The sequence below is a fragment of the Camelus ferus genome, chromosome 4, assembly GCF_009834535.1.
Source record: "Camelus ferus isolate YT-003-E chromosome 4, BCGSAC_Cfer_1.0, whole genome shotgun sequence".
In the NCBI taxonomy this organism is placed as follows: domain Eukaryota; kingdom Metazoa; phylum Chordata; class Mammalia; order Artiodactyla; family Camelidae; genus Camelus; species Camelus ferus.
Window position 1 is genome coordinate 73,481,630 of NC_045699.1, and position 278,294 is coordinate 73,759,923.

A 278,294-nucleotide genomic window follows, 5' to 3' on the forward strand; every position below is an offset into this window, starting at 1 on the left:
CGGGAGGGGTGGGGTGGCCATGGGCTGGCTGTGACGGGGCCGCTTCTGAGCAAGCTGTCTCTCCTTCCAGCAGGAACCCAGGAGGGCCTCTCGGAGGAGGTGACCTGGGCTCTGGCCTGCCTGTGTGCTGCTGCCATTGTCAGTCCCCGTCCTTGGGGTAGAGATTGTCACTCACTCCCCTGGCCCCTCTGGAAGAGGGCTGACTCCCCAGCATGAGGCTTCCTGGGGCGGTGCGGGGGCCCAGGGCAGGAGGACACCAGCCTGGTCGCTCAGCTGACGGCAGGCCTGGCCCGGCAGCCAGGAGCAGGGCTGCCCTCCCCGGAGGGGGTGAAGGACAGGCCGAGAGGTCTAGGAAGGAGCACGCTCACGTCCTCCTTGGAGCCCTGGACGTAGGGTGCATGGGCGAGGGACAGAGCGGTCCCCGCAGCCCCGGGACAGCAGCCGAGGCAGCCTGGAGCTCTCTTGGCCGTGGCTCAGAGACAAGCAGCTGTTGCAAAATCGTCCTAAGCAGGCGGGCAGCACAGTCCACCTGGACTTCGGACAAGGGGTGATGGCTGGAAGGCTAGGCCTGCCTGTGGGTCAGCTTTGCAGGGTTTGTCATCGATCTGGCCCTGCTCGGGTCTGGGAGAGGTGGATGGGCCGCCCCATCTCGGCACAGCTTCAGGGTGGGGGGCGGCACAGCTCGGGAAGTGGCCGGGCTCCAGCCATGGATGCCGAGACAGGGTCCTGCCGCATCCTGCTGTACTGTCTGGGCAGTGTTCCCTCACCAAGCCTGTTTCCCCATTTGGGAAGTAGGGCCTATAACCCCTGCTCTGTCAGTTTCAGGGAAGTTTTCTAAGTTTCTCTGCACGTTATTACCTTTTCGTGCACTTTGTAGAAAACAACAGTGCAAACCAGTCATAGTCGACTCCAGGCCCGCAAATCCAGGCAGGCCCGTGGGGGACTCGCCCCGGCCCGCTTGGCCTGGACACACCCGGGCCAGCCCTGAGATGCCTCCTTCTGGCTCGGGCTGGCCTCCTCCTCAGCCTGGCCAGCCCTCCACCCCCACCTGCTGGCTGGGCTCCCGGGGCAGAGGGAGGTGTCTGCAGGCTGCCCTAGGACTGGGCAGGGGCCCAGGGTGGAGCAGGGGCCGGGCAGGGGGAGGGGCTCCCCTTGGAGCTCTGCCCGTGGCCCGGCAGGACACTGACAGTTCAGCACCACCTGCCGAGCGCTGACCAGCCGCCCGGTACCCAGCCCCAGCCACCCCCCCGCGGCGCAGCCAGCAGCACCTGGGGGCGGGGCCGGCAGCTGCTGAGGGTGTCCTGTCATCTCAAGGGAGGGAGGGACCACCGCTGCTCATCGTAGGGATGAGAAAGCAGGCGGAACACAGCAGGGGCGCCGGACCTGGGCAGCTCATGGTCCAGGGAAGTTTCCAGAACAATTTTTTTAAATTGAAGTATAGTCAGTTTACAACGTTGTGTCTATTTCTGGTGTGCAGCACAGAACAGCTTTTGAGGGTTGCGTTTGCACCGCCAAGATTTTATCTTTCCCAAAAGAACCTTAAAAGATAGAACAACATTGACTTCGTGCAATCACCCCCTTTCATCATCTGGGAGGAAGTGCTGGGCCCTCCGAGGCGGGTGGGCACCCCTCCCCCGGCACCCGCACACCGAGGGCAGGTGGGAACGGCCGGGGCGGGGGTTGGGGGGGCTGCAGCCACCCGGGCATACACACAGCAGGTGTGGACAGCTTCAGGCCGGGGCCCCAGACTCCCACTTTACTCCGTCATTTGTTTCCAATGTTCTGATTGAAACAAATGTGGGGATGGAACTGTCACTCTGGCTACAGAGCCCCTGCAGGCTGGGCCAGCGCCAAGAGCCCAAGGAGGCGGGGCCTTCGCAGGAAACATCGCCCCCTAGTGGCCACAGGTGAGCATGACACCCCAGGAGAGCGGGACCCAGAGAAGGCGACACAGCCAGGGGACTGAGACCGTCCCCCAGGAGGGAACCTGCAGACAGGCGGGGAGGCGGAGCCCCACGGGGACCGACAGCCCGGGCTCCGTCCGGCCTTCCCCTGGCAGGGAGCTCCCTTACTGATTACCGTCGGCTCCGGCTGTTGCTGTGAGCAGTGTCTGGGATGGGTCCGCTTCTCCCCGTAATTCTGTTTTTATGTGTTTTGAGACTATGTTGCCAGGTGTATTAATCTCCAGGATTGTCACAGCTTATCGTTAAACTGTTAGTGAACCTCCTTCTCTAAGGGCTGCTGCTGGACGTGTAACGTGGGCTCTCCAGGTGGGCAGAGTTGGCTGATTTCTGTGGTGTAAATGCTCCCTCCGGGGCCGATTTCAAGGTACCAACAAGGATGTCACCGAACACGGATGTGGGAAGAGGCCCCCCCGTCAGCTCCTGTGAGCTGGCACCAGCCGGCCCCAACGAGGGTCCCAGTGCACCGCTATCTTCACGTGTAAGGACACTTTCTGCCTCCATTGCATCCCGTCTGGTACCGCAGGGTTACACTCGCTTCCTTTGGCGTCTGCCTGGCGCACCTTTTCCCGTCACTTGCCTTCACTCTTCCTGTGACGTGATGTCTCACGTTTGTCCAGAACATTCCTATTTGAATGTGACGAAATCTGTGTTCCCCACGGTTGGCGATGACAGCGTCTCGCTGGAGCTGCAGGGCAGAGCGTGGGGCCTGGCAAACCAAGGCTCTCACCTGGCCAGGTGCGACCCGACCCCGGGAGCACAGCGATCTGTCCCTTTTCTGCTGAACGTACTGGACTCACTAACGAGGGAGGAAAGACAAATGCACCCTCGTGGGTGTGTTGGTGAGAAATCGGTTTAGAGGTGATGTCAGCAAGAGGTTTTTGTCTCCTAAGAAATAAAATTAATTGGACCAGTGCAGGGAACTACATTCAATAGCTTGTAATAACCTGTAATGAAAAGAATATGAAAAAGGATATAGACAGATACACATACACACACACACACACACACACATCTGAATCACCCCTGTGCGTCAGAAACGAACACAACATTGTGAATTCTAAGTTGGACCAAAAAGTCCTCAGGGCAGTGGAAGTAGAAACCTGTTCTCTCCCTGTGTGGGTGTTTTTTCCCGCATATGAACCGAAATCTAATGACTAAGGCATAGCCTGCTTGTGTGAATGGACTGAGGGTCATTGAGAAGCCTTGTTCTTCATGTGAATCAGGTTAACCATCACCAGGACACACCTGTGGGGGACTAACCGCCTCTCTCCGCCAAGCCGACCCCTCATGGCCATGCAGTTTTTGAGGCAAAGGCTGCTACTCCCCTCCCCCGCCATCCACCTGTCTCCCCTTCTCCCTTCTTCCTTCTTCCATGGTGACTGGAACCCGAATGAAGACTACATTTCCCAGCCTCCTTTGCAGCCAGGCGAGGCCATATGACCAAGTTATGGCCAAAGGGAGATGGTGAGTGAAGGTGTCCTTTAAGACAGAGGCCGTGCGGCTTCCCTGCCCCTTCTCCTTTCTATTGGCTGGAATGTGGATTCAGGGGCTGGAGCTGGAGCCACATCTTGGACCATGAGGTGAGCTCAGGAGGCCACCTCAGGGGACCACAAAACCAGAAACACTTGGGTCCCCGACACTGTGAGTCCAGTCCCAGCCCTGGGTCACTACCCAGACTCTCAGTTGAGGAAGAAATAACTGTCCCTCTTCTTATGGGCTGCCCCTCACTCACGGCAGGACTGTGACCCTAAGCAAAGCTTGCACTGGTGTGGAGCTGCAGGGAACGGAGGCCAGGGGTCTGGCACAGCCATCTGTGCTGCGGCCCCGGTAGCGCCCACGTCCAGACGTGGCATTAGTCACCCAGGGACGATCCAGGTGAACAAGGTCCCGCGCAGACCTTGTGTGAATGCACGGGTTCTCTTTTTTTAGGGAAACTAAAGGATTAAAGCTAAACCGCTAAATCAATTCTACTTCGATTTTTTTTAAAAAAAGAACTTTTCTAATAAACATTTTGACGGACACTAGAAATTTAAAATAAATATATCGTTAAGGGAAATAAATACATCAACTTGTAACTAAGGAACAGGGGTCTGAGTTAACCCAAAATGTTGTCAAGTCTCAGCAGGAGAGCGGCCCGCCGCTGCGCCCTCCCCCCGCGGTGGCAGGAGTCACCGTGAGAAGCCACCGGGATCGGAGCTGTAGTTTTAAAACCCTGTAATTTGTGCACATTTAATACATTTGTAATTTTCTACTTGGAAAAAATTACATTTTAAATAGATAATTTGAAAATGCTTAATGGAGACATGAAACTTTTGTTCCAGGAATCAAGGCTTGTCCCAGCCTGGAGGGATGACGACATGTGAGAAGCGAGCCCGCCACCAGCCCTTTGCTGTCACACACGGCGGCGGCAAGGGCGCCGGCTTCGGTTCAAGTTCAGCCTCAGCATGACCCTACAAGTTTTGCTGTGGAGTATTTTTATCAAATTTAAATTTAAAAAATGAATTCGAGGTGCTTTATAATTCCATTATAATCTATTTTTTGATTATTAATTATTTAGATGTTTCTTAATTTGCAAACATACGGAAATTTCCTGTAAATTTTTAATTATGGACTTCTGACGTCACTCATTTTGCTTTGAAAACTGTCCCACGTGAGTTAACACAGCTGTGTCAGTTTCCTTTTGGAATATCATTTTTCAACCTTTTACTCTCAACTTTTTATGCTTTATAGTTTAGAGGTATCTTTTGTAGAACACACACACACACACACGGAGAGACTGATTTTAAGCATCTAGTCTGACGCTCTTCCTGTCAGTTACTTCACACTTTTAGTTGCTGTATTCGGCCCACTTACCTTATTGAAAATCCTGGTGTGTTTACCTCCACCACATTGTTTGTGTTATACATTTGTTCTGTCCCGTCCGTTTCTTTTTTCTTTTCGTTCCTCCTTCCATATTCCGATGCAACTTTTCCCTCTGCAAGTTTCTACGTTGTATTGCTTTTCTGATCTTCTAGTGTTACCCTAGGAATTTTAGCAGGCACACTTCGGTTACTGTGGCGAAACCCCCCAAGGTGACCCCCGTGAGTCACACCCTCCTCTCGAGTGCAGGTGGGAGCTGTGACAACAGCGATGGGTCTACTCCCCTGATCGTGCTTCAGCAGACTGAAGGGAGAGAGTCTCTTGAGCGGCCACACCGCGAGGCAGCCACGTGTCAAGGAACTGCGGGCGGGTGCGCGCCGAGAGCCATCCCCGGCTGACCGCTGGCAGGAAGCCGGCCCTCAGTCACACGACTGCCAGGAAGTGAACGCTGCCAACAGCCTAGGTGAGCGTGGAAGTGAGCTCATCCCCGGCTAAATCTCCGGACGAGAGCGCAGCCCGGCTCACACCTGGGCTGCGACCTTGGGAGACCCTGAGCGGAGGGGCCAGCTGAGCTGACCCAGAGAAACTGCGAGATAATAGATGTGTATTGTTTAAACATGCAGTGATTTGTTACCAGCGACAGAAAACAAATAGTTACCCAAACTAGGAAGTACTAGGTGTTCTCTGGGCCTCACTGCTGCTGTAAAATCATTACAAAGTTGTTTTATTAAAACGAACCTTTCTGTTCTCCACGGATGTTTTAAGATCTTCCCTTTGTCTTCAGCACCCCAGTCTCCCCGAGCCGATTCTAGACTGCGTGTGTGTGTGGTTTTTTTTAACCCTCCTTGGCATTCTTCGGGTCCGTGAATCTCTGGACTGGTGAGCTTCTTCAGTTCTGGAAGATGGCTAGCCAGTGTTCCTCAAATACTGCCCCTCCTCCGCGCTGTATTTCCTCTCCTTCTGAGTCTGTCTGGAGGAGATGCACGTTGCACCTGCTCGGTCTTCATTTGTTTAATCTCTGCGTTACCAGTGACGTCATGAGGACTATTTTCCAGCTCACTAACTCCTTCTCTGACCACGTCTCATCCGACCCACCCACTGTAATTACAATTTTTTTGGTAAAAAGGGCTGTTTGAAAATGGCATCACCAGTGGGCTTCTCTCTTCTTTCAGACAGAGAGCTTGCACCGAGAGTCAGCTTTCCATGGGACCCCCAACTCCATTCTGTCCGGGGCTACAACTTCCCCTGCACCCCAAGACTTCCAGGGCCGGGGCAGCAGGCATTCCCCAGACCACGCCCATGAGCAGCTGGAACCCACGTCGCTTGCTGGTACTTCTCCCTCTGACAAGGCCATTCCTTGCGCTCCTGCTACGGGGACGCAGAGTCAGAGGTGAAGGTGACAGTGTCCCTCTGGAATGCAAACACACTGTGCCCGGCAGCGGCCCGGGCCTCTCTGCTGGCCGCGCGTATGCCCCACGACAACGTTTCTTCCTCGGCCCCCGCCACGCGATGCTGTGTGTGCAGCCTGAGCCCGGCTGCCGAGGGTTCCGGTCCATACCTCGCAGGCCTTCCCAGCTTCCTCGCCCATAGCTTCTCGCTCTTTCCGCACGCTTCCCGTCCCTCCGAGTCTGTCTTTAAGCTCCCTTATTTTGTTCTCCGCTTGTGGGTCTGGTGCAGCAGCCTGTGGGTTTTGTTGGCTCTTATTTCCTTGTGTGATCTGTGCTTTTGGACAAGGAGTGTGTGTTTCTTGGAACTTTCCCTCGGGGAACTCTTTGAGGTTGAAACTTGGAAGCAGATTCTTCCAGAGACATTTGCGCTTCCTTTTCCCCCCCGGCACCCAGGAGCGTCAGCCACCTGGGGTCCCACTTCACACTCAGCGCCTGGCCTTTCAGACCCGCAGGAAGTGCAAATGCAGGCGGCGCCTACTGAGGCCCCAAGTTACAGCCCCTCCTTTCCTAGGGCTGACGTCACAGGGCGCCACACCTCGCAGCTCCGGAGCCCAGGGGCCAAGAGCAGGGCGTCCGAGGGCTGGCCGCCTCCGCGGGCCCTGAGGGGCCGTGCTCCCGCCTCTGCCCCGGCCTCCGGCGCTGCGCTGGCCGGGGGATGCACCCCCCAAATACGCCGCCCTCCTCACCGGCCCTTCTCCCTGCGTGCGTGTCTGCCCCTGGACCCACAGCTCCCTTTTGGTAAAGATACCCGTCACGCTGGTTTGGGGCCCACCCTGATGACCTCACCTTAGCATGGCTACACCTGCGAGGACCCTCTTTTCAAACAGGCACATGCACAGGCGTCAGGGGCTAGGACTTCAACACAGCTTCCTGGGAGGGACACGGTTCGACCCGTAACACAGATTCTCAGGGAAGCTTTTGTTTTTTCTTTCCACCCATCGTCAAGGTCCAAGGAAAAGGCTTCTCCTTGCTGTCTCGTGGTGGCTGTGGTGGCGAGGTCCACTGGCGTCCCAGCTTTTAAACAGGGCACATCTATTAGACTTGGTGCTCTGGGGGCGCAGTGCTGGGCTTCGCCCCGCCTCCCCCACGCCCGGCCAGGCTCCGTACCCGGTAGAGCTCACCCACCTGGGCACGCACCCACGAGCAGAGACCGCTGACCTCTCTGGACTCCCGCCCTCACCTACCTTCTGGCCTCTGTGTGTTGCTTGTTACCAGCTCTGATGAAATCAGAACTATTTCCCCACCGATTCTGTTGTGTTTACAAGGAAGACCGGTTAGAGCATCTAATCTGCTGCTGTAGGCAGGATGATGGCCCCCCAGAGGGACCGTCCACATCCTAACCTCTGGCACCTGTGGCTGCATGACCTCTCGTGGCAAATGTGATGAAAGCTAAGGACCTTGAGATGGGAGGGGTTTCCTGGATGATCTGGGTGGGGCCAGTCTAATCACACGAGAGCCTTTCCCAGCTGTGGTCAGAGGGAGACAGATGTGACGACAGAAGGGTCGGAGATGCCAACTGTGTCTCTTTGAAGATGGAGGAAGGGCCCACGGTCCATGGAAGGACCGGCAGCTTCTGGAAGCTGGAAAGGCAAGGAAGTGGATTCTCCCCCAGAGCCTCCAGAGAGACACACCCGGGCCGCACCTCGGGTTCAGCCCAGGGGGACCCGCTCGGGACTCCTGTAACCGACAGGGCGGGAGGACCAGTGTGTGCTGCTCTCGGCCTCTGTTTATGGAAATTTTGTCCAGCAGCAACAGACCAGCCCACGCACGTCCTGCTGGAGACGGACACCACGCCTCTTCTCTCCGGACACACTCGTCACCTCCGCCCCGGCCGCCGTGCTCAGAGGACGCTGCTTCCTCCTCCCAACGCTTCCGCTCAACTCCACCCGCTTTTCGTTCATTACCTCATCTCTCTGAGCGCTGATCTTTGTGCTCTTCAGCGTCCTCACACCTCCATCCGTTTTCAGGTTCTAAGACATCTCTTGACTTTTACCTGGAAAAGATGAGAAAGGTAGTGCGCCCACATGGCCTCCTACCTTTTGGCTTTTTCTCTTTCCAGCTACCTTTCCTGAAATCGTTTCTACTCTCGTTATTATCTCGTTACCAGGTGCTGTAACCACACCTTCCCCTCGGTCAAGGCTGGTTCCTGCACTCATTCACCCCCAAACCCGCGGTGTGGCTTTCCCACTCACCTGGCTCAAATGCGGCCTCAGGTTTGCTCATTTCTCTGCACAAGCGGCGTCTTCGCGCACAGCGGCCCCTGAGGTCTGAGGGCTGGGAACTGCCTGCCTGCCAACTTACATCTCAGCGACTCTGTGAGCATAAACCCCGGGGCCCCTCTTTCTTTTCAGGAGGACTTTGTGGCACCGAATGTGCCCAAGTGACATCTAAGGCAAACGCAAATGACTCCTTGTAAGGCACTCAATCTTTTGCTTGCTGCCCAGTGGATTTTTCATCTTATCTTCGAAGTCAAGGGTTAACCATTCTGTGTTAATTTGTCCCGGAGTGTGCAGTGCCTTTTCATTCCTTTGTTTCTGGAAAGGTAAAAACACATGAAAACATTTGTCCTGGTCCATGATTTTGGTTTTACCCACGTGTTATCCACGTGTCCGTGATGGGGGAGTTCTCTGAGATCTCGGCTTTATGCAGGGCCCAGTCTGGCTGCTGGCTTCCGGGGACCCGGGCTAATGCCGCGGGTGTTAGAATCCCAGTTCTCACCCCAGACGGCCCAAGAGCCCAGAGGCTGCCCTGGTGGCGGCTCCTGCCTCTACTCTGCTCCGTGTCTCTCCTTCTTCTGAGCCCAGGCTCGCACTCGGCGTTTCCCGCGGCGTTCCTGAGTTGGTGGCGGAGGACTAGGGGTGGAGGGGGATGTCCACGTCACCTCAGAAGATAGGCTGTTTCCATCTTTCATCCAAGAAGTGTTTCTCAAATTCTGGACACAGCAGCCTCCAGGCTGGCCCTGCCCTCCGGGAACTCGCAGGTGTCAGAATTAAGGGGCACGATGCTCGCTGCCCTCTGAGAGCCCAGCTCCGATCTGCTTCCCAGCAGCCGAGGGGCAGCCCCGGGCAGGCAGGCCCCTCCTCCCTGCTGGGCCTCCCCCGGCCACACGCAGGCCTGAGGCTTCCCACCCTTTCCTGTCCGGGCCTCACAGCAGGTGGGGGGCCCTCCCCCGAAGCCCCAGCCCCTGGTGCCCCCAGGTCCGCCTGCAGCTGCCCCTCAGGCCTCCACAGCTCTCTGCTTCCCGGCCTGGGGCTTCCGCCAGAGCTGCCCAAGCTCGCTCAGCCCTTGCTCAGGGCAGCCGAGTGCTGACGCAGGAGCTGGTCAGCAAGGTCCAGGCTTTTCCTTCCCCCCATGCGTGGACGCGAGAACGCAGAACTGGAGGCCGGCTCTCAGGGGAGGTGGTGTTGGGACAACTGGGCCTCTCAGGCCTGAGAAGTTCCCTGGGGTGCGGGGGTCGGGGGTGACCCTCCCATCTGGTTCTCAGGGGCACCAGCTTGAGTCAGGCGCTGGGGCTCCGGGTCCTTGAGACCAGGGCCGGGGGCAAGCTCCAAGGCTCTCCACCTGTGTTGCCTCAAACATCTGCACTCACCTCCCTTGTCTGTAACTAAAACTGACATCTGCCGAGCGCCAGATGTACACCCAGCTCCAAGGCTCCCTTGACCTTCACCACCCCAATGTGGACCTGTGTTCTCAGTAATAGGACCCAACATTCTCCAGGCTGTGCACCCAACCCAGGTCCTGCATCTCTAGCCTCTAGTGCAACCAGGGGTGGTCAGGAGGGGAAGGGGAAATGCTGCACCAAATTCCACTTCTAGCCATGGACTCAATGGCAGGAGCTCCAGCAGCCACCTTGGACCACGAAGCAACTATGAGGGAAGTGCAGGCTGCAGATGAGAGGAGTCTGGAGTGGGGGTGGGCTCCAAGCCACCCTGGACCACTGCCTCTGGACTGCTTCTCCATCGGGGAGCAAGCCGTCTTTACCACACTATTCTGATTTTCTCTATCATAAGCCACAGACCCACCCTCTGGAGAGCCTATTTTTATCTCCAACATGTATATATAAACAAATAGGTTCAGGAGTTCAAGGACTTATCCAAGTGTCAGGGCTGGGGTCTGAGTCCCACCCAAACGTGAAGACAGTGACGCCGCCTCAGCAGCTGCTGGAGGAGTCACAGGACCTGCACGGGGGGGCCCGTGGCACGGGGCCAGCCTGGAGCTGCCTGGTCGGTGGCCTGGCATCATTGTGCTGTCCGGACCCCCAACCTGTGCTGGGGCTGAGCCACCCCAAGCCCCACGTCCGACCCAGGCCACTGTCCCCTGGGCCAACAGCATCCCCACAGGGAAGACCCTGCTGGACACAGGAATCCAGCCACCCTCTCCCCCCCACCACGAAAGACCAGTCACTCTTGCAGAAAAGAATTCGGGTTTATTTGCAGTAAAAACCGTGGTCTGAAAAAACCTATTGGCAAATGTACAGTCTGTATTCCATTTGGGGTCACCACCAGCTGCAGGACCCCCAGATCCCTGACCCGCATGCATCGGGCTCCTAAGTGTTCACAGCTAATCTCAGGCCCCGGGTCCGCAGCCCCCCCAAGGGCATCCCGTCTCCTGCCAAAACCACCCGGACCCCAGCCTCCACCCAGCCCTCCTCCCCGCCCGCACCCTGCAGTGCAAAACCAAAGCAAACCGAATCCAGGTTTCAGAACAAACAAAAACAAAACAAAACATTCACAAGAACCAGGGTTCCAAATCAGGTTTTCTCAGTGTCATTACCATGACGCCTTGTTTCATGATGATCTCAAATATACGTTAATCTCTTGTCTGATAAAATCTCTTCCTTCTTATTCACAGATAGAAAACGGGAGCTTTGGATGAAATAATCACAAGCCTTTTCCCCCCTTAAAAAGCAAACAAGCCAAACCAAAAACGAAACAAAACAAAACCCAACAACAAAAACCAAAGCCAAAACCTTTCTGACAACCGTAAACACAAGAGGCAGGCCGCCTTCCTCCTCTCCCGTCCCGGGCTCACGGCCGGCCCAACCGGGCAAGGTCGGGCGCAAAGTGCTGGCTGCGCCCCAGTGACAGGGGCTCAGGCCTGCTCTCTCCGGGGAAAAGTCTTCCTTCCCCTTCTTCCCCCACGGCCCCCAAACGCAGTCCTGTCACCCTCACTTCCAAGCCGTCACTGGCTGCCTCCCCTCCTCCTTGCTACTCTCGGACCCCTCCCCATCTCCTCCCCACACCAGGATGCTGGCTGGGTGAGCGACTCAGGAGAACCCCCGGCCGCAGAGAGGCCACCAGCGCCCACGCCGGCAAGATCCAGCCCTCACGACACCCAGTCTCGTGCAGCTGATCGAAGGGAGAAGGCGAGCCACAGAGCCCGGGTCTCACTGCAGCTTTGGCGCGGAGCTCAGAGGAGACAGGGTCACTAGGTCTCATGCAACGTCCGGGCAGAGGGAACAGGGTCAGAGGTCAAGGGCCAGGAGGAGTGAGGAGGGGGAGTTCAGGGGGTGGAGCCACCCCCAAGAGCACTTATTTCGGCTGGCCACGGTCCCGTTTTGTGGGCGGCAGGAGCCCTTGGAAGAAAAACTTGCCAAGGCTAGAACCAACATCTGTGCAAAGGCTGGGGAGACCCTCAGGGGCCACCTTGCAGGACACGGGAGGCCCAGAGGGCCCGCCTGCCTGGGAGCAGTGGGGAGCCTCCTCCAGGGGAGGCGGGTGAGCAGCAGAGGCCGAGCGAGGGGGAACCCCGCTTTCTTCCCCGCCCACATCAGGGTTACAAAGGCCGCAGCCACTTGGCAGCAGGACAGGACAGACACACCGAGGACGCGGGGCAAAGGGCAGTACCACTGACTGGGGGCAGGGTCGGCGACGTCCCTCCGGCTCCCCCGAGAGCGCGGCCCGCCCCGGGGGCCTCCGCACGCCCCCGGTGCAGACGTCCGTGGGGGGTCGGGGGCCGCACAGGCCCTCACCACGCTCTCCTCCTCCGTACCACGCACAGCTGGGGCCGGGCAGGGGCCGCAGCCTGGCTGCAGTCCCTTCTGCCTCTCAAGGCCTGAAGCCTCCCCCTGGGAGCAGCAGGAAGCAGGAGGGCTGAGGGTCCAGAGCCTGAGCAGGAGGGGCCAGGGGAAGGTCCCCTCTGCAGTCCCCAGCCCTCCCCCACCAGCATCTGCCATTCAGACCTAGGCTCCCGAGGGCCATCTCAACGGGACAGGAGCAAGGGGTGCTCTGGCCTCAGCGGTCACCCAGCACCTGGCTCGGGTGCCACTGGTGCTCCCTCTCCTCAGCACACTGGTGGTGGCAGGCAAGCAGGGCTGGCCTGGATCCCCTCTATGTACAAGCAGCGTACCCAGGACAGGCCGCCTGGGGCAGGCTGATGGCAGGACCGTCCACGTGCAGGACTTCGAGCACCCCCTCCCCCACGGGCTGTGGAAGGCTGCAAGGTTGGCGGGCAACTCCCCTCCGAGTCACGGGCTAGAGGCAGACTTCAGAGCTGGAGCAACTCCTCCAAGAAAGTCCGCAAGTCCCGGCCGCACACTTGCTGTCACTGGACGCCCTCCTCTTCTACGTACGTTGAAGGAAACCAGCCGATCTGAAAAAGACGGCGGACTCACGTAAGCACGTGCGTGTGCGTGTGCGCGTGCCTGCAGGTGTTCCAAGGTGAGGCCAAGCCGGGGCTTGTGGAGGCTGGGGAGCCTTAAGAGGCCGGTGTTCTAAGGCAGGTCCGCCCCAAGAGAGGCCCCGGCGAAGAGGCCGAGAGCCTGGTGGGGCCGCAGCGCCGGGGCAGGGGTCACTCTGAAATGCGCCAGCCCTGGGCAGTTTAAGATGACCTGCCCCCCTCAATGGCTGCCAACTGGAAAAAGTTAAACCCTCTCTGGAGGCAAGTAAGGTCATCTACGGCTTCTGCGGTGTTTCAGACGCAAGCTCAGCGCCAGCGAGGACCAAGGGCAAGAGCGCAAGAGAGAGTGCGGACCACGGAAGCCAGCCGGCAGGGCGTCCAGACGTCGGAGCCACCCGTCCGGACAGGTAAATAGTGCTAACCCGTGTGCTGCAGAAAGCTGACGGAAAAGCAGAGAATTTCACCTGAGAGCTGAAACCAGAAATCAAATAGAAATCCTAGACCTGGAAGATACAATGACTGAAATTACTGAAAGGATTTAAGAGCCGATGAGACAAAGCAGAAAAGACGAATAAACTGGAGTAAAAAATAGCTAGATGGAAATCCAGAGACAGTAAATGGAAGACACGTAACAGCGTAAACACCACAGAGGCCGTGGTGAAGACGACCCCGCATCCACGCGGACTGAGCCCCAAAGGGAGAAAAGAGGGACAGGAGCAGACGCGGCCTCTGAAGAAATCTCCCAAGCTGATGCAGGACACCAAGCCGCACGCTCCAGAATCTCCACGAACCTCGGACAGAACAGACGCGGAGAAGAGCGCGCCAGGCGCACGGTAACAAAACGATGAGAAACAAAGGCTTGTTTTTTTCAGCACAGAGCCTGGAGGGGAGTCGCGCAGACACTTCCTGCAAAGGGGCCCCAGTAAGAACGTGGACTGACTCTTCCACGGAAGTGACGGGGGCCTGGTGACCACGGAGTGACATCCTCAAGGTGCTGAAATGAAAGGTCTTCCCGCCTGGCATTCTAAAGCCAGTAAAAACGCCCTTCAAAAGTGAACTCGACACAGCTGCTCACAAAAAGGAAGCAGGCCTCGCTGGGGAGACGACTGACTCCTGGGAGGCCGCGGCGAAGGGGGGCAGAGAAAGCGTTTCCCCGCAGCAGGAGGCCCGCTAACACGTCTACGGGGGTAACGGGGAGTCAGCACCGTCAACGCCGACAGGTAACTGGAGAGGCGAAGGCCGTCGACGCACGATGAAGCTGGTGGCCAAAGTGTGATGAGGGAGGCACGCTCGTCTGATTTCAAACTACTACCCTGCCTGCACGTTACTTAAGAATTACCGTCGCTTTACGGTGGAGAAACGTGGCAGACACCGCCCTAACCCGGTGATCAAAGTCACTTTTGTAATAATGGGACAAACTGACACCGTGAGCCTCTCGCCAGGACACTGCAGCACTGACAAAGACACAATGTCCCCACTGTGCTGTGCCCACCAAAAACTACCACCTCAACCCAATCGTGAAGAAATGTCACACCAACCTGAACGGACGCACAGTCCACAAAGATAACTGGCCCACACCCTTCACAGTGGCAAAGGCATGCAAGACAGAGAGAAGCTGAGGACCTTCCCAGATTAAAGAGAGCTGAGGGTCATGGCCAACAAAGGCAGCACCAGACACGACTGGGACAGCTGTGAAGTCTCAGTGGGTTAGACACTCATATCAAAGGGAAACGTCCTTGATCTCAGGAATCGCACACTGAATTTCTTTACGCGTAAAGGGCTATGATTTCTGAGACTGACTCTCAGATGGTTTAGGGAAAAATAAACGCACATACACACAGAGAATGCAAATGAAAAGCCAAATGGGCAAACAATTCTTAACTGGTAAATCTGGGTGTATGGGAGTCCTTCATACAACTGCAACTTTTCTTTCAATTTGAAATTGTATCAAAACAAATTACAAACATTTTATAATGAAAACATTTTAAAAAGAAAGTGAAATAAAGATGTATTCAGATCCAACAAAAATCGAGCAGACCCTCACTAAAAATCATACGAAGGAAAGGAAACTTCAAGCACCACGAATGTGGTTTTGGGTGGAAACACAACAACGCAGGGAGGAAGGCGCAGCCCTGGGCAAGGTACAGAGGTAACTCGAAATGAACGTTAATGGTTTAAAACAACAATAACGTCTTACGGGGTTAAAAAATATGTCAAATAAGGTACATGACAATACCTGCACAAAAATTGGGAAGAAAATTAATGTAGTCAAAGGTTCTAAGGTCCTTGCGTTGTCTGGGAAGCGGTGAAAGCACTAACTTAAGGTGGTCTCTCAGAAGTCAAAGTGCACATTGCAACCTCCAGGGTAACCGCTTAAGGAACAGGAAAAGAATGTGTAACTAGCAAACTATGCAAAGGAGCGAGAAGTGGAATAGAAAAACTGACCAATCCGAAAGTAGGAAAGAAAAGACAAAATAAGGAATAGGTGTCGCAAACAGAAAATGAACAGATGATGCATTAAAATCTAAATATCTCAGTGCTTACATTAAACGTAAATGGGCCACAAACACCAGTTAAAAGGCAAATGCTGTCAGATCAGATTTGCTCGTAGAAGTCCATTCATGAGAAGATTTTATTGCACAGCTATCTTAAATACAAGAATACAGAGAAGTTGAAAGTCATACAAGAAAGAAAAAAGTGTGCCACGTGAAACACTGATCCCTACAAAGAGCTCGTGCCTCTCTTCTGGCAGGTGAAGTGGACGTCACAGCAAGAACTGCCAGAGAAGAGACATTTCACAGCAGCCGGGTTTCAGTCCCAGGGGTACCCAGCAGCACTCTAAGTCAGTGGTTCTAGGACCGAACTCTGCACGGACATCACCTGGGGAACTGGCTGCCTTCACAGCTGGGGCGAGGGCCCAAGTGTGTGCTTATAAATCACAGCTCCAGGTGCCTCCTACTTTTGCGAGCTAGTGGCCCCAGCTCTCTAGGTTGGCTGCCTAGGACCCAGCGGCAGATGGAAAATGGATCCGACCCGAGGGCCTCCAAGAGACAGACACCATGCTAGGTGGAGGCAAGCCAGTTCCTGCCACCTGGTAAAGGAATGGTGAGTGATGGGAGCCAAGTCTGGCCAAGTCTGGTCAAGTCTGCGGGCAGCCGCAGCTCCCAGGAGAGCGCCATGTCTCCTAATGCGTGGTTCATGGAGCTCCGGCCCCCTGCTGCGTGACTGCCAACAGGCAGCTGGAGGTCTGGGGGTCCAGACAGGTGACCAGGATAAGTGGCCACAGGGGCTCAGAGCCGCAGGCTGGGTGGGGACACCGAATGTCCCTTCCCATCTCACTAGGGTGTAAACTGGGCCTTAAGGAATGGCAGGAGGTCAGTGAGGACACCCGGGCTATTCTTGGTCCCATGGCCTTCCTGCCTGCAAAGAGGGTTGGCCACATGCAAGTGACTGGAAGACTGCACCCCACACTGTCCCCCTGCTGTGGCCACAAAGGACCATAGGATAGGACTGGGGCCAGATCTGAGCCAGGAAGTCACCTTCCTCACTGTGCGATCTTGGCTCATGGAGCCTGCGGACACCCAGTCTCCTGGGTGCGGTAAGAGGGAAGGGTCATTTTGTGGTGCCAGCCTGCCTGACCCCCACAGGGGCCGAGCCGGAAGGCCCCCCTCCCAAGCGCCGCAGGGACGCGGGGCCCCGGGGCCGGGCCGGCCCACTCACCCGGCCGTTGGTCTCGCCCTTCCACCAGCCCTGGTCCCCGCCGATGCGGCTGTAGATCTTCACCACGTCGCCTTCCCGCAGCGAGAGCTCCCGCATGTCCCGGGCGGCGAAGTTGTACCTGGCCACGGCCGTGCCGATGACGCGGGGCGTGAACACTGCTGGGGGAGATGGGTGGCGTCACAGGGCTGCAGGGCTGGGGTCCTTCGGGCCAAGCCGGGTCTCTCTCCCAGCGCCCGGCCCTGTGCCCACAGAGGAGGCTGCCAATAGAGAGGCCCTGGGGGGACAGACCAGGCTCTAACCCCAGGGCCCCTGAGAAACATGGCCTATCCGAGCTCCACTGACAAGGGGGTCGGAGCCTGGCCACCACAAGAGGGGCCGTCACAGGCAGCAAGCGTGCTCGTGGGGAGGAGAGCAGATGCCGCCGCTCGGACCTGCTCCTGCGGGGCCTTCCTGTGTGCCCAGTGCATGGGCATCACGTGGCCAGCAGACAGCTGAGTGACCTCTGCCCAGCTCCCAGCCTTCACCCTGACAAAGTGCCTGGAACTGGACCCCATGGCACCAGTGCCCGACTTCCCTCATATCTCCAGTTCCAGAGCCCAAACCAAACTGGAAACCCAGCTGGAGCAGCCTGGCCCAGGGCCCAGGAGTCCTGACAGGCAGATGACCACGACCACGAGGGGAGGGCAAACATGGTAGGAGCTGCGGGAGGGCTGTGACTCTGGCAGCGGAGGGCCGTGCGGTGAGGGCCATTGGAGGTCTGTTCCCCTGCACCCAAGTCCTGTAAGTGCTCCTTACTGCCGCCACGGGGGGCCCGCCCCAGGTCTGCTCCCACCTTCCCCCCAGAGTGGCTGCCGGCTGATTGCTGCTGCCAGAGGCAAAGCCCCAGTGAGCAACGGGGGACAGCGGCTGATAAGCTGAGTGGTCACAGGGGTGAGCGTGTCAGGTGAGGGCAGCGCCAAGCCTGACTGTCCACAGGTGCCGCAGCAGCCCCCCTGCCCCCTCCCGAGCCACTTCCTTTCCTGTCCCGCTCCCCCTCCGCCCCGCAAGAGGCTGCGGGCAGCTGTGGGCCCATCCAGGCAGGGGCTGTGGGCCGGCAGGCAGCCCCGTGCCAGGCCCGCCAAGCAGCTGGCGACAGGCCAGGCCCCCCCACGCCCCGAACGGCAGCGGTACCTGACCAGAAGGGCGCGGAGGAGCCCTGAGAAGCAAGGCTGAGGCCCTGAGGACTGAGAAAAGAAAAGTTGTAGGAAGCGCAGGAAGCTGCAAAGAGGCGAGAGAGAATGTGAAAGAGGGGTCCGGAGGAGCGTCCGCAAGGGGTCCCAGGCGCGGCCTCAGGCCGTGGGGACGGGGACCCAGGGGGGGCGGCGGGACAGCACGGGCCTCGAGGCCCACCCAGGCGCAGGCGCAGGCGCAGCTCGGCCGCTTCGGAGCTGCCCTCACTCCACCTCCTGCACCTGTTTCCTGGACCGCCTCCTCCCAGCGGGCGGGCTCGAGTGAGGACCCAGGAAACTACATGTGCAAATTGCCCAGCCCCTCGTCCAGCTCGCAGCAGATGCCCCCTAAAGGCCTACTGTTCCTCGCCTGGACTGCTCTGCCCGGGTGGGACCCGCGGTCCTGCAGGCCCCTGCAGCAGGAGGAAGCAAGCTGGCTCAAAGTCAGAGCGGGGGGCTGGATGCCAAAGACCCTGGGCCCACCCTGTCCCTTCCTCCCTCTGGCCCCTGGAGCCCCATCTGCAAACAGACGTCCTGACTCTGGCTCCACCACAGTGGCGGCCCCTGGGGAGCTGGGGCACAGCCACACATCTGAGGACAGAAGAGACCTGCCCTGTTCTCTCTGCACGCTGCCTCCAGGCAGAGGCACCAAGACTTGGAGTAAACAACTCAGAGCGGGCACTCCCCACCTGTCACGGGGGGCCACCAGGGCACCCTGGCTCAAGAGGGAGTTGTGAAGAGCTGGGGGGCCTGGGCCACTGCTCCCAGGGGTGGGAAACGGGAAGGGGCTCCTGGCCTAGGTCAGCAAAGCCCATGGGAAGCCTTCCTTACACCCAGCCCCCAGCCTTACCTGGGGACCGGCTGGAGGCTCTGGAGGCTGAGCGTTCCCGTGACTTGTAGGGGTACTTGAGCGTGGTGTCCAGTTGCTTGAAGCTCTCTTTGAGCGAGTGGCACTGGTAGTACTCAACTAACTCCTGCAGGATGCACACACTCACTGACTGCTGCCACCACCTCCAGGCAGTCTTCCCAGATGCCCTGCCCTCCCTCTCCCACCTCCTCAGGTTCACAGCCAAGGGACTAATCTCCTTGACCCCTAAGAACTACCCTTCCTCCTCTCCCTGCCACCAGTACCCAGACCGGGGGTGGGTGGTCAGTATCACAAAGGCCTCTGATCCTGCAATTTCTCTCCCAAACATTTCTAAAAAGAAATCAGAAAAGAATGCTGAGATGGATGGACACAGATGCTCCCTGCAGCACACTTGACAATGGAGGAAAACTGGAAACCCCTACACGTCCAACACCAGGGAAGTGCTTCTAGGAATCCCAGCGTATCCACATGCCCGAACGCCAGGCGGCTGCAGCAGGAGCAAGAAGGGAACCGCCTCACTGATGTCGAGAAGTAGACTGAGCCTTGGGTCCAGCATGCCCGTGGCTTGGTTTGAGAAGGGAACATATAAGCCACACCCAGGCTGCACTCAGAGGTGGCGAGGACTCACCCTGAGATGGGGACACTGGGTCTGGGGGGGACTGTGGGCACTTCCTTTCACTGTGTGCTCTTCTGTGGCCACTGCGGGGCGTCTGAGAGCTTACATGCTCTAGTCCCATGGGCTCACGTGTAATTAAGCAAAGACACACTTTAAGATCATCTTAAGAAGGACAATGCCTTTAAGAGCTTTCTGGCTGGGCTGGGACAGTGGCAGGTGGGCACTGGAAGCCACGGATGTGCGAGGTTGGCTGGCAGCCAGGCCCTGGATGGAGCCTCCTTGGGCCTCAGTTTCTGGTTCTGATAGAAGGTTCGGGTGAATGCGCTGGGGTGCTGGTGGCCCTCACTGTCCTCCATGGGACTTGGGGGATGAAGTCCTGACGTGGGGGGCAGTAAGGAGGCCCTAGCTGTTCCCAGGTGCCTTCCAGACCAGTTTCCCTGGACCCTTCCCACACTGCGCCCCAGCCCAGGGGTGGGGGACTCCCCCCTGCAAGGCCAGCCTGCAGGCACGGCTGCGGTGGGAGGCGTGGGTCCTCCTTTCGCCCTCAGGGCCAGGCCACAGGAGACCCGGGGTCACCTACCAAGAGGCTTTCGAATTTCTTGGCTTCAGTGATGTGGACCCAGCTGTCCTTCTCCACCACCTTAATGTGCTTCACCTCGTCGTTGAACCTGGGCCAAGAGCACGGGCGCGGTTCGGAACGGCACTGGGGGAGGGTCTCCCTGACCATCCCCCCCCCCCCCAGGCCTCCACATACTTGATGCTAATGGCAAAGCGCTCCGCCTCGGCCGGCCGCTCCCTGATTAGGTAGGTCCCGCTGGCGTGGGATTTGAGCAGGTTGTCGGTCTGCTGCCTCTCCATGTTGCCGGCAAACCTGGAGCAGAGGAACGGGGCCTGTTCACAGACACGGCCTGAAGGGCACCCCGCCCTGCAGAAGAGCCTGCTGCGAAACGAAGCCACGCCCCCAGGAGGAGGGGCGAGCGGGGGCGGGGCCAGGAGGAGAGGGGCCGGGGCACCCGCGCGCATGCGCAGAGCCCGCAAGGAGGAAGCCGGCTGGGGAGAGGTAAGGACCCCAGCCAGACCTCAGACCTCACCGGGTTCCCTAGGGCCTCCGCCCTCCAGAACCCTGGGCCTGCGAGAGGCATTCAGCGTAAAAGACGTTACATCAAACCTCTTCTGCAAGTTTTCACTATTAAAAAGCAGTGAATAAAAACGCCTCCTGTGGGGTTTTGTTCTGTGTTGCAACACACCGGAGACCACCACCATCTCCATCAGTGAGTTCCGGGTGGGCTGACGCGACGCTTTTCTTCCAGCTCTATGGGAGTGAAGCCCACCCCCACCCTCACCTCGGGAACAAAGCGTGTCCCCATTTGCTACTCCCTGCCAGGCTGAACTGGGACTTTTGCAAACAGATGCATCCCAGAGTTCTGAGCTGAGCGTTACCCCATCGAGTGAGAGTCCCAGGTCAGCCCTCCACCCGCCGCATTAGACCCAAGTGCAGGGTGAGCGACGCACTGAACACACCTGTGGGTCGCAGACATGGACGGGGCTGAGTCTCAGTGCCAGGGAGTCTGGGGACACCGAGGCTGCAGGCACATTTCACTGCTGGGCACAGGGGTCCCGGAGTGGCTTCAGGGATAAACCCCAAACCGAAAACCATGAGGGGAGACCTTCCTTGGGTAGAGGGGCCCACTGCTGGGGCCGCCGCGGGGCACATTTCTACAGGGAGCCGCGGGCACTGCGGGCAGTCATTTCCAGGCAGCCGGTGAGCCCGCGGCCAACCAGCATCTGAGACTCACACCCAGCACGTCCACCGTCATGTTTTACTAATCAAACAGCCCCCTGCTCTCGTCAACCTCCGTGTGAGTAAATACGCAATTACCATTTTGGCCTTAAATATACCTCCTCGTATATTTTATACGATGAAGCTCAAGTAAGAGCCCGTTAAAAAAGAGTTTCATTCTCCCAGATGTTCGAACCTGATGATCTGTTTATCTACGCGGAAACAGGTGCCTCAAGGTAGAGAAGATTTCCCCCAGGCTCCCAGGGTTTCAGAGCGAGGAGGGGAGAAGGGGGCTGTGCACAGCGGGGCTCAACCTTGGACACAGCCTGCCCAGGGCCTTGGAGGGGCCACATCCCCACAATGAAGGGGCCCCGCTGGTCCACTCACCAGGGGTACGCGGTGTAGTCGATCTCCCGGGAGGGCGGCCGGCTGATGGGTGGCTGGCAGGAGAGAACGCTCAGGTTAATGTCTCCCCAGGGGCTGTCCACAGGGTGGGGACCCGCGGCATCTTGTCATCGGTGGCCCGACCCTGGGGCCCAGCACTGGCTACCAGGATTTCTGTGGACTCAGGCCCAGAGCCACTGGAGTGGGAGGTCCCTGAGGGCAGCAGCTAGGACTCACCATCTCTGTGTAGATGCTCAGTGGGTTTGATTGATTGAATGAAGGAAGGAAGGAATGAGTGAATGAACGAATAGCATCCAACTAACAGTGCATTTCATCCCCAGGGAGGGGAGCGGCCTGAAGCCTGCTGGGACCTCAGCAGTGGACAGGAGCACGTCCCACAGCTCGAGTTCCCTGCTGTCTGCCACCCCGAGGGCCGGCACTGGGCAGCTTGGCCTGCAGGTGGAAGGCCACGTGTGCAGGCAAGCCTTGGAGCCCTCCAGACCCCACGCTGGGCCTCACCGGCCAGCGTCCCCACCGTGGCCTCCCCTCACTGAGCCCCAGGCTGGGTAAAGCCTTGCGGACTACTCCCCACTCCATTCACCATGCAGACGGGGAAGCAAGCCCAGGGCAGAGCACCTGCCAGCCCACCCCGTGAGTTAGTGACACTCTTCCTCCTCTGCTGTTGGTCCCTTGACCTGTCTGCAAAGCCTGTCCAAAACGCTTTCTCCTTCAACTGGGCCGCGGGGCCAGAGGCCGGGCAGGGCCCGGTGGGCGGAGCCGGGCTGCCTGGGGTCAGGCACCCGCCCCTGCCCCTTCGGGAGAAGTCTCACTGCCTTACTTTGAGCTGCCTTTCCTCTCGGGGCGCAGGGCCGGGGGCGCAGCACATTCAAGGCTGACAGCCTGGTGCCTTTTCTAACAGGAGTTACTTGCTTTGCAGCACCTGGACGGAAGGGACCCCATACTGCCTTTTTCCCAAATGTCCTAACATCTAGCCCGGATCCTTGTTTGGAATATAAACGATCCTGAGATTCAGAGAAAGGCAGCTGGGTTTTGCTCCGTTGCACCTGCTACAAAGATGCCCTTTTAGTTTTTAAAACCACGATGAATTATAACACTCACTGGCCGAGTTCTCCCCACAGGAGGGCACCCCTGCCCCTTGGACCCCCACCCATCTCCTCTCTGGGCAGATGACCCCCTCGCAGCTCCGGGGCCAGCTCACAGCGGCCTGAACAAGTCCAGGACATCCCGAGTGAGGAGACAGCTCTCAGCACCCACGGCACCCTGGCCTCCGTGTCCAGAAGCTTCTGTGGGAAGCACTCACCTTTCCATCCACGGGACAGGGCTTCACGGATGAGCTCGGGAAGTAACCTGACTTCCTGGTTTGCACCAGCCGACCCTGGAAGGGGACAGATGATCAGGGCCAGCGGGACTTGGCCTGGCCTGTGGCGGGGGGAGGAGTGGAGTTTTGTCAGCACTCAGCTTATCCTAAGGAGGACAAGGCGTGTCCCTGACAAGCCTGTCAGAGCATCACGGCCCTGCTGTGACCTCAGCTGACCTCACAACCATTTTGGGCAGGAAGGTGAGAGGCATCCCCACTTCACAGATAAGGACACTGAGGCCCAGGGAAGGTGAACGATTTGCTTGGCCCTGGGACCGAGACCCATCTCCGGCCAGCCCTTTTCTCTCATCCACACCGGCCCTGTCCAAGCCATGAGGGGCGCGCGGACGGGGGTGTCAGCAAAACGCAGCGCTGCCTTGGAGGGTCTGGGGGCGGCTGCTTCATCTCCCTGTTCCCTCTGCCTGGAAGACCCTCCCCCTCAGCCCCCTACGTTCACGTCGGCAAAGCGTCTCTGCAAGGCCACCCAAACCTGATGGCCCTGGTCACACTTGGGGAGGGGAACTTGGTGGCTGGGGTCAGCGTGGGAAGACTGTGGTACCACAGAAGGCTTCTCAGCTCCCAAATCTCCCGTTATGAGGCACAGTCTAGCGCAGCAAGTTCATAAGTAAACATGTAGTGACAAGGCCCGCCATGCAACAATGGCAACAGTAACAGCACCTGGACCAGCACCCGGCACCGGCATTGGCCCCGAGCAGGGCAGCCCTGGTCGCTCACGCCAGGTAAGCGCCCCGGGCTCCCATGGCACCGTGCAGACCCTCGGGGGCCTCAGGCTCCCTGGAGCTCCGGCACCTGGGAGAGGGGCGGTGCTGACGGCTCCACTTTACTGAGCCTTACACCCAGAACAGTAGGTGTCAAGGCTCAGAAGCGTAAACCACCACACGGACCTGTCTGAGTCCACGTCTGTCCCCTGCACCAGATGGGCTTCCTAGGGGAGGGCGCTGGGGGTTCTCGGCCATGGTGCCAAGCATGGTGATGCTGGCCTGCGCTGGGGCGGGGTGTGGAGCCAGGAGGGTGTGGCATGGCCTGGGTGGAGCCTTGGGGATGGTGTGCAGGACCCAGCAAAGGCAGGAGGCAAACCGTGGGGAAGGGGCTTGGACACCAGGAGGAGGGCCTCTCCCTACCCCGTCCAAGCAAACACCCTGAGGCCTCCGGCCTTGCTGACAGCCCACGCCTCTCCACCCCGGTGGTCTTACGCCCCAAACCGGCCCCTGCCCGGGGCAGTGGGGAAGCAGAGGGGCAGCGGGGGACCCCGACCCTTCCAGGCCCAGTACCCACCTCCCACCACTGAGACTCGAGGTCCCCTCTCAGCAGCTCGATCACGTCGCCCGTCTGGAAGGTCAGGGCCGCCTTCCCCGGGGGAGCGGGGTTGCCGTGGTAATTCTGCACAGCCACCATCTTGGGACCTGCGGACGACAGGGCCAGAGGGATGTGGCGGTGACTCTGTCCTCGTGGCAGCCCACCCAAGGCTGACCTTGGCCCCCGTGGCCTTCTCAGGGCTCCTGGGCGAGTGAGCAGGGCCTGTACCGCCCCTCCCTACCTTCTTCCCACAAGACTCACACGTCCCTTAGTTAAATGTCAGAAGTAAACTATGCAATTAACAGATTCAGCATCTCCTTATGGTAAACAGCACCCTGTGTGTTTCCATCCAGACACCTTTCAGATCCGTGACTGGGGGTCAGCCACGCGGAGCGGCAGATGGGCAACCCCTCCTGTCAGAGGCGCGGGCTGGGCTCAGCCACTTGCCAAGGGGCAGCTCTGGGTGGACCTGGGGACCCAGCCGAGCGCCCCGAGGACCTGCAGCCACCCCTGGCCCGAGCCCTGCTCTGAGCGGCCCCGCCCCGCGTGCGCCCGCGCCTGTCAGGGCTGGTCGCCCCGGCCGGGGCCCCGGCAGCAGCAACAGCTGCTTTGTGTGGTGTCTGTCCGTGATTAGCTTAGACTCTGTCCAGCAGAGCTCGGGCCGTGTGACACACGAGGCTTCCGGCTCTCGGCACTCCCAGGCCCCGCTCCTACTGCAGAGCAAGGGGGACTCGAGGGGACAGAGACAATGGCAAGGTGACACTAGCAGCATCCTGATGTCTGGACTCTGCTCGGGGTCTCTGGCTGCAGCTCAGGGCCTCTCCTGGGCTAGAAGGACCCTGACCCCTGCAGGCTGGGCCCAATCCTCACACCCGGCACTGCACCATCAGAAACTAAGGCTCCGGGGGCGGTGGCCGCGGAGGAGATGGGGCCAGAGGGCGGCACACACCCGGGGGGCCTGGAGCGCAGAGCACTGGGCAAAGCTGACGGCCACTCTGGCCAGGCCCAGGCTCGGCTCCTGGGGGACGTGGACACGGACAATAGCAGAGGAGGCCCAAGTCCCGCAGACTCACCTGGTCCTGCTCCACAGGCATCCTGTGAGGACAAGGACAGAGGACAGTGAGGACGGAAGGCTGCCAGAGCATCGACACTCCCTTCCCCCCCACACCCCAGGCAGAAGGGTCAAGGCAGGAAGCGGGGAGGAGACGGACACGTACTGGACACTCACAGGCATATGTGACCCTCTTTCCCTGTGTGACAACCTTTCCCTATGTGACACTATTCCTACTTATGCCCTCTGCCCTTGGGCCCCTCTGCAGTCCTGGGACTTCCCTCCCCTTCCCCATCCTATCCCTTATCATTAACTCCCACCTCCTCCAGGAAGCATTCCCTGACTACCCCAGCAGAAGGCTTCCCTGCCTGGGGCTTGTCGTCTGTCTGGGACATGTCCTGCTGCCTGCACTAAATTCTGCCCTCCCTCCTCCACGAGGGCATCTCTGTGCCCCACACAGGGCTTAACAGGAGCCCTTTAAGTGCTGGTTAATTTGACAGGACCCCACAGCTAAGGGACATGGCATCCACACCCTACAGGTGAATTCAGGGACTGCAACCCCAAGTCAGCCAAAGAGAGGGCTCAAAGCCAAATCAGGATGGGGGTGGGGGGCGGCTGCAGGCAGAACGGGACAGCCGGGCAGGGAGACTGCCGTCAGGGCCCAGGAGGCCGTGCACGGGGACCCATGTCTGCTGATGTCCATGAAGGAAAACAAAGGCCCCTCGCAACCCCCAGGGGCCCTCCCAGCCCGCATGGCCCCGGAGCGTGAGGGCCAGAAGGGCTGGGTCTTTCTGGCTCCAGGCACAGGGCAGCACAGGCTGCAGGGCAGCGGGAAGGGAGCGGTCTGGTGGACTCACCAGGTCTGCAGGAGAACCTGAAAAGGAAGCACATCCGGGTTAGAGGGCAAGCGGCCAACACCGAGGCCTGGGGGGCTGTTGCCCGCAAGGCAGGCGCCGAGGGGTGTGCCTGGGTGTGGGAGTGAAGGGAGCTTCAAGGCCCTTCGTTTCAGACACGGGTTGTGGACAAGTTTGGCGGGTGACCACCACATGACCACGATGTCCCTCAGTGACTTCTGAGGGGAAACCCTGAGCTCTGGGGGCCCACGGGAGAACGCAGACCAAGTATTGGACCCAATGGAAAATCGGTTTTCCTGCATGAGCCAGCTCTGCTCCAACAGCCTGATCCTGGGTGGAACCTGGGCTCAAAGGGAGAATTTCTGTAATTGATTAGTGATGCCTGCCGTGGGCAAGGGACAGGAGGTGTCGGTAGGGATGCTACCCTGTTTTCCAGCATGCTCACCCACGGACACATGGCACCTCAGCTCATCAAATGGAAGGCAGGCTTTCCAAAGATTCTTTCCACCTGCCCTGGGGTGACTCCAGGGGAGGACACAGTGCCAGGGAGGGCCCCAGCCATCTGACAAGCTGGACTGCCACTCCACCACCAGACAAAGCCAGCACCACAATGTGTGGCTGATGTGACTTCAACACCATCTAACACTCAGAGTCGCAGACAGACCCGGCAGACAGAGGTGCCAGGTGTTGGGCATTGGGCGGGGAGGGTCAGGCCGAGCAGCTGGTGCCCACAGGGAAGGCAGCAGTGAGGCTCAGCCCTGACAAGGGCCTCCCCAGGAGAGGGGCTCTGGGAGCAGCCGGCATCTCCCTGGGACATCCTGGCTCTGGGGGCAGCAAATGGTTAAATGGGCCCTGGCACGGGTTGCTGCCGCAGTCCCGAGGTGGAGCTGAGGAGGCGGGAATGCCGCCTGAGCCCAGAATGAAAGATAAGAGTGTGGATTGGAGAGGAAGCAGCCTGGGCTCTGCAGAGGGAGAAACCAGGAGTGGCCGGGGCAGGGCAGGTCCCCCACAGAGCAGCAAAGAAGGGAGTCACACATATGCCCTTGGGGGAACCACGGGCGCCTTAAAATAAAACCAGGTGCCCAGCAAGGGCTGTCAGTGACACGGGGAGGAAGCCGATAACTTCAGCTTTCAAAAGATACACGACTGCCTATCTGGTAAGGCCCCAACTATAGGTATCACGAAAACACACAAACATAAAAAAAGATCGTGGGTGGCAGGGGGGGAGGGGGAGGGCGCGTACATTTGCAAAAAAAGGCCAAAGGCAGGTGACGGCTAGCGGGGGTTGTTTTTGCCTGCTGCCATCATACGTCGATTTTATCTCTTCCTGTAGCTTCCTCTATACTTGCTACGGAAAATGGGTACTTAATAATCCCATTAAACAAGATCAGAAAGATTGTTTAAAAATAAGAACACTTGACAGGAACTACACCAAAATGGCACCTTTGGTTATTTCTTGGTACGTTCACAAGTGCTCGTTATTTTCTTCTTTATTTCTTCTTTCTCTTCTTCTCGTTTTTTGATAAGTTAAGTATGTGACTTTTAAAATCAGGAAAAAAAAATGCCAAGAGAAAGGCACTGTCCAGTTCCCTTGTGCAAAAGACACGTGGCCACCAGAGGGCAGTGTCCACGGGCAAAGCTGGAGAGCCGTGTTGGGCCAGTGGGCGCGTACAGCATCCTCCACGCCGGAGGAGACAGCGCGGTTGCTGGATCTCCACTCGGCCGGAGTGGCCTGAGGTGGGGCCCGGGGGGTCTGGGCTGACCCGCTGGACCCCCCCGGATCAGGGCGCTGGGCCAGCAGTCACAGTGAGGGAGGAACCGACAAACTCCTACTCTGGGTGGTGGTGCCTTGGGTGACAAGCAGGCCTGACAGCTCCTCGTCTACCTGGAGCATGTTAAGCCCTCGATGAGTACAGCTTCCCCGAGTGTGGACAGAGGCAGAACACCACCATCTCACGGGGATGTGGGTGCCTCGCGGAGAGCCGTGCCGACCCCCCTGCAGTTGCCCCATCCACCCGGCTGGTGCCCCCAGGATGAAGCCACAGTGCCCGCGCCTCACCAGACCCAGGGCTCAGCCAGACCCTGACTGCAGCAGCTCTGAAACCTTTCAGAATCATCTCAGATCTTCTGGCTGCCGGTCCAGCCGCCCCAGGCTGGGCACCCACCCCCAACTCATCCCCCAAACCAAGACAATGCAGAGGGGTGTTGGCGCCGGAGAGGCAGGCAGGCTCAAGTCCCTTCCCCTCCCCGAGCTCAAGCACATGGGTGAACGTGGCTGCAGCTAAACAGGGCTGGGCCTCTCCAGGTGCAGGAGAACCCCAGGGTGAGGTGTTTCTCTGGGATCGGAAACCGCCATGCAACCGCCAAGAACGCTCTGTGTCCTCTGCGTGGGGGGAGACTCTAGAGGCTTAAGGCTGGAGTGGGGCAGGGGGTGCAGAAGAGGCAGAGACAAGCCAGCAAGGATCGAAGTTAGGAGGACTTTGGCATAAAGTCCCCACACCTCCCACCCAGGCTGGGTCTTTTGAAACTGTGTGACCTGGGACAGGTGTCTGCCCTTCTCTGGGCCTCACTATTCCCATCTGGTCTCTGCCCCTTGGGGTCACGATGGGAGAAAGGAGAATGTGGGAATGCCGCCAGGGCTGGCAGCGGGGAGGGATGGGACCCTCAGCTCAGGACCCGGCCCTGGGCGCAGGGTCCATGGGCAGGGTTGGGGGGCTGGTACTCACTGCTCTTGCAGGGGGGGGTCACTTCCAGGCACTCCTTGTGCGCCCCGACGCCACACTTGGTGCACAGGTAACCCTGGTAGAAGGTGCCTCTGCACCGGGGGTGGGGGGCAGGTGAGGCAGACCGCCAGACCCGCCCTGCGTCCTGCCCCACAGAGCACCCACTCCCCGAAGCCTTGGTCCCCCAGCACCCCCGCCCTAATGCGCAACCTGGTGCTAGCTCTCCCCTCCAACAGTCCCCGGTCTGGCTTTGCGGCCCCACACAGGGGTTCCTGGGCACCCACAGGGACAGTCACCTCCTCTCCCGGCCAGATCCCAAACACCTGAGGGCTGGCTGGGTCCCACAGCAAGGGGGTGTTTCCCCAGGTCCTTGGGGCCCAGCACGGCACCGGCCTGGGCGGTCAGCGGCAACGGGGACGCAGGACAGCCGCAGAGCTGGGCTCCCGCGGGGGCCGGGAGGTGGGAGTGGGTGGGGGTGGGGCAGGAGGCCCTCACCTGAGGAACATCCTGCAGGCTTTACAGTTGGTGGTCCTGTCGAACGTGTACATCTGGAAGCTGTGCTGGTTGGCGTTGGCTTTGTCGGGCTTGATGTTCGACCTGACGGGGGGGAAGCAGATGCCAGGTTCCCTGAGCCCCATGAAAACAGTGAGCCAGCAGAACGGGCGGGGCCGGGGATCGGGGGGGGGGGGCAGGACACAGAGCCTGGGTCTGCCCCGGCTCCCGGGCAGACCCGGGGGGGCCCTAACACCCCGGTGGGATGAGGGTCCAAAGGGGGCTGGAACATGGACCTGCACTGGCATTCGAGAACCTTCCGGGGGGATGGTAAGAGGCTACGTCTGGCTGGGCTTGGTATGGGTGGGTGCAAGCATTTGTCAAGAGAGCAAACTGCACTTAGAATTTCAGTCTGCAAGCTTGAAATGTTAGCATCCGAACAAATCATGAGCTGGAGTTCCCCCTGCAGGGCACCCCGCAAGCCGGGGGACGGGCACCGATGTCTGCGAGGCGCCGAGAGGCACGTCCGCTAGCAGGTGGCGCAAGGGCTGGGGACGGTGTGTGACAAAGGGCAGCACAAGGTGGGAACAGAGGAGTCCGGGGCGCTTACTGTAACATTCTTGCAGCTTGGGAAATACCTGACAAATTTCATAATAGAATCTTTGGGAGGAAGCTCCAATCCTGGCAACCCCTGGGGCCCACCGCCAGGCCGCCACCCATTCTGATGGATCCCAGATGTGACCTCCCAGCAGCCCCTTGACCTGCCCTCCTTTCATCTCCATTTCCCCAGGAAGAAAATGCCAGGGAGGTGCAGGCACCTGCCCAGCGGCCCCAGGACCCTGCCGCTCTGGCTTCAAGCTCTGATGTGTCTGGGGACCCCGGTGATCACCCTTCTCTGCTGGACACACTGGGGCTCCTCCTACATGGCACGGACAAACAACTCTGAGGCTTTCCCCAGAAGGTGACAGTCCACCAGCCCATAAGGCCCCGAGGATCCAGGTCATCACAGGTCCACCTGGCACCACGGCCATTCCTGGCCACCCACTGCTCTGCCAGTTAGCTGAGCGAGGCTCAGCCCCAGGGGCAGGGGACGGCTGAGCCTGCTTGGGACAGGCTGTGGCAGATCAAACAAAGAGGAAACCCCCGGGTGGGGCTGGCGTCACGGGGTGGTGAAGACAGGCTTGGTCTCCGGTGATCTGAACCACCTCTCGTCCGAGAGGCTCCCTGGGCAAAACCCAGGCAGGGCACCCACCCCCGTAGCGCTGCCACCCTCAGACTCACATGGCCATCTCAAACTGCTCCATCCACTTCCTCTTCATGTCTTCCGTCTTGCAGAAAAACTGGAAGCCCTGCTTTCCTTGAAGGTGAATTAGATAGAAGCCGTAGGACCACTGCAGGAGGAAACGGGACACGCTGGCCACAGGCACAGCTTCTGGCACGTGGACGCGTGGACACACACAGTCGTGCTGGGGCCCGTGTGTGCACGTGTCTGTGCATGTAGTCGCGCGTGTGCACGTGCACTGTACGTGTGTGTGTACTCGTGCCTGCGTGTGCACACGTGCCTGTGCGTGCATGTATGCACCCCCTCTATCAGCATGTCCCGGGACCACCCCCTCCGAGGCGTGTCCTCAGCGGAGGTCTCTGCTGGCGCCGCCAGGGCCCCCTCTCGTGATCCGTGTTCGGGAGCTCACCGGGGCCCTTCCAGGATGCCGGCCCACCCACTTTCAGTTCCTAAATGTGTTGCCAAAAACCTCACTGGTCTCAGGTAGGATGACAGGAGAAAAAAAACCAAAAAAAAAAACCAGGAAGAGAAGACCATGGCCCCGGGGAACCGCAGCGAAGCCGGCCCAGCTGCCCCACCGCTCAGCCACCACCAGGCCTGGCCATATCCCGGGGCTTCCCAGGGGGCCCAGAAAGAAGAGTTTGGAAAGTCTGTGTTGGAAGCGATGCAGGGAAAAAGGATGAGAGAGAGGGAGGGAGGGAGGGAAGAAGAGAAGACAAAGGATGCAGAGTGAGAACAGACAAACCCTGCTGGCTAGGAAACCACCCAGATCCTTCACCCCGGGACTGGGAGCGGGTGCAGCAGGAGGGAGGGCGGGCCCTCACGCCACTCCCCTCCGTAGTGGACGCGTCTGTTATCACGAACATGTGTCGCATCGTAATTCAGACACTGAGGGGAGGATGGAGGAGGAGGAGGAGGAGGGTCACCAGCCCGGCTCAGGAGGCGAGGAGGCGGCGAGGACAAGGGAGCGAGGCGCTTACCATTTTCCCATGAGACTAGGAAGCATGAGGAGAGGAAAGGAAAAGGGGAGACGTGGTCACCCAGGGGCCTGGCCCAGCCCGCGGTGGGTCCCGCAGTCCAGGGCACCGCCCACCGCCCAGTGCCCCGGGATGGGGCGGCCAGGGCCAGGGCCTTCCTCCAAGAGGGCCAGCTGCCAGGGGCTGAACTCGGAGGGCGTGCTGTGCATTTGGCCCCGGCCTGGGAAGTGGCCTCAGGTCATGCCTCCGGGGCCCTAGTGGCTTGTTCTGAACATGAAGGTCGGGCGGGTCACCCCTAGTAGCTCTTCCGGGTGATACCTGCATTCTACCTGTAAGCGTGGAGTCCAGGGTCTGAGATTTTTAGCACATTGGTTCCTGGCCCCCACACCTAGCCCAGGGCTGCACACAGTAGGTGCTCAAGCACTATGTGCAGAAGTCTCTGCAGGAGCAGGGCTGAACGGGAGAGCACGGAGGCTCCACCCACAGCAGCCACGGCCCCGCCTTCACAGCCACGGCCCCACCCCCAGCACTCACGGCCCCGCCCTTAGCAGTAAGGCCCCACCCCCAGAGGCCACAGCCCACTGGCTGGACATGGAAGTCTGACAAGCTGCAGCAAGGCTCACCCAGAGCCCTCCTTCAAACCCGGGGAGCAGCGGGAAGGTCTGCTTGCTGCAGGGGCCCCCGTGGGCTGGAGTCAGCTCCAAGGCCGGGCTCAGGCCCGGCCCTCACCAGAGACCTTGGGCCGGCCCCTCAACCTGGACGCCTCAATGGGGAGCTGTGATCCGGACCCCCCCCTCCCCCGGGAAGGCTCAGACAAGGGCCAGGAAGGTGCTGGGCCCGGCAGAGCAGGCAGAAGGCGACTGCCCCGCCTGGCCACCCTTCCTCCGGCCAGCCCCGGGCTCCTCCCTCGGGGGGCGGCAGCGCCGGCCCCGCGGCCCCACCAGGAAGCCGGGCGCACCTTCTTGACGTCCTTGTTGTTCATAGGGTCGTCGGTCACCTTGTGGAAGGACAGCTCGATGACCTCCTTCAGCTCGTAGCTGTAGCCCCTCCTCTTGCAGACGATGACCACCTTGTCAAACAGGAACAAGTACCTGGCCCGACAACAGCGCGGCCCGGGACCCGTCAGCACGGCCAGCGCCACAGCCAGCGCGCTGGGCTCCGGGGCCGCGCGGCAGCCAGGCAGCTGGGTGGGCAGCGGGAGGCTGCTCCCTGCCCAAGCCCAGCCCTCCCCCTCTGCCTGGCCCACTCGGCGGCTGACTGACCGACCCCTCAGCCAGGTCTCGGCTGCCCAAATGCAGCTCCTCCAGGAAGCCCTCCTGGGCTCCCAGCCCCCAAGGCCCAAGCTGCACATGGGCTCCTCCACTCCCCGCTGCCCCAGCTGGCCTCTGACGGTCACTGCCTGCTCACACGCCCAGCCGCCGCTAGACTGGGAGCCCACGGGGGCAGGCTCGGATCTGCTGCGACCCTGGCCGTGGCCCCTGGTCTCACACGTAACAGGTGAGTGTGGGGGACCAGACACGGGCTGGGCCAGCTCGTCCGTCGCCCGCCGGCACCCCGCGCAGTCATCTGGCAAAGAGCTGACGCGGCCACTGCATCTGTCCTGGCTCCCGGGGGCCCGGGGGCTCGCAGACCGGGGCCTCTGGCTGCCCCCCCAGCCCAGCCCAGTGCGGGCTCCGGGCAGAGCAGCCCCAGGGCCTGACCTCGCTCACCGTCCCTCTCGCTAAGAATGAAGGAAGCAATTAAAACAGAGCGACACAAAGCCGAGTCCACGGGAAAGCTGCTCCCCCACCCGCAGGGGAGTGGGGTGCCTGCCTCAGGGGTGCCGCCCAGCCCAGCACCTGCTCTGCTCACCTGTCTTGCTTGGTGTGGTTGACTATGGACCGGACCTTCAGTTCCCCGTCGATCTTCGGTCTGCCAAATTCCTCCAGTTTCACTTGCTGGAAAGAAAGGGGAGGCTGTGAGCCCCAGTGCCAGAGCAGGACCCCCAGCCCAGCCCCTACACAGAGAGACAGGGCAAGCAGACCCGCACCGGGGACCACTTCCCGCAGAAACCGAGGGCGGGAGCTCTGCGATGAGCCCAGGGGCCTGGCTGGCACTGAGGACGAGCAGGGGCAGCAGAGGATGGGGAGGAACCGGCCCCAGAGGCTCGGCACCTGCCCCCCAGCCCCACTGAGGACTCCCTCCGGCTCTGCGGCAACAGAGAGCGATTGATGGTGTGGGTCATGTTAAACAGGCCACTGTTGTGTGGAGCCCAGAGCGGGAACCTGGTAGGAAAAGCCAGACGCCCAACTCCGAGAAGCCAAATTAGAAAGAACAAACAGCGCCTATCAGATGGAGCGGGCGGGGGCGTGGGGGTCCTGCCAGTGGTTCACGGCCACAGGACGAGCCTTCAAGGCAAAACCCCCTCTCCAGTTTGCAGAGACCTCATTTTCGTTTTCCGCCTGGTTTCTGTCTCCGCTCTGCTTTGATTCAGAGAGATGTCCCCGAACACGTCCCCTGCACGGTCTATGCAGACATAACAGGAAGGGGGGACGCCCCAGGATGCTGACAGGCCGGCCCACTGGCGCTGTGATGGGGGTTCTCAGCATCTTCTTTTGGAGTTTTCTGCATTTTTCAGAAGCTGCCAGAGCATGACTAAGGGCACAGCTTCGGTGTCACAGAGGGAGGGGCCAGCGCCCTGCTCAGGGACTCGACTGGGCCTCCGTGTCACATCTCTAAAGTGCCGAGGAAAAGTGCCACCTCCAGCGGCTGGGACAGAGCCAGGACTGGGTCGGGGGAACGCTGCAGGGCTGGACCGGGTCGGGAGAACCCGGCAGGGCTGGGCAGGGCAGGGCACCTGGCCGCAGGGCTGCGCCACGCCTGCTCACCTGCTGATTTCTTTTTGTTATTTAACGAGCAAATGTTACTCATGTATAAAAACTAAAAACAAAAAGGTCTTCGTGTTACAAAAGTAGTGCCTAGCATTTAGAAAACATCTGACGCCCAGTGAGAGGAGAACCCACAGCCCCAGACCCCACCAGGCACCAGCTGCAGCAGCCTGGGGCGCAGCCATCCTCAGCCCCCTCTGCACTCTGAAAGGAAACAAGAATGGGGTCGGGACTTCATGCTGTTTGGCAACTCTTTTCTTTGCTGGGGGACACGTCACAAACGTCCTGTCTGGGCGCTTCTGACCCTGGTTAGGGGGACCGGGCCAGGGGGCGGCCCCGGCATCGGGCCCCTTCGCAGAGGCTGCTGTGCTGACTTGCCCTTGACGGGGATCCGCTTGGACCCTGTAATTTCAGGGACCAGAGAGTGAAAATGTGTGTAAACCAATGGTTCCCGTCCAGGGGTACTTCTGCACCTGGGGAACATCCGGCGATGCCTGGAGGTGTATCTGGTCATCACCTGGACCCCCGAAAGGTTGGGGGTGCTAACAGCACTAGTGGGCAGAGACCCCAGGTTTTGCTCAATAGCCTACAAAGTGCGGCAGATGATCCGGCCCCAAAAGTCAATGGTGCCGAGGCGGAGAAACTCTGTTTAGATGTTCGGCAGATCCGTGAGAAGTGGGGACCGGTTGGCACGGTCAGGGAAGTTGTCTGCCTCCTGGGATGGCCCTGCAGGACACGGTGGCTCACCCAACACCCCAAGGCTGAGCCTCTGACGGACCAGGCTGGGGGCAGGGTCCCGTGAGGTGTCAGCCCTGCCTGCTGGCGCCCAAGGGGGAGGGGAGAAGCCAAGGGCAGCTCCCAGGCAGGGTGACCAGACCCTCTCCGTTGTCCCTCCTGGGACAGGAGTTGTGAGTGGGCCAGGGGTCCTGGACCAGAAGGAGCCTCCCGCCTCCCCGGGAGCCACATCCTCCTCCTGGACCCAAGAAAGTCTGGTCCAGGCCAGGGAGGGAGGGCGGAGCTGCCCTTAGCCCGAGGCCACCGCTGCGCTCAGGGCGGGCGGGCGGGCTGAGGCGCACAGCCGGTGGTCCGAGGTCAGACCCAGCCCCAGAAGCTGCTCCGGGCTCTCGGAGGGCAGCGCTTGGCATGGCCCGCTTGCCTCCCCACCCGGGATGGACGGAGTGGATGGTCACCTTCTGCTTATTCAATATTGCGAAATTTTAAAAAATTACGTATATGTGGTCTTCATACAACATGATGTAAATGTGCAGTCAAATTGTAGTAATTCCACCTGGTAAAACTGAAAAAGGAAGTACGTGTATACGGTCTTAATCTTCACTCTTTGGGGAGTCAGCCGCACTCACCAGATTTTCTATAGAGCTCTGAAATTCGCTGATTTTCTTCAGGGTCTCCTTGTCCCGCTTAACTTCGTTTATGTACATCGCCAAGTCCTGGAACACAACAGGGGTGGGCCCGGGTGAGCACGGGGTGAGCAGGTCTGTGCCGGGCGGGGCGGGAGGGGGCTCAGCCCCCAACCCCCACCACACCTGTCCAGGGGCGGGGCATTTCCAAAGCACCTTCCACCGTCCCCAGAGGTGGCGGGTCCTGGAAATGGCGCAAGGGTGAGAAGCATCACCTCACTGGACAAATGAGGCAGGAAAGGTGACACCCCAAAGCTGCACCCCATCAGTGGGCCAAGAAACCCCGTCTCCTACAGCAGCTCTCCACCCCTTCTAGGGGGTCCCTTGCCCCTTTCTTGACAGCGCAGTAGACTTGGACCAGCCCACTTCTTAGCCCTCAGGAAGTGGGCATCCCTCCCGGAGTCTCGGCATAACTCAGGGACCCTGTCTACCCCACCATCCACACACTGCAGCCTCCTGCTGGCCACCAGGGGGCACTGCCCGCTGCAATCCAGAGGGTCGAGTGGGCCAGGCACCCAGTGTCTGGAGTGGAGTCCCTGAACCAGGCGGAGGGTGGAGGTGACATCTGGCTCCAGCCTCCCCTCCAATGCCTCCAGGTGGTCCCCATGAGGAGCCCACAGGCAGGGCAGAATCCGAGACCCTGAGGCACAACATTACAAGATGGGCCTAGTGAGCTATCCAACCACCGTGGCCTCCGTGGTGGTCCAGGCCACAGGGTCCACACACGGCTGGAGTGAAGCTCTCCAGGAGCACAGGGCCACTCCAAGAAGCTCTCGACACAGACCACTGAGCAGCGGGGGGACGGAAACCAGAAAGGGCACAATCCTGGGAATGTCACTTTGCAAAGACCGAGGTGGCACAGGACGTAGCTAGGTGACAAGGACAGGATCAGCCTGAGCCAACACACAGGTGGGAAAGGACAGAGCACATTCAGGGGCTGAGAGCGGCCCAGCTTGCCTGGGAGGTGGGGCGATGGTGGTAAACACAGCTGCAAAGCCGGCACCAGCACCTGGGGGGGGCCTGCTTGCGGAATGAGGAGCCTGACTCAGTGGGCAACGGGGAGCCACAGAGTGTTCTTGAGCAGAGGAGGGACGTGAGTTAGGCTCTCCTTCCAAGGGGCTGAGCTGCACAGTGAGCTTCCAAGGACAGAGGTTTGGAGGGCAGAGGCGGTGTGGCTGGGGGTGGCGGGCATTCCAGAAGCAGATGCTGCAGCCCGGGGCCATGGGCAGCACCGCGCCAGGTGGCCCAGAACTGAGTCCAGTGCCCGGGTACGGGTGGCGGCCCTGGCAGACGGTCAGGAAAGCAGGAGGAAGAGCGGCCCCGGTGGAGTCACTGTGGGCCAGGCGACATCAGGAAGAGAGCCGTTGCGGCAGCCCCCCTCCACCCAGCCTCCGCCCTTGAGTGTGTCTCACCCACCTCCCTGCCCCTTGCCCTGCCTCTTGGTGTCCCAGGAAAATCTACGCCTACGGTCACGAGGTAACGTTGTTAGCAAGTCCAAGTGCTGCCGACGACGGCGGGCCTGGCGCCTCCCGCCCCCAGCTGGCCCGCCCCCCACCCCCCGTCCGTGTACCCGCCCACCTGCATGGCCTCCAGCGCTTCTTTGAGCTGCTGCCTCTCTGGCCGGTCGGTGGAATGGCTCAGAAGTTCCTGGAGGGGAGAGAGGGGACTTACGAGTCACCACTCGGGGGTCCTGGTCTCTGCCCGCTCCCCCACTCAGCATGCAGAGCCAGGCCCTCGGGACGAGAGCCCGCCCGCCCACCCAGGATCTGGTCCGGCTGCCCAAGTCCAGCAGGCACACAGCCAGCGCTAACCCAGGGGACACACCGCTGCAAGGTGACCTGTCCCCAACTCTCGTGGACAACGGAAGGGACATTAAGACGATGTAAAGCAGCGTGCTGAGACGGTAGGGGGCCTGCTGATTCACTGACGGGCTTCGCACGGCTCCTCGCAGAAACAACTGTCCGCCCTACAGGCCTGTCTGTCCAGAATGACTCTATTTCCATGGCCACCAGGAAGCTCGGGGACTGGGTTCAGTGATCAGCTACGGCTCGTATTCCCGGCCTGGTGACACTTCTGTCTCCTTCCAGTTCTTCTGCCCTCTTACTGACTTGAATCATAACTTCCCTTGTACATTCGCTATGACAGACGTTCACGAGACACCTGAGCGCTGCCCGACCCTGACATGCGTTTCAGTCTTCACGTGCGGGGCCCGGACTGTCTTCCCTGAGTGGCCCCCGCAGCCCTGGAGGCTGCCGGGCCCTGACACTCTGGCCGCTCTCACCTTCAGGAGCAGGTGGTATTTGAGGACCCTCTGCATGGGCACCACCAGCAGGTCCTGCAGCTTAAACTTGCCGTCCTGGACCTTCAGCGTGCATTCCTGAGGGCCGGGGAGCAGCAAATGAGTTCAGAGCTCCCTGCCCAGCAACGCCGGGCCCCAGTACTCCCGACCCCAGCCTGGGGAGGCGGGGCCGACCCAAGCCCAGAACTTGGCCCCGGCATCTGGGCCTTCCCTGGGCTGGCTCCCGGAGACACGCTCCCAACCAGGTGTGTGCAGAAAGGTGGACGAGGGCCGGCTGCCTCTCACAGCCTCAGGGGTTTGCAGCGGCCACGTGGGGTCTCCGGGATTCTGACTGACCCCTGGCCTGGGGTCTACCAGAGACACTCGGGAAGCCAGCTCACTGAGGTGGGCTGCCCTCAGGGGCTCCCCACTGGTTGCCTGGACACAGGAGCACCAGGCATCTCCAAGAGGGGGCGTCATGCCCAGCATTCCTGGAGCAAAGGGACGTTGCACCAGGGTTCACTCTGGAAACAGTCTGGCCAAACACCACATGAGAAGTCCAGCGTCCGGGGGCAGCCCGGCTGCCCCAGTGAGGGGCCTGGAGAGGGGCTCATGCGGGAAACTCAGCAAGGACCAGAGTCCAGCCCTGAGCCTGGGGTGAGGACACAGCAGGGGTGGGAGGCTCTGAGGCTCCCAGCAACGTCCGTTACCTAGGGCCCCCTTGGCGTCCCAGCGGGCCCGGGTCAGGGGTCAGTCGCAGTTCCTCACGCAGCTGGACCTGGTCCCGGGCCCTGCCACCCCCGCACCCCAGGGACTCAGGCTGGGCCCTGGTCTGGGACGGTGAGCTTCCCCTGCCCACTCCCAACCCCAACAAAACAGAAAGGAAAAAAATCATCTCCAAAAACATCTACACAAAAAGTCACATCACTGCCCCGTCCCTACCTTCCCACGAGACCCCCAAGAGGCCAGAGCACTGGAAAGGGCCAGGGCCGGGCCGGGAAGCCCCATTACCTCGACTTTTTGTCTGAAGTCCTCCCTGCTGGCGAGGAGCTGGTTCAGCGTGTTCTGGGCGTGCTCCATGTGGCTGCAGTACTCCCCATAGATCAGGAGCCTGGACGGCAGGGGCGCACACACAGACACACACACACACACACACTCGTCGTGAGCCCGCTTTCACCGCAGGCTCTAAGCACAGCAGACGGGTCACTCCCCGTGACAGCTCCCCATGCGCTCACACATTTGATGGTTTTGTTCTTTCCTTGTGGCTGCCTCCCTCCCTTCCCGAAATACCGCCGGCCTTGGAGGAGGGTTGTCAAATGCTGGGATGGAGGGCACCCCTGTCCTCCCCAAACCCAAAGAGAGACCCTTCTGTGGTTCTGTTTCAGGTCAGGACCCGCTGTGGGGATGCCATCCTCAGCCCCGCATCCTGACCCTGGAAAAGGCCAAGCTGGAGAGAAGCCCCCTTTCCCAGGCGGGGGGACCTCAGCAGGCTGAAGCTCCAGCCCACACACGGGGCATGAAGGCCCGTCCTGGTGGCCCCTGAGCTGACGTCTCGAGGTGCGGGGACCCTGTGGGCCCCTCTTGCTTGCACCCGGCACTGCTGCCCTGTGCCTGGATCCTAGGCACCCGCCTCTCAGAGCAAGGTGACGTCAGCCCCAAGTGTCCCTCGGCACCTGGGAGACGGGTATGTCGGCGAGGGCCTCGGGCACCCAGAGGAGCCGTGGGTAAGCCGCTGCGGGAGCAGGTGCTCTCTGTGATCCAGCCCCGCCTCCCCCTGCAGGCTCCGCTGCGTCCACTGCATCCCGGTCTCCCACCAGCCATCCTGGGTCTTATCTTGTGCTGCCTCCTCCTAACCCCCTATTCTCTGTCCCCAACTGGGCGCACGACCGTCCCCCAGGGCCCACAGACGGGAGCCCCCAGCCCCAGCGCCCCAGCGCTCTCAGGGCCTCACGTCACTAGCCTGAAACTTCATCTTCGAAAACCCGGTCACCCGGCTACAGAAGAGGCCCCTGCAGAAGAACCAGGCCGGGGACGCCTCCTGCGCTGGGAGCCACCCCGACCGGATGCTTCACACACGACGTCATGACTTCACCCCACTTACAGACGTGGGATGATGAACCCCACTCTCAGGCGAGGAAACTGAGGCCTCAGTGAACTTGCTAAGAGTCCTCAGCCAATAAGGGGTGAAGGTCTGGCCGCCAACGCAGCCTCACCAGGAGGCCAGGCCATGCACAGGGATCCCAGTGACAGGAACCTGTCAGATGCCAGGTTATGCTGCGTGTCAGCACACGTCTGGAGGCCGCCCCCAGCCCGGCTCTGGGAAGCTCGGGAGAGTCTCTGGGAACAGGCCCAGATGGCCTCAGGGCCGTTTCTCTGTCCCCCGTGGACGCAGCTTCACCTGGGGGCACCTGGCGAGGCACGCGGGGTGGGCAGTCGGGCCTGTGCCGTCACTGGCTTCACTTTCCAGGGGGGATGGTGCTCCAGAGCCTCCTGGTCCGTGGGAATCCCTGGGGTCTCCCCACAGGGCCCAGGGGGCCAGCATTGACCGCGGCTGGGCCAGGCATCGGGAGACCCCGGCTCTGCCAAGACCTCCCCAGGGCCTTGAGGGTTTGGGGCAGAGGGCTGGGTCCTGTGTCTGCAGCCTGGAAAGCAGCCGGCCTCAGCTGGCAGAGTGTGACGCTCTGACCAGGAGCCACGGTGCACGAGGGCCTGAGCCCTGGTTTCCACTTAAGTGACTCTGCTATTCAAGTGAGAATTTTCATTGAAAAGTTGCTTAAAATCCATCATCTCTGGAAGCAACTGGGGCCTGGAGCCAGAGGTTTCTGTGCAAGTTGTTTGAGGTGAGCTGACGGGTGACGGCCTGGACACCCACATCAAGATTTGAAAATCTGTGTGGGCAGCGAAAACGCAGATCGCAGCCCAGCAGAGACGCCTCACCTCCCAGATCACAAAGGCCCCTGCCTCCTGCTCTCTCTCAGGGCCCCCACGCACTCCCCGTGCTCTGCAGACCTCATCCCAAATGCCTGGGGCCCCACAGCTCTGGAGCGGCCAAGCCAGCCTTTTGGTGGCCCCCTTAGCTTCCACACTCCCCAGGCTCAGCTGAGCCCGAGGTTTTGACGGACAAGGTGTGCGGAGAGCGGATCCCAACCCTGCTTTCCCCATAGCATCAGCCTGGGCTGGCAGCCTTCTCCAGCCAGCAAACTTGTACTCTTCTGTCAAAACCCTGCCCTATCATTTCCCGCTGCGTCCCTTCCACTCCCCACTCTGTCCCCTGGTTCAGTGGGGCCAGACAGAGAAGTATGGAATGGGCAGGGAGCAGCGGGGCAGAGGCCTGTCCGGGCAGGTGGCATGCACAAAGGAGACGGGGTCACCCCCACCTCCGCACCGGCTCCGAGCCCCGGGATGGGTCTCCTTCCTCCCCGCGTCCCAGCATCCAGCCTGGAGCCCCGGCCTGCACAGGCCCTCACGCGTGCACATGCCGAGCAGCTGTGACCACAAGCCTCCTGCCGTTCTCCTCATCTGTAAATAGGTGAGGAGGAGACCGCACCGTGGCCACGTACAGCCCAGACCCTGCGATGCAGCCACACCTCGTCCTCACTGATGCACCACTTCCAGCCTCTGAGACTCGACAGGACTCCTAGGTCACCAGTAAGGCAGTGACCCGGCCGGGTCCCAAAGCAAATCCACGACCCACGTGGTGCCCAAGCCCAGTCTTCCCAGCCACACGGCAAGGCTGCAGTGGTCTCTCCTGAGTCCCTTGGACGACACTCCAGAACCGGACCCTCTTGCATCCCCGTCCAATTGCAGAGCAGACACACACACCCCTGCTGACCCCGTGGGCAGCCTGAGATTGAGGGGGTGGGACTGCACAGGGACTCAGCTGACCAGCCAGGGATGCCCTATACTGGGCCGAATGGGGGAGCCCAAAGCCACGTCCACCAGGAGCCTCAGGAGAGAACCATACTTGCACACAAACGAACGTATTTACAGAACAGAAACAGACTCACAGACAGAAAACAAACCTATGGTCACCAGGGGAAAGGGAGTGGGCAGGGATGAGTCGGGAGTTTGAGACTTGCAGGCACTAACTGCTACATATAAAGCAGAGGAACAACGAGGCCCTCCCGCACAGCACAGGGAACTGCGCTCAGCATCTTGTGATAGCCCATGAGGAAAGAGAATGTGAAAAGGAATAAATATATATATTTACCTACAACTGTATCACTATGCTGCACACCAGCAATTAACATAACTCTGTAAACTGACTATACTTCAATTAAAAAGAAAAAGAAAGAAAGTCTTTGCAGACGTAATTATAGTGAAGACTGAACTGAGGCCATACTGGACTAAGGTGGGCCCTAAATCCAAAGGGAGTGTCCTTGTAAGAGAGAAAAGGCCGGAGGCACAGAGGAGAAGCCGTGTGAGGATGGAGCAGAGGCTACAACGATATGGCCACAAGCCAAGGACACCACGGGCCCCCCGGGGCTGGAAGAGGCAGGAAGGACCGTGGCCCAGGGACACTGGCTTGGATGCTGGCCTCCAAAACTGAGAAAGAACTAAATTTCTGTTGTTTGATGCCACCAACTTTGAGATCCGTGGTTACAACAGCCCCAGGACGCTCACACTGACCCCTTCACCCTCCATCCACACCGCAGCACGTCCGAGCGCTGACCAGGGCCCCCACCCGTCCTCAGCTTCGCCATCCAGCAAAGGTATCGACAGAGTGGGAGCTAAAGGCCTCTCCAGCTGAGGGTCCGGGGCAGCCCTCCAGACAGGGAGCCATGCGAACCCCAGCAGGAGCTGTGGGCGCTGAGATATGGGAGGGCTGTGTCCACGCAGGACACCCAGCCTTGGGCTCTGAGATGACGGGCCCTTGAGACCCTGGACCTCGTGAATGGAAGGCACAGCCAGAGTCTAACACTAGAGCAAGGAGAGGCCACAGAGTGCCAAAGCGCTCACCTGCCCAGAGCCTCTCTCCAGACACTCACGGAAATCCCACCGGGTCCCGTCATCGGGGGGACGGGTGGGGGAACCTGCTGTTCATCATGTTCCAGATGACGTTCCTCCTGACAAGACCTGCACGAGGCCCCACAGCAGTGCCCCCGACAGCCAGTCTCCTGCCTTCCCCCGAAGGCTGGCGTCCTTCCTGGTCCTTCCGCCCCACGTCCAACCTGCCTGACTCCCTGACCCACCAGAGGTCAGGCTCCCGCCACCATGGCCAGCCCCAGCTCTGAATACAAACAATGGGACTTTAATGCAAACTCCTCCCCAGAGCCAGCTCCCTCTGTGTGGGAGATGTCTCCTTCACTCCCACATGGCAAGGCTCACAGGAGCATCTGTCTGCCTTGTCTGAGGACCAAGGCTGCATTAATGGAAGTATAACCTCCAAAAAGAAGGAGGTGACTGTCCTCTGCACTCGGTGCTGATCATACTGTACTCAGATACTACACCACCCTTCATCCGTGTTGAGCTGCTCAGATCTTGCCACTAGAATTCCTTGACGGTTTCCCCTGTCCTCATTAAAAAAAAAACTAAATCCCTATCTTGGCCTACCAAAGCCCGCAGAACCTTGCAACTGCTCCTTGGAGAACCTTCACTTTGTGCCCTTAATCCTGCTCCTCTGGCCTCTGCCAGTTCCCAAAATAGTCAGAGCTCCAATCTCTGGCCAGGGCCTTGCCCTCTGCTTCTGCTGCCCCCAGCTCTCCAGAGGCGGTCTCTTCTCACCTGGGTCCTTGGGGGTCCCTATCCTCTGATGCATACCAGCCCCCTCCCCACCTCGCTGGTCCCCCTCCCCGTCTCTCAGCCACTATCACAGCTCATGAGAAGTCTTTTGTCTGTGGACTTGTTTCCCAGGAAGAGCAGAGCCTGCTCTGTTCACCACGGTGTCCTTGGCCCAGAGCTCAGGAGCCACACAGAACAGGCATCATAAATGCTGGTGGAATTGGTGAGCCAGCGGATGTCAGGGCCTTCGAGGACTCAAGGATTGAAATAAAACTAGAAATAAAAAGGGAAGTGCCACTGTTTCCGATCACCAAGACATGGAAGTAACCTAAATGTCCACTGACAGATGACTGGATAAAGACATTGTGGTGTACATGTACAATGGACTACTACTCAGCGAAGAAAAAGAATAAAATAGTGCCATTTGCAGCAACATGGATGGACCTGGAGATCGTCATTCTAAGTAAAACAAGCCAGAAAGAGAAAGAAAATTACCATGTAATATGAATTATATGAGGAGTTAAAAAAAAAAAGACACAAGTGAACTTATTTACTGGACAGAAACAGACTCAGAGACATAGAAAACAAACTTATGATTACCAGGGGGGAAAGGGAGTGGGAAGGGATAAACTGGGAGTTCAAGATTTGCAAGTACTAAACTATATATAAAATAGATAAATAAGTTTCTACGGTATATATTTAGTATCTTACAGTAACCCATCATGAAAAAGGACATGAAAATGAATAGATGTATGTACATGTGTGACTGAAACACTGTGCTGTACACCAGAAACTGACACAACATTGTAAACTGACTATATTTCAATTTAAAAAAGGGAGGCGACAGAAAAGGTGGACACTGGGATGGACACAGTGATTTTGGCAAATGAGCTCTGATGAAATACAGCCACCCCCGCTCCCAAAGGGACCCCGACAAGAGGGCTGAGCCCCCGACGCCTGGCTGGACGGTGACTGTCAGCAGAGCTCCTGGTGCCAGGATGCACTCCGCTCACCGCAATGCTCAAAGGTGGAAAGGAGACCCGGGGGCAGGTCAGCCCAAGGTTGTGTACAGAGGATGGCACTGGGCCTAAAGCACACTGGACCGCGGGACGGGACGGGCAGCCGAGCCCGTGTGCCGGGGAGGTGGAGGGTCCCGGGGGCAGGCAGGCCGTCCATCTGTGCCATTCCTGCCCTCCAGCCTGGTCACCGGGCCTCAGAGCCAGTCCGGCTTCAGCCTTGTGTCCCACCCGCACCCCACAGCCAAGGAGCAGCACTCAAGAGGGGCTGGAAAGTGTCCGCCATGCCCGCCACCTGGGCGAGGGTGAATCTGACGGCAGCTCGAGTCCACCAGCCGGGCTCCATGGGCCCGCCTGGCCCGTGGGCTCGCAGCCAGGGGAGAGGAAAACCTCACCGGGGGCAGATGGCAGGCTAGGGAGCCAGCCTGACGCCCAGCCCCACCCGCATCCCCACCCCTGGGGCCGCTGGCACGCGCCCACCTGCTGCTGCCACCTGTCCGCGGGCACTGCTGGCTCCCTCATGGCCCCAGGAGCTCCCCGACCACGGCCCCTTAGGGAGCAGGCTTGAGGAACTGTGCCTGCTCCGGGGGACACAGCTCCTTGCCTGGGGCTTCAGGACACCTGGGGAGAGCACCTGAGAACCCGGCCCCTGGGCAGGGAGGGCTGTGAGCTGAGCTGAGCTGAGGGACCTGGTGGGCAGTGTAGGGGGCGCTCCTGCAGAGGAGGACGGGATGGAGCCACGGCCCCACCAGCCCCCGGGGGGCCTCCTCCAGCTCCCAGGACCCCGACCCCCCATCAGACCCCAGGAATCGGTATTTTTAACAAGCTCTCAGGTGGCTCTGCTGAGCAGCCAGGCAGAGGAACCACCGAAGGGAGAACCTTCCAGCTCCTTCAGAGATTCTACAAGGGACAGAAAGCGAGGTGCCATCTCCTGATGGATCCCTTGAGACGCCAGCCGCTGAACCCACCATCTCCCCCCCGCCCCCTGCAACACCGGCATCTTGCGAGCACTCTGCGTAGACTGGCTTCATCCCCGTCAGCAGCCCAGTCTCGGAGAACCAGCTGCTGGGGTGTGAGAGAGGGAAGCAGGGGCCAAGGCCTCCATTGGGACAGCAGAGCCAGCCTGACAGCTGTCCCCTCACACCTGGTCGGAAGCTTCCAGAATCCCAGTCCTCCCCCACCAGGCTCCAGCAAGACATTGTGGAGAACAGAAGGCTGGCTCGGCACCCCTGCCATCAACTCGGGGGACAGAGGGGCTGGTTTAAGGCGAAGAATCACATAGACTAACGGAGACCACAAAACAGCAATGCAGTTTAAAAAAAAAAAAAAAAAAGTCCCTGCAGTGGTTCCCAGGAGCTGTCACCCTCCTGCGTCAACAGTGTGATTCTGGACGAGGGTCCCACTCACTCGCGGGCACAGTTACCAGGGCTGACCTTCTGGCGGGATGGAGGCTGGGCCCTCTCCTCATCTAGACTCAGCCTGACCACCTGGGCACCAGCTGGGGGTGGGGGATCACCTGGGATTCTGACGAGATCATCTTCAGCCCCTCAGGCTCCACGGACATTTGCCCCAAAGCTGCCGGGAGCCGGACGAGACTAGGGCTCTGTGCATCACGGCCCCAGAACCACTGTCCCCCTATGTCCAGGGCTGAAGCCGATTTCTGCCAGGACAGCTGCACATCCACAGCTGCCGCGTGCAGCCCGGCCTGGACACCCAGGTCCGGCCCCTCCGCCCGCCAGGCCTTCGCTGGGTGTGGACCGGCGTGCTCACAGCCCAGGACTGCCCTCTGTGCACCCTCACAGCACAGAGTGGCACAGACACCATCCTTGTCCCTGACCGACCGACGAAGAAGCCAGGGTGCAGTGTCACCCACGGGCAAGGAAGAGGGGCCTGGCCTCGGCCCTGAGGACCCGGAGCCTGGGCTCTCAGCCAGTCCCCCTGCAGCCCCGACCCCTCTCTCAGGCCTGCACAGCTGCTCCATGCCACCCCCAACCCGGGCCCAGCACTCAGGGACAGACTGTCCCAGAGCCCAGTGTCCCCGGGGCCTGGAGCGCAGCAGGGGCACCGTGATGGCTCGATGCCCATCAGCTACCGAGACCCCCAGGAATAGAGGTGGAGGGGCTGCGGGACCCCCGAGCGGCCCCTCCCATCCAGGCTGTGAGGGCAGTTTACAAGTGAGGACGGGGTGGCGGGCGCCGCCCCCACCTCAGACACCACCACACGCCGTAAACTGGGTGAAGTGGCCCTGCCAGCTCTGCCCCGACCCCGGGGCAGAACCAAAGGGACGCCTGGAAGCTCCTGAGGCCCTGCAGACAGGGAGGGCGGCAGGGCAGGCCTGCCACTCACCTTTCCTTGAAGTCCAGGAAGACCTTGGCCAGAGTGCTGCCCCCCGCCATCATGGACACGTCGATGGCCCTCAGGAAACTGTGATGCACCTTAATGACATCCTGGGACGGAAAAGCAGTAGGTGCGTGAACAGGCACGGGGGCTGGGAGGGCACACACGCTCTTCAGTCACACTCATCCAGATCTGTTGTTCTGATTAAGGATGTCACGCGAGCGGCCAGGCAGAGGGTGCACCCTCCACAGAAACGCCCTGTGCTGTTCACTAGAAGGTGCTTGGTGATGGGCGTGCACGGAGCCCTGAGCTCATGGAAGCCCCACCGCAGTCTGAGAGCAGCCGTCTGCAGCCCGCATCAGCCTGTCCAGACATGTGGTACCCGACCCCAGGCAGGCTCTGGTGCCAGAAAGGGACAGTGTCCCCAGCCAGCATCCTGGGGACCCGCCCGCTGTGCGAGGGAGTGAAGGGGCCACGGTGGGGCCCAGGCCCACAGGCTCAGAGGGATGAAGTCTCCCCACCGAGGAGTCAGGGCATCAGCCCCGGAGAAGTGTGTCCCACTTACAGAGCAGGCGGATGAACGCAGGCAACCCCACGGCCCCCCAGTCCCCCACCTGGGCCCCCATTCTGCCTATGGTCATTTTTGCCACTGTTCATGGCAGGATGAACCCCAGGTCGGGAGCACAGAGGGCATGAAAATCCAGGGTCTGCATCAGCCTCGCCAGGAGGTGAGCAGCGCCCACCCCCGGAGCTGATGAGGGGCCGGGGAGCCACGGAGGCTGCCACACCAGCTGCTGGCATCCTGCAGGGAGCAGGGCCAGGGCCCCCAGGGGAAGCCCAGCCACGTGCAGCCGCCCTGCTCTGCCGACCGCGCCACGGGGGGCCTCCTCACAAGGACTCGCTGTCCCGTGTCCGTGCTTAGGCTCCGCAGAGCAGCACAGGGCTAGGTCTCTGCCCAGCGAGGTGAGGCGGGCACATTTCTCTCTGGCTGCTGACAAAAGCTCACGCTTTCTCCAGGGTGAGTGCGTCTGAGATGTGCCGCCAGCACAGGCAGCGGGCGGGGGAAGCGCCCAGAAACTCCCATCTCCTAAAACCAAAGACTCTGGAGGGAAGGGTGGCCGCTCTCTTCCCATCTGTCGGCCCCCAAAACACCCTTTAGCCAGGACCAATCATGCAACTGGCAAGAACCAGCCCTCCCGGACCCCCAGGGATCAGCCCTCGGGGACCCCTGGGGATGGTCAGGCTGGAGCTGGCCTGAAGCCCCAGCAGCTCAGGAACCACAGCCTGCACGCGGCAAGCTGGGGTGGGGGGCCCCTCACCTCCAGGTTGATGAAGACGGCTGCCATGTCCGCCGGGCTCAGCACCAGCCTCAGGGGGGTCATGTAGTTCTGGAAGAGAGAACCCCATCACTGCCGTCTCGCCCTAGGGGACACCAATCACCTTCCAGGCCACAGTCCCCAGTGGGAGGGGCTCCAACACCCTCCGAGCAGACGGGTGACCGGCAGGCAGCATCCCGTGGTGCCGCAGTTCCCCCGTCAAGGGTCGCCGGACTGGGCTCCCCGCAGGACAGCTCCTCAGCCCGGCACACAGCTCAGTGCTGACCGGAGAGCGCGTGCCTTCTGGGGAGATCCGAGCACCACTCTGCAGGGCGAGCGCAGTGCGGGACGTGCGGGCCCGGGTGGGATCCGGCCTGAGCATCCAGGCAAGCACACACCCCACCGGGGGGGCAGGCTGCATGGAGGGCCCCGCGCACGAGCCACTGGACCTCAACCCTACAGAACCCTGGCTGGGCTTTGCCGTTGCTGCTGGGGCTCCCCGGGAGGAGGGGGCATCTCCCAGGGGTCTACCTTAGGATGGAGACAGGGCCACGATGCCCACTAGTTCCCGAGTCTGCACTCCGGAGTGTACCCCTAAGCCTGCCATCAGAAGAGGCGCTGCCCAGCCCCGTAAGCCCCCAGTGGCGGGGGCGCTTCTGCCCGAGGCTCTGAGCCCAAACTCGGACGAGGTGCCCACACGTGGAGCTCAGCCCCTGCCCCGGAAGCCCCTGCAGGAACCCTCCCCTCTCTCTGCCCCTTCTCCGGCAGGGTCCTGCCCCCTGGACCGATCCTGGGCCGCCGTGCGGGCACTGGCCTGTCCGGCTCGGTTTCCTCACCTGTGACATGGGGACAGCAGTGTCCCCTGGGGTGGTTAGGGGAGGATTACAAACGTGGTTATCCCCAAGAGTGCCCAGCATACCACACGCCCCGAGCTCAACCCCCGACGTGCACTGTGCCCGCCACGGGCCGCGCCTGCCCTCCAAGGCCGTGTTCCAGGGGTGGAGACAGTTTTTCTGCCACGGGACTCGGGCTGTGTAGAGCCTGCAGGGCCCTGGAAGGAGCTGACCTGGGAGCCGGACTGGAAGGAGAGGGTCTGCTGGGGGAGGGGTGGGCAGGGTGCAGCTGGGATGACGTGTCTGCAGAAAGGCTGAAGGGCGGGGGCCTGAAGGGCGAGGGTTGGGTGGGGCAGGAGGAGGGGAAAGGTCAGAGACCTGGGGCCAAGGGGCATCTTAGGACTCCTGGCTGGAGGCTCCACAGGGCCCTAAACAGTGGGGACCCCTTTGGTATCCCCATCACGGCCACAGGTGGCCCTGCACTGTAACCCGGGCTAGGCAGGAAGGTTCTACCTCAAGAACGATCCTGCTTCCTTCACCCCAGTAAGCACTAGCAGCTGGCAGTGAGGACGCCCAAGTGACAGGGAAATGGCATCAAGCCAGCGCCCACTGGAGGCCAGGATGGGGCAGGGGAGGAGGCCCACCTGTGGTCCTGCAGGAACTGGGCAGGCCGGCGGGGAGACAGCACTGACCAGCCATTCAGGGGAATGCAGGGTCAGCCACGGGGGTTCCAAAGACTCATGTCATCGGGCCCAACAATGTCCCAGGTGCAGGCCACTCACAGCCACCTACAGGGGGCACTGCTGTCTCCCACTTACAGAGGGGAGGCCGGGTGCAGAGCGCCCAGCTGAGAAGATATGTATAAGGAGCTTAGCTCAGGGCTTGGCCTGGCTGAGAGTATACAGAAGGCGCTTAGCTCTGGGTGAGGGCGTAAACATAAAGAAATGAGCCGTAATGACGCTGGGTTTAGGCTGGAAAGAACTGCAGAGACCCGCTCAGGACAGTCCAGAGCTGGAGCTGAGGCTGAGGGACGGGAGGTGGGACCCCGGCCGACGTGGCGGCCGACACGGAAACTGACCCGCATGGAGCTTGCGGGGAGGGCAGAGGGCAGAGGAAAGGTGAGGGCGACCTCCTTTTTGGCTACGAAACCGAGAGGGCCACTGCGCGCCCCCTCCACCACCGTCGCCCCTGCCTGGAGAAGACAGCACCCCCGGGAGATGGGGACCCGGTGGCTGCGAGGTGGCGGCCGAGGCCCATGCCCACCTTCTCAATGTCCTCCAGGGTCCGGCAGTACTTGGCCTCGGTCTCCTGAATCTCCAGCAAGCAGCAGTTCCTCTTGTCGTCCTCTGTCATTCCCATTTTCTAGAGGAAGGACACGGGACGTGAGCCAGGACCCGCCAGGCCCACCGCCTGCTGACGCCCAGGCCCGGCCGTGGGTTCGCCGAGCTGCAAGGGTGCAGCCAGGCGGGAGGCGGGACAGGCAGGCCCTTGCCTCCCTTCTGCAGCGGAGGAAACTGAGGCACGGGCAGGGAACGTGGCGTGAGCCTGGCACCCGGTGACAGTGCAGAGGACCAGCCAGAGACTTCTGAATCTCGGTCTCCACCAGACCGGCGTGAGGCCCTCAGAAGCGACCCCCTCCAGCATGTGCAGGCGGGCACATCACACCTTCCCAAGGCCCGAAGCCCGGCTCGGCCTGGGAACGCAGCACTGAGGGCCCAGGACCCCCAAAACTGTGTAAGGATGTGTGTACCAGGGTCCTGAGTTGTTTCAAAGGGGTCTGAGACCTCCCTGAAGGTGGAGGAAGGCGGCGCTGGCAGGACTTAGCCCGGCCTCCCTCCACCTGCCACTTACCTGCATGTATCTAATCTGAAAGCGTGAAGGAGGAAACAGCAGAAAGAGCCAGTTAGCAGTGCTTCTTCTTACTCACGCTGTGCTTGGGGAGGCCAGGGGGCTGCACACTTAGCCAGCGGCCCCAGAGGCCACACCACACCCTCCGCGCATCGGCCTGGCTGGGTGGGGTCGGCGGACAGCACCGGGACTGAGCACGGGGCAGCTTCCCCTTGGGTGGGGTCCGAGAGTGGCACCTGCCACCCCCTGGCTTTATCCTCCTTTGGAAACACCATCCTTCCTCGTGTCTCCCACTTAGACTGTTCAGAGAGCCCCAGACGTGAGAGGGGAGGAAATAAAACAGCTGTTTTATGTCAGAGGACCTGGTGGGCGGCCGGAGGCCCACCCTGCCTGGACAGACAGGACAGCTCGTGGGCCCAGCACCGAGCATTGGGAGCCAAAGCAGCACAGGGCAGGTGGGACGTGGGCCTGTCCCCAGCACACAGGCGGGCATCTGCCCCAGCCCCGCAGGTCCTGCCGTGTACCTTCAGGACCAGGGACAGCAGCAGGCTCTGGGGAGCAACCCCCAGGGCCTCCACAGGCCAGGCGGATGGGGTCTCTCGGGAGTCTGCACGGCTGGGGGGGGGTCCCCAAGACAGCCACCCAGGACTCTACACCACACGCCCTTGCTTGACCCGCAGGACAGCAAGGTCCCAAAGGGCCCGGGGGGTGTGGTGGCCTGTCTCAAGCTTGCTGCCAAAGACAGAAGGCTGGCCTTTCAGGGCAGCTCCAGGGAGGCTAAGCAGGGCCGCCTGCAGCCGGGCACCAGCCTGGCCTTCCAGCCCACGTGGCCCACTCCCCTGGAAGGCTCGGGAGCAGGGCTGCCCACTGCAAGGCTGCCCGGGAGAGGGCAGACCAGGGGTCACAGACCCACAGCTGCCTCCGGAGCGAGATCCCTAGCACCTATGGAGAAGAAAACCCCCTTCAGACGCATGAGAGGCCACATGAGAAAACCGTCCTTGACGGCAGAGTCTGGAGGCTGTGAGCCGCCATCCAACACCCCTGCCCCTCTCCCGGCAGGGGGGGCCCCTCTGAAAGGCCTGTGGGAGCTGTCTCCCAGAATTCTGCTTCTCCATCCCCAGCTGGTTACTCCCACACCAACGGAAAACACTGAAATTTGCTTTCTGAGAAATTTCTCCCATTTCTTGGGTGAAAACAAATGGTACCAAAAGCCTCTGCAGTTGGCAAGCGGCATCTCGGCCGCCCCCAGGAGCCTGGGGGTGTGAGGGGGCTGTGGCCCGCCCCACCAGGTCCCCGCCCCCCATCCTGGCCCCGCAGGGCCACCCCCTCTCCCCCCCCCCCCCCCGCTCGGCAGCTGTGGGCGACACAATGGAGCTGCAGCAGACGGGCGTCCGAGAGACGATTAGCCAGCGCCCGTTGGGAAGAAGCACCCGCTCCTGAAAGACGCGCAGCTGGCTAACCGAGCCGAGGGGCGGCTCGCCGCTCCCTGCACAAAGGGGCGGAGGGGTGCGTGCTGCTGAGACCAGCAGAAGTCACTGCCTGGGCTCCCTGGGCAGGACCACGAGCCCCGCGCGCCCTTCAGAGACTTCCACGGCCACGCGTCTGGGGAGGTGTCGTGCCGGGGCGGTCACAGTCTCCCTAGAACATTTCAGAGGGAAGAAGGGCTCCTAGCCGACTGGCCCGAGGGGAGGACCCCCGTGGGGGCCGGGAAGGACCCGGTGCAGCTTCCTGCCAGCTCAGACGCTGGGGTCGGCGCAGAGGCTGTGACGGCGGCACGGGGCGGGGCGCGGCGCGGGGCGGGCGGGGCGCGGGGTGGGCGGGGCGCGCAGGGGCTCACCATGGGCTGCTGCACCTCCACCTTGATGATGTCCTCGTAGATGTCGTCCCCTTCATCCTCGCACGGGACGCAGTCGTAGATGTCCTCCCCCACGTCGTGCTCGCTGCACAGGGGGGAAGCAGGTCGGAGGGCTGAGCGGCCGTCAGTGCCACCGTGAGCCCCTCCCTCCCTCTCGGCCTCGGTCCCCTGGTCTAAGGACAGGGCGCACCACCTGCCTCCCGGGTGTCTGTGAGTTTCACTCGGGCAGCCTGGGGAGCATATGGCGCCCTTCCTGCCGCGCTTCTAGAAGGTCCCACCGTGACCACGCCCAGCTTCTGCAGCCCTTGAGTAAATGCAGGGGCCACACGCCAGGGGGGACCGGAGGTGAGACACCGCCCTGGGAAATCTTTGCACAGCCAGTCAACAGGCGTGCCCAGCCTGGGGCCTGCGCTCCCGTCTCCCGGGGCCCACACCTGTGACCTGGAGGCCCGAGTACTCCTGGCTCAGCCCAGGGTCCCCCAGCCCTCGCAGAGGAAGCATGAAGGTCAAAGTGCAGAGCTCACACGTGAGCATCTTCCCTTCCAGGCGATAAAGAAGCAGAGCAGAGGGGCATGAAGTTTGTGACGGGACTCACCAACCCAGCAAGGAAGCTACTGCTTAATTTGTAGTTCAGTAATAAACCTTTGTTTCAGCTCATGATCTTGCCAGCAAGTCATCCCCTCTGATCTGCAAGACTTAGGTCATCGGACACCTCCCCCAAGAGGCCTTCGGGGCTCCACCGCCCGGTCTGCGACCCGGGACTCTCCCTGACACTCCTGTACGAAGTGCACCCCTCTCACCGCTTCTGCACCTGCTCTGTAAGTGCCCGTGGATAAGCCTGCCTCCTCCCCAGGCGAAACCCCGCTTCTTAATCCCGCTGACCTCCACGCCTGACCCAAGGAGGTACTCGGTAAACATTTCACCGAATCAGCGCACGAGCCGACCGAACCACCCACCAGTTCCCGCGGGGCCGGCACAAACCGCCCCCCATGCCGTGAGGGTCACTCTGGCCTGGGGCTAAGGGACGGGAGCCACACTGGGCCCGGGGCGGCCAGCAGTTCAGTCTGCCGTGGGGTCCGTCCTCAGCGCAGCTGTGCTCCAGGCCAGCTCACCCTGGAGGCCCGTGCCAGTCCCACGCATCTCTCTGTGCGAGGACACACCCCACGGCCTGGCCCGGAGCAGGCCCGGCACAGTTCCCTTCCGAAAGGCGTCAGAATGAGGTGGAGCAGCCCCCTCCCCACCGGCAGAGCCGGAGTCCCAGGGACGGGGAGGGTCGGAGGCCAGGGCAGAAATGACACCACCCTCTCTTAGGAATGGGTTCCTGGCCCCACCCCACACCCAGCTTTTGAATATTAACTGTCATTCTATAGGCTGGGGCGGGCGGGGTGGGTGGGAAGAGAGCGCTGAAAATCTAGCGGACAGGGAGGGCATGTTGTATTCAAGGAAGGCCTTCCCGGCCGGAGGGGTCTGGTCTCCCCAGAGCGCCCTGGACGCCTCCGCGTGGGACCGAGCTGCAGTGGGGCTGTGGGCAGGTACATCTGGACTTCTCTCTGGGCGGTTCCAGGGCTGGGCCAGCTCCCATCTTGGTGAGACCTCCACAGGCGGCTGATGAGCGAGGGGCTGCTTTGGGGTCCTTCCCTCTACGCTCTACAGCCACTCCAGGTGTGAGGAAGCCAAAAGCTGGCCAGAGGACAAAGCCAGGTCACATTGTGCCGGACCAGCCGCCGGACCCCTGTAACTACGATGTGACAGCCGCCCACCCACTGACGAGACACTTCGGACCCCAATGCACGTGTCAGGCACCGGAAAACACGTCTGCCTTTCAACCTCACAGACCCTTGGCGGTGGAGAGCACCGGCCGTCTCAGATGAAAGTCGCACCGAGGCCCCAGCAGCTACCAGGAGAGGTGAGGGGAGCTCAGTCAGGCTGGTCCTCACCCTCTCCCGTCCGCCCTCCACCGCAGGATGAGCATGTGGATGTCGGCAGTCCTGAGAACGCATCCTGGGGTGCAAATCAGTACCCAGACGGTGACAGAGCCTCCCTGCTCCCGCTGGAACCAACAAGAAGGCAAGGAGGAGCATCTGCAACTCCTGGATTTGCTCATTCCCCGTCTCGGAGGTCCGTCCCCCAAGGCAGGCCTGGGGAACGGTCACTTATGTTGACACAAACCACCCCCGCCTCTCCAGATGCTGTCCCCAAAGGAAACAGCTCCCGCAGCTCTGCCCACCAGGTTCCTGGGGTCCAGGCAAGTCCCTGCAGGGGTCCCTTCCACTGGGTTTCAGACACCCCGGATTTCTGTCTTGCAGCCAAGCGAGGCTGGTGACAGAGGCCCCATCGAGGATCCCGACAGCGTGGAACAGAGGGGAGACAGGGAAGCTCCTGGGCTGCTAACCTAGACACCCCGAAGGCACATCAGGCTGTTCGTAAGGTACGGAGACAGACATCGGCTTTGCTCTGATGGGCTGGTGGAAGGAAGGTGGTGGGGCGCATGACAGTCAAACAGTTGAAGAGCCGATGAAATGAATAAAAATGACAATGCCAGCCTGGAAAGGGTCCTCCAGGTCACCGGTGCAGCAACGGCAATCCGCCAGCCCAGGAGCCCCCGTTCTCACCCCACGTTTCGGGAAGCACCCTAGTTGATCCTAGGATTCCATCCCACCCAGCTCGGAATCCCTTTCAGCAAAGGCCTCCGTGCCGCCCCCACCACCAGGCAGCCGGAATCAGGGCCCGAGATGCAACTCGCTCATCTCCCAGAGGAACTCAGGCTCTCCGTCGTGGGGTGGGGAGGCCGGGGCGGACATGCGGGAACTGGCCACGGTCTTGCAGAAGCCGTGTTCCTGTTCCGGGGCCTCCCGGTCAGCTGGACGGGTCCCCTGCTTTCATTGGCCGAGTCCCCGATGACGTGGGCACTGAGGGCTCTTCAGAGAAATACAAGAGGCGATCTGTTGATCTTGGGGTGAGGCGGGCACCTGACCCATGAGGAGCCCGAGCAAGAGCTGCAGTATTTCTAGGAGGGAGAGGACAGCGAGGGCTGGAGGGGTCAGAAGCTTCCAGGACGGGAGGGACTTGAAAGGTGCTCGGAAGCCATGTGGACTGCAGGGTCCTAGGAAGGCGCCCTTCTACGCCTCCCTCTCTCCTGGCGCCATCCTCAGATCCTGGCACACCGACGTCTACAGAGCTCCCACTGCGTTCTAAGCACGGGGCAGAAAGCCTTCACACAGGTTTCTCACCGTGTTTTGGTGACGGTTTGCATAGACCGAGGTGCACCCTTAGGCGCACTGTTCTGACGAGGGGACAGACACACCGGTATAGTTCACACCCCGCCGCATCACAGAACATTCTCATCTCCGGAGACGCCCCCTCCTCCCGGATGCACCCCTAGTCGCCGCCCCCACCACAGCTGCTCCTCACCACAGGTCACTTCTCTCTGCTCTAGAACGTCATACCAGCCGCCACGTGCGTCATGCCACTTCCGTGTCTGGCCTCTTGCCCTCAACGTCACACCTGCGAGACCCACGCAGTTGCCTCCACTGCAGGTCATTCCTCTTTACTGCTGGCCCTAATCCATGCTATGAAGGTGCCGCAATCTGACATCCACCCTCCTCCTGAGGAGTTCTGGTCGTTCTCAGTAAAAGCTGCTATGAGCATTCCTCTTCTTTTCCTTTCAGTGGACTGAACCTCCCCCCACCCCACCCCGGGGAGCGGAATGGCCGGATCACAGGCAGGTGTGTTCAGCTTCATCAGCAACTGCCACGCGCTCTCCCAAAGCGGCCGCGGCATCTACTGCCCCCCAAGCAGCGTGCACCGGCGAGGTGTTCCTGGTCCTCCCCAGCTCTGGCTCTTCCCGGACTTTTAAATTTTAGCCACTGGGGTGGGTATGTAGTGAAATGCACCTGCGGTTTCATTTTGCACCTCCTTCCTCAATGATGACGCTGAGGATTTCCCCATGTACTGACACGCACCTGTGCATCTTCCCAGGTGGAAGGCTTGCTTGAGACTTTTTCCACTTCTAACGATTGGTCACCTATCTTTTCCTTATTGAATTCTAGGAGTTCTTTATATATCATGGATACAAGTCTTTTGTCTGACATGTTTTGTGATTTTTTTTTTTCAGTCTCTGGCATGGCTGCTCATTTTTTTCATGGTGTCTTTTGATAAGCATTCATTTTGAATTTTAATGAAAACAAATCTATCGCAGTTTTCTTCTTCGGTGTCCTGATGCTACCCTGTGTCCCGTCTAAGAAGTCTTCGTGCCTCGAGTTAGAAATCGTTGCTTCCTTCCATGCTGCAAGGAATTTTCTCCTATGTCCCCTCTAAGAACTCTACAGTTTCAGTGTTTATATTCCGGTCTCTGATCCATCGCAAATTAGTTTTTGTGTATGGCGTGAGGTAGGGGTTGGGGGGCATGTCCCCATCCCCACGTGGATACCCAGGCGTTTCAGAACAATTTGCTGTACACTTTCTCTTCCTCATTGGATGGCTTGGATCCCGTGGACAAAAGCCAGCAGGCACGTGGGTGTGGGCGTGGGCGTGCTCTGGCCCCTCAGTAGAGTCAGCTGTACTTATGCCACTCGATTGCTTTAGTCCCGTCGAAAATCTTGAAATCAGGGAGTGTAAATCCTCTAGCTCTGTTCGTTTATAGGACTGTTTAGACTATCCTCAAGTCCTTTGTGTTTCCACACAAACTTTACAGTCACCTTCACCATTAAACGAAAAAAGAGACTGCTGGAATTGTAACAGGAGCTGTAGGCGAATCTACAGTTTAATCTGGGGAAAACTGACGTCGTAACAGTATCATCTTCCAATCCATGAAGACAGTACATACTTTCGTTGATTCGGGCCTTTAGCTTCTCCCGGCGACATCCTGCAGTTTTACCACCGAGGCTTCGGGGTGTGAGAGGCGTGTTTTTGCCCCGCTTACTCCCTCTCCCTTCACCTTCTGGGATTCCGGTTATACCTGTTAGACAACTTGACGCCGCCCCACGTCTGAGGCTCTGCACGTTTTCCAATCTCCTTTTCTCTGTTATCTGGAGTGTGCAACTTCCACTGAACTATCTTCAAGTTCAATGACTCTTTCCTCTGCCACCTGCAATCTCCTATTAATGAACAGTGACTGTTCATTTAAGTTACTATGCTTCTTGGTTCGAGAAATTCCATTTGGCCCTTTTTTTTTTTTTTAATAGTTTCTGTTTCTCTACGGAGGCTCCCCATCTGTTCCTTCGTTTGGCACACACTTTACTTGGAGTCCCCAACCATGTTTATAAAAGCTGCTCAATTGTGAGGCCAAGTCACCTCAAGGTGGGTTCCCACTGCCCTGTTTCCTTCTTTCCTTGACTACGACTCACTTATTCTTGTTTCTTTGCAAGTTGGATGCTTTTTTTTTTATTGGACGCTGGACAGTCTGAATGATTTATTACGAGGACTCTGGATCTGACTATTTCTCCTGAAGAGTAATATTTGTTCTGACAGTTAACTTGGTTGGCTGGACCCAGACTTCACACTGCATCTTCCCTGCCGTGGGCAGCAGCTGAAATGGCTGCTAAATTAAGTTTCCAGCTGCTTTTTTTTTTTTTTTTTTTTCTTTGCTGGAAACCTTAGGGACTTTCCTGAGTTTCATGGTCAACCCGGGATTTAGGTGGATTATATAAGCAGATTCGGGTCTGTGGGTCCCTCCCTGCCAGCATTCCCCTCCTAACTTTCTGGGCTGTTCTATCAGCCCCAATTTCTTTCCTCTGACACCTCAAGCCAGTGAGAGTGCAGCTTTTCACATGGATGAAGATGTGCCCTCAGCAAAGGACAACAAACTCTCCAGTCCCATCCACGGTGAGCGCCCCTTGAAGAAACGGCAGGTTCCTGCGGGTGGGAGAGATGACTTTCTTTCCCTTCTTTGTACTCACGGAGGGAACAAGACCACCAGACTGAGACACCGGGAGTACACCCAGGTGGCTCCCCAGACACATGTCCACCACCATAACCTCAGCTGTTTCTTTTCCTCAAAATCAATACAGACAAAGGACAGTCATTCACACAGGGTCCATTTTCACACACCCCATTCACCTCTTCTAATTCACTCCGGGCGCTGAGGTTAAAAATAGGCAGCCAGAAACAGGAGACCAAGAGCTGCGTTCCGGCATCTGAACTTGGGACAGAAAAATCTCAAAAATGCAGACACCATCACCTCTCTCCATTCCACAAAATGTCTGTTGCCCACAGCCGGCTGAAGGCTGCGGACGTGAAGGTCGGGGTCACGCCTGTAACGGCCTAACTTCACCCTTGAGTCATGAGGGCCCTCACCATCCTGCTCTCCGCAGTTACAGTGCTTTCCACTTATGAAAATACTCTCCAACCATTATTTAATTCAGGCCAATGAACACTAAGAAACATAGGTTCCTGCATATTATATGAAGTCATAAAACGGTAGTACTAAAATATCGTTCTGTGCGCGTTCCACATTAGGGGAGAAGGAGAAGTAAAAGAAACAGCAAAGAAGTTGGTTTTTTTTTAAATGAAAACAAGTAATGAAAAAGGGTATGTATGTATTTACATGCATAGCTGAATCGCTGTGCGGTACGCCAGAAACTAACACTACATTGTACGTCACCTGCACTTCAATTTTAAAAGGGAAGGAAAAAAAATGAAATGAAAACACAATCACAAAGTAAAATTAAACACATCTGTTAAACTCAGCAATTAAGCTGAAGAGACTATCAGACTGGAGGGGTTTAATCAACACTTTTCCTAAGAAGAGCTCTGTGCCGGGAGGTAGCGTGTAGGGCGTGGGGGATGCAGAGAAGACAGAGGAACCAGCGAGGTCTGTCCCAGTCCAGCTGGGGAGACGGTCGGGGCAGCAGGTATGTCTGAGACGCAGACGCTTCTAGAATAAAGGAGTGTTCTTTGCGTGGGTGACAAGCTCTGGTCCCAAGAGTTTTCTGTTCCTTTGGCCAATGCTGGCACGGAAATTCCACATGTGCGCTGCTAACTCTTAGCGAAGGCGTCGCCCCCAAGAACAGGGTAGGGGACAGGCTGCAGGTCTCAGCGCCTGCTCAGGCAGATTAGCCTGTGCTGTGACCGGCCGGGCCCAGTGCGTCTGACGGCCGTGGCTGCTGACGGACACAACCGGCGGGTGTGGGCTGGCGGGGAGGGGAGGGGTGCAAAATCAGGTCCCGGCGAGTCTGAGTGTCCTGGAGCGCAGCGCGGTGACCTGGAGGTGAGCCCGGCGGCGGAGGACCCGGGCCTCTGTTTCCTCCTGCGATACGAGCTTGACGGACGTCCAGCTGTGCCCTGGACCTCAGAACCGGAGCCAGCCCCCCGCCTCCCGCCACGCCCCCCCGCACACTGCCCTGCGGGGGAGGGGCAAGGAGGTCGCGCCCGCCCATCCGGGCCTGATGCATTTGACCCAACCCCCCGCCCAACCTCCCACAGTCCTTGAGAAGGACCCAAGACCCTGCAAAGCCGGAAAGAGCCTCTGAATTGCCCCGGTGCGAGCCCACCGCGTCAGGTTGCTCTGACTGCACCCGGCTTCTCTCCACACCATCTCTTGGACACACAGAGCCTCGTCTTTAGGTTCCAAGTTGTCAGAAGCTGCGCTTCACGGAGAAACTCCACGTCCCGGCGCACTGAGCCGTCTGCGCACAACCACTCCCGATCAACGCTGGACCACAGGGCTGGCGCCCCCTTCTCCCGCAGCTCAGGCCGGGGCACCCCTGGTCTCCCGTCATTTGAACTTGACTCTCCCGAGAGTGACCCTGAGAGGGGAAGCGGTCAGGCGAGTCCAAGGTGCCGGTTCCCGGCTCTACAACTCTGAGTGGGAGGACCTAAGCCTCAGTTTCCCCGTCTGCAAACCGAGAGAAAGTCCAACCTCCTGGGAGGGTCATCGGAAGGATGAGCCAAAGCGCGGCGACCTGTGCAGGCCTAGCACGCAGTAGGTGCTCAGTAAGTGACCGGCGCGCCCCCCAGACGGTGGGGGGGGGGTGCAATGGGAGGACACTGAGCCCAGGACCACGCGCAGTGCACGGAGGCCGTCAGCCCCGCACAGCCGGACGCTCTGAAACACAGCAGATGAGACAGGTGCAGCCGGGTGTCGGCACTGATTTGTCTTCCGAGGGTGTCAGAGGCGGCCCCCCTCTGCCCAGCTGTCCAGGAGAGAGTGGAGGACGCTGTGAACAAAGCAGTCCTGGACCATGGCAGGGACGTGGCCACCCACGCCCACGTGAGCCCACGCCTCGGCGAGCCCTCAGTGCCCCCTTCGGCGGGACGCCGCGGCCTCTCCAGCCCCAAGGCCAGGTTCCCGGGGGGCAACCTCCCTTCTGGCCTCCTCTGCACCTCGTCTTTTCACTCCCGCTGCTTTCCAAAAGGCAGCTGCGCTGACAGACGCTACATCCTGACCATCATCTTGGTCCTCATGGTGGCCGGGGAGCCTCGAGGGGGGCCCGAGCGCGGCCTGCTGCCCTCCCGAGGGGACAGGACCCGCCTCCCTCACCTCCCGCAGACACCCCGCGGCCCCCGGCCGCCCCGAAGCCTCGCCTGCCTACCCCGATTTTGTTACAGAAAGTCAGCTGCTCAGAGAGCCCCTGTGTCCCTGCTCCGCCGCCTTAGGAACATCAGACAAAAGCAAACAAACTCTCCGCTTCTGCCTCTGGCGAGCCTGTGTTTACGGTGGACCCACAGGCGCGACGTGCATCCTGGCCCCGGGCGTCCGATGCTGGGGAGCAGGCACCCAGCCTCCGGTGACTGGTCGTTAGGAAACCAGATCGGACGTCTCCTGACCTCCGTCCACACCAGTCAGTGGCGGCGGCAGAGAGGGTGGGCCTGGAGGAGCCGGCTGTGCGCTGCGTGGTCTGCACGTGGGGACAGACGGACAGACAAGGCGCCGCTCACACAAGGGAGGGCGGCCTCACGTGCCCTTGGCAGGCCCTTGCCCCAGCACACGAGGAAGGGGTTTCTCTCCCCACAGGTGGGGAAAGCAGGGGCCAGAGAGGGTAAGGTGGCCCCCCAAGGTCACATTCGGGAGCACAGCTAGACAAGCTGTGGCCTCCAGATTCCCCGCGGGGGCTCGGCTTGCCCGGCGGTGCCTCCTGTGCTTCCTGCCAGGACACTCTCTCTTCCAGGGATTCTTGCTCAGCAGTAGAGGGGTCTCCCACCCTCCAGACCTGGTCACAAGGATGAGGATGGCCAAGCAGCAGATGGCTCTGGGTTTCAATCCTTCCTGTGTCAGGTCAAGTGTGCTGTGTGACCTCAGGCAAATCACACACCCTCTCTGAGCTTAACTGCCTCAACTACAAAATGGGGGCAGGACCACTCAGCTGGCAGTGTCGTTGTGAAGGCTGAGGTGATGGGGTCAAACTCAGGCCCAGGGTCTGGCACTGAGGGGGACCCACTGAGCTGTACCTGGAACCACTGCTTGGATCCTCAGTATAGGAGCGAATGTTCAGGACTTTGCCCCCCGGGCACATCCTCTGCATCACAATGTGCAGGGCCAAGCTCAAGTTATCTGCTTTTCCTGTGCTCTGTCCCCTTCGGGTGACCCTCATGGGGAGCTCACCTCTGGGGCAGGAAGACAGTGACAACACGGTGACAGATAACCCTGGTGGACTTTTCAATCTTCTGGGGAAGGGGCACCTCATTCAACCTGGCGGGGCTGGTGATGGCTTCTTGGAGGAGGTAACCTCTGGGTGGGTTTTGTAGTATGAATAAGAGTTTGGCAACCACTACAGCAGATATTTTGTACATGACGGGATTTTTTACAGTAAAATCTGGCACATTATGTTTATTCTCTTCTTTTTAAGCAGTATTTCTCAAGTGCCACTGTGTGTCAAATCAGTGTTGAACACATGAGACGTAATGTAAAGAGGGCTAGGTGACTCTGGGGCCGGGACTACCAGCCCTTGGTCCCTGAGAAACAGACACAGCTGAGACCCAGACTCTCCCAAGACCCCGGCCCCAAATAAGGCAGTGGCTTGCCCGGTGGGGACGAGGGCAGGTTTCCCCCACATGTGCGGGTCTCCCTGAGTGACAATGAACTTCCACACAAGGCAGTGTGAATGCGAGGGAGCAGGGGAGAGCTTTTAAGAGCTTTCTTTGCAGCTGGGAGCGGCGGGCAGGCACGGTCGCTGGGGTGGGGGTGAGTCTCTCCCTCGCGTGAGGGTCACAGTCAGGCAGAGGGACTGTTCCTCGCGCCCTGCAGTCAGGGGCCGGCGCCCTCCCAGCAAGCAGCTGCCCCCCAAACCTGTGCACCCCCACCTCACGCCCCAGGGACACAGAAGACGCCCAAACCCCCTTGAAGGCAGCATCGTGACTCGGGAAACTTCCACATTTTATGCTGCTTAAAAAATTACCCAGACGACGCTAACATGACACATTTAAAGCTGCGAAGGTCATTTTACGATGCAGTAAAGCACACGGCTATACGTTCCCGGATAAATCACGTTCCCTGCTGTGTCGCGACTACATGTGTTTAAGCCTGAGAAGCACTTCAGTTCCAAGGACAGAGAGACCAGTGGCCAGGAGCAGGCTCCTCGACCGCAGACCGTGGCTCCGCCCAGCTGGAAGGGGTCCACGGACCGCCGGGGCGGACGCTTTCCCCCAGAGCAGGGCTGAGCGCCGCCGTGAGAGCCGCGCGGGGCCGGGACGCACTCGCCTCTGCGGCCGCTTGGCCTGCGCGACGCTCCCTCTTGAAGCAGCAGAGACGGCAAATCCTCTCTCCACGCCGGGCGCCCCACCCTGAGGCCCAGCCCGGCTGGGGGTCCCTGCGGGCCTTCCGAGGTGTGCTCCTCCCCGTGACTGCCACAGAGCCTGAATGACTGGTTTCTTGCAAACACCACACGGTGTCTCAAACCTGCCACACCTCCACAGGGTGCAGGAGGCCTCGTCTGAGACGGGAACCCGGGGTCTGGGGCAGGCGGGTCCCACCCACCACTCCCTACAGCCCCTCTCGGGGGCATCACGCCCTGCCAGGCCTTTGCAAGGCTGCTCCCCCTGCTGGGACGCCAGCTCGTGGGCTCCAAGACCCGGATGTCACTTCTTCTGAGAAGTCTTCCCTGATTTCTGAGCTGGCCGTCACCCAGCCCCACTCTGGGCTCCCACGGTGAACTGTCTCATGCACATTGGTCTTCTGTGTGCAAGTCTGGCTCCCAGTCCTGGGTGGGGGGCACCCCCAGTGCAGGCACCTAACCCCAGGCCCGCCCAGGAGTTGGGCAGGTGTGAGAACCAAGGAGCAGCTCCAGGCTCCCGGGAGCACCCGGAATGAAGCAGGGGGTCACAGGGAGGGATAGGCCATTATGCAAATACAAGGTTCTCATCAGCAGGGCAATTTAAAGACAGGCCTCTCATTTTGGGCTTAGTTTGCTTGATAAAGCGTTTTTTAAGTGGCAATATTTTGTGCTAGTTTTTTCGAGCAGCTGCTCTATTATCTGATTATACATTATTCAGTGATCTCAGAAGTGAGCTTAGAGCACTTGAGGGCAGAATCTCAGTCCAGGATCAGCCACTCAAGCCCGGGGCTCTGCCTTGCTCCCGGAGTGCTGTCTGGATCAAGATCTGGGCTGCCCGCAGGGGCCAGAGGACGGGCCGCGCCTACACTCTGCAAAAGGGACGCTCAGCTGCTCCAGACCCAACGCTGTGCTGAAACACGCGCCAGGCTAGACATTGCTTTGGATACAATGGGTTAAGTGGAAATACATTCGTAAAATTCACTTCACCTGTTTCTTTCTCTCTTAAATGTGACTACAAGAGAACTTACAACCACCCAGGCGGCCCGTATTGGACAGCACTGCTGTGGCCACTTGGGAACTGCAGAGGCCACATTCCCGGTAGAATGGGAGGCCGGGACCCCCGTGCCTGCCTGGGAGCTCGCAGTGTGCCCACTGGGCACCGTGCTATCCCAGTGCCACCGCGAACCCTCCCGCAGACACCGACACTGGGTGTTACACACAGGGAAACCGGGGTGCGGAGCCTGGTTAACCTGCCGGAGGCCACACGGTGGGACACGCCAGAGCCCGGGCACCAGGTCTGCCCAGAGACGCCCGCAGCTGCTTGGGGAACAAGGCAGACTCCTGCGTGCGGCCCGGACGGTGCGCCGGCTTTAGGGGTGGGCCCTCAGCGTGGGGCAGCACCTGTGGGCTGCGGCCGCAGGGCCCTCAGTAGCCCGCCGGGTGCCACTGGGGCGGTGAGGGCTGGAGACCCCCCGGTAGAAGCAGCCCCTCCAGGAAGTATCCTGAGAGGGGCCCGCGTGGGAGACGCACGCCTCTCCTCCGGGGACACCCGCGCTCGCCCCTCTGGCCACCCCCGCCTCCCGCTGCGCGGAACCCCAGGTCCTGGGAGGCAGGGGCACGCCTCCTTCCCCTTGACAGTTCCAGCTCCTGGTCTCGAGCTGACACGGAAAGTGCGGAGTAACCAGTTGGCGGCTGAACACACGCGACGACCGACTGGCTGGCTGGCTGAACGGAAGCGTTCTTCAGGCCTGCGCACCTGGCGGTCCCTCAGTGGCGACCCAGACGCCCCCAGGCTCCCACGAGGTGGGTGAGCCACGTGTGGAGCGAGTGCGTGACCTTCCCCCAAGCAGCTGCAGGACGCCGGAGGTCTGGGAGACGCCCCTAGAAACACAAGGTGATCATCATTCCTGACGCCTGGCCAAAGCCCAAGGGAAGAATTAGCCACTTCTGCCGGAGACGTCGCTCCCGTGCTCCCCGCTGCTGCCTGGCCTCAGACCCAGGCCGCTGCCCCGGCTCCAGCCTTTAGGATCCACAGCCGCGTTCCCTCGCCCGCAGAGGCCAGGTAAGAAGTGACATTTCTGTTTCCGTCTTGTAAATTGCCATAATGGATAAATACTAATCCCAAGTCCGCAGAGACAAGATGCTGGGAAATCTTGATTTTCAGCGAAAGGAGAAGAGGGGAGCATGAAAAACGTATTAAAACGGAGCCTCTGGGACCAAACCACAGGGTAAAGGCTCAAAGTCATCCCCTTCCCTACAATCTATGATTTAGGTTTGCGGAAGCTGCAGCCGTGAGGGGCTCACTGGGTCAAAGAGGAAGGTCACAGAGTAACATCGCTGAACTGGGCAAAGCCACACGTCGCCCGGCTGGCTTCTCCGTGCGAGAGGAATGTACGTTTTGGTTTGAGAGGCCGGTCACGACCGAGACAGGCAGAGAAGGGGGAAACGGGCCCCCTGGGGCCGCCACGTCAGTAGCTGTCCAGGAGTCTTCAAAACTGAATGTGCAGCGCACGCCACTGGGGACAGGCAGCGGCCCGGGGATGGCGGCGAAGTGGGGCCAGGGCGTCTCATGCCAGGTCCGGGCGCACAAAGCCGGCACGGTCCCGGTCCTCCTGGAGCCCTCAGCTTCTGCTGACCGCTGAGGCGTGTTTCTGGAGGGCACAGACCCCCCCACCCTCAGCTCGGTGACTTAGGAGAAATGGCAGATCAGGGCCTCACATCCAGGACTGGGCAGGGGGTTCCCCTGACTCCGGGGGGCACTGACTGCCTGGTGGGGGGTGAGGGCACAGAGTCTGCCACTCTCTAGCTGGGTGATGTGGGCCAGCAGCTCCCCTCTGGAGGCCTCAGTTTCCTTATCTGTAAAGTGGGGGCACAAGGAGATGGCGGGGGTGGGTGGGGCTGTAAACAGAAGTCCCAGCAGGGCCCAGCCCCATGAAAGCTCTGTAAGCACCGCCCACATCACTGCCATCATCACCTGGGGGGCGCTGTTAGGCCGTGTGCACCAGGTGAGTACTGCTAGGGGCCGAAGATGGCCGGGGCAGGGGGTGACACGGAGACGCAGGCCAGCCTACGGCGGACAGACCTTCCCCACCCGATCACAGTGCACCCCACCAACAGCCCAAGGCCAAACAGGTGTGTGGCGGCTCGGCGGTGCATGGGGGGTGGGATGCTGGCCAGACCAGTGGAGTACGGGGTCTTCCCAAAGCAGGGGACACTTAGGCCTGGAGTTGGCAGACAGAAGGACTGGCAAGGTGGAAAACACCAGGAAGGGAGGGTGGGAGGCAGCTCCAGCCCTGAGCTCAGCACGCAAGGAGGCGGCAGGTGGGCTGGGACCCTGGGCCCTCCTCCAGCTGTGCCTCTCTGGGCCTGGGTCCCCTCCCTCCCTGCAGGGTGGGTGCGCAGCCGTCACCTAGCCCCGCCCTGCGGGTCGGAGGGCATTTTTCCCGACATGTTCTCAGTCCCCCTCTGACTGCTGGGACCGATCTGGGTGGGCGCCAGCATCCAGGTGGGGAGTTCCGGGCCCTGGCTGTGACAGGTGCAGGCCCCACTTCTCCCCGTGGGGAGCTCTCCACCCTCCGACCCACAGTGGGGTCGACCAGGTGTCCCAAGGAGTGCCACGATGCACACTGGGGCCACCCCGGGGCCCTGGAGTCAGCCCAGTGCCTGGAAGCCGGGCCGGCGGCAGTTCCGCCCACTGGCCGGTGAGGCGTTTCATTCACAGAATCATGTGAGACGGGCCGCCAGCTTGGTGTCCACGTGCTGATGCTTCAACGACTCAAATTATTTAAATGGATGGGGACCCTGCGAAGAATGTCTGCCTGGGTCCCCTACCCTAGAGGTGGCCCCCGACAAAAGGGCGGGCAACAAGCTGGAGGCCTCGCACTGCAGCGGCACAGTAAACACGGCTCCTCCTCCGATCCCGAGTCCGTGCCGTGAGAGGGAGGCAGACAGGCGGCGAGTGTTCCCAGCAGGAGCAGCCGTTTGCCCGGGAACAAAGAAACAGGAGCAAGGCCCCATTGGCAGGAAGCTGGGGAGGAGGGTCCTCGGCCTGGCCTGAAGGGCAGTGCGCCAGCCAGGTCAGGAGCCACTAGGGACCACCCCATGACCTGGGCAAGCCCGTCACCTCCCAGGCCTCTCCGTCCCCCTCCTGCAGGATGGGGAAGCCCCCCCCACCTCCCTCCCACTACCCCTTCTCGGAGCTGCAGGCCACAGGGCCCCACCCCCGGCCACAGCTGACCACGCAGAGCCCAGAGATCTCTTCTGGAAGAGCCAGGGGTTCCTGCCAGTCCCTGGGGGCTCCAGGACCCGAAGGTGAGACAGCTGGGGAGGGGTGCTCATGGCACAGAACACAGAAATCCTCAGAGAGAGGAATAGAGCAGACACAAAGCAGGCAAAGATGGGGCCACCGGGAGAAGGGGAGACGCCCCAGTGGCTTCAGGTGGCCTGGCCCCTGTCTGGCCCCACGTCGGGCCACGAGGCAACCCTGAACCGCCAACCACCTTTGTGTGGCCTGTGCTCCAGGGGCTCCTGCTTTTGGGAACACCAGCCCCCACTCTGAGACACAGACTCAAAGGGCCGAGCCAGCCCCACTTCCCAGCCCTCCTCACATCTGACCCGGGGCAGTCAGGCCACTGCCAGGTCACCCCAGGCAAGCTGGGAGCCTCCTAGAATGCGGGTGAAGAACTCACCCACGAGACCCCACTCGGGCCCACGGGAGCCGCACCGCCAGCACCCCCGCGGGGATGCCGGGCAGGACGGCCACGGCCGGCTCCCCGCGCGGGGGCCGCTGTGTGCGGCCCCTCGGCCCCGGCCCCCCTCCCGCCGCTCCTTACTCTGCCAGCTCCTCCAGGCTGCGGTAGACGTCATCATCGTTCTCCGCGGTCTCCTCCGAGGGAAAGGGCCTGCGGGAGAGGAGACGAGAGGGCGTGAGCGGGTCTCGGTGGCATCGCCGCCCCCGGCCTGCCGTCCACCACGGGCGGGCCCCTGGAGCGGGCGCCCTGCTGGGCCCTGCCTGGAGGCGCGGGCGGGCTTCTGTCTGCTCTCCCGTGGAAGGAGACCGGAGCCACATCACAGGGCTGTGTGTCACAGGACCCCCGGTGGAGGTGCGGAGAGTGAGGACACCGTGCCCAGCTCAGCCCCGGACACTGCACTGTCCGTCCCTCTCTCCAGGCCCCCACGTCTCTGCTGACAAACGAGGGGGCCGGGCCAGGGACAGTAGGACGCTTCCGTCCACGTGACTATCGTGCCTGCACACATCCGAGGAACTCCAGAAACAGGGTGTGGGGCTCCCCCCGGCACCCTGGGCGTGCAGCACGGGAACCTGCCCCCAGGAGACAGCAGGTGGGCCACCAGTGCCCTCATGCACAGCCCTGCCCGTGGGGGGACAGCTGTCCGCACCCCAGGTCTCTCTGGCCGGAAGAGCACGTCTGCTCATACGTGGGTACAGCTGCCTCTTGAACACCGGGCGGGGGACCTGGCGGCGAGCCGACCTCCTCGGCCAGCACCACCGAGGGCCTGCGCCCTGCCTCTTCCAGCCGTGCTCCCATCAGCCTGACGGGCAGCATCGCACCCCCTGGGGGCTGGACAGACATGCCAATTCTCAGGCCCCATCCCAGGCCCAGGGGGCTCAGGATTGCCAAGGGTGGAGCCCAGGAATCGGGGTTTTCATAAGGCCGGGGTGACTCCTTCACGTGCTGGGCTCTGCTGTAAAGCCCTGTGCTCTGAAGTCCCTCGGGCAGGTTTACCTGCCCCGCTCTGCCAGGGGCTCCCTGAGAGACCTGGGTAGCAATGTCCTTCTGTGTAAGGTTGTCCGTGGGGAGGTCTCTAAGGTCCTTCTTGCCTCCAGGGCCCCGAGAGCCCAGACTTGGCCTCAACACCCTTGTGGCTGGCTCGGACCCTTCCCAGAGCAGGGGAATCCAAGGTCAGGGGCACAGGCTTGAGGAGGCAGAGTGGGGCAGGGCTACGTCTTGTCAGATGTTGAAAACAGGTCAGCATGCTGGGACTGCACTCAAGACGAAAGTAACTATTTCCATTTAGAGCTCCATTTAGAATTTCTAATAATGAGGGAGCATCTGTGTTCTGCTTTATGAACCGAAACCTTCCATTTTCCGGCTCAGGGTGTCAGCAAATCCACGGCATGCACACCACCTCTCGCTCTGGATGTGCCCCGGCAGACATCACTAGTCAACTGCCTACTCCTACCCTCGAAGCCCAGTTCTTAACACAGGGCTCTCCCCCTCAAGCAGACTAGGCACTCAGAGGCAACGCACCTGCTCTGCAAGTGAGCTAGGGCAGAGGCAGGGAAGGAGAGGAAAGGTTTTGGAGTGAGGCACACCCAGGCGGACCTGACTCCTAGGTCCTAGGAGAGCAAAGTGACCCCTTACGCTGGGCTGTGTGAAGACTCGCTGAAAACGAGGCCCCCAAGTGGGAGCTGCTACTTATCATTTCTGTGCATCCTCCTCCTCCAGACTAACTACCATCACCCAAGAAAATCAACTTCTGGTGCCTCATTAGGGCCTGAGAGCCCGGTATCCAGAATATTTCAGCGTCTTGTTTCCTTCCAGACAAACAGAAAGTTGGGGTTCACTAAAATAAGACAGAGTAGTCGTTTCAAAACATTTTGTCTCTTTCTAAAAAAAGAAATTGATCTTGTGTGTGTGTGATTTCCTTATAATTTCCCTTTTCTGCGTCTCTGTCAGTGTCTTGGTTTACACCTCTTTTCATCTCCTTCATCTGTCCTACCCGACCGAGATGAAACAGGGATGTTAAAGTCAGGAGAATTACCCTGCTGCCCACAAAACCCGTCCTGCTTTTGTTCCAACACCCCTACTGGGGGCTACAAATCCCCTCGAGAACGAAGCTGCAAATCCAATTAATTTCTGCCATCGCCAAACAAAGACAGGCTATAGCCGGAGTGGGGAGGAGCGGACCGGGGAGACTGCCTGCCAGGGATGTCGTGGAGCCTCGCACCCTGGCTGCTGGGACGGGAATGCAGGGGGTGAGGAGGCCGTGCCGACCACCTGGCCTCCCTCTGCTCCCCTGTCCTGTCCCCACTGCCCGGGGTCCACTCTACCTGAGCCTCTCTACCTGCTCTTCCCTCTGCCTTCAGCCCCCGCCTGTCCCATTCCCCCAGGTCCCGCTCTACCTCATATGGGAAGATGCGGCCACTCTCTCAGCCTGGGTCCACTTCTGCCTAGTAGAGTCCACACTAGAGAGGCATGGATGGATGGATGGCAGACAGACGGGTGGGTGGATGGATAGACGGATGGATGGATGGATGGATGGATGTACAAACGGATGGATGGACAGATGGACAGGTGGATGGATGAGTGGGTAGACGGATGGATGGGTGGTTGGATGGATGGAAAGATGTCTGGGAGGACAGGTGGGTGGGAGGGGTGGACTTTGTGGGCTGATGGACAGATGAATGAGATAGTGAGTGAGCCAGTCGGGTAGGGGTGGGAGGATGGGCGGGTGGGTGAACTGGTTGGGGAATGGATGAGGGGACAGACACACGGACATCAGATGTTCTCAAGCTGTTCACTCCCCCCCAGACAACAACAAACGGCCGTCCTGAATAAGACACGAGGAAGCATCTTCAAGACGTGCTTATGAGAAACCACACAGTGGTACCCAAGTCAGCCTGAGCTGTGACTTGACGACACCGACCCTGACTTAACACTGGGGTAACACATTTGCACGGAGGGCGTTCGAGCAGTTTCTGGGGCCACATTCCAGCTGTAACTTCCAGCCCGGGAGGGGCTGGGCCAGGTGTGACTCTGTCCCTCCTTCTGTCGCAGGCACCAGCTGATTGCCCAGACCCACTATGCAGCATCTCCCCCCAGCCCCCTCTCCCTGGCTCAACAGGACATCCAGACGCTCCTGGTGGAGTTAATTTGCTCTTTAAGAGGAGGGGATGAGAATCAAGTGTGGTGAAACCGCACAGAAACGACCGTGGGTCAGACACCAGAGGGCGGTCATCCAGGTCCCCGGGGCGCGGGCTGGGTTCCTCTCGTCCCATCAGACCTTCATGAGGACGCACTTCCTCGAGCCTGGCTTCTGGGAGGCCAAGCTTCCCGCTCTCCCCACTGAGGGAATTAAGGGGATGCCCGAGCAGGAAGTGGAAAAGCTGTGAAGAAATTGCCAGCAGCGCCCACGCACTGGGCAGCGGGAAAGCCACCCCGGCCAGACTCCTCACTCGTCCTCCTGGGCGGGGCGAGAGGCTCGAGCCACGCTTCCAGCGCCCCAACCCAAACCGCGCCTCCCACCCCGAGGTCAGTTTCAGCGCCCAGCTGCTGTGAAGTCCCAGTGCCAGAGGTAGAGGGCCCCCAGCTGGAGGAAAAAGGCCTAAAAACAGGGCACCCCGCGTGGGCGGCTGAGACAGACCCCGGAAGAACAGAGGGCCGCCATTCCCACGCCAAACCCTGCCTTCCTCCCCGTCCCCCATCCATCGGGTATTTACTGGGCACCTGATCGGAGCTGGCCTGGGGGCTGCCATCCATCACTGGCCCAGGGAGAAGGCAAAGCCTGACCGTAGCCCTGGGTTCAACAAATCAGGCTCTGGTCCTTGCCTGCGGGACTTCTTGGAGAAGCTGCTAACAGCTGTGGCCTCTGAAAAGTGCCCGCTGGTGCGACTGTGCCGGCGGCCGTGTGGGAAACAGACACGTGGAGAAGGGGCACACCCGACGCTCTGGGGCCCTGGGTGGAGGTGTGAGCACAGGAGCCGTCGGACGGGAACGGGGAAGGTCCTGCGTGGCGGCAGCACGTTTGGTTTATCAGACAAAGACCAAAGGAGCCAATGAGAGGAGCTCCGAGCACAGAGGCCCCCTTGGGAGGAGGTCCTAGGCCTCCGGCTCCTGGGGAAGGATTCGTCCAGAGTCACGCTCCCTGCACTGCGGGGGCTGCGGGGCCTGGACGCGGGGCTCCGGGGGAGCTCGACCCGCCTGTCAGCGCTGATTTACTATCTTCTGGGCAGCAGCTGCCGCACCTCCCGTCTGAGTTTCACGCACTTCAAACCCAGCCCCAGCGCAGCACGCGGCGGGGCCCAGCCCAGCTGCCGTCTGGCGGCGGCCGGCCCTGCGTTATTCAATCCATCCTGGAGCCCCACGGGCAGGGCTGCTTCCCTGGGGGGCCCTCCACCCAGACCAGGGAGCCCCTGGTGCAAGGCAGGTACACATTTCGCTACTGCGCTGTCTGCAGAGGGCCCTGCCAGGACCCAGGCCGCTGCCCCCAGGCGCCACTGTCCCCCACCCTGGCGAGCAGCCAGAGCAGAGACCCCACTGCCTCTGTCACTCTCATCTTCGGGGAGGCCTTGTGGGAGGAGCTAAGAGCCAGGCCTCTGTAGATAACAGATCCGGGTTCAAACCCCAGCTCTGCTGCAGACTCGCTGTGTGACACTGAGCAGGGCACTCTCCCTCTCTGAGCCAGCTTCCCCAGCTGTGGGATGGGAGTAGTGGTAAGTGTTAAGATCAAAGGAGAACACACAAGCCAAGTCTCGGCCCAGGTCCTTGCTCCCAGCAAGTGTCCCATGAGAGCCTGGGCCACTGTCCCTCCCCTTCCCGCGGTTCATCCTGGAGCCCACCTGCAAGTCCAGGGCCTCAGACACAGGCAGTCCCCCGCCTCCCCACGGCCTCCCAGTGGGCCCACACCAGGTTTCCGCTACAGCTGGAAAGTGCCCCTCGCCCGGGGCGCCTCCAGGACCGCCACCAGGTCCTCCCACCCAGTGCCTCCAGGGAAGCACGCCCCGCAAACGAACGTGAACGTTCACACTCGGGAGGTAAGAAAGCTTTGGGTCCGAGCGTGGCTCCGACCGCCTAGCGGCACTCGGAGAATCTAGGGCACCGGGTTTATTTTCCCACCTCTGCTGGCGTTTCAGATGCAAGGGATCCGGGCTTGAGGCACCTCAACTCCTCCCTGCACTTGGCACATGCTGGGAAGAAGGCAGAATCCTGACTCACAGGAAAGCGCTCCCTGCGAAGAAGATCCATGTTTACCGGCAGCCTTACAGAGCAGCGCCATCGGCAGACGCCCTGGTCCTCCTTGCCCACTCCGGTGCGTCCAACAGGAAGGGCGGGGCCTTGGGTTCCTGGGTTCACATACTGGAGGGGGAGACCAGCCCGCGGCCCCCCAAGAGCAGACTTGGCCTTGGAGGCCTGGGGGTGCACAGCTCCTGGCATCTGTCCTCTAGGGGCGACCACTGGCCAGCTTGTGCAGGACCAGGGATGCAGGAATTCCAGTGCTAGCGCCGGGACAAGCCAGCCGCTCCAGTCCCGCACGCGGAGGACCGGCAGCACCTGAGAGCCCTCAGAGGTCACTCCTCTGGCCCGGACAAGCTTCCTGTTCCAAAGGTGGCCTCAGAATTAGGTGCGACGCGGCTGGGGGAGGTCCTGGCACCAGGCCTGGCACGGACACCACCACACTCAGCCGCACCTCACCAGCTGTGATCAGGGGCCCAGGCAGGTGCAGGGTGAGCAGAAGAGGGCGCGTGGGTGGGAGGGGTGGGGGAGCGGCTACCCGGGGCGCCGGGCACTTGGCCACACCGCCGGTGTACCACTTTGCTGGGGAACCGGCAGCCAGGCAAACTTTAAAGTCACATCAAACCGCAGCCTGAAGACCCTGACAGGCCCGTTTAATTATTCAAAGAGTCACCTGGGTGACGCCTGCTAATTGGCTGGGAGGCATTGAAGCACTGGGTTTTGCTTATTAAAAACAGCTCCCCGGCTAAACAGCCCGGCTGCCCGAACAAGCCGAAGGACCTCGTTTCTCTCTTCAGCCCACCAGGCACCCGTGCAGACAGGCCATCAAGTCAGGGGCTGTGCCGGGCCGTGCCCCGCTTCCCACCACACCTACACTCGGCTCGGGCGCAGCGCATGCGCTGTGCCAGAGAGGAGGGGACCCACGCCCACACCCCCAGGAAGGTCGCACAGGGCAGAAGGGCGCGAGGACGGCCACAAAGGCCCAGGGATAGGTGGAGGAGGGACATCGGGAGGGCCTCCCACAGGAGGTGCCAGGGAGCTGATCTGGAGAGAAGTCTAATTGGAGTTCAGAGTTCTGGCCTGTGTCAGACAGACGGGGCTGGAATCCGCCATCTGGCTTCCTAGCCCCTGAGCTCGCCAGGGGACCTGAGTTAACGCCTCTGTAAGATGGGGACAGACCACTTGCATTTTGTGACACTTCAGGAGAAACAGTGCAGACGTGCCTCCTGCAGGGCCTGACACTAAAGGAGGTGGAGGCGAGGGTGACAGTGGACGTGGTCAAGATTTAGGGGCTGCAGGAGGCAGAGGTGAGCACGTCACCTGCACACTCGGGGACGGGCAGGCTCAGAGGCTGCAGGGCCGGGTGGGGCAGGAGTCCAGTGGGGGCCAGGGCTGAGGGACAGAGTGACAGATGCCACTCAGGTGTCACCACTAAGACCTCAAGCCAAAGGCAGCACCAAGGTAGGAAGGTTCTCGGTCTCCCTGTGTCGTGTGCAGAGGCAGGCCCAGCAGACGTGTGGGTTGGGGAGGAGGTGCAGCCGGCCTCGGGCTACTGGGAGAGACCCGAGTGAACCCCCAGGTCCCAGCCAGGCTGTCCCTGCCCTTGCTTCCAGAATCCCAGAGAGACAGAAGAGAACACGGACCTCGGGACAGGAAAGGATGGTTCCCCCTCCCCAGCCGGTCATCCGAGGGAGGGGGCGCCTGGGGCTGCTGCTGACTGACAGAGGAACGCGGTTTCTCGGCAGCTGCGAAGCTGAATATAGTTTGGTTTTCCGACAGCTTCTCGGAACGGCAGCAGTTTGGAGCAGAAAGGCCAGCGGGTCAGCAGGGCCGTCTCCCCCTGGGAGCGAGGTCCAGCCTCCTGCAGCCACTCGGCTGCTTTCTTGCCCTGCCACCTTGACCTCTTCCCGGGGACACCTGCCAGGCCGAGGCGGACATCCCGGCGGCCTGCCAGGGTCCCGCCCGGACAGAATGCTCTGGAAACACCCCCTGGGGAATAGGAGGCACCACAGAGCCCGCCGTGGGCCTGCACAGAGAGGCCACACAGCCCAGGCTTCCCAGAGCCACAGCCTGAATGCCCCTCGGACAGATTCTGCTTCCAGCCCGCGGGCCAAGGTCTCATGCACCCCCGCCTTCACTAGCAGAAAACCACAGCACACTCTGCACAAAACATTTCCGAACTGGTCACTGACAGGCCAGATGCCCTTGGCTGGGGGAACCGCACCCAAGCGCAGACAGGCCGGGCAGGGAGAGGCGGCGGCTGGGAGACAGCACTGTAGGGCAGGGATGGATGAGGGCAGGCCCGGTCCCAAGATGAAGCAGGCCGGGCGGGTGGCTCTGCCCAAGGTTCCAGAGCCCGTGGGCCGCAGGGCAGGGTGGGGGCCACCTCCTGGCCCTCAGCTTGACACTCAGTGCCCTGACAATGGCCCCGATGCCCCAAACTGCTCCGCACCAGGGCAGCTGAGCCTGGATGGAAACCCGTGCCCTCCCACACCAGGGAACACGCTGCCCTTTCCTCCTTCTCCACGACCAAGGCTGTCTGCTCCCGTCGTGCCCCTGCCAGCCCGGGACGGCCTGTAGCAGCAGAGCTCGTGACACTTCCTGACCTCCCTCTGCCCCCAGGCACCGCCCGGGCTTCTCTGGGACACGGTGACAGTGGCCCATCCGGGCTCACGTCTGGGCACAGCAGTGAGAGGCAGAAAGAAACAGACTGAAAACTTGCTGTGCCAGGTGGGCATCCGATCCACACTGCGGGCTCTGGACGGAGACCACAGCAGCAGACGGCACAGTGAGTCCACGCTGGGAAAGTGCACCCACCTCATAAACACACGAAAGCTCGGAGACTCTGTGGGGACCCTCCTCGGGGGCCCGCTCAGGGTTCCTAGAGACCACCAAGCAGCTGCGTGGCCTCAGGCAAGGACCTCCCCTCTCTGAGCCATGTCTGCCACTTCTGAGAACAGACGGCGGCTGGAGGGCTGGGGTCAGAGCCAGGGGTGCTCCTCTCCCCTCCCCCAACTGCCCGCCTGTCTGCTGGGATGAAGGGTCAGCCCAGTGGCCCTTCCACCAAGTTCTAGAAAGGCCTCTGCAGGCCCCCAGGACCTGCCCACCCCTCTGTGGTGGACCCACCAGGACAGAGAAGGCAAACCTGGGCCTGCCCGCAATCACCTCCTCCCCTTGCCATCCGCTCTGGCCGTGGCAGGCATCACTAGCCAATCACATGTTCTCTCTGGCAGAGCGGGGATGGATCGAACTCCAGGGGGAAGACTGGTCTGTGGACTCCAGTTAGAGAAGCAGGCCATCTTCCTGGGGGACCTCCACCCAGCCCTCCTTCTCGCACCTGCTGCCCAGAGGTGGGGTCAGCCCCGGGGCAGTCAGGCTGAGCCTCCACCCCCGGCTGGGGGGCACACCCACCCAGCTGAAAGGACACAACTGAAACCCAAGCCCTTCCCCTGCTTCACAGACAAGGGGTTCACAAGGCCTCAGGGTGGGGTGCCCTCAGTTTCCCCCGGTCAGTCAAGACAGCCGCCCACAAGACAGGGCGCCAAGGCTCAGAGGTGGAGACAGCTGACCGAAGAGACGAGCCAGGAAGTGGCAGGGCCAGACCTGGAGCCAGGACCACCCCCAGGAGGGCCACAGCGGGGAGGAAGCCGGGGGGGAAGGAGCCCGCGCCCCTCACCCCTGCCCAGGTGTCCGCAGTATCTTGGGCTGCAGCCCCTGGCCACCCTGTGGGACAGACCAGCCGAAGGGCCTGGGGTGTCACTCCCTGCACCGCCAGCACCGCCCGTGGCCTGTCAGGCCCCCGCTCCTCTCCCGTCACAACCCCTCCTCCGAGCCTCCACCCGTCCTGGCTGCACCTCCACCCCAGCCCCTCACTGGTCCTGGGCTCCACCCTGGAGGCCCTGTGGGGACGTTTCTGGACAGAATCTCCAAGGACACTGCCCTGATGAAGCCCCCTCCCACAAGGGCTTCCCCACACACTCAGACCGGAGACCCCGCCCCCATCCTGCCCACCACTCCCAGCACGGTCTCCCTCCCACACCCTCCCTGGTGCTCCTGTCCCCCTACAAGGCCCCCTCTATCCCACAGGGACACCAAGCACGACCCCTCCCTGAGCCTCCACTGCCCAGACCTGTCCACATGGCTCTGCTCACTCTTCAGAGGACAGAGCCAGATCGAACGCTGCCTTGTCTGGGAGGTGCACTGACCACTGCATCTGAGCACCTCCATCCCATCCCTCTGCCGTTCCCCCACCAGGCTTGTCCCCCTAGAGCCCGGGCCCCGAGAAGGCAGCACGCAGTAGCTGCACGTGACTGGTGACAGTCCAGGACACGAGGGGACAGCTGAGTGCCAGGGTTCCAGCACCGGGTGGCTTCGGGCTCATGTGAGGACAGGGACAGAGCTGCCGCCCCACACTGTGCCCTGGGGCATCTGGCTTGGCCAGTTTGGAGCAGAGAACTGGGCCGCAGTGCTTCTGGATGGCGCCAGCCCCAGGTCTGGAGGCGGCCCTCAGCAGGGAGGGCTGGGTACCGGCCAGCTGTCCAGCCCTACAATTGCTCACCTTGGAGTCTTTAGGGCCGAGGGCCCAGCCAAGCCTCAGGGCTGCACTCCAGGCCTCCGCTTTAATCAGAACCACTGGTGTCTCGCTGCTGCCCTCCTGGGGACGGGACACTCATTCCATCCCAACCCCGCTCCTGGGCTGCCGGGCAGAGTCCCAAGCTGGAGAGAGACGCAGGGCCCGTGGGTGCTGGAGGGCCGAGCACCCAGCCTCCCGAAGCCACCAAGCCCACCGGAGATGGGGCCAAGGCCAGAACAGCGCCTCCGCCATGAGTGGCCCTGCATCGTGGAGGGCCGGGACCTTCAGCGCTGGGTGGGGAAGGGCCTGCCTCAGTCCCCCCACCAGTGACCCCACTGAGAAAACAGAGCCTCGGCCGCCCCCAGAGTCAGCTCTGCCAGGGACTGAGGCTAGGAGGGGCCCAGAGACACCGGGGGCGGCAGATCTGCGCCCGTCAGTGCTGGACCCAGGCCCCGGGACCTCGGACTCCCGCTGGGAGATGGGAGGATGGAATCCCGGTTCCACCCCCACCACCTGGGCCACCCTGGGCGAGAGGTGCCGTCCGGGGCCTCCACCTCCTCTGCAAAGTGGGGCTGAAACCCTGATTCCCAGGGTCCAGGTGAGCACCAGTGAGCCCCTCCGAGGGACGGACGTGGCCTCACGCCTGTCGCTGCTGCTGTGATGGGGGTGGGGGGACACGGGAGGAGAGGCAGCTCTAGAAAGGCCGACGGAGCCACACAGGACACAGCCCTCAACCCCACGCCCCGACTGGTCACGTGACAGCGGTGAACCCAGCTACTGCCAGGGGCCGCTTACGCCCGTGACTCTGCGTTGGAGGTCTGGGCGTCGGGGACCAAGCAGAGCTACGCGGGAAAGGTAAGTTAATCACCGTGTGACGTAACTTTACCAGACAGTAAAGAGGCGGAAGACCGAAGAGTCAGGACTGTGATCACTTCCTGGCGGGGCCGCCGGGGGCACGACCGGGGACAGGACTGGGGACTGGTGCCCCATGAGCTAGAAGGCGGGTTCCTGAGACTTAAAAAGAATTAAAAACTAAATAAATGAATAAATAAAAAGAGACGGGCTACTGGCTGGCACTGAGGGGCCCGGTCCACCCCGACAACAAGCATGGGTGCAGAGGAGGGACGCGACAGAGAACCAGGGAGAGACGGGCGACCCAAGTGACACTGCGGGGGACTGTCCCTTTACTAGCAAAGACCCTCTTCCGACCATGAGATGAGCAAGTCTCAGGCTTGTCCAAGCACCGTCTTCACACTTCGTAGCTGGATGGACCCAAAGCACCTGAGAGCCTTAGCAGACGACGCCGAATCTCGCGGTGTTTCTGATTCACCGGCTCGGCAGCCTCCTGCCAGGCTGAGCCTTGGGCCGGTCCCTCCCCACCGGCCACACTGCGGCAGAGCTCAGGGCTGCACAGAGCACGGCTGACCTGGCCCCAGGGCTGGGCTGGGACCCGGCTAGCGACCAGCCTCGCGGCCACACCCCCCACACCTCCGGCCGCACGGGACGTCACCTTCTGTTCCAGAGCATTCTTAATGAGCTCACATCCCTTCCATGTATGTATAAATCCCACTGCAAAACATGACAAGACCTCCTCCTTGGTCTCTGAAAACGAGCCGATAATATTACACAGCTGCCCGATAAATGTTTAATGTGGTATTTGCTGAAGAGGCAGCCTTTGATTGCTTTGCTTGTTACAGAGTGAAGCCGTCCTGCTCCCTGGGGGAAGGGCCGGCCTGGAGGGGGCCGTGGCTCCGGTGCATGTGGAAACTCTCAGCACCTCCATCACTGAATGTCCTGGGGACAGGGCACCCGCCAATGAGGACACCACCATCCTTGGAAGCCCACTCTCCCATCCCTGCTCTCTGGAGGGGGTCTCCGAACCCCAACCCTCCCTGCCAGCTGCTGGCTGCCTTCTGGGTATTTAGGTCCCAGGCCGGCAGGGGCTAGAGGCTGAAGGACCCCTGCCTGGTCTCTCCCAGAGCCCGCTGCCCAGCAAAACTTGGGGCTTGAAACAACCAAAATTCATTCTCTCAGTGCTGGAGGCCAGAACTCCTAAATCGAGGTGCGGGCAGGGCCACAGGGGGCTGGAGAGGAGAAGCCCTCCAGCCTCTCCCAGCTCCTGGTGGCCCCAGACAGTCCTGGGCTTGGCAGCCTCGCTCCAGCCTCTGCCCTGCCTCCTTGTCCCTCCTCTGTCCCTGGGTCTCCTCTCTGTGTGTCTCTTACAAGGAAGGACACTGGCCATTGGATTTAAGGCCGACAGGGCAAGATCTTAAGTTTAATCACATCTGCAAAGACTTTTTCCCAAAAAGCTCATATTCACAAGTTCGGGGCACATCTTCTTGGGGTCACTGCTCACCGGCTACACCCCCAACCACGGGCTCACCTGAGGCTCCATGGGAGGCAGTGTCCTCAGACCTCGCTTTGAGAACCGTGCTCTGGCCGCTCTGCCCTGGCCCTGGGCTCTGACCACGGGCTCTGACCATGAGCGCTGACCGTGGCCAAGGGAGCCTCCCCTTCAGAGACCAGGAAACAGGCTCAGGGCTAAGAAGCTTGCTGAAAATCACACCGGCAGCCCAGACCCGAGTGCCTCAGGCCAGCCCTTAACCCTGCGCCTCCGTGTTCTCCTCCTGTCCCTGCACCCTGCCCTGCACTCACCTGCCAGTGACCGGGGTCCAGTGTCCATCTCCCCACCTGACAGTGGCCAGTTCCCCCTGTTTTAGCGCCTGGCCCGGGGGCCAGCGTCCCCAGGCGTGGACAGAATGAATGAATGAGTGAATGAATGAGGAAATGAGTGAGTGAATGAACTGACAAATCCTGGGCCCAGGCACCACTGGCTCAGGCCCCAGTCTCCTCACGGGTGAGGTGCTGAGGGGGGCAGGTGTGGGAGCGCACGAAGGTCTGAAAGGCTGGGTTCTCAGCACCCCGGGCCAGGTCTCAGCGCCCCCGTATTTTCGACCAGGAGGCAGCTCGCGCCCCAGGAACTTACTCAAGCAACAGCTGACCCTCTTGCCTTGGCACAGGGACACCCGTCAGGGAGGATGGACCAGCCCACGTGGCACACGGCACACGGCATCTCTCCCACCAGGATTCCGAACTTGGGTCCCCGGAGCCACCGGAGGAGTCCCGGGGGGCTGGTGTGACCCTCGTGAGCTGTAAACTGGAGCAGACAGGTGCCCCGGATGCACACAGCCCCCAACAGCTCTGTGAGCACTGCACGCGGCTGGGGCGCTGCCAGACACTCCCTCCACTGCGGCATTGGAATCGGGAAACACACACAGCCTGCCTCCGCCCTCACAGCCTCCAGGCGGGTGCAGGCAGAACCCCCCCCAACGCGGACGAGGACGCTGAGACCCAGAGAGGCAGCTCCTCCTCGTCCCCCATCCCTCAGCGCCGGACCCACTGAGGGCAGCGCTGTGCTGACAATGGTGCAGACGCCACCTTCTGAATCCTGACAGCCACCCAGGGAAGGAGCCACAACAGTGGCCCCGCTGTACCGCGGGGGCCGTGGAGCCGGGGGGGGGGGGCGGACCCAGCATCCCACCCCCACCCCCGAGCCGGCCAGGTCACTGCCAGGTGCACGCCTGCCCCCCACAACACACTGCCGAGGGCCGACTCCATGCCGGGGAGCAGACGGGCCCAACTGATCTCTGCCAGGCCATGGAGGCCGTGACCTGGACCACTCACAGCAGCACCGTGTGGAGACCCACCGACCGACATTCACGTGGAAGAGAACAGAGGGAGGGGGGATGGCAGGACAGGGCATGGATGGAAAGGCCGCAGGACAGATGGGTGGAGCACAGGTGGGGGAGGTGGACGGACAAGTGGAAAGATGGTGGGTGGACGAACAGACGGGTGGACGGATGGATGGCCAGACACACAGCTGGTTGGCTGGATGGACAAAAGGACGTGCGGGCAGGTGAGGGGGGCTGTGTAGATGGAACGGAGCAATTGTGGAGGGGACAATGACAAAACCCCATTAGCTCAGCCGAGCTCAGCCGGACGCCTGTTCTCTGTGGGCAAACTGACAGCACAGCCCAGTCCAGCCGACAAGGCCGCCGAAGGTCAGGGTGTGGGGCAAAGACAGATATCCAGCTGCGTTTTGTCTAGTGAATGCCCCCTGCCCCCCGTGGGAGCCCCAGCCGGCCGCTCAGCCCCGGCCCGGCGGGCCTCCGGCCTCTCCTGGCCATCTCCAGCAAGAGCTAGCTCCCCGCTGCCCGGCACGAACTAGCCAGTTAAGATATTTTTAAACAAATGTGTCTCTTTCTGGCCCTCGTGCCCACAGTGGAAGCAGCAGAGAGACGCGCCCACAGCGTTCCTTCGAAATTCTGTTCAGGGGCGGGTGACGGATTGAGAGGACGTGGCCTTCCTGGTGTCTGTGGTGTAGACGGGCTCAGTCAAAGTCTACCGGCCACCGCCTGTCAGGCACGGAGCCCGCTTCTTCCCTCAGGCCTTCCGACAGCCCCGCTCACAGACGGTGCCCAGGCTCAGCTGCAGGGGGTAACCACTCCGGTGTAGGGGAAGGATGCTGCGGGCCCTGGACCGTGGAGCAGTTTCAAAGGCTCCACAGTGCTGCCCGGGAGCACCTCCTGGTGGCCAGTGTGGACAGGACACAACCTTAGTGCCGCCAAGGTCAGCGTTCGGTTCTCCCCTTTGCCCCAGGTCGGAGTCTGAAATGCGTCTTGTGGGCTCCAAGGCGGGTGCCTTCCGGCGGCCCCGGGGAGGGTCTGTCCCTTGCCTTTCACATCTTCTAAGATGACCCTCATTCCTCGGCTTGCGGCCACATCACTCCGACCTCAGCTCTGTCTGCACATCTTCCTCAGACTTAAAATTACAAACGCAATTACATCTATAAAATCTTTATCCACAGAGAACCTCCTCCCTGTCACTGGGTCCAGAAGTTAGGAGGTGGACATATCTTTTTGGGGGGGTCCACCTTTCAGCCCACCACCCAGCCAGCTGCCCGTGGACATTTACAGAGTGTGGGGTCCTGCACTATCACGTTGCACGTGCGCAGGCTCACAGCAGCCTGGAGTGGCCCGGGGAGCCTCCCCAGCCTGGAGGAGAAGAGACAGAGGTGCCAAGAGCATCCTGCCGAGACCCCCATGGGCCGGGGGCACCCTAGCCTCACCTTTCAGCTTGTCACAGAGAGGGTCTCGCCCTTTGCCATCTCTTCCTTCCTAGGGCTGTGATGACCCCCAACAGGACACCCCTCAGTCTGGGTGGCCGGTTACGGCTGCGACAAGGACTCGCATCCGCACACACTGGGCTGGACAGCCCGGCAGGAACCGCCCCGACCGCCGCCCGCCCCGCCCCCACCGCCGGCACCAGGCTGGGGCTCTTACGTTAAGTCCCCCGTTCCTCAGCCTCTGAGCAGTGTGACTGGGGCTTTTGTGGAAAGTCAGCTCGTTATGCACAGAGCAAGGGTTGTGAAAATGGTCATTTTTTAAAGGAGCACGTTGGGCTCCCATCCAGCTGGAGAAGAAACGCGGAGGGGCTTCTTCAGGGCTGCGGGCTTCGTCTGTGGGCTTCCAAAACAGAAGAGCAGCTGAAGCAGCCCCTTTTGCGGACTGACAATGCCGCGGAACGCCCGCACACGGAGGGCCCAGGGGTGTTTTGTGTCAGCGACGGTGGCGCCCAGGATGTTAAATCACATGTGAAAACCTCGCCTGAACCGTGGACAAGGAGAGATTGTTCAATCACGTTGTGCCACAGGGCAGCGGGAGCCTGTCTCTGGGCCGCGCCCCGCAGGACAGCAGCAGAGCGAAGCCCCCTCCGCAGTTCCACCAACCTCGCAAGGGCGCCCGCACCCACCCCGCCCCCAGGAGGAGTCCCTTCCGCCCTCCTGGGCTTCTCAGCCCCACCCTGCTGACCCACATCCCCCAGAGACATCAGGACGGGCGGGTCCTGTGCTTGTCCCCACCCCATCTGGAACCTGGTCTCCCGGACCCCAGCTCTGCAGGTCAGAGTCCACAACGGCTGGTCCACGGCGAGGGCTGCCCGCCCCGCTCCCCCCCCCCCCCGGGGGACTGTCAGGGACAAGAGGGCAGACACCTGGGGGCCGCGGGATTCTCTGAGGCTGAACTTTGCTAGAAAATTCAAGTGGGACTGAAACAGAGAGCAGGGAGATTCCTGCCGGGGGGCCTGCAGCCCTGAGCAGGCGGCCCCCGGCCCCGCCCAACGGGACAGACAAACTCGGCCCCTTCCTTGGAGGCCAAGCCCGGCTCTGAGCGCGGAGAGTGCATTCAGGTCGCAAAGATCTGTGGAAGGACTAACTGGCTGATCTTACTACCTAAATGGAAAGAGGTCCTGCAGCCTCAGTAACACGCTCGCGAGCTCTCCCTGGTGTGAATGCAAGCCTCTGCCTCCCCCCGCCCCCTCCAGCCGCCGCCAGCAGGCCACTGGACAGACAACCCATCACGCCCAGGGCTGAGACACAGGCAGCGTCTCTGCGCCAAGCCCCACTCTGACTGGGGGTGACCGGAGGGCCCGCACGCGGCAGCGCGCTCCGCAAAGCTCACCTGATGCCTTTGTTCTGGGCCAAGTTGTGAAGTGAGAGTCTGGACACCGCGGAGATGACCTGGGGGGAGACGAAAAGATGCTGCTGTAATATCGCAAGAAACCCGAAAGTCATCATAAAACCGTAACGCAGTGTATCGTAGACATTGGGAAACAGTTCACCAAACACTTTTCATCTCCGGTTAAAAAACAACCCACAGTGTAAGATGCTTCTGGCTAGACACCAGTTTTGTGTTTGTTGTGCAGAACATGTCATTGTGGCCGTGTCGTCATGGCACCCTAATATTTGCTGAGGGCTGCGGCACTCCCGGTGCAGGGCCCCGGAGGGGAGCAGGCGGGGGTCACGCCCCCTTCTGCCATCCCCCCACACCTGCCATTAAGCCCCTGCCGAGCCTTGTTCTCATCCAGTAAAGGGTCTGCCTCCCCAGGGCCACGAGCATGTCAGCAGACATCACACTGCGAAGCGTCCATCCCAGGCTGCTGCTCTGGAAGTTCCCGTATGATTAATGACCACCTCTGTTCACGGCAGGTGCGGATCCATTTCAGAGATGGGGTAACAGAGGCCTAGAGAGGCCAAGTGACTTCCCCACGTCACACAGCAGCTTGCGCACAGTGTAGATGCAAACATCTGAGTGCAGGGCTCCCTGCTCTTCCAGGCCCTCCTCTCCCTGGGTGACCATTTAATCAGAAGCTTGGCTCCCTGGGGGGGTCAGGGTATAGAAGGAAAACAGAAAACCCCACGTTCAGGCTGCATGGCGGATCCCAGCAGGCCCTCCCCGGACTGGCAGCCTTGGGGGGCTCAGGGAGGAGCAGTGGCCTTTCCCACTTCTGCAGCCCCGTGTCCAGCCTCCCCCAGTCACACAGGACCCGTCTGTCTGCCAGCCTCAGAAGCCTCAACGCAGCCACCCACAGATCTTCAAAAGGACAGGCGGCACGCAGGGAGGAGGCTCCACGGACGGCTGCTGGGACCCGGGAGGAGGCGAGGGCGGCGACGGATCCTGGAGCACCACACGCACGCGCATGCGGGACGCTGAATGAGACTCACTCCAGGAGGGACGGGGCGCCCGCCGGGCCTGACCCCACCCACCGCGGAGACAGGGGCCAGCCTGGACTTTGAGAGTCCGCTGTGCGTGCAGGAGTTCATCTTTGTGTGTGTGCGCATGCATGTCCGAGGACAGGGAACACGAACGTGGCCCACGATGACCACTTGCTAAGTTCGCCGCCACCCTCTGCTGGGCACCGAGTGTCCAGGAACTGAGCCCGACGGGCCTTGGACGCGCACCGTCCTGGCGAAGCCTCACACCCCTCCAAGGCCAGGATCATGTGCGCGTGCAGGGAACAGGCAACTGAGGCCAGGCCGCTTGCCCCAAACCCCCGCCCGGGACACAGGGCCAGGCTTCTTTCAGCCTACTCTCCTGACAGAGAGGTTTTCAAAGGGGGAGCAGAAAACCCCAAGCAGCACGGAGGGGCCCTTCCTCAGCTGGCGGGACACGGACTCAGCCACGACAACGAGGGCTGCGTGCTGTCTTCTGGGGGGCTCTGTTCCAGGGGCCGGGACTCGCGGAAGCTATGAATCCAAGGAATGACACGGTTCTCCTGTGTTTTCTCAGACGAGACTCAATCAGCTTATTGTGCAGCTGCCCAGCCAGGGCGCCCATACTTGAGTGTTCCAAGAGGCCTTTCATAAATAATGAGTAACTTGACTTCTGCCATTATTCTTGGTTTTTAAGGGCTCTAAATATTTAGGAAGGACAAAAATTAAAGCAATACTGCTTTACAGCCTTCTAGTTATTGGACAGAACGCTAGAAACGTTGGGGCTGAAGGGTTTGGCAACTGGAAAGCACACGAGCCAACCGTCTCCTGTGCCTCCTGTGGCAGACATCACCAATCAACCGCCACACTCCTCCCCAACGAGCCAGACACGGGCTTGGAAGCCTACCTGCAGAGTCCGCACAAGGCACCAGCCACTGGGCAGCACTGGCACCGGGGACGAGACCTGTTTGCCGACCTGGACTCAGTGCCAAGGCTGAGTTTCGCACCGGTGGAGCCCAGGACAGAGAGGGGCTGCTGCAGTGAGCGAGCAAGGTCAGGAGACAGGTCTACGCGCCCCTGGTCCCAGTGGACAGAGCAGCTTCTCCAGCCTCAGCCCTGACTCTCCGCTGCTTCACTCCAGGCCACAACCTGTCACTGGCGGTTCGTGAAGGGCTCCGCTCCGGGTTCCCACGCCACACAGGGGCAGCTCCTTCCACGGGGACGGCCGCCCCAGCTCTGCCAGACGCGCCTGTCCGTCACGCCACCTGGGCTGCGCGTCTCCTCCCGGCTGGTGTCTGCAGGGATGGAGACTCTGGGGCTGAGCACGGGGAACCCCACTCCGGCGACCCAAGCCCCAGGGCAGGGGCTGCTGGGAGCAGACGTGGGGCCCGAAGAGTTGTGTGGGTCAGACGAGGGGTGGTGGCCCCCATGAAACATTGGGGAGCAGTGCGGCTCCCTGCAGGGGGGTGAAGCACCTCCCCAAGGCGCCTCTGGTGGGGGGTTGCCCCACCCCCAGGACACAGAGGAGCTGGGCTTCCCGGGAGACGTCTCTCTCCAGTGATGATCAAAAACCCTTCCAGCCCCCGGCCCTGCCCACCCCGCTGACAGCGCAAATGTCAAAGGATGACATTTTCCCACTTTTTATCTCCACTTCTCGCGCATCCCTGACAATGAGTGAAAAGACACCCGCACCTGCTCCTCCTCCCCCGCCCTGCCCCCTCCTCCCTCCACACACGAGCGGCTCAGAGACCCGCCGGGGCCCAGGCTGCCTCAGCGCCGGGCAAGCAAAGGAACGTGTGTGCAGGGCCGGGCAGGGGAGCACCGGGAGAAAGGTGTGCGCCTTCGGGGACCAGTCCCGCTGGGGCAGAAACGTGCACAGCCAGCTCCCTAAACCCACGGCTGTCTGCGCCGTCCCCTCAGCTCCACCCCCGCCTCAACCATGTCCTTTAATGTTGCATCTCCTTTAATACTCGGGGAAGGAGCAAGGAACAGAGGCCGGGAGGCCGGGGTGTGGGGTCTGCACCCTGGATCGCGGTCTTGGCCTGCGCTGACCCCGCGGCTCTCCACCCGGTCTGCATTCAGGAGACGCCGAGACGCCAGCGGCCAACCAGCGTCCTCACAGGCATGGGAGGGGCTCTGGCAGGCAGACCCCCAGGCCCACCGCAAAGCCTTGGACAGAGGCCGGGCGACTCGGCCTCAAGACAGGGCGCCTGGCTTCTCCTCACGCTCGACTGTCTTGTTCACGTTCAAAGCCCCTCCTTGTCCTGGGAAAGCTCTCCGAGGTGGCCACAGGTGGCCTCTTTCCACTTCATCCCTCACGTGCTGGACGCAGCCATCGGCAGCGCACCCTTTCCGGCCCCGCTGGCGTGAGCCTGCGCTGGGACACGGGTCTGTGCAGACGGATTCCGGGGGCTCCGCCCCCAGGGGCCCCAGCAGAGGCTGTGTGCGGGGGGTGGGGCTGGGGACCAGAGCAGGTCTGGGCTGCAGCCGGGGGGCCTGCTGGGCGGGGGTGGGACGAGCCCAGGCAGTCCTGGGAGGAAGTCGGCCTCCCCCAGCCCCCCGCCTGTGCCACGGGGAGCAGGCTGCCTCTCCCATGTGCCTCTGCGGGGCTCGGTGGCAGCAGGTGCTGGAACAGCTCCCAGAAGGGGGTTTTGCACAACCAGGGCAGCAAGCAGATGCAGCCTCGCCACCCCACTTACTCGAAACACACAGGAAGCGGGAAGCGCCTGCTTCGAGCTCCAGGCTCACGTGCTTGTTAGGATTTAAGATTTAAAGATCAGGACGACAGAGACCAGAGGCGGAGGGAGGGGTGGAGGGGCAGAGAGCGAGGGAATCCTTGACTTTAAAAAGCAGCATCGTTCGGGGGTCTCCTGGGGAGGCAGGGAGGGCAGCCCAAGGCCTCTGGGCAGCTCTGCACCCGCCGCCCCTTTGCTGGAGCCTCTGCTGAAACCTGCAGGAAGCAGCTGGACAGCAGCCGTGCAGGGCTGGCCCCCGCGGGCGGAGGCAGCTCGGGGCTGCCGGCCCGGCCCACCCTCCTCTGCTCAGGTCCCTGGGCTGCGGGAGGCCCAGCCACAACCAGACAGCCACCAGCCCAGCAAGGGCTGTAACTCAGGTGAGGGCTCACCCCCTGCCTCTCCTGGGCAGAGTTTGCAAACTGCAGGAGCTGACCCACTGGTGGGGCATTAACTCAGAAAGGGTCCTAATGGCATTTTTTTTCAATCAAGTAAGACGGGATGGGAAGAAAAGGGATGCAATGGGAAGGGTTGGGAAGGGATGCGATGGGGATGGGAAGGGATGGGGTGGGATGGGACGGGACGGGACAGGACGGGACGGAATGGGGTGGGATGGGGTTGGGTGGGGTGGGATGGGATGAGATGGGATGGGGTGGGGGTGGGAAGGGATGGGGTGGGGTGGGGAGGGATGGGACAGGATGGGATGGAATGGGGTGGGATGAGATGGGATGGGGTGGGATGGGGTGGGGTTGGGTGGGGTGGGATGAGATGAGAAGGGGATGGGGTGGGGTGAGGTGGGATGGGATGGGGTCGGGTGGGAAGGGATGGGATGGGATGAGATGGGATGGGATGGGGTGGGGTGGGAAGGGACGGGGTGGGATGGGATTGGATGGAGTAGGGTGGAGTGGGACGGGAAGGGACGGGATGGGAAGAAATGAGATACAACAGGACAAATAATACCAGAGAAAAGAAGTAAATTAAATATTATTTCGTGAAACTTCTGTTTCAGTATAGAGGACACAGATGATTTTAGCTTCCCTGACCTAATCACTTAACAAGCGTTTCACGCACCCTCCTAAGTGCAGGCACTGCGTAGCCAGGACGTGACAGACACAGGGCCAGATACAGGGGCCCTTGGCCCCTCCATAAGCGCCATCTCAGAGCTCCAAGAGCCCCAGGAGGCTCCCTCCCACGAGATGGGCGGGACTGCAATTGTGGCCCCATTTTACAGACAGGGAATCCGAGGCCCACGACCCATGGACGTGCTCGAGCTCACAGTCAGCCGTGACTCTGAGAGGGGAACCTTCCGTTACCCACCCCACTGTACCTTTGGGGGGTGGTCTGTGACAAATGTCCTCCAGCCTCCACACCCCTCTCTTTCCCTACAGGGTGGGCAGAGGCCGTGGTTCCTGGGGCTCCATGCAGAGCGCCTCAGGCATCCCAGGCAATGGACACATTTCATGTCCCACGTTCAGCTTTTCCAAGCTCTTCTGGGGCAGGCATCACATTTGACCTTCAAAACCAGGCTCTGAGCTGCCTCTTCTCACTTCACAGCTCACCAAGTTTCTATGGTGGGCTTAAGTCAAAGAGTGACTTTAATTAGAACGCTCAAAGAACGTCTCGGGATATGGGTGAGTAGGTGGATGGACAGATGAACAGACAGGCAGATGGGTGGGTGAATGGTGGGTGGATGGTGGATGGACAGATGGGTGGACGAATGGATGAACGGATGGGCAGACGGACAGACAGCAGCAGCAGCAGCAAAGGTGCCGATGGGGCCTGCCTCGCGATCCCCGTTTCTTAATTACCAGAACACGAGCTACCGCTCACTGAGCCCTGACCAAGTGTTGAGAGCCGGGACCAGCACGACAGTCATTTCTGCACGTGTCGCTCCTCCCGCAGCTCTCCGCTTATGAGACGCGGACACGGGGCGAGAGAGAGCAAGGACGTGCCCAGGTCACCAGCCGTCAGGGCCGCCCCGGGAACTGGCGGTGCGTTACCCACCCTGAGCTCCTGTCCGCTGCGCCACACACCACGCGGGAGCCCGCAGCACGCAACGGACCCCGCACCCTGCCTGGATCACATCGCCCCACTTCCCCTGCGGTTACTGAGGTCCACCCAGTGGATGGCAGCAGACGTCAAGCAGGCCACTTGCGGGCCTGGCTCATGAAACCTCCCCTCTCCTGGAGGAGGGCGGGGCTCACAAGCCCTACATTAAAGGTGGCAGAGCTGCCATCAGCCTGGACCCCAGAAGGTCTGCACGGAGCAGAGGCCACACACACACGCACTCTGCCCACCGGGAACCACCTTGAACGGATCCACCATCTCCCGTGTAAGCCCTCACAGCCCAGATCTCATCACAGCAGCTTTGCTGTCACCACAAAGCACATCGCTCTGCACTGCAGCTCGGAACAGGAACCTCAGAACAGCCAGAAGTGATCGGGGAAGAACAGAGATGGATACAAGTCGGCCTTGGAAAGCGCCCGGCTCCTGGGTGCTGGCGACAAGGCGCCCAATTGCCCGTCAGCGGGCAAGGGGGCGAGTCCGCCAGCCCCGCCTCCCCGCCCTCATCAGCAATCATTTAGCAGGAAGAGCGCAGACCAGGAAGACGTCCTTATCAGCCGGGACCAGCATCGGGAAACACACAGGCAGCTCCGCGAGCCAAACGGGAAGATTACCAAACCCATTTAAAGACGTTGCCCCGGAAACTCACCTATCTGCCGGGGAAATCTGCAGCCAACTCCGCTGCGTGTTTAGAAGCAAATCGTTGCTTTCCCCAGCTCAGCCTGCGTGGCCCTTGGTTTTTTTCTCTTCTCACCTCGGAGAATAAGGTCACAAAACCTGCGCTGTTGCCTTTGGAATGACAAGTGGCCGGCGAGGAACGATTCATTATGAATCACATGCAGCCCCAGCTCGGGTTCAAGCTCTGCCTCACGGAGAAGCCGGGAAACAAAAGTGACTGGGGGACCGGCCACCTCTCAGCCACCGCATTCTGCAAGGTGGCGCCACGGTACCTGATGGATGGGGTTTTCCCTCGAGGGAGCAGAAAGGATGCAGAGAAACCGGAGGGAGCTGGACCCCAGACCCCAAGACAGCAAAACGGCAGAATGAAAAATGCCACTCAGCAGAGCCAGGCGACCTGTGACAGCCTTGAAGGGGGCAGTACTTGGAGGGAGGGTCTGAGCTTGAAAGCGATTTAGGAGGAAAGAAAAAGGCTGAAAAAGTCTATGACCCGCTCAGAATCGGCCCAGTGCTCCTTCCTGCCCTGAAACTGGGCTTCAGTGAGATTTGAAACAATACCCCAAACACAGCTGCGCTCCCTCACTCAGTGGGACCCTCAAAGGCAGGGGGAGGAGACCACCCTGAGCCTCGGGCACCAGCAGCCTGATCTTCAAGCCCTGTACCCTGTGGTGGTGACATCTGGGGCACAGACAGATGAACAGATGAAGGCCAACACGGAGGGATCCCCGAGCCCCGCTCGCTCCTGGGCCCCTGACGGCAGCTTCGCACCCCTCTGCCCCCAGGGCAGCCAGCATCGCACACGCCCTCGGCTCTCTCTGTGCAAGGGTCCCGCTGTCTCCACAGCCACCCACCCGGGGACAGCGCGGCTCGCCTTTGCAAGTTGAGAAAAGGGAAGCTCAGAGACGTACGGGGACACGAGCGAGGTCGCACAGCTAGGGGTGGGGATGCCCGAGTCTGACTCCTTAAACCATGAAGGAGGCCCCACAAAAGCAAGGATGCTGAGTGTCTGTCTCAGCCACCCCCCCCGGCCCCCACCTTACCCGAGGCGGGGTGGTCAGGACAGATGCGGGCTGGGTCCTGGCTCTGCCCCACCCCTCCGGCCTCAACTTCCTACTGGGAATGAAGGCTGAGATTCCAGTCTGGCATTCCCATAGCTCAGATCATGTCTGAGAGTCCCGTCATGGTGCACAGGGCAGATCCAAAGGGCATGGGGAGCCCCTGGAGGAGGGGGCCGGGATGTCAGAACTGTGAACCGCCCGGGGCCAGGGGCTTGGGGAGGTGGACTGGACACGGCCCAGGGCCTTGGAGACCCAGGTGACCACTACATTAAGCCCAGGACGGGAGATGGTGCGAGGGCAGGGCCAGCCCCAGTTCCACCCTGAGTTCTCAGATCCCACCTTCTCCGTGCCTCCGAGGCTGTGTTGGGTGGAGGGTTGAGATTTAATTTCCCCTCCTTCCTGACACCCCTGGGAGAGCTGGTAGAGAGGGCCTGAGCCCGCTCCTTGGCACCACCCCTTCCCACTGCCGCCAGCTAAGGTGCCAGCTGCCCCGGCCAGTGTGGGAGGGTGGCGACCCAGCCTCTGACACCTCCGGAGGAGAAGGAACCCCAGGACCCAGCCAGGGCAGGAAAGGCCGGGGGCGGCACTCCGTTCACCATGGGAACCAGGAGAGGAGAAGCTGGAAGGGAGGCTGGACCCAGGTAGCCTCGTGGACCCAGCGAGGGGCTGGGTGCAGATGGAGCACCGGAGCAGCACGCCCCTCCAGGAAGCCTCCCAGCGGGGGCTCGAGGCCCCTTCAACAGACAGAGTCCGTGGCTCATGGAGGGAGGCAGGTGCGGGCGGAAGGGAAGGCGCATGACCCTAACTGGGCTCGTCTGTACATGCCCACGCTGGGCCGGCCTCGAGACAGGCGTATTTTAAATACCTATGATTCCCAGTAAAGCAGCAGAGAAGCCTGGACCCAGACAGGACCGGCCTCTGCCTACGAACACGCTCCAGCGGGCGAGAAGAAAGCTGCGTCCACCCTGAGCGATGCCAGGACCGGGCGGTCTCAGGAGCCCCTGACGCCAGCCGCCTACGGTCCCAGGACTGGGACAGGGCCAGGTGCGGCCTGCACTTCAGCGGCTGCCAGTCAGGAAGGCTGGCAGGATCACCCAGGGAAGCTTAAAATCCTCGGTGGAAGGAGCTTAGCGACCATCCGGCCCACATTCTTCAGTCTGCAGATGGGAGGCCTAAAGCCCACCTAAGGGGATGTAAGGGACGTGCGAAGGCCGCAGCTGACTTCCAGGCAGGCCCAGTCTGGGAGGCAGGGATGCCATGAGAGCCCCGCTGGCCGGCCTCGCTGACGACCGCGGCTGGCGGGCCTCCCCTCGCCCAGCCTTCACCAGGCTTACCCCACCTCATTCCCTCAAACCCCCCTCCCTCCGTGAGACCCTCTCGCTGCTCTTCCCTTTCACGGACGAGCGACTGAGGCGCGGGGCGGGGGGTGATGCACGGGTGGCGCGTGCTGGGCAGAGGGGGACCAGTTCACCCCTCGGGCTGCGGGCTCCCAGACCCTCTCCCGGCCCTGCTCCAGAAAGGCCGCTCACCCCCACCCCGGTCTGAGGCCAGCAGACAGCAGAGCAGCAGATCACACTCCCCGCCTCCAGGCCTAAGAGCAGGCTTGCTCAGTGAGGCCCTGCGGCTCCCGGGGGCCAGGAAGCCCATCCAACCACAGCAGTGACTTTGGGGAGCCAGCTGGGTGGGCCGCGCCCAGGCCACTCACTGTCTGTGAATGCAGCTCACTCATTCACCCCCCGACACGCCCGCCCTCCTCCCTGCGCTCACAGCGGGGGACGGGGCTGCTGCCGCTGCAGCCGGAGGGGAGCGAGGCTGGGCCCCCCCACCCCGCCTGGCAGGCAAGAGGCGGGATGCAGGTGTGTCCACACCTCACGCCCAGCTGCAGACCAGCAGGACGTGACTCCTGTGGACCCGACGCGAGGCCGTGATCCGAGACGCAGGTCTGCCGCCCAGCGGCGTGAGCCACTGCACCACAGGTACAAGGACCCCAGGGCAGCACCAGACGCCCCGCCCAGGCCTGCGAGGCCGACACGCCTCACAGAGCCGCACGGGGCAGGGCAGGAAGGGGCCCGGGCCCACGCGGAGACCTCGCCCTCTCCAGGAGGCCCCCGCTGCACTCTTCCCTTCCCTCTTTCTGGTGGTGGAGACGGCGAACCAGGAGTCCAGACAAGAGGCGTTTACACAGCCTGCCCCCACCCCAGACACACCTGGCTCTGCTGTTACATCAATTCCTGCGTCGCCTGGGTGGTCTGACCCCACCACAGTCCTATGGGGTCAGGAACAACTTCCCCATTTTCCAGGTGAGGAAACTGAGACCCCGACAGGGGACCTCACTTACCAGGGACCAACGGTAAGAGGCAGCTCCAGGCTGTCTGACCCCAAGCCCTTCCTAAGAGGTGTCTTCTGCCTTTTCACTGAGGAGTGACATGCCTCCCCGTCAGACTTCTAAGAAGTTGCAGAGAAACAGGGAGTGGATTCTGTTCCCCATCACCCACCCCGCATCCTCGAACTGCAGCTGGGGACACCGGGTGCCAGGACAGTGGCAGTCCTCCAGCACACAGTCCAGAGGATGCCAAGCCACACTCCCCAGAGGCTGGGACACACCCACTCCCCCAGGCAACCTGGCAATGCCGCTGAGTCTCAGCTCAGGAGCGGAGCTCAGAGCATCACACCAAGCAGCAGCCTCCTTGATTGAGCCGACACTCAAGCGAGCCTGAGCCCTGACCCCGAGCCTGAGCCCTAACCCCGAGCCTGAGCCTGAGTCCTGACGCTAAGCCTGAGCCCTGACCCCGAGCCTGAGCCTGAGTCCTGACGCTAAGCCTGAGCCCTGACCCCGAGCCTGAGCCCTGACCCTGAGCCCTGACTCCGAGCCTGAGTCCTGACCCCGAGACTGAGCCTGAGTCCTGACCACGAGCCTGAGCCTGAGTCCTGACGCTAAGCCTGAGCCCTGACCACAAACCTGAGCCCTGACCCCGAGCCTGAGCCCTGACCCCGAGACTGAGCCTGAGTCCTGACCACGAGCCTGAGCCTGAGTCCTGACGCTAAGCCTGAGCCCTGACCACGAGCCTGAGCCCTGACCCCGAGCCTGAGCCTGAGTCCTGACGCTAAGCCTGAGCCCTGACCCCGAGCCTGAGCCCTGACCCCGAGCCTGAGCCTGAGTCCTGACGCTAAGCCTGAGCCCTGACCCCGAGCCTGAGCCCTGACCCTGAGCCCTGACCCCGAGCCTGAGCCCTGATCCTGAGCCCTGACCCCGAGCCTGAGCCCTGACCCTGAGCCCTGACCCCGAGCCTGAGCCCTGACCCCGAGCCTGAGTCCTGACCCCGAGCCTGAGCCCTGACCCCGAGCCTGAGCCTGAGTCCTGACGCTAAGCCTGAGCCCTGACCCCGAGCCTGAGCCCTGACCCCGAGCCTGAGCCCTGACCCTAAGCCTGAGCCCTGACCACGAGCCTGAGCCCTGACCCCGAGCCTGAGCCCTGACCCTGAGCCCTGACCACAAGCCTGAGCCCTGACCCCGAGCCTGAGCCCTGACCCCAAGCCTGAGCCCTGACCCCGAGCCTGAGCCCTGACAATGAGCCCGGCACTGGGCTACAAAGTTACTCCACTGCCTCACTGAATCCTGAACCACCCAATGAGGTGACTGTTGCAGTGCCCTTGTTAGAGGAAGAGACAGGGTCAGAATGGTCACCTACACGCAGCGGTAGAGAAGGCTGAGAACCGGGATGGTCTGATTGGTGCCTCAGCCTCTGGTCTGAGCCTCACCCGGAAATCCCCCAGCCCCTCTCCACCGGCCTCAGCATTTCTGGCTCATGGGCTCCAGGCTTAGAGCCTCCTCCATTTGTCAAACTCCTGGCTTGCTAATGGGGGCGAGGTGACAGCAGTCATTACCTGGAGAGGGCCGATGGATTTCAGAGCTGCCTCACTGCCCTCCCTGATTAATGGCCATTTTAACGGGAAGGGGAACAAAAATTGTGTCTCTTTACCGCGGCAATAATTTTTCAATATACACACTTATCTCTGAAGCGATGACTGAGGAACTCAGTTATTAACCGCAAGCACAACCCCGCGCACTGAGCGGCGTGAATCTCTCCTCTGCTGGATCAGCCCTCGCCTGCTCCTCGCGCCTGCCTGACGCCAGCGCCGGGGAGGGCCTGAGGAGCCCCGCGGTATTTTCTCCACTCTCTCCCTGGAGTTTCTGATGATGAAGGAGGGTGTGGCTCTCCGGCCCTCGCTCCTGGTGCAGGGAGGAGCCCAGCCTGTGCTGTGTTCACAGGCTCCCAGCTCTGCTGACATCTCTGCTGACAAACCGCGGAAGGGGAACAAGGATATCAGGGACAACCGCCAGCACTGTAGCAGCCTCGAATCTGCATGAGGATGGCCTGGAGCAGCTCCACAAATTACAGGACCAAGCGGCAAATCCAAGCATTTTAATGGCTGGGTGGGTGTTTCTGGAAAGGTCTGACAGCAGCTGAGCATTAAGAAAGGTCGTTCCGAGTCTGAGAGATGGGGGTCCCCACCCACCCCCAGCCAAGGAGCTGGTGCTCAGTGCAGCTGAGTCCCTGACTCCTCACCAGAGAAATGGAGGTGATACAGACCCACACGGCTGAGAAGGTGTACCCGCTCTGCGGAGTCACCATCGCAGTCACAGTCATCATCTCTGCCCCTCCGGGGGGGCAGCCTCCACTTCCCCCACCTCCAAGTCTCCTGTGGGTGTCACCGGACAGCGGTGGACTCCTTCACTGTGGACTGAACATCTGTGCCAGTTCATACACTGAAGCCCTAACCCCCGATGTGACTGCCTTTGGAGGTGATGAAGTCATGAAGGTGGAGCCTCGTGAAAAGGATTAATGCCCTTAGAAGAACAGACCTGGGTGAGGGAGGAGCGCAGTGGTAGAACATGTGCTTGGCATACACGAGGTCCTGGGTTCAATCCCCAGTGCCTCTGTTAAGGGAAAAAATTAAAATTATAAATTAGAAAGAACAGACTGGAGAGAGGTGGTCTCTCTCTGTGCCCAACACATGAAGACACAGCAAGAAAGCAGCCCTCTGCCAAGCAGGGAGAGAGCCCCCAGCAGACGCTGACCGTGTGGGGACTCTGACCTCAGGCTTCCAGCAGCCAGAGATATGAGACAAACATGTCCTGTTTCAGCCGGTCTACAGCATGTGTGTCACAGCGCCCTGAGCTGACAGGACCACCCTGAAGAGGCAGGCCTGCAGACCCTGCCCCGCCAGCCAGGGAGAGTCCCCCAGGAACACACACCTCGGGGAGGGGGCACCCCCAGCAGCAGCCGCACCACACTGCCCGCAGCGGGGGTCCTCGTTCTTGCCGGGGCGGGGGGGGGGGGTCCAAAGGCAGGGGCGGGAGGAGCTGAGGGCAGTGGCGGATCCCTGGGTGTGGGGCACCCGCCCTCCCTGCTCAGACATCACGGGAATTCAGCCTCTGACCCCTGCAGGAGGGAGCAGGGGTGCAGGACTCTGCCACCCATCCCTGGGTGCCTGTGGTTCGGCTGTGGAAGCGGGGCAGAGCGCCAGGTTTGGTGTCACTAACCCAGCTCTGTATCCAGCTAGGAACTGTCCCCGCCATCTCGGCAATGCCCTAAGCCCTGGCGGTCCCAGCGGTCCCGGCGGTCCCAGGCCCTCATCTGTAACGTGGGGCTGACAATCAGCTGGGGACTCGCCCTTCCTCACCTCAGCAGTGTTCAAGGAGTAGCTGGGACATGCCAAGCACTGTGCTAGGGACGAGAGACCAGAGGTGGCTGCTCAACATGACAGGGACAAGACTGGGGGTGGGGAGAGGAAGGCATCAGGGAAGGCTTCCTGGAGGAGGTGCCACTCAACCTAAGTAAGACCCGAGGGATGAACAGGAGTCCACTGGGTGTCAGAGTGCCAGCGTACACGCAGCAGGCTCCCCATAAATGAAGGCAACCTTCCTACAGGGCAGCCTCGGGGTCGGGCCCACGGCCCTGCCTCACCGGGCACCACAGAGCGCGGCTCACGCGGCCCACGAAGAACCTCTCTCCTTCCCGAAGCAGTGTCAGCCCACGAGTCCCTGCTGCCCGGCATCTGCAAGCCCCCTTTGTGCCAAGGAAGCCCCTGGCAGAAAGACAGTCTGAAGATATCCCCCTGCGCACTGTGATTAGGAAAGAGACGGAAAACAGCCACGGACAAAGCTCCGGATCGCTTTCCAAAAAGCAGTTCCATCTCAATTCCTGCTTAAGCCTGGCCCATCACAGTGGATTTTCTTCCTACCTCAGGGTAGGGTCCAGCGATGCGTTTTGGGGGAGGGGAAGGCAGAGCCTCTGCCTGGGGAGGGCAGCCAAAGGAGGAGCCACCCGCACCCCTGGCCGGACGAGGGCCATGGCCGGGAAGAGCACAAGGCACGCTGTCTCCGGGAGGAATCTAGTCTGTAAAACAGTGAAAAGGGGGCTGCCCACTGTCCCAGCCCAGAGGAGCCCGAGGGCAGCAGACGGTTACTTGTCATGTGGGGCCTTGATGGGGTCCCGGGACAGAGGACATTGGGGAAAACGAGGGAAATGTGAAGCCAGCGCGTCCACGCTGGCTGATCAATTACCGCCGTGCCCCGCACTAGCGTCGATGCCGGCACTGAAGGGCGGCTGGGTGCAGGGGACGGAAACTCTGCAGCATCTTCTCAGTTCCTCTGTAAACCCAACACTGTCCTAAAAACAGCATCTATTTAAGGGGGGCTGCCCTGTGGTTGTGCAGGGGTGGGCAGCCCGCCCAGTGCCCGCCTCTGTCATCCCTCCAGGTCGCTGACCTTAGAACTGACAGGAGGCAGATGAGAACTCGGGGCCTGGATCCCTACAGGTCCCCCACGCAGGTGTCAGTGCTCAGACGCTCCAGTGACCAGAGCCGCAGCTCCACCCACAGAGGGGCTGTGGCAGGTGCTGAGGGGTCACGCCTCCCCCATGTCACCAAGTGGCCCCGTGTGGCCGAGCCGGGCCCTGAACCCAGGCTGGCAGGCTTTTCCCGCCAACAGCGCAGCTGTAAGAATTACATTGCCAGCAAAGCACCGCCAGGACACCAGGCTCCAGACACAGAGGGACGCAGACGTCCAGAGGCCCAAACCCTTGTCTGCTGGTGGCCGGGCACAGCTGACCCTGACAAGGCCCTTCCTCTCATGCTCTGGGTTGTTCTCTATCCACGAGGCCCCTCCCCAGGAGAAGGATGGAGGGAAGGGACCCACCAGCTCCGGAACCCCGAGAACACAGCCCCCGTCGGGGGCCCCGCTGACCGTCTGGTGACGGGGACTTGGTCAGAACAGGCTCCACGGGTTCGAGTCCCGTCAGGAGCCTTCTAAGGCTCTCCAGCGTCTCCTTAAATGGTCTTCCCTGGAGCACCAGCAGGGACAGCAGGTGGACGCGGGGACGGAGGGGCCTTGACTCCTTGACCAGACTCCCCGGAACCCCCACCCCAGGCCCACAGCCCACAGCAGGGACTGCGGGGAAGGGGGGACCCAGAGAAAGAACCCACAGCTCGGGGAGCCCCCAGCAGCCCCCAGGGTTTCCAGGTCCTCCCTAGCACACCTACCGCCAAAATGTATAATTCAACATTCCATATTTTCATCCCAGACTGGAATTAATTATTTAACGTCCTATCAAAAGCAGTTCTGTCCTCTGCACGGATCCTGATGTGGCACTTCCTCCCCAGCCCCGGCTGGCAGCACAGCACAGCCAGGGAGGCCGGTCAGGCCTCCAGCCGGCATTTGCTGAGCACCTACTATGTGCCTGGCCGACTCTGCACGCTGGCACAGAGCCAGACCGGAGTCGCCACGTCATGTCTGGTGCTTGGCGGGTGCCCAGGGAGCAGCATCTGGGGTTACCAGGGAGGGCACCAAGATTTCAACCTATCCTGAACTAACTCTGATCACTGGGGATGTGTCACAGAAGAGAGAGCGCAAGGAGGATACAGGAGTAGACAGTGGTGGCGGTGCGGGACCCTCTGGGTAAGACGGAGGGGAAGGCCTCTCCAAGGACATTCACGTACTTAACATGCCACCAAAAGGACCTAGGTCCTCCCCTGCGGGCCCTGTGCCTGGCTGTCCAGCCCTCTCCTTCCCTCTCTGGCTCAGCTGGGCCACGCCCTCCTCTAGGCACAACCCAGGGCGATCTGCCCTCCTTTCCTTTGCCGCAGTCCCCACTGCCCCCTGCTGTATGCACCTCCCGCCCATTCACTTGCATCCTTGCTCGGCCTCTCTAGGTATGAAATGTCGGAGGTGTGGCCACACTTGGCAACTGCTCAGGACCAGGTAAGGGGCTGGGACTTAACCAAGGGATCGTGGCAAGAAAGGTCCTGGAGGGGAGGAGGCCACAGCACGTTAGAAAGACACAGGGTAAGGCCAGCCTCAGGCACCTGCCACAAGGGGGGCCCCTCCACCCCACCCTGCACCTCCTCGCTCAGCCCAATGGCAGAGGCCCTGTCATCACAGCCCCCCAAGGGTGGCCCAGCTGGTGCTCGGCACAAAGGACAGGTCACCAGAATATGTTGCTGTTACAGCCAACTGAGGTCTGTACTGGGTTTAAGGGTCCCCCCAAAATTCACATCCTTCCCAAGGCCTCAGAATGTGACCTATGCAGGAAAAGGGCCCACTGCAGGTGTGTATGGTGGGCCCTTCATCCAAGGTGGCTGCTGTCCTTATAAGAAGAGAGCCGGAGACACCGGGAGAGGAGGAGCCACGTGACCACGGAAGCAGAGCTGGGAGCAATGTGGCCACAGGCCAGCAACACCTGGAGTCACCAGAAGCTGGAAGAGGCTGGAAGGACCCACCCCCCCGCAGAGCCCCGGAGGGAGCATGGCCCCACCTACACCTTGAATCCAGGCTTCTGGCCTCCAGAACCAGCAGGGATGGACTTGCTGTTGTAAGCACCTGGCGTGTGGTCCTTGTCACAGCAGCCACAGGACACTGACACAGGCTGGAGGTCACAGACACTGGTCCAGAGTTGAGGGCGCTCAGCCCTTCAGAGCAGACAGACACCTGAATGCTCGGGAATTAGAGTGCCTGACCCAAGGTGACACTCCAGGGCCCAGGGACCCCCTGCAGCAGAGGGCAGCCAGCCACCGAGGCAGGGCTCCCCGAGGAGGCAACAGCCCAACAGCCCAAGAGGACAAAGATGACTTCATCCAGGAATGAGACAGGGCCAGCGCATCACGATGGCCCGGAATACAGACTCAGCTTTTCCCAGAGGCCCCTGCCTGGCACCCGGGGTTCTAGAGGGGGTCGGCACATCCACCTGTGCTGGGCCTGACCCTACAACGACCCCCAGGAACAATCTCCTGCAGCTCCATCCCTGGGCCCCGCCCCCTCCCCCTCTCTGATCCTAGCCTTCTGAGTCACAAGGAGGGACATCCCGAGGCTGCAAAAGCCTGGATGCCCCGCTCACGGCTCCTCGAGCAGGTGGACCCTGCATCATGGCTCCCCTAATGATTCTGAGAGAGTCCCGGCAGGTGACAGTGACACCCTGCACAAAGTCCAGACCAGGGCTGGCGAGATGGCCTGTGGCTGCCCCGGGGAAGAGGTGAGGGGTGATGCCAACGTGGGGACAGCGCAGCGGGAAGCGGGGGCTCGCAGCAGGGCCGGCGGTGACCTGCCGGGGAAACTCAAGCACGTGAAGATTAACAGGAACATACTGAAACAATGTGAAGACGAGGACAACCACTCTGCTGATCCCACGCTGTCCCCACAGGGCGGACGGGCCGCCGTCGAGAGGCAGGCTGCAGCCTGGGGAGGTGACCGCCCCGTCACGGGAGGCGTGCAAGAAGCTGGCTCTGGCTCTGCACAGGCAATCAGACCAGAGGCTTCCCAGATCCGGGGCTGCTCTGGAGGTCAAGTGCACTGCAAAACCCTCCCCGACGACTGACAGCTTTGCCTACACGGACTCCAGCAGCTCTCGTGACGGAGCAGAGGGAATTCAAAATGAACAGCAAGCATTCAGGGCACTAACACTAAGATAAGATAACACCACACACACACACACACACACACGGGCACACACGGGCACACACACACACACACACACACACACACAGGCACACACACACTTGACAAGCCACCTGGACAAGTTCACACGCATCGATTATGTGCCGCCTCCTCCTGCCGCGCCCCACGCTCCACCGTCCCTCCGCCGGGAACGCTCTCACCTGCCTCCTGCCTGACCTCAGCCTCCTCCCAAGTGCCCTCAAAGGTCACTCATCCAGAAGCACTTCCTCCTGCTCCCTGGGCCTTGCTGGAGCCGCCGGCCGCCTGGCTGGGCCCTAGCCGCTATGCGGCCTGATCGGGGCGGCAACTCCCACTGTGGAGCGTGGCAGGAACTCCCCGGGTGCCCAGCAGACGCGGCCACGTGCTGTCTCTCCACCCGGGTTACCGGGCTGGGTTTACTTTGTGAAAACTCATCAGGCTGCCCACTTCCGACAGATGCTTGTTCTGTTACGAGCAGGACGCTTCAATGAAAATTTACATGAAAAAAACAACCTTTCAGCTTTACATCTAGAGCCCAGAGACGTTTAATCAGCTTTAGTCATTCAGAACCACACAGCTGGAAGCCTCCAGGTGAGGCTTGGTGAGAACACAGAACGCACACGGAGGGAACTCCCCGAGGTGAGCAGGTGGGCCACCCAGGGACACCTGGGCCCTGTCCCGGGTCTGCATCAGCCCCCGTCCCCGCTCCCAGCCCAGCCAGAACGAGCACGAGGGGGCCCACTCGGCGGGGGTGCAGGGCTGTCCCCAGCTCACCCCGGCCTGTAAGTCCTCCCAGGAGGGCCCCGTCCACTCCACCTGCGGCACGCGGGCGGACAGGCAGAGTGGGGACGACTCGGCCCCGGGAGGCCTCTCCAGGGCTGGGAAGGCACAATCCATATTCAACAAAACCTGCAAATCTTTTCTAAAGCAGTGGCTTCGCTGGCTCCAGAGCATCCTGTGATTCTTCCAAACCTCTGAGCACATTCAACTGGGAGACGGGCGGTGGGAAGTCCGTGGGGCCATCTGCTCGGCCTGCATGCAGACCTGCGCCACCCGCCCTGGCTTCTCCAGCAATTTCAAGGTCCGTGTGCTCAGGTGTCCCTGTCACAGAGGTGAGCAGGGACCTGGGTTTCTCCTTAATTCCTAAATGAGGCTTGATCTGAGGACTCCAACTTGCCGATGCTTCCCATGAGCCCGCTGTGTGTTCATGAGGGCTTCGATCACGCACCTTGGGGAGCGGATGGTCACTACTCACACTGCACACCAGCGCCCGGCCCAGGTTATGCGTCCCAAGGGGGCAGGTGAGGCGTGACCTTGGGGCAGCCCTGCTCCCGAGGCGTGGCCCCGAGTGACAAGCGACATCCCCTGTGTCCCCCGACCCTGTCCCCCCCCCCCCGCAGCCATCCCACGGCTCTGAAGTGAAGGGCCTCCTCAAGCCCATCATCCTGTGATGTGCAGAAGCCCCGAGGTGGAGGCAAGCCCGCGCTCCATGCCGCCCCCGGCTCACGAGGCCCAGCGGGGCTGTCTGGAAGCGCCCCCGCTCCCCTCTGGGCCGGAGGGAGCACAGCCACTGGTTCAGCCCCTGCCATGGGCGCCAGGCTGTGACAACGCGACTCAGGTGCTCAAAGCTCAGGCACTGCTCTCCACTTCCTGGGGGACCCGCCGTTTCCATGACTCTGCTGGACGATGAGACAAACCCTGTGTTTCAAATCTCAGAAGAGCACACGTAGGAGGCTGAGCAGCACGGGCGGTGGGGCGAAGAGCGGCCCAGAGAAGAGAGAGAGGAACCAGTGAAGGCCAAGGGGAGGGCAGGACGGGGGCGCACCCACCCCCCACACAAAGAGCCGGCAGGTGAGACCCAGAGATTCTGCGCCAAACCCCAGGAGCCGTTTTAGTGTGTTTTGTCCGGGTCAGCTCTCAAGGTCCCCGGCACATCTCTGCTCAACGACTTCTCGGTCTGTCTGCCGTGCCAGGAATGTGGAGTGGCCCCGTACCAGGGAGCCCTGGTGTGACCTCATGGGGACCGGGGGCCCGGAGGGGGGCCTCTCAGCACAGCCAACTACACCTCCAAGCAGGACCCCCCACAGTCCAGGCTGAGAGCTGGAAGACTGTCCCCAGGCCCCCAGGTCAACTTTTACATCGAAAGACACTGGTTCTCCAACATCTGACCCTGTCTGCAGGCCTGGCCATACATGCAGCCATCACGGGGCACCCCCCCGACCCCAGACAAGCCCAGGCTCTCACCCCCAGGTCCCCACAGCAAGACCCACCCCCCACGCGTCACTCCACAGCCCAGCCCACAACACAGCCCGCAGGGTGAGCCCCATGGGAACCGGGCAGGGGGATTCAACCCAGGGCTTAGATCAACACAACCAACCGCTCCTCACCAGCCTCGGGGGGAGGACGAAGGCGTGGGCGCTGCATGCAGGCTGCGGGGCGGGGGTGCTGGGGGCCAGCACTGGGGCCCAAGTGAGGGACTGGAACCAGCCCCCGCTCTGCACGGGGCACAGTGCCCGCCGGCACCCGCCCAGGCCCGGGCACCAAAGGAGACCCTAGCAAAGCGCTTTGCACACAGGAGCCCTCGCGCTGGCGCTGATGCGTGTAACTCCCGCCGGACACGCGGTCTCATCTGCACGTCGGACCTCGCGCAGGACCGTCTGCAGTTAGTCACCAGACCTACAGGAGCGTCGTGGTGCCGCCAGCAGCAGCAGGACGGAGCGTTCACCACGTGGGCACGTGCACCCCCCCACCAGCCTGAGTCCAGAGGGCACCCTGTTCTGTGGCTCCCTCCTGGGCAGCCAGCCACGTAGGGGTCTCTGATGGGAGGGCTCCCCTGGGCACAGCCCTGGGACACCACCCCCCAGGAGCAAAGGCCTCGAGGGGTCGGGCCTGGTACGAGGTCTAATCCTGAGGCCCCGGGAGCAGGTGGGCATCCACGGGCCCTCCCACCCCAGGAGCCATCGGCACCCAGAGAACACACACCTCCAGAGGCCATCCCCCCTCCTCTCTCTGATGGTCCCATCAAAGGATTCCCCGTGAAGGGGAGGAGCCAGCCTGCCCGCCCCCGCCACCCCCTGGCCGTGACTCAGGCAGCTGCTCACGTCCTGCCTCAGTTTCCCCGTCTATTAAAAGAAGGCCCATGGGCATAATCAGCGCCTGTTTCCCTGGTCACTGTGGAAACTGAAGGAGCACACTGGACATGGAGGGGGCCCACTGCCTGCAGGAGGAACTGCGTTTAAGGGTCCGCCCCTGTCAGCAGGGAGCTGTCGCGAATTCCCAGTCACCCCAGGTGAAGCTAAGAGGCCCTCATGAATGATGCGGCGAAAACCCCAACCAAAGGCAGGACCTGGCAGAACCCGCGACTGCTTGGGGGCGTGGCATTTGGCGCCCAGCACCCACCTGCCTGCGGGCCTCCACGTACCAGGCTGGGCCTCGCACACTGTAGAAGACTCCCTGAGCCTCTGAGCCACCCACCCCCTCAGCAGGCATGGTGATGACCCCCCCACAAGACAGACAGCAAACTAAGCCAGAGAATGCCCGGCCACAGCCCCAGGTCGCTGTGTAGCAAGGCCGAGGGGCCTGAGACTCTGGCCTGCAGAGGCCGCACCTGCGATCTGCGCCCTACTCTCCCGCTGCTCCGTGCAGAGGGCTCCCCTTCCCAAGCCAGGCCCTCGGACCCCCAGGGGGGCACGGCCCAGAGGGCAGGACTTTCTTCCCAGATCACAGACAGGACCGCTCTTGGCAGGACAAAGGCAGGACTGAGGCCTCAGAGACCGGTCTGCCCCCTCTGCAGTGGTGGGGTGCTTCCTGGTGGGGGCAGTAGCCCCGGGTGGGGCCCAGAGAGCCAGCGGGCAGCGGCCTGGCACGGCCCAGGACAGCAGTGCACTGTCACAAGCCACGCCCTCCTTCGTGGTGGGGCAGGGCGGGTGGGGGGCCATCTGCTGGGCCCGCTCACTGGGAAGTGACCTCTCCACCCCCACGGAGTCCTCAGGGATTCCCTGCAAAAACTAATTGCCTGGAAGCATAAATAACAGGGCCCAGGGATGGGGTGGGGGTGGGGCCACCGAGGCCACACAGGCCCCCGAATGGGGAACAAAGCAGACCTCAGCTGCTCCGAGCCCACCCACCCGCCGCTCCCAGGGAGGGGGGCCCAAGAGGAAGCCAGGCTTTCAGAGATGTGGACAGCTGGGCCCAGGGAACTCTCTGGGTCCTATGAACCCACCTCTCTGGAAACAGTAATTACCGGCCAGCAGCCCCCTGCCCCAGCAGACCCCCACCAGCCTCAGCACACACACGGGCCCCACGCTCATCCCAAGAGGTGCTCCGAGGACTCCGGCACCCTCCTGGACGCCCCGGCACCCACGGACAGCAGGAAGGAGTGCGGGGCTCGGGGGAGCCGGCCACAGCCACGGGGACGACAGTGCTCATCACGGCCGGCCGCCGGCCCGTCTCAGTTTCTCGCGGTGTCCCCATAACCCCCGGGTGAGCCCCCATCCTGTTGAAAGATGAGGGATGGAGGCCCGGAGGGGAGGCGACTGCCCGAGGTCCTGCTGGCTGTGGAGGCGACAGAGCATCCCAGCCACGCGGGGACCCCCGGCTCCCTGCCCAGCACGGCCCCGGACGCAGGTGGGAGGGGAAGGCAAGTGCTGGGTGAGCCACCTGTCCCCGATGGAGAGTGAGAGAGAGACCCTCCGAAGCAGAACAATAAACAACACACATGGAGCGAAAGCAGCCTTTTCTGGGGGCCCCACTCAGGTGAGCTGCAGGGAAAACCCAGCCGCAGTGGGCACCCCCCGCACCCGCCACGCCCGGCTCCAACGAGGAAGGTGCCGGGGTGAGGGGGGCAGGTCGGACCTGGGCTCGGGCCCCGGCTGCTCAGCCCTCCGTGAATCGGGGTCCCACTCGAGAAGGGATGAACCCGCCAGGGAGACACCTGAGGTCTGATCCGGCTCCCCATTCCCACGCCCACCCAGGGGATGTCTGTCTGGGTGCCCCAGCCAGCCCTGGGCAAGGGCCCTCGGTCAGCCTGGCCAGAACCCCTGCCCCCTCGCCTCCTCGTAGCAGCTTGCCTGCTGGCCCGCCTCACGGCCCTCCCTCACACCCAGGCCGCGTCCAGCGTCGAGCCCAGCGTGACACCAGCGTCCTTGTCCCCCACTGCAACAGCCCCGACCACAATCTGCTTTCAGCTCCGTAACGACCGCCCAGGTCTGGTTTCCTGCACACGTCAGTGCCACGGAAATTACACCTCAAAACGGCTGGAAGGTAAATTCTGTGTGGATCTCACCACAAGTGAAACAAAACAAAACAAAAAAGCCGCTGGGAGCGAGGACGCAGCGGGAGCCCTTCCGCACACCGGGCCGGGCGGTCCCCCCAGGCGCTTCCCACAGGAACCGCTGCACGCGCTCCCCGGCGGCGTCCACACCCGGGGCCCGGCCTCGCCGCGGCCGCACGAAGCGCACGTCCTCCAGAGTGCCAAAGCCAGCAATCCCGGGTCTCACCCCAGCCAGCGTCACAGGCCTGAGCTAAATGACTTGTTCCAAGGGCGTCACCCATCAGCGGGCTTCTGTGTACTTAACGCCTTGAATCCAGACCCGGAGAGACTGCCATTAGCAAGATTAATTGTCTGCACGCACTATTTAATTCTTCCCGCTCTGCAGAAGCAAAAGTGACACATCTCCCAATTAGAAGGCGGGGGCCCCGTGAGACGGCCAGTCACTCAGGAGGACGACACATCATTGCCACTTACATGGAGTGTCCATCAAGGACATCCCTGCCGGGCACCATGCAGGGCTCAGGCCTGAGAGCCCCTGGGGCGTCGGCGGGTGGGGGGGGGGCACGCAGGGACTCGACCTCCAGGAGAAGTCTCACCTCTGACCTTCTCCAGGTAAGATGGGTCAGGGGACAGAAGGGACGCGGACGCCTCAGCCATCGTCTATTCTTCTGCTTCAACTTGGGAAGTTGAGGCCCAGAGAGGCCAGGCCCTGCCCAGGGTCATGCCCGTGAAACCACGGACGAGAGGCTGGAACAAATGTCACGTGACCCTGGACAAGTCACCTCCCATCTCGTGGCCCAGGTTCCTCATCCGGGAAATTAGAATCAGCACGGCCCCCGCCCCAGAGGGAGTGCTGAGGACCGAAGGGGCTCGGGGATGCGGTGCCCAGCTCTCTGCTCACAAGGTCGTTCACTCAGAAAAGTGTGTTCTCTTGTGTCTCCCCTGGCCCTGCTGAGACCTGGTCGGGCTTCCCAAACGTGACGGCGCTCTGCTGACGCTCCGCAGGTCGACACAGTTACGAGGCCGGGGACCCCGCAGTGTCTGCCGAGGAGGCGTCGGAGCTGCAAGATGAGCACTTCCCGTGAATGACGCAGGACCCAGAGGGGCCACTCCTGGGACGACCCGCCAGCTACCATCCCCGAAGGGGAAGGGGATGCGGACCCGGCATGGGACGAGCAAAGGTAACTGACAGCACCTGGGCGCACGTCCCTGTGGAGGGCGATCGGCGGGCGCTGCGGGGGGCTGGGCCCACGAGGGAGGCGTGGCAGCCCTGCACACCCGCAGGGCGTGGAGCTCTGCACCTGGGACAGGTCTTAGGGGCAGAAACCAGTGCGTGAGCCGAAGACAGAGCCCAGGTGACGGTTCCGCCTGGGGAGTCAGGCAGGCATGGCCTTGAACCCAGCCTTGCATGGTCACACAGAGCAGTCTGCGCCTGAGCCTCCACGCCTGTAATCAAGGGCTGACGGCACCCACCTCCCACCAGCCACCGGGACTCAAGGAGTAATGTCTGCAGTGGGCCCAGCAGTGCACACGCACTGTGGTTCCTGGCCCGTGATCTGATTGCTTCTCTTCAAGAACAGCAGAGGGGAAAAAAACCGAGAGGAGGGAATGGGACCTTAACTGTTGCCACATGTGGCAAAGTCTCCTAGCCACCCCACCCCCCAGATCCCTCTCCCTCCTTTGCAAGAAATGAGTTCCCAATGAACACAGGGCTGCCTGGCTACAGATCCCACTTCCCATCCCCTCTTGCTGCAAGAACACTGGGTAAAAACTAAAAAGCTGTGAAGAAGACCCCTGCTCTTAATAGAAAAGTGCTGCCTCCCCCTTTTTCTTCCCTGATGCACAGAATGGAACATGGATGTAATGGCAGAAGCTGAGCAGCCATCCTGTACCACGAGGAGGCCACGTGCTGGGAACAGGGATGGCAGAGCGAGGGATGTGGGAGCCAGAGCTGCGGGGACTGCGGTGCTGCCCAGACTTCTGCACTAGAGAGAGAAAGACCCTGTTTAGCTGCTTTTACAAGCTCTCCTGTTTGAGCAGCCACACCCGTCTCACCACCAGCCATTGGTCTTCCCCAGCTAGCAAGGACCAGCCATCTTCTATAACTGACATACAAAAACATTCAGATCTCCTAATATCCATTTGGGCATTTTCCGGTCTGAAGAGGGGAAGTTTAAATGCAATAAGGAGGTAGAGTTGCAAAAAAAAAAAAAAAGAAAGTGAAAAAAAAAGAGACTTTTCTCATCAAGGCTCTTGAGGGTGAGAACCAGAATCATGCCCAAGGTGGTGGCACTAAATAAGGGCCCACAAGGAACAGAGGAAACTCGGGGACCCACGGCAGGGGCAGCCTGGGCACAGGGAGGCTGTCAGGGCCACCTCGGGGGACACGGTCTCCAACCTCCGCTTCCCCAAGCAGTGGCTCCTCTTCTCCCTCGCTCCCACTCTCTCCCGCCCTCTCCTCTGGACTGGTCTCTGCTGTCCACCCATGGCCAGGAGGACCAGCAGCCAGCCTCCCCGACCCCAGCATCGGGCTCTAGCCAGCACCTCTGACCAGCTCCCAGCCCACCTGCCCAGGAGAGGGGTCAGCTCGGCCCTGCTCACTGTGCTGAGCCAGGACATGGGACATGGGCCACAGGACACAGGGCACAGAGCAGAGGGGACAGGGCACAGGACACGGGACAGAAGAACACAGGGCACACGACACAGGCCACTGGGCACTGGCCAGCCTGCGGCGCAGTGCATCCTAAATCAAGTGCCCGCCCCAGCCTGGGCTGCTCCAGCTTTGTCCAGGGTGAGGCTGAGAGGGGCAGAAACGGAGAACATCTGACCCCACGCCCTGGCCTGGAAATCGGGACCCCCAGGTCCAAGCCCACCCCCTGCACCAGCCCGCACTGAGGCATTAAGCCACCGCTGCCCCAGAGCCTCGGGTCTCCTGTGCGGGTGGAGGGGCAGCTCTCCCGTGCGGACGCGGCCGGCTCTCGGCAGAGAAAGGAGACGAGCAGAGCTCTGGAGACGCCCTCCACCCCCGCACACCAGGCTGGGGCCCAGGCTGGTCCTGGGGTTGGCCGGGGGCCGCTGCACCACTGCCGGCCCCCCGTGCGGCCCCCCGACATTCACCCACCGAAGCCGACGCCCCGCCCAACTCCCGCGCACGCTTTCCCCCAGAACCTCACGCGTCGGCACCATGCGGCCTGAGCCTCCAACAGCAGGACAGACGGCATGCGGCCCCGGCGGGGTGAGGGGGCCCGGCAAGGCCGGGCTGATTCTTCCCGGGGGCACCTGAGCCCGCCAGCCGCCCTCCTGGGGTCTGGAGTGGGGCTCGCCTGACCCGCTCCCCGAGGCTTCCCGGGCTCAGGGTGCCCATGGGCTCGGCGCAGGGGGCCCGGGGGACCAAAGGCAGGCAGCTTGTCCCCCCTGTTAGTGGAGAACATTCCAGACACAGGGCTGATACCTCACACGAGGACCAGTCCTCTCAGGGACCAGGAGACGAAGCAGCAGCCAAGAAAGAGGCAGAAGGAGGCACGTGAGCCGCCCCACCCACCACCCTGCGCCCTGGACACGGGGCTCCTGCCCCCCGCCGTGTGTCCTCAGCCCCGCAGCAGGCAGAGCATGGAGAGGGGGATGCGGGGGGCGGGGGGAGGAGGGAGACCACGAGACCCTGGGTGACAGTGCAGCTGGGGGCCCCAGGGAGCCTCGGGGACAGGCTGGGCCCCAGGGTGAGTGTACAGGGCTGTGCAGGTTGGATTCGAGGCCATCCTGGCTCATGCGGGGGTGAGTGGTTTGTGAGCTGGGGAGCGTCCTCTGAACAAAACAGGCCTCTGTTTATTTTGGAAACGCAGGCAGGAGGCGAGGGGCAGGGAAAGCAGACACCCTTTAGAGAAGGCTCGCCCCGCAGTCTACAAACACACTCAAGCAGGGACAGGATGAAGTCACCTGCCCAAGGTCTCTTGGGGGATCCACCCCGGGGTCCCCAAAAGCCAGCCTGCAAGGGTCCCCGATGATTCCCACTGCCTGAGACGGAGCCTGGACAAAGGGCAGCCCAGCGGTCACCCTGAGTGGATGTCATCTGGGGACCGGGCCTGAGTCAGAGGACGGGGCCCAGGCTGCAGCGAGAGGAGGGGCCGGGAAGGGGCCACACAGGGATGGGCTGGGGCTTAGGGGCCACTGGGCTGGGAAACCCAGGGCCGGGCTCAGCTTCAGCCACTGAAAAACCGCTCCTGAGCTCCTCTAAGGAGGAAGGAAGGAAACTAACCCTTAGTCCAGGGAGGATCCCTGGGCCTGAGGCGACCACAGCCGCGGGGGCGGGGGGAGGGTCGCAGCCCTGGCCGGAAGAGGAGGGGGCCAGCCCTTCCCACTCACTCCAGGCAGACACAGCCCCAGGGGGCCCTCGGAACCCCCGAGACTCTAAGGGAGCCCATGGGCCTCTCCCCGGAACACAGTGCACCGAGGCGGCCTCCGGCCCTGGCACCCGGACCCCGGCGCCCAGGGAAAGAAAGAGCTCGTGACTCGGGCGTGTGCACCTGTCGCCCGCCTGGGCCTGCAGTGTCCGCACAGCCCCACGAGCTCCGCCCCGGCACCGCACCCCCCCCCCAAGGCAGAGGACGACACTGGTCAGAACACAAAGCAGTGCCGTCAGACGGGGGAGGCAGGAAGAGGGAGCCGGGGAAGGAAGGGCAGGGGGCCGATGCTCTGGAGACGAGAGGAGGGGGCAGGAAAGGGAGAACACACGGGGTGAGGATGACAGGGGGCGGGGGAGGGTGGAAGATGCTAATCTAAAGGTCAGGGGCAGGGAGGGAGGGGAGGCGATCCCCCCAGCCAGGAGTGAGGAGACGTTTACAGCCAGTAAGGCAAGCGCCAGGGCGGTGTGCGCATCGTGGAGAACCAGAGAGGTGACCAAGGAGACTGAGAGACAGTCAAAAAAGAAAGTGCAGCCCTGGGGGGGCCGGGGGGGGAGGGGACCGCTGCTCTCCACTGCAAGCCCGACGGCCTGACTGGACAGCCTTTGTGCCCCGTGTGCATGTATAATCTCTTGGACAGAAATTACTAGGAATTAAAATGATGAACTCGAACATCCATCAACAGCTACACGGATAAATGGAACGTTACTCAGCCGCCAAAAGGAACGAAGTTCGGACACCAGAACCTCCAAAACGTCACGCTCAGTGACGAAGCCAGACCCAGAGCCGCGTGCTGCATGAGTCGCTCCACACGAAACGTCCAGAACGGCTAAACCCAGGAGCCGGAAAGCGGGTGCACGGCTGCCTGGGGCTGGGGGAGGCTGGATGGGGGGGGGCACAGAGACGGGGGTGGCTGCTAAGCGCTATGGGGGGTTTTTTGGGGCGATGAAGCATTCTGGAATTAGACAACGCTGTGAGTATACGTACTAAAAATCGCTGAGTGTACACTTCAAAAGGGTGAACTCCGTGGTATGTGAATTATATCTCAATAAAGCTGTTATTTTTTTTCTTAAGTGAGAACATTGGCTTCTACACGTTGGCAAAAAGGCCGCCTTGAAAAGGCCAAAGCTGTCGACTGAGTCTGTGCCTCCTTCATCAGCAGCTGCACCGAAGTCCTTATAAAAGTCAGGGAGGCTCTCAGCACAGACACGGGCTGGTGACCAGCACCGCGTCCCGCCAGCCACGGCCGCACGCCCGGCCCCTGGCCTCGCTCACAGCCAGTGCGTTTCCGCGGCCCGCCTGCAAGGGAGGCCCTCGATGCTGGTCGCTAAGTCAGTCATGTTTGCACACTGCCTTGTTCGTGGAAGTGATGTTTCAGTTCCGTGTAATGCTTTAATTCCGTTTTGATTTTATCCCAAAACCTTCCATGAGCTGTCTGTTCCTTCCAGATTTGTACTGACAAGGGGACGATGTTAACACAAATGACATGTGGCTTTTCAGATTTTTTTTTTCTTAGCAAGTTGAAGAAAAGGTAACTGACACCAACATTGGAATGCTGAGAATGCTGTGGACTCAATGCAGCAGGCACCAGCAGCCCGCAGTGTGTCCCTTACTGTCCCTGGGTCTCGGCGCCCCTCCGCCCGGGTACAGCCACCCAGGCCTGCCCAGCTGCCCCTGGCGCCCCTTGAACCATTTCCCTCAAACAGCCCATGTTCCTGTCACTCCCAAGAGTGATCAGGAGCATGAAATGCTGGTGCGACCACGGCTGGGGGCTGCTGGGTGCCCTCTGAGACCAAGACCCTGACCCCACACCCCAGGGCTCTGCACACAAATCAAACCTCTGCAATCACCAACGACCTCACGTCACAGAATCCCAGGACAGCTTGAAGGTCAAACCACTGACCTCAGATCCACCAGGGCCAGGGAGCTGGGGGCGGTGGGCCCCTCCAGAGCCTTCTCTCCCGACATGTGGAGCCCCCGCTTCCCCACAGCACATCTGGGACCCACCCAGGTCACAGGGGCCGGGAAACCTCGGGGACCACCACACCCCCTCCCTCCACCACAGACAGACACAGCAACCTGCAGGGGCACGGGCCTGCCAGTCGGGTGGAGTGAGGCCACACCCACCCTCCCCCGACCAGGCTGGCTGGTCAGCGTCCAAGGGGAGGCCCTGGCTTGGATCTCGGGCAGCTACGCTGTCCCCCACACTTCCTTCAACCAAGGCACAAACTGCACGTCCAAGGACATGGGGCAGGGAGACACCGCCCAGGACGCAAGCCCAGCTGGGGTGCTGCACCCATGTCCCCAGTTACAGAAGAGCAAACCTCACAGGCCCTCCCATCATCAGGGCCAACAAGCCCAGCCGGCCAGCTTCCGGCTCGGAGGAGCACCACTCCTCCCCCGGGCACATGAGGACCTGCTGCGTGAGGCCAGCTACCCAGCCCCCGTCACTGCTCTGAACTGAGGCCGATCTGGGCCATTCACTTGTCCCCCGCACAAAGACCGAAGGTGCCCCAGCTTCCCCCGCTGACCTTGGGGACCAGGAGGCAGGGTGGGGAGAAGGCGCTTCAATCCAGCTGGTCCAGCAAAGCCGAGAGACGGAGCAGGCCGCCAGGTGACTACCTCCAAGCTCCACAGAGCTGCAGACGCCCGCTCGGAGCAGATTTACGGGACGGAGAGAGTCTAGCTGGAATCACGGCTAATTTATGGGCTCTGGAGGGAGACGCTGACATTTCCTAGGACCTGCCGCTTCCTCGCAAATCACTCCTGTTCTCGCTCAGCGTGGGCAGCCCCATCCTTTGTAAACAAATGCCAAGCCTGATGAGTTTCCAAACAACCAGGCCGAAAGTAACAAAGAGAACACAGTCACCGGTGGTTCCCAGCACACCTCAGGTGATCACAGAGGCACAAATGGTGCAGGAGGGAGGGGGCGGGGCGAACCCCCCACAGAGAACACAGGAGGGCAGAGGCCAGAGAGGGGCCCATCACTCCTGCTGCGGTCCTTGGGGTCACTCGGGGGAGGAGAGAGGCGAGGAGGCGGGGGGCCTGGCCTGCTGGAGTGAAAAGGCGGAGAGAAGAAGCCAGCCTAAACTGAGGTGCAGCCCCGCGGCCGGCCTCACCTCTGCTCCGGCTCCCGGCAAGGCTGGTGGGCGTTCGCATCCTCCCTGGAGAGGACCCGTCGGGACACACCAACCCCCGCCCCCTCCTCACTGCCCCCCCACCTCTCAGACCCTCCTGGTCCCGGACGCCCCCCACAGACAAGGCCCTCCAGGGTCAGCCCCAGCCAGTCCCGTCCCTCACGGCACATCGCGACTCTGTGGCCAGTGCACCACTGGCATCTCCTTCCTGCTCAGAGCTCCCCGAGGGCAGGGCGCAGTGTCCAGTCTAGCGCAGGGCGCAGCGTCCAGTCTAGCGCAGGGTGCATCCGACAAACACGTGGGATTGGCCAGTGAGCCACCCCCCATGACCCCAAACTGAGGCCCAGGGAGGGGACACGGGGGGCTAATCCCCTTCCTGCCCTCCGTGTCCTGTGCCGCCTCTGACACCCGGTTGTCCCAGGAGAGCAGAGAAGTCCAGGACCCACTGGAAGCGGGGCCGGCGGGCGGGGAGGGGAGCCCGGGCGTCCCATCACAGAGCACGCTGCCGTCCCAGGAGGGGACGCACCCCTAGAGCTGTGACCCGAGGAGCCCTGAGGGTGAGGACAGGACCCCAGGGCGTGGGAAGGACTGCTCCCCGGGGCAGCGGGGACGTGCCCCCCTGGAGGGACTGGGGACCAAGAACGTGTCCGGTCTCTTTTCACATTAGCTTCTGGAAGCACAGCACCCACGTGAGGACAAACGGAGTCCGAAACCCCGTGTGCAGGGAGAGAGGCTTGTTAGTGAATCACTGAGACCCCCTCTCTTCCAGAAGCCATTCCCGACCTGCTGCGTGGGCACCATCCACTTGGCATCGCAAACATGCGTTCACCGGCGCTCCCGTGGAGCCGGGGGCCGGGCCGAGTGGAAGTGGGGGGTGCAGGGCGCGGAGCCCCCGCTCCCACATCCAGGGCCAGAGCCGGGAAGCCCCAGCAGTCATCCCCTCCCCAGAGGGAAGTCCAGGCTCCCGGCTTTGTTCCCCACAGAAAACCGCAGCCGAAACAGCAGATCCCTCGAGGTCATGAGAGCCTGGCCCCGAGACCAAAGCCTCCACGGAAAAGTCTGGAACCTTTGAGTCTAACGGCCTAAGGAGACTCGAGGAGGGGGCGGCAGCTTCAAGCTGACCCTGAAGCCCTGAAGGGACTGGGGTGCAGAGGGATGAGCTTTTCGGCTCTGGGTCTCCGGGACAGACATGCCTGCGGAGCACCTGGCCGGAGCGCGCCCCTCTCTCGGGTGGCGCTGCAGCCCTGCAGGGCCCCGAGCTCCGGGCAGGGCGCAGTCCCCAGGAACGTGATGACGGCGAGGGCATCTCGGCCCAGCAAAGCCTGCCAAGGGACTCGCTTCTGGGAGCCCAAGACCAACACGCGCCCCCTCCCACGGAGGGGCGCACGAGGAACAAGGAAGAATCCTGTGATTTTCAAGTTACAAAACAACAACGTACGGCCCAGGCTCGGGCCCCTAGAGCCCTCCAGTGAACCACAAGCCCGCCACCCCATCCTCACAGAGAAAGCGTGCTACGAGAAACGGGCACTGAGTCATCCCAACAGACCCTCCCCCGGTGGGGGGGACAAGCTGGACACCTGGATGCTGGGCTGGGCTTTCTCGCCCCTCTGCCTTCCTCAGGATGGGGGGCCGTGTGCCGCCTTTTCAAAGTCCCTGGCCTGAAGGTTACTCCGGGGCTGAGTCTGAGCCCTAGAGTCCACCAGCGGGGCCAAAACCCAGTTTCCCCACAGTTCGGCTGTGTGACTGCGTACAATCTGCAATCTCTCTGAGCCTCAGTTTCCTCACCTGCAAAATGGGTCAGGGCAGACCACCCACCATAGCCAACAAGACCTCAGGGCCCGTACACAACCCAATTTACTTCTCGTCCTTGACATGGTCGAGGGTGGCACACGTCTCCCCCGTTCACCTGCCCCAGGCCAGACCACGGCCTCACGCATCTGCAAAAAGGCTGAAACGGCTGTGAGCTATGGGGCCTGCTGCCATGAGCTACACACAGGAAGTGCTTAGAACAGAGCCTGGCACAAATCCGCTCTCACTAAATGTTAGCAAGGGATGGTGGGAGAATGTCCACATACACAGCCAGTGGTCAGGCTGCCTCTCTGTCCCTTACAACGTCTGGCCAGAGCTGTGCAGACCAGATGCCCCGACTGGGCCAAGAGGACAAGAGACTCTTGTAGAAGATGAAGGACACAGGTGCATGGGGCGAGGGGAGACGCTCAGACCCGACCTTCCTCTCCTGGATTCTGTAACTGCACCTGAAGGTTGTGTTTCTATTTCTCAGTGTGTCCCCTTAAATCCAGAAGCATGCATTAACATCAAATTCTTTGTGTCTACCAACAGGGATGAGCTTACAAACTCCTTCTCCTAAACTCAGCCGCAGGGACAACTGGCCTCCCATCCTCCATCCTCCCCTTCAGCCTTACCAGGTGCAGTCCCGTGTTATCAGGGACAGCCCAGTACAAAAGACCACATCTCCCAAGCTCCCCTGTAACTACACCAGGCCACATGGCTACAATCTGGCCAATAAGGAGGAACCAGAATGGTGAGTGGAGTTTCTGCAATGTCTGCTTCCCCTTCACCATCCTTTCTACTGCGGGGAACAGAGAAGTGATGGCTGGAGCTCTCGCAGCCATTTTCAGCCGTGACCTTGAGGCTGGAAGCCAGCAATGAAGAGGCAGGGAAGAAAGGGGCGAGGTGCCTGGGTCCCTGATGATTCTGTGGCAGCATCACACATGCCCTACACTACCTACCTCCAAACTTCTTTTATGAGAGAGAGTAAACCCTTGCAAGTTTAGGCTACTGTTGTGTTGGGTTTTTTGCTATAAGCAGCCAAGTCTATTCTAACTGACGCAGGCTCAGGTCTTCCATGCGAAGATACAGCGCCCAAGGAGCACCGTGCTGGGAGCTCCCTCATGTAACCACAACAGACCTCACTTTACAGATGAGGGACCAGCGACTCACTTGCCTAAAGTTGCAAGAAAACAGGAGGGAAGTGGAACCCAGGGCTGCCGACAGGAGCACCTGGGGAATAGGGCTGGGAGGAGCCTGACAAATGCCCGTAAAGAGCATTTCTCTCTCTACGCGTGTTTATTTCAGCGCGGGACAAAGCCAGAAATGGAGCTGCCGCTGGGCGGTCCTGGTCTCCGGTCTGCCAAAACCCCTGGCCAGCTAAACAGGCCTGGGGAGTCGGGCTGGGCACGGCCACGCCTCAGGAGCACAGGTCTGATCTCTACAGTTCTGACGTATACTGAACGGAACACGTTCCCGCATTCAAGGTGTGCCTGGAAGTACCTGTTTAAACACAGAAAAGCAAAACAAAAGGAGCACACTCAGGTCCCACCTGGGAACACCTGCTTCCCAGCACTCTGTCCCAGAGAACTTCCCACTGTGATGGAAATGCTCCGTGGCCACAGACACGTGGCCACTGAGTACTTGAAACGTGCCACCAAGGAACAGAATGTTCAACTGTGGTTAATTTTTAACAGCTTTATTCGAGACTGAGCCACGTACGATAAGCCATACGTATTTAAAGTGTGTAATCTGATCGGTTTTGACGTCTGCATTCACCCATGAAACCATCCACAGATCAGGACAGTGAACACAGCCATCACCGCACGTGTCCCCTCCTGCCCACGTGACCCCACCCCACTGTACAGACAGTATCACCCCTGAGGCCAGCGGGCTCGTAGCTGACTCTCCACCGCAGCCAGACTCCAGGTGGAGACAAAAGCCTGCAGCCCAGAGCCTGCCCGGGGCGTCCTTCTCCGGCTCGACCTGGTACCTCACCAGGGTACCAGTGAAGAGTTCAGAACCCTGGGCCGCCATCCAGCCCTGCTGAACCACAAGCCCCCCACGCGGGTCTCAGGGCTCCGCGTTCTGAAACACACTCCGTCTGCTCTAATGCCCTGACGCCCACTGAAGCTTGAGAACCACGGTTTGCATCACTGCCCAAAGGATGCATTCAGGCGGCCCGCACAAGTCTGCAGACTGATTTTCTCCCAAAAGACACTGTACCTGACAGATCTCCACATCAAAGCCAAGTAACAGTGCACACACCTGGGGAACGGCTGTGTTCACTGGCGGGGGCGCTGTCCCCGTGACCTTCTGTCCCTGTGCCGTCAGAAGAAATGTGTATTTGGTCTCTGCCCCTCCCCATCGCTGACCCGACCCAGGACCTCTGAGACTCGCGGAACTTCCCAAGTGATAGGAGTGTCTTTGCTCCTGATGAGGCGACTCTGGGTGGGCTCCTGGGTAGTTCAGGACAGGGGCTGGTCTCTGGAAAGACCGAGCTGCGATCAGATACTTGGAACTTACGGCCCCGTACCCCATCATCCTGGGAAGGGAGGGGGCTGGAGACCGACTTAACCACCTGTCATGCCAACGTGACGAAGCCTCCGTAAAAATCCCTCAACTGCGGGGTCTGGAGAGCTTCCGGGTGGTGAGCAGGTGGAGCTGCTGGGAGGACGATGGAAGCCCCGCCCCGCCCCGCCCCGCCCCCATGCCTCGCCCAGTTCGCCTCCTGCATGAGCTGCACCCTTTATAACGAAGCAGTAGCAGTGGGCTGAATTGTACGAGCTGTTCTAGCAAATTATCAGACTCGAGGAGGGGTGGTGGGGAGCCTCGATGTACAGCCGGTCGGTCAGAAGCACAGGTGACAACCCGGACGTGTGACCGGCGTCTACAGTGGGGCCAGTCTGCCGGGCTGAGCCCTTCCCCGGTGGGGTCTGTGCTGACTGCGGGGGCGTCAGGGTCGCTCGGGGAGGGAAACCCCCGCATCTGGTGTCAGAGGTGTCCTGTGAGTGAGCGAAAGTGTTTTCTTTTAGTCCCTAATTCACGCCTTCCGGCTGACGGGTGTACACACCTGTGGGGAGAACCGTGCGCCCTGGCTGGCACAATGTCCCCTCTGCAACATTCTGTCCCGACCACGCTTTCTTATTGAAAAACGTCTCCTCCGAGAACTCCCATGACTGTGGGTGCTCTCACAGCCACGATGGACTCTGGCCCCACGACAAAACCCCAGGATGGGACGTTGGGCAGGTGCTCGGGGCTGCCCAGCTGGGTTGGGTCAATGCCCTGGATCCAGGCAGGGAGCCACGCTCACCGGAAAGGCCTGCTCAGAGAGGCAGCCTCCAGGCACTGAGAGAGCGCCCCCCCCCCACCTTGTGCAGAGTCACTGCGCAGGGACACAGCCCTGGCAGGGGTCCCCAGAGAACCACAGGCTCACGACACTGCCCCAGGGGTGCTGGGGCAGCCCAACCAGGTCCGGCCCCTTGAAGCTGCTTTCCCCTCTCCAGCAATGTCCGACTGATTCTGGAAGGCCCCAGACGGTTCCCGAGCGGGGCCCGCACACGCTCGGCGGCATTAAGCACTCCATCAGGCCGTTCCCCCAGGGGCTGCCTTCTGGGTGAGCAGCAGAAGTCAGTAGAAGGGCAGGCTTGTGCTTCCTGCTTCCAGAGCGCGCGAGCGCCCACCCCACCGCCCTCAGCCTCCGCACCACCACAGGCAAAACTCCGCCCGCAGCTGTCAGAACCCGTGGGGCCATCCAGGGAGCACTGGGGAGGAACAGTAAAAACCAGCCTGTTCCAGAAAGACGCAGGCCCCCAGAAGGGTGCCCACGTGTGCTTGGGGAGGAAAGAAAGGACGCCCGGGGCGACCTCCAGGAACTGCCGGTCCGGCCTGATGCATTCATTCTGCAAACGTTTACAGGGCCGGAACTCTGGGACAGGGCCGTAACTCTGGGTCAGGCACGGTTCTGGTTTCTGAGATCTGTAGATGAGCACGAGACAGACCCCTGTTCCCATGGGACCGGCATTCTCTAGGGAGACTGACACGAGCAAATTAACAAGATGACTGAGCATTCAGGAGGAAGCTGGGCAGTGTCGGGTGGGGTGGACAGGGAGGGAGCGGTCAGGATAGGGTGGGCAGGGCAGGGAGGACCTAAAGGCAGTGAGGGAGGGGCCGTGCAGCCATCTAGGGAAGCACGGTCCAGGCAGAGGCCAAGCCAGGGCTGAGTCCGGAGGGGAGAGTGGCCTGCTTGACGGAGCAGCTCCGAAGAGGCCAGCAGAGCTGGGCGAGGAGAGAGGCACCAGGGACAGCAGGGCAGGGTCACCCCGTGGGGATGCTGGCCATTCCTCTGAGTGTGGGGCCCAGCAGAGGGTCTGAGCAGAGGGGGTGCACCATCAGACCTGAAAGCATCTGGAAGGCTACTCTGGCTGCTGTGAGGAGAACAGGCTGGGGTGGGGGGGCGGCAGGGGCCGTAGCAGAGAGAAGAGACAGGAAAAATAACCCAGGGGCGTCAGCTACCCGCGTGGGACGCAAGCGGCAGCCAATTCTAGGTGACTCAGGGCTCCGCGGCCTCAGCCAATGGACTTCTGAGGCTGGACGGTCCATGCTGGGGGCTGCATTGCTGCTCCCCGGCCAGATGCCGGCAGCACCCCCTGGCCCCCAGTTGTGACCATCGGAACTGTCTCTAGTGCTGCCACGGAAAAGAACCTGAACACATACACATGCGTGTGGATACGTGTAACTGGGCCGCGCTGCTGTGTGCCTGGAACTACGCAAACTGCGCTTCAGTGAAAAGCAAGATACACAAGGGAACACGCCTCCAGATGTCACCACGCGCTCCTGCGGGCAGAACGGCCGGCTGGGAGCCGCAGGGACAGACCAAGGCAGCTAAGCCCCCAGGGTGTGCGGGTGGGCTGCGCGGGGCGTGAGAGGGAGAGTGAGGAACAGCAGAAGTTCTGGTCACCCCCGCCCCGGGCTCCAGGTGGATTCGGGACAGTGTGTCCCCGGCTCCCACAGCCAGTCGAACGACCCCCACCAGCTCACTGGCAGTGAACAGAGACGCACAGAAGCCAGCATCTGGCAACAGACAATCAGCCCCCCTCCCCTCCCCTCCCGGACACACCCCCTCCCCACCCGGACACACACCCCCTCCCCACCCGGACACACCCCTCCCCCCGGACACACCCCCTCCCACTGTCCACACCCCTCACCCCCCCACCTCCTGTAGCCCTCCTGTCCCCAGACCTTCCAGCGGGGCCCCACTGAGGTGCTCAGGCTCTGGACGAGGGACACAGAGCCCACTGTGGGGGAGCAATGGGGAGGCCGGCAGGAAGGTCCATGGAGTTGTGGCAACAGACACTGCCCTTTGGGGATGGAGAGGTTATGGGGAAGCAGGGGTGGGGCCCACAGCGGAGAAGGAGGGAGGAGCACACAGCAATGCCAGCAGGCTCCCCTAGTCCGTCCCGGGGACAGGGTGGCCTCCCTCAGGAAAGCCCCTCTTCTGTCCAGAGCCCCCACAATGCCAGAAACCCCTGCTCCAGCAGCACAGATGGCAGACTGACTACAGCTCAACGTTAATCCTGGAACACAAGCCACCACCCAAGCAGAAATGACAACTCAGCTTACACACCTCAGGCCCTAAAGCCCAGGAAGTGCCCTGGGCTGTCACATCGAGTCGGGAAGGCCGTGGCCCTGGCACGTGAGACACAGAATCAACACATAACCCGCAATTCTGCTCCTGCGCGCGTACCCAAAGCATCAAGCACAGGTCTTCAACAAGTAACAGTCCATGAGCTCCCAGCACCCAGCAAGGCCACGGCCACCAACAGAGGAATGTGGCGGGCCACACGATGCAGTCACTCAGCCCGAGAAAGGCACAAATCACTGACGCTGCCACGTGACGGTCCCTGGAAACGTGACGCTGCGGGAAAGAAGCCACGGAAACCATGTGTGCTCCGACTCCACTTAACACGGCGTGTCCAGGAGAAGCGACTGGTGGCTGCCGGGGGCGGGGGGAGGGAGGAGGAGGGTAGTTCCTAATGGGTGCGGGGTCTCCTTTCAGGGTGACGGAACGTTCTGGAATTAGTGGTGATGGCCGCTCTGCACTGTCCACTGATTTAACACCAGAGAACTGCACTTCACAAGGGTTAAAGTGGCCAATTTTATACCACATGTATTCTACCCCAAAGAGGGAGACGGACAGACACACAAGCCCTGTTCCCAGTCGCAACGAGCAGCGGAGGAGCAGGTCCAGGGCTTCGGAAGACAGAACAGGACGCCGGTCACGTCCTCCTGCTGCCGCGTCTGCCCTCGGCCAGGTGGCATCAGCATCCCTCGAGGCGCAGGCGGCTCGCACATGGAGGGGAGCCGGGAGGAAGCAGGGGGCCCCGGTCGCAGCTGTTTGGAGAAGAGGGGCTCGAGGGGAGTTCTTCTGGGGTCCTTCCTGCCCCGGCGCAGGGGGGCGGGCACACACCTACTGACACGGGCCCCCAGGTTTCGTCCTCCAGGGCCCCGGTGACATCAGGAGATTCTCCCGAGGTAGACACAAGGCTGCCCCACACAGGAGCCACGTCCACCCTTTGTTCCCTGCAGACCCGCCCCAACCTGATAGTCTCTGGGGGATTCAGCTCGTTCTGGGATCCCACGGGCTCCAACTGCCAACATCCAGCTGAACTTCCCCCCAGGAGCAGAGATGCCACAACGAGGAACTTCCTTTTGAAGAAAGTGCCAGGAGAGGGGTGCTTGGCTGCTTCTCAAAGCCCCCCGAGAACACGAGCCTCCAGTGAGCCCCTTGTCTCCCACTGGGGGCTCAGAAGTCACATGCACAGCACGGCCCACGACACATGCACACACACACACACACGACACAAGCACGCACACCTACACACACAGCACGAGCCCACACGCACCACACGCGAGCATGTGTATACACAGCAGGCACACACTCACAGCACACACGCAAGCGCACCCACACCTTACGTCTTCCCTTCCCTGGCCTGGCAGGAAATGCGCACGGCCACGGGGAGCAGGGGGGGCCTCCTCCCAGACGCGCTGCCCCTCACAGGGTTATCATCCGCTCCCCGGAGGAGCTGGGGGCAGCCCGGAGCCAGGCCTGGTCTCTGGTCTGGCTCAGATAAGGCGGAATAAAGGAGCGAGGAGCCCGTTACCGGGCTGAGGGCTAACTTAAGTGATCACGGGGGAGCCGCTCTCCCGGGATAACGCCCTCTTCGTAGGGAGGGAAGGGGTGGGCGCGGACAAAGGCAGCGCAGCCCAGACAGACATGAGCACCTGCCTGCCTGCTGCTGCAGGGCCGGTACCCGAGCCCCACGGAGTGGCTCTGGGTGGTGAGTGGGTCTCATGGGTTGGGGTGGAGATGGGTTGGGGGGAGAGCAGGGATGGGGGAACAGGGGGAAAGCCGGCTAGGGGCTGCAGGATTTACCCGACAGACAGAGGAAGCCCCATCTCTGCACCCCTGCTGGGTTTCCTGGACAGGCCTCGGCTTTGTCTGCCTGGGCCTCCCTCCTTGCCCACCATCAGAGCCAAGCGGGCCCCAGACCATCCCTCCCCACCCAGGGGCCAGTGACGGGCCAGCCTGAGAACCCATTCAGTTCCCTGGACTCTGCACCTCTCGTCCCTCGGGGCCCCGATTCTGTCCTCCCCTTGCCGCGCCCAAGTTCTTTCTCCGTTCCTGATCACAATCCACTCTCACGAGAGGACCCGAGATAAAGCCTACTGGGTCACTTACGTCAACAGGAATCTAAGTGAAAGGAATGATTCTCTAATGGTGGAATGTCAAACTGAACATTTTTTATGACCTATCAGAGACCTGGGAACCTACCTCAACAAAAACAGAGACCTTTTTTTTTGCTAGAAGGGCTTTTTTATGTTCACAAAAGGTAGAGCTATCGTTCACAGTGAGTTGCAGAGACATAACCCCCAACGTGCCGTTAGCAATGGTCCCAGTGAAAATGTGAACACTGCACAGCGGGGCCACGGCTCATCCTGCCAAGCGGCCCCCGGCCCCCCAGAGCTGCACTCACTCACTGGGCATCCTCCCCACCCTGGAGGCAGGTGTCACCCTCCCTTTAACTTTACAGACGAGGAAACAAAAGCTTTCAGGGGGTGGGGTTGGACAATCTGCCGGATGAAGCACCCCTAAAGGGCGGAGTTGGTTCTGTGTCCCCATCCCCCCAGGAAAGGACCCGAAAGGCCCCAGAGGGAGAACCTTGGAGACAGAAGAGGCTGGCTGGGCACTGTCTCAGTCCAGCCGGGGGGCAATGCCACAGACCGGGTGGCTTAAACCTCACATGTCGATCTCTCACAGTTCTGGAGGCTGGAAGTCCAAGATCAAGCTGCCGGCGGATTCGGTGTCTGGGGAGGACCCGCTTCCCGGCTCACAGACGGCCATCTTCTAGCGGTGCCCCCACGTGGTGGGAGGGCGAGGGAGCTTGCTGGGGGGTCTCTCTTGCGAGGCGCTGATCCCATTCAAAGGCTCACCCCTCATGACCCCATCACCCCACAGGCCCGCCTCAAAGAACCATCACACTGCGGATCAGTTTTCAACGTACGAATTTGGGGGACGCAAAGCTTCAGGCCACGGCAGCCCCCCATCCCGCCCGCAGAGGCTGGGACCATCAAGCAGAGAACTGACACAACCCTGGGAAAGCCAGGCCCCCCCAGCGGCCTGCCCACCTCGCAGCCCCACCCGCTGAGACCCCAGCCCCGGGCCGCCGCCCGCCCCGCCCACCTCGCCCTTCCCCGACCTCCTCCGAAGGACGGCAGCAGCTTCTCATTTCTCTGCCTCACCAACTCCATCTTCCACAGTGATTGAGATTCTGACACCATTAAACACGACTTAATCTGCTTTTCCTGACAATACGTCCCCAGGCTGAGGACGCCTCTCCTTTCCCACTCCAAAGACACCTCGGGGTGACTTTCTCCAGTCAAACTTAACAGGGAACCCGTTAGAAACGCTGAAGGGGAACTGGTGCCTCCGGCTCAGCTAGAAACTGTTTTTAAGCCAAGAGGAGCGAGGTCTCAGCTGTGGCAGGAAGACAGGCCTGCGGACGGCGCAGCATCTCCTTCCCGAGCGGCCCAGCATCTCCTTCCCGAGCGGCCCAGCGCCTTGTCCCTCTGACCCTCGCCAGCTCCTGCCCCGGCTACCACGTCGCTAGAAACAGCTAGGAATGCAGGCCAGACGCGAGAGCCCCTGGGGGTGGACTTCTGAGCCCCCTGGTGCGAGGACAAGGCTGGGCCTCCACCCCGCCCCCAACTCCAGGGGGCTGGTGCCAGCAATGTAATTTTGCTTCCCATTTTGTAGATGAGATGGCTGAGGCCAGTGAGGATGTGTAGATGACCAAGGTCACGCATTTAACGAACAGATACAGAACCGAAATCTGGGCGGGCCTGACACCCCCGTTCTCAGCCCCTGGGACCCACTGCCCCCCGCCCCCACCCCAAAGATCCAGTGGTCCTTTCACAGCATCCTCACCACCTCGTCCCTCTCTCCACTTGTCCGGGCCTGGCTCGGGCCTCGGGGTTGACGACTGGACTGTCCATGCCTCCTCTCAGGCCTCCCTCACTGCCATGTCGCTGCATTTCCGACACACACCCTACTGCCCACCGAAGGGTAAAACCACCACCGTGTGCTGCTTCCATGGGTGCAGCACCGTGGCATCGCTTCCAAGTGCCCCCCGCCCACCTGTGGAGCTGTTGCTAACGGGAAATGGAGGCGACTTCCCAGGCCTGGCCACCGAGGAGGGCCCAGCGGGGCCCTGAAATGAGCCCTAAGCCTCCAGCCCCCGCGTTCTTCGCTCGGCCCTGGGGCTGCCCCCGGGCCCTGCCCCGAAGCTGCACAGCCCCAGCTGAGGGCTCCAGGAGCCCGAGTGCCCAGACTCCCAGCCCAGGGCCTCGCCGCCCACCTCCTCGCCTTTCCAGGCCGCGGGTCACAGGCTGCCACTTGCTCGGCAGGGGAGGCGCCAGGTCGCTGGATTTTCCTTGAACACTCTTCCCCTCTCGCGAGGGAGAAAGGGCACTGAGCCACTCCTGCCACCAGCTAAAATACTTCAGTCTCAGATCAGACAGGAACGCGAGCCGGAAACAGCACAGAAGCCGGAGCCAGGTGGATGGGTCTGTTTCAGGGGAAGCAAAAGGGACAGTGCGGCCGCGGCGTCCCTGGGCCGGGAGGCGAGGGCCCTCCTGCCCTCTGGTCCTTCAGCGGAGCCCAGGGTCGCCTTCTGCAGACCCGCACTCCGGGGCAGCGCTCGGGGAGCTCCGCCCTGCCCTGCAGGGTGCTGCCATTTCCTCGCCAGGTGCTGTGGGAGGCCCAGGAGGCCCCAGAGTGGACCTGCCCTTGGGCCAGACCTGCCTGCCTGCCTCCCGGGTGGGAAAGAGGCAGCTCAAACAGGTCAAGACCTGCTGTGGAGGCCGGGCCTCGTCCTGGGCAGCCCCGGGGGGACTGTGCTCAGTCCTCCCCCCAGCCAGGGCCTGGGCTCGAGGGGCCAGGGGAGGGAGCCCAGGCTCTGCCGTAGACCCACAGAGGGCTTCCGTGTCCCCAGTGGCACAAGGGTTCTGTCTGGAAGACGGCTGAGGCCAGGCATTCCAGGACCTGTGCTGGAGCAACCCAGGGCGGCTTCACCGAGGAGGTGCCGAGCCCACGCCACTGGGTCAGGCAGTGAGAGGAAAGCCTGGGTGGCAGGGCAGAGAGGTGCACAGTGCCCCTTCTGCCTGCCGATCGCCTGGGCACCAGGGCCTGCGCTCTGCGGGTACCACATCGACACCGGCAGGGGACACTCCTCCCTGGATGCCCAGCCTTGAGCCCCAGCAGGTGGCCAGCCCCCCCAGGGCCCCCGGCACAGGGGAGCCCTGGGTTGGCTCAGGGTCGGGGTGCCTCATGTCACCCTCTGAGCTCCCTCCACTCTCCCCTCAGCGAGCAGACATCTGCCAGCCACCACGGCTGCCCGCTGGTGACCAGCTGCGTCCTCTGCAGTGACAGGCACCCAACTGGGGTCCTTGAAGGTCACAGTCCCAGGGTGAAGGTCATTGTCCCCAAGGTCTCCATACCGTGAACACACCCAGACCGACCATCCCCAACTCACAGTTTCCCACCCGCACCCTCTCTGGCCAGTGCACCCTCTGTGTGGGGCATGGATCAGGTTGAACTCATCATCAGTCTCTGATTAACTAAAAATAGGAAAATCAATTACTTAGTAAGTGTCGTTGGTTTCATATGTGTAACCTGTGAAAACTCGAAGCCCTAAGGGGAAAGATGGGGATACTTAAAGGGTCCGTGGAGGACCAAAGCGGGGGACAGAGACGCAGGCTCCCGTGAAGACCTCGGCCCCCAGCCTCAGGGCTCAGGCACGTGAGAGATCCGCCCCCCTCTCCTCGCCAGCACGAGAGCAGGGACAATGGGGGCTGGCCACTCAGCACCCTGACCCCTGCACCTGGCCACACGGGCATGCCACAGTGTTTGCCGAATGACTGAATGAATGAATGGCTTCTTCCAACAGTCAAATGTCCAACAGGAAAGTTGTTTCTGCTCCAAGGACCCGGGACGCTGAGTCTTGAGCCCAAATACAGGACCCTCCTCCCTGACGGCCACTGTCTGCAGCCTCCCAGACCAACCCAGGGCTGCAGCTAGGGGCCCACTCTCAGCCCATCCCCTCCTGCTCCATGACATTGACTGATTCCTCCTGTCAAGAGAGACCCAAGGCACTCACGTTCCCTGCACCCACCTGCACTGGGTTCAGGACAGGCACAGAGAGTGAGGCCGCACATGGCCCCAGTCAGGGGCCACAATGGTGGCGTCGCCAGGGCCGAGGTCACAGCCGCCTCATCCCAGGAAGGCCTCATGTCGGCCACAGTGGTGACACGGCTGCACGCAGCCCAGACTGAAGGCCCGGCCTTCCCAGGACGGCTAGAACGGTCCGGTCCTCGCTGGACCAGTGGGACTGCGACCGGCCTCAACCGCCCCATGAGGCGTTCTCGTCTGTGAGAGCGGCCCAGCGGCAGCCTGTGTGCACGTTCTCAGTGAGCATCTCGTTAGAGCCTGCTGACCTGCACGGATTACCAGCCCTCCCCGAAGAAGCACCTTTACCTTCAGATGCCCAGGGACCCCGTGTCACCCAGCAGCGGACCCCAGCACCCCCGGAGGCTGCCCCGGGAAACAGGTTCTGGCTTCCGAGCTGGCTACACTGTGTTCCCGCGAGCTCCTCCGGCCCCGCCTGGCTCCAGGGTGAAGCCACGAGGAAGCCGGGGGCCTGAGAGAGTACCAGAATCAGCTACCGATTAACACAGTTCTCCACGGCCCATCTGCTGGGACGTTCGTTCCTCCTGGAAATCAAGCCATGAGGCCTGGACGTGAGGGCTGTTCTCATGACATCTGCAGGTGGCAGTTAACCTGAGCGTGTCCAGCACTGGCAGGCTTAGTGGGCCAGACGAGGCCACACAGGTGTGCTGACCACACCAAGGAGATGGAAGGGGCTCGTGGCTCACTGCGGAGCTGGTGAGGGGCCCAGGCATCATCTGGGTTCAGGCTGCTCTGCAGCCCTGGAAGTTCACCCCATTCCCCGGAGGCGGGGCGGCAGCCTCCCTGCTCCCCCAGGCTGAGCTGGAGGGAAAGGAACACCCACCCTTGGCTCTGTCGCCACCGTGACCCCAGAGCGTCCGGCTGCCTGAGCTTCCCACCCAGGGAAGGGGGCCTGACACTTGGCCTTGGGGAAGCAGGCGTTCCTAGTGGACCTGATGGCCTGGGAGGGAGAACCCTGGGGTGGGGAGATTTTAAAGGTTAAGGTCAGGGGACAGGTGAGAGCTGGGCTGGACGGGGCAGACTGCGGCCATTCCGTGAGCATTTCCGTGACCGTCAGCAGGTGACATCTGGCTGCCCTGCCCACTGACGCCCTGTCCTAAAAGCTGAACGCCTGCCTCCCTCAAATACATGGTCAAACGAAAAGGGAAAAAACAGCCCAAACATATGACTAAAAGACGAGCAGAACATGCGAATGAACACTTTCCCAAGGAGACACACGGACGGCCCGCAAGCACGTGCAAAGATGCACAACATCACTGACCCCAGGGGGGTGGAATCAGACCACAGGGAGATACTGCGTCCCACCCGTTCGGGTGGCTGCCATCAGACACACACACACACACAGAATAACAAGTGTTGGTGAGAAAGTGGAGAAACTGGAACCTCATGCACCACTGGTGGGATGTAAAATGGTGCAGACGTTGTGGAAACCATGATGAGGTCCCTCAAACATGTAACACAGAATTACCGTGTGAGCCGGCAATCCCACACGTGGGTATAGAAGCGAACGGAATCAAAGCAGAACTCACACAGATATTTGCACACCTGTGTTCACGGCAGCAGTGTTCACAACAGCCCCCAGCCTCGCCTCTCCCACAGATCTGGCTTGTAAACCGACGCTGATCCAGCAGGCCTGCCTGAGGGCCTGCATCCCCGCGCGAGGCTGGCGGCCTCTGCTCTTTGGGAGCTAGTTGGGGGCATCAGCCTTCCGGAGCCTGGAACTTTGGAAGGTGAGTGGGATGCGGGCTTAGGAGTCGTGAAAGAAAAGTACTGCAGCCATGTCGGTAAACAAAGGATGCTGCGGCCATCAAGTCATCAGCCGCTCCCGCCGCCCCCGAGGGAGGGGAGGGAGCCCAGGACGCAGACCAGCATGCACCCTGGCCCCTGCAGCCCCCCCACCCATGGTGCCCCCTGGGGGCTCAGGGTGGGAAGGCACCGGACGCTGGCCCTGGGCAGCGCAGGGGCGGATCAGAGGAGCGAGTTCATGAGCACAGACTCTTGCATCTTCCCACACACAGACAAGCGCTAACTTCCTTAACACGCGACCCCTGCTCTTCTTTAATTAACAGCCATTTTTTGATGTTCCGACTCCCTGGTCTTTGTCGCAAAAACTCCTATGTAGATCTTGGCCCTTCCCCTGCCTCTTTGGAGCAGTTCCTCAGAGTCATCTGAGAGGCTATCTCCTGGGCTCAAGTCCTCAGACAGTCCGACGAATAAAACGTACTCTCAACTTTTAGGTTGTACATTTTTTTGCAGTCGACAGAGTTCAAGAATAAACGTAAACAAAGCTTTTGCACACGCACGGTCACTGCAGCTCTGCTCAAAACAGCCAAGAGGCAGAAACCGTCCAAATGCCCATCAGTGGGTGATGGATAAAGACGTGGTCCATCCATACAATGGAATATTATTCAGCCTCTAAAAGGAATGGAATTCTGACATGTGCCACATCGTGGATGAACTTCAGACACCTCCTGCCGAGTGGAAGAAGCCAGACACAGAAGTCCACATACTGAGTGATTCTGGGAAACGTCCAGAACAGGCAACTGTGTGCGGACAGGAAACGGACTAGTGGTTGCCAGCGGCTGGGGGAGGGAGATGAGGAAATAGGGTTTCCCTCTGGGGTAAAGAAAACGTTCTGGAACAAGACAGCGGGGACGGCTGCGCCATGCTGGAGATGTAAGGCACGCCACTGAAACGGATGCTTTAGCACGTCTAAAATGGTACACTTTACATTCGGTCCGCTTAATCACAATAATTTTTTTTTGAAGAATAGAAGTCAAAAAGGACAACCCAGGATAAATATTCCAGGTCTCCGGCCCAAACTCCCTAATTCACATTTCAGGCGGCAACTCAGGGAATCTGCCTGCACCCTTGTTGCTGGGGACCTGGGGAAAGTTTTCTGAACCACAGCAGGGCCTCTCCCCCAGCAAGGTCACATCCACACACCCCGTGATTCAGAGGCTTCCCGGGGCCCCACTGGCCACAGACCCCCACCACGTGGCATCTGCAGAAGCAACATTCCTTCAGAAAGTCTTCCAGGATGCCAAGAAAGGACACTTTGTTACAATTATTTGCATTTTGAAGTTTTTTTCCTCCTTTCTTTCTCAGTCTCATTCAGCTTTTTTGTTGCAAACATCAAATTGTCAGGATTCAATAGAAACAATTAATGTCTTGGGGCACAGGGGAGAAACAATTAGCCAATTAAAGTTTAATTAACCGTGGATGCCAACCAAAAAAAAACACGTGGGGCGAACCAGGACTAGCTGAGAACATGCAGCTCCCACACACCTGGGCGGGGCCTGCAGGGCAGTCACGGAAGATCGCAATGATGAAGATGTGTGTGGCTTACCCGACGCCCCCCACCCCCGACGACCGCCACCAAGAGGTCGGCCAGTCAATCCAACCTCTGTCCTCAGATGGGGAAACGGGCCAGAGAGGACCGCAGGGGCCTGCCCACGCGCAGGGAGGCTCAGCGGTCAAAGCAGGGCTTGGACGCAACGCTCCTGAACCTCCTCCAGCCCTGGCCTCCCCGTCGGACGTGACTGCTGCTCCCACGGCACCTGAGTCCCCTCCCCAGAAATAATCATAAGTGAGAAGGGTGTCCACAGGTACGGATCCGCCCCCAGGGGTCACGGAGTGACCTCCTCGGCCAACGGCCCCTCCCTGGGACCCCACAGCAGGGGACGGAGGCACGAAACCAAAGACCCAGAGGCTCCCCGGCCTCACGCACAGGGGCTGACCATCTCACACAGGGCGGCGGGCCCAGGTCTCCCAAAGCTCGCCGACTGTAGGGACTCAGCCACCGAAACCAAAGCTTCCTCCGCCCTTGCCCACCTGACAGGCGACGACGGCCAGTGGTCCCCATCTGGAGCGGGAGGCAGAGAAGACGCGGGATCAGCACCCGATGGGCTTATCTGACTCCGTGTGTGCGCACACGTGTGCACACGTGTGTCCAGTGGGCGAGCTCTCCCGGAAGCGGGTGGTTAACACGTCCCGAGGTGACAGTCCTCGGTTAAGAGGAGGAAATGTTCCCAGGCAGAGGCCCGGAAAGCCCGCGCCGGCAGGCCTGCCTCCCGCTCCCGCGGGGCCGCCCGTGAGTAAGCAGTCAGTGCCGCGGGTGCTGCGGAAGCCGCGGCCGAACAGGCGGGCAGCGCAGGCGAGCTCGCGGCGGCCGACGGGCATCGCGCGGGCACAGAGAGCCCGGGTGAGAGCGAGGCAGCCGCCCTCCGCAAAGTGACGGGCGGGCGCGGGCCGGAGGTCGGGCTATCGGACGGATGCCCCAGGCCGCCTGCCACCTTCTTCCTCGAGCGGAGCCCGGAGGCCGCGATGGTCCATGAGGACACTAGACGGGGAAATGGGTGCAGGGCAGTGGGGCGGAGATGCGGGGAGGGCTGGCCTGCAGGCCCCAGAATGGGCCCGCGACCGCACCACCACCAGCTGCCAAGGCCGCCACCGCCTGCTCGGGCTGGGCTGGTACAACGTGGGCACTGCCACCCGCGGGACTCGCACATGAGGACACACAACCACATCATCTCAAATATCCCTCCGGCAGCTCTGAGACGGGGCTGACCTGCAGATCCATTGTGCAGAGAGGAAAACCATGGCCCAAAGGTGAGGCGAGCTGTGGGTCACGCCCCCTCCCCAGCATCACATTCTGTCCCAAGCCCCCACAGGTGTCTCAGCTGGTCCATCTTTACCTGGCTTCCAGAGCATCAGTACTCTCAGAAAGTCCAGAGGGCAGGGGTGGGTGGGTGTGTGTTCAGGGGAGAAGCTGGGACAAGAAAAGGGGTGTTAGCAACTACAGGCCAGGTGGGAGGTCTGGCAAAGTGAACTGGCTTCCTCCCATGTGCCAACTCCAGTAGACTGTCAGGGTGCTGGGACGCTGTGCTGATGGGCTCAGTGGGAAGGTGCTGGGATCGACAAGTGATGCCTGCCACAGGCACCGGAGGGGGTGACAGCATGTGACAGGTGCTGCCCAGGGGGATGGAGTGGGCAGAGGACAGGCTGATGAAAAAGGGGGTCCCAGGCAGAGAGGGATGGAACAGAGACAAGGACAAAAGCCAAGGGGGCTGGAGCTGGGGCAGCAGATCCAGGCTCTGGGCCCAACCAGGGCAGGGGACTGCTGATGGGCAGACAGTCGGACGGACTGCGATGCTGGCAGACACGCGCCTGCCTCCCACATCCAGGGCAGACACAAGGCCAAGGCCTCCTCATCCCAGAAGTGTGACCAGGCCTGGCCCACCACCAGTGCACCCTCAGACCTAGCCTTCCCCACCCTCCCAAAGCCCCATTCCCAAGGAGGCGGGTTTCCTCAGCTGTTAGGGACCCATGGTTTCAAACTATGTTTTTAACCTCTTCCAAACACTGTCTGTAAGCAAAACGTCAGACAAAATGCGATACAGAAAACAGATAAATGTGGACTCACTCTGCTTCAGTGAAGCCCTGCCCTCTGCCTCCTCCTGGCCTCCCGAGAAGGCCCAGATGGTTCCAGACCCACTGCAGGAGGGAGTTATCTGCACCTGTTCTGACCTTTGTCAGGACAGACGTGCGTTCACTGCTCTGTCCTTAAAGAGCTGCTGGTCAGCCCTCCCCTCCTGAATCAGGCCTCTTTTGGCCTCACCTCAGACAGCCTTCCTGACCCCAACATGGCCTCCTGGCCTCTACATTGCCTCCTGGCCCCCACACGCCCTCCTGGTCTCTACGCGGGCCTCCAGCCTAGCTTCCCGACCCCCTGCGGGTGGCAGGGTTCCACACGGCTGTCCGTGCCTTGTCCCTGCACACAGCTGCCTCACTTGGCAGAAGGGAAGGGGCAGGTGGAGCACATAAGAACTTGATCTCTGCCGTCCGCAGGACCCGAGCCGACCCCAGTGTCACCATCACCACAGGACACGAGCGAGGTGTGTCCTCTGTCTGGGCCCCGGTTTCCGTCCTTCCTTCCTGAGGCCCCTGAGGACAGCCAGAGCTCATGGATGCAGAGGACCTGGTTCCCGACGAGGCCGGCCCCTGGGGGGACACTGCACCCCCCCACCCCCGCACGCTAACTTAACAAGTGGCCTGTCGTCCCCCAAGCCGTGCTGAGGGGCAGGTTTAACGGCTTCGGGAGATTCTGAGCTCAGCAGAATGTCCTGATGGATAATAAACAGGAGCATTCCACACACTTAATAGAAGGTGCGCTCTGCTCCTTAACTCAAGTGAGAGAGACAGCCTCCTGGACCGTCCCCTCGTGTTGTTAATCCACCCAAACGGGGGCCAAAGTGAGGCGCGCTGACCAGGCAGAGCTGCAGGTGCAGGGCGGCCGGGCTGGGGAGGTGCAGGGAAGCAGCACCAGACCTCACCTGACCCGGGTCCCTGACATGGGCAGCGGGGCACCCCCGGAGAAGACCCTGGAGGGCCACCTGGACGTCCAGTCTCCTCAGGCCCCAGCGAGGCGGCTGGGCCAGCCTGGGCCTCCTGACCCACTGAGGGTGCCAGGGCCTTCTGCAAGGTGCCCCCCACCCCATCCCCACCAAAAGCTTCTTGGCTCCTCCAGGAGGATCCACGCACTCACACCAGGACAGACTGGCGCCCCCGCAGTTGGATTCCAGGCCCCTGGAGACGTTAGTAAAGAAGGCACGAAGGTCCCTACGGTGAGGAAGTTCACAGCCCCGCCGGGGGCGGTGACCCATGGCCCAGGCAGGGGAGGAGTCTGCTCAGACAGCGGGCATCTGTGCAGGGAGGCAGCCCCACCGTTTCAAATACTGAGATCTGAGCACAGGCCCCAGGGAGGTGAGGACGGCGGGTGGGCGGGCGGGCAGGCGGGCCCGCCGCGGCGGGGAGGGCCACGCGGGCCGAGGACACCTGCAGGGGAGCCCAGCGCTGAGAGACAGCTCGGGGGCAAGTCGGCAGTGGCCAGGACCACGCGGAACCAGAGGCCGGCCGAGGCCTCCTGCAGGCGGGGGTTCACCCCTGGGCTCCCTCCTCCCTCCCTGCCTCCTGCCCACGGCCCCGGAGGTCAAGAGGGGACACGTCTCACTCCCACGTAGGAAACACGCTGACAGTGGCCACTGCACAGAGGACTATGCCCACGAGGAAGACGGAAGCCCACCAGCTCACTGACCACGGGCGGAGCCTTCCGTAGCAGCACCCGTGGGGCTCCAAGCAGCGGCTTAGTGGCCCTGCTCCCATTCTCCAGGGGAGGGAATCAACTTCAGGGAAAGCCACCTGCCCGGGGCCGCAGATGGGGCCGAACTGACCCCAGCGGCAAACCCAGGGCCAGGCACTGTGCTGGCGAAGCCGGCCACGACCTCCCTGCCCTGCTCGTAGCAAACTCCCAGACAGGAGACGCTGACTGACCAAGGCCATGTGACCTTGTGCAAGTCGCTCACCCTCTGAGCCTCCGCCTGCTGCTCTGTAAAATGGGTCCCGTGCACCGAGGTCGCCCAGCTCACAAGGAGGGCGTGAGGCTGCCATTTCGAGATGATGACTGTCTACCATCTCCAGGCCCTAAAAACCAGAAGGAAACCGCAGGGCCCTGCGCCACAGTTTCCAACCAGACTCCACACAGAGGCGTCCTGGGAAGACCCAGCTCGTACCGGCCACCCGCTCCGCCTTCCCACACTCCTTCCCTTCCTGGACCCCGCGCGCCCGACAGGCGCCCAGAACAGGGCACGTGGGGGACGCGAGAAGGGAAGGGAGCAGGCCCCGGGTCTCCGCCTCCCCACACGGGACGGCCCGGCATCTGGCTCCAGTCTCAGGCCCTTCTCTTGAACTGCAGCTCCAGTCTTCCCCGACTGGGCTGGTTTGAGCCGAAATCTAATACCTTTAATGTGACCCTTCGGGAAAATACCAGGGATGGTGGCCAACAAAAAACTTCCGGAACCAATGTTCTGGATCCTTCAGCTCCTGCTGGAGCTGCTGGAGCTTGCAGGGCGGGTTGGCAAGAAGAGGGACAAATCACTCATAAAAACGGTGTGACTGCCGTTTACTGCCTCTCCGAGGACCTATGACATTGCTGCACCCTGGGCCGTCACTGACTTCGCTCTAGCCCTGCAGAAACAAAAGCTCAAAGAGCCCAAAGACGTGCACGGTCCGACCCTCACTGGGTCTCACAGGAAGCCCTCCTCCCCGCCGGCCGCCCCTCCATCCCCGCTCCGGATGAGAGAAGGTCCCAGAAGGACAGCGCAGTGCGCGGGCCTGGCCAGCTTCCCGGGGACGGGGGCTGCCCCCAGGGCTCCCGCAGCCTCTCCAGGGGGCCCCCGCCTGCTGCCCGTCCCGGACAACATGGAGCAGCCCCTCCCGGCACTCCTCCTGGGTTTAGAAAACCCTTTCCTGCAACTTCGAGCACCCTGAAGCATCAGCTCCTCTCTGCACCCGTCCCAAAGGGAAGGCGGGAAGGGGAAGCCCAGAGGCCAGAGGGGCAAGAGGAGGGCCCTGCCGGTTCTGGAAACAGGCGGACGCCAGGCAGCCCAACTCTGCGCAGCGGTTTTCCGGAGAGGAGTTCTCCCTCCCCAGCAACGGGAGCTTGCGTTGCAGCCGCGCTCCGCAGCGCCTGGCCCCCTCCACGCCGAAGTCTCGGAGGCAGGGCCCCGGTGGCATGGCTGAGGCAGGGCCGGCCGGCGCCAGGGGAAGAGTCTCACTGTCTCCCTCCTTTTTCCGCCATTAACCACACAATAGCGAACCTGTGTGACTCTCAGAGGACAAAGGTCATGTGAGCCTTTCCGTTTTATCTCTTGCACAGTAAGTGCTTAATAAACACTCGGTGAATTGAAGGCTTAATGGAGAGATGAGTGGAGGAACCAACGAATGAACGCCCCTTCCCTTCCCGAGGGGCAACCCCGACAACATGAGAGCCTTGGGAAGCAGAGAGGCAGCTGTTTAGAAAATGACCAGCACAAACCTAAACCCAGACAGGACCTGCACACCATAAACCTTAAACAACAGCAAAGGAAAGGGGGGAGGGTGCAGCTCAGTGGCAGAGCGCGTGCTTAGCAGGCACGTGGTCCTGGGTTCAGTCCCCAGCACCTCCATGAAAATAAATAAACAAGCCTAATTACCTCCCCTCCAAAAAACATTTTTTAATTAAAATAATAATAATAGCAAAGAAAAAGATCTGGGGATTTCCAAACCAGCCTGAGACTGACTAACCGGCTATCCCACGAGGGTCCTTTCCACTCCAGAATCCCACGTATGCAGATGCAAGACGACCAGGCAGAAAGCCAGCAGGGAATCTCGCCCCTCAAATCCCTGCCCTGCCCTGTGGCCCCCGCGGCGGACCACTGAGAGCCGGCCCCCTTCCCACGAGTCCTAACACAGACCCCAGCTCCGCTCTCACCCGGACCCAGGCGGGCTCCGGTCGGCAGAGACCAGAACTGCCCCCAGAGATAGATCCTCCTGCCCCGCTGGGCTGGCAGGGGCGGACGGCAGAGCAAGCCGGCATCCCCGCGGCCGGACATCCCCGAGCACCGCCAAGCACCGCTGGACAGGCAGGGGTGTGCCCGCAGGGCCGGGCTCCTGGGCCGTGGGGACCTTGGCTGTGTCCGCTGTCTCTGTGCGTGGAGGTGACTGGTCCGCAGGCCCGTCCTCATAAATCACACCTGAATGAGGGGCCCGGGCCCCCCAGACCTGCTCCTCAGCCAGCAGGCCGGAGCCCCGCACTGCACCCCAACCCGCTGTCCACCGCGGCGCCTCCCAGAGGCACTGGGGCGGGGACAGTCCCCGTGTTCGGATATCCGAGCAGGGCAGACAGCAGTGCGGCCGGGGGGAGCCTGAGACCCGCTGGTGTGTGTCTTCCAGGGTGTCTCGTCCCCAGATGTCAGGAGGGACTTGCCGAGCGAAACAGGCCGTGGTCCGCGGCTCCCATGTAGGGAGCATGTCTCGGTGCCCAGCCTCTCCCAGCCCCTCATCAGACGCAGCCCGGAGCGCAGACCGCCGAGAAGGAGAGCGGCACGGGGACACTCAGCCAGAGGGAAGGGAGGACGCGGCGGGCAGGCCGCGCTCCCACCAGGGCCGCCTCCCCGGGCAGCGCCAGCAGCCTCAGGAGGCCCGGTCCCCGCCCGGGCAGCCTCCACACACACGGACAAATGGGCCACCCCCACGCAGCACAGAGGAGGCCGGAGGGCCAAAGGGATGTGCGGCCGAGAACCAGAGCCAGCCCCCGCCACGCACCGGGCGCCGAGAGCCCACACGCACGGGTCTGCGTGCTGCTCGAGAGACCTCGGAGGGCGCAGGCCTCGTCACCAGCTTACAGACAGGACTCGGAGAAAGTCACCTGGGCATGGCCGCCCACAGGTGACAGCAGGGCTGGGGCTTGAATCCAGCCTTCAGGGCTCCGCGGTCCATGTGCTGAGCCCCACCCCACCTCGGGCTCTGACTCCCAAAATGCAGATGTTCAGTCTTCACGGATAAAGTAACAGCAAAGAAATAAGAGAGGGGGCTGCCACCCAACCACGGGGGTCGGCTCCATTTCAAGCAGACCTGGGGGCGGGGAGGGCACCACAGCGGCCACAGCGCCGCCGTCTGACGAGCACCTGCTCTAGGTTGGGCACCGTGCCGAGGGCTCCCGGCCCCACCCGCTCCTCGGCAAACCGGGAGAGGTCAGAGTCACTGGGTCATCTGCTGAGGTCGTCGGCCATTCTGTGGGCCCAGACTTTGGACCAGGTCCCTCTGACCCAACAGAAGCGCAGGGGCAGGACCAGGCCAGCTCTGGGCATCACAGCACTCTGCCAGCCCTGCCGCTCCCAGAGCCCGGGGACCCTGCGTGCCGTGCCTCCACGGCGGGCTGGGCAGGTCCCTCGCCGCCACTCCGTCCCCAGCACCCACCTACACCGGGACTGATGGCCCGAATCCACTGCACTCCGGGCTCGCCCCCTGCGGGCCCTCTGTGTGGGGGTCAAACCACCCACCGCCACGGGGGCTGCCCCCTTGCTTGGTGCTCGCCAAGGTCAGCAGGCCCCACGACGAGCGTTTCACCCAAGTTTAAGTGCTCCCTGCATCCCTGCACACGGCTGCAGCCAGGTGAAAGGAAAGCGGGGCGCAGACCAGTCTGCGTGTCACAGCGGGCCGGGGGTGCTTGGCCGGGGTCTAGCCCGTCTTTTTCTCTATGCAATTATTTTAAATACCAGTGTGTATATGAGTGCGTTTGTGAAAGTGTGTGTGTGTGTGTGCGTGTGTGTGTGTGTTCTGAAGGGCCTTCCCTGGTGCTGTTCACGAGGAGAAGTAACAGGAGAGAGATTCTAATCCATCTGGAAGCCACTCTGAAAACGGAGAAGCCCACGTAGGGGAAAGGACTGGCCAGCAGGGCTCCACTCACGCTTCCGCGGCCCCCGCCCCAGCAGACGTGCCCCGGACAGAGGAAGGCATTAGGGCCTCAGAGTCCAGACTGGCGCCCTGCAGCCGGAGGGACCTGGGTGAGTCATTTAGAGGAAGAGAAACCTCTGAGCTGACTGATTACACAGAGGTGGGCCCTTGACAAGGTTCCCCAATCTCATTTCCAGAGATTTTCAGACCCAAAGAAGAGTCCGTCAGACCCAGGAGGCTCATGGGAAAGCCCCAGTTACTGACGCTAATTCGACACTTGATGGCACTTCAAATAAAGGCTCCTCTTGGAACTGACTTCTCAGCATTTGCAGCTGCAGATACAAAATTCCCCTTGCACTGCATGAATCATGCAGCCATAGAACACGCCTCAAACACCAGGTCCCCGATAACAGCCCTCAGATAAAGCAGGCAGTAAGTGTCTCCTGATAGCTCCCATCAGCAGGTGGGAACTCGCCCCAGGTAGTCCGGGAAGTGGCCGTTTTGCAGAGCCGGTGCCAGCAGCAGGCCCTTCGCCAGCAAGCAGGGGCTCGAAGACACCGGGACCCAGGGCAGCGGGGAGCCGGGCTGACTCCAGCCCTCAGCCCCAATCCACCAATGAGAGATCTCAGTCCTGCCCCCATCTTTTAAAGGAGGGACCTTGGAACTGCAGCGCTTCCTGGTGGGACGTGTCACCCTGCGCTGGCACTCTGAGCCCAGGATCACCAGGAAGCCACAATGAGCCGCAAGCCCCACCTCGGCCTCTGTACTGCCCAGCCCAGGCCGCCCTCACCTGTGCCAGAGGGACGCCTGCAGCACCGCTGCCAAGTGACACTTCCCGAGAACACGGGGAGCCGCCCCGGGAGGTCTGCCCCAGACCTCGGGGACCACCTCCAGGCACTTGGGCGTTCAGATAACCACCCTCCTTGCCCGATGCCTCCTCAGAGCCGGAGGAGATTCTGATTCAGGTATAACCTCGATGCCTCCTTTCTCAGAGCCGCACAATGAACGCGGTACCCGCACCGTCACAGCCGGCCCCGCCCCCTCCGGAGCAGGTACTAACATTGGCCCATCATCCCGCGATGAGTCGGAGATTCAAGGCAGAAAATAAATGCTCAGGGTTGCTCAGACAGCAAGGCCAGGCTGGGGTGGGATCGCCGTTCCATGCCCGTCCGCGCCCTGCATCCCCTCTCCATCCTCCTGGCTCCGTGATGCCCTCACCCAGAATGGCTTGAGAGGCAAGAGGGGCCACCCGCCACCCCCAGCCCCTGACGTGCCCCCTCCTGTTTGTGACACAGCTCAGCCTGCACCTGCCCAGCACGGGCTCTGCGTGGAGAGGCCGGGCCCATCTGCAGCAGAGCCGGCGCCAGGCGAGACCACTCACCTTGCCAAAGTCTCGGACGTCAAAGAGGTCGAAGGGGTCAAACAGCTCGCTGTTTCTTAAGCCAAATTTGTCGTGGCAGACTTTAAGGAAGGTACGTATGTTCTTCAAACACAGGAACTAGAAGAGAGAAGGGAAAATTACTCAGCTTGCACGGTCAGTGAGGGCAGCAACGCTGCCAGCAGCAACCTCCGCTTCCGTGTGCCGACGGGGACCACCACCTCCCTGCGCGGAGAGGACGCCCTGCGGTCACAGGCAGCCCCGCTCGCCCCTGCGCGGGGATCCACACGTCTGAACACTGAACAACATACGCTGGTTTTCAGTCAGCGGGGACACGCGCGCACACATGCACACACGTGCGTGATGCCTTCCTGGGCACGGACACGCCCCGTTTCCTGACATGTGACAAAGCCCCACGGAAGCAGTGTGGACCGGGAGCGGCACACATACCAGACGCAGCAGGGGCTGGTGGTGCACAAGGCCGGAATCCACTTCCCAGATCGACACTGGGGTCCCTCCTCCACCCGGCAGCCAGGCACCTGCGGTGGGCTTGGCAACACAGCCCAAGCCAGGGGGATGGGGCAGGCGCCGACCCGGACAGCCAGCTTCCAGTCCCCGTGGGAAAGAGCTGGTCAGGACGTGGGGACAGCAGGTGAGGCGGCCTGGAGTGCAGGCCTTGGGGTCACACAGCCCCAGGTTCGAATCCTGTCGATGATTCTAGTGTGCGGGACCTGGAGAGAGTGGCTTCCGCTCCTGAGGCCTGGCTGCCTAACAGGACGGGCCTGGCTGGGTTAACTGTGTACCCTGATGGCAGAGTGGGCATTAGGTATGTGGGAGCCATCAGCCCACCCAATCCAGCTTGGGGTGGGGGTGACCAAGGGGTGAGGACTGCGGCGCACACAGCTGAAGGGTAACCCAGGGTCTACCAGTCGTCCTCATCCATAAGCAGCACTAAGGGCCCAACAGCCCGACTTCAAGAGACCTGCCAAGAGCCTGGGACTGCGCACCAGAGAGTTAGACCCACGGACAGACTTAGATGAAGGACAGGCCAGAATCAGAAGCGACGGCAGGTCCAGAGAGAACCTGGCTACGCCGAGAACTTCCATAGGGCAGGTGCCCCAACAGAGACACCAACCTCCCCGCCGCCCGCCCCCAGCGGGCGACACACCCAGGCCTGGAGCAGCCTCTGCACTGGGCTGCCCCGTCCTGCTGGCCCGGGCGGGTCACTGCCACAGCCAACACGGGCTCCGAGGTTGTGCCCTGTTAACCATCCTGTGTGTGCGTGTGTATCTGGGTGTGTGCATCTGAGTGTGTGTCTGTGTACAATTCTCCTGAACATGTGAGAGTAACCTGCAGATGTGACCTCCTTTCCCCCAAACATCCAAGCATGTTTCCTGAGAACGAGGATGCCCCCCGTCCACAGCATCAACGGCAACATCAGGAGATTAACATACACCGACCCCGCCCCGCCAAGGAACGCCCTGATGTTTCTTCCACACAGGAAGACAAAGGAAGCAAAGCATGCTGACAGAAGTAAAAGACAGCCCAGCCCAGGGTCCCGCCCCGTCACACACGGCGCTGGTCAGCAGGTCTCTCTCGTCTCCGTGAACCTGGAGCAGGGCCCTCCAGCAGAACTTTCTGGAGACAGAAACGCTCCGTGTGGGTGCTGAGGGCCGGGCAGCCACGCACACGTGCCCACCGAGCACTCAGAATGCGGCCGGTCCCACTGAACCACCGCACTTTTCATTTAACTTTATTCTAATCAATTTAAATTTAACAGCCACGCTGGCTACAGCTACTGGCTTGGACGTGCGGACCTAAAACTCTCCCAGCCGTGCCTGCCCTGACCTGCGTTTTTGAAGACTGCAGACACAGAAGGACTAAACTCATGGGATTCCATTTACACGAGGGACCCAGGACAAGTAAATCCACAGCGACAGAAACAGGGTGGGGGCGGGGGGGGGGCCAGTGTTTACCAGGGACAGAGTTTCTCTTCGTGATAACGAGCAAGTTCTGGAAACAACGGGGGTGATGGTTACGCAGCATTTTCGTGAAGGCACCCCATGCCACCCAACTGCGCCCTTAGAAATAGTTAAAATGGTGTATTCATGTTTTGCGTATTTGACCCTGATAAGAGAAGTTAATGGAAAAAACAGAGAGACACAGAGAAACAGACCCGCAGGGAGGAGGCCGGGTGAGGACGGAGGTGATGCTCCCCTGAGCCAGGGAAGCCGCCAGGAGCTGGGAGAGGCCTGGACAGGCGCTCCCACGGAGCCCCCAGGGAGGAGCCCGCCCCGCGGACACCGGGCTCCCAGACTCCCAGCTCCCTGCCTGAAAACGCTCCAGGTGCTTTAAGCGCCCCGCCTGTGGACACCAGCGCGCAGCCTGCAGACGGAGGAGCCGGGTCCAGACCAGAGCCCACCTGGCACCCCGGCCCAGCCCTGCAGCTTCAGACCCTCCTGCTCCCGCCCAGCCCCCGCAACTACACCCCCCTGCCGCCCGCAGGACGGCTGCAGCTTCCAGTCTGGCTCCACTATTTTTTGCACACCACTCGTCTCTAATTGCCGCTAAGCGTGTATTTTAATTCCGCCTCAGCCTCCCATTTTTAGAGCTAATTACACAGCTCCTAACCATAATCGCAGGTGGCCAGCCAGGATTCCTTTCAGGGCTCAGAATGGGGCAGGTTCCCCATGGACACAGCGTCTGCCTGGCCCGGACCTGCCCCCACTGTGGCCACTCAGGCCCCTAACCTTCCAGAACAGCCCCAAGCCCACCCTGGGCTGGCACTGGACAACAGCTGTGCACACGGATTCGGACCTCGGACCAAGGGACTCCGCGGGACTGGGAGAAACAACCTGGGCTCCACGGGGGGGGGGGAGTGGGCAGCAGCCACACCCCCATCCATCCACGGGGCTCCTGGGTCCTGGCGCTGCCTGCCCTGGCCTCCCACCAACAATTACCCCATTTTACAGGTAAGGAGAACGGAGGCCCAGAGAGTGGAGAAGGTTTGCTCCAGATCAGAAGGCAGCAGAGCCGAGACTGGAGCCCGTGTCTGCTCCAGAGTGGCACACGCCGTTTGAGGGGACGGGGTCTGTCTCCAGAATGCCCTGAGTCCCAGTCCCTTCTGTCCGGTGTACGTGCCAACACTCTCTCACGCTAAAAGTGGCTAGAGTAGGTGATACGGTCGTGATCGCTGTACAATGAGAGAAACTGAGGCCCGGAGATGGAGACGGAGCAGAAGGACGGGCCAGGCCCCCTTCTCTTTCCACTCAGCAAGGGCAGTGGGTAGCCACTGCTTCTGCTGTTCACGTCCACTCCCCTGTCCTCCTCCGCTCCGTCCCCACCGCCCCTGGGCCCAGCCAATCAGAGCCCCGTGCTCCCTCACTCACATCAGGGGCGGCTCCAGATTCTGGGAGAGAGACTCCCGAAGGTACAAGTGACAGGACGCTGGGCCAGAGCAGCTGCAGGGACGTCCCAGCCACAAGCCGAGTGACAGTGGAGCAGGGGGCCGGGGCCAGTGTGAAGCCAGAAGCTGCCCATCCGTGTCCTGCGGCCACGGAAGGCCTGATGGGCGGCCGTGTCCCCGTGGCTTCAGGGCCAAGCGGCATTCTCTCTCCTCGGCCAGAGGGGCCCTCCACAAAGGGCGGTCACTGCTTCACCAGCATCCGGAAGCTCGGCCTCAGAAGTCCAGCCAAGTGGCCACAATAAGGGTCTGTCCCCAAAATCTGGCCTGCGGCAAGCGGCCCAGCACGGAGGCAGTGCCACTGTATTTGTCTAGGGCACCCCGTGGGGTGCGGGCTACCCTGCCCTGCTTCCCCAACCCCAGCCACAGCAGGGCTCTCCTGGCCTTGAGCAATGCCTTGTTCGGGCCCAGCTGCTGCGTGGAGAGGCGGGGCTGCCTGTGTCCTGGACACGTCAACCCCTAATCTCGGGCCCTTTCCAGTCTCCTAGGACCTAATCAGGCTGAAATCAGATTAGCGTGAGGACACAGGCTTCCTGGCGCAGCAGGACAGGACAGCCCAGGCCTGCTGCTCACTGTCACCTGTCACTCAGCTGTCCCAAGGCCCCAGCATGGGGACCCTGGATGTGAGAGGCAGAGCAGGGCCCTGAGGACACGGGCTGGATCTGAGCCTCGAGGTCCCCGTCCATCCCTGGGGAAGGCTTCCTGGCCCAGCTCCAGTGGCTCCACTCTGGCCACTTAGCAGCCACCATGCTGATCGGGGAGATGCTGCCAGGGACACCCCCAGCCCGTGGGAGAGATGTAGAGGTCCTGCCCCACAGGGCGGGCAGCCTTCAGGCCCCCGAGGCCCCTCCCGCTGCCCCTCCCTGGGCGTGCTGTCCCCCAGGCAGGGCTGGAAGGAGAGCTCTGGAGCGCAGGTCCCTCCGCAGGTCATTCACACACCCGCCGCTCACGCACCCCAGCTCTGAGAGGCAGCAGCAAACGGGGAAACTGAGGCACGGGAAGCCGAAGCCCCTTGTGTGAGGTCACGTGGCAGGTGGCTTCAGCCGGGGATCTGCCGTTTGAACGTACGTGGCCCAGGCACCGGGCAGGCAAGGGAGGGAGGTGACAATGGCAGCCTGTGCTCCAGGGACAAACCCACTGACGGCCTGCGATGGCCCCCCGAGATGTGAGCCGTCGCAACCCCATTCCACAGACGGACAAAGCGAAGCTCAGAGCAGTGACACGGTGGGCTCGCGTTCATGCCGTAACGGTGCGGGGGCACTGACGGCCACAGGCCCCTACCCGAGGAGGGAGGGAAAGCACTGCTGAAGAGGAACAAGGCGGGGTCTGAGTGTCCAAGGTGGGCTGGCTGCCCTGCCCCTTGGAGCCCCCAGGACGCCGGGCACCCCGGGGTAGGACTCTGGGATGGGACTCACCCCTCTGTGCAGGCCTGGCTCCTGGCTCAAGGCTCATCACTACGAGGGGCTGCACTCGGGTACCCTGCCACCCCAGAGTCTCCAAAGCCCCCGTGTAGCAAAGGTTTCCACGGCGCCAGGCTCCTGGCGAAGGGCTGTGCTGCTCACGGCAACCAGGAGCCATCGCAGAGAGACTGAGGCCCGAGAGGCTGCCCAGCCCCCCCCAAGGTCACCCAGAAGGACGTGACAGAACGGGGACGGGTCTGGGTCGGCTGAACCTCCAAGGCCAGACTCCTGGCCTTCGCTCCATCCCTACAAGGAACTTTTACTCTGAGCCCCAGTTTGCAGGGGTGGAAACTGAGGCTCAGAGACGGCACTGAGTTTCTTGAAATATTTCAACAAGTGGCACTAAAACTGTGCTTGGTGACGACAAATCACTTTGCTTCCTCTGGAGCGAAAAGAACTCCTGGGGGCCAGGCGGCGGAGGCCTGTCGATCAGATGCTCTGACTGGCAGCCGAAGACAAGGTCTTTGATCAATAAGACATGGGAAGATGAATTAATTCCTTGTTTATTTATGCTATGCTCATTCCAAAACCCATTTTAAGTGACCTCATCACTATTTAATAGACGCTGCCTGCTGGACTGGAGCTTTCAAATTTGGGGCCCTTGGGGTAAATAAACAGGTGGCCTTGAGGTGACAAGCTGGCCAGATGCTCTGTAGGGGCGGGGCCTGGGACCCTCTTCTTCCCCCACCGGTGCCAAACACCTGGGCAGCGGCCCACAGCAGGGGCTCGGTATCTAGCGAGGGAATGAATGAACAAATGGTCGATGGATGACCGTCTATGGCACATTAACCTTGTCTCTGAAACGGCCCTGCTTCCGCCACGCAGCAGGGATCCCGTGACGGCTTCAGAGGCGTCCAAGGCCCCACAGATGGCTGCAGCCACGTGGGTGGCAGCTCTCGCTTCCAGAAGCATCTCCTCCAAAAACAAGCAGGAAGGGGGAACGCGGGGTCCACGACCACTGACTCCCGCACACGTTAGCACTGCCCGCCAGCTTCTGTGCCCCGGCCGGGCATGGTGCCTCGCTCATCTGTCCAAGGACAACCCCCCAAGCTGGGATCACTCATCACCCACCTCACAGCTGAGGAAACAGGGAGGCCCGGATCTGGGTCCGTCCAACCTCACAGCCCCAGCTTCCCACACCGTCAGGGGCCGAGCCGCTAGGTCTGCCCGCAGCACTGGACGCGGGGGGCCTCCCCGGGGGAAAGGCCAACGCAGCTCCAGCTCACCGGCTGCTCCACGCAGGCCCAGCCAGAGATTTACTGAGCGGCTCGGGGACTCGATCACGTCCGGACAATTTAACAGGAGCACCCCCTCCACGGAGGGCACCTCCTCCACTTCTCACGCACCGGAGACCCGGAGACGGAGACAAGCGGTGCCCACGGGCTGACGGATGAACTCCTACGGACTTCATGCAGGGCCCGAGATACCGGATTTTCTGTATGCACCGAGGTCTTCCAGGGCCCGGCCTCGCCCCACGCCAAGGGCAGGCCGTGAGGGACGGCGGCATCCTGCTCACTGCTGTGCCCGCCACTCGCCGTCGGGCCGCTCTGAGAGGGCCTGACACTCAGACGTGCTGCACTGCCGTCGGGTGGAATTCCACTTTCTCCAGTGGCATCGTCAGCGGCTGGGCCTGCACCGGGAGCAGAGCTCTGTACACCCGCGGTCTGCTCGCTCCTCTGCACAGCTCACGAGCTAACACGCGCTCCCGTTTCACAGGGGGAGACACGCCCTGGGGTCCACCAGGTTCAACCCGCAGTGACGGGAGGGTCAGCTCTGACCCAGCTGGTCTGCTCCAGTCTGCCATGAAGCAAGACACCTGCCGCGAGGGACCCCCAACGCCATGGACGGGGTAGCCCACCTGTCGGGGTGAAGGCAGCTGCACTGATCTCCTCGGGCTGATGCCTCCCTCTGTCTCATCCCAGCTCTCCTGGGAGGACGGTGCTCCCCAGGGATGCGGGCCCCTCCTCCTCCCGCCAAGACTACCAAGTGTGATTCAAACCACACTCAGCTGTTTACAAGGCCAAGACATGGAAGCAACCAAAATGTCCATCGACAGAAGACTGGGTAAAGGCGTTGTGGTGTATTTATACAATAGAATACCCCTCAGCCATAAAAAAGAATGAAATAATGCCATTTGCAGCAACATGGATGGACCTGGAGATCGTCATTCTAAGTGAAGTAAGCCAGAAAGAGAAAGAAAAATGCCATATGACATCACTAACGTGTGGAATCTAAAAAAAAGACACAAATAAACTTATTTACAAAACAGAAGCAGACTCACAGGCGTAGAAAACCAACCTAAGGTCACCGGGGGCAAGCGGGTGGGAAGGGGTAAACCGAGGGTTCGAGATCCGCAGCCACTAACTGCTACACACGAAACAGAGAGTCAGCAAGGTCCTCCTGCACGGCGCAGGGAACTGCACTCAGAGTCCTGAGGTAACAGACAGTGCAAAGGAACGTGGAAAGGAATGTACGCACGCGCAGTGCGACTGAACCATGACGCTGCGCACCAGAACCCGAGACAACGCTGTAAACTGACCACACTTCAATTAAAAAAAACCGTTAACAGGGAGGGTGTATCTCAGCGGTAGAGCGCGTGCTTAGCACGCACGAGGTCCTGGGTTCAATCCCCAGTGCCTCCATCAAATTAAATAAATAAATCTATTAACAAAATGTTTTAAAAAACACACTTGGCCTCCTCCGTGCGGGAAGAGGGGGTCCCTCTAAGGCAGACCACAAGTCCGACCTCAGCAAGCCTCCTGACCTCTGACCCCTGATCCCGAAACCTCCTCCCACAAGGACGCCTTGACCCATTTCCGATGCCCTCTGGCCCCTTCCGGGAGCACCAGGCGGGGGCCTTGGACTCCCCACACCCTGCCCCCAGCTACTCCCCTCCCCTCTGGTCTGTAAGAAGGCGGAGGCTGCTGCACACCCGGTATCTCTGGGGCTGCGGCCCTGCTGTGCTCAGCCAGCTCCTTCCACGCACCTCCCACCTGCTCGCCAGCCCCAGACAACTGGTGTCGTGAGACCAGGAGGGGGCTTCCCAGTGAAAATGGGGAGGGGGCTCAGGTGAGTCACAGGAAGCAGGTTCTGAAAGGTGAGGAGGCCAGCTTCCAGCAGGAGGGAGGCACTCTGGCAGCCAAGCCAGGCAGGGATGTGCCAAGATGCTGACGGCGGCGAGGCCTCCCCATCCTGATCTCAGTGCACTTCCTCATCAACGCGTGAGGGGAAACTCACCAAGAAAAACAGTCCTGGAGAGGTATGACCTTGGAAGTCTGGGCAGAGCGGATGGCTGGCGGAGGCAGCTGCGTCCTCGGCTTTGTCCACAGTCAGCAGACACTCACTGAGTGCCTACTGTGCGCCAGGCCCTGCCCCGGGTCCCAGGCTCAGAGAACACAGACGAAGGTGCGGCAAGAACTCCTCTGAGCCCGCAGCTGTCCGAGGAAAGAATCAGTGATTTCCTCCCGGTACGGGATGGGAAATTGTTCCCAGCAGTCCTCAAAAGATCCAGCGCTCCAGCTAATGGCCTGTTTGAGCCGGAGGGATAAAACGTGGCCCGCCTTATCAAGACTTGAAGGTCAGGGTCAAACCAGAGGGTTTCTGCAAAGCCAACAGGAAATTGCTTTTCGAGTAGTTCTCTGTGCAACCAACATCGCTAAGCCAGCTTCCGAAAGCCGGAGGGTTCCATCCCACCATCCTGCTGCTCGGGTCTTTGGGCAGGCGAGGCTCAGACAGATCAGCTAGGCGGAGGGGGTGCCCTTCCCCACCCAGGAGCCCCGAGCCAGGCCATTAACATTGGCTCACAAGCCCTGTGACATCGCCCTTGTCTCTGCCACCTCATTTTCTCCCTCTCTCCCTCCTTCCTGACAGTGGCCTCAAGGTCAACATCAGAGCATCCACCCTCACGCTCGTCCAACCCCCATCCCTCCCAATCTGGCTCCAGGGAGACCCCACAGAACACACTGTTACAGTGCCCCCCGCTCCCACCTGCTGAAACGAAAGCCAAACGCATGCCTCAACGGCCCGCCTGCCCCAGACCAGGGCTCTCTGGTCTTAACGAGCCAGTCTCCTCATCACGCCTTCCGGCTGCGCTGGAGTGGTGACGGGGAAACAGCTGTAGCACCAGACAGCTTCCGAAACCAGAGGACAACAGCAAGCATCTCTCCAAGTTTGGGACCAAAGGCCAACCCAGCCCTTCCTGGGTGAACACGGCGCGTGGGGGCTGGGCCCCTCCCCCGCAGGAGGCCCCACGCCAGCCACGCATGCAGCCGAGGGTCACAGCTCTTCCGAGACAAGCAGCCAAGCGGGCAGCCTTTCTACGCGGGACTGGGAAACAGGAGTGGGCACACGGGGAAGGTCAGAGTGGGAGGCGAGGTGGCTCCAGGTGACTTTTCACTTGGAAGAGAGCCCCTGGGGCTTGCCAGATGCACCCCCCCCACCCTCCGCCTCCCCTCCTGGGGAGGCCCACAAAGCCCCAGTCGCAGGAAGGCGGCGTCACCTCCTCCCCAGCAGCTGGTGGGCTGTGAGGCCATGGGCCCGCCATCTCCCCTCTCCAACCTCAGCGTCCTCACCTGCGCAACAGAGCCGCCACCACAGTCAGTCCTGCTCCCCGTGCCAGGGAGCACCCCTGGGGCTTCAGGCAGGTCAGCTCTGCAGACACTAACATGACCGTCCAAGTAAAGAACTGTCCCCTTTTACAGGTAAGGAGGTTGAGGCTTGAAGAAGTTGTTTGCCAAGTGCAGTGGCTTGAAAGGCAGTCCCCAAGAAGACGCCATGCCCTAACCCCCAGAGCGTGTGACTATGATCTTATTAGGGAAAAGGGTCTTAACAGACGTAATTAAGGATCTCGAGATGAGACCACCCAGTGGGTCCTTCTAAGAGGCACACAGAGGAGAGGTGCAGAGAGGAGGGGCCGGAGGATGGAGCAGTCAGGGTGACGCAGTCACAGCCCAGGAACACCCGGGCCACCTGGAGCTGGGAGAGGCGGAAGGACCCACCGCCCCTGGAGTGTCCTGAGAGATCCCGGCGGCACCTGGATCCGGACGTCTGGCCCCCAGAACTGGGCGGGAAGGAACTCCTGTAGACGGCAGCATGTGGCCTGGGGTCCCGTCCCAGCAGCCCGAGGGGAGGTGGGAGGTGCCCGGAAGCCCTGAACCATTCATTCCACGACCTCAACACTACAGGCAATGTCCCACCCACAGGCCCTCAGCAGAGGTCTAGGCAGTGGACGGATGGCTGATGAATAGACGAATAAACAGGGTTCCAATGAGAAACTGAGGCAAAACCCCTGGTTTCTCCCACCTGCCGTTCCTGCTGCTTACAGGTTTCCCCGTGGACCTACTCAGCCAGGGGCCCCACTCAGCCAGGGGCCCCAGACCCCAGACCTGGCACCCTGGGGCCCTCAGCAACTGTGGTTTTGACCCCCCAGGGCCAACCTACTTGCAGGGCCAGGGCCCCAGAGAGAATCCAGCCAGGTAGGGGAGTCAGGAAGCGGCGTGCTGGGCCCCATCCCCCCCCTTGCTGCCCCTGCTCTGGACGTCATGGGACCTGGCTCCAGCTTCGGACCCCAGATTGGGCTGGGGGGCTCAGCAGACCCAGGCAGCTTTCAGGCGGAGACATCCGGGTTCACAACCTGACACTTCCCCCGGCCACACCGTCCTTTGGCGTTCCGCCCACCATGACCCCAGCTCTAGGCTGACCGCCTGTCTCAGGCCCCCAGACCTGCCTGTCCACGGCTGCCTCCTAGTCTTCTTTGGGAAGGTGCCTGGCTTGAACACCCCAAAATCAGGGAACCAACACCAGCTACCCCAGGAGGAGGACCCTGCTCAGTGAAAACCAGCCCCTGCTCAGCCAGGGGCTGGAACCAGCACCCAGAGGCAGCCGAGACCCCCTCACACGCAAACGGCCTCCCACGTGTGGGAAACCAGCGCGGTACAGGCGGCATGTTTAAGGTCTCATCACCCGTCACGGACACCAGAGACACACATCCTTCTCCAAAGTGCCACAAATGCTGCAGAAACTGTCATTCAAGGCCCACACTGGGCACTCAGAGGTCAGCACACATCACTGCGAGAAGAGAGGACAAGATGTCATGTTCCGTTATCGTCCCCACGGCTCCCAGCAGCTCTAAGAAGCAGCATGACAGAGACACACACCACAGCCAAGGTCCGTTCGTCCACGGGCCACCTGCTGAGGGCCTGTTGTCCCCACCAAGGCTGCTGAATCAGCTGTCACCGAGTGGGGATAGACGTGGTCACCCCAGGGCCAGCCAGCAAGGCCCAACGGGGAACAGTGTCCACGCAACAGCCAAAGCAGGCGATGCTCCCCCGCTGCCCACTTTCTGCAGGTGCCACAGGGAGTTTCAAGAAGCATCTCTCCCGAGGTGCTGGAAAGAACCCAAAGTGCCCAGGGCAGGAGCAGCACATAGTAGGTGCTCAGTGAAATCTGGGCCAATCACAGGCACATCCCTGGGAGACTCCAGTGGGGATGGGACTGCTCCCCACCCAGGAATGGAAGGCGGGCTTCCTGCGCCCCCAGATCATCCACTCCCACACCAGCCTCGCAGGGCGATGGGGTCTGTGCCTGCATCATGAGGAATGAGGCCGAGCACAGAAATGTCTGCAGGTGGACATGGACTGAAGGCAACGGTTCTGACGTCCAGGCAAGTTGAGGGTAAAATGTAAACACGTTTTTCCTGTTTTTAACTGGACTTTATTTTCAGCAGACTGCTGTGTGTGCCTCACACGTAAGCTTAGCTAGGAGAGGACAGAAGGCACTTACTTGCCCCTCCCGTGGCCCCAGAGGACACCCGCGGGATGGGAAGCAGACACGCCGCCGGGCCAGGAGCACGGAGGCCAGGACGCCTGCCAGGCTTGGCCTGCCGGGAAGAGGCGGGCTCTCCAGGGAGCGACGTCCAGGCCCTGCATCTACAACCTGCCGGAGTCCCTGCCCCTTCGGTCACAGTCCTTCAGCCAAATACTCACTACACATGCCCCAAAGACTCAGGCATCTTTCACAGCCCAGCTTCCGGGGGCCCGCAGGGCCAGGCCCTCCATGAAGAAGCCGAGGTGAGGGTCCGGCTCCAATGCCAGCACCAGGCTCCCCGCCTCCTCGCCCCCCGGGGCCTCCGCTGCAGACGGTGCCCTTAACATAGCAAGTCTCGGGCGTGGCTCCCGAACTCACTCCTCTGTTCACGTGGGGAAGAAACTGTTGTTCCCAAGTAGATCCAACTGCCGCTGACCTCGGGCTCAGGGAGGCCAGCCCGGCCTCGAGCCACGAGAGAGGCCACCACTCTCCAACGGGGCACAATGTACCACATAACTCTCTGGAATCCGGCCTCACCTCACCCTCTCTGGGCCTCTCCTGTCCCGTCTTAGTCACCACTGTCAGCCTGGGAGGGCGGCAGGACACTGGGGACACACCCACACTGGGCACAGAGCTCGCCAGGGGTCCCGGGGCAGGGCTGCCCCTCTCAGAGCCTACCTGAATGGTAGCTCCGAGGAGGCTGACCTCCTCACAAGGTCATGGGAGAGTGGGGAGGGAGGGGGTCCCACAGCTTCAGTGCTGGTCTGAGTGAGATACAACCCCACACACATTAGAGTAGCAACCGTCAACAAAACAGAAAACAAGTGCTGGCGAGGGTGCGGACACACTGGGACCTCGTGCACTGTTGGCAGGAATGTAAAATGCTGCAGCCGTAGTGGAAAACAGTACAGAGGTTCTTCAAAAAAAAATGAAAAATAAAATCACCCTATGACGCAGCAATTCCACTTCCAGGTATAGACCCAAAAGAATTGAAAGCAGAGCCTCAAAGAGACATCTGTACACCCATATTCAAAGCAGCATTATTCACAAAGCCAAAGAACACAGAAGCAACCCATCTATCAACAGGTAAGTGGGTATCAAATTCAAAGACACATGCATGCCAGTGTTCACAGCAGCACTATATACAACAGCCAAGGCATAGAAGCAACCTAAATGTCCATCGACAGATGACTGGATAAAGAAGATGTAGTGTATTTATACAATGGAATACTACTCAGCCATAAAAAAGAACAAAATAATGCCATTTGCAGCAACATGGATGGACCTGGAGATCGTCATTCTAAGTGAAGCCAGAAGGAGAAAGAAAAATACTATACAGTACCACTTATATGAGGAATCTGAAAAAAGAAAAAGAAAAAAGAAGACACTAATGAACTCATCTACAAAAGAGAAACATTCACAGACATAGTAAACAGTCTTATAGTCACCAGAGGGCAAAGGGGGTGGGAAGGGATAAATTAGGAGTTTGAAATTTGCAGATACTAACAACTATACATAAAACAAATAAGGAAAAAATTTCCTCTGTATAGCATAGGAAACTATATTCAGTATCTTGTAGTAACCTATAATGAAAAAGAATATGTAAACAAATATATGCATGTACGTGATGACTGAAACACCATGCTGTCCACCAGTAATTGACACAACACTGCAGACTGACTATACTTAAACGAAAAAAACTTTTTAATAGTAAAAAAAAAAAAAACAGGTAAGTGGATAAACAAAATGTGGTCTAGCCCTACAAGGGACTATTACTCAGCCTTAAAAAGGAAGCCCTCCTGACACACGCTACAGGGTGGACCTGAGGTTGTAGTTCTCAGTGCAAGAAGCCAGTCACCAACAGACAAATCTTGTGGGAGTCCACTCACATGGGGTCCCCAGAGGAGTCAAAACCCTACAGACAGATGGCAGCGGGTGGCTGCTGGGGGTGGAGGAGGGGAATCGGAAGTTGTTTCAGGGGCAGAGCTTCAGTTTTACAGGATGAAGAGAGCCATGGCAGGGACGGTGGTGATGACCACACAGCAGTGTGCACGTTCTTGGTGCTGCAGGGCCACACGCTGCAAAGGGCTACGACAGTAAACTTCATGTGCATTTTACCAAATTGGGAAAAAAAAAAACCCAGCTTGAAAACACCAGGGCCCCCCAGCATGGGCCCCCCCCAGCATGGACTAGGTGATTCCTTTGGGCCTCCCCTGTGCCCACCCCCCCACGCCGTCCCCAGCCTTCCCTGCCCCTGTGCCCACCCCCCACAGCCTCCCGTCTCACGGGAGGGTCTCCGGCTCCCCTGGGAAGAGGAACAAATGCAGCCCCGGTGATGGACACAGTGGGTCTGGGGGCCTCTCAGCGGCAGGGACAGGCCTTCGCGGGGCAGGAGTCCAGGGAACTTCCTCCTTCTAAGGTGTTTCTTCTTTCCATTTTTCCAGGGAGTAGGTGTTACTTTCAAGACTCCTTAAAAAGATTCCTCCGCTGTGGATGGGGCTTGGGGAGGAGCGCGACCCGGGGACGGATTGAAAACACAAGCCGCAGCCAGCGAGTGTCTGAGGACATCACCTTCTGACAGTCAGAAAACGAAGATCAAGCGAGACGCTGCGCTTTCTGGAAATCCCAGCCGCACCAGCGCCAGCAGCCCCTCCCCCAGCGCTGCCCCCCCAGGGGGCGGGGCGGGGGGCGCCATTGTTCGCCAGGCGAGCAGCTGGGCCCTCGCCCCCGAACCGCGGGTCAGGAATGTTCGCGGCCGCAGCTGCACACTCACCCCCGCCCCTACGGGGTGGGGAGCGGGGGGGCCAAGCCTGCAGGGAGGCCGCGCGCAGGGGGGCGGGGCCAGCGCCGGCCCCACCTGCCCGCGTGCACGCGGAGGGCGGGCCTCAGCGCCGGCCGCGCGCTCCCCAGCCTGCGCACCCAGGGCTCAGGCGGCGGCCGGTCCCTCTAGTCTCGGCGTTTCCGGGGCTCTTGGGCTGGAATAGCCCCCCTTAGCAGGTGGGGGAACTGAGGCCCAGACAGGCACGGAGGGGCCTCCCCCCTTGCCAGCTGCCGGGGGTCCTGCGCAGGTTTAACAGGGAACAACGTGGCTCTGTCTTTTCTCCCAGTAGAGACGACGTCTCCCAGAGAAGGGGGGACGTGGACTAAAGCAAAACCCACAGGAGCTCCCACCGTAAAGCCTGAAGCTCCACTTAGCTGCTCCGGGGCTTTCTCTGCTCTGCTTCTTGACTCTGCATTTCTTTTAAACAAAATTGACTGCTGGGAATAGCTCATCAGTCCGAGCCCTGGCATTTCCTCACCGGCAACACGAGCACCGGCTCCCAGGCTAGGGGCGTGGAATCTCCCCCTGGCCTGGCCCCTCTTCCACATCCCGTGTCCCCCATTCCCCACCCCTACCCCCTGCTGGATAGTCTGGTTGTTTCCACAGTTTCACTGCTGTATTTACATGACAGTCTGAGCTGTTCCTCAGAGGCCCTGCTCCTCTCACTTGGGGCCAAAGGCTCGACCTCCCCTACAGGTGCATCGTGGTGGGGCCACCAAACATGATCGCCACAACCCACAGCCTTCAGCCCGGATGGGCACCACCAAAGGGAGCTGGCTGAGCCAAGGAGGACCAAAGCGCTGTTTCCACCCCCACCTTCATCCATCCAACCATCCATCCAACATCCATCCATCCCCCTTCATCCATCCATCCATCCATCCATCCACCCCCCACCTTCATCCATCCATCCACCCCCCACCTTCATCCATCCATCCATCCATCCCCCACCTTCATCCATCCATCCACCCCCCACCTTCATCCATCCATCCATCCACCCCCCACCTTCATCCATCCAACATCCATCCCCACCTTCATCCATCCAACCATCCATCCATCCACCCCCCACCTTCATCCATCCATCCATCCACCCCCCACCTTCATCCATCCATCCATCCCCCACCTTCAACCATCCATCCACCCCCTACCTTCATCCATCCATCCACCCCCCACCTTCATCCATCCATCCATCCATCCATCCCCCACCTCCATCCATCCATCCACCCCCCACCTTCATCCATCCAACCATCCACCCCCCACCTTCATCCATCCATCCAACCATCACCCACCCCTTGCCCACCCACCACGGGAGAGACCCTTAATTAAACATTAAACCGAAGCTCCCAGGATGGGTTAGCAAGGTGCCCACCCACCTGCCAGCCTGCCCCACCCCCACCCCAGGGGTTATTTTCCGGAGAAGGGGGCGGGGGCTCCGGAGGGAAGTGAGAAGGCAGCAGAGCGGTTCAAAGGGGTGAGAACTGAGTGCAGCCGACCAGCTGCAGACCACAAGGGCCCCCCAGCCCCATGCTTCTCCCAGACCAACCTCCTTGACCTTGGGCCCATCCGACTCAGCCCAGCCAACACACCACCTCCTCGCGGACACCTGCCAGCACCCTCCCTTCCCGGGGGCGCCCACCTCTCAGTCTGCACCTCTCCCACACTCTGGCCCCTAGCCCAGCCATTCAGTAAGGCCCCTGAACCCTGCACCCCTCCCCACCAGGAGCCCAGGACTCTGAGGCACCAAATACCCAGTCAATGTGTGCATAGGAGAAAGAGGAAGCAGGGTGCAGTGGGTGGACCTAGGTTCCCTCCCTCCCAAAATCAAAGACATATCCCTGTCCTCACCCCCAGAACTGCACCATCTGACCTTATTTGGAATAAGGTCAGGTGTAACTGAGGTAAAGACCTCGAGAGGAAAACACCCTGGATCAGGCTGGGCCCAACACCCAGAGAACAGTGTCCTTTCTCCAGACAGGCGAGAAGAGGCGGAGACACGGAGGAGGAGCCGCCTGAGACGAGGGCAGTCTGCCCTGGGACAAGCGAGGGGGCCGCGGGGGCCCCGAAAGCTGGGAGAGGCAGGAGGGCCCTCCCCAGAGCCCCCCGGGTGAGCGCAGCCCCGCCCACACCTGGATCCCTGACCGCCGCTGTCCAGAACTGGGAGAACAGATTCTGCTGTGTGAGCCCCCGGTCTACAGCGCTTCGCCAGGACATGACGCTCAGGCCCGCCTCCGGGCCTCACTCCGAGGCACCTCCTTTGCCCTGGCCCTTCCCTGGGGCAGCTCAGGCCCAAGAAGGTCTGATCTGAGGGGACTTCCACCACCTCCCGGTTTCAATTCTAAACCACAACAGACTCGAGACCTACTTCCCCGCCGCCCCCGCTCCCTGGAGAGGCCCCCACCCCCAGACAAAGGCCAAGGCGGCCGGGGCGCCGCTCACCCGGAGGCTCACCCTGAGCCCTGGTCAAAGGACCTCCAACCCGGAGAATCGCTCCACAAGGCTTCGCCCCGAACCTACCTCCGCTGAGCAGCACCGCCAGTTACCACCTCCGCCAAGAAATCCAGTACCCGTCCGACACGGGGGGCTGACGGTCTTAGGTCTTCTCTCCGCTGGGAGCCGGCAAACGCCACCAGCGCAGAGAAGGGAGGTGCCCTACATGAAGGCGAGCCTCTTTCCTCTCTCTGGACAGTTTACATCAGATGTCCTGCCAGCCCGGGCCTTGGTGCTTCTCAACACCCTCTGTTCAGCAAAGGGGTCCCAGATGCAGGGAGAAGGAGTCCCAGACCCGAGGAGAAGGGGTCCCAGGTGCAGGAGATCAGAGGGGAGCAGCAGCTCCCTTGGGAAGACGGGCCCTTCAGGTGCCCCCTGTGTGCCAGACCAGGGAATGAAGGCCCCTCAGGGCCGGCACCAACAGGGCGGAAGCAGAGCCAGCCACACCGAGCAGGGGAGGTTGTCCAAGGGGGGAGCTTGGGCTGGACTTAGAGGAATCTGAGAGGCAGGCGCTCAGAGGAGGGAAGGAGGTCACACGGCTGGGTACCCCAGGGCGGGCTCCGAGGCCGATGGCCTTCCCTTCCACCAGGGAAGGCAGAGAAGCAGAGAGCGCCCCCTCCATCACCCACGCCTCGGCAGACATCTCTAATCCAGCTGCGCCCCCATGGCAGCCGCGCCCGCATGCCCCTCCCTGTCCTCAGCTCAGGCAGGCTGGGCCCCAGACCACAGTGTGGAGCCCCCAGTGAGACTGGGGGTCAGCGTGTGACCGAGGAGCCAAGGGCAGCGGAGGGAGAATGCAGCTCTTCAGTGGGGAGCCTGGCTCTCCTCTGTCTAACAGCCTGGCACCCAGAGGCGGGCCAGGCCCCCTGATGAGAACCAGGGTCGAGGAACACTGGTGTCCGGAGCTGCAGACCCCACGAAAGGCCTGGAAACCCCCTCTGCTCTGGTCACGACTCAGGACACCTGGGGCACCAAGTGGGTGTGTGCCTGGCCCCTTCCCCGGGCCTCACACTCCGGCAGGAGCAGCATGGCTCCGGCTCCTGCTCCTGCTCGAGGGCCTGCAACAGCCACCCACCCTCCTTCCCGACACGGAGCAGGGCTGCCCGGGAGAACACTGGCCGGGAAGGCCTGGCCGGGCCCAGCGGCTGACCTCTGGTTCCCACGGCACGCACAGCGGCGGCCGGTATCATCCCCCACTTCCAGCCCCACCGGCCAGCCCGGGGGACGGCGCGGCCAGCAGCACCTCGCTCTTTAAGAAACAAGGACAAACCACACCCAAGTGGTCTGGGCCACTGAAAGCCACGTGGGAATTGGCACGCTGTGAACCAGCGAGTCTGAAGGGGCACGGAAGGGCAGCCTCGGACCCCCAGAAGTCGCCCGGACCAGAGCCACCCCTCACGCTGCACCCGGCCCTAGGCCTGGAGCGGGGAAGGGGCACCCCCCAGAAGACCCCCACCCTGACTCCTCGTCCCACAGGCCCAAGCAGACCCCTAGCATTGATCGTCCCCCATCTCCTGACAGCTCCATTCCCGGGACACCCCCTCCTAATGGCTCTCGGTCACCATCATCCCCACCCAGGTGGCCTCCTGGAAGCCAGAGGCTGGGCACAGATACAGCAAAATAAGCTGGCCCGGAGCGTCGGGGGAGCAGACAGACCACAGGGGAGACCCCCAGCCCCACCTCTGCCCACCCGCTCCCCTCTCTGACCCTCACGGGCCCCAGCAGCAGAGGTTCCAGAACACGCGGCCGGGCATAAAGACAGGGATGAAGATGCAGGAACCACCCGCTCCCCTCGGCACAGGGGCTGGGACTCCTCTGCAGAGAGGGGCTCCGTCCCCCACTGCCCGGGCGGCCCGCAGGTCAGGCTGCCCAGGGACGCCCTCCCAGACCCTCCCTCCCAGCTCCGCCTCTGAGCACAGCCAGGGAGGCCTGCGCCCGCCTGCAAGGCTCCAGCCGGGCTCTACACTGGGAACACCCACACCTCAGAGATAACTCTATCAACGCAGAGGAACCTGGACAAGCCATTCGACAGGAGCTCTGCTCCGGGAGTTAATTCTTTGAACGGTTTCTAGAGATCAAAGTTTGATGTGGGGTTTTGTTGGCTTCACCTTTCAGTTTTATTTCGCTGAAATTATCTTCCCTGTTACGCTGGGAGTCTGGACCCCCACGTCCAGACTTCCCTGCACCTCGGGGTCCCTGCCTGTCATCCTGAGCCTGCCTGTGCCCTAGACCCTGCTTCTGCAGGCCTCGGTTCATCTGCAGTCAGTAACGGGTGTCGCCGTGTGTGGCTTTAACGACGGTCACTTTTAGTTTAGGGACTGATTGTTTTCACCCATGAGAATCCCATGAATTATTTACAGGAGAAAATACTTAATTCTTGCAGCAATGGTCCTTCGAGGGCTGCAAGGGTGAAGGGAATGTGGTAGGACCTGGGCTGCACACAGAGGGGTGGCTCCTTCCAGAAATGCATGGCAGACCCCCTCTGCGCAAACCCCAGGGGGACACGGACGAGCGGGGCTCCCTTCCCTCGAAACAGGAGTCATCAGGTCCCAGCACCCAGAGGCTCAGTGAAAATAGCATTTCTTCCCTGACTATTAATTAATGATTGATCAGGGACGCGAGCCCACAGCAGAGTCTGCAGCCGGGACTCACCGGAAGACCAGGAGACGCCACTGGTCAGAGCCGAGGGCGGGCGGGCAGGGGTGAGGCGCCCTGGGCGGGCCGGGAGAGCACAGCCCCCGCCTCGGTGGGGCAGGCTGCTAAGGGAGGGGTCCTGCCTCAGACGTGGCCTGGGAGACATGTCCAGTCACGGGAGCTGGCGTCACCCCTGTTCACGAGGGTGTACAAATGTCTCGTCTCCCTACGCGGGAGGCGCCTTCAGGTGCGCAGCACGACTTCACGTCTCAGCAGGAAGACTGCCCAACAGACTCGGACACAGCCTGATTGTAGGGCTCCAGGACAGGACTGCAGAGGTGTGGGGACGCGGGACAAGCAGGTTCCGCCGGCAGGCCCTGCCCAGTTCCATAACTAGAGTGGGGCGTGCACAGCTGAGCACAGGGCGTTCTCCTCCGGGTGTACACAGACCCGCCAGCCTGGAATACACGTGTACCGGCACCGCCCACACCAGGCCCGCGGAGGGGGAAGCGTGCTGCCGGGGGCGCCCCAGACACTCCAGGGTCCCCACCCACGGGGTCAGCCCGGGGCCCTGGATAACGCTGCATCTGTGCAGGCAGCCCTCAACGGGGACAGCCACAGACGACATCCAAACCTCCTGCTGCACGCAGCCTCCCGCCACAGACCCTGGTGACCCTCAGAAACGGAGTGGGTGCCCAAGAGAGGACCTACTCCTCGCTGACACCTACGTGGAGTCAGGCAGAGGCCCCCGGAGCACCCTCTGACACCCCTGGGCTCACTCCTGGCTCAGGCACCACTCAAGCTCAGGCCTGGGAAGAGGAGGCCCCAGAGAGCTGGCTCACGTGTGGCCAGCACCCCGAAATCAAAAATCAAGCAGGCTGCGTTTACCCTCCACAGAACCAGCTGCGCGCTCGTTTCCTGATTAAACCTTTACTGGATCAATAGCAACAAAGCAGTCCCAAAGAAAGCCATCCGAGGCGATGCCCTTTTGAAGATAAACCACTCTTTCCATAGGCATAAACCACTTAGAAATAACACCCAAGTCTTCTGGGGTTTGAGGCGGCTTTGCTGGGTCTCTGCAAAGGCCATGGTGTCACCTGGAGACGAACCGCGCATGGGGGTCTGCAGGTCCCCGGAGAGCTGGGATCCAGCGTGCCCGCCCCTGGTTACGCCTTTATAACCTTTTGCAGAAACTATGGACTTTGAAGGCAAAGCTGGTAACACAATGAGAACGGAAGGACCAGGGGAGGAGGGGTCGGGAATCACGCCCCACACTAATCAGAGATATTTCTCTCAGTGGACTGGCTCTGCAAGGAGGGTGCAGAGGTGGGCACACCCCCCACAAAGTCCAGCCTGGACACGGCTGTGGTCAGCCACATGGAAACCGGAAAAGAAGCTGGAAGCTCAAAGCCAGACAGAGAGCACAGAGGGTGGGGCTGGAACGTCCCCCAACTCCCGTCAGGGCAGATCCCGGATGGGCCGCCCGGAGAGCCGGGCCTTCCCTGGGCTCTTGGCCAAAGCCAACCCCGAGGGCGGGGTCTGGGCTTTTCCCACCCTCCACACCCCTGCCCAAGCCCCACACCAGGGCGCCCTCTTCATCACCCCGTGTCCGATCCACGGTCAGCTCTGCACAGCCCTGGACCCCTGGTTTCTCTCCCTCCCCCAACCCTGCATCCCCCACCAGGGCAGGCCCGATCAGCTTTCCTGCGGGGGTGACCACATCCGCCTCCTCCCCAACGTCCCGGCCTCTAGACCTGCCCTCCAATCCACTCCCAGCACTGCAGCCACAGCAGAAGTTTCTGAAGCCAAATCCAGGCACATCGTGTTCTCTCCAACTCCTTCCAGGACTCCCTGGCACCCAGGATGAAGCCACCCACCCAAGAGCCACACCCTGCCTCCTTCAAGGCAGTGGCTCCAAGACCCTGTCACTTCCCCTCGAGATGACTGCTGCTCCCATGGTCCTGTCCCCTCAACCCCACTCTCCCCTGAGACTCTGGACCCCTTGAAGGAGATGCCAAGTCTCACTCATCTCTCCCTCACCCTGAGGGCCAATCTCTCACAGGTTCAATAAATGTTCGCTAAGAGCTAGGAGGCCCAGGTGACCTGTGGCAGTTGCAGGAAGAGCTGGTGAAATCCAGGAGGACTCCCTGGAAGAGGCAACAGATCTGGCAGATCTTAAAGGAAGAGAGATCTCCAACAGGTAGTTGGGAAGGAAGGGCCTCGAGAAAAGGCGCAGCCCCCTCCCCCAAGAATCAAACTACAAGTGAAGTGACCACTGTTCACAGAAAGGCCTGGGGCCAGGTGTTCTCCAGCCAGAGCCCAGCTGTGCCCTGGCACGGTCCCACTGCACCACACAGGGACTCAAACAGAAACCAGTGCCTGCTGGGTCCCAAAAGTGAATTTCACAAAGAGCAGAGTTTCCAAAGGGGAGGATAGGAAAGCACTCACGATCCAGTGCCCACGAGGAGCTGGGGACTGGGACCCGCACAAGGCCCAAGGCCCCAGGGACCTCACACATCACACAGCAGCCCATCTGAAAGATGAGCCAAGTGACTTGGGCGGGGGGTGACTAAGACGCTGCCTAGGGGCTCACTGGCCACTTCAGCCACGGAGCAGATCTGAGGCTGAAGCCTGGCCTAGCTCCTACCACCCCGACAGGGACCCACCCTTCCCTCCCTGAAGGAGGAAACAGCGCAAGGACAGCCTGGGCTTAAAAGTCCCTCGGGCACGTGCAGGCTGCAGGACCAGGCAGCCTCTCCCCGGGCCCCGGCCACGGCCAAGTCCGCACATCAGCGGCGAGGCTGGTGCCTCCCGGTCCTGGAGGCCCACTGCCAACCTCTGGCCGGGCCACGAACAAGGATGCTCCTGCGGTCCTCAGGGACCCTAGGGGATGGGGTACAAACGCTCCAGCCCCCCACACCCTGTCACAGTGGCCTCAGGTGCCAAAGGCACCTGCAGGCTGGCGGATCTGGCCGCGAGTCCGAGCCCCTGCAGCGAACACGCTGCCTCCCAGGCGCTCTTGTCTGCGTCTGCGGCTCTGCCCGCCTGAGCCCGGCAGGCTGACAGATGTTTCATTTAAGCAGCTAAATTACCGCAAATACACCCAAAGAGATGACAGGCCCATTTCTCCTAAGGTTTATTTGCATGAGGAGGGAGTGGTGTATGAAAATTCTATCTTCCCCCTTTTTGAGGAAAAAAACTTTATTACGCACATGAGTTAAGAGAGTGGGTGACAGCGGAGGAATTACCAATGGGAGCGTTGACACAGGGATAAACCTCACGTCTCAGAGGCCCACCAGCACCCTGCGGAGGCCACAGGTGCACAGGAGGCCTCGGGACTCCCACCTCCATCTCCCACAGGTAGACTCAGACAAGGACCTGTGCTTTCAGAGCCTCGGTTTCCATAGCTGCCAAATAGTCGATGACTCCTGTCCCTCCAGGGGCTGCCCTTTGCTGGGGACTGACCCACAGCTAAGCGCCTCCAGTCTCGTGACTAATTAGGACCATTTCAGCATCACCAGGTGGCCCTGGGAGCAGCCCAGAGCAGGCACAGCGAGACAGGCGACCCCATCATGACCAAGGAACGTCAGAGAGGGCTGAGCGCTCCCGCACGAGAAACCGTCCTGGCCAGATCCACTGCCCACCGCCACTGAGAGGCAGCCCAGGTGCCGGCCTGCAGTCCCCAAGCCACCAGATGGCAAAGCAGAAGAGAGGCTGAGGGCCAGAGCCCCTCCGCTGGGCAAGGCGAGACGGAGCCATGTCACTCCGGCCTCCTTCCCGGGCTGAGCACTTCCCACCACCAGCAGGAGGCCCAGACAGGAGGAGGGGGCAGGATGGGGCCCCAGAGCGGGTCCAGGGTTCCCAGCAGCAGGAACGCACTGCTCAGCGGCCACCTGCACCACCTGTTTCCTGACCCACAGTGGGGATGCGGCCATGGGGATGCGGCCAGGGCTCCCCGCAAGCAGGGAGGACGGAGGGGCAGAGCCCTGTGGGCAAAACCCCTTGGCCGCTTGAAGGAAAGTGGGTGTGAGCTCTGAGCCCATCCAGAGGTGGCTGGCAGCGTCCAGATGCACCAGGGCCGGAGACAGACACAGAGAGGGCACCGCGCAGACAGCAGGCCGAGCCTGGCCTCCCGACCCCAACGCCCACTCGGATCTGTTCACACGTGCACCTCGCCCCAGAAATGCGATGCCTCAGTCCTGGGGAACACAGCTGCACAGTCCATGCAGAGCTCAGCCAGACGGCAAACACACATCTCCCACACACACACACAGAGACATACACACAGAGGCACAGACACACACAGACACAGAGACATACACACAGAGGCACAGACACACACAGACACAGACATACACACAGAGGCACAGACACACACAGACACACACACATACACAGACACATACACACACACACACACACACACACACAGACGCGCGCGCACACACCCCGGGGCTGCGTGGGAGGCGATGTGAAAGCCTGGATTTACTGACTCAGTCCTTCACTCCAGACAAAGCCGGTGTCCCCCACGGCCCACCCCTCAGCTCCAGCCCAGGAAAGACTCAGGAAGCACACTGCCCGCACATGACCCTGGGATGGGACGTCCCCAGGGGTCCCGGCCCAGCCTCCCTGCAGGGCGGGGAGACTCCGGGAACCTCGCACCATCAGCCAACGCGAGGAAGCCGAGATGCTCCCAGACACCTCAGAAAACACACGTCCGCCCTGGAAGCAGGCACTGCGTCCACAGGCTGCTTCCTGGGGCAACCACAGCTCCCAGGCGGCTGGCCTGACATGGGGCGCCGTGTGACAACGCCCCTCCTTAAGACGTGGTCAAGGACAGGGGACCGCGGGGTCAGAGGCAGGGCAGCTTCCACAGAGCGAGTCCACGCGCACATATCTCCTGCATCCCCTCTAGACGCCCCGACGGCGGGTGGCCCTGCAGGGACTGTAGAAGCCCAGGGCCATCCTCCCTCCCGCCCCCAGAGGACCTACAGCAGACATGATGGCCCCATTTTACAGGTGGGGCAACTGAGAAACAAGCACGAAGCCAGTGGCCCGAGAGCTCCGGTGCTCCCTGGACCCGCCTTCCCTCCTCACTACAGGGAGGCACGAGGGCACCGGGGACTCGGACAAGTCCCTGCTCTCAGCAGCCACAGACCCCGCCCGCCTCCCCAGCGCTGCCCTCCACGCAGAGGCTGCCGCCCGCCCAGGATGCAGGAGCGGAGGCAGAAACGCCCGGCCCCACCCCGGGCCGCGCCCCTGGGCGGGCAGTCTCCCCCCCACCCCCGCACTCAGCCCCCCCCCCCCCGGCGGGAACCTGCTGGGCCGGCCCCTCCCGACGGCAGCCCGCGCCACCCGGAGCCGCCAGGGCAGCCGCGCAGGCCCCACGCCACCAGGCACTGCCGGCGGCACTTCTAGGGCCTGCGGAAGAGTCTGAGCTGGAAGACGACATCTAAACACTCACGTATCTAAGTACGCTCTTTGTGTGTTTGCCTGTACACCGACATGGTCACCAAACGTGACTTAGCGTCCCCTAAGGAGGAAGACGCCCTCACGGGGAAGGTGCCCTGTGCCCGCGGGCGCCGCCTGGCAGGCACCTGCTGCGGCTCCTCCCTCAGGCCCCCCGCCAACCCTTCGAGGGCAGCGCTACTCCCGTCACTGTGCTGAAGTACACCTGACATAAACCTGAGCACGTTCACAGCGCTGTGCAGGCGCCAACCCACCTGGTCCCGGAACCTCCACCACCCCGTTAGCAGACACCCCACCCCCTCCTCCGCCAGCCCCGGACAGCCGCCAGGACCGCCCCCATCTCCTCTCCGTCCCCACGGATCCGTCCCTTCTGGGCGTTTCCACGTAAGTGGAGTCACGCGACGCCCGTCCTCCTGCGCCGGCTGCTTCCACCCAGCACGCTCCCGAGGCCCGACCACGCTGCAGCGTCAGGGCTGCGCTCCGAGTGGCTGGGTGACACCCCGCTGCCTGGACGGGGCGCACGCCGCTTGTCCCCTCGCCCGCTGAGGAGGACACCGCTTTCACCCCCGTCCTACAGAGGACGGGACCGAGGCCCCGCCACGGGCAGACTCGGCGGCCACGGCGGTCAGCGGCAAAGCCAGGCCTCCAGCTCTGGGCCCCAGACACACCGACTGTGCCCAGACACCACGAGAGGCGGCGGCGGCCGGCCCCTCCACAGCCGGGAGCACAGAGGCCCAGAGGTCAGGGGGACGCGGCCGGAGGGGCTGGGGAGCCCACGCGCCCGTCTCCGGGCCCCGCCTCCTGCCTTCTCCCTCTGGGCCCTGCAGCTGGGGAGGGGCGTGGATAAAGCCACCTCAGGAGGAGAGAGCCTGCCCCCTCCCCGGCACCCAGACGGGCGCTCAGAACCCGTGAGTCACCATCGTCTGAGGACAGAAACAGCTCGGATCTGAAAGGTCCCTGGTCTCACCAAAAGGACTGCCGGGGGTCTCTGAGGTAAGCTGGGCGCTGGGGAGGAAAACACAGATGCCCGGTGTCCGGGGCGGAGGAGTAAATTAAGAGTTGGGGGAGATCGGGGGCAAGAGAGGGAGCGTCTCAGGGTGTGGCTGTCATGAGCGTGAGGCTCTAGAACCTTCCACCACCCCAGGGGGACCTGGACACAGGGCGTGAACGGATGAACCCTCCCCAGCTGTCCTGCGTGCCCAGGACACGTGGCAACAGTCCCAAGAACCTGACACCCTGGATGCAGCTGATAGATGAGCAGTCCGTGCTGCATCCATGACCTCTGTCCTCCCAGGAGGGACACCCAGGCCCAGGAGCAGAGGCCCGCCCCTCTCACCGGGCCACACCTTCAGGGACACTCCCGCCAACCAGAGCCAGTTCCCAGGGGAGGAGATCAAAACGTGGGCCTTGGGAGTCAGGTGGGAGGAAGGCAGGCAAGTCCAGGCCCAGCCTCTCGTGACGGCATGGCCCTGGCAGGCGGGGCTGCACTGGCCCCTCTCCCTGGGGTTGGGGTCATCCACGCGCTCAGCACGGTGCCTGCACCACCACCCCCGAAGGCATCCTACGTTGGTGAGACAAACGTGACAATCAAGCAAGCGTGGTGGAAACTGGAAGTGTGGACGGTACGTCTGGGGAGAGGCCGGGCAGAGGCAGGGCTCGGTGGGACCAGGAGGCGCACGGAACAGAGAAACATTCGGAACCCAAACCCGCCCACCTGCAAGATGGCTCCGTCTGGGCCTGTGACAGCCCCAACCCCCACCCCGCACCCGACTCTACCACCCGCCACATCCCGGGAGACACCTCTCCTGCTGCAGCCGCCAAAGCCCCGAGCAGAGCGGACGAGCTGGTCAGGAGGCAGTGAGCAGCACCTTACCAAGTCCTCTGACCAGCACCCCCGCCCCACACAGAGGACAACCGGGCCCTGGGGGACTTGGGGGTGGACCCCATCCCTGGAAAGACCCAGAGGAGAAGCAGCCCCTGGAGGGACGGGAGGCCGGGGGCCAGCAGCCATGATCCCTGCCCGCCTGGACCAGCGCTCGCCAGACACTCCATGCACACGCTGCCTTTAAAACCAAAAGCACGAAACAAAACAAACCCATAGAAGCATTTGTGGCCTACAGTTTACGCTGGCTCAGGGGCACAAGGAGTTGGTGTTAAAAATAATTACTTTAATCCTTATATAAACGTTACAAAAACTGCAGATGAAACCCGCAGAACAGAAGCACTGTGCGTTTTTAGCAGCACTCAGGCCTCCGAACCCACGCTGCCAGGTGGGGAGCCTCGCCTGGGGACCCCCAATCCCAGCTGGCAGTTCGGGCGCCCACTGCCCAGCCCAGCCTCCCTCTGCAGCCACATGTCTGTTATTCTTGTTTATCTTTTGGATCCGGAAACCAGAACAGTCAGGGCAGCTGCAGGATGCTGACCAGAGGGCCCCCGATGGCGGAGAGCTACAGGGGGACCAAGAACGTGGCCCGAGCTCGGCCCGGCTGATCGCGAAGCTTCCAGGGCTGAGCGCGAAGCTTCCAGGGCTGAGCGGGGCAGGGGCTTGTCCCTCCCAAGCGTGGTGTCCAGTGTGGAAGCAGGTCTGCGGGTCCTGCGGCGTCCACCCCCCACCCCGCCCTGACCTCTCCCCCGTCAGGCTCCAGAGCACGAGGTAGGGGAGGGGCCTTTACAGGGAGAGGCAGACCCCCACCCCTCCTTCCAGGCTCCAAAGGGCCGGACACCCAGAGTGAGGCCAGCCGTGGAGGGAGAGGATCCCGGTGCGGTGAGGGGGGGCACCATCCACTGAGCACGTATCACCTCCAGACACTGGGCTGAGAGCTTTGGGTCCTCTGCTCTCAGCCAAACCCCACGAGGTGGCTGTCAAAACCCCCTTTACAGCAGAGGCAATGGGGCCTGAGGTGGGGGCAGGGGGTCACACAGCGAGGAAGTGGAGACCAGGATTTGAATCCATGTCCCAGAGGGTCCAGTGCTCCACCTGTCCCCACCCCAGGGATGAGTCAGCGGTCACCCCACTGCCTGGGGCGCACAGGCCAGGCGCAGGGTGAGAAAACGGGTCCCTGGGGGGGGCTGCCCCCAGACAGCTCCACCAGAGTGGGCGGCCCAGGGTCCCCAGGTGCATGGAGGGAGGAGCAGACAGCGGGCAGCCATACAGAACTGGACGAAGGATGTGGATGGGGCAGGCAGAAACACGAAAGCCACACTCTGTAGGCAGAGACTTGAAGCACAGAGGCATAGCCGCTCACACGGCAGAGCTGGCCTGGCCAGGGGGCTGTGTCTTGGGCACACGAGGACCCCGCCCAGAGACCACCCCTTCTGGCAGCGCCCCCTCATGATAGGCCTGAACATCACTCCAGGCCATGTGCCCGTTCCAGCTCAGAGCAGGCAGGAAGCACGCTGGCAGAGAGGCCCCCAGCACCTCCTCCAGGAAGCCTGCCTCAGCTTCCTGAGTGGCAGCCCCCAGCCTCCTGCCTGCTGCCTTTCTCTGCATCTCTCTTTCTTCACGAATCCTTTATTCTGTCTCCCTCCCCTCAGAAGGACACGGTTCTCTCTTCTGCCTTCTGCCGGATGCCTGGGGGTGGATGTTCGGTGAATGGGACTTGAGTAATGCCAGAGTGACACTCTCCCAGTCACCTGGGAGCAAGTGAGGGGACCCCCCCCCCGGAAGCTACACGGCCAGAAGGCAGAGCCGGCCAGCCCCAGGCCATCTCTGGCTCCAGGCCCTGCGTGGTCCCCGAGACTCCTCGTCCGCAGAGGCCCGTGCAAGGGTTGGTTTTCCGGTGGAATGAAGAGCGAAGTGAAGGGTCCTCCAGGGACTGAGGGACACGGGCAAGTTGTTGAGGCCTCGGCCCCCACGCAGCTGTGCGACCTCAGGACGGCCTGTCACCTCTCTGTTAACCCGGGCACAGCCTCACAGGGTCTCACAGGGTCACCCGAGGCCCGGGGGAGGTGCTATGGCTAGGCAGCCAGAGAACAAAGTTTCCCAGGACAGGGAGCGGCCAGGCAGCAGCCATCTGCCTGGGGGGCAGAGTGGGAACCCCCCACCCCAGCCTCTGCCCCCATAGAGCTCATCTCTGCAGCAACCACCCATTTCCAACCCTTAGTTACCTAACGGCATCCAGTTTTCAACACCAGCTCAAGTGCCACCTCCTCCATGAAGCCCTCCAGTCTCCCTGGCCCCAGGGATCCAAGCTTCTGCACCTGCTGAGGACCAGCACCACCTCAAAGGACATGACAGCAAGTCCTGCCCCCTCCAACCCCAGACTCCCTCGGAAGGAAACAGCAGAGGATGTGAGACCCCTTTTGGCAGGTGTTCCCCCATCACCCTCAGAGGAAATGGCAGGGCTGCCATCCCCCAACCCTGGGCCCTCCACCCCTCAGCCAAGGATCCTCCATCCATCTCCTCCCCCACCCCCACCCCCCACCGCCTGGGGTGGAAGGGTAAATTAAGAGAGGGAGGGGCAGAGCCGGGGCCCTGGCAGTCCACCCTCCAGGCTCTGCTGCGGCTGGGCCCCCAGAGGCAACGCGAAGCCAGGTGGACAGTGGAGGGGAGGGAAGGCAGCTGGCCCAGGAGGCAGCGGGGAGTTAGGACCAGTGTCCAGCCGTGGGGAGCAAGCCAGGCCCCTGGGCATGGGGAGGGGGCACGTGCTCTGAGACTGACCCGGCCTGGTTGGAGGCAGGCTCTTACTTTCTCTCTAAGCTCCCCCAACAGCCTGCGAGAGCCCCCTTCCAGATGGGGAGATGGGGGCTCAGCCAGGCCAGTGACCTGTCATCACTGGATCCTCGCCACAACGTAGCGCTGCCCTGCAGCCGTCAGGCAGCGCACCTCACTCACTACATGCTGGAGGACCTGTCCTCGGCCAGCGCCGCTCCAGACGTGAGGGGCCTCAGCCTCCCCGGCGGAGAAGTGGGGCTGAGAGCAAAGCCCCAGCCACACGCGCTCCGCGACGCGAGGAGGTCGCCCAGGCAGCGCTCAGCACACTTCCTGGCACAAGATCAGCAGTGGAAAAGCTTTGTTCTACGGAACACTTCCTGTGTGAGCAGCCGACGCCAAGGGCTCTGGACACAAAAGGAGACACGACCGTGATTCATGCAAACTGTGATGGGAGCCGGGAGGGGGCAGCCTGGAGGACGCGGCCACCTTCGCCGGCCCCGGAAAGGGCTCTAAGCAGACGGGGAGCAGCGGCCTGGCTCCATGCCTGGTTTTGTACAGCCTACAGACCTTAGTAGAAAGGTTTTTAGGATTTCATGGCAGGGGAGGGAGAATAGGATTTCATAACACACGAAAAGTATATGAAATTCAAATTTCATTCTCCAGAAATAAATGTTATCGGTCACAGCCACACACTCGTTTACAGATCATCCACAGCTGCCCTCGCACTGTGAGGGCAGAGGTGAGTTCTTGCGACAGAGACCGTCTGGCCCACAGGGCCAGAAATATTGACTGCCTGGCCCCCGACATAAAACGTTTGCCAACAGCTGCTCTGGGAGGGGGTGGCTGTGGCCGGCTGGGTGCCAAAGGAGAAGGAGCTGGATTCAAGGCGGGCAGTCAGAGAGGAGGGCCACCTGGTAGGGCCCCAGTCCCAGAGCTGCAGGGCATCAGCCTAAACCAGGGCACCCCACGCCGGCCCCGGCAGCACCGTCTTCTGGGAAGCCACAGCCACAGACATGGCCTGGGCACAGGAACAGGAGGCAGGGGCCGGAGGACACCATGCTGCCAAGGAGGGGACATCCTCGGTCGCCAGGACCTCGTGGGGGCTGAAATGAGGCACCAGGGCGGGGGCACCTTGTGGCTACCCACCTCTGTCAGCTGAGCCCCCATGACCCCACCCCAAGCCCCAAGACACATCATTTCCGGGGCTCAGAGCAGAGGAGGTTGGTCCCCCAAGATGGCCTCCCCAGCCAACACACAGCATTCTTTTTGGTTTGACCCCAGCGGCCCACACCAAAGCCAGATCTTCATAATCAGCGCACACGGCACAAACAGGTCACGTGCCACCAACACCAGCTTGTGCCCTCCCACAACCTGCGCAGGTGACACGCACCAGCCTTTCCTGCTGACTCCAGACCCCAGCCTCAAACCCTGCCCCACACAGCCCTGCAAGTGCCCCTCTGGTCAGCAGGTCAGTGCTAAACACCAGGCTCCAGGTCCACCGGCCTCCACTCCCCCCTCCCCTCCCCTCCCCCTCCCCACCCCCTCCCCCACGCCCTCCCCCTGCTGCACACACTGGGGGCCACAAACTCTGCCACCTGGAAATGCTAATGTTCGGGAAATCAGTGTTTCTCAAGCTTCTTGTCATTACCCTCCCCCTTAGGAGCCTTTCCAGGCACTTGTCCTAACTGCCCTCCCCACATGAAATTTTAATACCACAAGATGTACTGTGTATCTGTTTTGTTCCCTCTGCACATCTGTGTTTGATACTTAAAGAGAACGTGATTTCTTCACCTCAGCAGATCTGATTCCCAGCCCGCTGGGCACGGGTGAAATAAAATATATTATGAGAATTAACGAGACACATTTCTTTTTACTTTTTAAACATGACCCCCAGAAATTTTAAAAGACAGATGCAGTCACACATTTCTACTTGGCAGCGCTAAAGAGACAGAAAACAAATACACATGTGAACGTGTGCAGCCCAATGTGTGCACGCAGACACACACACGCCTGTGTTTACTCAGATGCACACACGGCCCTGGTCTGACTGCTGAGAGCGTCTGGAGGTGCGGACACCCCAGCAGCAGGTGTACCTGCGCCCGGATCTCGGCTTCTACATACGCCTCTGCCCTGCGGAGCCAGCTCCTTAAACACACGCCTGCGTCCTGAGCTTGGACAAGATAAGATACAAGAGGAGCTTAGATGTCTTGTGCCCCGAAAGAGACAATGCTCCAAAAATGATGGGAGGCTCAAGAAGACATATGGAAGCCAGCTTTAAGCAATTCCCACTAGTCACGCCTGAGCCGATCTGGGCATCAAAATAAACAGTGACAAACACAGATAATACTCCGCGGAGTAAGACGAGAAACCGTCAACCAAAGTGGTGGAGAGAGAGAGAAAAGAAAGGAAAAGAAAAAGCGAAGAAAGCAGAAGGTGGGACTAGACCCCGAAGCTGTCTCAAAGTTCCTTCCTGGGAATATTTGTGACCTCCGAGGGGGGACAGAGGGCCTTCACGGTGGAGACCCCGGCAAACACTGCCTTCATCAGGTGATCAAAGCCAACACCCCCAGCAAGGGGACACTTGGAAACCACGTGCCACCTTGCTAGACAGGATGTCAGGACAAGGCAGCATCGTGGCTGCCCCGACCCCTACGGGTGCAAAGCCTGAATCCAACCCAAAAGGAGGGACATTCTGCAAATAAACCCAGGGAAGGTTCTGCCTGGAACCTTCAAAAGCAACAAGGTTGGGAAAATCAAAGACAGGCTGAGGGGTGGCCCAGCCCTCAGGTTGACCCTTTGCTGAAAGGGGCATTTGTGGACACATGGGTCTTCTGGGCTCAGGTGGCTGCACTGTGGTTGTGGAGGGGACCCTCATCTGTAGGAAGCACACAGAAACACTCGGGGATACAGGGCACCGAGTCACCAACTTCCTCTCAAGTGTGTCAGGATATTTTCAAAATTAAAAAGAAATCAGACTCAAAAAGAAGGAAAGAAACAGCTTCCTTGTTTCCGCTAGAATCGGCCCCTCACACCCCGCGGCCTCAGGAACTGTGTCCTGCCTGCATTCTGGACACTCTCTGGACACCTGAAGGCCATGTCTTCGTCCACGGGCACCTTGTCAACCCACTGTGTGTCCTGCTCACCAGGAGGCGTCTCGGAGCAGGGACTGGACCCCTGCCTGGCAGCCAGGGGCCCAGTGACCATTCCTCGAAGGAAGGACCAGAGCGACAAAGGAGCAGAGGCCCGGCTTTGCAGGACCCAGGAAGGAAGCCTGGGGAGGGCTCACCCCGGTTTGGAGGCGGAGGGCCACCACACACGGATGCCGGCATCCCCCACTCGGAAGCTCTCCAGCTCCTGGGTTTTGGAGAGTGAGCAGCAAGGGTGTGGCTCCCAAACGATGTGGGTTTTACTAAAGCAAAGTGTGGAAAGGAAGAGTTAGAGGTACATACCATGCACATGGCATGGGGAGGCAAGGGCCAGGCTCGCAACGCAGCAGGGTGGGAAGAGAGTGAAATCAGAGGCGGCTTCCTGGAGGAAGGGCCAATAGACTGGCTCCTCCGGGAAGATCCAGGGCAAAAGGAGAGGAAGTCTTCCAGCAAGGGCACAGCACACGATGGACACTGATGGAAAAGGTGTGGGGGCGGAGGGGGCAGGCTGGAGCGTCAGACACGAGGCAGGGACGGGAAGGACTGGAGGCTGGAGGTGTGGGCAGTGGGAAACCCTGGCGGGCTCGGGTCCCAAACAGATGGGGTCCCCAGTCTGTTCTACGGGGAGAAGGCCTGCCGGGTGGTGCGGTCAAGAGTCTGGGCGGCGGTGCCTCAAAGGTTCAAACGCAGGGGCTGTCTGCTGGCATCAGCAAACTCAGGACCTCATAACTGAAGCTGCTCCAGGCACACACGCTCTCTTATTAAGATCAGCAGATTGTGGCCATGCCTAATTAGTGTAATTAAACCCAAGGTGGCTTCTAGGCATTTTGGATATAAAAAAACTAAAAATAAAGCATACCCTGCTGGCTCCGGAAGGACACGACAAAGGGGCAACTTGCATCCATCCCTGAACACCTACCAGTACCTGGCTCTGTATACAGCAGACACTCAGTAAGTGCACACTGCTATTATGCCCCTTTAGGGCCAATAACCCACCTGAGGTCAACTCAGACGGAAGGGGGACTCGAAATGCTGTCCTCTAAAAACAGGATGTCACCAGAAGAAGCCAGTGTGGCACTCTGGAGCGAGGGGCTATGTGGCAGGCATTTGAGCTGACGGGCCCATGGACAGGCACCCCATGACAGCAGGGAGGGGGACAGGCCCTGCCCACTCGCCAGCAAAGTGTCCAGATTCCCCACAGGAAACAGGCACGCACTCCCCCCCCATCCATCCCACGGAAACAGACACACCACGAACCACCGAGAAGGAGGCCGGGCATCCAGCAGGGCCCGCCCAACATCGGAGGCGAAGCTTGTGGAATCACAATCTGCCTAAACCGTCCTAGCAGGGAGACCTAAGTTCACGCGCTAGTTTTACCTCTTACTATCTGTGTGACCTGGGGAAGTCACTCGACCTCTCTGAGCTGCAGTCTCATTTATGAAGCAGGGGTGGCATGCCCCTCCCCAGATCGTGCCCAGCCTAGGGCGGGATGGGTGAGAAAGGGCAGCCACGACTGTTCTGGTGATGCAACCACCGGGGACCAAGAGGACCACGTCCTTTCCGTCCCCCACCTAGGGAAGATAAGCCCCCCAGAGAGCAAAGAGCAGCCACACAGAGAGCCCACCGGGTTCCTCTTCCAAGCCCTGCACGGCCACACGTGGTAGGAACAATGGTTTCATTCATTGTGAGGACACAGATGGGGCCACCCAGCTCACTGCCTGACCTGGCGGACACAGGTTTACGGAGCACCCACAGTCATCCCTGTGCCAGCAACCAACACACAGAGATCCATGTGACCAGCCCCACCCTCCACATGACAACAGACAAGCTGAGGTCAGGAAGACGAGCCCTCGGCGGTAACTGCCAGTGTCCAGGCGCCCCTCTGAAAACTGCTGATGTCCCCTCAGCGCGGCATTAAGGCCCTTCTCTGACTTTGCTCACCAAATCCTCCCAACATGGCTATAATGTGGCCACTAGTTCAGCCCCCATTACATACATAGATGGCGAAACTGAGGCCCCAAAGGTTGTCACTACGGGGGAGGTGACAGCGCCAGGTGCCAGTAAGAGCACGTGGCCATGAAGGCACAGACACTCGCCCATCTGGTTCTCCTCCCCAGCCCCCCTCAACACCACTTCACCCAGCCTGGGGCAGGGGTGCTGGACAGGACTTTGCCGGTTTCAGTGTTGCTGGCCCGAGGGTGGCTCCAGGGACCCCAGGAAGACTGCGCTTCCAGCGCAGGGGCTGAGCCAAGCTATATGCCACAGCCAGCACCCCTTCCTCCCCGATCCTGCCCAAATCCAGCGGACCCACCCACCCCGGGCTGGGCCCTGGGCCCCAACCTCTCTGCCAGTCAGTCGGGAACCTCCAGGAGCCAGCAAGCCTGGGCAGCCCCTGCAGTTCACAGCCAGAGGCTGACACGCCCGCGCAAGGCCCAGCTTTGCCCTCAGCGGCTCTTCTTCCCCTCGGTTCCTCCAGCCACCAAGTGGGGCAAGTCCTTCCCAGCCCCCAGGGACCGCGGGTGACGGCAGAGGAGAGGACTGGATCTGTGAAAGCATTCTGCAGCCAGGACAGCTGGCCCCAGGACCTCGGGCTACTTAGCACTGAGTGTGCCCAAAGACGGCACTGGCTTCAGGGGAGCCTGAGGACCAGAAGGCAGGTCAGTGCGGCCAGGGCTCCCTCACCGGGCCACCCGCCTCCGTGGTGCTGGGGTATCACTACAGAGTGGGAAGGCAGCCCCTTCCCCTCCCCAGGACTTTTCTTTGCCAGCAGCCACCCTCCATCTTCCCTGGAGTGGAGGGGGGTGCCCCCATCTCCTTGGAAACACGATCACAGCCAAAGGGCAGAGGCCATGCAGCCCAGCCTGGAAAAGCAGTGACTCACTCCATCCCTCCCTCCCCCAGCCCATTTTCCGATGTCATGCTTGTGAATGGCCGTTGTCCACTCAGACTTGCCGAGGGTCACAGAAGAAGGGGCTGCGGGGCTAGCAGGAAGGTGGCTCCTGAGGAACACAGGCCAGACCTCCGGTGGCCCCCTGGTCCCCTTGGGCACCTAGGGCCCTTTCAAAGGTGCTGGGATGGGGGTTGCACGGCTGGGGAGAGTAGGACAGGAGATTCTATTCTGCTTAAGTCTTAACCAAGTTCCCTTTAAGGGGCCAAGAAAGGCAGCTCCTGCCGGCCAAGGAGACATCTTCCTGCCTGCCCGCAGCCACATGCGCCTCAACCGCGACAAAGACCACACTTGAGGAAGCAAAGGCGCTCCCGATGCCAGTAAGTTTGCGACCCTAAGGATCTGGTGCTGCTTGCATCACCCCCACCTCAGGGTTCAGGAGGACGCAGAGGCCAGCAAGGGGGTCGGCACCCCCAGCCCACCAGCTCCCTCAACCGCCAGGGCTCCCAGCTCCCAGCCCTGCCCGGCCGGGCCCCTCCCGCTGCGCCCCGAGCCCAGCGGCCCGCTCCTTCGTCCTCCGGGGCATCCAGCCACCAGTCGCGAAGCTGGGGTATGCCACGCCTGTCGAGGCCACCGGCCCGGTGGGATTTCCGAGGTCGAAAGGAACCCTCACTGGGTCCTGGCGCCAGGGCCTGGGAGACGGGGAGGCGGTGGTAAGCACACCGCCAGGGTTTCCCTCACTCCGGGAGGCGCAGCCCCAGTCCCGGGCGCTCCCAGGCAGTGCCCGCAGGCAGAGATGCGCGCCCCAGGTTTGGGGGACTTTGGCCAACTTCGTGCCTCCCGGGTTCGCCCCTCGGAGGAGCGGGCTCAGAGGCCTGGGACGCGCCCCCTCTCCGCTCCCGGTCCCCCCGCCTGCAGACGTCCCTGAGCAGCCGCTCCGACCAAGGTCCCGGGACCGCCTGGCGGCGCCAACACCCGCGGACCAGGGCCCCTCTGGCGCGCCCAGACCCTCACCTGGGACATCTGCGGCCGGAAGTTGATGTCCTTGAGATCAATGGAGCCGGGGGAGAGGTTGTGTAGCAGCTGGCACAGGAGGACGCCGTCGCGCAGCGCCTGTGCCAGGTCGAAGACCACGGCCGAGGGCCACACGACCCGGTGGTTGGGCGGCAGGACCTTGCAATCGATAAGCCAGCGGCCACATTGCCGCCACTGCTCCATGGCGCCCGCAGCGCCCGCCCGCCCGCTGCGTGCTGGGCCGACAGGCTCAGGGCAGCGCTCTGGCCAAAGTGCGGCGGCCGCGGGGCATACCGCCCGCCCGCGCGGGGCTCGGCGGCCGGGGCGGGGCTTCGCGCTGGCGGCCCCGGGTCCCCGCTGCGCCGCCGCGCGTCCCCTCCTCTTCCTCCTCCTCCGGCTCCTCGCGGGCCGCCGCTCCCGCCCACGTGCGGTCGTGGGGCGGGCGCAGGGCAGCGCGCTGGATCCCCCCCCTTCACACACCCAAGTCCCCCCGGGACCCGGACCGGGCTCCGTGCAGCCCGCCTCCGCAGCGCCCCACGATCCGCCCTGCCGGGCGCCGCATTCTTAGCTCGGGGCGCCCGGAGGCCGCCGCAGCTTCTGCCCCGCCCGAGACAAAGGCCCGGCGGGTCGCTCGCTCCGCGCGTCCGGGGCCTGGGCCGCCCTCGCCGCCACCGCTTTGTTCGCCCTGCCTTCGGGCTCAGCGCTCGGCGCCCAGCGCTCCGATTCCGCGGCTCGGCGGCTCCAGGGCTCGGGGGGGCGCGGGGGCGCGGCCACGGGCGGGGTGGGGGCGGGGCCGGCGCGCGCGCCTGGCCCCGCCCCCGCCCCCCCACTTCCTGCCCCGCTACCGCTCGCGAAAGTTGCGGAGGGCGGGGGCTGCGGCGCGGCCGGGGCCCGGGGTCCGTCGACTTTCTTCGAGGGCCGTCAGGACTCTGAGGCAGCTCTGCGCCCGGGGCGCGCGACCGCGCCTGCGGGGTGATAGCCAGTCGTTGTCTCCGCGTCCCTCTGGCGTTTCAGAAGATCAGGAGGTGGCCCCTGTCGCGCTGCGCGTCTCTGCGTGGGCCTTCGGGAAGGACAGACCCTACCGAGGGCACCGACCGGGCCGAGGCGTCCCGCAGCCGCTCGGTCCGTCGAGCGGCCCCCGCGGGATCATTCGAGGCAGGAGGCGCACAGGCCGGAGACTCTCCTGGAGCGCCTTCCCATCCTATGCCCTGGCCAGGGACCCGCAGGAAGCCCCCGCCCCACCTCGACCCCGCACAAAGGCTCAGAGTCTCCTGTTTTGTAACCCAGAGGCCTGCTACTCGCAGCTGCCCGGAGGGCAAGTCCTGGCGTCCGAGATGGAATACGTGACAGCAAGTGGGAGAGAGGGAAAAAGATGCGGCCAGACCCGCGGCCCGGGCGGCAGCCCGCCTCCCTGCTGGCTGCGGGGCCCACTGACCCCGCCTTGAACTCCTTCCTGGGCCACGCCCTCTGGGAGGGGGCGGGCCTGCTCGCTGCAGCTGGCCCCCGTGACAGTGGGAGGGCTTCTAGGACAGAAAGAGCCTATCTGGCCGTGAAATGATGTAGATCCTGACTCGGCCGTCGGGAGCCCTGGGTTCTCAGCACTGATGTGCTGGGTGACTCTGGGGAAATCTGATCTCCTCTCTAAGACTGGCTCAGGCACGGAGTGGGGGTGGGGTGACCAATCTCTGAGCACCCCCACACACTTGGGTTGAACCCTGGACCCGTGTTAGCTGGGGCAGCCCGGGGCAGCTGCCCGCGTAGCCCAGTTCCCCTCCTCCTCTGGTATTCTTGGTACAGAAGCCAGGGCAGAGCGACACCCCCACCTCACTGTGAGCCCAGCAAGGGTCCCCTGAGCCCTCTGTTCTGGGCCCTCTGCAGAGAGTCAGACTTGCCCCCTTCCCAAACTGAGGAGGAAGCATGGGGACCCAGGCCAGGTTCTGGCTCATGGAGCGACGTGGAGGAGGAGCTGGCCTCCCAGGGCGCACCCCAGACCCTGGCAGGAATAAAGTCAGGCCAAGTGGCCAGTGACCTCTAAGTTCCTGCCCGGGCGTCCTTCCTGCGAGGAAATGGGTGCGGCAGCTTCACGAACCTGGACAGGAAGGAGCTGCTTCAGCTGGGGGGGATTGAGCCTGCCTTGCCCAAGACAAAAGGATATAACCCCACGGCAGCAGGCGGATTCCTCCACCATCTCCCCAAGAAATCGCAAAGTGGGCTTCATCGCCTCCAGCCCCCCACTCTGAGAGCCTGCACAGACAGGCACCTTCCCCTGGCAGGGACGCCTCCCTCTCTGTAGACTGGGGGGCGCCCCACTCCGTCAGAACTGCTCGTGAGGAATGAACAGGATTCTTCATCCAGGAGCTTTGCACAGTGCTTGGGCCAGATGGGGTACCCTCTTCATGTCCTCGCTGCCCTCGGCCTTCCTGCCTGGGCAGGGAACCGGCCAAGACGATGAGCCAGGACTGGGACACAGGCAGGCACCCGCCAGCCCGCAGCACTGATGATCATCTGCCGCCCCCTGCTGGGTGCAGAGGGCACTGTTGCCACCTGGCTGCCCCTTGGGCGGGCGCTGCCCAGCGGCACCAAGAATCAGGTTTAGCCTGGAGAATAGCCCCCGAGAACCAGGCCTCGCCACTGAGCCAGTCACAGTACCTTCCTGACTCCCAGTGTCCTGATGTGGACGACAAGGACAGGACCCACCCTGTGTGCCTCCCAGGATTTGGGGAAGGTGCTGCAGGAAGGCTGGATGGTTGTGAACGCATGAATGAAACTTTCTCCTCCCCTTAACGGAGGCACCAGGGAGGGAGCACATGTACGCCAAGCAGGCGCTCTACTGCCAAGCTGTACGTACCCACCAACCCCCGAATGAAGGAAACGATGGAAACTCTCTTCCAAATGCTTGGTGTGTGATGAGCAGGTCCGGACTGTGTCAGCTCAAAGTATGTATCAGGAAGAGGGGACACCGTTCCAGAAACTCTTAGCACCATCCGCGTCTTCTCAGACGCAGAGCTGTTTGCTGGAACCGCCTCTGGCACCCCTCTGGGGGCACCATTGCCTCCACGTTCTATAGAGAGGGCACCCTGGAGAGGAGCTCACAGACTGTACAGGAACGGTCCCCGCCGGCAGCTGCAGCTCAGCTTGGCCCACGTGTGGTGCCATCAGTTTTCCTCAGTGAGGGAGGATGGGCCCAGGAGAGGCAGGAAGCTGGGGCTCCCAGCCCAGTGGAGCAGGTGGAACCCAGGGGCGGGAGTCACGTTTGCCAAAGTATGGAAGGAGGGTCCCAGGCCCCCTCTTCCTGGGCCCCTCAGCCTCCACCCGCACCACCCGTTCCCCCTCAGTCTGCCCTCAGCAGCCACCAAGGACCCAGTCCAAGCTTAGCGAGGCCTCGTCACTCTCCTGCCCAGAGAGGACTCCCCTTCACCAGAGACAAAATCAGATCTCTTCCCCTGCAGGTCCTGTGTGGTGCACCCCGCCCCTGAACAACCTCACTTCCTGCAGCTCTCCAGCCACGCCCAGCACGCCCCAGCCTCAGGGCATTTGCACCTGCCACCCCTCTGCCTGGGACTCGCCCAGATGGCCGTGTGGCTCACAGCCTCACTTCCTGTGCTGAGCCTCCTCCCACCACATGACTCCCTCTACTTCTGTGCACTTCTCGCCACCGTGTCTGTTCCTGAATGGCTCAGTCTCGGCCCTCTAGACTGTCAGCTCTGGCAGCAGGGCCCACCTCTGGTCCTGTCCCCAGTTCACTCCCAGCACCGTGAACTGGGCTCAGCTTATGGGAGGTAGTCCAGAAACACGTGTTGAATGCAACACCAGAAGAATAAACCGACAGCTCAGCAAAGCGCAGCAACTGCAATCTTACAACCGAACGTCTCCTGTCATGGAAGTCAGACAAGAGCAATCTGAATCAGAGGCTTAAAGACAGGCTGTGTAATCCACTGAATTGCAGCATATTTTACCATCATGAAGGGAATCTAGAACATTCCACTCCATAAGAGCTGCACCGACTTAGCACAATATTCTCACGGTCTTTGTTATTGTGATCGCTGCTCCTATTTCTTGAGCACGGGCGGCTGGCCTGAGGGGGTTGTGTGTGTCACCTGGTCCCCATTAAGCCTCCCAGTTATAGTCATCGCTTCTGTTCTTAGCTGTTAAATGCAGAAATCCAGCACATTGGGAGCTGCCCGGCGTCACAGCACGATGCGAAGGAGTCGGGCCCAAACGCCGGGCCTCCCCGGCAGCTGCTCACCCACCCACATCTTGCTGTTGCAAGGAGTTTCTGTGCCCGGCACCTAATTCTGTCGGGTGACACACTGGTTTGGGTGGAGAGGAATCGAGGGAGACGGGAAAATGCTGTGGTGTCGAAAAACACGGAGATACTGACTCAGCAGCGGAACGCAGAGCCGGGAAGGCAGGCTCGCCACGCACGCTCGGCACGGCCGCTGCGGGAGCCGGCGCGCGCGCGCTCGGGAGCGGCGGGGCCGGCGGGGAAGTGGCTGCTGGGGAAAGAGCCGGTGTCCCAGCTGAAGGAGGACCCGGCACAGAAGTGCTGCCACCGGCCCGGAGCTCCAGGGAGCCTGGAGACAGCAGGGTCTGGGTGGGTCCCAGAGGAGGCCTTTGGAGGAAGATCAGGCCGCTTGGTGCCCGGGCCTCTCACTCCGGCCTCGCAGGGAATGATGCCCAGCTCCGGGCCGTGCGCTTTACTGAACTGTTTGCAGGTGACGGGTCTCAGAGGACCTGCCCAAGGTTAGGCGCCGCGCAGAGCTGGGGTTGGATCCCTGGTCTGAAGACCGAGTCTGATTCCTGCAACACTTCCAGCTGGGGTCTTGGCTTCTGCTTCTGGCTGATGTATGATGGGCCCCAGGCAGCAGCACGGGGTGGGGGGTTCTGAGTCCACAAACGCCCCACCAGGCCTCCTGGGCAGCCGCGGAGTTGCCCTTGTCGGTGGGAGTCCTCCTGGCTGGGGAGACACCAGGAACCTGCTCTGCACAGGACACGCGTGAACCTTCATGTGTTGTGTGTGGTGCGGGCCGCAGTGGGAGGGCTGGAGCGCTTCCTGCGCCCCTTCAAACATCTGCGACTGCTCCCTTCCACACAGGCCTCGTCAGAAAAACACTCGCAGCCAGACCAGGGGGTTCTTCCACCCAGCTTTACCCCAAATTCCAAGAGTCACTGCGAGGTCTCAGTGCTTCTCGTCGACGGGGTCCTTATTCCATAGCCAGGGTCCCAGGGCAGGACTGGGATCTGCTCAGGCCAAGGCCCCCCTCCGAAGCCAGAGCCCACCCCTCCATCTTCCACCCCTCCCTCCCACATCCCTCCATCCCTCCCCCATCCCTCCCCCTCCTCTATCCAGAGAGTACTGAGCACTGGCCTTGTTCGTGGGGGAGGGGAAGCGAACATTTCAACTCTTCCCAACATGACTGGGTGAAGGAATTATTCTCACGTCCAAACCACATGAACACACACATTTTGCAAATTCCATTTGCAGCTACCTCATGCAAATTCAGCTGTCACAATTTCCCGGGAGACCATAGGTGCAGAGAAAGACCATCCGGCCCGTCTTGGAGTCAGACGATGCCCCACTGGGTTGGGGAGTGTGGCTTTTTACATTTTGTTCAAAGACGCAAAATGCGGACTTTTCACTGTTTGTCGCTTCGACTTTCAAAATTAAGTCCAATAGTGTAGTCCACGGATCGCACACCGAACTGTGACCGCTGATGTCTTACCGCCAGGGGTCCTTGTCTGAGCCCCTCCTACCCACTGCAAGGGGGCTCTGCTCTCCTCCGCAGGCGCTGTGAGGTCAGGGCGCGGGCAGGGTTACTTGAGGCTTTAAGTAGGGAAGGCCTCCCAGACTTAACGCCTTTGTAGGCAGGAGGCCGAAAAGTCCAGACTGGGGGCAGATCCTGGATTTCTTCAGAAGCCAGCTCATCGTGACACCAACAGGCCACCTCACCAAAGGACAGAGGTGGGAATCCAGTCTGACCGAGGGAAGCCCAGGCCCCGTGCAGCTGTCTGTGCATTATGGGACCCAAGGGGTGGCCCAGGGGCCGCTGTTACTGAAGCTGGCAGTAGGCAGACTGGGCTGTGACACTCCGGCTGCTGGGAGCTCTGGCTCTCATGGAAAGGACCAGCATCCCGAGGGATTCAGGACACAGGGCCGAGGAGAGCCCGGTCCAAATCTGTCCCTGCTTTGCCTTTACTGGTGTCCAGTGCTGCCTCGACCTGGGCAGGAGACAGCCCACCTCCTGCAGCCCCGCCACCTCCCCAGGCAATAGGTCAGCACAGCCAGACCCCCGCGCGAGCGCTCCGAACCCTAGAACAAGCGCATCACCCCCAAGAGACAGCCTGCGCCCCGGAGCTGCCGGCCCCCGTTCCCCGCCCACGCCACGCCTGGCAGCCTCGGATCTGTCTGGCTCCGTGATTTGCCTGCTCCGGACATTTTCACGTCTGTGTAGCCTTCTTTCAGAATAATGTCAAGGCCCATTCATGTTGTAGTGGTGCGAATAAATACTCCGCACCTGTTTTTGTTTGTTTTGTTTTGCTTTGCTTTGGGGGTGTGTGATCGCGTTTTTATTTGTTTAGAGGGGGCGCTGGGGATTGAACCCGGGACCTCGTGCCTGCTGAGCCATGCCCTCCCCGAAACGTGCCTTTGTTTCGTCGAAGTGGATCTGATTTACAGCGCCATGCTGGCGTCTGGTGCACAGCGCAGTGACTGAGCCGCACTTGGACACACTGCTTTCCAGACCTTGCCTTTCTGGCCTTCCTCATGTGCTGAGCTGACCCTAGGAGGGCCTGGGGTCCCTCAGAGAGAAAGGCCACAAGTGAGGGCTCCCGAGTCCCAGGCAGCCACTCTGCGCCCTGAGCCAGCGCTTTGTCTCCGAGAGTCAGTCCTCTTGTCTGCGAAGTGGGCGTGACGGCGACCCCAGGGCAGAGGCCTCGCGGCCTGAGTCAATGAGACAGACGCACACACCGCACTCGGGACAGGCCTGACCCTCCGCGGTCGGCTCGTGAGCTTTCCTAGCCAACAGCTTCGTGCCGCTCCTGCTGTGATTCAGGAAGTCAGAACCTCCTCCGCATCCCTCCATTGTCCGAATGCCCAGAGCGCAGCCCACCTGGGGAATCCCAGCGCCTCCACCACGAGGGGGCGCCGCCGGGTGCCCAGCCCCGCACATGCCACTTCTGTCACCTGGACCTTGGCTCAGAGCCTGGCCCAGCTGGCCTGTCCTCCCAGGCCCCACTGCCCCTGCCGTTGCCTGTTCACGCCCTCGGTCACTGCTGCCTGAACGAGGGGGCTGTCCCCCAGCACCAGCGTGTCCACCAGGAGAGCGCTGGCGTCTCCCCCTCTGCACACGCTGTAACTTGAACCTCCCCAGCACCGGTTATGGCATTTCTGGGCACCCACCTTCTCTCCTGCCTCTGGCCCCAGGCCTCCTCTCCCTCTTCCCTCCGGGGTCAAGATGCAGGTCAGAGTTCTCAAGGTCCATACTGCCTCGGCCCGGGACATCGTGAACCCCACTCACCTGGGCTCCCCGGGCCATAGCCTTGGTTTTCTTTATTGTTGCAGTCCTGGTGTGATGGGGAGAACAAATCTGACTCCAGTACCGGATCTGTTTCTTTTACTTAAACCTTTGTATCTACTGCTTTGGCTGCAAGTTAATCACTAAAAGGATGTTGCCTCTAAGCTTAAATTACACACAATGGCCCATCTCTGGGAACCCTGCCCCTCAGATAAAGAGCATTAAGCTAAAATACCTTTGTTTAGCTCACAGGAAGCCTCCTGAGCAGGCCCACCTGGGACTGACTGCGGGAAGGAAGCAGTTGGCACAGGCCCTCCGGAGGGTGACGGACACAGGAACATTTGACTTTACTCCCTCCCCTTTCAGTATAAAAGAAACCTGAATTCTAACTCAGGCAAGATGGTTCTTTGGGACACGAGTCCACCATCTTCTTGCTCTGCTGGCTTTCCAAATGAAGTTGCTAGTCCTTGCCCCAACACCTCATCCCTCGATTTATTGGCCTGCTGTGGGGCGAGCAGTATGAGTGAACTTGGTAACAGTGACAGGTCTTTGCCAACAGCTGCTGGCATCAGCTGTGCTCGGCCCGACTGTACCCCGTTCCTACCGCTGCCCTGGCCAGAGAGAGGCCAGTAGGACCCCGAAGCCAGGGTCCAGGAACGGCCTGACGACTTCCTAGCCACCCCCACTCACCTTTCCTTTCAGGCAAGACAGACCCTGCTGTTCCCCCAACGCCCAGATCTTTCCTGCTCCCTGACCCCCACTCCCAACACTGGGCATCTGGAGGGGTCCCAGGAAGCAGTCGCTAGCAGCCTCAGCCAGCTGGCAGCAAGAGCCCCAGTGCTGACGGCAGGCGGGGCGCTGGGAGCGCCTGGCGTGGGGGGTGAGCACGAGAATGCTTCCCAGGGGTGAGCTGGGGCGAGAAGGTACCTCGTATCTCAGACGTTCGAATGTTGGGGATGGTTGATGCTCGAACCACGGAAATGATGGCTGTGGCGGGCAGCTGTGAACACACTGGAGAAAGTCGGTGAATGGCGGAGTGGTTAGTCACCCACCGCGGGCAGAACGTGAAAGCCGGAGCCACGTGTACAGGGCCCTCGAACGAGCAGACTTCGTCCCATAGCTGCAAGGCAGCAGAGGCGGTGCAGCCCCAGGGGAGGCCGAGTTCCGAGCCAGCCAGTCTCTGGGGCAGACCAGGGACCTGGCTGAGGGGCGGGGCCACGAGACGCGGGGGTGGGGACACTTGGGTCTATGCACTGGGACCTCGTCCACCCACGCCCCCTCTGGAGCCCCTGGGCCAGAAGAAGTGGCCATTCCCCCCAGAAGGCTGGCAGTCCCCCTGTCTGAAGACCACCCTCTGCATTCTGGGACATCACACCTCTGCTTCCGGCCGACAGCACCTTGGACATCAGTCTGTGCCTTAGACTAAGGAGAAAGAATCTTAGCTTTTCACTCTCTTTTCTGAAGAGCCGTTTAAAAAGTACCCGACACCACGGTCATTCACTTCTCTTTTATGGGCGCCACCCCTCGGTCCCCCGGAGCCTCCCCCTGGGCTTGTCGCTCCCTCCCGGGGACCACGGGAGACAGTTTACGCAGCTGTACGGCCCCCTGTGTCCCATCTCCTAAGAAAGCTGTATTGACATCACATTTAGCCACAGACTGGCCGGATAATCAACCCAAGATTCCTCCATCTTCCCTGCACCAGTTTCCACGTTAGGGTTTCCAGTGGGCTGAATAGTGGACCCCAGAAAGATACATCACATCAAGCCCTTGAAGCCAGTAAATGTGACCTTATTTGGAAAAGGGGTCTTTGCGGAAGTGACGAACGAGACTCCGAGAATGAGATCATCCTGGATTATCTAAATCCAACGACAAGTGTCTTTGCTAGAGACACGCAGAGGGCAGATGCAGGGAGAGGAGGGGCGGCCAGGCGGAGACCGGGGCGGAAATCAGGGTGATGTAGCCCAAGATGCAGAAGGCCAAGCCTTGCTGGCCGCCCCGGGAGCAGGGTGAGCGGCACAGGACACGTGCCGGAGCTTCGAGGGGGAATGCGGCCCTGCCAGCAACAGGGTTTCCTCCTGGCCAGGGAGGGAGGACCCTGAGAATGAAAAACATAACGAGGCCATTGATTGAATGACATCAAATGTGATTCATGCGGTCACGTTGATACATTTTTAAAGCTTTTAGTCTGAAAAGGGATAGGTGAAGAGAGAGAATGAAGCATTTATTCATCTATTTAAATGTTTTAGCTCCTTTATTGTGCTAGGGTTCCTGCACAGTAACCGCACCGATTTCAGACGTACAGCTCGATGAATTCTGGTAGACACGTGCGCCCGTGAAGCCACCACCACCAGGGGCGCTAGCACGTCCGTCTCTCCCCAGGAGGTGCTCATTTTGAACTCCCAGCTTATCCTTTCCTGCCCGCTTCACCCTCCGGTAACCATAAGGTAACCATTAGGTTGTTCTCTATGTCTGTGAGTCTGTTTCGGTTTTGGAGGTGAGTTCATTCGTGTCCTTTTCTGTAGATCCCACACGTAAGCGATCTCATGTGGTATTTGTCTTTCTCCGTCAGCCTTACTTCACTTAGGACGACCGTCTCCAGGTCCGTCCGTGCTGAATTCTACTTTCCTTCAGGGTAACCAGAGTTGATGAAGAAAGTTCTTCCTTATGGAGAAGAATTCCAGAAAATAAAGGCAGAAATCACATCGGCACCAGAAGGTCATGAATTTGCAATCCTTGATGAACAACAGACCTGAGTTATGCTCGGTGATGGCAGGTAGACTTACCCCGTGAAAGACGGACGGGGCACTTGGTGGCGAGTAGATCAGGCTGCCAACACCCACAGCTGGTGGCCAGCCTTACTGCGGAGAGCGCGCGGCACACAGGAGGTGCCCGCCCACGCGTGTGGTGCTGGGAAGCCCGCAGCACCACCCGGGAAGGCAGCCGGTTAACAAGGCCAGCCCCGTCTGATGAAGGCGCAGATCTAACTGCCAGTTCTCAGGACACATAGAGGGACGGTCACTTTAGTGACGTCGTGGGGACACAGTCAGCCAGGCCTAGGATGTGGTGAGTCGAGAGAAAAGTGTGGAGCTTCCATGACGATCCTAGAGGAATGTCACATTTCTTGCAGCCACCTGGCCAATGTTACTGAATATCCAACACCAGATCCTTTTTGGTGGGCTGCAGAATTACAGCATCCCTTGAGCCTCCACCAAGTCTGTCCTGTGGACGTGTGGCATTGGCTGGGGAGGAGTGGGACCCTGAAACTCGGGAAGGGACATCCGGTTAGACACAGACGGCGCTGAGGCGCTCCAGTCCCCCAGCCACTCTGAGCCTCTCTCGCCAGAGGAAGTACCTCAAAGGCGCTGTGACACCCTTACCTGGGAGCGGTGCTATTACTCTGGGAAGGAGATGCTTTTCCCCTCAAAACCCACCGCAAACACCCTTGCTGCACCAGATCCACATCTAGGTTCAGATCTCAGCATGCCCTGAAGCCAAGCACAAAGGCGGATCCAAGAGGAAACAGCTTTTACACTAAGAGAGTGGAAAGATTTTGTACAGATTGGCAGAAACCAGGGCAACTGTGTGGGGAATGGCTTCTGAGAGTGTGAGGTCAAGGCAGACAGAACACAGCACGGGATCGGGCCGGAGGTACTCACACGAGTGCCTTACCAGAGATTCGGATTCAATGTGTCCCTCGTGCGGCTGGGATTGAAACTGACTGAGACTGGTCTCCACGGTAGCCTGTGCTTAATGAGGCCGGAATGCCAGGACTTCACCAGCACGCCGCGGAAGGAGTCCGAGGGCTGGAGGGGAGGGGAGTGCTGGAGTCCACTTACCCCGTGTACCTGCCCACCTCTCCTCCCCTGGGGTCCCGGCACTGGGTACTGCATCAGCTAGGGGCACTGGGTCCTTGGAAATCTCTGTGGTCGCCGCGTCCGACCGACCGAGTGTGGTGATGGGAAACCCTGGGGTCCCTGATTTCAGAGACCCCGGGGTCCTAGAGCAGCAGAGACAATGGCCAAAACCGAGGTGAGCCCCGCTCCTGAAAAGGGCAAGAGGGGCTAACACAGCCAGAAAGACCCGCCCATGTAGCCGACAGCCGCATCACGAGGAAAGAAGTCACCCACTAAAATGGTGCTTGGTCCCGAGAGCAGGAAGAACCCCAGGACTGGCGACCCCAGACCCGGTTTCAGGGGCCAACGTGGAGATCCACAGCCTCTCCCCCAGTCTCAGGCTTAAGCCAGCTTGCTGAGCCCGAGCCCCTGACGGGCGAGGAGGCCCGGTCCCAGGAGGGAGGGGCCGCGCAGCCGCAAGGCGCGCCGTCACTCTTTCTCCAGGCTCTCCCCCCCCCCCCCCCCCGCCCCGGGCCCTGGGCCCGGCACCCACGGGCCGCGCCCCAGGGGCAGGCGTGCCCGGGCCTCTGGGGCATTACTAGAGACTGGCTCTGATTTAGCACGAACTCCTGGGACATCTGTTCTCATTCTCTTTTGCCGAGAAATGAACCTCGCTGCCTAACAACAGTTATTTATCAATATCTCTCACGGTTCGGAGGATTCGCTGGCTCAGCTTGGTGGTTCTGGCTTGAGGCCTCTCAGGTGCCCCAGGCGGCTGGGGGCTGGGGGGCTGGCACTGGCCAGAGTCACCTGGAAGGCTGGCCGTCAGTTAGGATCTCAAGCTACTGACTAGGACACCTCCGAGAGGGCCCTCGTGTGGCCGGGGCTTCCACACGGCACGGCAGCTGAGTTCTAAGCGCAAGTATTCTGAGACACAGAGAGCCAAGGAAGACGTACCCCCATCTCTGGACCTAGCCGTGAAGCCACACGGTGTCACTTCTGCCACGTGAAAGGGTCACCAAGGCCAGCCCTGCCCAGGAGAGGGCGATCCGGCTCCATTTTTGACAACAGGGTGTCAAGGAACTCGCGGACATATTTAAACCCGTTACGGTCCATGTTCTGGCTGTGAACTGTTTGTATTTCTTGCACATGCAGAAAATCGATTTTTTTATTACATGGAGCGCTGGGGACTGAACCCAGGACCCTGAGCATGCTAAGTGCACACTTTACCACTGAACTACACCCTCCCCACCCCATGCACACGCAGAATAATTCACCCCTCCAAGACCCCGCCCCAAAAGCTCGTCAATCTTGGCCTCGTGTTCTCAGCGTCAAAACCAGGTCCAGGTGCAAACAAGGCGGTGCAGGTGCATTTCCTCAGGCTCGGCTCATGGTGCACAGTCTGTCCAAAGACTGACGCACTGAAGCCTGGGCATCGGCCCCCACCCACACACCCAACAGGCAAAGGCAGGACAGGCCTAAGTCGCTGCCCGAGAGGCTACCGTTCAGAGCGAGGAGGCGGGGCCGGGGCGGAGGTGGGGACACACAGTGGTCCCAGGCCCGCAACATTCCTAAATTTCTGGGCACTTGATGACGTCCTTGAGGCTCGAGGGATGGTCCTCGTGGCTCCTGGCTCCATCCTTCCTTTCCCACGACCGCAGCTGCATTTGTTGCTAAACCTCTGGGTGTTGTCTGAGGAGTATGTTGGCATCAAGTCTGCCTGCTGCCTCGAAGCCTGGGGGTCAAGTCTTAGCCTAGTTTTGCACTTTCTCTGCCCCAGTAGACCGAGCTGGCAGGGCTGACGCTAGTGCGATGCTCTTAAGGTCTGTGCGGGAAGTCGGGGGTGGGAGAAAGTAAAGCGCCACAAAGCTGGCTGCTCTTAACCACAGTCAGCCTTGAAAGAGAAGTGTCCCCGTGTCACTGCAAGCCTTTGGCCGGTTTCCCGAGCTGCAGAGAAGTTGGTTCTGGTGGGTTCTGCCTATCTTTCCTTGCCTTTGGGAAGGGGCAGAATCGGATTTCCTATTCCATTTGCGGACGTCTTGAGAAAGCGTTGATTCTTCTTTTAAAAACTGCCCACGGAGACGCAGTTCACAGACGACGGCAGCGCACCCGTTTAAGGTGTGCGGGTCAAAGGCTTTCAGTGTCGCCTCGGGATTATGCGAGCCTCACCCACTCTGATTTTAGCCTCACTGAAAGAAACCCCATCCCTGTTAGCCATCGTCCTCCCACTCCCCGCCCCAGCCCTGGCCAGCCACGGTCCTGCTTTCCGCCTCTGCAGGCTGCCCGGTCCCGGGCGTTTTACGTCCAAGCAGTCGGACAAGCTGCGCTCCTTGGTAGCTGGCTCCCTTCGCTCTGCGCGATGCTGGCCAGCCTCACCCGTGCGGAGGCTGCATCAGCACTTCATTTCTTTCTCGTGCCTGAATGGTCCTCCGCTGCGTTGGTCCACAGTGATTCTCCAGCTGTTCGCACCGGTTTAGCTGGACGGTTAAGCGCTTGGAAAGAAAAGGACTGGGAGCTTGGTGACAAGGCGCTCCAGGGAAGAGGCGCTGGATGGACCTCTTAGAAAGGACACTGGCTGCGACCATCCCTGTGTCCTGGTGGAAGGATGTCTCCAAGGCCCATCCACTGCCGAGGAAGCTCTCAGCGATCAGATGGACACGAGGACCCTCCTGCTGAGGTTTTCAGCCTCTCATCCCAGCCAGTGGGGGGCCTGCTTGTCGGGCCCGTGTGTAAAGTGATCGTGGCGGGAGGGGTGGAGGCTCAGCACAGAGGGCCGCATCACCTCCGCCCCTGAAGCTGGCCTGCCCACCGCCAGTGCGGAGCCGACGCGGAGCCCCAGCCCGGCACGCTCCTCGCTGGACCCACACAGACCCTGGGCTCGCCTTCCCTGCCCTTACCTCCTCGGCCGGCTCCACCGCCCCCAGACTCGGGGTGGCCGCCATGCCCGTCCCGCCCCAGGGCTCCCGAGCCAGGAGGGAAACGCTGGGCCACAGGGGCTCTCGCTCGTGGAAGCCACTGGTCTTGCACTCGCCCCGTCACCCAGAGGGCCCGCCTGACTGAGAGTGAGCGGCCCGCAGAGTGGGTGCCGCACCCTTGGGAACCACGCCAGGAGGGCTGGAGGTCCCGGCTCACAGATTCAGGTGTGTGCTCTGATCCGGAGACACACCTGGTGCTGTCGCCCAGCCTGACCCCGGGTGTCCGGGAATCGGAGAGCAGAGGTGGCAGTGGCTCCTTGGACCTCCAGCAATGCCTCCCATCGGTTTTAATTCTGCCCCCCATCTTTGAGCACTGATGACCTGGAAGTCCTGGTGCTTCAGAGAGGGTTGGACCCACCAGGGGGCACAGCAATGGCTTCTGCGATCTGGAGGAGGAGACTGTTGCTCGGGAGTCTGGGGTCACTGGATCCAAACGCTGAGAAGCGGGTCACCTTACCGGCTGGGCCGGTGGAGTCCTACTGCCAAGGAGAAAGTGAGCTGTTGCTCCGTGTTGAGGGCGTGAGAACCACATCCGGAAGCCGGGGGCGTCATCGCTGGTACATTTTAGTATTTCTGCCGCCAATAGCAAAGTTAATGGAAAGCTACAGTGTCCAAAGATAGACAGACAGACAGACAGATGGCAGGATAACAGGGTTTATGCCCTTCAGGAACGACGGTGTACGTCAGCCCACTAGCTGAAGAAGTCTTGGCCAGCGGATCCTACTGAGGGCGAAGAAGAGGCCTTGTGACGGTCACAGCGAGCAGCAACAGTGCCTGTGTCCCCCGCCTGGAGGCACGCACACACACTCGCACGGCCACTCCTTCACATTTGCACCTATCTACATTGTATGTTAAGGATCTCTACATTTGTATCCGCCTCATTCCCCGTGTGATTTTCAGTGCGTTTTGTTGGAAGTTAACTTTCCAGTTTAGTTTCAGGTAGAACAACATTCAGACAGGAGACTGAGGAGGAGAAGCAATGAACACAGCCCAGAGGCGGACGCTACAGCGGCGGGACCTCGTACCCCCTCTGTCTGGGGAGGTGGTGAGACTGTCTTCCTCCTTTTTTCTTATTTTTTTAATTGAAGACTAATTGATTTGCCATGTTTCAGGTGTACAGCAAAGTGAGTCAGCCATGCACGCACACATGCATGTGTTTGTTCTTTCTCTGACTCTTTTCCATTATCGGTTATTACAAGGTGTTGAATACAGTCCCCTGTGCCGTAGAGGAGGGCCTCGTGGTTTAGCTGTTTTGTACACAGTGGTGTACATCTGTTAAACGCCAGTTCCTAGTCTGTCCCTCCCCCTGCCTCTGTCCCCTTCGGTAACCATAAACTTATTTTCTATGTCTGTGAGTCTGCTTCTGTTTTGTAAATAAGTTCATTTGTATCAGGTTTTTTTTCTTTTTTAGATTCCCCATATACATGATATCATACAATATTTGTCTTTCTCTGTCTGGCTTACTTCACTTAGTGTGATCATCTCTAGGTCCATCCATGTTGCTGCAAATGGTATTATTTTATTCCTTTGTATGGCTGAGTAGTATTCCATTCTATGCATCTACCACATCTTTATCCATTCATCTGTCACTGGTGACACTGTCTCACTCTTGAATCAAAGAGAGTTGCATCCTGTTAGGCAGAAATGGAGAGTTAGGGTCTTTTTGTTTCTTTGTTTTGCTTTTATTGTTTGGAGGCTCAGACATGTGTAGAAATGTACATACAAACGGCAGGACTATGCCCATGAGGGCGATTTTGCCTGCCGCCAATAAACCTCTCCCACTAACGCAGATCTAAACGTCCTTCGCCCTCTGCTTTGTGCTGCAGGGAGCAGGGGGCTCCACCGGAGAGGGTGCTGGAGATGAGAATGCTGGAGGAGGGAGCGCAACCTTGCTCTCTGCTCCCTGCTAGCTTCCCGTCAGCGTGCAGTCCCCTGGAAACAATTCTTCACGTTTCCTTTTCTGAAGCAGCAGCTGAATCCAGTCTGCAGTTTTTCCAATGGGTACAAAATCCACGAGGCCGTCACTCAGGGGCAGCAGCCGGCTGGCACCCCCTGCTCAGGGTCTAGTCCTGGCCCTGCTGGGACCCTATTTTTGATGCAGAGACACCAGCTCCAGCTGTCGGTGTCCCCACCTCAAAACTGAGTTTCAGCTCTTTGGTGTCCCTCCTTTAAGTCTCTACATTCTCATAATTCCATCCTCTTCTCTTTGGTCTTTTAGCTGCTAAGGTGGCAGTTGCTTCCTGCAGTTACTACCTAGAGATGTTACAGAGGTCTTTATTTTATTCTGAAAGTTACCTAGTTAACTTTGTACCTAGTGATCAGTTCCTTCTATTAATTCCTCTCTGGTCAAATCACTGGCGTGATTTCCTCTTCCAGCTGGACCCTAAGTCCCTTATCAACGATATATATTGCAAATTTCTTCTCACCTCTGTGACTTTCCTTTTCACTCATTTTTTTCCCTTTCTTTCTTTTTTATTGGGGTATAGTCATCTTACAGTGTTGTGTCAACTTCTGGTGTACAGCACAATGCCATACACGGATATACACATATCCATTTTCATATTCACTCATTTTTAAAGTAAGTTTTTACATTTTAATCTAGGAAAGTTTTAGGTTTATATAAAAATTGCAAAGACAATACAAGTGTTTCCATATACCCCACATACACACCATATCTGTGTATATTATCTTGTATATTTAAGGCTGTCTGGCATATGGTCAGTTTTTGTAGATGTTCTGTGTCCTCGTAAAGAATGGCACTCTACAGTTGTGGGTTCAGTGTTCTATGAATGTCCCTTACGTCGACCTTCTTAATTAGCATTTGAGGAAAACTGTGAAAAGGAAACTTCAGTAAGGAAAAGGACAGATAACAAACGAGAGTGTTACTGGAGCATGCTTTGGAGGTGGAGTGCTTAATTTTCATGGCAGTGTGGGGACCTGGCCCGGCTGGGTGACATGAGTGAGTCAGAGACCTATTTTTAAGAGAGTACCCCCGGGACAACACTGAATTATTAAAAATAATTGTATCACTTACTAGGGGCAAGAATGCTCACAGCAACAGCAGTGGCAGACGTACACAAGCAGCAGTAGCACAAAACCACCATCAATACGAGGCTAAGACCAACAGTAACGTAGGAGCAAACTGGGCGCAGGGCTCCTCCAGAGGCCCCGCCCCCAGCGGGAGGCCCCGCCCCCCCCCGCGGGGCGATCGATGGCTCCGGCTCGTGGCGCCGGCCTGCCCGGGCTCGGCGCTCGGCTCGGCATGCCTGCGGCGCTGCCATGGAGACGCGGACCCGCGGCCAACGGGCGCCGCCCGGCGGGAGGCGTCCAGCCCGGGGTCCGCGCGTCGCCGAGGCCCCACCGCGCGGGTGACACGAGCCGGAGGGTGGGGGGCGCTGGGCGCAGCCCCGGGGAGGGCGGGGCCTCGCGGGAGGAGGAACCCGCACGGCGGGGCCGCGCGGCGGGGCGGGGGGCGCCCCGGTTAGGCTTTCACCTGGCTTCGTGCTCCTCTCCGGCCCAGGGGCCTCCCGGGGGCGTGGAGCAGAAAGGAGGGGGTACCAGCGTCCCCGGCACGGGCAGGTCGGGCCCCCGAACCCGTGTCCCGTCGGGCTCTTGGGACCTCCGTCGTAGGTCTAGACATTAACTCCCCAACGGGCGGTTTCCCCGGGATCGCCGCCCCCCCCAACCCCGCGCCCCCGCGCCCCCGCTTAGTTAGTGAAAGGCCTGGGCTGAGGCACAGGTCTGCCTCTTAAACCCAGGCCCCCTGTGCGCATCCCCAGGGCGCGCGCGACTGCAGAAGCGACGCGCGGCGGCAGCGTGGCCTGACGCTCTGACTCCCAGAGTTAAGAGCGATTCTGCCACTGCTGCTGGGGCCCTTTTCTCCCCAACACCTGACAGCACGTTCATTTGTTTGCAGCATCACCTCCGGGAAGAGTTGAAGACTAGCCAGAAAAAAAAAAAAGCACTGGACAAATGCTGGTTCCAAAACCATGACCGGTGTCAGCACACCTCTGCTGAGTTGAAAGCCGAGCCGGGCACGGATGAGCGGGGAGCCCTGAGAGGGACTGCTGTCAGTTTCCATCTCCTTGTACGAGGCCCTTTCACTGGGGACACCAGGTTCGTCTTTTCAGATGAGGTGCTCCAAGCCGCGCTGTCAGAATCGCAGCAGACACCTGGCACGTGTCCCCTGTCCACTCCACAGCTAGTGACACGCACATAGCCGTCCCGGGGAAACGCTGCGGCCGGGGCGCCGGTGACCTGCTTGCTGTCTCACGTGTGGTTCTTAGGTGTCTTTTCAGAATGCTCGGAGGTGCCTCTCAAGTTTCCTTGCAAAGAACCCTCATAAGGGTGTGGCCTCCGAGTGGCCTGAATTTCTCATTTTCACCATTAAGTTAAGTAAGGAATCCTCAAACTCAAGAGCTGAGAAGCATGTGCATTTAGTGCAAAGCAGCTGGCGGCTGTCCACGAGGACTGGCTCAGAGAGGCCTGGTGCATGGGAGCCCAGGAGAGGGAAGGCTCCGGCCCGTGATGAGTGGCCGCGTCCCACTGGCGGAGAAAGCCCTGTCTGAAGGCTACGCCCGGCTCCGGTACCGGGACACGTCCTTGCTGATCTGGCAGCAGCAGCAGCAGAAGTTGGAATCTGTGCCGCTGGGGACGTACCTGAGCAGGAGCCGAAGCATGTGGTACTCACAGTACGGAAACGAGGCCATCCTAGTCCGGGACAGAAACAAGCTCGAGGTCTCCCGGGACACAGGGCAGTCCAAGTTCTGCACGATTATGTGATTCTGGGGTGAAAAACCAGTCCCAGGCTCCAAGCTGTCTTGCTGACTCCTAGTCCTTACGGGGAGGTTTTGAACAGTGAACATAAAGACTGAGATGCAGTGAAGGGACCCAAGAATCTCAGAGATGGTGCCCCAGGCCGCGGGCAGTCAGGGGGCTGGGGGACTGGGCTTCCGGGCTCCTTCTGACCTCCCAGGTGCTGCAGGCACAGCCCAGGCTGGGGCACTCTAGACGCAGCTTTGGTTCCGCTTCCAAAGAAATCAAGCAAGAGTGACGCCGTGGTTGCAGACAGCCCTTCCACATGCTCAGAGGTGGTTTTTAGGATTCACTTCTGCCTGGTAAAGAATGGGTCAGAGCTAGAAACGGGGGGTGGAACTGGCATCATGTGTGGTCGAAAACCCACTTGCAGGACCAAGGTGGACTTCCCTTAAATGGTCAGCAGCTGCGGCATTTCAGCGGGAACTTTGTGGCCCTTGAATTTTGATTCTAATTGTGAAACTGATTGCGTGTGATGCATCGTGTGTGTAGCTTCTATACTTGGCCTCCTAATACTTGAGACTTGAGGGCAAACGCATCCAAAAAACATCAGGGAAACCCCAAATCCATTAAGTTACGCACCAGTTGTTTACAGGGATTTCAAATTTAATCACAGGGCTTCAAAAGGCAGGTTCTCAGCTGATAGTATTTCAGCCTCCTTGCTCCGAGTGTTCGTCATTGTGTGTTGGTCATTACCATGCACCGGCAGCCTCGGCCCACCTGTGGGCGGTTTTCCGCGTCATTTTGAAAGGCTCTGCTGCCTGCTGGAATTAAAGCCCATGTGGCAAGGCCAGTGTGGAAGAATCTTTTGTCAAAGTCAAGTCTTTGCTAAATACATCTTTAGGGGCCCCTTCCTGCCTCACTCCTTATTTTTATGTGCTTGTCTGTGGTCACTTGGCTTTCAGCTTTTTCCTAACAGGAACACCTAAAGATTGCTGAAAACCCCAACAGGGAAATGCAAGAGGCAAATCCCAGCGTCCTCCCCAGAGGCAGCACGGTCAGCAGCGGGAAGGGCGCGTGTGTTGCTTGTCCTGCCACTTTTTTCCTCGCTCAGCCATACAGGCAGGGCATTTCCATCACGCTTTGAACGGCTGGGTGGCCGTGCTCCTGGTGGGCAGAGGCCTTCCTGCTGGCCACGCACACGGTGCGTCCGGAGCTTCACTGTGCGTGGTTCTTCGGGCCGGTGTGCAAGTCAGCTAGCAGACAGCATCCCCCCCCCCCCCATCAGACATCCAGCCAGGGGACATCTGGCTGAGAGCCCCCTCTTGCATGCTGCCTTAGGTCGGGAGGCTGGGAAGTCACATGTCCTTCAGTGCCTCCCGGAGCTGGAGAGAGAGGCCTGGTGCATCTAGAGTCAGGCCTCTGACAATGGAACTCCCCAGTAGACAGGCTTTGTCAACATCTCTGCTTCCTTCGACTTAAGCCCTGTTTGGGAAGAAAGCGAACTCAGGCTTACCTGCAGCGCCTCTGCACGGCGCACTCACAGCACCTCGGACTAACCTAGATGTGCCGTGGCCGGGTCAGCCCCACAAAGAGGGCGGCGGCCAGGAAAGCAAGCCCTGGTTGGATGCACAGGTGACAGCCGTGCCCTGAGGCTCCCACAGACAGCTGGCGCTAAGCGGCTTAACATGCAGGGAGGGCCCATCTGCGTTGGGGGGCCTGGGTGGCTGGCCTCCCCAGCTGAGGTGGACACGGCCCAGCCAGTCCCCGTTCTAGGGGAGCTTGGTCTGGGTAAGAGAGGGCCAGGGGTCTAAGCCAGGTGACGCGTGCCCCCGAGGGAATGCAGTGAGGTGCCGGAGGAAGGCGGCCTAGGGCCTGGACTTGGGCAGAGCCCTCCTCTCCAGGGAGGTTCTGCCAGGCTTGGCTCACGCAGCCTGAGTGCTTTGGAAACTGTCAGCACTCGCGTTTGTCTCCACCGCCCCTCATCCTTCACTGATGCCTCCACTGTGTGCCGGGTCCCATGTGGTGGGGGGACCCAGCATGCCCACCCGCTTGACAGGGCTCCATGGGGATGTCTGGGCCAGCCAGGCGAGCGTTAGATGCCTCTAGTCTCGGAAACCACCTGGGCGCAGACTGAGAGTGCAGCAGGGACACAGGCGCCCGGTCCTGCATGTCTGCAAAGGCGGGCGGCTCATGCGGAGAGTCACACCCCTAGACCCGGGGCCCTCAACCCCGGGCCTCCCCGCCGGGCTGAGGACCACAGCCACGAGCTCTTAAAACCTCCTTCTGATGCTTCCGGTGTTCCTGCCAGGAGCTGTGGGATGTGAGAACCAGGGCTGCACCCCGTCGTCCACGCTGGTGAGGGGAGAAGGGAGGCCAGAGAGCGCAGGAAAAGGAACGTCCAGGTGCCTCTTTTTTTCTTTCTTTTATTATGAAAACAAAACAAATGCCCCAGGAGAAGGGTCCATGGTTACCAGAAACATCAAAGAGTACTTTCTACCATTTTTATTCTGTTGTGTTGAGGCCAGCATTGCAATAAACAAGCTAAAACTACTTACATTGGACTCATTTTCAGTAACTGACATTTACAGGAATATACTAGGAACGGCACTAAAAAGGTTAAGAAAAGTTACGGTCAACTTGCATGCACGTCGTACAGAAAAGTAATGCTTTAAATACAAAAAAGGAAGCTTCCTGGAAGTGCTGCGCCAGTATGGAGGAACAGCGCTACACTGGGTGTGACAAATCTTTTTATCGTGGGTGATGGTTTTTCCCAAAGGACGCTGATAAAAGATGTGAATGCTGCAAAAGAACAAAAACAAAACCAAACAAACAAAAAAGAAAATGTGTGTCAACAGTCTGTAAGCAAGATGAGTGAGCAAGGGTCTCTGGAATTCAGTTAACACCCGAAGCCCGCCCCTGGGCCTCCAGGGGTCACCACACGAGTGTTTCCAAAGCCACTTCCACTTCCTGTGCGTGGCCAGCCTACTTAACCCGGCCCTTTCCCCCGAAAGCCTGCCCTGCAGTTCTGGGCCCTGGAGCAGCTCTGCTTTCCAACACAGAGAAGTGGAAATGGTGAACACTCACAAGCTGACCTCGGGGGGGGGGGGGAGGTCCCCCAAAACTCTGCAGTTAGTTCTCAAGCCTGGACAGGAAGCCCTTAAAAACTGCGGCACCGATGAACTCCACCTGCTCAGCACGGACGCTGCCCTCGGGGAGTGTCAGAGCCAGCGAAGCCCCGGAAGCGAGGGGCACAGGTGGTCTGAGGACCCCCCCCTCGCCCAGAACCAGGGTGTCCGGAGACGCTCCGCTTAGCCAGTGCTAAGCCCTAGGGCCAGGAGTGCCCCACCGAGTGGCCAGCATGGCGACCCCTCCCGCTCACGGGAGCCCCCAGCCCCTCCAGGCCCTCGGCCCGGTCTGTTTGCTCCCCAGACCCGTGCCTGCTGCACCTGCCCCCGAGATCCCTCTCAAGACCTGGCGACTCTGCTGTGTAGTAATCCCGTCCATTGAGTTTAAATTCTCCAGTAAACATCTGATTAGGCAACACCTTCGAAGAACGGGGCAACTTTTAAAAATGGCAAGTTTAAAATCCATTTGTGTTTTTATTATAAACAAGACTTCGTGAAAAATTTAACAGACTGGCTCAAAACTCACCAAATGCCAGAATCACTGGCAGTAAGAAAACTGGCAAACCGCCACCCGCTGCCTCAGCAGCCCTCCACACCCTTCCGCACCCATCGAGGGGTCCTTGGCCACAAGGGCTGGCGGGACCCGAGCTGATTTTATGATTTATAAAAACCGCCAAGTATTAGGACGCCAAGGACTAGTCCGCCTGTCCATCCTGAAGGCTGGCAGAAGGACCCAGCCCCCGGACAGGAGGCCAGGCCACCCATGGCTCCCCGCAGCACCTGCCTCGGGGAGGTCTTCACAGGGACGCTTGGGAGAATGCCCCTTTTCAGTCACTTCTGTGCTGACTGCAAAATGCACAGGCAGGGAGCCCCTGGGGAGTCTCGAGGGAAGGAACCCTCCTGGGTCCAGAGGCTCCTCCACCCCGGAGAGAGAAGACAGGCCAGGGAGAGCCCGGCCAGGCCACTGATGGCCGGCTGGAAGACTGCCGTGGGGGCCACACCCCTCCCCTGGAGGCTGGGGGGCGAGGCGGCGCCCACCCCGGGGCCCGGGCACTCCTGGCCGAAGCCGCAGTGCTCAGGGCTCAGGTGGGTGGCACGGGGTGTCCCAGGACTCAAAGGCTACGTGGCAGCCTCCAGAGAAAACAAAACCCAAGCATAACCTTCTGTTAAACTCTGTATATTATTATTATTTTTTTTTACAATAGAAAGTTAAAAAATCAAGACTTAGATTTACTATACATTTCTCTCTCTGATTACAAAGCTTATATCATATAGCTGGGGTTCCCTAAGCTGAATTCTTTTAAAACAGTCCCGAAGAGACCAGCGGTGAACACAGAAGAGCTAAGCAAAGTGGAAACGAAGAGCACGCCGCGGCTGGAGGCCGCCTCTACCTGTAAGCCTCCAAATTTCAGACACACACACACGAAAGAACGAAACGAAGACCCGACGGCCCCGGGAGCGCGCGCCGCCGTGGCTGTGGCCGTGGCCGTGACGTGACTGAGCACCGCGGGGGGGGGGGGGGGGGCAGGGAGCTAGCACCTGGGGGCGGGCCCCGTCCGGCAGGCCCCGGGCTCGCCTCACAGCACTTAAAAGGCCTGCATCTCTGCTGCTTCTTAAAAATGCGTTTCTTTTGCAGTTTTTTCTTTTCTTTAAAAAAAAAAAAAGACCAATGATGTTAATAAATAAAGTTCTCATATATACACGGAGCTGGGCAGGCGGCTCCGGAGTGTGCGGCGGGGGCAGCACTCACGAGCTGGGGACGCACGTCGGGCTGGCCTTTTGTAGAAAACTGCTAAACCTTACAAAAAAGTCTCCTTTTGTCTTTTTTTTTAATTTTTTTTTTTTTTTTAAAGTTGAGGTAAAAGTTTCAGTGTTTGGAAACCTGTGCACTGCGCACGCAGCCACCGCGTTCCCTCCCAGGAACTCCCGACGCCGCAGAGACCGGGTGGACTCGCCGCGGCGCCCCGCACCCGCCCCGCCCCGAGCGCTCTGGCTGGCGCCCCGCCGACGCCCCGCTCGGCCCAGCCCTGGCTCTCCGGGCAGGCAGGCAGAGCCCTCGGACATGAGCGCAGGGGCCCAGGCCCCCAGGGATGCAAATGCCGCCAGCCGTGCCGAGCTAACAGCCTTCAAACACGGCGCAGTCTCTGAGAACCTCCCGCGAAGAGACCCCGGGGCTACAGACCAGCCGGAACGAGGGGAGGGCTTCTGCAAGAGGCTTCAGACACACCTTACACATTTCTCTATGGCCATCAGGTCAGAGCCTGAAGGCGTCACCTCCCAGGGATCGAATTCAGTTACGAAGGAAAGACTTTATGCCCGTTCACAGCTTCTCACAGAGCCTCACGTCCACACACAAGAGGGCTTTGACCTATTAAAGCAAGAACTGGAAGAGAGCGTAACACTGAGTCAAGGAGAGAACCCGCACACCACGAACAAAAGGAGTGTATTAACCCGAGAAGGGGCGCTGCAGGTCCCGGCGGGCGGCGGGCGGCGGGCGGCGGCTCCGGTTGTGCTCACGGGGAGGACGCGTCTACTCCGAGTCGCTGCTGTCTGAGCTGGAGCCGCTGGAGCTGCTGCTCCCGGACGCTGAGGAGCTGCTGCTGCTGAGCCGGCTCGGCCCCCCGGGGGGCACAGGGCCGGGCTTCTCTGGGGGAGACGCAGTGGGTGAGCGGCCTGCCCCCCCAGCCCACGCGCCCAGAGCCCGCCCGCCCGGGGGCCCCTCCGCTCACACCACCCGCGCACGGCCCACGCGGTCCCACCCCTGTGGTTTAGCGAGCAGTGACAAACGCCCGGGGAAACGCATCAGCGCACTGAGGCGGCTGTGACAGCACAAGGAACGCACTGGCCACCGTGCCATTTCTGGCAGAGAGCGCCCCAAGCCCTCAGGTCTCCTCAGAGGCAAGACCGCCTTTAATCACTAACAAGGAGCTCCTTCAAGATCACACCCCGGTTTGTGCTAATGAGTGGCTGAAGGTGAGGCCACCAGATGGCCACGGGACAGGGGCTGGTCACCAGGAAGACCAAGTGATTGGGGGGTGGGAACGCTCAGCTCCCCCAGCCCCCGTCTCCAAGGAGAGGCGGGCACCAGAGACAGCTCCATAAAAGCTCCCGATTCAGAAGGCTTCCAGGTGTGAAGACACCAGGTGCGGGGAGCATGGTGTGCTGGGGAGGGCGTGGAAGCGCCCCGCCCCGCCCCCCATACCCTGCCCATGACGTCCATTCGGCTGTTCCTGAATTGTATCCTTTATAACAAACCATACTGGGTTTAACTCCTCATTCCTGAGTTCTGTGAGCCACTCCAGCAAACTCTCAAACCTGAGGGAAGGGTTGTGGGAACCCCTGAGGTACAGCCCGCCAGCCAAAGGCGCTGGAGGCCTGGCCCTGCACTGGCATCTGCGGTGGGGGCAGTCCTGTGGGGGCTGAGCCGTCAACCCACAGGGCCTGCACTAGCCCCGAGCAGGCAGTGTCAGAGCTGAGCTGAGCTGCTGGATGCCCAGCTCGTGTCAGAGACTGGCGACCTGGTGTGAGGAAAACCTACACATTTGGCATCAGACATGTGAATAAAAACAGCTCAAAGGTCAACACATCTAAGGGTGCTTAGAAACTGGGAAAAAATGAATGCAACCTGCTAAGAGAACCTAGGGGGGTATGGACGGAGGGGCTGGCGGAGCAGTATGAGGCAGCCGCCCACCCTGCCCTCCCCAGGGTGAACTCGGGGCCTCTCAGCCCCACCCTGGCCCTGGGCATGCAGGGCCCGGCAATGGTGGCACCCAGCTGCTCCAGGGTCAAGATGGGCCCTAGACTGTGACCACTGCCTGGGCTCTCGTGCCCCTGGGGCCAGGAGAAGAGGTCTGACCTTTCTTACAGGCCCCAGAGAAAGGAGGCAAGGAATCCATCACCTGCACACCCAAAGTGAGACCCCACAGTCCACAACGTGCAGGGCCTGGGGGCTGGAAGTCAGAGCCTCCTACGATGCTGGTTAACTGGCTGGGAACTGGTGTTACTATCTGGGGACTGCCAGAAAGCTCTCTGCTAGGCGCCAGGACCCACTGACACTGCGGGGTGGGGCTCCCATCCCTCCCAAGTTGTGGGGTCTGGCCCCCAAAGACCACAGCTGGGCCCTACCAAAGAGCCCTCTCCTAGGGGCTCTGGAAAGCGGTGCTTCCACACGCGCCTCCCATCTGCTCAGCCCCGCTCCAGGGCCAGGGTCCTGGTGCCCCATCTTCAGGAAGGAAAATCAGGGTTTCAGGAGGGTAACAGCCTCCTCCGGGGGAACACGGCGGGTTAAGAGGTGGACCCCCACGTGCACACCAGGCCTGCTGCCCACTGCCCTCGCCAGCCCTCCCGTGGGCAGCGGCCCGCGAGGGTACCTCTCTTGGCGGGCTTCTTGCTGTTGCTCAGCTGCCCGCTGACATCCTGCAGCCGCCTCTCCAGCTCCTTCTTCTTTTCCTGAGCCAGCTCCTCCTTCGACTTGGCCACCTGCTTCTTCCCGCTGGTCGCTGCGGAAGAGCACAGGAGCTGAGGCCAAGCTCCCGAGGGGCCAAAGTGACTGAGCAGACACGGCATCCCTGCCCGCCTGGCTCTTCCTTTAGAACCACAGGACTCCCGAGGAGGGCCAGACCGCTCCCGCTCCTGTCGGAGCACCGACGGGACACGTGCGCCTCCGCAGAGCCCTGTGTGAAGGGCGGAACCACCGCCAGAGCCCGGGCCTCTGACCCTGGTCCTCCTTTACCGCAGCCACGGCTCTCCCTTGGCCTCAGGGAGGCCCGGACTCTGCCCTGGAGCCCAGTCCACCGCCTAGCACACCTGCAGCACCACCTCTGAGCCCCCCGGCAAGTTACCGAGGGTCAAGTGTGCCTGACTGCCAGGGTTGCCCATGCTCCGTCCAGGAGAAGGCGCTGCCCCGGCGGCGCACGAGGACACGCACCCCGAGGGGCCACACGCAAGCCCAGGTGCAGCCTGCGTGCTCCTCAGGGCCGGGCGGCTGCCCCGCCCTCCTGCCGCCTGAGGGCAGCCTGTGCTCACACTCCCCAGGACCCGCTGACCCAGGCAGTGACTCGCTCCTGTCCAGTGAAGTCAGTGACTTCCCGGGGAGCCCGAGCAGTCGTCCATGCTGGCAGGCCTCTGGACCCTCAACCCCCAGCAAAAGGGAACCGGTCTGCCCAGGCAGGGGACCACCGGCAGGTCACCTGCAGCCCAGGCCCCAAATGGAGTCGCAGGGAGGCTTGTGGTGGGAGCCCCCACCAGAATGTGAGTGAATCGGGCTGGGGGCCGACCTCGCGGTCCTGCCCGCTCTGGTGAAGGCTGAGGCACACGAGTGCTGCCCACCTGCCGGGGAGCAGGGGAGGAAGCGCTCCGGCTGAGGGGGGACTGCGGCCGGTCTCAGCCAAGCCCCTCGACCCTGGCTGAGCAGACAGAAGCCACATCCTTGTGTCCTCAGGGCAGGAAGGCGGTGAGGAGCGCAGCAGCCGGAGACCCGCTCCCACTCCCCTCCGGAAGCTGCCTGGCTCCCACCCCACACCGGGACCGGAGGAGCGATGGGGACAGGGAGGCTGAGCGGGGAGGGGCTGCAGCGACGCTCTGCCCCGACAACTTACAGAATGGCTTCCTCTGCTTTTTCTGTAAACAAGACTTGACGTATCTCTCTAGCTCCCGCAAAGTGGTGGGTTTCAGAGTCTCAAAGTCAATCTCTATCTCGTCGGGGTTGGAGTCCCTGAGCGAGGGCTCCCGGGACTGGATGATGTGCACCACACGGCCCAGCTTCTCCCCCGGCAGCCGGTTGATGTCCAGGCTGAGCTGCCGCTTCTCGTCGTAGCTCATGGGCAGCCCCTCCTCCTCTTCCTCCGAGTCGTAGGAGGCCGACGCCTGCCTGCCGCCCTTCTTCGGCTGTCTGAGACAGAAGGCAGGGGGCATCGGCTGAAGCCCCCGAGCCCTGCCCTAGGCCCTCCCCCTCCAGGACAAGGCTCCCCGACCAAGGGGCAGCTCAAAGCAGTGCCCCAACAGAGAAGCCAGGCCACTGCCTGGAGACTGCACGTGTGTCTTCAGGGACGTGGAGGACCCAGCGAGAGGTCACGCAGAGGCCGCCCCCGGCTCGGGGAGGCCTGGGCCAGGAAACAACCGTGGCAGTCAGCTCCCCTCAAAACCCCACAGGCACCACAAGTTCAACAGGTCAAACTCACTCCATATTCAAATAGCCCGAAAGAAGGCAGGAAAGGGGACAAAGAAATAATTAAAAAAAAAAAAAAACCGGACAGACAGCAAATAACAGAACAGGAGATGGAAATCCAAGCGTATCAGTAATCACGTTAAACATAAATGGTCCAAACACACCAATTAAAAGAAAAGGGTGATCAGATCAGATGAGAACCAAACCCAATTTACACGCTGTCTACACAAGCCCCCCTTTAAATATAATGACAAGAGTCGTTAAAAGTAACAAGACGGGGGGCTGTGCCACGTGAACACCACTCGAAAGAAAACCGCAGTAGCTGTGACCATTTCAGACAAAGGAGGCCTCAGGAAAAGAGCATCGCCAGGGAAATGCGGGGCACTGCAAAGCGACCGAACGGTCCACTGACCCAGGATGCCACAGTCCTTGCATGTGTGCAGCTGAAGCCAGGCTTCAGAATAGACAAGAGCTGACACAACGAAGGGGAAGCAGAGAGTCTGCAACTATAGGTGGAGAATTCAGCCACTCTCTCTCGGTAATTAATGAAACAAACAGGCAAGAACAGAAAAGACCCCAATGACACCACCAAACCAAATTCTTAATTAACATGTTTTTGTTTTTTAGAGTTTTTAAGATTTTTTTCCTCCTGACATTTATACCAGACTTCATCCAACGCAGGAGAATATGCATTCTTTTCGAGTCCACATGGAACATTCACCAAGACACACCACATTCTGGGCCATTAAGCGAATCTTAACCAGTTGAAAAATACAAAGTATGTTCTCTGATCCTAGAAACCAGTAACTAGAAAACATCTGGAAGAAAGCCTCAGATATTTGGAAGTTAAGCAATGTGCTTCTCAATAACCTGTGTCAAGGAGAGCCTGAAAGGAAACTGAAAAACGTTTTGAACTAAATGAAACCACAACATGTCAAATTTGTGGGGTCCATACAGCTAAAGCAGCGTTTAGGTGTAAATTCATAGCATTAAGATGCTAGTATTTTTTTTTAAAGTTCTGAAATCAATAATAATCTAAGCTTCTATTTCAACAAGCTAGAAAAAGAAAAACCAATTAAGTCCAAATCAAGAAAGGGAAACGTCAGAAGACAGACCAGAAATTAAAGAAAAAGAAAAGAGAAAAACCGGTGAAGTCAAACGCTAGTTCTCTGAACGACCAATGAAACTGACCGACCTCTCTCTGGATTCACTGAGGAAAAGACACAAACGACCAACACCAGGGACGAAGGACACATCCCGACAGACCCGGAAGACGCTGAAGGACAAGGGAGCATCACAAACCCATGGTGAGGAGCAGTGCACGCACCCCAAAGCTGACTGGAGAAGAAACCGGTAACCTGACCAGCCTGTATCTACGAAAAGGACTGAATTTGTGGTTAGAAACCTTCCAACAGCACAGACTCCAGGCGCAGACAGCTTCATTGGTGAACTCCATCAAACGCTTGGAACTGACACCCAATCTACAAACCTGCCCAGAAAACAGAAGAGAAGGGAACACACTCCAACTCGTTCTTGATACCAAAACCAGAGGCAGAACAGGAAACCTGACTCCTGTCTCCCCGTCCAAAAGGGAGGGAGGGAGGGAGGAGAGAACTCCGACTGCTCTCACTGCCCACTTGGTGGCTCCGTGTGCCCTTCTTCTGACTTCCAGCACCAAGGCCTGTCCACTCCACCTCACAAACGGCTCTCAAAGCAACACGCTTCCACCCCCACGGCTGCACCGGCCTCTCTTGCCTCTGTGACCCCAATAACCTCCAAAGGGGAGGAACCGTCCGCCCAATCCTGCCTCCATTAACCCATCCCCCACACGGGCCAGGCCCAGCCGCTTCCAGCTGAGACGTTTCATGAATCCCCTGCATCTGCTCGGAGAACAGGACGCAGACACCTCGACAGAGCCGGTGACCTCGGCAGCCTCGCCGCCCCTCCTCCCGGCCCGGCCTCTGTTCTTCCGCGGGGCTGACCTTGTCTGAATTCCCACCAGGAATACAATCTACTGGTCTCCATGGCTCTGTGCCTGCTCTTCCTGATTCTTGGAACCCCATCCTGATCCTCTGTGCAGCTTCCCTCCTCCAGGAAGCCCTCCTTCTCCTCCGGTCCTGAATGCCTCCCTCACTGCCCTCACCTCCCTCTGTCGTCCCTGCTGGTCTGTGGCTGGCATTCCTTGGGCCAGCGCCTGGCCACGGCAGGAGCTAAAGCAAAGGTCGTGGGGACCAGAGGCCTCACTGTGCGTCAAGGCCTGATCCCACCACCTGACCCTCTGCCCACCAGCTAAGCCGGGAACGGAGTGCCAAGAGCCCCAGACCCCCCACAGGAAACTCCCGAGCCCAGATCAGGAAACTGCCCCAAAGCCTCGAGACACTGAGGTCCACGCCAGGCAGTGTGACCGCTCCCGTGCCTGTGATGGAGGCCGGCCCCACAGTGGGCTGGGTGGCGCCCTGCAGAGCCCAGCATTCCCAGCAGAGACCCTGGTCCCCAGACCTCTCCACGAGGCGGGCATGACAAGGGCCAGCAGCCCCGGCCCGTCTCCTGTAGCAGCCCCGGGACCGGGGCACGGGCTGCGCACGGGCACCCTCCCACCGCAGGGCGCCCACCTGCCGGCCACCGTCGTGCTGCTGGCCCTCTTGGCGGGCGCCCTCCTCTGCGGGGGCTGCCTGGCGGGCGGGGCGGCCTTGGCCTTCCTCTCCTCCTCGGGCCTGGCCTTGTGCCTGTCCTTGTCCTTGTCCTTGTCCTTGTCCTTCCTCTTCTTCTCCTTCTTCTCCTTCCTCCTCTTTGGCTTGCTCACCGGGGCCTGAGACAGGGCGGCCAGCTGCTCGTGCACGGCCTTCAGCTGCAAGACACAGGCGGCTGAGGGGGCGCCCCGGGGCGGCCTCTGCTGTGCAGGGAGGGGGCCGGGGAGCCCCGGGGCCCCGGTCTCCCTGCCAGGACGGGCACCCCGGAAGGACTTGGTACACAGTAGCTCTGTCCTTCTTCCTAGTTTTCATTTCCCAGATGAGCAAGGGTCTCTAGAGAGAGGTCTGAACGCCTGCGCAAAGGCGATTCTCCCCAGTCGCCCGTGGGCAGCCGCTGGCCCGTACCCAGCCTGCTGTGCGGCTGGCAGCGTGCTATGTGCGGGACGTGCTGCTCACTCCAGCAGCCCCCCGAGGGCGTGGGCGGCCCCCGGCCCGACGGCTGCCCCCCGGGGGCCTCGTCCCTGTACTGTCATGTCTGACGCGGCCCAGCTCAAAGGCTCCGCCCCACCTTACTCTGCGGTCTCCTCCCTGCGGGAGGCCCCAGAAATCAAGCCCCTCTTGGTCCCATTTTGCAAATTAGGAGAGTGAAGAGGATAGGGAGGACCGATTTACAGGTGGGCAGAGGCTGAGGCAGGACACCCTCGTTCCCATAGGAGCCGCGGCGCCCGGCCCACCTCAGTGTAACCAGCTGCTGGGGCCAGCCAGGATGCGGCTTCTGCAGGTGCCTCCCTGAACTTCCTGGAGCAGGGCGTGGCACCCAGGACTCCAGGGACATCCCGACATAGGCTCACGTGGCCCCAGGCCTGCAGGCGCTACTGAGGGCGCCCCCAGAGCTGACGCCTTCCCTGGGTCCCCTCCCCCATGGTGAAGGATGGTGGTGACTTGTTGGGGGGGGGGCCGTGACCAGAGCAAACCTCGGGTCGAGGGCTGGTCAGGACTGGGTCATGGTCCTGTCTCGGCCCCCAGCCCCGGCCGCCCACCTGCTCCTGCAGCTCCGCCAGCCTGGTGGCCCGCTCCTCCTCCGAGTCTGAGCTGCCCGAGTCCGACGAGCTCTCCTCGCTGCTGCGGCTGCTCTCGGTGCCCTTGCTGACCACAGGGGCCGCGGGGGCGGGCAGTGCGGGCGCCTCCACCGGCTCATCGGGCATCTTGGCAAACCGCATCTCAAACACGTCCTGCGGGAAAGCAGGGGCCACCTGAGGTCCTGGACACCCACAGGCGGCCCCTCTGAGTCGGGGAGACTGGGCCACCCCCAGCTTGCCCTCTGTCCCACCCTCCCTCCCCAGGCACTGAGTGCCGGTCCTGGGGCAGGGAACACAGGGCTGACGGCCAGACACAGCCTCCAAGGAGCCAGCACACAAGCTCTCTGGCTGGATATGCACACCTCCGGCAGGAGACTTGTGTGTCCTTCAGCATCCAGGCCGAGGCGGCCACCTTCTGCCAAACAGCGAGGGGGCCTTCCCAGGACCCCCTTTCCTGGGCCCAGCCACGGGATCTGGGAGCCGGCCCATGCCTTCCTGCATCCTTCCTCTGTGACCTACTGCAGCAGCCCCTCTCGCTCTTTGAGTTAGGTCCCAAAGTTGGCTCAAGAAGCAGTCCTATCAAAACTGCCAGCACCTCGCAGCCTTGGGAGCATGCTCGGCGAGGGTCCCCATCCCCTGCTGGCCCAGGTTCACCGCAGATGGGACGAGTGGCTGCGAAGGGAGGCTCTCTTTGCCGAGCTTACACGCCTGAATCCACGTACACCTGGTTTACACACATGCGCTGCAGCCCCACTGATCAGGTGTCCCGCTCTTGAAAGACCCTACTGTGCATCTGGGCCCCCACAATCCCCTCCTGGTATAAAGACGTCTCAGAGCTACGCTGCCACACAGAGCTGCGGCCTGGCCTCCTCTGAGCAGAAGGTCCCCCGAGGGCACCGACCTGGTGGCCGCCGCAGCGATGGGCTCTAGCCCGAGCCTGACTTACACGGCCGGCCACGCAATTACTAAATCGTCATCAGCAGTGAAGACCCCAGCCTCTGTGGCTGCACTGCGGACACCACCTTTTGTGGGAACAGAGTCAGAGCTGCCGGCCTGGGGACTCCGCCCCCAGCGCCGCCTGGTTTCTTTACAAAGCAATTTACGAGGTTCAGGAGTGTCACAGAGCAATGACTGTGCGGGGCTTGGCAAAGCCCTCTGGTTTCATGACCCAGTGGGTATGGTCTCGGTACACAACCTGGGTCCTGGGGGCTTCCTCTGGTGGACTTGGACCACTGGGACTCTCTGCCACATTCCCCAGCAGGGACAGCGCACAGCAGCCAGAGCTGGGAAAGGCCTGCGGCAGGGCCCACGGGCACGAAGAAGGGAAGACAGGTCGGCAGGACCAAGGCAGGGAAGGAGGCTCCTCCTGCAACCCCGCCGGGGGCCGGGACCTGAAGGGATGCTCCTGAGCTACTGCGTGGGGTTTCCAGAAGGGTCCTGAGAGGGAGCTGGGAATGGCTTGTGGAACAAACCTCCTGGGGCCTCTGAAAAGAAAACTACCGGGATGGGTGTCCATCCACTTTTTCACTCTTTCCTCCAAAAAGAACGTCTTCCGAGTGTATCATGTTTAAAACAGAGGTGCTGTTATTTATTTATCAAGGCAACAGCCCAGGTGATTGCAAAGAGAATAAAGAACAGATTCCGTGTACTGACCCAGGTAAAAATCCGTGGCAGCCCCCAGGCTCTGGCAGATGACCCCACACACGCACACACACAGCCCGTGTGTGAGATCTGTGTGCACGGACACCAAGTCCCGCCACTGCAGGCCAGACTGTGCTTCCCAGCAGGCCTCACGTTTCTCCCACACGCCGTCCGCCTTGTCGCCAGGAGAGCTGCGGGCAGGCTGCACACAGTCATCACCCAGCACAGCACCCATGTGCCGCACCGGCGGGCTCGCAATCGCGGGCCCCTGGCTTGCAGCGAAGTGCAGGGAGACAGACACCTGCCTTCTCTCTGTCTCCGCCCTACCGCCGCCATCCTCGCCTGCTCACTGCCGCTACCCAGGCCTGTAGCGCCTGGGAGGCTGAAACTGGCCCATTCGCCACCACGTCCCTGGGAAGCAGGTAGGGGGCCCAGCTGCCACTTAGCCGCCACCAAAGAGAAACGCGATTTGGGGATGAGGCCCCCTGACCCCACAAGGCCCCACGCCTTCCAGGCTGGATGTTCTCGGTGACCCCTGTGTCTCTCCTGGGTGTCTGCCCTGATCCCACCTGCGCCAGAAGCCCGGCCCCGCGGAGCACCTCGGTTACCTGCAGCTTCCTGGCCATGGCCACCACCTCGTGGTCGGGGGGGTTGTATTTGTAACAGTTGGAGAACATGAGCCGGATGTCGGCTGCGAAGCCCTGCGCGTCCGGGTACTCGCGGCCGTCCATCTTCCTCTGCAACACACAAGCCCTGGGTGTGAGGCCACCGCCTGACCCCGCACGTCCGACTCGGGGCCTCTGCACGGCCACAGCCACGGCCAGCCTGAGACCTTGTCCAGGAGCCCAGGGAGGAGCAGAGAGGGGGCTGGAGGGCTTGGAGTGGGGTCTGGGACCCCACAGACAGACAGACACCCTGGGTGAAAAGAAAAGGTGCTCCCAGGAGTCCTGGCCCCACGGCCACCACCCAACCCTGTCCTCACCCAGAGCTCCCAGCTCCACGCTTGGGGCGACTTTCCACGCACGACAGTCCCTGTATGCAGGAGCTGTGGGGCACTGAGGAACATCTGGTGAAAACCTGCTCTCTACCAACCTGGGGGGACCTGCGCAGTTCAGGGAATGAGACATCTAATGTCTTCCCTCCTGAGAGTCCAGGTGCTGGGAGCCAGCCTGCCTTCACAGAAGCAGCAGATGGTCCCGGCAACCCCACCGGGAAAAGCTGGTGACAGGCATGCTGCATGCAGGGGACAGAGTGTGTCCAGCGAGGGACGCCACGAGGCAGACACTGAGAACCAGCTGGCAATCAGGGCAGACTGCCTGCAAGGAACTGAGCTCCCCCTGCCTGGACGGGTTCACACAAAGCTCACCTCCTGTCAGGGGTATGAGGTGCCCCTGCCCCTGAGGGCCCTGCTTCGCTGCAGCAGGACATCGTTGCTGGAGCCCCGCCACCTGTCTCACTTGCACCGAGACTGACAAAACCCTGGACCTGATGGAGGCGTTGATAGTGCCCCAACTCCAGGGCCTGCAGCCTCTCCAGCCTAGAACACACCTCCCTTCTCTGGCCCTTGGAGAGCTTCCAATGGCACTGTGGCTGCCTGGCTCCGGCCCTCTGCACAGCCTCTCCATTCAAGGGTGACTCAGCCAGGGAGGACAAACGGGCACCTGAGACTCTCAACTTCCGTGAAATTCTTGGACTCCAGTCCTAATTTGGTCACCAGTCACTTTCCTGGTGTATCTGGGAGCCTGAGTACCGCTGCCCCATGGTCAAAACCTTGTCCAGAAGAACTGGCCTGAGTCAGGAGTTAATCAGGAAAGATGGACCCAACCATTAGCTCAAATCATCTCTGGAAAGGAGGGGCCGACGGCACCAGAGGTGAGGTCTCCCCTCCACCTGCCTCTGCTCTGCTTGGATTTTTATGACCCAATGTCTGTATTTTACTCACACAAACGGGAAAAAAAAAAAAAATGTAGTTGCCCCTCCTGGGCTCCCAGGACGGGCGGGGCCCCAGCAGCACTGAGCGTGTCTGAGGAAGCCGGCGCCCCGCCCTCACAATTAGGATGAGGGTCAGAGACAGTGAGGACGCTGCTGGGTCACCAGCCCAGCCGGGCCCGCCTGACTCGGCCAGTTCCCAGGAGCCACTGCTCTGGATGGCCGGCCCGGCCCGCCCCTCGGGGGAGGGAAGACTTTCTACGAGATTCAGCCCCAGGGTGGTGGTCCTGGGACACAGGGCAGAATGCCAGAGACCAGCAGTTCAGGGCCCAGACCCAAGTGATGGCAACAGATCACGTCCCCCTTCATGGGGGCACCTTTCCAGGGTCAGCCAGGCCCTAAGCCAGGGGCATGCCTCTGACTGCCAGAGACCGAGCCAGGCGGAAAGAGGACAGCTGCACCGGGGCCCGAGCCCAATGTGGGAGCTCAGGGAAGACCTGTGGGAGCCCAGCGTTGCCCCAGATTAGTTAACCGCAGCCCCACTCTCTCATCGCGGCCTCGGCAAGGCTCTCTCCTCTGCTTGCAAGCACTGCCTGACCCGAAGCAAAGGACCAGGGAGGAGCCCCGGGGCAAGAAGAGCCTGGCCGGGAACGGGGAGGCCTGGGCAACAGTCTCAGCTCTGACACCTCCACGTCCGGGGCCCGCTTCTGTTAAGTGAGGGAGCAGAGCCCCTCCTAGACTGGCATTACAGAGACAGGCAAACGCACTACGATGGAAATAAGACGAAATAATGAATGCGGATTCAAGAAGAACAGATGACAAGGAAGCTGCAGACGAAGTGACCGGCGGGCAGAGCGGACCTTCCTCCGTGACTCTGCCAGGCCCGAGCCGGGGCCCCGGGCAGCCCTGAGGCCATGTTTGCCGGCGGTCGGGCCTGCAAAGGATGCCAGCACCACGCCAGGTGCTGCCCGGCCAGCGCCCCCGTACCTTGACGGTGCTCAGGTCCATCGGGTGCTTGATGATGTCGTGGTAGTCGTGCAGCTCCAGGGCCTCGGCATCCACTGGCTTGTAGAAGGGCCAGGCGTAGGCCGCGTGCTTCTTGGACAGCATCTCCTTGAGGATGCTGTCGCAGTGCCGCAGGTGCTCCGAGAGCCGGCCCCTCTTGCCCGCGTGCTGGGGCACCTCGCCATCCTCCAGGTCCTTCTTGGGTGGCTTGATGGGGCGGCCCCCGCTCTCCCGCCGTGCAACCACCTTGGCCTGCTTAGGGTCCGACAGCGGTGGGGGCGACTCGCTGCGGCTGGCGGTGATGGCTGACGTCGTGGGCGTGGTGGTGTCCGCTTTCCGCTTCACGCCCTTCTTCTGTGACAGCGAGAGGACAGTGAGCCCCAGGACCCACACCCGCCATCAGGACCAGCAGCGCCGCAGCAACGCCCCCGAGTGCCGACCACCTCCAGGCACCGAGCGAAGCAACGACATGCACGGCCGCCCCGCGCCGCACACGATGCCGAGGCTCAGGGGGGCCCCGCGGCCGGCCTGAGGTCACACAGCTGGCGGTGGTGAGGCTGGACTCTGAAGCTACCCCTGGGCTGCCTGAGATTCCCTTGAGCCCCCAGGCCCTGCAGTCACGGTGGGTGCTCACCACCCCAGCGACGTGAGGCGCAACACGCGGCCCACTGCACCCCGCCAGCACCCAGGCCCGGTCGAGCCAAGGCTCAGGGACCAGCATGACCAAGGATCGCCACCTTGTGGGACTCGGGCTCAGGGACAGCAGAGATGAGAGGAACCCTGCTCAGAAAGGCCACAGGGTCCATCCCAGATGAGGGCCTCAAAGCTGGCTGCAGGACAAGGGGCTCCGGAAGAGCATGCGGGCGGCGGGGCGGGGCGGGGGCAGCGGGGACGCAGGCGGCAGCACAAGGTTTGGGACCAAGGACTCCCGGGGCCTGAGTGTATGGGCAGGTCTGGACTGGACCCTGAAGGCAGCGGAGTGGGAGAGAGACTGCCCGCACAGGAGGAAACACTGAAACGCCTGAGGGAGCCCTCCGTGGGTGGGTGTCCAGGGCAGACGCTCACACGGACGTGTCCGGTGAGTGACAGCACGTCTCGTGCCTGGGGGTCCCAGCCGCCGGGGCCTGTTCTGCAGCCAGGGCTCAGGGCGACCCCAAGACCAGCTCAGGTTGTGGGAGGAGCCCTGGGAGCCCCGAGTCCCCAGACCTCTGCTGTCTGGAACGCCACCATGGTCGCTGCCCCAGCCAAGCCGCCACCCCCAGGCTGGCAGGGCACGAGCCAGCTCCCACACACACTGAGGGGCGCCCACGGGAGGCCAAGCACGTGCCACAGAGGCCCCGGGGCTCATCCGGCCATGGCAAACGGGACATGCTCCGAGACAGCTGGGCGCTGAGGGGGGCGGCCCGGCCAGGCGCCGCCCGAAATACAGGCAGTGACGGCCACAGGGTAGGGAAAGCGGCGGAGGCGGCATTTTACCTGGGGGGCGCCATTTAACCCCTCTGGGCGCCTGCATCGTCATCTGAAAGATGGGGGAAATACTGTCTGCCCCAGAGGGTCGCTGTGAGGGTCAAATCGGAGAAGACGACACACGTCAGTGGCCGGCCCGGGGCCTGCCCACAGCAGGCGGCTCGGCAGTCCTCGCTGGCCCCAGGCCTCGCAGCGAGCACCCACTCGGAGCGCAGCCCCAGCGGGGCGGGCCCTGCCTGGACAGCTCCCAGCAAGCGGGGAGCGGGCTGTGGGCTCACACTGGCGGGGGCGCAGGCCGCCGCCCTCCCCACGCCGACCGCTGGAAATCCAAGTGCGAGCGTCTGCAGGGCCCGGCCGCGACCTCTGCTCTCCGCGCCCTCCCACCTGGACCCACGCGCTGCAGAGGCCAGAGAAGCTGGGGTCCAAGCGCAGCCGCCCTCACCAGCTGTGTGACCTGCAGCTCCGGCCTCGGGCTCCTCGTCCGTGTCAGGAACCACGGCCCGCCTCGCGGGCACCGAGGAGCCACTCCAGAGTCACAGATGCCAAGTACCCGGCGAGCGGTCAGTGCCCTGGGGGAAGCGGTGGCGCTCCCCCTGCCAGCCCCACCCCTGCCTGGATCCAGGACCCCCAGCGGCGTCGCGCCCTGGGGACGCTCACCTTGACCACGGGAGGCGTGGGAGGGACGACGGGGATGATGGGCGTCGCGGGGGGCGGCGGGGCAGCAGCCGGGGGCACGGGGACCGATGTGACATTCGCGGTGATGGTTGGCACAGGGGTGGCAGCAATGACGGGCGTCTGGGAGACAGCAGGGGGGACGCTCTGGAAGGGAGCGGCTGGGGACACAGAGGACACGGCCGCCACCTGCTGTGAACCTTGAAGACAAGGGACAGGGCTGAGCTGGCTGGGCTCTGCCAGGCATTTCTGGGAGCTTCTGCGACCAACCCCTCCAGCCAGGAAGCACCGGGCACCAGCAGAGCGAGCCCCTCCTCCTGAGACCCCACCCCTGGTCTGAACGACGAAGTGAGCCGGACAGGCCAGGCAGCCTGCTCGGTAGCAGCCAGGGGTTAACTCAGATTCCAGGAGACCAGCCGAGTGACCCGATGGAGCCACGGAACAGCCACAGCCCCGTTACAAAGCGTGACACATCCCGGCCGCTCTCCAGGGCTGGGCCGCCAGTCAGCCTCCATCGCATGCACCCTGTTCTGGCTTCCGGGACCAGGTAAGACCACCGCAGGGCTCCTGGTGCTAACCCTGATCCCCACGGGGCTCCCTGACATGTCGCAAGGAGCATGACGTGTGCAGAACAGGCAAGGTTTTAGGAGGAGACAAGGGACCGCGTGGCTCCTGGGAGAGCCGGGGCTGGGAGGAGCCGAGCAGGGACATGGCCAGAACAAGGTCCCCTCCCCAGAGCAGGCTCCAAGGCAGAGGCAGCAAGACCACCAGGACGCCTGCGGGCCCGACAGTGGAGGCCCAGCTCCCAGAGCACCTACTGTCACTGCCCAAATGGGGAGACGGAGCTCAGGGCGCAGAGGGCCCCTCAGAAGGGGTGCTGTGGTCAGCGCCCAGCCCACTTGCTGGGGCACCAGGCCAGAAAGCCTGGACCGGCCCACCCCTTTACCTGCACTCTGGGCTCCCGAAGCTGGCTTCCGGCCTTTGCCCTTTGGAGCAGGGGGTAATAATTCCACTTCCTCCTGGGGCATCTGGGCCACTTTCTGCAGAAAAATTTTCTCTAAGGCTTGGGCCATTAGCACTATGTCATCTGTGGGCTGAAGACAGGGGAGAGCTGGGGTTACGAGCTGGAAAGGAGCCGTGTGTCTGCAGCAGACAGCGCTGACAGCAGCTCGAGAAAAACACTTACTTATTTATCCATAATCAGGTTTAGTTCATTATTATGATGACAAATTTTAATAGAGGGGCTGGGGTTGAACCCAGGACCTCGTGCATGCTAGGCATGCGCTCTACCACTGAGCTCTACCCTTCCCACTGAAAAATGTTTATTTTAGAAATTCGTTAGGAGAGCTGGTGGGGCAGGAGGGAGGCCAAAAGGAACATATTTTAACATGGAAACTCTCAGAAGAATTCAAAACGCACTCTTCATCCCATCATGCGGGGAAAAAAAGAGACTGCAGCTCAGTACTCCAGATCACCCCTAAACAGAAAACCCACAAAACCAGGACCTACGGCACTTCCCTCGTCTGCTCCTCCCGCTGAGAACCACCCCACAGACGCCCTCCCTCGTCACCAGCGCTCCGCGTCATCGTGGGCGGCTGTGAGGGGGCGTCACACTGTGCTCGGCCCACCTCCGACCGCTGTGTGTGCAGGTGCTGGGACCTTCCCCGCACAGGCACAGGCCCGCACCGATTCCTTTAGTGTTTCCAGAGGTAGAGTTTCTGGGTCCAAGAGTGTGGACGTTTTAAGTCTTTTTTCTCCTTTTGGGTCACGGAAGGTAATTATGTTTATTTACTGTCTATTTTTTAATGGAGGGACTGGGGACCAAACCCAGGACCTCACACGTGCTCGGCACGTGCTCCACCACTGACCTCTACCCTCCACTGACCTCTACCCTCTCTCCCCGGGTGTGGACGTGTTAAAGCATTTGGTGTGCAACGGTTCCCTCTGAAGAGGCTGTTCTAACCTCTCGTCTCCCTGCAGGAGTGGTCCACGCAAGGTGACCGCTCAGTATGCAGCGAGTGGGAGCCCCTCAAGGGGACCACGGCCAGACCAGGGCTGAGCCCGGCCTGCGCTCAAGCCGCTGCACAGCGCCACCCCCAGGCGGGCGCCCTCTCCCACCCTGGGGTCTGCCCTGGCCCACCCGGGGCGGGCACCCCCTCCCGGCCCGGGCCCCCGCGTGGGGGCGCCTGCGTCCCCTCACCTTGTTGTAAATGTAGCAGTTTGTGAACATGGTGTTGAAGTCCTGCATGCACTCACTTGCACTCCAATAGTAATTACTCTCTAGTCTCTTCTTAATAGTCCCCATGTCCATCGGGTTTTTTATTATCTTATGATAATCCTAGGAAAAGAGATTTTTCACAGGCGTCACCACTGGCTCTGGCATAGGGATCTTTGCGATTCCAGGTGTGGCGACGGTGCACAAGGCAGTCGTCCCGCGGAGCCGGGGCCGGGCCAAGTTCCTGTTCGCCTCAGGACAGGTGGCTGCCAGGTCTGGGGTGGCACTCGGCCAGCACACAGCCCTGCCAGGCCTCTCAGCCGACTGGGTTGTGTGTGGACCCAGCACGGGTCTGTGCTCTGGACGTGGAGCCACGTCCCTTCCCCAGACTCCAGACTCGGCCCCAGGGTGCCTGGTGCCCAGGGACGGAGGGCCCAGGCCGCTGGCTACCCCTTGCAGCGCTCGGGGTTCTTCTGTTCCGGGCCAGAGAAGAAAGCCATCAGGTGGTCAGGCCGCCTGGGGCACGCAGCGGGGGTGCTATCCCTGGGGAAGCGGGCCTCGCCCGCTCTGAGCGCGTGGTTTCACGCGCAGACACGTCACTGCAGGGCGGTGCGGGCACAGGACGGAGGCACGGGTGACCCTCTCCTCCTGAGCCCCATCCCCGTCGACTCCGGCTCCCCCTGCTCCCACCCACAAGGCCACCTGGAGGCAGCTGCCCCCAGCCCCCCCACGCCCCTAAGTGTCCTCTCTGCCTCTTGGTCACTGCGTGTCCCAGGCTGTCCTCTGCCGGACACTGGGCTCCCGAAGCCTGGGCTGTGCCTGGCTTACAGGACTGGCCACATCCCAGCACCACCTCTGCCCGGGCCAGAGGGGCCAGCCTCCAGGAGTCGGGGTGACAGAAGGGCAGGGGTCCCAGGGAGGGGGCCACTCACGGGCAGGTTCAGCTTGATGGCGTCCACCGGCTGGTAGAAGGGCCAGGCGAACTGGTGTTTCCAGAGCGTCTTCACCACCACGTTCTGCATGTACTGCAGCTGGTTGGTCTTGCGGCCGGGCTTTGCGGGGTTGGAGACCTCCGGCGGGGGCGGGTTCACAGGGCCCGGGGCCGCCGGGACCCCCGTGGGGGCGGCCGTCGTGGTGGTGGACATCCTCCAGCTGCTCACTCACTGGCCGTCACAGCAGCGGCGGGGGGAGGCCCTGGCTTCCTCTGCGCTCCCCACGAGGCGCCACATCCCATCTCTGGGCCCAACCCCGCAGCACCTGCAGGGGAGGAGACAGCAGGGAAAGGCCGGTCACCCTGGGCCCGCCACCTCGCCCAGCCTCAGCCGGCTCCCTGGGCACAGCCATGCGGTCATGGCGAGGCCAGGCCGGGCACGTGCACCCCTCGCCCTGGCCACTCCTCACCTGTCACAGGACCACGCTCCCCCAGATGCTCTCAGGCTGGGGAAGGGAGAGAACGTGTCCCCGGAGTGGCTGCGGAACGTGAGGGCGGGAAGGCGGCCGTCCAGGCGGGCACCAAGGACGTGGCCACCCTCGGCTCACTGCCCACCAGCCCCTTGCCTGCCGGGGACCGACTCTGCACTGCTCTCCACTGCAGCAATTTTTTAGGGAATGATCCACACACAGAGCTACGACGTCGACCTAACAGCCTGTCCAAGGAGGCAGACTGTTCTTGGACCAGGTGCAGCACAAGGACCCTCTTAAGCGAGGCCGCAAAGATGGAGGTTCTAATGTAACCACGATAACGGGCTCTGGTTTGTGATGGCGCCAGGCTGTAATACAGCCGGACCTCGGCCAATCGTGCGGGTGGGAGAAGTGGACGTGGCCCTGCATCCTGGGTGAGTGAGGGGCTGCAAGACCGCACCCTGGCCCTCAGGATGCTCTGAGGGAGAGCTGGGGAGGGAGCGGCCAGTGTTGCCCCACGAGTCACCAGGAGACCGACTACAGCCCAGAGAAATGAATGCTCTGCTGTAGGATGAACGGGCCGCCCCCAACATCGAAAGCCCACCATATCTGGGGAAGAAGTCGGCAGCCCTGCTGTTACTTTAGGGTGCAGAACGCACTGGGGGCTGCACACGGGATCTGGACTCGGGCGGCATTTGTGCACACTACTGCATTCAGCCGGGGTGGGCTGGGCGCAGGGCCTGCGTGGGGGCCAGAGGGCCTTCAGGAGGGACAGAGTGGTGCGTGTCGGCTGCTGGACCCAGCCCTTCTACAACTTGCAAAAGCAGATGGTTAAAACTTAGAGACCTTCCCGAGCTGGTATCGACCACGTGGTCTGCCACGTGGGCATGTCTGCCCTACAGTCGTCAGCACCCACAGGGCTTCCCCCAGGCAGCTGTTTGTTCAACCCTGACCAGCAACCCTCTCCCGCTCCGGCCCAGAGTGAACAGGACTTAAGAAAGACAACGGGCGCATCTTACTTGCCAAGCGACGCTGCCCCGCTCGCCCACCCTTCATCCGAGGGACGCTTCGGGAGCACCCACCAGGTGTTCTAGGGAGCCAGCAGCTCCCCTGCTCCGTGCTCTCCCCAGGTAAGCAGGCACCTTCCAAGCTCCCCCACCTCACCAAGCCCCTGGCAGCACCCGGCCCCCAGCGCATCTCACCACCGGACACAAAGCCACCTGGCCTGAGCCCTCCTCCTTGACCCCTCACTGCCCCACCCCAGCAGGCCTCCCGCTGGGGTCTCCATGAACCCCCCACAGGTCTGCCCTCCCCTGCATGGCCCTGCTCCACACAGCAGCGGTGCTCCTGGCCAAACCGGCCCAGGTTCGATCATGTCACTCAGTTGCTCAAGACTCTGGTGGCCCGAATGCCCCCAGGGGAGAGCATGGCCAGTCCTGCTCCGGCTTGCGGGGCCCAACCTGACCAGTGACTCATCTCCCTGTCCTGGCTGCTGCAGCCACACAGGCCTGTGCCCTCCCCTGCTTTCTTGGTCTCCTCTGCTCCGATGCCACCACGTGTCAGTGCCTCCTAGAACCTCTGGAACCTCCCAGACGCCAGGCAGCTCAGGGCTGCAGAGCAGATGCAGGGGCCAGGCTCCTGGATCCCAGTCCCAGCTCTGCCCATCACCAGCTGTAGGGCCCAGTCCCCGTGTCCCCACTGTGCTCACTGAGACTAAAAGAATCCAACACACAAGGCACTGGGGCCTGTGCTGGACACACACCTACCACGGCACAGTCCTGCTGTGACCGCTGCAGCGGCTCCGAGTGAGGGTTCCTGTACCTGCCACCCCTGAACCTGGGCCCAGAAGCCGGCCCACTGCAGCTCGGGCCCCCAGGTGTAGGGCTGCTGCTGCACGGACCGGGGAGCAGGGAGCAGGCAGAACTCAGCCAGGGGCTGAAACTACCTGGGGGGGGGGGTATGGGGTCCGCGGGAAGGGCCCAAGGCTGCTGGCCAAGGCGCAGATCGGCCTCCTTCAAGCACGGGGACGGGCAGGCACGGATCTCTGCAGGGATGGGCTTGGGTTACCGTGGGGATCCTTGGCCTGGCCCTCAACTTTCCCCCCCTCTTCTGACCAGAGACTGACCACTCCAGACCTGTAGCCGAGGAGACCAGCTCCTGGCGCAAACTCAGGAACACACCCCCCCGTCCTGGGGTAATGCCCAGGGACAGCACAGCTGCCCATCCCGCCCAGGAGGAGCCACGGGCCTGAGTCAAGTGGACAGAGTGGCCTCCTGTGTCCGGCCTCACACCAGCCCGGCCCAGGCGCCCCCTCGGCAGTGCCGGGGGTCCCAGACAACGTGAGAAACCCTGAGAGCAGTGCCAGGCCCAGTACACGCTCGACGAGCACCTCACAGGCACAGGAGTCCTGAGTCACTCCGCAGCGGCCCGAGCAGCCACCCCAGCAGTGTCTAGGAGGTTCAGAGGGAACACGTGCAAAGGGTGCCGGGCACACGTCCAGCAGGCAGATGCCCCACCACCTGTGGGACTGCATAAGGCAATGGGACCTCCCCTGGTCTGCAAATGTGAGTACCACGCCCAGCACCTCCACTGAAGGTGCCCCACCTGCAGGTATGTGGGGATGACCACAAGGGTTGTGGCCTCGCTACCACCCCCTGGCCAGGTGGTAGCACACAGCACCCCTGACAGCAGAGGCAGGCACCTGGCTCGTCCTTTGTCCCACACAGCCTGGGTACCAGCCTGACAGGGAGGAAGGGAGGGCAGCTAGAGTGTGAGAGGTTGGGGACCCCCCACGAGCCACTCCACCCCAGGTACCAGGAGACCCACCTCCTGGGAAGGGCCACGTGGCTGGGGAGGAGGCTGGCAACGGGGACCGTCGGGGAGCTCCAGCCAGACCCCTCTGCAGCGGGAGGACACCCCCGGCTCCCAGAGGAGGCCATACGGTCGCACAGGTCACGGGGCGCTGTCCCCTCTGGGGTGGCAGTGAGTGAAGAGGCCACGCCGCCCCCCACCGGAGCACACGCCTCACACGGAGACAGAGCCCGGGCCCGCGGGCCGGGCGGAGCTGCGGCGACACCGGCCTTGCCGAGGGAACGAGGCACCGGCTCCAGCACACGGGGGTCCGGAGGGCATGCGGCCTCAGGACGCTCTCAGGAGGCGCAGAGGGACGGCCGCCCGCGCTCAGGACCCCGCCCACCGTGCGCAGCCAGGGCGCTGCTCCCCTGCTCGTGACTCTAAATGGGTGGGGTCCTTTTTAAGAATACAATACTTTCGTGGGAAAAAAAAGTGTGAAGGGATTTCTGTTTTGGAAAGAACACTCAGACCAGTCCAAGCTGGCTCCTCCTCCTCCAGGGCCCCGGGACAGGCCAGGCAGCCCAGCGTGCCCCACCCAGGGAAATCCTGGGGCCATGACGACCCTGCAGTCAGCCCATCCTCAGCGGGGCCCCCAGCCAGGGGCGCAGTCGGCCACGCCCGCTTCCCCCAGACGCCCACTTGTCCGGGCGGCACAGGGGCGAGGACACAGGCCAAGGGCACGCCCACGCTCCCTGCCGGGGGCCAGGGACTCGCAGAGCAGCTGCGCTGTCCCTCACCCCCAGCCTCCCTCGTCGGGGCAGCAGTCAGGGCCACGTCTGAGACCGGGAAGGCACGGGCTGCTTCCAGTCCCTGCTGACCCTCTGCCAGGGCTTGGCCATGAGCCGATACCAGCAATGGACAGGGGGTGCAGAGCGATGGGGGGCTTACAGCAACACAAAGGGGAGACTGCGGGGAGTCGCCCCCGACCTGTGCCCAGGACGCCCACGGTCCCCAGTGCTCTCAGCACGGCCCCACCCGCGCCTGGCCCGGACCCCACTGACTGCCCTTCTGGGTGAGGCAGCGGGGCAGACAGCGGAGAAACACCAAGAAATACGGTGGTGGTCAGCTACGGGCTCACCTCTGCCGAGGGTGAGACCCCACATGGTCCTATGAGGTTAGTGACCAGGCCCGTCACACGGATAACAAAGCAGAGGCTCCTCCACCCTTGGGGTGTGTCCTGAGCCTGCCCATGTGGGGCTTCGGGTACATAAACCCAGGACTCGTGCCTCCCTGACCTGGTTCCTGGCATCGCGGGTGACCACAGGGGAGAGGAGGAGCCGGGCAGCTAAGGAACCAGCAACCAGCGGCCAAGCCACCCAGCGGGCCCCGGCGGCAGGCCCGGGCCAGCAGCACCCTCAAGCCCCTGGTCAGATTCTAACTTCTGGCCAGAGACGCGCAGAGGTGTGCGCACAGGGGGCCGCACCAAAGGGCAGCAAGGAGCACCCACTTGGGCCTGTCACACCAGGGCCCAAGTCCCAGCGCCCCTCCCGGCTGACCTCCGGCACTGCCAGCACCTGTCCGGTGCTCCCAACCCAGCCCCACGTATGGAGACACGGTTTCCCACGTATGCCCACAAGGACATGGGGTCCAGGGATACCCCGGACAATGGTTAGAGAGCTGCGTGACACTGGCCTGTCGGGTGGAAGCAAAGGAGATGCCCCAGCTTCCCAAGCCACCTGGAGAGGGGCCACAGCATGGCAGAGGAGCAGGGACAGAGCCCACAGGTCCCTGTACACCCGCCTCCACGTGCCACGCGGAAGACACGCGGTCACACTGGAGAAGGGCCCAGCCCCTGGAGACATTTACAGCACGTCTGCCCAAAGCAAACACAGCCTTCCCCCTGCTCTCAGCTGCCCGGCCCCACGGACCAGGACCGGCCCCTCACTCTCCTTCCAACTCTGCGTGGTCCCAGCAGGGAACCATGGGTCGCCTGAGCAGCCCTGGCTGGAGCCGGGAGGGAGGCCACAAAGGTGAAGACGGCTTGTCCTCCGCAGAGGAATGCTCCCGCTCGTCCCCCAGCCCTCCCCCTGCCCTCCTGGTGGGCACTGGCCCCTCACGTGACCTCCTCAGCGCAGCAGGCCTGGGCTCCACATGGGAACAGGGATGCCCCAGCCCCTCCCCTCGGCCACACCAGACCCCACCCAGGACAGAGGCGTGGCTGCCCAGCCCACCTGGCCTCACTGGCTGGGGACCCAAAGAAGAAACAAAGAAGTTCCGTGGGGGCTGGCTCGGCCGCTCCTGTGTCCACTGGCAGGCCCTCCAGACCTCCTCCTCCAGGGGATCCCAGTGGAGGGCCTCCAGGCCCCCAAACTGAGGGAAACAAGGCAAATTCAGAGTTTGGCCTGTCCCTGTGGTCTACACCATCGTGGCTGGATGGGACACCAGGAGGGGCCACAGAAGGAGCAAAGAAGGCCCAGCGGGAGCCCAAGGTGGGCACATCCAGGTGCTGGTCGCAGACGGGGAAACTGAGGCCCAGGGCACTCCAAGCTACCAGTGGCACACCCAGCTCAGGGCTCTCACCAGGCAAGGCCCCCAGGCACCCACACTCCTGGCATAGCCAGTGAGCCCGGGGGACCCCTGACCTCCCCTCACCCCAGCACCCGGCCCTGTCGGGACACAAGCAGGCCACGCCCACCATGAAAGGGCCGGAAGTGACCACCGCCACCTGGCTCGCGGCCACGGCCTCACCACACAGGTCAGAGCCTGACCACCCCGCCACTCCCCCAAGCTCTCCCAGGCACGTCCTGATGGGGGTCCATCCCACGGGGTGGGGGGTCTCCTACAGACACCACTGGCTCCCAGGGTCTGAGATAACCCTCCGAATGAATACAAACATTCACTCTGGGGATACACAAGGACCACTGATGGCCTTTCAATGGCTACAAGGGGTCAGCTTTTGCTGTAAAAGAATGAGGAAAAAAGCTCACCCCCCCCCAAGAGTTTTCTGGGGTCGCAGCTGGAACAGAGGAAGGCGGGCGGCCCATTGCTGGGGTTGGCTGCTCCAGCCAGCGAGGACCCCTCGCGCGGCCCCCGCTTGGCTGGGGCCGGCTCCCCATCAGGGTCCGGCGAGGCAGCGGGCGCGACCCCAGCGCCTGCGCCCTGAGCCAGTTTGCCAGAAGCACCTGTGAAGCGGTGAGTAGAGGGGCGCCTACTTCCCCACTGCCCGTCTGATGATCCTTTGGGCTCCACGGTAAACCTTCAGGGGCGACAGTGGTTCTGCGGTTGTAATTTGTTTAGAGGCTTCATCTTTCAGAGATGCGCACTGAAAGCCTTATGAAGGACATAGGTCTGGAATTCGCTGTGATAATGGGGGATGGGGAGATGAAATGAGTGGGGGTCTGGAGGACCGACCAGGGGGCTTCTCCTGGTCACCCTGGAAAGCCCCCACCCCACCAAGAAGAAATGGGTGACCCCCCACTTCCCTGGGTGGTCAGGACCCTGCGTCCACCACCCAGACAGCAACTGTGAGACCTGGGGGATGTGACCCTTCTCCCCCCTCGCCTGGCAGGGCACGAGGACCCGGGCTGAGATGCACTCAGGCAAATCAACAGGGACTGGGAGGTCCAAGTGGCGAAGCACAGGGGCCTAACAGACCCCAGTGCCCTAAGGCGAGACCCGAGACACAAAATCTGTCAGCTGTCAGGTGTCCCCGTCACCCCCACCCGCCCCCACGGGCTCAGGGGTGTCTCACCTCCTGGGGGTGAGCACCCAGCAGCGAACCGTGCAGCTTGATCTCGCTGGGATCAGAGCCCACCAGGCCCGCTCATCAGCGGCCGGGCTGGAAACCAGCCTTCTCGAACGCGGGCTCTGTAAGCACACGTAAAACAGGAGTTTTAAGCCTGCCGTGAAGGAGCCTTGAGGCTCTGCTCCCCCAGCTGGCAGCCACGTTACTGCAAAGGCTCCTCACGGCACAGACCACACACCCCTGCACCGGCAGCCCTCCGCCACCGGGATGCCCGCCTGGCTGCGGGGCAGGGCGCCCGGGCGCAGCCTTCATGGGGCGTCCACTCTGCGCTGGCACAGCAGGGCAGGGATGGGACCTGGCTACTCAGAGGGGAGACTGAGTGAGGCTCAGAGGACCTCCCCCCCGGCGGGGGGGCTGCCCGGGAATCTGGGTGAAGGTTAAAGTGAAGGAACAACCTTCCCTTGAAGCCAGAGGATCTGAAACCGCCCAGAGCGGAAACTCTCAGACGAGCCACAAAAGCCCCACACACCTAGGACAGACCAGAGACGGGGGTTCTGGCAGGGTCCTGAGGAAAGGCCTGGACACCAACCAGCCGGCCGGGGGGGGGGGGCACACTGACCAGTCACCCACCCTCCAGGGTCACACACGCCCCTCCATGAGGGACCGTGCCGGACACACCTGGCCACAGACCGGGTGAGGGGACCCGAGTGCCCCCGGCTCTGGGGTGGGGTGGGCCTGGAGGCCGCGGGCCACCTCCCGGCTGGGCCCAGCCTCCTCCCTCCCGGGGAACTGGAATCCTAAGTAAAACACAGAGATCTGGCCCCTGTAGGCTCACTCAACCCAGAGGGACATGTCAGAAGACACTCAAGGCCAGGGCTACTCAGGGTCCTGGACAAACAAGGAGAGTGTGGGGACCTGTGTCCAGGGGCCGCTGTGGAAAAACATCCAGCAACTCAGCAGAGGCGGCTCCGGCCCTGCTGCCACAGCGCCGGGCCACTGGCAGGACCTCGGCAGGCAGAGCTGGGCGCTCCTGGGCAGCCTGGATCCCGCACCTCGAGGGGCGTCGGGGGTGCTGGACAGAGGGGCAGACGGACGCCCCCTCACCAGCATCGGGGGCAGCACCACGGCCATGCGGGAGGATGAGGCCGGTCAGTGGGCTGGGGTCAGAGGAGGAGGCAGATGGAGGGGCGGGGGGTCCTCCGGAGGCTCCTGGGTTGGAGGGCGTCAGGCCCGAAGGCGGGACTCCTGAGGCACCTCCAGGCAGGAGGGGAGTTTTGTGTGGGACACTGACATTGAGCAGGGCGATGAGAGGCAGGAAACAGCCAGGGAGCGACTCCCCCACCTCAGCGCAGGGCCCGGGGTCGGGGGGCAGGGGCAGGGCCCACGCGCCACCGCCCCTCCTGCCCTGCTCAGATCCACCAGCCCGGCCCCGCCCCGCCAGCAACAAGGACAAAACTTTGGCGTCCGGAGGCGAGTGGAGGTGGGCCGACTCTCTCTGTGCCCCTGGGGGACCCCCAATGCTACATGGCCCCATGACTATGTGCCCCATCCTGGCGTTGGTGGGGGTCACGTGGGCTCCACTTTCCAGGTGAGGACAGAGGCTCAGGAGTGAAGGGGTACCAGGTCACCCCATCAGAAAGAGACAGAGCCAGGCCATGAACAAGGCTGTCCACCAGACCCCCAGACCCTCCACCACCTCCCAGAATCCTTGCAATAATCCAGCAGAAAAGGGAGCGGTCGGCCGCAGGAAGGGGCCAGGCCCACTGCCCCAGCTCCTCTGCCCGTGGGCGCCAGGCGTCAGGAAACCGGATCCGGGCGGGCAGGCAGGCAGGGTCGGCCTGAGTGACAGGCGAGGCCAACTGCCTCCTCCCTCGGGGCCGGAGCAGGGACCCCAGGGAGGCCCAGGGGAGGTCAGGTGGGCCAGCAGGGGCCTCCACACACACTCTGGGCTGTGCACACCACACACCGTGCCCAGGCAGGGTGCAGTGCCACCAGGCTGCCATGTGAAGGGCCTCTGCCCGGAGAACGCAGCCCGGACCAGGGCCCCGAGCCCACTGCAGGCCTAGATCACCCCCACTCTCCAGCAGCAGTGGACCCCAACAGGCCCAGGCCTGTCAGAGTCCGGGGCACCTCCAGGTCTGTCTCTGTGTCCTAAGGCACCGGGCCTGGCCCACTGATGGGCCTGCAGCCATGGTCCCCTCCCGGATGCCCCCCATGTCCTCTGGCGCTGCACCCTGGCACCTCAGCACCCCAGCTCCTCGTGCCCTGTCAATCAGTTTTCCCCAACATCTTACGCTTTCCCCCAGCCCCCTAGCCCGCCTGGAGGAAGCCACCTCAGAAGGTTTCCTTTCCTCTGGAACCCTTGTCTCACCATGGACCCGAGACACCGGCTCCAGGGGTCGCCACCACCCTGCCAAGTGGGGCTCCCTGCTCCTTGAGGGGATCAGGCCAGCCAGCCTCACCCCCGAGGCTCTGACCCCAACCACCTTTCAACCAAAAAACTCCCAAGAAAAGCCAACAGAAAGAACATGAAGAGACACTACGCCAAACATGCACGTCGAGGGCTGTAAAGCCCCACAGGGCTTCCAGGGAGACGCGCAAACACTCTCTCTCTCTCCGAAATGCTGGGTTCTGGCCCAAACACCTGGCAGCCAGGACTTGGCGTTGTTCCCCTGGGGACCCCCAGGATCCCGATGGGCACCCTGCAGGGCACCTCCCTGAGGACAGGCCACCCACCCACTGCCCTCGATGACCCCTTCCATAGGGCTGGGAAGGGGACAAGGGACCCACCACTCGATGGGGAATGTTCTCAGGGGACACAGTGAGTGAGGATGGTGCGGCCTGAGTGGGAAGAGGGGGACCATCCTCTCTGGGTCAGGCGGTCCCACAGAGGATACTCGAGGCCAGGTGGTCAGCTGCACCTGCAGGGGGCTGGGCCGCAAGCACCGCACTGCGGGGGGCTCTGCCCAGGGCAGGGCACCACCCACAGGCACTGGCCAGTTCAATCTCAGGGAGAGAGAAAAGAGCCCCCCAGCCTCTCTCCTCTTAAGACAGCCGGCCGATGAGATCCAAACCCACGTCTTCAACGTGCACCACCTTACAAACCACCAGTACCTGGGCCAGGAGGGCCCCGCCTGACAGATGCATGGATGGGATGAAGGTCACCGCTGCACACGACGGGGCCCGGCCCACCCCACCCCACATCCACTCAGCACACCCTCACTTTTCCTCTCCAAACCCGTCTCCCGGGGATTGCAGAGGGTAGGGGCGGGGACCACCTGAGCAACTGACCAGCCCCTTGTCAAAAAGACCAGGGGCCCAGCACGCACCCACCACACCCCGCTCAGTGGGGCCCAGACCTGCACCAGGCCCAGCCCACACCGCCGTATCCGCTCATCCCAACAGAACACCGTCCACTCGATGTCCGATCCCTGTGTGTTAGCGGGCCCGAAACCCCGAGCAGAAAGCACCTCGCTGTCGCTGCATCCCGGCCTGACCGCGCCCTCTCCTCCAGCCAGGCCTCCACCTCAGACCCCAGGCAGCAGCCCGCAGACAGAGCAGTGCCCCCCTCACCACGTCTGACAGCTGGGAAATGAGGCTGAGAGGAGCTGGGTGGCCACAGAGCCTACAGGCCTGGGGGTGGGCAGGAAGCCCTGACCACTGCCCAATCCTGACGCCGAGGACAAGGGGTGGCCAGCAGGCACCAGCCCAGAGTGGGTCCAAGGACAGTCCAGCCTTGGTGAACCAGGGTCCGTGCTGGGCTCTCATGTCCTACCGCCCAATGCAAACATGTCCCCAGGTGCCCACGCCCTTCCAGAACAGCAGGTGCTCCCATGGGAAGGCAGTGCAGAGCCTGGAAGTCCTGGAGAGGGACGGGCACATGCTCTGGGCACAGGGAGCGACCCTGGCGGCCCTGCCCCGCCGCCCACTCCCAGGATAAGCTGTCTCCTGGACGCCGGGCACCACAGCCCAAGTGCCTGCACGCTTACCCAGTGCTCCTGCTGCCTCTCCCAGCCTGCGGGGGACCCTGTCACCCCAGGTGACGGTCACACAGTCATCTGTGTCTCCCCACCCGAGACCCACAGCGGTCCGGCAGGGACTGCCTGGCGGCAGCTAAGACATCACAGCACAGAGTGGGGTGTGCCTTATCTGGCGCGCACAGCCAGCACAGCCCGAGATCTAATGTGCAGCTGCTGGCACCAGGCTGGCACCAGGAGGGCCCTGCCTGATGGCACAAGCAGGCCAGGGGCTGGGCGGCACCCCCTCCCTGCCCTTTCTTTCCCTCCGCACCCACGTTTCACCCCCGAGACACTGCCAGGCCAGGGTTCCCCCAAGCTCTTCTTCCTCCTGGTAACGCCATCACTGGGTCTGGCTGCACGGCACCACCGATGCGGGGACCGCCAGGGGGACAGCAGGCACCACGGGAGGGGCAGGTGCCGCACTAGGCCGGACAGAAGGCGGGGACACTCCCACTTCTGAGTCCCGAGGCTCCAGTCCTGGGGACCTTGGGGGGGACTCCCGAGCCCCAGCTCCTCAGGACAGCTTGGCCCCTGACACAGGTGTCCACACCCCTCCTGAACAACACTGCGGAAACACCTCCACACAGGCCACCAAGACCAGCTTCTGACACTCGCAGAAGAACCCCACTGGGCCACCGGAAGCGCCACCACAGCCCCGCGGCGCTCCCCAGGGGCTGGAAAAGCGCCCACCCAAGCGCCTCATCACCCTGGATGAGCTTTCCCAGTGCCGCGGTGGGGGGGGCTTGCTCCCAAGTGCATCTCTGCAACTCGAGGCTACGAAGGCCCTCGAGAGGAGGGAGGCTGCGAGCCGATTCTCCCGTGGGCCACGTAAACCCCGGCAAAGAGAGAGAAACGCCTGCTCCCACCATCTCTGTGCTGAACGCACGTTGAGAGGGGCCCCCGAAAGGTGGCGCTTTGCCTTTAAGAGCCCCGAGCTGCTCAGGTGCAGGGGCACAGGCACCCAGAGCAAAGGTGCAGGCGCCAAGGGCTTCGCCACAAGCGGGTGCTGAGAAGGCTCAACAAACCACTCAGCACCTGGACACCTCCCAGCAGCCCTGACCCAAGCGTGCCAGGCCATCCAGCGCTGCCTTGGCACCTGCTGACCTCCTCCATTGAAACAAGGGGCAGAGCCACAGGATGGAGGGCGGGCGGGCTCCCAAGCAGCCCTCAGCCGCTGGGGCTCCCCTGCCAAGTTCCCAGAAGGCTGCATGCAGTAGGCAGGCTGCTTCCTGCCACGATTCAGCCAAGCTTCCTTTGGAAGCAAGGATGCTCCAACTGGACACCTGCCTGCGGACGCAAGGTACAAGGGACCTCCCTGGGTGTCCCAGCACTTTCCAGCTGGCCCATCAGCTGGGGAGACAGAGGAGGAGGACCAGGCTACTCCCCAACCAGCACTACCGAGCCAATCACCGAACTGCCCCGAAAATCAAGTGACTTGCATAGCGGATTCAGGCAAGTGCCCAGCTGCAGCCGCTCGCTGGGGGAGGGTGGGCTCTGGGTCTGGGCCACCCTGCTCCTGACCCAGCCCAGCTCCCCCCGGAGCTCTCCCAAGAACAGGGCCCACCAGCGGCGGATGGAAACCAGGCAGACACTGGGCCAGCCCCGCGGCGGCGTCCGGTCAGTCCTGCACCAACCACTCCACTCAGGGCCGCGGCCAGCACTCCCAGGGGAAGGCTCTGCCCGGAGAAGCAGGAAATGGCTGTGCACCTCACCGCTTGCCGGGCACAGGGCTCGGGCGGCCGGCACCTCGCCAGCCTGGAGGAAGAGGGCGCAGGAGCGGCAGCGGGCGGGCTGCGGCAGGAGCCGGGCGCTTCACTTTGTTCACCGCCCCCCTACTTTCACTTTCTGCCCAGAACCACTCTGCTGGGCCAGCCAGGCGGAGCAGAGTATTTACAGATCCCCTCGTACTCAAAGCTCACTTCCGAAACACACGTGAGCTGCTGCTGTTGTAAAAAAGCAACTTCTCCACTTTCTAAAAACAAAACAAAAATCGACGCTCTACAGCCCTCCTCCCAGGACGTCCCCGTGGCGGGGCTGGGACTGGACCTGAGCTTCCGAGGAGCTGCTGTGGCAGGATTCCAAGTTCCCTGGGCCCCCCGAGGTTACCAGAAAGGTCAGGGAGAAATGCCCCAAGCTGCCCAGCATCGCCTCCCGCCCTGCAACGCCGTGTGCCCTATCTCTCCTGATCTGTAACCACCAGCTCACATCAAGGCCTCAAGACAGACAAGGGCAAACACAGAGCTTTATTTGCAAGTGAGAGGCTGCACTAGGGCTGCGGGAGGGAGGGCTGGGAGGGCCAGAGGTCCCTAACTCCTGGGGACTGATCCCTGCAGGGGTTCAGGCATTTTCCTGACCCCCCTGAAAGCCAACTACTCCCCCAGGAGAAGCGCCGCCCAGACGATTTTGTGTGGCTTTCAGGATCTCCCCAGGCCACTGCACAGACCCCGGAAAAGAACTCCCATTTTAAAGAAAGAGTCAAGGAGAAAGCCGACAGTGCAGGGTGAAAAGAAAACTTTCTTCTTCGTCCTCAGCGGGGGGAGGGGGCACGAGAGGAGGGACGAGGGAGAGTCCTGCACTTACTAGCTTCCTGCCCTCCAGCCGGCAGTTTGCCCACTGACACACAATACCACTCCCCACCCCCTCCACTAACTCTGCAGACACAAACCAGTTAACACTCGGGAGGAGGCCCAGTTAAGAACTTCTGGGTAGAAAGCTTTCACCCAAAATTAAAGGCCGAGGGACGGCCAAGGCCTGCGCCCAACGAAGGGACCCCTCAGGATGGAACACGGGACCCGCCCCAGGTGGGTCTCCTGGCGGAGCTGTTCCGTGCCCGCCTCTCATCTTCCCCAAACTGCCCCCTGGCCGCCCAAGGCCTCCACTACGGCCCTGCCTCCGTCTGAGCAGCTGGTGGAGAAGGAGCGACTCCCCAGAGCTTTATTCACGGGGAGCCCAGGAGGGCCGCGGGGAAGTGTGAAGTTTAGGGTGAGCGTTCCCCCCTCGATGGGCTTGTGCCATGCTGTCAGGCCGCGGCCCACCCCGAGTGGGAAGGAGGGCACGCAGCCCCCTCCTCCCGCTCCAACTCGACCTCGCCCGGATTAAGCGCTTTTCACGCTGACTTCAAAACGGGAACTGGGTCTCCTCTTGGCCGGGCTGCAACGACCCGGCAACTCCAAAGGGCTCAAAGTCAGCTCGGGCCCCGAACTCTGGAGAAAGCGGCCTCCGCGCCAAGCCGTCGGTTCCCGGGCCCGGCTTCGCCCCCCGCCCCGGGAGCGGCGAGCGGCGACAGCCCCCGCGCGAGTCCCGCCACCTGGAGTCTGGGCGGGCGGGGCGGGCGCGGGGAAAGTGGCGCCGCAGAGCACCTTCTCCTCCGCGTCTTCCTCGATCCCCCCTTCGAAAGATGGCGGGCGGAGGAAAGGGGGAAAAATCCTTTCCGTGAGGGAGGGCGCGCGGGAGGTCGCTGGCGCGGGGCGCGCGGGCCGTGCCAACTCCGGGCTGCGCGCCCCGGCCGAGGCGACGCCCCCGAGCCCGGGACGCGGGCGGCCGGGAGGGCGCGGGCGGAAGGGACGGGGCCCGCGCTGCCGCTGCCGCCGCCGCCGCCGCCGCGACCCCGGGCCGCCGCCGCCGCGCTTTGTTGCATCGTGGCCGCGCACAAAGGCGGCGGCGGTCCGGGCGCCCGGCTCCCCGGACGCGCCGGAGGCCTGCGCGGGGCGCACGGGGCCGCGCTCCCCGTCCCGCCCAGCCCGCCGCCGCCCGCGCCGCCCGCCGCCCCGCGCGCGCAAGGAAGCAAGAGAAAGGCGTACTTGGCCTCGGCGGCTCCGGCGGCCGTCCCCTCCCGGCCCGCGCGGCCGGCTCCTCTTTGGCTCGCCGGCCCCGGCAGCATAATAGACGCGCCGGAGCCGAGCAGGGCTCATGCGCTGCGCCGCGGCGCCTGGCGGGAGTCGTAGTCCGCGGCCGGGCCCGCGCCGGGGCCGCCCAGGGGAGGCCGTGGCGCGTGGACTACATGTCCCGGCCCCGCCGGCGCCGCGCCCCGCCCCGCGCGCCCCCGCCCGCCGCCCGCCCCGCCGACCCGGCCGCGAGCGGGCCAGGCCCGGGGGGCGCGCGGGGGCGGGGCGCGGCGCTGGCGGCGACTTGGGGCCCCGGCGCGGTCCTCCTGCGCCCCCTCCCGCGCAGGGGGCGTGCGCCTCTGGGCGAATTTCCTGATGCCCCGGGAGGCGTGCAAAAGGCGGGAGGGCGGCCCAGCGCCTGCCTGCCGCCGCCACCACCCCTGCCAGAGCACCCCGGAGCCTGGGGCGCCGCTCTCGAACCTCTGGCGCTCACGGTCTGGGCGGCGCGCACCTGCCGGGCGCCCATGTTTGTAAACAAACCGCGCGCCTAATTAGCCTGGCGGGGGCGCGCGGGTGTGTGGGGGGAGGGCGAGGGGCGGAGCGTCGGAGCGCGCGCAGGGGCGGCCCCGCCCGGGGAGGAGCCGCGCTGGGCCCCGCCCCCTTCTACCCACCTTCGCCTGCCCACCAGCTACCTACCACCTCCTGTTCCCACCACAGACCCGGGGCCGGGCTCACGAGTTCCTCGTGAGAGAGCGCGCCGAGTCCCCAGAGCTGGCGAGGAGCAGGGGGTGTTCCTGGCTCTGCCCGGAGCCCTCGCCTCCCAGGCTCTTTTCCCATCCGCCCAGTGAGGGGCAGGAATGAGATCAAAGGTCCCTAGCCCGAGATTCCAGCGGTGCGCCACAAGGGTGAAAACGGGGAGCCCTGGCCCTTTTTCTTCGTTTTCAAAGGTTCGGCCCATGGACACGTTTCGGATCTTGTTCTTGGTGGCACTTCCTCGCGTGTACACATTAAATTTTTATCCTGCTGTAACTTAAAGTGGGTGTTCGCAGTGTGTGCTGGACCCCCACAAAAATGTAAAAAACGAAACAAATTTTCCTTGGTACTCACTGAACTTGCCAACTGCAGGGTCAACTTTCTTTCTGTGGGCTCGACCCATGCCGAGCCCCTGGGCTCGCTGGGTTTATTTCAGGTTGAGCAGGAGCCCTACTACCCCGAATGCGCACGTCTTTATATGGTTACAGTGAATGGCCGCTCTGCTGGGCTTGTGCAGCCCCGCACCCACCCAGGACAGGCCCTCTGTGCCTGGCTTCCAGGTGAGGCACCTCTGGGAGGGGAAGTAGCCCTGGGTCACAGAGAGCTGAGGTGTCAAAGCCTGGGGTCCTGGGAAACACAGTTTGTAGGAGAGAACAAAACCTTCCCCCACCCTCCCCACTGCCTCTTTCCTGGGAGCCCGGGACTTCTTACACTCCCAGGTGCAAGGCTCTGGCTAGGGAAGGCCTTTGCCTTTTCAGTTTACAAAGTGGGAGAAAGTCAGAGAAAAAGTGTGGACAGTAAGGATCTGCAGATTGACTTTTTGGAACCATCATCCTGGTTGCATTCCTCCTGAAGCCCTGGTTTGGAACCCCAGTTTATAGACTTCTGTTTTAGTCACTTCCAAGGCTGTGTCCCCTTCCTGCCACCTGGGTCTCACCCTCCTGGACATCCTGGGCACTCTGGCCATCAGCAGGGTTCATCTCACTGCTGAATATGATCCCACCTCACTCCTCCTGAGGCCCTAACAAAGAGCTTCTCCACTTGGTCTTGACCTCGCAGAGCTTGGATGAAGTGCACACAGAGGCTGCCCCTGACCAGCCAGGCTGTCAAGGCTGCCGACCAGATGCCCAGGACCCTGATGACCCTCCTGTGCCCTCCTGCTGACCCAAGAAGTCCCTGCCAGGAGTACAGCAGGACCGTGGGCCACCCCTGAGAGCCCGGTTCTGATGGAAGGACCTACCTCAGTCCCTGCCTCTCCCTTGCAGGCACCCACCGGTCCTGCCTGCCCACTCATGCATAGCCCCAGTAGCTCAGTGGAGTGACCTTCCCTGAGGCTGGAGAAGTTTCTGGGAAACAGAATCTGTAAGAGAAAGGCAACAGATACCCACATTTGAGCATCCCAGCCCCTGGGCTAACTACCCCTTAAGCCTGGTGTAGGCCTCCCCGACCCCGGCCTTCTTGCAAGCAGGGCTGCCTTGGGAAGGGATTCAGGTGGCCCTTACTGCCCCCACTTCCACCAGCGTGCTCCCTTCCTAGGCCTAGGTTGGGCCTCCGTGGACGCATGCCTGAAGTAGAACCAGTTAATCTCCCCAACTGGGGTTTCCTCATCTGTCAAAGGAGGGTAAACATAGCCGTGGGAGGGGGATGGAGTGTGCAGGCTGGGCCTCCGACCCTCCTCATGGAGGCTCACCTCTCGGCCTTGATCTGTTACTTCCTGGGCTCTTTACTGGCTGTCTCCACCCTCCCGCATGGCAGCTCCCTGAGAGCAGGGCTCTGTCTCCCCAGGGCCTACAACTGAATGAACAGACTTTCTCTTCTGCACACCTGTCCCACCCTTCAGACTCCATCTGCAAAGCTCAGTGCAGTCAGACCTCTACGAGCTAAGGCAGCTGCCCTGCTCACCCCTACATGAGGCCCTGCAGACCAGAAAGCCATGGCCTTAAAAGCTTGCACGTGGCCTTGAACCCTTGCTCGGGCCAGGCCAGGCCAGGGCTGCAGCCTCAGCTGCCTCCTCCCCGGTGCTGGCTCCGTCCACTGTGCCCCTGGGGTCACAGGGCAGTTCTGTTATCACTTTGCAGTTAGACAAACATGAGTCTCTTAAAAGTTTAGTTATCATGAGTCCTTCCCCAGGAAAACGATCAGCATTCAGAACAGCTGGAAAAAAGGAATTTCTGTCTCCGCCAAGCAAAGGCTGGGCCACAGAAGTCTGGTGGGTGGGGAGCAGAGGTCTAATTGTACCATCATGTAGTGACTACTTCCTGTGAGCCAGGCAGTGTCCCGAGCTTTACATACATCATTTCACTGAATCCCCAAACAATTTTATGAGGAGGGGATAATTATGTCTACCTTACAGGTGAAAATGGAGGCACAGTGAGGTTAAATGACTCGCCCAAGCCCAGGTTTGAATCCGGAGGCAGGTGACAGGGAGGTGATTCACATTTCACCTGCCAAATGCATTCTAAGAACCTGCATCGTGGCGGGCAAGACGAGGCACGTGTTTGAGGAAGCACACGTCCAGGATGGTTGGTTCTCTCACATGGCGGGGGCCCCCACGGCGGGGTGGAGCTTGGAGGGCACTTTTTCACTGCCCTGTCTTTCCTGCCCCCAAAGTGGAATATCGTGTGCACAAAAGTAATAGTAACGTCCTTAAAAGTGCAGCGTGGAAGGGTCTTGGGCATGAACCGGGGGCTCAGGTGACCACAGAGAGTGGGCTGTGCTGTGTGAATGTGGCCTCAGAAGGACAGCCAGCAGGAGGCATGGCAAGAAGACAGGTGTGGGGCCCCCAGACTCTGTCTACCCGTCTGTGAAATGGTACCTGCCTCGTACAATTGACGGGAGGAGAAAGGCGGTGGACAGTCTCATGAGTGAGACGGCTCGTGCACTTGTTCGTTCACCACAGATGTCCTGGTCCTGATGGAGGCAGTGGTGCCCGATGCCTCTGCTTCCCGGCACGGCAGAAACAAGAGGGAGCAAGATAAGACCCCGGCCGCCCTGGAGCTGACACACCCTTGGGGACACACGGACTATCTCAAAGAAGTGAAATACGCAGCGTTCCTGACAGTGCTCTGTGCCGGGGGGGGGGGGGGGGGGGGGGGGGGGGGGGATGTCAAGCCAGGGATGGAGCCGGGGAGCTGGGCTAGTGTGACCATGGCAGCTAAATGTGGGAACTAGGATTGTGGGTGATTTTAGTTTATTTTTCTCATTGATCATTTTCCCCCCTGTAGCAAACAGGTATTACTATGTAATGAGAATTGAGTTTTGTTTGAAAACACAATCATGATACAGTACAGAGAGGGCTGGCCTGGCAAGCTCTTCAGTCCCTGGATCTCCTGGAATCCTTGTTCAACGTTTAGGTGCCCCTGGCATTCCTGGGGCTCTGATGGCTTAAAAGATGATGAAACCACCATCTTGCCTTTGCACCCACAGGAACGTTTTCTACATTGAAGTCCTGTGACACCATGGCCCCATCTGTGTCCCCTCCCCATGACCCTGCCTCTAACAAGGAATCCCAAGGCTGTGAGTGTGTTAGAAATGATTGAATTGAGAGCCTAATGTAGAGATAATAAATAAATAAATAAATAAATAAATAAATAAATAAATAAATAAATAAATAAGATGATGGAAGACGCAAAATAATTTTTTAAAAAAGATTAACAAAAAAATCTAGAAGTTTTGAAAAAAAATCCTGGAACTTCTAGAAATCAAAAATACAGGCCACATGGAAATTTAAAACTCAAAGGGACAAGTGGCTGCTTAGACAAAGTTGAAGAAAGAATTAGTTCCCCAAAAGGTAGATCTGAGGAAACCAACCAGAATGAAGCTTAGAGAAACAAAGATGGAAAATATTGTAAAAACTGGAAAGTTCGGTTAAGAAGCAGGGAAGAGGTGCTATACCATCCTAATAGGAACTGCTGACACGGAGAATTAAGAAAAGGAGTGAAGAAGAATTTGAACAGATAAGAAGTGAAACTTTAACAAAATACATGGAAGAAATGAAGCACAAGTAGGATGAACAGGAGTGAATCCACCATCTAAACATGTCTTAGAAAAGCTGAAAAAGCATGAAAGTTCTGAAAAGCAATTGGCTATGGTGAAATCAGCAAAAATGGCAGCACAGAGAGCTCCAAGGGCCCAGGGTGCCACAGAAATAGCACATAAACTGGCAAAAGAAAAAATCAGAACTCTGGAACTCTGGAAACTAATCAAAGGCTTACAGGAACTGAGAAAAACAAACAGGAAAAGGGTAGCTTTATCTCGATGTCTAAGGAGATTTCTATTGAATCGCAGACTGACCACTAGGCTAACCAAACACAATGCAGGGGCCACACAGCAGAGGATCCTGGCTGTACAGCATCCCTTCAGAACAAGTCACCTAACAAAGAACAGCAACAGTGCAGAGTACAGCATCAGCAAACCCCAGGACAGGTTTTCAGAGTTGTCAACATTGTAATATTCAAACTGTCCAATTTTCAACAAAAAATTATGAGGCATGCAGAAAAACAAAGTATGGCCCAGGTATAGGAAAAGAAAATGAATGTAAACTGTCCCTTAGGAAGCCCAAACACTGGCTTACGAGACAGAGACTCTAAATCAATGCTGTTAAAATGCTCAAGAGCTAGAGGGAACCACGTAACACATCTCCCCAAGTAGAGGTTAGCAGTGAAAGGAGAAGAATCATAAAAAGGAATCAAAGAGAAACTCTGGAGGTGAAATGAACAACTGAAATTTAAAAACTCATTAGAGGGGTTCCACAGCACATTTGAGCAAGCAGAAGGAACGATAAGAGATAAGTCAATTGAGATTATCCAAACCAAGGAACAGAAAGAAAAAAGAAAAAAAAAACTGGGCAGAGCCTAAGAGACCTGTGGATGGGAGTCACAGAAGAAGAGGTGAGAGACAATAGAGAAGAAAGAATACCTTTAAAAATAATGGCCCCAAGAGTCCCAAATTTGGTGAAAAACACGAGTCTGCATATCCAAGAAGCTCACAAAGTTTATCCATGGTGGTAAAAACTCAGAGATCTCCACATTATGATCAATATGTCTAAAGACAAAGAGAACATCCTGAAAGCAGAAAGAGAGAAGGGACTCACCAGATACGAGGGATCCCCAGTAAGATTAATAGCTTCTTTGTCATCAGAAACCATGGAGGCCAGAAAGTGGCAGGATGACATATTCAAAGTGCTAAAGGAAAAAAAAAATCCTGTCAACCAAGAGTTCTATAACTGGCAAAACTATCTTTCAAAACAGAAGGAGAAATAAAAATATTCTCAGAAATAAAAATTAAAAAACGGAGTTTTGTTGCCAGTAGACCTGCCCTGTGAGAATTGCTAAATGGAGTCCTTCAGCCTGAAATGAGTGGACGTTATGCAGTAACTTACATCCACTTGAAGAAATAAAGGACAGTAAACGTAACTACATAGATAAGTATAAAAGTCAGCAGTAATATGTTTTTGGTTAGTAACACCTCTATTTCCTCCATAGGATTTAAAAGACAACTATATAAAACAATAATTATAAATCTATGCCAATAGGCATACAATGTATAAAGATGTAATTTGTAACAGTAACAACATGAGGGACCGATGGCCCAATATAGGAGCAAGGTTTTTGTATAGTATTGAAACTAATCCAAAGTAGTATGTTATAAATTAAGGTGTTAATCGTAATCACCAGGGCAACCAAAAAGGAAAAATAACTAACTAAAAAATATATACGTATATATGGAAGAAAATGGTACAGTAGCAAATATCTATCTAACACAAAAGAAGACAGTAGTGGAAGAACGGAGCCACAGAAAAAATATAAGACATATAGAAAAATAAATTGCAAAATGATAGAAGTAAGTGCTTCTGTATAAGTAGCTACATTAAATGTAAATGGATTAAAAAGCAGTGATTGACTAGAATGGATAAAAGAAAACAAAAAGAACATAATCCAACCATATGCTGTCTACAAGAACCAAAGAAACAAATAAGTTAAAAGTAAAAGAACAGAAAAAGAAACTTAATTTAAACAGTAACTGAAAGAGAGCTGGAGTGGCTATACTGATACCAGACAGAATCTGTTACAAGAGACAAACACATTCTATAATGATAAGGGCATAATGCATCAAGAACACATAACAATAATAAACAGGTATGCACATAATAACAGAGCCCCAAAACACATGAAGCAAAATCTAACAGCACCAAAGGGAGAAATAACAGTTCAACAATAATAGTTGGAGACTCCAACACTAAACTTGTGATAATGGATAGTATAATGAGATAGAGGATCATCAAGGCAACAGATGATTTGAATAACAATGTAAACCAACTAGACCTATTGGACAGATATAGCTCACTCTACCCAGCAACAGCAGAATACAGAGTCTTCTCAAGTGTATGTGGAATATTCTCCAGGATAGACTATATCTTAGGCCACAAAACAAGTCTCTATAACTCTAGAAGATTAAAGTCAGATGAAATATCTCCTCTGGCCACAATGGAATAAAGCAAAAAAATCGATGACAGAAAGAAAATTGGAAAATTTACAAATATGAGGAAATCAGAGAACATACTCTTACACAACCAATGGGTCAAAGAAGAAATCACACGGAAATTAGAAAATATTAAACAAATGAAAAAAAAATCCAAACATACCAAAACTTATGGGGTGAAGCAAAAGCTGTGCTCAGAGAGAAATTTATAGCTATAAAAAAAGAGGAAATATCTCAAGTCAAACCTAAACTTCCACCTAAAGAAACTAGAGAAGGAATAAACTTAACTCAAAGCAAAAGGAAGAAAATAATAAAGAAGACAGCAGAGATAAATAAAGTAAATGGGAAAACAATAGAAAGAATGATTCAACTAAAAATTGGTTTTTGGAAACAACAACAAATTGACGTGTCTTTAGCTAGGTTGATCTAGGGAAAAAGAGACGTCTCACATGACTAGAATCAGGAATGAGAGTGGGTGTTGCTATTGACCTTACAGAAATAAAAAAGACTGTAAGGGAACACTATGAACACTTGTATGCCAGCAAGTTAAATTACCTGGATGAAACGGACAAATTTTCAGGAACACATGAACTACCAAAACTGATGTGAGAAGAAACACAAAATCTGATATCTATGATGAGTAAAGAGATTAAATCAGTACAGTCTGCCCTCTCTATCTGGGGGTCTCATAGCACCTGGGTCTTCGTCCACAGATGTGGTTAAAATGGTAAATTTTATGTTATGTGAATTTAACCTCAATAATAAAAATATTTACAAGCTCCTGGCTGACCCTCATTTTGATGGCTGGTTGACCGGGAGAAGTCAGGAAGGGAAGGAGATGGCTTCACCCTTGGGAGATGCCTCTAGTCTGAAACATGGCTCTTCAGAAGCAGTGGGGCCCCAGAGAGGTTACCTTTGGTGAGGAGGAGTAGGGTGTGGGTCTGGAGGGAAGTTAAATAAAAGAGACAACAATCAGTGGAAGGGGGCGTGTCACCTACAGAGGAATGGCAGCAGAATAGAGCAGGGCTCTCAGCAGCGGTTCTGGAAGACACTGGATAACGGTGCTGAGAGAACACGGCTGTCAACTCCAAATTTTCTGCCACTGATATACTTGTGAAGACTAACATGTGAGCCCTTGGCACAAACAGACCTTGCTCAGAGGACCACTAAAATTTACACTCTGATGAGAGGACACTGAACCCAGAAGAACTGAGAGCTACTACAAGGGACGGCAAACAGGGAAATCAGACAACTTGCAGGTATCCACTGCTGAGCATGGACTGTCTGTAGGGTAGGCCGTAGATTAACCTCAAATGCCCATGCTTCCCCTTCCCTGGGCATCAAGCCCCTCGTTTGTGCTGGGCACAAGGCCTCCCCACGTGAAGACTGCAATTCTCAGCCTCCCCGGTAGCTGGGAGTGGTCAGCTGGACAAGAGTAGACTAGGAGAGCGCCCCTTCCAGAACAGCGCTGCCGCCCTCCTCCTCCCAGGGCTGCCAAAATGGACCCAGGTGGCGCCACTTTGGACGTGAGTAGAAGCCACATGTTGCCCTTGCCCCGCCATCTGCAGGAACCCCCACCCAGCCAGCCATGGCCACTTCGCCTCGATCTCTGTTTCCACAGGGGAGAAGTAAAGCTGGGTTCTGTTTACAGTGTGCCACTCTGGGCTTCTATCCCTGGAAGCAGATGTTAACCCAACTCCTCTAACAAGAGAGATGGGCTGGGAGTGGGTGGGGATGAGAGCACAACATTCTGTGTTCTTTCCACACTTGGGTAAACGGAAGAGGGACACTTTCATCTTCGAGGAAGTAGGACTTTAAAATGTCAAGGGGAACCCCTAACATAATAGCAACAGGATGGGCAGCTCCCAAGCCATCAGAGGATGCAAGAAAATAAGAGATTCTTATTTTTGGAGGGCTGCTTGTTGGTACTTATCAAGTTCAAATGGCTTCTGCTTCTGGGAAGATGGAATAGAGACATCTCTGTTCGTCCTGCTAAATACAACTAAGAACCCTAAACACTACATACAAAACAGAAGAAGAGTCTGAAAAGTGGAGAGAAGGCAGCTAGAGATCCCAGGACTCAAGGAATGCCATGGTGGTGAGTTCCTTGGGTTTTCCTTTTGCCACTTACGGTTGAAAAGCTAGCAACCTGGAAACAAACAATGGTCACAGACACAAAGTCTGCTCTCCTGAGCCAAAGGATCACAAAAGGGGCAGCCTAGCAAGACAGAGAACTTTTAGACAGTAGCGACTCTTCTGTAACCCGACACCACAGAAAGCACTGTGGCCCCAGCCCACCCAGGTCAGCAAAGGCTGAGTGGGGAGGCAGATGACGTCTACCCTCTCCAGGCTGTACTGGGACACCTAAGCGCCCCCACCCCTGACACCTGTGCACACTGCTAAGGCAGTGTCAGAGAAGAACAAAGCTAAATAGTCAAAATAGATTAAAATCCAGGATCCAGCTCTAGGCTGTCTGTCACAAATCTACTTCAAATATGATGCAAGTGGGTTAAAAATCAAAGTATAGAAAATAATACACTACACAAACACCAATCAGGAAAGCTGGAGTAGCTAAATTAGTATCAAACAAGGTAGACTTCAGAGCAACAAAAATGACCAGGGACAAAGAGGAACGTTACATAATGATTAACATGCCAATTCACCAAGAAGACATAATAATCCTAAAGGTCTATGCACCAAACAACAGAGCTTTAAAGTACATGATGCGAAAAATTAATAAAGCTGAAGGAAAAGAATGGACAAAACCATGATTATAGTTGGAGATGTCAACATTCCTCTCTCAGTAATTGACAAGAAAAGATTGGCAAGAAATAAGAAAGGAAATTAGAAAATGAAAAATACCTTCAATCAACTTGACCCGATTGGTATTTATAGGACATTTCACTCAACAACAGTTGAATATACATTTTTTTCTAAAATGTCTATGAAATAGTCTCAATATAGATTATATTGTGGATCATTAAACCAAACCTTGAAACATTTAAAAAAATTGAAATCATACAAAGTATGTTCTCTGACTGTAACAGAATCAAATTAGTAGTATCTAACACACACGTAAGAAAACCTCCAAATAAGAAATTAAACAACACAGTTCTAAAAACCCTATGAGTCAAAGAGGGAGTCTCAAGGGAATTTATAACATATTTTAGATGTAATGCAAATGAAAACATATAAAAATTTGTGGAGTGCAGCTAAAGCATGGCCTAGAGGGGGAATCTTCATGGCATTATGTGCTTATATTAGTACAGAAGAATGGTATTAGATAAATAATATAAGCTTCCTCCTTAAACTAGAAAAGGAAGAGTAAGATAAAAACAAAGCAAGCAGAAGGGAAGAAATAATAAGAGCAGAAATTAGTAAAATTGAAAACAAAACAGTAGAGAAAATCAATGAAACCAAGAGCTGGCTCTTTCAAAAAATCAATAAAATTAATAACACTGTAGCCAGACTGACAAAACAGAGAGAAAGCGCAATCTACCACTGTCAGGAATGAAAGGGAAGATATCACTACAGACACCCGCCTCCACACTAAAGAGATAATAAGAGGATACCATGAACAGCCCTATGCACGTAAATTCAGTAACTACAATGAAATGAACAAGTTCCCTGAAGAGCAGAGTTTCATCCAAACTCACTCAAGAAGAAACAGATAACATGAACAGTCTTATAGCTATTGAAGAAATAGAATTTTCAGTTTAAAATTTTATGAAGAAGAAAATAATCTAGGCCCAGATAGTTTCACTAGAGACTCTATTCAGATTTTTAAAAATGAAGTAACGCCAATTCTACATCGTCTCTTCCAGAAATTAGAAGAGGAAGACATTCTAACTCAGGTTATGAGGTCAGCATTAATCTGATAGGATCCTGACAAAGACAATTCATGAAAGGAAAACTATAGACATATATTCCTCGTGAACATATGTGCAAAAATCCTCAACACAATATTAGCAAATCAATTCCAGAGATACATAAAAATAATAACACATCATCACCAAATGAGATTCATTCCAGGAATGCAAGGCTGGTTTAACACTTGAATATCAGTGAATGTAACTCAGCATATTAACAGACTAAAGAAGAAAAGTCACATTCTCATATCATTTGACTCAGAAAAAGCATTTGACAAAAATTCAAGACCAATTCATGACAAAAACCTTGAAAACTAGGAATAGAATGAAAGTTCCTTAACCTTAAGGGCATCTACAAAAAAAAAAAAAACCTTAAGGGCATCTACAAAAAAAAAACCTATGGTCATACTGAATGGTCAAAGATGATGCTTTCCCCCTGAGATCAGGAATAAAGCAAAGTAGTCTACTCTCAGTTTCCAACATGACACTGGAAATTTCTTACAATAAGGCAAAAGAAAAGGGGTGGGGGGCATCTTTTCAAAGAACAAGTTTTGGTTTCATTGATTTTTTTAAATTTGTTTTTCTATTCTTTATTTTATTGATCTCTGTTCTAGTCTTTATTATTTTCTTCCTTCTGCTAGCTTTTGGATTTAGTTCTTCTTTTTCTAGTTCCTTAAAGTGTAAAGTTAGATTGTTGATTTTAAGTCCTTTTAAAAAAAATGTCTTTACAGCTTACATTTTCTTCTCAGCACTGCATTCACTGCATCCTTTAAGTTTGGCATGCTGTGTTTTTGTTTCCATTTGTCTCAAGATAGTTTCTAACTTCCCTTGTGATTTCTTCTTTGATCCATTTGTTGTTAAATAGAGTGCTATTTAAATTCCACATACTTAAAATTTTTCCGCATTTTCCTTCTGCTGTTGATTTCTGGTTTCATTCCATTGTGATGGGAAAAGACACTATGATTTCAATCTTTATGATAATTCAGAGCTTGTTTTGTGGCCTAACATGTAGTCTATGTTGGAGACTATTCCATAAGCACTTGAGAGGGTGTGTATTCTGCAGCTGTCGAGAGTTCTGTATGTGTCTATTGGGTTCAATTGGTTTATAGTTTATACAAAACCACGATGTTTGGTTCATATATGTTTATAACTGTAATATCTTGGTGAATTGATCCTTTTATCAGTATGTAATGCCCTTCTTTGTATCTTTTAGCAGGTTTTAAGTTAAAGTCTATTTTGTCTGATATTAGCATAGCCACCCCTGCTCTCTTTTCATTGCTACTTACATGAACTATCTTTTCCATCCTTTCATTTTCAATCTATCTGTGTATTTAGATCTAAAGCAAATATCTTCCAACTGATTTTTGACAGAAGTGCAGGGGCAATTCAATAGAGAAAGGATAGTCTTTTCAACGAATGGTGTTGGGAGAACTGTACATTCATTGCATAAAAATATACCTATACCTCACACTTAATACAAAATTTAACTCAATCTGTATCACAAGACGGTCTACATGTAAAATGTAACATTATAACTCTTCTAGAAGAAAATGTTTGTGGCCTGGACTAGGTAGAGTTGTTAGATATGAAATTGCAAACACAATTCATAAAAGTAAAAAAATGTGGTAAATGGGACTTCATTTAAAAAGAAAAACCTTTATTTTGTGAAAGATGCTGCTAAGAGAATGAAGACAAGTACAGACTGGGAGAAAATATTTGTTAATTACACATCCTACGGAGGAACGTATCCATCACACCGAAATAACTCTCCTTACTCAAAAATAAGAACACAAACAACCCAAATTTAAAAATAAGCAAAATATTTAAACAGACAGTTCACCAAAGAAGATATAGAGGTGAAAAATAAATACATCATTAACCATGCAAACTAAAACCACAATGAGATACCCCACAGAGCTGGAGGCATGGACTCAAACAGATATTTGCACAATCATGTTTATAGCAGCATGATTCACAACAGCCAGAAGACAGAAACAACCCAGGTGTCTGTCAGTAGATGAGTGGGCTGAAAACTGTGGTGCACACATACAATGGAATATTACTCAGCCATGAAAAGGAACAGTGTACTGACACATGCTACAATGTGGGCAGACCTTGAAGACATTATGCTAGTACACCAGGCTCAAAAGGACATGCAATGTCTTACATGATTCCACTGATAAGAAGTACCTAGAATGGGCCAATCCAGAGAGACAGAAAGTGTAATAGAGGTTACTAGGGGCTGGGCTGGGAGGGTGGGGTGGGAGTAGGGAGTTTTTTTTTCAACAGATGCAGAGTCAATGATGAACGAATTGATGAAAAAGTTCTGGAAATGGATAGTGGTGATGGTTGCACATGTTACTGAATGTGTTTAGACTGCATGGCTCCACTTAAATGTGCAGTTTTCTCAATAGTAAACAGTGCAGCATTCTAGGATCCACAGACACAGAACCCTGGATACAGAGGAACCGCGTGTACGAGGGAACCAAGTACATGGAGAACCGATTAAAAGTCATACGCAGATTTCTGACTGTGTGGATGGTAGGCACTCCTAACCCTCAGACTGTTCAAGGTTTAAGTGTACACCTAAAAATGGTTGAAATGGTAAACTTTATGTTATGTATATTTTACAATAAAAATCTGTTGGCAAAAATCCCACGGTGAGACTTCACTACACATCTAATAGAATGGGGATAAAACCCTGAAAACCTGACCGTACCAAGTTCTGGTGAGATGCAGAACCAGTGGAGATCCTACACACTGCCGGTGGGAGTGAAAAATGGTACAGGTACTCTGGAAACAGTTTTGGGGTTTCATAAAAGTTAAACACATACTTACCAAATGATCCAGCCATCCCACTCCCGTGTACTGACTCAAGAGAAACACACGTTCATCTTCACACGAAAACCTCTATCTGAATGCTTGCAGCAGCTCTATTCACGATCCCCCCCAAACGGGAAACAACCCAAATGTCCTTCAGTGAGTAAACAGTTAAACAAACAGCAGTCCATCCGTGCAATGGAACATTACTCACTAACGAAAAAGAACAAACCACACAGCAGCAGCCTGGATGCCTCATGGAGTGAAAGATGTCAGCCTCAAAGGTTAGTTATTTGCTGTCTAATTCCATTTCTGGAAGAGACAAAACTGTAAGGATGTGGCACACATCGCCAGGGATCAGGGACAGGGGAGGATCCAACTGCAAAGTGGCAGGGGGAGGGAATTTGGAGGTTTGGAATTCGACAGTCCTGATTGTGGTGGCGGTGACACAAATCTATACGTGTATAAAACTCACAGAACTGTAGAGCCCCCCCATTTCAATTTTATTATATATTAATTTAAAAATAAAAAAGGTTTATCAACAATGGTAACCTCTGAGTGCTCACCGGGCTCTCGCCCCAGACTGCGTTCCACATTATTGCACGAGAACCCTTAAAACACCAGACCAGTCAGACTGGCTGTTCCCACTTAACAGGTGAGGAAACTGAGGTGCAGGGAGGTGCCTGGGTGTGTCTTTCTCTGAAACTCACAATTGTACCCACTGCGCCACTCAGAGCCTCATAAAAACCAGATTCTGTGTTCTGGTCATGATTCCTAATGAGGAGAGCTACTCCAGGCGGAGACTGAGAGGATGCCCCCAGCCTCATCAGGGAGAAACCCGGACTCTGACACCGGACAGTGGGAGGGGGACACGCATGGCCTGGGCTGGAAGGATGGGTGAGCACCGTGGGGCGGCTGGAGCTGCCTGGCTGCTGTCCCAGGCAGGGGAGACAGCTGGTCATACTGCAGCTGCTTCAGAGCTCCCCGTGGCCACGGGCCCTGCCAATGGAACAGCCCGAAGCTGTGAACACCCCCCCCCCAAGCATAGCTGAAGAGGGGGTCCTGGCCCCAAGTGGCCTCCCTGCTTTGGGTTGGCCACTGGGAAGGGGCTCTGAGCTCCCGAGGGACCAAGGCTCTTAGACGGACAAGGCGGGCGGCGTCAGAGGGAGCAGAGGCTGGAAAAGCAGGGAGACAGCGGGCCTGGCCGAAGCCGCAGCCGCAGGGAGAGACAGCAGGGCTGGGCCCTCCCGAGGGAGGGGGACGTCAGGGCTGGGCCCAGAGCGGGGGTCTCCAAGCGTGGCCAGGGCCCTGCGGGTGGCCGGTGAGAACTGCAGACCCCCCAGACACACTGGGGGCGCCTGTGATCCTGCGGCCTCAAAGGGGCTCCCGCTGCTGCCTGTGCACCCACCCACTCTGGACACAGGGCGGGGGCTCTGCCCTCAGAGGCCCGAGGGACACAGACAGCAGCGCTGGCTTCTCGAAGACTGACACCCAACCACGCCGGTCCCCTTGCCTCGGACTCACTCAAGGCTGTGCCATGCCCGGCCCAGGGCCAGCCCTCCTCCCAGCTTTCCTAGCGGGGGCTGGGCTGAGGGCCTCAGACTCACGCTCTTTGCTCTCACGAGGGCCCGACAAGGCAGCTCCACCCCCATTTGCAGCGAGGGCAGCAGAGCCCACCGAGGCCGCCCTGGGAGACGCAGCCAGTCCCGGGGTGCCTCGGTCCGCGCCCAGAGCCCTGCTCCCAGCCCCGTTTCCGCTGCTGCCCCAGGCTTGCCTCTTTCATCCTCATGTCTTCTTGACCTTCTGCAAGCTTGGCGTGGGGTGCTGTGGGCTCGCTCCCTGCCGGCTGGAGCCGTCTCCCGGCCTCGGTCTCGGCCGCAGGGGGCTCCAAGCTGGGCCATGCTATCTCTGCACCCTAAGCCTGCCCTCCCTGCAGCTTGCTGGCTGGGCCCTACTCGCCTCTCCAGTCACATCTCCCCTCTTCCTCCAGCCTCGCCCCTCGCTCCCCACACCCCTGGCCTCTGCTCTTCCGGTGCCTCTGGTCAAACAGCATCTGGGAAGGCCTCTTGGATGGTCCACCAACCCACTGGAAGCCTGTTCTAGAACCACTGGCCTGTGGGTCTGGCTCCCCCTTAGTTGGAGAGGTCCTCAGGGCAGGGGACCTGGGTGGCCTGCTGCACATCCACAGCCCCTGGCAGCACTGGGTACCTGGGCTGGTTCCAGGGACGCTGGTGGATGAGAAGGGCTGGGGATGGGGATGGACGGGACAGAGAGATATTTGTAACGGCCTCGCTCAGCTGTGTGTCATTCTCCTGTGGTGGAAATGAACGGAACCCATTGCTACTTCCTTTACTCACAAAAGACATCTGATGGGAAGAATTCCAGTGGTGTAAAAGGAAAATGGATCCTTCCTAGGTCCCTCCCCTGGACGCCTGGGACAGGTTTCGAGCCCTCCAGGGCCTGTGCCTTGCAGACTCTCACTTTCTCCCCACACACAGCTTTGTTCCACAGAACGTGCTGCCCCGTGTACCCTCTTCCATCGCTTGCTTTTCCTTTTTCCCTGCCCCGGCCGTGGCACGGCCCCCCGTGGTACGACGTCCCCAGCTGCCTCACTGCTTTGGAGGCTGCAGAACGTCCCAGTACGCAATGCACCGTGGCTGACCCCCTCCTCCCCCAGGGCTGGACATTCAAGTTGCCTCTGATGGCTTCATCGCTATAAATAAGCGAGGCGGCCAGGAGCCTCCTCGGGCGGCCTGCAGCTTCTGCAGCTGTTTCGGAGGGAAAGGTTCCCAGAAGGGAATTGCGGCCGGGTCCGTGTGTCCTAAAGGGCACGGAGGCCCTTCTTTGGTTTGGGTTCCAGGGACCACTGTTTCTTTTATGCGAATGGTCTTCCCTTCCCTCGTAGGCCCTCCTCGGTGGTCCCTGGCGGCTCCAGCACAGCTGGTGTCTGAGATTACAGCCAGTCAGGGCACCCGCATCCCACTTCCTCTGCCCCAGACAGAGCCAGGCAGCCCCAGCTTGGAACCTGCTCCCACGTTCCAAAGCAGGCCCAGAGTGGGGAGCGCCTGTCCCATCTGCCTGGGGGCTGGAAGCTCTGGCCACGGGGCTGGGCGTGGCAGGGCAGCCCTCCCTGCCTCCAATTCCACGCCACCCCCTGCCGCCCACCCCGCCCGAGGTCCGGCTCACACAGGAAGACAGCTGCAAGTAAGCCCAGGCTGCAGGCCAGCCTCAGAGAAGCTGCGTCCACGTTCCCTGCCAATGCAAGGCCCTTAGCTGTTTGCAGGGGGTTTTAAAGACCCCAGAGGAGACAGCCGCCCAGGGGCAGAAGGAGGGGCCCCTGAGGCTCCTTGGGGGAGCCAGAGGTGGAGGGAGCCTGCCTGCTGGCAGCGAGAGCTCCTGGGCACAGACTTTGGCCCCGGTGTTTCCCCTGTGTCAGCGTTTCTATTTTAGGCTGGCTGCTCCTGTTAGGGAATTCTCAGCGAGCTGTGGGAAACCCAGAAAGGCAGGCTCCAGGTCTGCCCAGCTTCTGTGCGCCCTTCCTGGGCCCTGTGGTCCCCTCTGGCACCTGGGCGAGGGGCGCACCCCAGGCTGGCACACTCGCTTGCCCACATGAAGGTCCCCTCTTTCCCTGGGTTACGTGTCCCCATCAGGAATGTTCCCATCTCGTGACCCGGTCGGGCTCCTGGACTTTATCCCACAGAAACAATCGTAGACAGAAAACCCTGGAAATGACCCAAGTGCACACAGGGCCGTGGGAAGGGGACGGAGAGGGCGGCGTGGGGCCCCGTGGGAAAAGCTCGTGACAGGCCGTGAGCACGCAGGGCTGACTGCAGGGCTGCTGTGACCACAGCCACATGGAAACAGTGCCTGTGCACCCGGGAAAGGGCCCCGCGTCCCTGGGGGCAAGGCAGATTCTGGAGGCCAAGGGCAGGGTCGAGCCCCAGCCCTGCCATTCAGTTTGGTCTTGCGACTCCCTGAACCTCTGTCTTCCCCAGCTGTGAAGATCTGAGGAGCTTGCAGCCGCGGCGGGTGGGTGGACAGGGTGGTAGGAGACTGTGCCTAGAGCCCTTAGGCCAGTGGCAGGCACGCAGTGGGCTCTCGGGAAGGACAGCCGCAGTGCTTCATGCAGCACGTACACACAGGAACAGTTTGCCGTGAGGGGGAGACACAGGTGGCCTGCTAGCAGCCAAATGCATGGTCCTTAAAAATGACCCCGTAAACCGCTGTCGCCCAATCCAGACCCGGCCCCCCCATCCCCAACCTGGAAAAAGCCTCTAAAGACTTTGAAAAAAAAATCCCCTGGCTTTGTGGGGCTGATTTCCATCTCGCCTGTCACCGGAGCTCTTCCTTCTCACTTGCTAACCACAGGGGTTCGCCCAGGCCGAGGTGGGGAGGCGATCTGCAGACCGGAACAGGTGGGGCCTGGCTTTGGAAGTGGGAGCTGCATTCCAAGGATTCCTCCGGGGCGACCCGCCCGCCCAGCCTGGCTCCTGGTGCCCAGCTCTGCCTGGAGAGGGCCCACCGGAGACCCCCGGCCTGGAGCCGGGCGGGGGCTCAGGGCAGCGGGACTTCATCGCGGGGACCTGAAGTTCAGTCAGGATAGGTTTAGATCTAACAGGAGGTGGATGTGGATGTTCCAGGACTCATTCACGTGGAGGATCTTGATGCAGGACCTCCTGCGTCCCCTCTGGGAAGGAGCCCGAAGCAGTGACGGAGGTGGAAGCGGGGGCAGGGGGCGGGGCCTAGGGCTGAGCCCGGGGTCCTCGAGGAAGGGGCAGCTCAGGTGACTGTCCCACCCCTTGGGGCTGAGGGGGGGCCAGGGGCCAGGGCCTTCAGTCCTATCACAGGACAGCACCAGGCAACCTGCATGGGCAGCCTCCCTGGGAGGCGGCACCGGGACTGGAGGTGAGTCAGGGTGCTTCCCTGCTGGTGGGAAGGAGAAGGGAGCCGAGGGATGGTTCATGGTGGGGGGCCCACCCTGGCAAAGGCCCTGTAAGGAGAAACCCCACCATCACATCTTGTCGAGAGCTGTTTTCTCTCCTGTCTGCTCTGCTCTTTCTGTTCTTGGGAAACTGAGGCCAGGGAGGAATTCAAGGGTGGGGGCACAGTTGGGACTAGAAGTGGCTTTCTGGATACCGGGGCTGAGAGCTGCAGGCCTGCTGGGCCCCTGGGGTCACGGGGGAGATGCCTGTCCTGATGGGCCTCGGGGAGGTGTGAGGGGAGGGACAGCAGAGACTGAGGGGAGAGGGGGACACGGTCTCCCAAACCGGCTGCCCTGGTGTCATTTCCAGGGGAAAAGGAATTTTAACACAAAACCCCACTGACCTTGGCAGGCAGGAGCCTTGCAGTCTCCAGGCAGCGCCAGCAGCTCCCTGCAATGGTGGCCTAGCAGAGGTGGGCCGTCCAGTCGGGCAATCTGGTGAGCAGGGCCTGGAGGCCCGGGGTCCTGGGCGTCTTCCGTAACCTCCCTCATCAACTGCCGTGGAATCCAGAGCTCTGGGCTTGGCCATTAAGGGCCAGTCCTCCGCACCCAGCTCTGCCTGCTGTGAGGGGCACCACAGCATCCCGGCCGTGAGGTCTGCTCCTCGGTCACCTCCCAGCAAGCCCTGAGAGTGCCGTTCCTGATGAAGTACGTACCACTAGGTGACAAAAGACGGCTTTCAAAAGCTTCAAGTCCTATAACAAGGTGATGCTCTTAATTTCAGTTCTGCCACTTCCATAGACCCTTGCTGACTCCTCCTGTTGACACAGGTTGCTCTCTCGCTTTTCATTCATCCACTTATCCAACCCTGCATCCACATATCCACCATCCATGCATCCATCCATCCACCCACCATCCATTCATCCAACACCCCCCCGCCATGCACACATGCATCTGTCCATCCACCCATCATCCATCTAATCATCCCCCGGCCATGCACACGTGCATCCGTCCATCCACCCATCATCCATCTAACCTCCCCCCCGCCATGCACACATGCATCCGTCCATCCACCCATTATCCATCTAATCACCCCCCGGCCATGCATGCATTCATCCATCCATCATCCATCCATCAACTCTCCACCACTCATCCATCCATCTGTCCAACCATCCAGGCATCCATCCACCCAACTACCCACCCACCCATCCACCCTCCATCCATCTGATAAGCACAACAGAGTATGTATTGGGGAGACTGGTGGATGGGAGTGCAGCCTCTGTCTTCACCAGTCCTGACTCCATGGTTGTGCCTACTGCCTGTGGGTCCTTGGGCAGCTTCTCAACATCTCTGAGTCTCAGTTTTCTCCTTGTGAAAAGGAATAAAGGTACTGAATTCCCAGGGTTGTTGTGAAGGTGCAAGGACATAACATATGTAACAAACTTACTAAAGAATAAATCTCCACCTCCTCTTTCTTCTCTCATCCTGGAGCCCAAGCCAACTCAGCCAGGAGACACTGAAGCAGGAATCACAATGAAAGATGAGGGTTTCCACTGGGGAGGAACTGGGAGCTGTGAAAACACAGCCAGGAAGACTCATCTGGTTGGGAGGTCAAGGGAGGAGTCCCAAGTGAACGGGCATTGGCTGTAGGGGGAGAAGGGTGCCCTGAGGAGGAGAGCCTGGTGGAGGGACCCGAGTGAGTGGGGAGGGTGCCCAGATGTGCTCATGTTATCCAGCTGATGGGACAGCCTTGAGAAATGTTGTATTTATGAAAATTGTTCATGGCAATAGGTTCATTTGCCAAGTAGCTCCCATTGGCCAAAGCCCAGTTAATGTTCTAAAAAACCCAAATCTCCAAGATGTTTTCCCCTTTTCTAGTTTTTAATCCTCTCTTCCATTTCTACTTGGGATTTTTCAGAGCCTGACTGCATTTTGGGAGGGAAATAAAAGGATTTAAAACTTAGACAATAAAGCAAACCGCCTGCTATGGTTCAACTGCCTTACTTGCCATATTCTTTGGTTCCAGGATTTTAGCTGTGACTGCGGGGATGGACTGCAAAAAAAAACCCAAAACCAAAACCAAAACCAAACAAACAAAAAAACAACCCAAACCTCAACAGAGTTAGACTTTCTCATTTTCTAATAAGCTTTTCTGGAAGGCTCTATCTCCTGGGGTGAGGAAGGCCAGACCAGTCTACCTGGGAATCTGGTTTGAGTTCTGAGTTCCAGGGTCAGCAAGTACTTTCAATTTGGGGCTGGAACATGGGGTGCACAGTTTGGGGGTGGCATGAGGCTACAGGGGGAGGCCAGTCTGGTAAACTCCACCAGCAGAGTCTAGGTTTGGGCCCAAGGGCAATGGGAAGCCAGCTCTGAGTCTTAAACTGGGGAGTGACAGCTCAGAGCTGGGTTTTTACAAGTTTTTTTGGCTGTGCTTCAGGGAGGCTTTGGAAAGGTCAGTTGGGAGATGGGACTGGGGTAGGATGGAGGGAAGCAACCAGCTTTGAGAGCCATATAATGGAGCGCATCCCTAATGAGCTCTGTTCGGGCCCAGGCAGCCAGGGGGATGCAGACGCCCTGCTTCATCCTGACCTGGTTTTGTTGCCTTTGGCAGTCACTGCCTCAAGCTCCAGGGCAGCTGGCCCAAGGCGCCTAGGCCTCCTGGGGACAGAGAGCCACAACCAGCTGGTGGCTGGGGGGCAGATAGGGACTTTGCTGACCCTGCGTCCTCCTTGGGAGGGGAACTCAAGCCAGCCGCCAGTCTTGGCTCCTGTATCCATGACAACCACACAACTCAAATTCCCTGGGCATTTCCATTTCAAAGGCTCTGTCCATCGGTTTCCACAGGTTCCTGTGACATATTCGGTGTTTCCATTTTCAGCTGGGAAATGAGACTACATGCTATTCTACCCGCGGTCCAGGGGTGCGGCCATGGGGCTGCGGACATCATGACCACCTCCACGACTCTAAGGCCCATGTGTCTCGCAGAAGTGGGACAGCGGGCTGAGAGCGTGCGGGACTCGGGGCCAGAACGCCGGCTCCATATTCTCCCTGTGCCCCTGAGCCGTCCTCTCTCGCCACCCCTTCCCCATTTGTAACTGGAGGTGGTGGTACCTGTCTGGGTCATACCCAGCAGACAATAGAGCAGCCTGCACGCAGTGACTGTATCTCCGCGGTGGGGGCGCAGGAGACAGCAGGTGCGGGCCGCGGGCTCCCTGCTCCGAGGGGCGGGAAGACCCCGCCAACCCCGCAGGCGGCCCCGCGGGGGAGCTGGTGGGCCGAGTGCAGGGGACGCAGCTCCCAGAGTCCGGGTTCTTTCTGCACCTTTTGGAGCTCAGGTTCCTCATTTCAAAGTTGCAAGGTAAGGGCCCTCTACGGGGGTGTCCCGAGCATTAACGGAGACACTACCCGGAAAGCACTGCCGAGGCCGGCCGGACGCTCTGGACGCGGCAGCCGCCGCTCTCCGGCGTCCGCGACGACGGAGGGACGCGACCCCACGGGTGTCCCATCCCAGAAGAAACGGCAGGGCCCCGCCGCCCCTCAAATCCCGGGGGGAGCTCTGCTTCTCCCTGGGGCGCCGCTGCAGGGCGAGCTCAGGATGTTCTCATTCGAGCGGCGCACCAGCACTTTCCTGTAGGCATCACCATACTTCCGTTTTCAGAAAGTGCTGGAGAAGGGCGGGAACCCGCCGCCTTTGGGGCTAATGCCTTTTAAGCAGGAAGCGCGCTCAGCACACTATCCCTTTAAGGCGTTAAGCCTGGCCGAGGCGTTCTGACCCTCGCCGCTGCCCGTAGCTCCCCTCCGAGAGGCCGGCTTTGTGCGTTTGTCCCGCCCCGCTCGCCCCCGCCCCTCGAGCACGCGCACGCGCACTGCTGGCCCCCGCGCCGCCTAGTCGAGTTCGGCCCGGCTCCCGCCCAGGCGGCGGCCGACGTGAAGCCCCGAGTGCCAGCCCCCGTCCCCTCGCCGTCCGGCAGGTAAGCGGGGGCCGCCTGGCTGGCGGGCGCGTCCGGAGAGCGCGGGGGCCGGGGCGGACGCCCGCGCACCCGAGCCGCCCGCCGACGCACGTGTTCCCGCGGGCCCGGCCCGGGTCCAGCCCCGCCGGGCCTCCCGGCGCAGACGCCCCGCGCCCGCCGCCTCCCTTCCCCGCGCAGCGCTCGGCCCGCCGGCGGCGGCCCCCTCCCCCGACCCGAGCCCGCCGCAGACGGACTCGCACGGACCGCCGCCGAGCCCCGGGGACCCCAGCGCGCAGGTGACAAGCCCCCGGCCCCGGGACTGCGACTTCTTCCTGCAGCCCGCGTGCATCTTCCCTTTGCCTCCAAAGAAAGACCCCAGACCCACTGAGCCATTTAGTGCCTGGATGTGGCTCGCAGACCCCTCTGTCCTCCTCTTGCAGAAACGCCTCCACCCCGGCTTGCTGCTCGCCCCTGGCCCGGGCAGCCAGGCCCCCTCTCTCCCCGAGAGCCCAGGGTCCCAGTCAGGTAGAGCCGTCCTGGGGGGTGTGTACGAGCCTCCCTGTAGCCTTCTCATCCCGTTTCTACCCACCCAGGTCCGTTATCGCACTCTGGCAGGTCCTGTGCTAGACACTGCCTCTAAGGTTGGCCCAGCCCCATAGGAGGCAGGCAGGTAAGCTGCAACCCTAAGCCTGTTTGAGAATCCAGCTGGGGTGAGGAGAGCCAAGTTCCTTCATTCCGTGGGGCTGGCCCGTTCTGTCCTGTCTTCCCACACCAGCGGGCCCAGTCTCTGGGGTAGAGCCCAGAAATTTGCATTTTACAAACAATCTGGGAGAGCACTCATAAGTTTGGGAGGCTCAGCCTTAGATGGTCAGGCCTACCCGGTGCCAGTGCCGAGAGGGGGCGGGGAGCAAGGGCTCAGAGCCCAGCTCCAAATGTTGAGTCAAGAAATAGTGTTTCTCGAAGTTCGGCTGGATTTTTGTGTGTTCCTGTTTTGCTAGCTGAAGGGCCGGGCAGGGATTAGGCCAGGAGGCTGAGCTGGGAGGGGTGGGCCGCCGTGTCTGTAAGACCACCAACTGCATCCCTGACCCTGACCCGAAGGCAGACAGCTTGTGGGAGTCACGCTCCACCTCCTGATGGGTCTTGGTTTTTATTATCAAATCCGGCCTCTGAGCTGCCACTTCCATTCCAGACGGAGGCTCTTCTGTTCCTACTGGTGTTTAGCTAGGGTGGGCCACGGGCTACCCTTCTCTCAGCTCTTGCCGTGGTCTGGCTTCCTCAGACGCTGGGTTCTGTGAAATGGACTTTTCAGCTCTCTTCCTTGGCTCCCCACCCCCCCCAGTGGTCCAGTCCACCAGGGGGAAGGCAGCACTTGGGTTAATTGGCTCGGCCTGGGTGCACTGAAGATAATCACCAAGTAGCTAGCATTCTGAGTACCAGCTTTGTGCCGGCACTTTGTCCCCGGGCGGGTTTACTGACCTGCCCCTCCCCTTCTCCACCCAAGTGCTGGGACTTTAGGTGCTGTGGGATCCATCCGAGGCTGGGATCCCGGCTGCAAGTAATCGGCTGTGGCCCCGCGGCACTCTGCGCAGCTGTGTTGCATCATAATTTCTGTCCCCTCCTCTTGGATGGACAGAGACCTGGAGACGTGTTCTCTGACAGCTTCTGTTTCGCCTTGGTGTGACAAGAAGCCTGTGCAAGCTTCCAGTTTTAAGCACCAAGCCCGAATTTACAATGCATAGACTCATTAGACAGACAGTCGTGCAGCTTCTGGGAGTTGGATGCCTGTGATGTTTGCAGAATGTCCTGGCTGCTCGCCTCAATTGAGTAATGTGTTCCCTTGTTTCAAACTCACCTGGTGTGCTTCTGTGCCGTGTATCCAAGTAACGGAATCTTTCTGTGATAGAGGAAAGCAGTTACTTACTGAGTAGTTCCCATTTTCAGGCTGAAACCTAATTGAGCTGCAGTCTTTGTCCATCCTCTGCAGTGAGTGTTGCTTGCAGAGTGTCCGTGCGAACTTCAGGCTGCTTCTGCGGAAGGCTGTCTGGTGGGGACTCCAGTGGGCAGGGCTGGCTCTGGTTTGTGCTTTTCGGCCGTGTCTTGTGGTCACCTTGCCAGGGGACCGAGGGCCTTTCTGCTCGTTTGCGTTCTGGAAGCAGCCTTGTGTCTGCAGCCTGCACATGGAGACCTCCAAGCCACCAGGAGGTGTGGGCCCCTAGGGTGAGCTCTCGTGTTTTCAGTGGCTGTTGGCACCGCTGCATCACTGGGATGCACTGGAGGATTGGGATGAGTTCCCAACCTTCTACGCCCTGCAGTTCAGTCTCTTGTAATTTGGCACGTTTGTTTCCTGACAAGAAGAATTTGATCTTTTTATTAAAATGCATCAAGGGCTCTTTGAAGAGAATTGTGTTTTGTTTGTGTGGACTGTGCTGTGTTCCTGGGGACACGTGGGTGACAAAATAGGCGCCCTTGAGGGTGGGTCTCTGACCACAGTGGGTGAGGGCGGCACAGGTCTGAGAGGCATTAGCCTGGAGCTAGGGTGACAGAGTCCTTGGTTCAGAGCAGTAGCTGCTATAGGGCTCAATAAGGTGGTTGGAGGTTTTTCAGTTATTTTTCCTGCAAATTAATTTTTGAAATATGGTTTGTTTATTGGCTTCGGTCCCCCATTGTAGGTTTTGATTAGCAGAGAGCCGTTCCCACGGCGGGGCCTCCACTTGGAGCCGTGAACTCCACCCCGTCTCCCTGCCCGGTGGGCTTCAGAGCCATGGCAACCGAGGAGAAGAAGCCGGAGACCGAGGCCGCCAGAGCACAGCCCACCCCATCATCATCGGCCACGCAGAGCAAGGCGCGTCCTGCGGGCTCCTAGGGGACTGCTGGGGCACTGCCGGGGGACTGCTGGGGCACCGAGGCTGGAAGGGGCTTGGAAATAGTATTTCATGCCCATGAGTCAGTTAAATGTTGCCAGTTGTTATTCCTCGACCACATCCCCAACCAGTGCTGCTTCTGTGCCAGGTCCGGGAATCCTGGCCTGTCACGGGGCGGGGGGCTTCTGTCAGCCACGCAGGTCCTTGGTCTTGATTGGAAGAGTCTCTGTGGGACTCAGAAAACATCTCTGACCGAGGACCCCCGCCCTGGCCCCACCCTCATGTAGACTGCAGGCAGGCCTTTAAGCAAGGGAGCGAGCGTGGTTTGCCGTGGGGGAGGCTGAGCTGGGGTAGGGGCTGCGGAACCGGGGCTGGCGCTGGTGGGGCTTCCGTGGTATGGCCATGTTAGGTGCTGCTTCCAGCCGCGCTGGGGTGGGCGTTGCCTCCAGGGGCCTCCCCGTGCCTGGCAGGATGGGGGGCTGTCTGCGGCGGGGGAGGGGGCTATGGGAGAGGCAGAGTTTGTGAGGGGAGTAACGAGCTCAGGTTAGGCACGTTCAGTCTGAAAGGTGACATCCGGACAGGTGAGAGTTGGAGGAGGTGCTGTCAAAAGACAGGTGTGCGCTTGAGCTCAGGCCTTGGGACTCACATCCAAAGTGGCGATCAGCTGAGTTGGACAGCGGTGGCGACTTTCTGCTGACTGGGACTCTCTCTAACAGCCTACACCTGTGAAACCCAACTACGCTCTAAAATTCACCCTGGCTGGCCACACGAAAGCTGTGTCCTCCGTGAAGTTCAGCCCGAATGGGGAGTGGCTGGCGAGTTCGTGTAGGTGCCGGGACCACGGCTGCGGGAAGAGGCAGGGAGCCCGGGAGGATGGATGGGGGGCCTCGCTTTCTGACCCTCCGCTGTGGCAAGCGGCATGTCCCTTGCTGTGACTGTGCGGAAGTCACTGCCTGTTGAAGTTGTGCCCATGCGACTGTGCGGGGGGGGGGGGGGCGGGGACCGCTGCTCCCTGTGCGTGGCCGTGTTCGGGGTTCCTGAGGGTTCACATGGCCGCTGGGGCTTGTGTTGAGGGGCAGCCCAGACTGGCCTCTGGATGACCGAAGACCCCCGTTGCTTTTCACACCTTTCTTTCAGCTGCAGATAAGCTCATTAAGATTTGGGGAGCTTATGATGGGAAATTTGAGAAAACCATCTCTGGTCACAAGCTGGTAGGTCTGGGCCCTGCACCCTGGAGCTGCTACTGGACGCTGGGTCGGGGCCATCTCCTGGGCTTGTTGGTTAAGATCTGAGTCCCTCTCACCCCTCCAGTGTTTTGGGTAGTTATTTGTCTCTTGTTTCTCAAGCAAATACTTTGGACGACCTCGGCCGAGTTTCTGCCCAACTGTACGGCATGGCCTAGCCCGCAGAGCAGGCTTTTCCTCGGGGCCTGAGGTCCCGGCCGCATGGTCGGCAGAGCTGGGGGTTCCGAGCGTGGATGGCCTGCTCGTCCATCTTCAGTTGGGCATTGCTGGCTGGGCCCGGTTTGCCCCATCGAGGTGGTGACTGTGTGTCTCGTCCCCAGGGAATATCGGATGTGGCCTGGTCGTCAGATTCCAACCTCCTTGTTTCTGCCTCAGATGACAAAACCCTGAAGATCTGGGACGTGAGCTCGGTGTGTGCCCGACTCCTCCCACGAGGCCTGAGTGGCTGGGGGTGCGGGCGGGAGCCAAGTTGGGGAACAGCCTTGCCTGTCGTCAGAGGGGCTCTGCAGCTGTGGTGGGTCCAGCCTGAAGCTGATATTCGGGGAAATGACCGCCGGGAGTGACAGTCTGACAGAACTTTATTGTAGGGGAAGTGTCTGAAAACCCTGAAGGGACACAGTAATTACGTCTTTTGCTGTAACTTCAACCCCCAGTCGAACCTCATCGTCTCAGGCTCGGTGAGCACGCTGGCCTCTCTGGGGGTAGGGGGGTGGGCATCCATCGCGCCGGACGTCCCGGCCCTGTGGTGGGGATGGTGGCTGAGCAGAGTCTCTGTGCTGCTCCTGGGGGCGGCAGTGGCAGGTCTCGGGTTCCAGGAAACCTGTCCTCACCTTTCCTCCCTGTGGAATCACTGTGATGTCCTCTTTTGTCTTCAGTTTGACGAGAGCGTGAGGATATGGGATGTGAAGACGGGCAAGTGCCTCAAGACTTTGCCAGCACATTCGGACCCGGTCTCAGCTGTAAGTCCCTCTGAGCCGTGCGTGTGGCTGGTGTCCCGCTGAGTTCTTGCCGGTCACCCAGCAGTAGAGCGGTGACCAGGGATGGGGCCCTGGGGACCCTGACCGAGAGCTCAAGGCCCTGTGCCCCACGGGAGGGCAGGTGTGCGCGGTGCTGGGGAGGCGCCCTGAACCAAGTCTCATGGGACAGGCAGGCAGCCAGGCCTGGAGGTATGACCGTGGATGAGGTGTGTGGAGTGGAGGTAACTTGAGGGGGGGTGGCCCAGTCGTGGGTGAGACATTGGAGGATGGAGCCCACGAATGCGGTCCGCCTGTGGCGCAGGGCCTGCCGCCTCAGATACCGAGCGTCGGCGCAGCGTGAACGAGCAGGGGTTAAACTATGCACGGGGCCTAAGTTGCTTTGCATAAAAATGGTCGAAGTATTTCTTTGTTAGCGAAGAGCCTAAGGTGGTTTCTTAGCCAAGTTTGCCTTTTGAAAAGTGGAAGGAATCACGTGTAAACACTTGGTGTGACCGGGCAGATGGTCCTTTCAGGCTCTAAACTTGTGGGGGTGAGCGACTGATAGCGTTTTTTGGCCTCGGAAGTCCAGCTGAGACGGCATGCAGGGCCCCGACCCATTGGGGCCACGTGGGCACTGGCCTCGGGGCAGGGTCCTCGCTGCGCCGCTGTCTAGGCCAGTGCCAGGGGCTCCGGGGAAGGTGGCGGCCACGGGGAGGGTGCTTTGCGGCCCTCCTGGCCCCGTGCCGTCGCTCCTCTGTCCCCCACGGTGGGGACACCGTCCAGCAAGCAACCACGCGAGAGGTGACCGGGAAATGAGCTGGAGCGACAGCTGTGAGTTGAGAGTTCTGTGTTAGGTGGTCAGGTTGGGATTCTCTCTCATGACGGTGCAGGGTCTTTAAAGTCTTTGTTTCTTACAAAAACAGTTTTTAAAAAAGGTTGCGCAGTGTTGCAAGTAGACATTCTCCTGAGCTCCCACCTCGGAGTCAACTGCCAGCAGCTGGCGGTTACCCTTAAAAATGGTTTTTTAACATTTGTGATTTCTAGGATTACCTCCTTTCAGACAGCAGTGGTGCTGCAGCTCCGGGGCGCCCTGCCCCCACTCGTCCCCCTCAGAAAGGCGTCAGGGGCGCCCGCATTGGTGGGCGCACCCCCGGCCAGTCACCCCGAAGGACACGCGGCAGGGAGCGCGGGGAGCGTCTCTGCTGATAGCGCGCGTTTCTGCAGCGGCGCGGCGGGGGCGTGTGCGCGTGCGCGGCCTTCTGGTGGCCCTGTCCCGGGTTCACGCCCTCGGCGCGGGCATCCTGCTGGCTTCGTCCCGCTTCAGTGCAGCTGCTGTCCTGTCGCCTGGATCGCCGCGTCAGTTCTTACCTGAAGCCCCACTGTCCGCTTCGTGCCCCGGCCGCGCATTCACCCACTGTTTCCTGGCCTGGTGCCCCGCGCCCACTCATCTGTCTGCAGGTGTCACCCCCAGACAGCTCAAGCGACTGCTCTTCTGAGTCAAGACCGGGCGTCCCCATGAGGGTCTGGCTCGCTGCCCTCACTGCTCTGCAGCACTGGCTCTCCTGGCCGTCTTCTGGAACGTGGGGAGCGGGCTGTCTTGCTCTCGCCTCTGAGCGCTGGTTGCGAGGGAGAGCCCTGCTGCGTTTGCTGGCGGTGACGTTTGGACGCGGTGGGGAACCAGCAAAGCCTGGAGCTGGGGCCCGTGACAGCTCATTCTCATCTAGCGTGGGGGCTTCGTCAGATGGCGTTTTGCAGATTCAAAGGGATGAATGTGATTAGAATGACTGCTGTGAGTTTTAGAGAAAGTCTCTTTGGGAGGCTAACGAGCACATGGGGAAGGCTGAGTCGTGGCTGCTGTCAGCACCGCCGTGGGAGCGGAATGAGAGCGGGCACAGCCACACTGGCCGCACGCGGCGGCAGCGCCGAGCGCAGGGACCCAGACTGGGGCGGGCCCTGAGTGTGGAACACTGAGGCTTCCAGGTTTCCCACAAAGAAGAACGTGAAGTGTGGTTTTAGTACTTTTCGGTGTTGGCTCCGTGCTGACGTGGTGTCCTGGAGGTGTCCTGGGTTGTGGCCTCTGTCCAGTTCATCTCGCCTGCCGCTGCTCTGCTGAGGCTGCTCAACAGTCCAGGTGGCAGGTGCGGCTCCTCGCGTGCCCCTTGACAGTCCAGGCAGGTGGGCGTCCCCGGCCCAGCCTCTGCTGTGAGTGTGCTGGAAATGCAGATTCTCAGGCCCAGTGCTGGGTCTTCAAAGCCCTCAAGGTGCTTCTGTGCATGTGTGTTTGTCTCGGGGCCACCTGGCAGTGTCTGGAGACATTTTAGGTTGTCACTGCCAGAGGTCCTGGCATCTCGTGAGTCGAGGACAAGGGAGCTGCTACACAGGACAGCCCCTGGCAAAGGAAAGTGTGTCTGCAAGTCGGTGGCGTGAGGTGGAGACGCTGGCCTGGATGGTGGGGCCAGACTGGCTCCCTGGCCCCAAGTGAGTGAACCAGGTGCCCTGCGTGCGGGTTGCCCGGTGGGAAATGCGTCGCTCGCAGCAGGAATCGGGGGTCCACAGCGGGTGTTTGCTGTAAGGAGGCTTATCCTGCCCAGGACGCAGACGCAAGTGGTGGAAATTTATGATGAGCTCTAGCTTCTGACATTGTGGTTCCTTTCGTTTCCACTGAGATTCAGGTGGAAAAAAGAAAGAGGACAAGCCCAGAGGTTAGCCAGTTATGAGGAAGGGACTCATCAGGCTGCCGTTTCTTTATCAGAAGGTCTGTGCACCTGTCCCTGTTGTGGGCGGAGTTAGGCACCCAGATAAAGTAACTGGTGTGAACGTATGGGCCAGCATCGAATTGGCGGGCCTCACCACTTCCCAGGCATGAAGCCTGGCGTCTGGGGCAGCCTGGACCCTGTGCCTGTCCCCTCTGGAAGGCTGGAGCCAGCTCCAGTGTGCCCAGCGGTTGGTGTCTGGGCACTCGGGGCAGTCATCTGGGCGTCCTGCGGTCTGGGAGCACCCAGCGGGCAGGGATGCGTGGCAGAGAGGAAGCACTGGAGTGCGCGAATAACTGGGCGCCTCTCCTGCCGACCTTCCTCTTTCTCGGTGGAAGCCGCACCCTCAGGGCGAGCTTCAGGGCTGGTTTTCTTCCTGGGGTGCAGGCGGTGGTCCGGAAGCAGCCCGACTGCCGCCTGAGGCACCAGGTGCGAGTGAACGTTTTGCCTGTGCTGCTGGTGCGTCTCCAGGAATCTTTGGGGAAACGGCGGGATTTAGCACTCGCTCACAGTGCAGCCGGGTGTGTGCGCCCCCGTCGGGGGGCGTTGGTGAGCGGGAGGGCCCCTGGGGAAGCCGCGGTCTGTGCTGAGGACTTAACAGTGAGTTTCTTTTTTCCTCCCCTCCCTCGCTCTCAGGTTCACTTTAACCGTGACGGATCCTTGATTGTCTCCAGTAGTTACGATGGGCTCTGGTAAGTGGAAACGCTTTCCCGCATCAAGTCCGCACATGTTGGATAAAGGCCCCGCTGCGCTGTTTGTGCCTCTAGTGCTGAGCCTCTGCCCCTAGGAGCTCGTGGCCAGCAGGGGCTGCTGGCAGGTCGCCAGACGCTCAGGACAGCTTGGGGGGAGCAGGTGCCTCAGAGGAAGACTGTAGAGGGGTGGTGAGCGTGGCTGGGAGTGCAGGCTCCTGTCACCAATGAGGCCCCAGGCGGGGAGCCGGGGGCGCTGCTGTCCTGCATGTGGCGCCTGTGGACATCGAGAGGGTCCCGGGCCCATGGTGCTGGTGGTGAGGTGGGAGGAAGGGGTGAGATGAGAGTCTGCATGGGGGGGCTGGTCACAGCAGAGACCCTGGCCCAAGGAAGGTGAGGGGAGAGCGATGTGGGACGCCGTCTCCTGCAGGACGTCTGTTCAGTCTACGTGGGTGATGCTCGTAGAGCTTGGAGTCTGTAATGCCGGTGTTTTCTGGATTCTTCAGGAGACATGGGGGAAAACGTCCGGGTAGTGTTCAGCTGTGGCTCAGCACGCTGGGTGTAGCGCGCCGGGCGGTGTCTGGGCTGGGAGGGCCGTGTCACGACCCACTCGTTCCCGGGCAGGAGGCGATGCCCCGGCTGAGCGGGCGGCCCAAGTGGGACTTCCCACTACAGGGGAGACAGGAAGTGCACTAGGGACTTATCCACATCTGGCGAACGTAAAGCGAGTAAGAGAAAGCAGAGTGCCAGCGCTCCAGGTCAACGCGGCGCGGGGGGCGTGTAGCTCGCTGGGTTAGCTGTGACCGGCGGGCGGGCGGGCTGAGCGCCCTCGGGGGCCGTCCGGCGGCGGTGGGGGTAGCTTGGGAGATGGGGACCAGCAGGTGCAAACGGCTCCACACGAAGCAGATCAGCAGGGACCTACCGTAGAGCGCCGGGGCCAGCGTTCAGTACCTTGTAACAACCTGCAGCGGGAAAGAGTCTGAAAAAGAAAATACATGTCTGTAACTGAGCTGTTTTGCTGTAAACCTGCAACTGACACGTTGTAAATCAACTATACTTCAATTAAAAAAAAAGAAATACAAGACTGCGAGCGCCGAGACGCACTGAAGTCTGATTGTGTCTGGATGAAGTGCACGTCTCTGAAAAAGAAAACTAAAAGTGAATTGATGTTGGGAAAAGTAGCTCAAAGAGAGTTAATGATAAAGGAAAAGGGAGACTAAGATCTAAAGTTAAATTCACAGCTCTCAATTATGAGCGCAACACTTTAATCTCTGAACGTAGAAACTTTAAGTGATAAATACGTAAAATATAACGACTGACAGAAAGTGGGTAAGAAAACATGTACAAACACATTTGCAAATAAAATTTCTTCTTAATTAGAAAAGAAGAAAATTAAAGAGAGGCTGTCAGGTTTGGGTTTAAAACCCTTCCGACTCTCCGTTGTCTTCCAGCAGCACAGCTGAGGCAGAGCGCTCAGGGGGCCTGGGGTAGAGGGGCCGTGAGTGGTGTCGGGCGGGTCCGGAGCAGAAGGGGGACTGACCCCGGGGACCGGGATGAACCAGGCAGAGCTCACGGACCCACCCACGTAGAGAGCGCAGCCCTGGAGATGCGGCCGAGAACTAGGGGTTTACGGGGCACGAACACGTCCCGCGCGGCAGTGAGTGTGCCGCTGAGCCGCGAAGGAGGCCGTGGGGCTCCGCGGGTCCGAGCGCTGCCACGCTGTGTGTTTGCCACTCAGGAGGAGTGGCCCGTGTGCGGTGAACAGAGAAGGTCTGTTTTCTTGAGAGTGCGGGACAGCCTCAGGGTTGCTCGTGGACTGGCTCTAAAAGCTCTGTGAAGAAGCTGAAAGAGAAGAAGCCCGCCAAAAAATGTAGGTGCAAACTTACCAAGTTCAAAGATAAGAAAGGGAGAAACGTAGGAAAGTAAAATAAGCTGTGCTCTTAGTAAAGCAGTTCGTCTAGGAGCCGAAGCAAGGAGAGAGCAGGAGACGGGGGCGGGGGGGCGCCGGGGGGGGGCTGGCCCACCTCTGAGCAGGACGTGTAGACCGGGCTGAATCCACATTTCCTAAACTGAGGGAGGGGGTCACGCGGCAGAGACGGAGACAGGTGAGCAAAGGTCGGGTTTTGCCCTGGACCCGAGTAAGGAGCAGAGCCTTAAGGCTGCTGAAACTGTTCAGACCACAGCACGAGACGGAGAGCCCCGGGTCACCTCTGGAGCCAGCATGACCTCACCCCCAAGCTTTGCTGCTGGTCCAGAAAAGAAAGCCAGAGGAAGCTTGATGTCAGCATTGGCAGGAGAGCATTACAGACAGTCTGGTGGTGGCTGGAAAAGTAGGATTCTGTCCCCGGGGGCTCCCGCACCCTGAGAGGATGGTAATAACGTACCTGACACGGGAGGTGGATCATTGCATGATTACACCAGCACACGTCAGACAGGCACCTGGTAGAATCCCGCGGCCATTCCTAGTAAAAACTGCAGCAAAATAGGCCGATACTGTCTTTTAAAGAAACGTCTAAGAAACGTGTGACAGGCGGTGCCGTGCTCAGTGCGCTTCTGCTGGAGCTGGGAGCAGACAGGCCCGCCCGCGCCCTCAGCTGCTCAGCGCCGTTGGGGCCCCCGTCACTGCGACCGGAGGTGACAGTGACTGAGCGCTGGGCAGAGGCGTGTCTGTGTAGGTGGCACAGGGTGCGCTCTGTGGAGTTAAAACTACCGACGCTTCACAGCCGTGGACTCATTTAGCCCTCAGGACAGCCCCGCAACGTGGGTACAGGGTGGTCGCCGTCCCCGCACCGCAGCAGGGAGACGGAGGCCGGAATGAGCACCTGCCCGCCGTCCCTTGATGGGGTCTGAGGTCTGGGTATGTCGGGCTCGGAACCGGCTCCGAGCCACCGGGCCCTGCCAGCTACGGAACAGGGAGGTCGGTGTTGAAAACTGACAGTTCCTCTCTCTCCTGGGAGTTACCAGAGAGCAGAAGGGAACCAGGCTCCCTCTGTAACAGTCACCAGACCTTAGGGCACTTGGAGCACGGCTACGAGAGAGGGCAGGTCCCGTAGGGCGGACGTGGTAACATGTAACTGAGGGACACAGAGCCCAGAGGGAGGGGCAGGGACCCGGCGCGTTCATGTCCTGGGCTGATACTTGTGAGCCGTTCCATTTAGACCCTTCCACCTACACAAAATGGAGTTAAAACTCTCAGCAGCGTAGCTGAGCTCTCGGGGTGGAGGTGTAGCTCAGTGGTGGAGCTCAGGCTTAGCATGCACGAGGTGCTGGGTTCTGTCCCCGGTACCTCCATTAAATAATAAATAAATCTAATTACCCCCCACCAAAGAAAACAAAAGGAAAAATATTGAACAGAGAAGAGGGGTGAGGATTGTTTCTGGGTGTCCAAACCTGAGGCACCGTCAGTGCACCTGCCGATGGGCAAGGACTTGGGAGGACGGCCGCCTAGGTGGGGCGGGAGTCACTCCCCGAGGGGGGCCTTGTTGTGGCAATAAGCAGACGTGGAGAGACCCGCCCCAGTAATGGTACTGGGGCGTTGAGATTTGTCCCGAGTGAGGGCGTGCAGAGCAGGTGGGGGGAGATGCGAGAGGTGACACGGGGACACCTGTGCGCTCTTACCTGTGAAATGCGTGTGCCCTCGACCCTGCGCCCCTTTGCTGGAAACCCGCTATGGACGCGCCTGCACCGATACACGTGAGGGCGCTCCAGACGGGGCGTAGGGGCAGAAATCACAGAAACAGCGGGCGTCGGAGCAGCGCGACGCCCGCACGTCCGCTGGGGCAGTGGCTCCTTGAATGAGCCCTCTTGCCCCTAAAGTAGAGGATGCCACAGCAGTGCGCACGGTGTCCTGTGGCTATGGAAACCCTCTCCCCCGGGGGTCGTGCGCCCGGCACGTTTGTGTGGAGGGACCTGCAAGGAGGGAGGCTGGCGGTGGGCCGGGGGGAGGGTGGCCCGGGGGGGGTGGGGGGAGGGTGGCCTGGGGGTGGGCCGGGGGGGCGGGGGGCAGACACTTCCTCCTCGTGGTTCCACCTGTTGCACTCACGGTAGAGGAGGTCAGAGCACTGACGTAGCCTGCGTGTGCGTGTGTGCGTGCCCCCCCTGTGAGTGAGCAGATGGAGTGTCGTAACTGAAAAATGAGACGAGTTGTGTGTCAGTCCTGAAATGCACTCGAATCAGAGCTGGAGAACTACTTGTGGTCACTTGCTTCTTAAAATCATGTTGTCTTTCTTGCTTTGCAGTCGGATCTGGGACACCGCCTCGGGCCAGTGCTTGAAGACGCTGATCGGTGAGTCTGCTGGCCTTGTCCTCCAAGGGGCGTCAGGGGGTCCGCTGTGCGGGCTCCTCCCGCACTCTTCCCGCCCTCCATCTTCTGTGGTTTTCTGGAAGCCTCCCTCCCTGTCCCAGACCTGCTCCCTGGGGGAAATCCTCCTCTCGATCATCCCCCACCACTGGCTCCTTCCTGGCTGACTCTGCCGTCCAGCCTCCCCTGGGGCTGCCCGGCCGTGTCCTCTGAAGGACCCGTGAGCCCCTGGGACTCTGCCTGTGCTCAGCAGACCCATGTCTCCCTCCCCGGCCTGGGGGACTCTCCGCTCAGGTTGTTCCTTGAGCAGATGGGTGGAGCCCCAGCCCCTAGGACCCTGTGTGCTGGGAGTGCCTCAGGTGGGCGGGGAGGATGGGGGAGAGGCACCAAGGTCTTAAAGACATGGTAGACTGTGCCTTGTGGGGGAGGGGAGGCTGGGACGAGATGGAAAGACAGCCCCGCCTCGGCATGGTGTGTGTGGGGCTGGAGGGAGGGGGATTGGCCCCCCCGTGGCCTTGGGCCTGTGAGGGTAACAGGGAGGTACAGAGCCCTGGAAGGGCTGAGTCAGGAGAGCAGAGAAGGCCCGCCCCCTCAAGTCCGCCTGGAAGGGCTTTGCTGCTGCAGGTGGGCTCCGCGAGAGAGGAGGGGACAGGGCACAGGGGCATAGAACACAGAACCGCCGCAGGCCAGGTGGGCTGTCCCCTGTCCTGGAGGCCGGAAGTCCAGGATTGAGTCACCTCGTTCCAACTTACGCCCCCTTTAAGGGCCTCTGGGCTGATGGAGCTGCAGCCTGAGGTGCCTGGGTTGGGCCTCAACGTGAGAATTTGGGGCAGGACACATTTTAGCCCCTAACAGTGGCCTTGTGGTTCTCTTGGTCTACAAGGCCACCCTCCTGGGGCTTACCTTTACTCCTGACAGCGACATCGCCCCTTGGCTGTCAGTGCAGCCATCTCTGCCTGGCGGGTGGGGTGTGTCCTTGGCTGTCAGTGCCCAGCACAGGCTCAGCTGTGTTACCGCACGTGATCCTTGCAGCCACCACGCAGCTGGGCGGGAAGCTGGTGCCCAGAGAGGTTAACAGCCAGCCAGCAGCCAACAGCCTGGGGTCAGGACTGGAGCCCAGGCAGGGCAGAGTCAGGATGGAAGGGGTGGCGGCGTTGTCTCTGTCCCGTTTCTAACTTGAGGTCTCGGGACGTCGGCAGCTGAGTCCTGAGATGCTTTGCTGAAGGAGCTCGGGGATAGATCTGGCGCTGCCTCCCTGTCCAAGCTTTGGGGAGGCCCCCTGCACGGCCCTGCTCCCCGGGGGCAGGGACCTGCACGGCCTCACGCCTTCTCCTGTGCCTTTCCAGTGTCTGGGACCAGTCAGAGGGAGCAGAGGCCCCCGGTGCGCGGGAGGCAGGCCTGGGTCCCCCGAGGTGGTAATGCGGGGTTCGCTCTTCCCGGTGTGCGGGACACACAGCCTCACCTGCTCCCACACCAGGGTGCACACTGGCTCCTCACTCAGGCTGGGGTCCCCCCCCCCCACCGCCCCGGCGTGAGGACTGGGGCTGTCATGTGGCCAAGATGCTTTCTGAATGTGCAGCTCCCTCCCCAGCCGTTCAAGGAGGGTGATGGCTCTGACCTGCGTCCACGCGGCTGCCCGGGTGTGCCCTCAGCCTGAGTGTCAGAAGCGAAGGTGCGGGTGTGACATCACGAGAGGGGTTTCTGGGGACTGTTACGCATCTCCTGCTGTAACAGGCAACAGGAAAATACCCGAGGTAGTTCACCCAGGCCACTTTTTTCTCAGTGGAAGTAGTTTCTGAGTTTCGCTGGGTCTTTGCAAACTCTCCCATGAGGACATCCGTCCTGGAGCCCCTCCCTTGCTGTGTCGAAGAGGGAAGGCCCGGCCGATTGGCTGCAGGGCTTTTGCTCCGAAGCCCTCGTGTCATGGGGTCCCCGGGAGAGCTGGCTCACGCTGGCACCAGTGATGGGTGCTGGAGGGGCGGTGTTGGCACAGTGGCGATGGTCTCGCTGGGCAGCCTGGTGGGGGAGCTGCCGTCCCTGCTCCCCAGGCAGAGCCAGGGCCCGCGTGCAGCCATTTCTGTGCTCCATGCAGATGACGACAACCCTCCCGTGTCCTTCGTGAAGTTCTCTCCGAATGGCAAGTACATCCTGGCCGCGACCTTGGACAAGTAAGTGATCCTGTCCGTGTGGGTGGGCGTGAAAGGAGGTTCTCTCCAGAGGGCTTCCGGCCGGGCGCCACTCACTTGGGGGGCCCAGTCTCGGGCCTTGTGCTCCGTGCTCACTGTGGTCACTGTGGCCAGGTCTCCTGTCTGAGGGGGTGGTGGGCACGGAGGCCTTGAGGTGCTCCCCGATCTGCCCCGGCCTCTCCTCCCCGACAAGCTTCAGGGAAGATGTCACTGGCTGTCGGCCGCCCTCTGGGAGGTTGGTGGCGCTCGGCCTCCCTGTGGGCTGGGGGCTCGCGGGGTCGGCCCCCGTGGGAGGAGGAGAGAGTAGCCACTGAAACATATTCTGGGCGTGTCTGGAGCAGGACCTCCCACGTCCCCTTCTAGTGGAGATGAGGACTCTACTGGCCCAGGGGACACCCAGCAGCTTCTTTCACAAAAGTGTCTTCGAAGGACACGTGCCCGGGGCTCCCGTGCTCTGCTCCCCAGTGTCCCCAGGTCCTGGGGGAGGGATGAGCGGGGACAGGCGAGAGCACGCTGACCCGCCCTCTGCCTTGCAGCACGCTGAAGCTCTGGGACTACAGCAAAGGGAAGGTGAGCAGCGTGGGCGGGCGGGGCTTCCTGGCATCCGTCTGGTGCAAGTTTCCCCAGACTCGGGCTCTGGCGAGCTGGCTGGGCAGGGCTGGGCCAGGCTGGGCCGGGCATTGGGTCGGCTGCAGGGTGCTGGCGAGGGTCAGCCAGTGCGGCCGTCCTGACCGCAGGCGGCCCCCGCCTTTCAGTGTCTGAAGACATACACGGGCCACAAGAATGAGAAGTACTGCATATTCGCTAATTTCTCTGTCACTGGCGGGAAGGTACGTGTCTCCCATCCCCACAGACGGGCGCTTCACTCTCAGCGACGCTTCTGGTTGTTAAGTGAACGAAGTCACACTTTGCACAGTACCGGTGACTATCCCTCGCTTGTGGGACGTCCTGTCACATCTGGCCCCTCTGTCCAGCAGAGGCCCTGCGCTGCGGTGCCGCGGCGGTGTTCTGGCGCTGGGTCCCGACAGGCCGTGTCTCCCCGCCTGACCCTCCCGCTCTAAGGAGTAGGTGGTGCCGTGCGGCCGAGCTTAAGTGACGGCAAACTTAGAACCTGCTGATTTGAGAAACCAGTTTACGCCCGGAAGCCGCCCCGAGGCGCAGCAGAGCCGATGGGTGGCCGGGGTGGAGGGGGCGTCCTGGAGGGGAGAGAAGCCGGGGGCTGTGACCTCCCCAACGTGGGGCAGATGTGCATCCGTTTCCCACGGCCCTGACCCCGTGTCCCCGCTGCTGTGGCCAGTGGATCGTGTCGGGTTCGGAGGACAACCTGGTGTACATTTGGAACCTGCAGACGAAGGAGATTGTGCAGAAGTTACAGGGCCACACAGGTGAGCTCCCAGCATCCCGGCCTGTTGCCTCCGGCTGGCCCACCGGCTAGTGTGCTGAACGCACAGTGGGTGGGCTCCCGGCGGAGGGGGCGGGTCTGGAGCGAGCTGGTCGGAGGAGGCCCTGCTGGTGACTGTCTGCTTTCAGATGTGGTCATCTCGACGGCGTGCCACCCGACGGAGAACATCATCGCCTCGGCCGCGCTGGAAAACGACAAGACCATCAAGCTGTGGAAGAGCGACTGCTAGGCAGGGGGGCGGGGCCTGGCCGGGGGCGGGGCCTGGCTGGGGCGGGGCCGGGCCCGGGCTGGGGTGGCGTGGTGCGGTCCCCGGGCTCCCCTCGTCCAGGCGTCCAGGCGTGGGGACCCGGCAGCCCTGGCCTGAGCCCCCTCTGAAGAGGACTTGGCGGAGGGGCGTGTCCGCCACCAGCAGGTTCCCCGAGTGGCTGGTGGCGTTTCTTGCCAGTTCCTCTCGCGCCGTCTGCGAAGCGTTCCTAGTCTGTATTGTGTTCAGAGTCGACAAAAGTTTTTAATTTTTTATTACAAAAAGGTGACGTTCAACTTAGCACGAGTTGTGTTTTTTTCCAGTAACCGTTCTGTGCCGGTTCTGAGGATTTGTTACCTGGTGCAGGCGCTGGGACCCGGTGCCGCCTGGGGCTGTGGCCCGGCCTCGCCGCCCTGCCCTCCGCAGGGCCGCCCCCTCGTCTGCTGGGCAGATGGTCGGGCCCGCGGTTCTCTGTCCTCGCGTCCTGCCTGCGGCGGTGGCCGGTGTGTGCGGAGTCTTTCTGGAAAACCCCGAGCCCGGGGGTTCCGCCCGTCGTGTAGAGGCCTTTCGCGTTCGGGGCGAGGCGGCCGCGCTCAGCCCCCGTCTGTCTCCCGAAGCCCGCGCGGCGGAGGTAGGAGTGTGTGCGTGCGGCGGCAGCTGAGCTCTCGCAAAGCCTGTCTTCTCTTGGCTTCTTTGTGAAGTCTCCCAGTTGGCAGGAGGGTGGAAGAGTTTTCTCAGAAGGTGGGCGGCTCGCTCGCCTCATCCTGCGGAGCCTGGGCCGCAGAGGACCAGGCCGACGCCCTGCAGGTTACCAGCGTCTGGGCGCGGGCGCAGGAAGGAGGCGGGGCTCCGACTTGAACAGGAGCCCGGGACCCCGATAGGTCCTGCTGGTGTCGCAGAGCTGGCGAGGGTGCGCGGGGCCCTCGTCGGGGGGGCGCAGGCTGGTGCCCACCTCTGATGCCACCTCAGGAGCCGCGGCTGGGAGCTGGCCGTCTGCACCTGTCTGTCCCCCGGCGTCTCTGCCCGCTCAGCCGTGGCCCCTGAAGCGTCATGCTGCCTGTGCTGGGAGCCAGGGTGCGGACACGGGGCTGCAAGGCAGCGCTGACAGGCAGCTGCCGCCGGGCCAGAGGACCCTCCCTGCAGGGCTCTGATCCCGTCTGCACCCCGAGACCTTGGCAGTGGAGGCCAGTGCATTGTGGACAGGCCCCAGAAGGTGTGGGTGGCCACATCCCTGCCTGGGCCAGGGGGCGGCCGGGCCAGTTCTCAGGCTCTGGGTTTGCAGGGGGTGTCCGTCCCTAGTCGGAGGCGCAGCGTGTACCTCGGCCTGCCCTGCCTTTCCCTGGGTCCCGAGTGCAGGGACACAGCCTGCAGGTGGAGGGGCCGCCCTCTACAGGCTTCCCGGACCCTCCAGTGGCCCTTGTCACACAGAGAGTGACAGTTACAGACGCATCTGTAACTGTCCTGGGGAAGCAGACGTCCAGACGGGTCGGCCGTTCTAGAAGCTGGTTGCTCCTGTGGCAAGGACCCCGCGGGTGCAGCGTGGCTGGACGGGAGGTGCTGGGACCCAGGTCAGCGCAGCAGTGGCTTGGCTTCAGGATTTCCTGAAATGTTGAGGTTCTTTGGGTTTTGTCGGTTCTGGTGTTGAGCTCGCCCTGGGAGGAGGGGGTGTGTGTGCAGAGCACCGTGTCCTGGAATATAGTTTATTTTTTTTACATGTGAATTCTCTGTTGTAGATTTATGTAAAGATACATCCTCTTTGAAAATAAAGAATTTCCTGTCTTGTAATTGTGTCCGGTAAGAACTGTTCGTCTTCCTCAGCACGTGGCTGTTACCGCCTGGGCAGTGGGCCGGCTCAGGCGGGCTGCTCAGGCTCGGCGGTGCCACGGGCCCGCGTGCTCTGGCGGGAAGTTCTTGGTTTTGTCAAAATACCTTTTTCTTACTATGAAAATTACACATTGTGCTCATTATCAACAGTGTAAGAAAATAGGCGGAGACAATAAATCACCTGGTTTCCTCCTACCACTAACGTTCTGGGGATGAGCTGGTATTTTAAAAACAAAACCTTTTTATTATGGAACATTTCTGACATATGAAAGTGGGGAAAATCCCTGGGTCCTGTCATCCAACTTCAAAACCTTTTAATGATGTTCCTCCTTGGTTATTTCAGTGTAAATCCCAGATGTTTTATAATTTAAGCCGTGAATGCAGTGTGTCTCTAAAATTCTCCCACAGCATTACCACAGCACCATCTTCACAGTTGAAATACCAGTTCTGTAACCAGATACCTGAGGTCCAGTTTTCCGCAGTTGTCTTCGCATCTGACGTGTCTGTTCCGTGCACGCACACGCGGTGCTGGTGTGAACCGGGACCCCAGCAAAGCCCCTGCCTGCACTGGCTTGATCTCCGGGGTCCCCCTGTTTCTCCCTTGGTGTCTCCGTGGAGCCTAGTCTCTTGTCCCTTAGGCTCCCATCTGGGTTTGCCGCTTGCACCTCCGGGGGCTGCTGACCGCCGTCCTGTCTCGGTTCAGTGTCCCCATGGGTGGACTGTTGGATTTTTAAATCGTTGGTTGGGTTGCTTCTATTTAACTTGACATTTTTTCTGGGTCCTTAAATGAGCACTTCATTTAAAACTTACAGCAGTTTGCGCTGGACTGGGAGGGGGAAACGCTCTCTGAACCCTGTGGGCTGTTTTTCTGGGGACTTCCGTCCACGGAACTGTAAGGGCATCCATGGAACACAGGCATGTGCCCCCTCCTGGCGCGGCCTGTTCTGGAGCCTGTGAGGAGGGCACTTGAAGCAGGATGCTTGGCCGTGGGGCTGCGATGCATCTGCCTCCTGGGCACCGCTGGCCCCTCCGGGGAGACCCTGGGCCCGGCACCAGGTGGACTTGGGGTGGGCAGGGGGCAGGAGCGGGGCGATGGGGGCAGCAACAGCGTGAGACAGTCGTGACTTGCACAGATAAAATGCACACTTGCCAGCGGCTTTACTTGGGAAACCTGTAAGGTGTCAGGACCAGTTCAAAGGAGAGCTCAAGTCCCACACTCACGCAGGCACACAGGACCCCTGGAATGAGTCTGCAAATGGATTTAAAACTGGTACAAAAAATCCACAGGGCACTCATCAGTCACATGCCACTGGGCAGTTCGGCGTTTCTGTGGAGAAGAATCTGACAGCCTGGAGTGCAGCTGGTAAAACGGCTCTGAGACACCAAGGTGGTAGGGCAAGCACAGCGCCTGCCCTGGGCAGCTGGCCCTTCTAGCTGCGCCTGTTTCAAGGGCACATGTTTTGTCTGGATAGTGACAGTCAGTCAGACTACTCCATCAAAAGGTTGGGGCACAAGGAAGGAGAGAGGGTTCCAGTGAGGCCTTAAGGAAGTGCGGGGTCACCTGGCAGCCACAGGGCAGGGGCCCGCGTGCTGTTTCAGTCCCCCTGCTCCCAAACACCGGGCTCAGGCCTCAGGCCTGACTTGCATCTCTGTCCACTCCCTCCTACGTGGCCCTACCAGCCTCATGGCTTTAAAGTGGCCGATGTGCTGCAAGTCTCAGTGTTAGATCTGACGCCCAGAACTGCTCCTGCATTCGGCCTCCCTCAGAGGGACCGGACACTCCCGTCGCTGTGTCGGCAAGTCCCGCTGGCCTTGAACATCTCCGGAATGACCACTTCTCAGCCCCCGGACCAGCCCCAGGCGTTTCTCCCACCGGCTCCTGCCTTGCCCTCTGACTGCTCTTGGCGTGGCTGCCAGAGGGATGCTGTTAGAGCCCATGGGGCCCTGGCCTCGCCCTCGGGAATTCTTC

The 278,294-nt window shown here is 60.3% G+C and overlaps 4 protein-coding genes and 4 long non-coding RNA genes across 28 annotated transcripts; 4 read left to right on the forward strand and 4 right to left on the reverse strand.

Annotated features, from left to right (window-relative positions):
• Window positions 1-10,674: 10,674 nt before the first annotated feature.
• VAV2 (vav guanine nucleotide exchange factor 2) lies at window positions 10,675-179,088 on the reverse strand. 4 transcript variants are annotated; one of them, XR_004319565.1, is made up of 28 exons: window positions 178,223-178,426; window positions 141,390-141,506; window positions 84,803-84,861; window positions 68,570-68,638; window positions 53,011-53,113; window positions 50,589-50,687; window positions 48,496-48,564; window positions 47,186-47,286; window positions 39,114-39,213; window positions 38,106-38,201; window positions 37,403-37,471; window positions 35,768-35,854; window positions 33,391-33,476; window positions 32,498-32,630; window positions 30,562-30,671; window positions 29,284-29,385; window positions 28,792-28,880; window positions 26,069-26,085; window positions 25,234-25,255; window positions 24,140-24,267; window positions 22,787-22,861; window positions 21,469-21,521; window positions 20,056-20,172; window positions 19,882-19,969; window positions 18,668-18,791; window positions 17,780-17,832; window positions 16,610-16,764; window positions 10,675-12,862 (listed from the first exon to the last, which is right to left on the reverse strand). XR_004319565.1 is itself a non-coding variant. In XM_032478854.1 (28 exons), exons 1-28 carry the CDS (start codon window positions 178,424-178,426, stop codon window positions 12,815-12,817), a joined length of 2,607 nt encoding a protein of 868 aa, XP_032334745.1. In that variant the 5' UTR covers window positions 178,427-179,088; the 3' UTR covers window positions 10,675-12,814. The 4 variants fall into 4 exon arrangements, 3 of the variants coding, with proteins under 3 accessions (XP_032334745.1, XP_032334747.1, XP_032334746.1); XM_032478854.1 differs by having other exon boundaries at window positions 17,780-17,866; window positions 178,223-179,088; XM_032478856.1 differs by lacking the exon at window positions 17,780-17,832.
• Window positions 108,171-111,000, forward strand: LOC116663311. Its single transcript, XR_004319566.1, has 3 exons — window positions 108,171-108,510; window positions 108,612-108,787; window positions 109,453-111,000. It is a non-coding gene; the product is annotated as an uncharacterized LOC116663311 (long non-coding RNA).
• Window positions 169,970-171,461, reverse strand: LOC116663312. Its single transcript, XR_004319567.1, has 3 exons — window positions 171,347-171,461; window positions 170,629-170,721; window positions 169,970-170,092 (listed from the first exon to the last, which is right to left on the reverse strand). It is a non-coding gene; the product is annotated as an uncharacterized LOC116663312 (long non-coding RNA).
• Window positions 179,089-179,621: 533 nt separating the features above from the next.
• On the forward strand, window positions 179,622-184,741 carry LOC116663313. Its single transcript, XR_004319568.1, has 2 exons — window positions 179,622-181,158; window positions 181,672-184,741. It is a non-coding gene; the product is annotated as an uncharacterized LOC116663313 (long non-coding RNA).
• An 11,054-nt stretch (window positions 184,742-195,795) lies between these two features.
• Window positions 195,796-198,163, forward strand: BRD3OS (BRD3 opposite strand). Of its 4 annotated transcripts, none has more exons than XM_032478868.1 (2): window positions 195,796-195,912; window positions 196,461-198,163. In XM_032478868.1, the coding sequence occupies exon 2, from the start codon at window positions 197,072-197,074 to the stop codon at window positions 197,324-197,326; it is 255 nt and encodes an 84-aa protein (XP_032334759.1). In that variant the 5' UTR covers window positions 195,796-195,912; window positions 196,461-197,071; the 3' UTR covers window positions 197,327-198,163. The 4 variants fall into 4 exon arrangements, with proteins under 4 accessions (XP_032334759.1, XP_032334760.1, XP_032334761.1 ...); XM_032478869.1 differs by having other exon boundaries at window positions 195,822-195,929; XM_032478870.1 differs by having other exon boundaries at window positions 195,864-195,881.
• A 1,544-nt stretch (window positions 198,164-199,707) lies between these two features.
• BRD3 (bromodomain containing 3) lies at window positions 199,708-235,204 on the reverse strand. Of its 9 annotated transcripts, XM_032478860.1 has the most exons (14): window positions 235,050-235,187; window positions 227,237-227,352; window positions 226,668-226,843; window positions 220,224-220,548; window positions 219,277-219,414; window positions 218,023-218,170; window positions 217,062-217,276; window positions 214,920-215,291; window positions 212,612-212,740; window positions 210,258-210,515; window positions 209,206-209,441; window positions 206,025-206,317; window positions 204,798-204,926; window positions 199,708-200,101 (listed from the first exon to the last, which is right to left on the reverse strand). In XM_032478860.1, the coding sequence occupies exons 4-14, from the start codon at window positions 220,434-220,436 to the stop codon at window positions 199,971-199,973; spliced, it is 2,262 nt and encodes a 753-aa protein (XP_032334751.1). In that variant the 5' UTR covers window positions 220,437-220,548; window positions 226,668-226,843; window positions 227,237-227,352; window positions 235,050-235,187; the 3' UTR covers window positions 199,708-199,970. The 9 variants fall into 9 exon arrangements, with proteins under 9 accessions (XP_032334751.1, XP_032334750.1, XP_032334755.1 ...); XM_032478859.1 differs by lacking the exon at window positions 226,668-226,843; XM_032478864.1 differs by lacking the exons at window positions 226,668-226,843; window positions 227,237-227,352 and having other exon boundaries at window positions 218,023-218,116; window positions 235,050-235,204.
• Window positions 235,205-254,497: 19,293 nt separating this feature from the next.
• Window positions 254,498-257,673, reverse strand: LOC116663315. Its single transcript, XR_004319569.1, has 3 exons — window positions 257,028-257,673; window positions 255,364-255,487; window positions 254,498-254,634 (listed from the first exon to the last, which is right to left on the reverse strand). It is a non-coding gene; the product is annotated as an uncharacterized LOC116663315 (long non-coding RNA).
• A 61-nt stretch (window positions 257,674-257,734) lies between these two features.
• On the forward strand, window positions 257,735-276,286 carry WDR5 (WD repeat domain 5). Of its 7 annotated transcripts, XM_032478873.1 has the most exons (15): window positions 257,741-257,887; window positions 258,460-258,536; window positions 260,536-260,708; window positions 261,444-261,552; window positions 261,865-261,938; window positions 262,292-262,381; window positions 262,559-262,648; window positions 262,847-262,930; window positions 266,317-266,372; window positions 270,608-270,654; window positions 272,762-272,837; window positions 273,392-273,425; window positions 273,611-273,685; window positions 274,153-274,240; window positions 274,386-276,286. In XM_032478873.1, exons 3-15 carry the CDS (start codon window positions 260,628-260,630, stop codon window positions 274,484-274,486), a joined length of 1,005 nt encoding a protein of 334 aa, XP_032334764.1. In that variant the 5' UTR covers window positions 257,741-257,887; window positions 258,460-258,536; window positions 260,536-260,627; the 3' UTR covers window positions 274,487-276,286. The 7 variants fall into 7 exon arrangements, 2 of the variants coding, with proteins under 2 accessions (XP_032334765.1, XP_032334764.1); XM_032478874.1 differs by lacking the exon at window positions 258,460-258,536 and having other exon boundaries at window positions 257,736-257,887; XR_004319571.1 differs by having other exon boundaries at window positions 257,740-257,887; window positions 260,516-260,708; window positions 273,611-274,240; window positions 274,386-274,446.
• The last annotated feature ends 2,008 nt before the right edge of the window (window positions 276,287-278,294 follow it).

Coding starts and splice junctions, on each gene's coding strand:
- VAV2 (XM_032478854.1), bottom strand. CDS start 178,426: ATGGAGCAGTGGCGGCAATGTGGCCGCTGGCTTATCGATTGCAAGGTC. Junction 35,855..37,402: donor AAGCGCTGGAGGCCATGCAG/GTGGGCGGGTAC, acceptor GTTGTGTTCCAG/GACTTGGCGATGTACATAAA. Junction 12,863..16,609: donor AGGGCGAGACCAACGGCCGG/GTGAGTGGGCCG, acceptor CGTCTTTTTCAG/ATCGGCTGGTTTCCTTCAAC.
- BRD3OS (XM_032478868.1), top strand. CDS start 197,072: ATGAGTGGCCGCGTCCCACTGGCGGAGAAAGCCCTGTCTGAAGGCTAC.
- BRD3 (XM_032478858.1), bottom strand. CDS start 220,436: ATGTCCACCACCACGACGGCCGCCCCCACGGGGGTCCCGGCGGCCCCG. Junction 212,741..214,919: donor TGGACCTGAGCACCGTCAAG/GTACGGGGGCGC, acceptor TGTGTGTTGCAG/AGGAAGATGGACGGCCGCGA. Junction 209,442..210,257: donor TGACCAGCCCTCGACCCGAG/GTTTGCTCTGGT, acceptor TGTGTCTTGCAG/CTGAAGGCCGTGCACGAGCA.
- WDR5 (XM_032478874.1), top strand. CDS start 260,628: ATGGCAACCGAGGAGAAGAAGCCGGAGACCGAGGCCGCCAGAGCACAG. Junction 266,373..270,607: donor AGTAGTTACGATGGGCTCTG/GTAAGTGGAAAC, acceptor CTTGCTTTGCAG/TCGGATCTGGGACACCGCCT. Junction 272,838..273,391: donor CTGGCCGCGACCTTGGACAA/GTAAGTGATCCT, acceptor TCTGCCTTGCAG/CACGCTGAAGCTCTGGGACT.